This window comes from Eptesicus fuscus, chromosome 9 (genome assembly GCF_027574615.1).
Source record: "Eptesicus fuscus isolate TK198812 chromosome 9, DD_ASM_mEF_20220401, whole genome shotgun sequence".
Classification (NCBI taxonomy): domain Eukaryota; kingdom Metazoa; phylum Chordata; class Mammalia; order Chiroptera; family Vespertilionidae; genus Eptesicus; species Eptesicus fuscus.
In genome coordinates this window covers 4,460,058-4,696,297 of record NC_072481.1, presented here as the reverse complement: position 1 = coordinate 4,696,297, position 236,240 = coordinate 4,460,058, and the positions used below count along the sequence as shown (strand labels likewise).

Genomic DNA, 236,240 nt, shown 5'->3' with positions numbered 1-236,240 from the left:
GAGCAAGGCCTCGCTTGCCTCATCTGACATTCCCAGCAGCTGGAAGTTCCGCAATTCTAGGGCACAGGAGAGGGGCTGTGGGCAGAGGTGAGCCCCGCTCCAGCATCCGGATGCACGTCCATTTGGGTGCCCGGTACCCACAAGGAGGCGGGGCGGGGGGTGTCTCAGGACTCAGACCCCAGGGTCTGAGCACCTGGGCACCCCAGCGCCTGATGGCTCCAGGCAAACAGCAGGCCGCGTTCCATGCGTGGTGATGAATGAATGAATGAATGAATGAGCGAGCAATTGCCCGGGAGGTCCCCACGCCTGACGACTTCTCTACCCGGCGCCCTGTGGCTCTCGCTCATCAAAGGCATTTTGCTCCCCGGCCCCTACACAGCAGCCACTTGCACCCTAGAACGTTTTAAAAGGAATGTGTGTTTTAAGGACAAAATCTTACATTCCTCCACCCCGGCTGTGTCGTGTCCTTGAAGGGTATGGGGAACTGGCATTGCTGGAGAGGCTGTTATAAACAGCGCGGTGTCTGGTTATTTCATCTGTACCAGAACCTGGAAGGGCAGGGCGGCTGAGCTCATTGTAAAGACGACGAAGCCGTCGGTGGCCAGAGGCCCTGGCCTAGCAAAGCTTGGAGCCCAACCGGGCTCCGTTAGCTTCCAAAGTTTGATGTCTTCCCACCTCGTGCTGTGAATCAGTTTTGCTTTGCTTTGAATTTTAAACACAGTGTGGCTCGACTGGCTGCAATGGGGTGGACAGGCCTGTGTGGGCATCCTGGCCGCTCAGCTGACACCCCCGGTTCACGTTGCCTCGGGGCGTTGAATCCAGTCTCGTCAGGTGGGCAGCCGCTGCCCACAAGCCAGGGGCGCTTGGAGCTGACTCCCTTTAGCCACTTTGCCATTTGAGAAGTGTGCCTTGTCCCTGATGGACGTCAGGCCCGTGGGAGAGGTGTGAGAGCACAGAGATGGCGGCGGGGGTGGGGGGGGGGTCTTTCCAGGCCCCTGGTGTACCCCAGAGTGTGGTCTTGAAAAAGCACAGCTGCCTTGGGCTTCATTCCTCTCCCCCAAAGGGGTAACCCTGATCCCAGGGCTGTAATGCGCTGAGGGTGAGCCCCCATCGGGTGCCGGCCTCTCACGGGGCGGCCTCACTTCTCATCCTGGAGGCATCTTCCGGAACCGACTGGACAATGCAGATTGCGTGGACCTAATTCAAGGGGCAGGGTCTGTTTATCTGGGGCCAGAGACCCCACCTTTGATGGGAACCCTGACAGATGGTTCCCAGCCTGACGTCCTCAGCACTCGCACCCCGCCCGCCTGCAGCATGAATCTAAAAATCCCAGCTCTGATCCACGCAGGTAATTAGATCCTGCTGACCTGAATTTCCCAGAGGCGTCCCCGGGGCCTCCTCCCCGCCAGGACACTGGGCTGCTGGGCCAGGTGAGCTTGGGAAGCTGGTCGCCCAGCAGAGACCCACAGGGAGCGGGGTTGAGCAGTCGAGGAGACCAAATAATGCCCCTGCGTGCTCCTCATATCAGTGCCGATACTGTTGTTGCTTAGAAGACACATAACCTTGCAATGCCGTGACATCAGCTGATAAACACCATCCGGGAATCTGCAGACGGACTCCAAGTCCTCGACTAAGTATCTGTGTTCCACAGGGTGAGGAGGCAGGAGGCTGCCTCTGGGATCCTGGTGGTGCCACCCCCGCCCCCAGCTCCACCCCCACCCACACACACATTTCATCACTTGCATCAGTACAATTTGCTCACGTCTCTAATCTGTCTCAGGAAAGTGACGGGGAGAAATTATAAGATAGCAAAATGAACAGCAACTGCTTTTTCTGATGACGAAGAGTCTGTCCAGAGATGTCTCGTGCACTCTTTGGGCCCCTAGAGCAGAATTCTACTGTTTCTTTCCTTCCTTCCTTCCTTCCTTCCTTCCTTCCTTTTCCTTCCTTTCTCCTTCCTTCCTTCCTTCCTTCTTTCCTTCCTTTCTTCCTTCCTTCCTTCCTTCCTTCCTTCCTTCCTTCCTTCTTTTCCTTCCTTCTTTCTTTTTTTAAAAATATATTTTATTGATTTCAGAGAGGAAGGGAGAGGTAGAGAGAGAGAGAGAGAGAAACATCAATGATGAAAGGGAATCATCGATCTGCTGCCTCCTGCACACCCCTCACTGGGGATGGAGCCAGCAACCAGACATGTGCCCGACCGGGAATCAAACCGTGACCTCCTGGTTCATAGGTCAACGCTCAACCGCTGAGCCACCCTGGCCGGGCTCCTACTGTTTTCATAAGCATGAGGGACTCCATTTTCTCCAAGTCCCTTTGCTGATTGGAGTAAATGGGCAAGGAATTTGGAACTAGACACGCCTAACCCAAACCCCAGCTCTATCATTCACGAGCTGTGCGACCTTGAGCAAGTTCCTTAACTTGAGCAAGTTCCTTAACCTCTCTGAGACTCAGTTTCCTCGTCTGCAGTATAGCTCTACATGTTTCCCAGAATTTGTGGGGTGAAGGACAATCATTCAACAAATATTAATTGGGCACCACATGTGCAGGGGGTTGTGTTAGAATGAAATCATAGGGCTTTGAGGACTTTCCAGATAATGGACACATGTTACATATTATTATTGACAAGAATAAAATGAGGTTTCCTTGCTCGGCTGTGGCTCAGTGGTTGAGCATCAATCTATGAACCAGGAATCCCAGTTCGATTCCCGGGGTTGCAGGCTCAATCCCGGTGTGGGGCGTGCAGGAAGCAGCCAATCAATGATTCTCATCATTGATGTCTCTCTATCTCTCTCTCTCTCTCTCTCTCTATCTATCTCTCTCTCTCCCTCTCTCCAAAATCAATAAAGATACATCTTTTTTAAAAGAGGTTTCCTCGAAAAGCATGGGATCCATAATACAGAAGTGTGGCAAGGTCCACCAGAACAGAAAGAACACTGGAGAGTATTAATACAATTTAGACCAATTCTGCATCTCTAACAAAAGATTTTCTTATCTCAGGCAGTGACACTGAAGTAGAGTGGACCTTATCTTACAGAACTTTGATCTTACAGCATTCATGAATTAGTACATTGATTCATTTCATAGACTTCTGGCCTTCAACTTCTGTGGGTTTCATTAAGGATCACATATTGAACAGTGCCACCTGCTGGCAACATAGGATATTGCAGTGTAGCTCGATCAGACATTGTCACTCATCAGAATAAAGGACTCATGCCGTTCCAGTGGCTTTAAAGGAGACACTGGGGGATAGCCAGGCTTGAGGAAAGTTCCCATAACTTTGAAAAGAAATTCATAAAGAAGTGACCTTGGACTTGTGACAGTAATGATTGCAGCCAGCCACTGAGGACCCCCAGGCAGCCAGCTACCAAGATGTGGGAGCAGAGCCTTCAGTCCCGGCAGAGCGCTGGCACCCGACCCAGAGGGACAGGTTCTGCCCCAGCCGCCACCCGCTGTTGGCACAGGCCCGTGGAGGATCTAGGCGAAGGCGCCGTCAGGAGCCAGGTGGCTCTGGGCATTGGCACCTCCCTGCCCCTTTCTCATGTTCTGGGTCATCTGGTCGCCCTTGTCCTCTGATTTCCATGTGCCACAGAGATGCCCGGTGCCTCCCGGGATGAATGGTGCTCTGGGAGATTGGGCCCACCCAATGCCGGTCAGCCCCTCCCCACCTCCCCCAGGAATGCCCCCCAGGGGCAGGCCAGCCCCTTCCTGTCCTCCACGCTGTCCTTGCTCCAGTCCCTTGGGGAAGCCCAGTCTGGGTGAGGCCCCCAGGGTGCCCACTCTGAGCCCCGGAGGGGAAGAACTAGGGTGAAGGGAGTTGATTTTTTTTTTTTCTATTTAAAGGGAAAAACCCAAGCCAATATTTTTAGGTGCCAGCTAAGAAGCGGCTTCCTCTACACAGGGCCTTCCCCGTCGGCTGTGTGAGGCGGTGCTGGGCTGGTGGGGACAGATGCTGACATCTGGTTTTAGTGAGGGGTCTGCTTTTCCCCACTCAACCAGCTCCAGAAGGAACTTTCAGGAAATTGGTGGCAATCGGAACCCGGCTCCTCTGGCCTCTGGATTTCATTCCGCTTCCAGACCACCCAGGCGGCTGGCACTCAGCGGGAGTGGGCTGAGCTCTGTCTGGGAGCCGCATCTGGGAGACACTCTGCAGCAGATGCCTGAAGCCATCTGTCAACCTGTGTGTCTCTGTGCCCAGCAGGACCCGTGCAAGGAGGGGCTCCAGGCGACCCTGCAGCTGGCCTGTGAGGGGGTCACCCCTGCCCCCCAGGGCAGCTGGGAAGGACACAGGGATGGCAGCAAAGGCCCAGAGACGAGCTCTGCCTCCCATCAGGGGCTCCGGGTTCCGGGTGTGGCTGGGGGAGGGGCATGCAGCTCTACTGAGACCTGGGCATGTGGGCAAAGCAGGCGCAGAGGAGGGGCCCTGCCCGGGCTGGGCTGCTGATGGACAGCTCTGTGGACCAATCTGCCTCCACAGCCACGATCCTGACAGCGGACCGAGTCCTCGGAGGGGCTCCCAGGTCACTGAGTAGGAGCAGATCCTCTGGGGCCAGGGGGCCTGGGAGTTGCATCCTATCAGCCCCCAGAACCCACAGCCACAGCCCCCGAACCCTCGGCCCACGGCTCTCGGAGGATGAGGCCCAGGCCCGGAGGGGGCTGGGCTGGGCTGGGCTGGGCCCATGGCCCGCACCAGGGCTCCCCGCTATAGCACCCCCGGGAGAAGGTCTGTGATGCCCCAGGGTGGGCAGTGCCCCCACCAGGCACCCCCGCAGCTCCAGCCAGCCTGCGACCACCTGGTCCTGTCTCTTTCCCCACTGGACTGGGAGCCACGGGCTGGGTCCTCCTCTGTCCTGGGCCCCCATTAATGCCCAAACCAAGCACAGTGCTTGGCGCGTAGTAGGTGCTCAATAAACACCGGGGCGGGGGTGTGTGAAGTCAATTGGCAACTGAACGTAATCTGCGGCCCCCGGCACCTTTCCCCGGAGCCCTCCTGTGCCCACCGCCCTCCTGTCCACCTGCGCCCCCCAGGACGGCAGCACACCTGGGGGCCGGCCTATCGGCCGCTCGGTGCTCTGCTAGGCTGTCCTTTCCTGTGCGCAGGGCCGGGCTCCTCCCCTGTGTCACAGCCCCCGGGACACGAGAGACCTGCAGTGCCGGATGAAGGGACTTGGTGAGTGGACACAGTCCCTGTGTGTGCCTCCAGCGCGGAGGGAGCCAGAGTGAGGGCCACACTGACCCCCTTCCCAGAGAGCAGCCCATTACCGGTTAGCAGAGGAGGAAAGCGAGCTCAGTGGTAAACCAGGCCCCGCGCTCCGCAGCGAACCAGCACGACCAGGATTTGAACCCAGAGCCCAACTCTGACCCTCACAGCACGCGGTCCTGCAAAGGCCGCGAGCAGCAGGGATCCGGGTCCTGGGCCCAGATCCTCCCAACGGCGGGAAGTGTGCCATCGGCCAGGGGAGCGTCCCTGCTGCCTGGACGGGCCTCGGGTCTGAGAGCAAATCGCTCTCGGCAGGGGCCCTCTGCGAGCCGCAGCCCAGACCTGCGGAGTCGGAGGGAGGGTCAACGGCGGGGAACAGCACGGGGACCCCGAGAGATGAGACACACGGGGAGGCCAGGCTGCAGGAGCGCCGTGTCCTTCCGTGGGGACGGGCCAGTCCGGGCGGCCCTCACAGCTGGTGATCAATTTCCACTCACACGGTCCCATTGGCGGATCTGACAGGAGCCGGGGGCCAGGGCGCTGGAGAGGCGCCCTGCAGACCGAGGTTCTGGGGCCCAGGTTTGGGGAGAGGCGGGCGAGGAGGCGGAGGGTGGGCAAACAGAGACCCTGCTGGTCACCCTCTCTCCTTAGGAAGCGGGGACGGTGACCAGAGAGCGAGGACACCCTCCATGCAGCAGTGAAGTCGTCATATTTGCACGGAATCAAACCCTTGCTCAGAACGCCGCGGCTGTGGCGCCTCGGAGCGAGAGGCACCGGGAGTGATGTTCGCGCTGGCGGCGGCGAGCCAAGGAAAGCACGTGACCCAAGTTCATTTCTGGGCGCACGACGGACCGACCGACCGCACTTCTGGGCGCGGCCCCTCCGGCTCCTTCTAGCTCCGTTCTCGGAGCCGGTGGGGTCGGCGCAGGCCTCGGCCGAGCTCTGGTTGTAAGCCGTTGGGTTGGGTTTCTGGGGGGATGATGGGCTCCCGGAATCACTGGACGATTAGAAAACCGTTTGGGCCGATGGTCCCTCCTCCGGAACACGAAATGACGACTGCTGCGCCTGTTGTTTCGGCCGGCGAGCGAGACCGCCCTGGTGCCTCCGGGCCGGTGGGCACGGGCCACGGGGCTGAGGCTCTGACACGCGTGGCGCATCCATGTGGGCAATGTCTGCTCCTTCCCCCTTCCCCCCCATCCAGTGGCCGATCCAGAGACAGGCCCTGCCCCCGTTCCCATGAAGGAAGGGCTTTGGGGGCAGGGATCTGATTAGAAAAGGGAGCAGGGTTCTTGCCTGGAAGCTGATGGGCAAAGCACTGGACAAAGACAGAAAATCATGACGGTTCACAGCCGAGAACTGGGGGGAGGGGAGGCCGGGAGGGGCGAGGGCTCCCCAGGACCCTCCTGGTGCTGGCCCCGCCCCCCCCCCCAAGTGACCCAGGCTGGACCCAACATAGTCCTCCCGGGGCGAACCAGGCAGAGCCATGAGCCCGATGCCCTCCCCTCCTCTGGCATCTTGCCCCGCCCAGGGGCTGTGAGCCACTGGCAGCCACGCACGATCACCAGATTAAACACGGGACGCCCAGGTCAATGTGACCTTCAGAACAACAACCAGTAACGTTTCAGCAGAAGTATGTCCCAAATGTTGCATGGGACACACTTCTACTTGAATTGCATTTCTGTTCTTTGTCTGAAACTCGAATTTATCTGGGCGTCCTGTCGATTTATTCGCTAAATCTAACAACCCTAATGCACGAGGAGCGGAGCTGTGTCCTGGGGACACCGCCGCGGTCCCCTGGTCCAGCTCGGCTGACGCTGCTCCCACGCAGGCCTTCCGGGGAGGAGCTGAGCGTGGCCTTGTTCTTTCAGATCCAGTTCGAGTCACTTGCAACCCAAGTGCAGGGCGGCTCCCCAAGGGGTATCAGTGAGCCACCTGGCCACGTTTCCATGACAACAGCACAGCCAATGCCCATCACACCACCCATTTGTCCCAGCCCCAGGCTACCTCCCCTAGGAAGCGCCTTCCCTGTATGCTTCCCGGGCAGAGGCGTGATCAGGGACAGGACGGGACTGCGGACTCTGGTCTCCAGCCTTCATCACCGCCGGGACCACCCCTCCCGCTGTGGGCTCTGGGCCGGAGGCGGGTGTGTGTCACCTGTGCCTCTGGGTCCCTGGGGAGCCCACCCCTCTGATGTGCACGCTGCTCTGGCTCTTGCCCCTCTCCACCTTCCCCCCCACCCCACCCCCCTCCCGTGGTTCTGCAGTTCTATTTGACCGCCCACAACCCTTACGTTCCTGGAACGTGGCACAGCGAGCATCAGGCAGAGGACATGACAAAGCCAGCAATGGCCCCTGGTCCTGCTGCTTGGAACTGCTCCCTCCGGGCCCCTCCCTCCCTCTCGGGTGCCCCAGTGCACGCCCCCGGCGGGCGTCCTGCCCATCCCGTGGGCTGCCAGGAAGATGGGGACCCCGGGCGACGGGATGCAGGGCTGGGCTCTGCGGCCCCATCTGCAGTGGGTCCTCCTCCGAGGACACACAGCCCGGTGACACGGCCCCAGCCCGCCACCCTCCCGCTCCCACAGAAAGAAGGAAAACAGGAATTTTGGCAAAACCATTTTATTGTTTAAAAAAATAAATGTTGCATCTGACATAGAAAAAGTCGTTTTGAAATCTGAATGTGTCTGTTTGAGGCCTCTTTAAGGGCCCAGCATTCCCATAAAAACCGGGCAGTTTTTTGGCTAAAGGCACCGCAGTCTTGCTGCTTGGCAGGGGGGGTGTCGTGCCCACCGCCTCCCCACCGCCCAGGGGGCTCCCCGGCTCCCAGCCCCGGACAGAGACAGGGACGCCATCCAGACCCAGCACCTGCTCCCGTGCCCACACCCCCTCCCGGCGTCTTGAGGGCAACTGCCCCCGAGCACCCGACAGCCTGGCCTTCCCCGGTGTGAACCAGGCCCAGGTGCCAACAGCCCTGGGCCCAGGGAGGCCCTGCTGGCATCTTCTCACCCCGTTCTCCCCAATGCAGAAGCCGGGGGTCAGGGAGTGCCCCCTTCTCATGGAATCACCTCAAAAAGCCAGTGGCACCCCGAGGCCTGTGGTGCCAGCAGAGCATAGGGGAGGGGTGTGTGCGCGGGGGGGGGGGAGGCGGGAGGAGGGGGTACACTGCAGCCCACATTCTCCACTCCAGCAGGTGACCCCAGGGACCCGCCCGCGTGGCCCTGCCCTCTGGGGTCTGTCTCTCCCGGGCGGCAGGTGCTGACCGCATTGGCCTGTCACTGGGCCCCGGGCCCTGTCACCGCTGGCCTTTCCTGGGGCTGTTCCCTGACACGCGCCAGGCAGCGTCTCCGTGTGGACTGAGGCCTGCGGGCCCGTTGGCTGAAGATAAAGACGCGCTGGGCAAGGCCGATGCCAATGTGAGGCTGTGGGTGTTTCCACTGAAAACATTTTGTTTCCGAAAACTAAACTGTAGGCAAGGTCTGATGGGCGCTCTCCTTTCTACCACACCACCCCTGGGGGGCGGGGAGGCCGGAGCGCCCAGCCTGTGATTCTGGAACGACACCCCGGGGAAGAGCTGGGGTGCCAGCCCCGGCGGAGAGTGCTGACTCGCGGCTATGAAGCGCCGTCTGCAGAGAAGCGGGCAGGAGCGTCCCGGAGCCGGACTGGGACTGTTGCCTGCGGTTAGCAGAAAACGGCTCCCAGATCAAAGTCAGATTCCAGCTCACAGCAACCTGGAAAGTCCCTCCTCCTTTCCAGACACACATGGCAACCAGGTTTCTCCAGAGATGCCAACCCGACAGGCCCCCGGAGGCCTCTCTGTGCAGGGCTCCGCGGAGGCTGGCTGCGCTGCCCGGGCACCCAGGCTCCCGGAGGGAGGTGGCCCCGCGGGCGGCTGGGAGGGCACGTCTAGAATCCTCAGACCCGGCTCAGGAGCACCTGGCCCGTCTCATTAGACGTCAGTTCCAGAATCACCAGGGACGGAGGCTCCGCCCGCTACCTCACAGGGTGCTGAAAGGATCAGACGAGACCGGGCTGTGCTAAACGGTTAGTATTCAGCCCGGGACTTAGCCTCTCCGTCACAATCACTCCCCGGCTTCTGGGGAGAGCTTCCTCACCACCCACTGCTCTCCCCGCCTCGGGACGGGCCCCGCCCCTGTCCCCCCCCAGCACTGCAGTGCTCGGGGAGCCCCTGCTCTGGCTCAGGCAGCCCCGCTGTGCTGGGTGGGCCCAGGCGTGAGGCTGCAGGACTGGGAAGCCCGGGTTCGAGGCCCAGCATGGTGGCAGTGTCCCCGTGGGAGCCAGGCAGGCGTGCTCCCTCCCAAGCCTGGGTCCTCGGCTGTGGAACGGGGTAAAGCTGGATTCCAGCAGCATTTTTCAAACTATGCATCAGCTCAAGTTAGCGGATGACAAGCAGCATTTTCTTAACGAGACAGGAAAGAGGGGCACCATGCTCTCGGGCAGGTCCTGACCGCGCTGGGCTGGAGACGGGGTCTGGCTGTGGGTCACGGGCCCAGACGTTTGGAAACCACCAGCTGAGGTGGCGGTTCTGAGACGCGCTTCCCGCTCAGGGGAAGGAGGGGAAGGGGGAGGGAGGGAAGGGAGTGCGGACAGTGCCCCCCAGGGGACTTTGAAGACAGCAGCTGATTGTGGAAAGGAAACCGTTAGCATTTTTGCCCCATCCCAACCCCGTGTGCAAACTCCCCACAGACAGAGGGTGCATTCGGGGCCAGGCAACCCTCTAAGAACAGGACATCCTCGGCTCAGGCCCGCAGTGACTCACGATTATTCAGAAGTGGTGACAGCTCACCCTTTATCCCAGACCGAGACGCAGGCATGTGGAGGTCCCGTCCTCTCTGGTGTTGCAACCCCAGAGGAACACGTTTCCAAGGAACAGCTGGGCGAGCTGGGGCCAAGGGCCCAGGGAGGCAGAATGCAAAAATGGGAGCAGGACACGGGGAATTCCTGGGACACAGGGGGAACGCCTGGGAGTCAGATCAAAAAACACCGTCAGGGATGGTGCGTGAGCGCCCCCACGTGGCCACCGTGGCCCCCGACCTGCCACCACCTGTGTCCACCAGCATCTCTAGAGCAAAAAGGCTGAGATGCTGACCCAGAAGGGAGGAGACTCCCCACCCGGCATGATTCTGTGCTGCCGAGGTCAGCAGCCCGCCTGCCAGCGGAAGCAGAATTTTAACGGGGACCACCTCCCAGGCTCCCATCTCACATGAAAGCAATAGTCCTTTAAATCTGCAGCCGTGAGGAAAGTCTGAACAGTCAAAAGCAGAGAAATGGATTTCGGGGTGCCCTCCTCACCAAGGAAAGCCCGTCTGATGGCGTGTCTGCCTCCCAGTGAGGCCAGGAGGCGGGGTACAGTCACAGGAAGCATCCCTTATTCCTGACAGCCACAGCTGGGGGCATGCCCAGGTGGAAAGCTGCAATACTGTGTCCCGTCACTGCTGGTTTTTAAAGCATTTCAGATACCCCTGGGGTCTCGGGAGAACAGGCCCTGCGGCCCCGCTTCTGGAGAGCGGAGCACCTCACCTATTCCTAAGGAGAAGCTGTGCCTTGTTCCCGAGCCTCCCACAATGCAGCGGTGCAGGGAGCGGCCGGAGGGACCGGCAGGCAGGAAGTGGCGGGCTGAGAGGCAGTGTGAGGAGGGTGCTGCAGCCCCGGCTGCCGGAGCCGCGGCCGCCCCAGCTGAAGGCCTGGCTCCTGTCTGGTCCGATCAGAGCGTCTGGATGGTGCACCACTGGACGTCACATCTCTCCCCCAGCGGGCTGTCCCCATCAGAGAGATTGACGAGAACTTTCCTGGTAAACCAGGGAGGACTCTGAGAGCACAACACCCGCCAGGAGGTCCTGAGTGGAAAGAGCCCTCGAAGGAGGGATCCCTGGGATGGCCTGATGGCTGTGCCCAGCGGGCGGGGCGGGGTCCCCCCATGCAGAGAAGGTCATTACTGAGGAAGGGCCCCTGACAAGTCACGAGGTTTTGGCACCGTTGTAGCACCCAGTGTTTGCGGCTGTGTGCTTGTCATCACCTTCCTGTCTATACATGGAGGTCTGGGGACAGCCAAGATACCACGGAGGGATGGACGCCCCCCGAGTCGGGACGAGGAGGAAGGACCGGACACACGGAGCAGGAGGCAGCCCACAGGGGGCAGGACAGCAGCCGAACGGCAGAGGCTCCGGAAGGAAAGGGAAGCAGGGGCTGCACCTGCCTGGCACGGCCCCTGCACCCGCTGTGCCAGGCTCCCTGCTGCAGCTGGGAGCTCCCGCACCCAGCCTGGCCGCGAGGCGGGCTGATGCTGACGTGCAAGCGCCAGTCTCTCCGTTAGGGGGACGCCTCTCTCCTAACCTGGATGTGAAGCTTCTCACGAGCCTCCATCTCCTCCTTGTCTCTGGGTCTGACCACATCTGGACAGGGACGATCAAAGGGGTTGGGACGGGCCTCTCCCGGGGCTGACCCTGAGGCATCCGGTTCCAGAGAGCCAGGCGCCCGGGCAGGTGGCAGGACTGGGGAGGGGAGAGGACAGGGGAGGACAGAGGCAGCCCGGGAGTGAGCAGAGGGCGAGGCCCCATCACCCCAGAAATGCCTCGTAGTCCATGTACCACACCAGCTGGCCCGACACGGGCTGGACGCCCGAGATGGGCCACTTCTTGGGCTCGTGGCCGACGCGGCTCACCAGCAGGGTGATCTCGCGCTTCAACCGGCCCATGACCAGGACCGCCACCCTCCTGGCGCGGTTGATGAGGGGCAGGCTGAGGCTCATGCGGCGGCGCGGCCCGGAGGGGCTCTCGGTCAGCACCACCAGCGGCTCGCCCTCCAGGCCGGTGGGCGACTGCGGGAAGAGGGAGGCGGTGTGCCCGTCGGCGCCCATGCCCAGCAGCACCAGGTCGAAGCTGCTGTTGGCGACCAGGGCGGAGATCTCCTCGGCGTAGGCCTGGGCGCCCTGGTCCTCCTCGGCGCAGAGCCGCTGGTGCCGGCGCACGGGCATGGGGTGCACGTTGTAGTGCGGGACCCGGACGTGCTGCAGCAGGTGCGTCTGCAGGCCCTGGAAGTTGGACTCGGGGTCCCAGAGCGGCACGCAGCGCTCGTCCACCAGCCACAGGTGCGTGCGGGCCCAGGGGAAGGCGTAGTGGCCCGTGGCCAGCTGCTGGAACAGGGCCACGGGGCTGGAGCCGCCCGAGAGCGCCAGGTGGAACTGGCCAAAGCGCCGCACGGCCTTCGCGGCGGCCGCCTCGACGTCGTTGGCCAGCTTTGCGATCAGCTCCTCGGGCCAGGCGGCGACCAGCGGGCCATCTCGGTACGTGGCCCTGAGAACCTGGAAGTCGCTGGGCGCGGGAGCAGAGCCGGGCCCCGGCACCAGCTGCTCCGGCTGCTGCACCGAGAAGGACAACTGGCCGCCACTGAACTCAAAGTCCAGCAGGTGCCCGTTCTCCGCCCCGCCGGGGTAGAGGCGGGGGGCCTCGCGGGCCAGGCTGTCCAGCAGGGGCGTCCAGAAGGCCCAGGAGGCCAGCAGGTTCTCCGTGGTGATGAAGGAGTCCTTGCGGCCGTGGAAGATGCGCGATATGAGGACGGAGTAGGCGTCCTGCTCCCGCACGGGGCTGTAGGCATAGAAATCGGACAGAGGGCGGCCGAAAAGGCGGAGGCCGGGCGGGCCCCCCAGCTCCTCCCAGCTGCCGGGCAGCGTGGGCCTGAACAGGTTCCGGCTCACCAGCACCGCGGGGCTGCCCAGCGCGCCGTGCCCAATGTGGAAGATGATCTGGCGCGGCAGACACGCGCTCTGCTCCGCGACCCAGCGCTGCTCGCTCTGCGCACAACACGCCCGGTTCTTGAACAGGACCCGGACGTAGCCCACTCGCTCGTCCAAGGCTTTGCCCGACATCAGGAGGAAAGGGACGCCCTCCCAGCGAAGGTTGTCCAGGTGAACGAGGATGCCTGAGGGGACGAGGACAGTGGAGGTGACACTCCGGCACGGGAAACGGACTTCCCACCCACTCGCCTCCCTTCCTGCCTCCCTGCCAGCCAGCCCTCTCCCCCAGCCCCGCCTCTGGGCACCCACGGCCTTGCTAGGCTCACCTTTCACCTTTCACCCCCACCTTTCACCCCCCCCACATGATCTTCCCTCCAGCAGTGCTCAAAAAGCAGCCTCGCCAGGCCAGTGTGGCTCAGTGGTTGAGCATCAACCTATGAACCAGAAGGTTACAGTTCAATTCCCCGTCAAGGGCACATGCCCGGGTTATGGGCTCAATCCCCAGTGTGGGGCATGCAGGAGGCAGCCCATAGATGATTCCCTTTCATCATGGATGTCTCTCTCTCTCTCTCTCTCTCTCCCTCTCCCTTCCTCTCTGAAATCAATACAAATGTATTTTTTTTTTAAAGAAAGAAAGAAAAGGAGCCCTAGCCAGTTTGGCTCAGTGGGTAGAGTGTCAGCCTGCGGACTGAAGGGTCCCAGGTTCAGTTCTGCTTAAAGGCACATACCGCAGTTACAGGCTCGATCCTTGGCCCTGGTCAGGGCCTGTGCGGGAGGCAACCAATCGTGTCTCTCTCACATCAACGTTTCTCTGTCCCTCCCCCTCCCTTCTACTCTCTCTAAAAATCAATGGAAAAAATATGCTCAGGTGAGGATCAACCAAAAAAGAAGAAAAAGGAGAAAGAAAAACAGCATCGGGACCATCGCAGACACCGCCTCTCCTAGACTCACCGACCCCGAGGAAGGGGAACTGGGCTGAGGACGGACCCAGAGCCTCTGAGAAGAGTCCCAGGATGGGGGATGCTGACTGCTGGGGGGCTGGGGCGGGGCTCAGGCATGCCTGAGCAAGGTCAGGTGCAGAAGGGAGGGGGTGTGCAGGTACGGAGGACTTCGAGGGTGGCGGGTTGGGGGTGGGTGGACTAAGGGCCAGGCTGAGCGTCCTCCTGACTCAGTTCCCTGCCCGTGTCCCATCACTATGTCTGCGACCTCGGCAGGTTTTCCACCGTCACTGAACCTCACATTTCCTCCAAGTGGGGATGATAACCATGACTGCCTCGTGGTGCACGCGTGAGGACTACGTGAGATGATGTACACGAAGTGCCTGGCACACAGCAGGTGCTGCTCCTGTTGGGGGTATTATCTGCCGTCTGAGGGAGCACCCCTCCCAGAAAGCTCTGCGCCTCGGGGACTGCCCAGAGGGTGGCTCTGGGGGCCCTGCCTGGCCAGCGCGGTCCTTGCCCGCCGGAGGTGCTTTGGGCAGTGGCCGTTCAGGCTGGCAGCCTCACTGCGGGGGGAGGCGGGGGAGGTGGGGACACGACGGTGAGAGCCAGGCGTGAGCCAGCCCGGAAGGATCTGTGGACAGGGACTGAACTGACACGGTCACGGGGTGTCCTGCGCCCCGAGGGAGCCAGCAGGGGGCCTGCTGCTTTAAGCTGATGGAAGGCCACCGAGCGCCCCTTGAAAATCCCACTCCAAGACCCTTCCGCCCAAACCCAAGGGCGTCTGGGCTGGGAGAGCGGCGGGGGGGCGGGGGGGGGGGGACGCGCCCGGCCGGGGCCCACCTGCGAAGGTCGGCGTCAGGCTGAGGAAGCCGGCCGGCTTGTGCAGCTCCCTGCGCACCTGCTCGCTGTAGGCCTGGTACTGGCCCAGGACGGCGCTGCCCTTCCGGAGGCCCCGCAGCGCCCCGAAGACCTGCAGCTTGTGCCGCAGCACGGCCTCCGAGCTGCCGACGTCGGGGGGCAGCTCCATGGCCACCAGGGTGAGGATCTCCGTCAGGTGGTTCTGCAGGACGTCGCGGATGACGCCGTACTCCTCATAGAAGCTGGTGCGACCTGGGGGAGGAGGACGGGAGGCCATGAAGGTGGGCGACACGCCCGACGCCCCGAGGTGCACCGAGACCCCAGCCTGCGTGCCTCGTCCGCACCCCCACGCCCGGTCCGCAGAGCCCACAACACGGTTTATGCAGAAACCCCCGAGAGCCGTTCAAGAGAAGGTGTCACCCTCTCTGGGCTTCTCCAGGAAGTGGGTGGGGAAGGCTCTGGCCCCGGCCAAGGCCAGGCTGCACGTGCAGACACCTGGCCGGCCCCGCCCCGCCCCCCTGGCTTCACGGAGAGGGCCCGGGCTCTGGGGTCTGAGGGCCGCTTACTGGTGTGACTTCCGAGTGCCTGTGTCTGCCTCCCGCCAATCAACGGGGCTGACAACTGCCACCCGTTACCGTGCACCAGGGTGCCAGCAACATGCAGGCGCCAAGGACCCACACAGGTCCTTGTCCTCAGCTGCCAGGGAGGGAGATGGAGGGGGGAAAAGTAAGTCAATAGAGAAACGTAGAGATGTGACAGAGGCAGGGAAGGCCCCTGAGACAGAGTCAGCCCTGCAGCGGCAGGGAGAGCAGTTCGAGCAGAAGCCTGAGGCAGGATGGAGCCTGGCTGGCTCATGCGCCAGAGGGAGGGGCAGGAGGGCAGGAGGGCAGGGGCCTGGAGCCCAGGAAAGGGGCTGGACTTGCTTCTGAGTTCAGGGGGAGCGCCTGGAGGGTTTCAAGCAGGAAGGGACAAGTTCAGAAGGGCTGTGGAGCTGTAGGGAGAAGGGCTGTGGGGAGAAGGGCTGCGGAGCTGTAGGGAGAAGGGCTGTGGGGAGAAGGGCTGTGGAGCTATAGGGAGAAGGGCTGTGGGGAGAAGGGCTGCAGAGCTGTGGGGAGAAGGGCTGTGGGGAGAAGGGCTGTGGGGAGAAGGGCTGTAGAGCTGTGGGGAGAAGGGCTGTGGGGAGAAGGGCTGCAGGGCTGTGGGGAGAAGGGCTGCGGGGAGAAGGGCTGCGGGGAGAAGGGCTGTGGGGAGAAGGGCTGTAGGGCTGTGGGGAGAAGGGCTGTGGGGAGAAGGGCTGTGGGGAGAAGGGCTGTGGGGAGAAGGGCTGTGGGGAGAAGGGCTGCAGGGCTGTGGGGAGAAGGGCTGTGGGGAGAAGGGCTGCAGGGCTGTGGGGAGAAGGGCTGTGGGGAGAAGGGCTGTGGGGAGAAGGGCTGTGGGGAGAAGGGCTGTGGGGCTATAGGGAGAAGGGCTGTGGGGAGAAGGGCTGCGGGGCTGTGGGGAGAGGGGCTGTGGGGAGAAGGGCTGCGGAGCTGTAGGGAGAAGGGCTGTGGGGAGAAGGGCTGTGGAGCTATAGGGAGAAGGGCTGTGGGGAGAAGGGCTGCAGGGCTGTGGGGAGAAGGGCTGCAGGGCTGTGGGGAGAAGGGCTGTGGGGAGAAGGGCTGTGGGGAGAAGGGCTGCAGGGCTGTGGGGAGAAGGGCTGTGGGGAGAAGGGCTGTGGGGAGAAGGGCTGCAGGGCTGTGGGGAGAAGGGCTGTGGGGAGAAGGGCTGCAGGGCTGTGGGGAGAAGGGCTGTGGGGAGAAGGGCTGCAGGGCTGTGGGGAGAAGGGCTGCAGGGCTGTGGGGAGAAGGGCTGCGGGGCTGTGGGGAGAAGGGCTGTGGGGCTGTGGGGAGAAGGGCTGCGGGCACGAGTGCACTTGCCCACGGTGAGCACAGCGCCCGGGGCGGGTTCACACACACACACACACACACACACACACACACCCTCCTCCAGAGCTCGGCGTGAGCTCTGACTGTCAGAGTCAAGTGCAGACGCTCCAGCTGTCTGGGAGCCAGGTGCCTGCGCACAGCTCCTCGCGCCGCAGGGCTCCCATCCGCACTCGCAGCCGCCGGCACAGAGGAAGCCTCACATCACGACAGGAGGGCAATGGCGGTGGGGGCTTCGCTGCCCTGTCCGCGACGCAGGCTGCTTCTTACCCCGGCAGCGCCACTCGTGCGCGGGTCAGCTTCCGGAGATGTCACTGACCTCTGGCACACCCTGCGGGCCCTGCCTTCTGCCGGCCCCTGCCGGACTCAGTGCCCGCCTGTCGCTGCCCGGCGACACCCGGAGCTCCATCGGAGCAGGGGCTGGTCTCTGCTCACCGCTGCAGCCCTGGCGCCTGAGCGCGCCGCCCGCAGCCCCGGGACACCGTACGGCGGAGAAAACGCATAGACACGCGTCGTCACGGATCAATTGCAAAAAACATGTCGACAGAAAGAAACATGAATGCTTCCCCCAAAAAATTAATTCTGAACACAGGATGGAAAATGACCAGAGAAACAGAACTTGGACAGGAAAACTGCGCCTGGAACTTGGGAATGCTTCTGGATCAGAAACAAGGGAAGGAGTCAGCGTCGGCTACTGGAAGTCAGACCTCGGAGACTGTCCTGAATGCAGGACAAAGGGACAAAACAGCCACCTCCAGCCAACACACAGCACGGCGCCCTTCAAATGCCACAGCCATGGCAACACCAGGCAGAGGCCAGGGCACGGTCTACCGCAGTTTGGAGCACTGCAGGCGAGGCGGGAGGCAACTGGGGGGGGGGGGGGGGGGGGGACCCGGAGACACTAGAGCCGTTTTAAAGTCGGGATGGGGGGTACGTGGTATTTGCTATACCACAGCCCTGTAGATCTTATGTGTCTTTTGTAAGCATTCCTTTTTATCAAGTCAATATCTAACTCAAACAAACAACGAGGAGGGCTCCTTGTTCAGGCCGGCTGGGCCAGCACACTGCTTTCAGCGGCCACCGGGGTCCTGAGTGAGGTCCCAAGCCACCTGCCTGCCCGGCTCCCAGCGCGGCTCCGGCCAGCTGGACGGCGAGCAGGGCCAGGCCGTGAGCAAGGGAACAACCCGCCCTGAATTCAGCCCAACACGCCACGCCCAATGCGAGGACCAGTGCTGTGGGGCGAGAGGAAGCCGCAGCCTGCCTGCAGGGAGGCACCGAGTCCCCGGTGGGGAGTGCTGACTCTTCTTCTCACCGAGAGCTCAGCATCCCTGGCCAGAGCGGAAACCCTGGCACAGCAGACCGTCCAGCCCTGTCCAGCCGCGTGCTCAGAGTACCCCCACTGAAAAGACGCTGGCCGAGCCCGCCCCACAGCGTTCTGACCGTCAAAGCTCTTACAATATTGCTGAGACAACACCAGGAAAAAGCTATGACAATAACAACGTATGGTATCAGCCCACTTACTCCTCACATGCCGATATCTAAGGACGTCCTGCTGTGACCCCTGGGACTCAGAGAAGTTAGGTAACTTGCCCAAGGTCACACAGCTGGTTAAGGTTTGAACCCAGGCCGTTGGTCCCAGCACCTGCAGTTCTTGCCACCAAATACCTCCCTTTCAACTTCCTGCCACCCCATTGAAACGACCACAGAACATGGCACTCAGTGTGACACTCGGTGGCCCAGCACCAGGGACTTCAGAACGGAGCACCGTGGTCGGAGGAGCAAGCTGAGCGGGGCTCCAGAGGACGGGACAGGTCAAAGGTCGGGGACCCCGTGCCTGGGGGCCCAGTGCAGGTGTGAGGGGAATGGGGCAGCACTTAGGTCCCCCAGGACAGTTAAATGCCTCACTGCCATCAGGTGGTGCCTCATGGAGTGTGGGCTCAGGGTGACCAAGTCTTCTAAACATGTGGACCATTGAGTGTAACCTCATGATTTTTCAATGTGCACACATAATTCAGATTGCTTAAAATGCTGCGTGTCTCAAAGACATGCATGTTGGGCTGACTGTCCCTGGGCCACATCCCAGTTGGGGTGGACAGCAGAGCCAGAGGGCACACAGTTCAGAGGCAACGCCTGGCCCGGCAGAAGCAGCCGGTTGCGGCTGGGAACAGCAGGAATCCAGGACAGATGGGAAGGATTAGACTGAGGAGTCTGAGGAGCTAGTACGTTCTTGACCATAACTAGTTAAAGAGCTACCATGTGACCCAGCAATCCTGCTGTCACGTATACACAGGAGAAAGGAAAGCGTATGTCCACACAAAAACTCGTACATGGACGCTCATGGCCACATTGTTCACAATAGCCACAAAAGAGCAGCGTCCTGCATGTCCACCAGCTGACGAACGCATGACTAACAAGTGGTCTGCCCACAGAACGGAGTATTAGGCAGCAATGAAAAATGTCGCTCTGACAAACGCTACAACATGGGTGAGCCTTGAACACATCTTGCTAAGTGAAATAAGCCAAACACAAAAGGCCACAGATCGTATCAGTCCATTGATGTGAAATGCTCAGAACAGGCAAAGCCATAGAGACAGAAAGGTCAGGGGCTGCGGGGGGCTGGGAGAGGGGGGAGTTAGAGAGGCAGCCAGGGGGCACAAGGCGCCTTTGGGGGTGATGAGAACGCTCTGAGTGGGTCGTGGGGATGGCTGCCCCACTCCGGGAACATGCTCGAGCCGCTGAACCGCACACCTCGAAGGGGTGAACTGCGTGACACACAATCACCTCAATAGAAGTGTGTTTTACAAAGGGTTAGAGCGGGAAGTGGGGACGTGAAAGAGGCGCTGTGGGGAGATCGCCGGCCAGGGCCTGCCGGGGACCTGTCAGAGGGGCTGTGGAATGACATCCAGCAGCAGGGCGGGGTGCGGGGAGCAGCAGTGAGCGGACGGTATTCCGTGGGTGAGTGAACGCTGGGTGGAGACGGGCTGGAGGGGCGAAAGGCAGCTCAGGGTCGGGACCTGGAGTGGGGTCTCCGCCCGGCCGCCTGCTCGGCCATGCCTTAGCCCCGTGGCCCCGGCGAGTGGCTGTCTCACACATGAGAGGAATCGTCACGTGCCTCCCAGTGGGGCTGCTGCGACGTTAATGAGCCCACACACACGCAGGCTGGGAACTGTGCCTGGCACACAAGCAGCACCATGAACACCGGCTGGTGTTTGCACTGTTACGGGGGTGGCATGAGCGGGGCCCAGCCAGGCAACTCGGACAGCAGTCACCACGTGGGAATAAAAAGAGTTAGAAAGAGTAGTTATAGTTCACGAGAAAAATGCAAGGATGGTTTTAGTCCTAACGCTGCTGAGTCTGAAGAGGTGGTGTGGCCTCCAGTGAAAAAAATCTAAAAGGGGCCTGGCTAATGTGGCTCAGCAGTTCAGCATCAACCTATGAACCCAGGAGGTCATGGTTCAATTCGGGTCAGGGCACATGCCCCGGTTGCGGGCTCAATCCCGGGTGTGGAGCGTGCAGGAGGCAACCGATCAATGATTCTCTCTCATCATTGATGTTTCTCTCTCTCTCCCCCCTCTCCCTTCCTCTAAAAAAAAAAATCCTAAAAGGTAGCTGGTGGTCTGAGACGGGCCTGGGGAGGCAATGACTGGGGGATATGCTGGATTTCGTCAAATCAAAAATGCCATTGATGGTGAAAGAAACATTTTTTTATAACCTCGAAGAAAAGGGGTGCCAATTCAACTGTCACTTCACCAGTGGGAAACCCTACTTCAGAGATGGGGAAAACGTGTCTTAGAATCAATGAATCGCAGCAGATTTAAGAGTATAAAGAGAATAAAGCTTTGCAAACAGAGGAATTTTTGATGGCGAGAACACAGCAGAGTCCTTAAAAGCCCTGTTATCTGCTTACTATTCATTAGTTTAGCAAATCCCTCAGCAGCCCTTTTCCTATTTTTATCCCCCCTCGATCCGTGGGGAGAAAGCACTTCGAGGCTTACTGCCCGCTGTGTAAAAGAGAGTTTCCTTTCTTCCTAATTTCCAGCCTCAGGGGGTGCCCGCGTTCAGCACGGCCCACAGACTGCAGACTCTGATCCTTTCCTGGCTGGCTCTGTCTTTTCAGAGTTCAAGTGCAGTGACCAGAACCTGTGCCTCTCAGGGGGAGGCCCTGCAGCTAAGCACAGGCCCAGGGAAGGGAGGGGCTGGGCCTCCTGAAGATCCCAACAAGCTGGGTTTTTCTAGTTGCCACCAGCTGTTGTGGACTCTTTTAGGTTGTTTTTTTCTGAAAATGATCTATATTGACCTCTAGCATCCTTTCCTGGGTTGAAAGGTGAGGGTTAAAGTCCATCGATGTGAACAGGATGGACCACAGCACAGTGGGATGGACGATGGAAGGAAGGCCCAATACACTTGGCTTCCATCCTGCCCGAGTCCAGGGCTCGTCCACGCTCACAAGCTGGACAGACCCACCGCTTTGCCCCCCAGCTGCGCTGTCCCTCGAAACCTCAAGGGGTGGCATCCCATGGGAGGCAGAAGTCTGGGGAGATGGAATAACAAAGAAGACTTTCTCCTTTGGCCTATTCATTCCACTTCAGAAGTATACTTAGAGGGAAAATAAATGTAATACTCATAAGTGTTCTAGAATTAGAGCGTGGTTGCACAACTTTGTGAATATATTAACTAGTGAACTGTAATTTTAAAAGGGCAAATTTTTAAAAAAATATATTTTTATTATTTCAGAGAAGAAGGGAGAGGGAGAGAGAGAAACATCAATGATGAGAGAGAATCACAGATCAGCTGCTTCCTGCACGTCCCCAGCTGGGGATGGAGCCCACAACCCAGGCATGTGCCCTTGACCAGAATCGAACCTGGGACCCTTCAGTCCGCAGTCCGATGCTCTATCCACTGAGCCACACCAGCTGGGGCTAAAGGTGAGCACAGGCAGGGCCAGGCTTCCTGACCAGTGGGCCGCTGGCTCCTGGGCCCAGCCCCCTTTTTGTTTTCAGTGATCCCAGAAGGCATTGGTGCGGATCCCAGCTGGCTTTTAGTTTCTTGTGTTTTTAAAGCCCTGTTTGTACCAGGAAATTTTATGGCATGTGAATTATATCTTAATTATTTTTGAAAGCTCACAAAGGACTATTTAAATTAGCAAAAACTGAAACTACCAAAATGCCTAATAATAGAACAATCCATACTCTGTGGCATAAACAGAATTGAACAGAAATATAGAGCCACTAGAAGGTATATATTAGCCCGGCTGGTGCTGCTCAGTGGTTGAGCACCACCCTATGAACCAGGAGGTCACAGTTTGATTCCCATTCAGGGCATATGCCCGGGTTGCGGGCTCGATCCCCAGTAGGGGGAATGCAGGAGGCAGCCAATCAGTGATTCTCTCTCATCATTGATGTTTCTCTCGCTCTCGCTCCCTCTCCCTCTCTGAAATCAATAAAAATATATTTTAAAAATAAAAATAAATAAGTCAGGTGGAGCCCAGGGCCTGAGGCCATGCCCACTCCCTGTCCTTGCCAACGTACATAGAGAGCAGCATTTCCAGTTGTAAAGTATTCCCATGTACATACATCATCCGATGTAACCCTCAAGACACTCCGAGAGAGACAGAGAGGGAGAGACAGAGACAGACAGACCCTGGGTCACCGTCACTATGACGGTGGGACCTGAAACCGGTCCTGCTGCCTCCACATTACAGGAGATCCCAATTTCCTGGTACAAACAGGGCTTTAAAAACACAAGAAACTAAAAGCCAGCTGAGATCCGCACCAATGCCTTCCGGGATCACTGAAAACAAAGAGGGGGCTGGGCCCAGGAGCCAGCGGCCACTGGTCAGGAAGCCTGGCCCTGCCTGCGCTCACCTTGGCAGCTCTGCAGAGGGGGGCGGGGGGGGGGGAGGGGCGCGCCTGCACTGCTGAGTGCGCTCCGGCCCCTCTGGCACACCAGGCGGAAGGCAGGCCAGCTGGTACCTGGGAGGAGCCTGGCTGCCCGTCCCTCAGTGAGAGGCACGGAGCGGCCACTCCGCCCTCCGAAGTGGACATGCATCACGCTCCCTCCCCAGGGTCAGGACAGGGACCCTCCCCAGCCGGGCCTCAGTCCGTTAGCGGCCCAGCCCTCCTTCCACAGAGGCTTTCCCAGGAGCCCGGACGGGGACCGGCAGGCGTCGTCTCCACAGAAGCAAAGTGGCCCAGCCGAGGTCACTTCCTGTATGGCTCACAGGGCTGTTTCAGGGGACCCGGGTCCCAGGTTCCTGTGACTCTCAGGGGCTCACTGGATGGGGACCCCTCAGGAGGGCACCCAGATGAGAAGAGGGAGCTGCACTGGCAGCTGGAGGGAGGACTGCTTCTTCCTTCCCTCCTCCCATGTCTCTCTCTCAGCGTCTCTCTCTCTCTTCCTCCCTCCACCCCCTCCCTGTTGTCTATGCAGCGGCCTTGATGCTGCAGCAAACTCCTCTGGGCCAGAAGCTGAGGCAGAAAAGGAGGGAAAAAAAACACACTCACAGCCGTGGAGGGAGGGAGCTGGGGCAGCCAACCCGCCCCTGTGGATGTGAGCGAGTGGGGGTGGGGACATCCTAATGACCTTGCAGCTCACAAGTCCCTCTCCCGGGGCCTGCAGCAGCTCAGGCCAGAACAGCTCAAACCCCCGCCCCTGCCAGCACTCGGTGGTGGTCTAGGCCTCCACCAGGGACCCATCCCTGCCTCCCTGCACAGGACTCAGCGAGGGGTGCACACCTGCAGGAGGAGAAAAGCCAGGGCTGAGTGCTGGGGTGCTGGAGGGAGAAGGCCTCACTCTGCCCTGTGGCTTCATGGTCAGAGCAGAGCGCCGGGCTCAGAGCCTGCCTGCTGGCCACGCTCAGTCCCACTGCGGCAGGCGGTGACCCCCAGCAGCGGGCGGTGACCCCCAGCAGCGGGGAAAGACTGCCCTGCCTGTTTCCTACCCAACCCCGGAGAAGGCGAGCCGAGGCGCTGACATGCGGGACACAGGGCTTCCTGGCCCTGGTGGGGGGGGGGGGCTGCCGGGTCTGGGCTCCAAAGCAGGACCCAGAGGGGACAGCGAGGCTCAGTGCTTGGGGCACCAGAGCTGCACAGGCCACTTCCCGGATGTGAAGAATGCGTGTCCTAAGTCCCAGTGGGGTTGGGGGAGGAGAGAGACAGAGAAAGACACAGAGAGAGAGACACAAGGAGAGAGACACACACAGAGAGAGAGAGAGGAGAGAGACAGAGAGAGACAGAGAACTCACTTCCTCCAAAATGCTGCACTTTGTCTAGCCCCTGGCTCCATGGGGATCCTGCAAAGAAACCCCAAATGACAACGGGGCCCAGAAATAAGAGGCCATGCGTCCACCGGGACCTCCAGATAGTGCGGCTCTTCCCCAACCCGGCGCGGGCACAGCAGCAGCTGCCACACAGGCGTGCAGGAGGGGTAGTCCTGCGTCCTAGCCCTGCGGTGAGCAGCCAAGTCCCGGCAGAGCAGGTGCTGGCTCCCCCAGCAGGTGCGGCCCGCCGGGCTCCCCATCCTGCCTGCCCTCAGGGCATCCTCTGCAGAGAGAGCATGCGGAGGCCCAGCACTCATGCCGCCAGGACATCAGACACACACAGGCCCCAGGAGGGAGCCCCGGCCTGACCCCTCGCTAAGGACAGCAGGGGGATCTGGCAGGGTTGGGGGGATCCCGAGACCCCGGAAAGCTCGCTGCGTGGGGACCTCTCTTCTGATGTGGGTCCAGGCTGGAGAAACCCAGCTCCTCTGAAGGACAGCAGTGCCCTTCGGGCCTGGCTCCCAAGGACTGCCTGACGCCCCAGCCCACCGTGCCTCCCGCCCCTGCCTGCCTCATCCAGTTTGGAGTCTGTCCCGATACACTCTCTCCCCCCATGAATCTGTGAGGTATTGGGGGACAGAGGCTGCATCTCATTGCTCCCTGTGTCACCAGACTTCTAGCTCTACATACACATCCAAAGAGGAGGGAGAGCAAGCTGGAGAGCACAGCCAGGGGGAGAGAAAGAAAAAGAGGAGAAGGCAGAGAACAAGAGGTAGTCCTCCTCGTCCCCCAGCCAGGCCTGAGGGTCCGGTCCCGCTCCGCCCAGGCACACGGGCTGAGAAGCGGTCTCAGCATGAGCTGGAAGCCGGTGTGGGAGCCAGACAGTCTGCCCAGGACCCGGGTGCACCACTTCCGGTGTGACCTCGGGGGTACCCCCGAACCTCACCTGTAATGGAGGTAATAACAGTATCCACCTCATTTGGCTAATGAAGGGTTTAGGGCACGACAAGAATTAGCTTTTATTATTTCAGGTAAGAACCAACGCTTTGAACATATCCATGCTCAAAAAATTTGATGAACTCCCAGAATGCCAGGGCTCAAAGGGGCTTTGGCCACGGTCATCTACGCAACTTGCTCATCTCCCAGATGAGGGGAGCGGTGTGCTGAGGGCACCCAGGTGAGGCAGAGACGGGCCCACACGCAGGTCTCCTCGCCCAGCTCACCCTGCTCGCTCACGGGGGTGTCATCCCGCACCTCCCAGGAGGGTGCCAGGTGCCAGAGCAGGGTGGCCTGGACCCTGCGGGCTGCAGGGACAGGGATATGACGAGGGAAGGAATGGGAGGGCAGCCCGCAGTGGCTCAGTTGACTGGAACGTTGTCCCATACACCAAAAGGCTGAGGGTTTGATCGCATGAGGGAGGCAACTGATTGATGTTTCTCTCTCACATCGATGTTTCTCTCCCACATCAATGTTTCTCTCTCACATCGATGTTTCTCTCCCACATCGATGTTTCTCTCTCACATCGATGTTTCTCTCCCACATCGATGTTTCTCTCTCACATCGATGTTTCTCTCCCTCTCTCTCCCTCCTGCCCCCCCACAGGGGAAGTGAAGGAGGGCAGTGGAGGGAGGCGCCTGGCGCTGTGCCACGGGAGTGGATCTTGTTGAGATGCTCAGCAGAGGCTTCCTAGGAAAGTGACACCTGAGCTGAGGACCAGGCACGGAGGGGCCGGCCCGGAAGGCGAGGAGATGACGAGAAGCCTTCCAGGCAGAGGTTGCCACTTGGACGAGTACAAAAGTCTGAGGAAGCCTCACGCGACCCGATGGTCCCCCGCACCCCCAGAGAATTCGGGGTACCTTCTGGCACTTACTGCTGGCCAACCGCTCAGCATCAGAGCCACATTTACTTGAGGAGACCCCACGCTCTGAGGGCAGCGCTGACCACTCAGGTCTGCCTGCAGGGCCCTGGGGGCTAGCGGTCCACACACCAGCGACAGCATCCCTCCGCGAGGCACGGGCGGAGGCAGGGGGCCAGCCAGCGCCGCAGCACACACAGGGCAGGAGGACAAGGAGGCGTGAGCGGGGCCATTCACGCACCTTCTGCATCCACCGTCTCCTTCATGACGATCTCCACCCGCTCCACGTGGTGCCGGCTCCACAGGCCGTCCAGGGCCTTGCGGTTCTGGTCTCGGAAAGGCAGGATCTGAGCCACGGCCTGGCGGGGAAGCAGACGGGTGTGCCGCGGGTTCTCCTGGCTCCCAGGAGGGCCCCACCCTCTCTTCCCGACTCCGAGAGGCGATCAGAGCGATGGCCCCTGGCCGTCAGGCTTCCCGGCCCAGGAAGGACTCCAACCTTTAGGTGACCGCCACAGGGCCACCGGCCTTTTAGTTTGCCAGGAAGGGGAATAGTTAAGGTGATCTCTTGCCGTTTACCATCAACATTAAATAACAGAAAGATACTGTAACACCAAAAATGGAATAAGGAAAGCTTCAAGTTGACATTCAGTGTTATTTTTTTCATTTTCTCATAAACAAGTGAAATCTCCCCGGGACAGGCCCTGGCCTGAGGACCACTCTGGGAATACTGCAACTCAATGAGGCCGGACGGAGAGCCACGCCGGAGGCCTGGGCTCGCCGCCTGGTCAGCACCGGGCACACAGGCGTGCCCTCTGCTGGCGTTTCCGGGGGTGGGGTGGGGGGAAGTGCCCTAACGGGGCTCCGAGGGCGCAGTCAGCCGAGGTCGTCCCTCGGGTCAGCCCCGCGCTCTGCCACAGGCCCGACTGAGAAGCATGGGCCTCGGGTCCCTGTTCCGTTTTAGGATCTCGTTGCCGGCCTTCTGGCTCGAAACAGAACCCAGGAAGAAAAAATATTGAAAACCAGGCCACTGGGTGTGGAATAAGGGGATCAATTCTAATTCCCACAGCATACCCAGCCAGAAACCGGGCTCAGACCCCCGTGTCTCGGGGCCACCTCCGGAGGGCGCACAGGGCACCGCTGAGAGATCGGAGCCCGGCCCCTGCGAGGAAACAGGGCAGGACACGTGGACAAGGGCCACACAGACCTGCTCACCATCTGCCCTTCGCCCCTCACCTCCCGCCCACCTTCAAAACGACCACAGAGCGCGGGTCTCACACGCCTTCAGGCCCAACCCCACAGTCAGTGCTGTGGCCCCGTCCACGGGTCGACCCAGCTCGCTCCGGCCTGGCAGGCTCACCTGCTTGCCCAGGTAGTGGTCCACCCGGTACATCTCCTCCTCGTGGAAAAAGCCCCCGAGGTCCGCGGCCAACTGCTGGGCTGACCGGTGGTTGTGGCCGAAGGGCTTCTCCAGGACGACGCGCAGCCAGGCGCCGGGGCCCGGGCGGCAGCTGCTGTTGATGCTGCGGGCGATGTCGGTGTAGGCGAAGGGCGGCACGGAGAAGTAGAAAATGCGGCCCGCCTCCCAGAGGCCCTCGCGCTGCACCAGCGCCTCAATGTCCTGGCTCAGGGCCACGTAGTCCTCCGTGGTCTTCAGCTGGCGGTACTGGCTCAGCCGCTGGAACTGGTCCTTGAGCTCAGCACAGCGGGCGGGTGTCACATCCTTGGGGCAGGAAAGGGACTCCAAGACCTTGGCCACGACCTCCTGGCCCTGCTCGGTGGCCGTCAGGGCAGTCCCGTGGAAGCTGAAATTGTGGCCCTTCCCCGCCTCCTCCAGGTACAGCTGGAACAGCCCCTGCCATAGGTATTTCTTGGCCAGGTCCCCAGTGGCTCCCAGCAGGACTACGGAGACGTGTCCCTGCAGCCCCTGGGCCCGCAGGCAGCCCAGAAGGGCCATGCACACCGCCACCACGAGCATCCTCCGAAAGCCCGGGCGCCTGCGGAGACACACAAGGAACAAGGAAGGATCAGACACGCTCAGGTGGCGTGATGTGGGGCGAACACGATTCCAGGCTATCGAACATTTCCTGCCTGGCAAGAAACAGCCACGTGTTTCTCAGGAAACCGCTAGTCCCAGCGCTCCCCCCCCCCCCCCCCCCGCAGCTTGTGTTAGTGCCAGGAAGCTGGCGGGTAGGCAGCGTGCTCTGTAAACAGGACTCTGCCCGGGAAGGTGGCAGGCCCCTGGCGGAGGCGGAACGTTTTGCTGCAGGAGCATGGGAAGGTGGCACAGCCGTGAGGGAGGCCCCAGGGCTGCCATGGGATCGGAGCTGTCCACCTCATGACCACGGCCAGTCTCTGCCCGGCGCACAGGCTGCCTGCACCATCGGGGCAGCTCAGGGACGGTGGCAGGTCCTTGGCTGGTGGCCGGAGCCGTGAGAGATGCCACTCCTCTCACCTCTTCCACTGGCTCCAGCACACAGCGAATACGGGTCGTTGCTACACCGGGTGATAAAAGCACAGACCGGAACCAAAGGACGGAGTTTGAATCTCAGCTCAAGCCCTCACCTTGGACAATTATATGACCTCTGTTCCTCGGTTTCCTCACTTGCAATGGGGGTATTAGAGGTACCTACATCCTAGGGTTGTTACAAGATTACAGTGAGTTAATGTTTATATTGTGCTTGGGACAGTGCTGTATAAGTATCACGGTATATTAATAAGAGCAGCAAACACTGAATGCGAACACGTTCCAAGCATGAACTTGATGCGCGTGAGCATTAGATCTCACGGAACGCGGACAGGAACCTGAGAAGACTCAGTGGTGGGTCCACCTCATTGCCCTCCTGCAGGGAGAAGAGCCGAGGCAGCTGAAGGTCCCCAGGGGAGAGGCGGGGGAGCTGACTGCACAGCAGTGGCACGCTGCGGCCTCCCCCAGGCGGGCCTAACACTTGGCTGGTTGCAGCCTTATTTGGAGCAGCTGACATGTATGAAGGGCGAGAGGCCTCGCTCGGACCTGCCACCAACGCACCAGAGGACTCGACTTCTCAGCCTCTGTTCGAACCGAGGGTGTAAAGCTCATCGGGCTCAATTTACTCCGAGGCTCCCCCATCCTTCCATTTCCACCAGGGCCGCGCTCTGAGGGGGAGGCAGGAGAGAGGGAGGAAGGAAGGAATCCAGCCAGCAGCTGGGTCTCAGAAACAGGTGGGGGAATGAGCCCAGCCTGGGTGTGCTAATGAGGAAGGAACTAGGCCCGGCCGGTGTGGCTCAGTGGTTGAGCATCGACCTATGAACCAGGAGGTCACGGTTCGATTCCCAATCGGGTCACATGCCCAGGTTGTGGACTCGATCCCTGGTGGGTGCCCTGCGGGAGGTAGCTGATCAATGATTCTCTCTCGTCATTGATGTTTCTCTCTCTCCCCCCCTCGCCCTTCCTCTCTGAAATCAATACCATATAAACATTTATTTATTTATTTATTTATTTATTTATTAAATAGGAACTAGAAGGACTGATTAGCACCTATTATATGGCAGGCAGATAAAGGATGAACGAAATCCTCCACCACGAGTCTGTAATCTGGTCTACAGAGAGCGAAACTGAGGTTTAAAGAAATCACAGGACGTGACAGAAGCCCTGCAGCCCTGCAGCCCGGCCAGCCGACCTTCCGCAGGCCTGCATTGCCCCTGGATCGAGGCCCCGGAGCTGCCTCCTGACTCAGGCATCTGACCCCCTCCTCCACTTGCCCTGTGCCTCGACCTCATCTCTCTGGGGACCCATCCCCGAGACGGCACCGTTAGCAGCCAAACCAAGAGGAGGATCCAACCACAGTGTCCGCACCAGCAGGCAGAGGACACCTTCCCTATTGTAGCTTTAACTGGAGGGCCAAGGGGCTCCCCTCTCCTTCACCTGCACCCCCTCTGCCCCCCAATGCAGAGGAGCCACAGGCCCCTTCTCCTTTCTTCTCCTGCTCTCCAACTCCTGGCCCTGGCCCTTCAAGCATTTCCTTCGTAAGTGGCAATGCCCCTGTGGGGAGGGAGGAAGAGCTGCAAGGTCAGAGCAGGAGAAAGGTGAAGCCTGGAGCCGCCAGCTGGCAGGCTGCGTCTCAGGGCTCCTGATCCGAGTGGCGGCCAGGGTTCTGGCTGTGCCAGTACACGCAGGGGAAGGAGCTCAAGAACCTCCGGTGCCTGGGTGGGCAGGTGAGGGAGCCCACGGGCCAGAACCGCCGGCCCGGCCCCAGAAGACTGCAGAAAGCTGCAACGGATGGCCCCGGGCCTGTCCCTCTGTAATCCGGTTCTGACTCAGAGCTCTTGCTGCAGCCTCCCCTGACCAGCCCAGTTCCCAGGTTTGCCCCCTTACCTCTTGTGGATGTCCCCAGAACGCCTTGAAACAAGCACAAATCAGAGCTCCCAGTGATTGCAGCAAGTCTGCTTACTCTGTGGTTGCTAAACGCCCGGGAACAGCTCCTCCCTGAACCAGTGTGGGCGGTGTGTGTGTGTGTGTGTGTGTGTGTGTGTTTGGATTTGCTTATTGCCGTGTTTGCTTAACCTTAACAGTGTTTCTCAAACTTGAATGTGCATCTGGGTCTCTTGAGGACCTTTTTAAAATGCAGATTCTGATGCGGAGGGTCCAGGGAGGGGCCAGAGATGCCGACAGCTGGTCTAAAGAGCACACTTAGAACAGCGAGACTCTGGAATACGGAGCACTGCGTCTAGAGCGACAGCTCTCATCAGAGGGGCCTCATCAGAGGGGCCGCAGATCAAAACCCGCACACCTGCCTCCTGCTCCCTTCACCACGGCCATGGGCGCCTCCGCGTCCACGGCAGGCTTAGATCTGCCCGTCCCCCCAGCAGCCGGCTGCTGACCCCCGAGAGCCTGGCGCGAACACCCGAGGTGCCCGAGCAGGCAGTGTGTGCAGAGGGCCAAGTGCCTCGACCTTCCTCCAGACGCCTGTGGAGGAGGCTCAGCGAGGAGGCTCGTTTTACAGCTGAGAAAAGTGTAGGTGCGGCAGCTGTGGGGCTACACAGCCTGAGCCTCCGTGCCTGTGTGGACAGAGCGTGCCATTTCAATCAGAGGGCCTGGCTCAAAGCCACCTGGGGCTCGGCCACACGACCCTGGCTTGGCATACAGTAAGTCACCTCAACAGTTAGGGTCCACGCCTCCTCACTGAAAAACAGGGGCCCCCGGTGGCCCCAGCACGTGCCTGTGGCCTGAGCCCGCTCTGCTCAAGGCTCTCCTTCGGGAGGTTCTGCTGCAGCTCGTCCTCCTGCCTCCTCGCCTGCTCTGAGAGAAGAAATCTAAAGTTACATCCCTGAAGCTCACGCGAGAGCATGGAGGGGGCACTCTGACCGCTGACCCTGCTCTGAATCTCTTCTCTTTATCATTAATAAACAAGAAAACCCTCAGTGAAAAGTTCGAGAAGCCACAGGGCAGGACGGACGGAACAGTGGACGGAGTTGGAACACGTGGTGATTCTTGCCCGGGGCCTGCTGCTAACCGACCACACCACCTTGAACGAGACTTCTACGCGGGCTGGGCCCCAGCGTCCCATCCAGGACATGAGGTCTGAGCTCCAGGACCTACCACACTCTCCTGTCCTCAAGTCCTATGCTCTCCAAGGAAAGGAGATAACCATCTATTAACAGAGAGACACAGCCCGAGGCCAAAGTAGCAGGTGGAAATGCAGAACTAAAATATGAAGCAATAAAAACATAATAATAATAATAATAATAATAAAATATGAAGCAATGAGTGTCATTCAGAAGTTAAGACAAAACTCTATGAAGCTGTAAGTTACATGCACAGTAGATGCAAGTTCATTTACAACAATTATTATTCAAGACACTCGCCAGAAACACAGTGCACAGCACAGGGCAGGCCCGAGGCCTCCTGGGGGAGGGGCAGCAGGAGGTCTTCTGGCGGCTCTTCAGGGCTTTGGGGCTGACCGGGCACATGCCCAGGGTCCAGGCACCCCAGCTCCAGACTGAGGGGTCTGCAGGCATCCTGGGGACTCACCTTTTACAGCACAGCTCTGCTAACATCGCAACGTGTGGACACTGGCCGGCCAGAGGGTCTGGGTCAGAATCGGGGTTCCAGTCTTTGCTTCTGCCCAAGCAAAAGAGGCGGCTATGGGGCACCGCACGCCGTGCCTGCCCAGGCCCGCACAGACCCGGCGCGTGCTGCACTCGGCGGTGTCTGTAACGCCCGGGAGGAAGCGGCTCTGGTCCTCGGGGCCCAGCAGCCGAGGGCGGGAGAGGAGCAGGAGGTCAAGGTCAGAGGCCGCTGCTGCCCTGCCCCTTCCCAGCACGGCATGGCATCCACACCTTTGCTGGTACCCACACCTTGGGCGCCCACTTTCTGTGTGCCAGGCAGGAAGGAGGAAGGTTTTCTCAAACCACAGCCCAGGACTTTGGAATCTTTAAAAGGATGTGTAGAAGGAAAACAAGTGAAACGAAAGATCCTTTCCAACTGAAGTACAAGGGGCCGTGCCCAGTCCCTCTGTGAGGGCCAACTCAACTTTCCCTGCACTCTTTCCTGCTTGGGGGGCCGTCTGTGCCACCTCCCCCACCCCTCGCACATGCACGTTAAACTCGGGGCCGTTTTGCCTACTCTCAGAGAGTCCTGATTCCCATCACCTCTTTGGGTACCAATCTTGGGTCCCCATGACCCAAACGCTGTGCAGGGCCCCCTTGTACCTCCACACAAGATTCAATTGCTAAACGTCCAGGAATTTTTCAAGCCAGTTGTTAAACACAGCCATTGTTTATAACGGGATGATGCAAATTTAGAACTAAACCCATTACATTAAAAACACAGGTAAGACTGCATTTTACTATTATCCGTGCTCCTGACATTAGTTCCATCTGTTGTATCTGTAAGGGAAGATGTTCGGTAACAAGTGCTTGAAACTGGCCAGCCAGGAGTGTTTACACAGCAGATATTGGCGAACACGGCACACCAGGCTGCCCACCAGCCTGCACCCCACCAGCCTGCACCCCTGCCCAGCAGGTTGTTACACATTTACCAGCATGCCTGGCCTGCTCTGCCAAGTCTGTATTTCCAGGCTGGACTTTCTCCCCCTAAGCTGCACACTCAGACAACCAACTGCGACTCTGACACCATTAGTTGTTGTCTACAAGACTTTCCACGCTTGAAATCAAACGGACTTATCTCCCAGCCTGCTCCCAATGCTCATGTCTCCATTCCCAGTAAAAGGCACCTCTATCCTTCCCGTGCTCAGGCCGGGAAACTCTGGGTCATCAGTGAGTCAGCAAATCCGACAGTTTTGTAAAAACACCCACCTCTCTTCACCTTGCAGCTCCACGCTGGTCCTGGCCGCCCCCGGCACCTGTCTGGGCTGCTGCAGAAACCTGCTAATTGGCCTCCCGCTTCTCTCTTCCCCGGAACACAGCAGTCAGAAGTGGTCTTTCACAGGCGGGTCAGATCACCATGTTCTTCTGTTCAGGGGCCTGCAGGGTCTACACATTCTGGCCTCCCAGCTATTAGCTCTTTGATCTCTTCCCCGGCTTCCCTGCCCCGCTCTAGGCTCCAGCCACCCATTCTCCTGCCCCAGGGTCTCTGTCCTTGCTGGTCCCTCTGCCTCACCTACTTCTTCCCACAGACGTCCACTTGGTTCACCCCTCACCAACTTCAATTCTCTGCTGAAATGTCACCTTCTCAGTGAGGCTTTCTCGGCCGACTATGTAAAACCAGAAACCTCCTGCCCCCAAGTCAATTCCTGTTTCATTTCTCTCCATGGTACATGTCACTTTTTAATGTGTGATAAGTGTGTTTATTTTGTTACTAGAGGCCTGGTGCATGAAATTTCGTGCACTGGGGGGGGAGAGAGGGGCGGGTCCCTCAGCCTGGCCTGAGCCCTCTCGCAGTCAGGGAGCCCTTGGGGGATGTCCGACTGACAATGGGGAGCGGGCCTAAGCCGGCAGTCGGACATCCTTAGCACTGCTGCAGAGGCGGGAGAGGCTCCCGCCCTCACCACTGCGCTCGCCAGCCGTGAGCCTGGCTCAGGGCTTCTGGCTGAGCGGCGCTCCCCCTGTGGGAGTGCACTGACCACCCTGGAGTAGCTCCTGCGTTGAGCGTCTGCCCCCTGGTGGTCAGTGAGTGTCACAGCGACCGGTTGTTCCACCATTCGGTCAATTTGCATATTAGCCTTTTATTATATAGGAGGATTGTGTGTTACCCCTCCCTTCACAAGAACATACGTGCCAATGGGGACAGAGGTTTCCGTGGTGGTTCACTGCATGTCTCCAGTATCCAAACAGGGGCCTGGCACTCAGAGGGTGAGCCATAAACATCTGCTGAATGAACAAGTACATCCCACTGGCACGAGACCACCGCCCCCTGTGTCTGAGCTCTCTGCGCGTGAGCGATGGCACGGGAACAAGTCTCTAGCGGTGACGTCAAGCACCGTGGCACGGCACACATTAGCAGCAACTTACTGCTTGTACCAATACTATGAATAATAAAAGAGATCTTCACAGAGTATTTAATCATGTGTCCGATGCTAGGCTAAGAGCTCAACATGCATCACACCACAACCTAAGAAGAAATACTGTCCCCATTTTTAGAATGAGGAGAGAGGAAGCGAAGGTGGGGAGAGGTGAAGTAACTTACTGAAGGTCAGGCAGCTTAGAGGCGACAGGATTTGAATCCAGGCAGACTGGCTCCAGCCCTACCTCCCCCCTCCCTGTAAAAATGCATGACTCCAGCCCCGAACGGCGACACGTCTACACTGTATTAGTGTGGACACGGGTCCTGCTCCTCTAACAGCCCGGACACCAGTGGTTTGAGAGGCAGGCTATTTCTCTAGCATCCGCTACCCACGCAGGGAGGCAGCTCTACACCCTGAGGTCAAGCAGCCCTGAGCACTAGCCGCTGTCATCAGCCTCGGCCCACTCTGCCTGACCGTGATTCACTCCCCTCCTTCCCCCTGACGTCAGGAAAACATTGTGTTTAAGCCTGAGTGGCTCTGTTAAAACCAGGAAGGCCCTTCCAGTTTCTGAAGGGTGAGAACTCTGGGTTCCAACCCCGGCTCGGCCACACGACAGCTGTGTGACCTGGCACATCGTTTAACCTTCCTGTATCCACCGCGGAGAGGGAAAACAAGTCGATAAGAACAAAACGAGACGCTCCGTATAAAGAAGCTTGGCATACAGTAAGCACCCAAGAAACGTTAGCCCCGCCGTTACGCAACAACAGCACCAGGAGTAAAGGGACTTATTGTGAAACCAACGGCATCACGAGTCAAGGGACTTTTCTTGCTAGCTTCCTGGAACGGCTACGAGACCAATTCACCGCCTCACGGCAGAAAATGCCAAGGAACAACGAGCTAGCTCGTCGACAGCTCCTTGACCTTCCTACCACACAGATGAAAAAGCAACGGGCAATGTTGCTGAGATGGTTAAAAGTCCCCCCCCCCCCCCAGCCCGCGAGGGGGTTAAATTGGGCCCAGAGAGCACAGGAGAGGAACGAACCCTCTAACCCCGTAGCCCTAGGCTTTGGCTTCACCGCTGAGGGCCTTTTCTCCAGCTGTAAAATGGGGTTCGTCACCTCACTTTAACCCCTGGCCAAAACCCCCAGAAATACGATGGGAGGCAACAGTGGTGAGAACTCTCCCCAAGAGCCTCCTGGCTCCCAACGGGGGCAGCAAGAAGCAAAACCAGACTCCCTGCTCTGCCCCCAGTGAGGGTCAGACACACTCCAGGTGCAGTTTGCCAACCAGGGATGACAATCGCATCCACAGAGTGAGAGTGGCCGGGCCACAGGTGACCAGCGGGCCTCTCGGCTTCCCTCTCCTTGCCCGCAGCTGTAACTGTTTCCCTTTTCAATGGCCTAAAACAGCGGTCGGCAAACTCATTAGTCAACAGAGCCAAATATCAACAGCACAACGATTGAAATTCCTTTTGGGAGCCACATTTTTTAAACTTAAACTTCTTCTAACGCCACTTCTTCAAAATAGACTCGCGCAGGCCGTGGTATTTTGTGGAAGAGCCACACTCAAGGGGCCAAAGAGCCGCACGTGGCTCGTGAGCCGCAGTTTGCCGAACACGGACCTAAAACCATCCGACAGGAACTTAGCAGCCCTGGCTGGGTGGTCAGTTGGTTAGAGCATAATCCTGAAACACCAAGACACACCAGGGTTGTGGGTTTGGTCCCGTCAGGGCACATGTAAGAATCAGTCAATGAATGCATAAATAAGTGGAACAACATATCGATGTTCCTCTATTTCTCTCTCACACATCGTTTAAAAACAATTTTTTTTAAAAGAGTAACTTAGTAAACTCCAGCGTTTGGATACAAATGACTTGCGTGTTTGCCTGGAGTGGTTACTGATGAGCAGTCATGTACCTCAAAGAAAGTTACGCAAAAAGCCGCCAGGAAAATGAGTTCTGTTCATGCCAAGCATTTTTACCTCAGGTGCTCCTATAACTTACACACTGAGCCTCATACGCTCAAATATCCAATCAGCCGTTCACTGCTGCAGAGCGTGCAAAGCATGGCTTAAAATATGCCCAGGCTACACCAGCGTTCCCGCATCCGCTACCTTTCCTCCTGGGGCGGGGGGGGGGGGGGGGGAGGAAGAATAACGGGGGTGAGGAAGGGAGCAAGGAACCGAGGAACAGAGGCTTATGATTTTTCCATAAGTTCTCATTTCTGGCAAAACTTTCAAATTTGAGTGAGCTGATTTTCAGAGCTCTGGGCAGGTTTACTTCTGGAAAACTATTCCTTGTATCGATGCATTGGAAACGCTGGTTGAAAGCCGAGGGCTGATGCCAAAGATGAAGCAGCTCCCAGGAAAAAAGCACCGAGTTCCTCCTCCCATTGAACTGCCTTCCAGGGAGCCTGGGAAGGGGCCCTGGTCCCCGGACTAGCCGCGCCGGGGCCAGGCTGCCTGCAGACAGACTATGCCCAGGGGTAGGGCGCGAACAGTCATTTATTTAGGTGCGAGGGTGAGAGGGGAATTCCGGCAAGCTCTGGCCCCGCCTGCTTCCCGGCGGCTGCAGGCAGGCGGGGGTGGCGAAGGTGACGTCCCAGCAAAATGCCCGGGGGTTTCACAGCCGCGCGTGGCCGGCGGCCGACCCACCGACCTCGGGTTCGGCCCCGCGCGCGCGCAGCCGCCTTCGGGCCAGAAGGCGCGCCGGTGGCCGCAGGAGCCGAGAGAAAGCGGGGGAGGAGCTTACTGCGTCTCGCCCAGCCGAGCCGCTCGGCCGCCGCTCCGGGAACGTCGCGGGGCGCGGGGCGCTGTAGACCCGGCTCAAGCCGGGGCCCCGCGCATCCCTTTCCGCGGGCCGGGCTGCCCGGCAGGTGTGCGTCACGGCCCCGCGCCTGCTGCGCGCTCGGGTTTCGCCACCGGAGCCGGGGCGGCGAGCACGGAGGGCGCGAGGCCAAGTTCAGCCCCGCCGCCCTTTCCCTGCCGGGAAGCGCGGAGACCAGGGCGTCCTCGGCGCGCGCGCAGGGGGTCCCCGCGTCAGGGGGTGGGGGGTTGGGGGGGAAATCCCCGCGTCAGGGGCGCGCGCACGCGCAGTGGGACTGAGCCAGTTGCGCGCGAGGGAGGCGGAGGCGCAGGCGAGGCCACGCCCCCCTGGCCCGGGGTCAGGGGGCGAGAGGGGCGGGGCCTCGGGAAGGATTTCCTGGTTCGCGTGGTCGCGCTGGTCTTCGGAGCGCAATGGCCGGGCAGGTGGCGCGCCCTCCCTCCCGTTCGCAGCGCGGGGCCCTCCTGGGCGACGGAGCGGCTGCGTCTGAGACGCACGGGGCCGCGAGGAGAGGCTGTGTCCTGGCGGAAGCCTGGGAGCCTGCTCGCTGGCTCCTCCCCAGAATCTGACACGCGCTGTGGGAACAGGGTACCATTGACCCCCCCCCCAGGCCTCGCTTTTCTCCATCCGGGTGGTCTGCCTGAGTGGCTGGGTTCCTCCCATGTTCAGTATCCAGAGGTATTGATTTAGGGGTCGGAGAGCCCGCTGTTCCCATGCTTCCACCAGGCAGCTTTAATCTCTGTTTATACCCGCGTGACCTTGAAGACGGTGACCTGGGACTCAGTTCCTTCACCTGTGCCACGGGGCAGTGAGAGAGCACCTGCCCCAGGGCTCTCAGGCCTGTGACACGTGCCCAGTAAATGGTAGCCTGCCCCTGGGTGGCTTTGTTAGGGAGACAGTAAGTGGGAAGAAGGCCCTGCCCTCTCTGTGGGGCGACTTAAGGGGTACAGTGAGGCAGCCTAGCCAGCTGCCTGGCTCGGCATCCAGTGAATGGTATGTGGTCCTCTACCCGACGCCTCACCGTTATCATGCAGTACCCGCCCCTCGGCCTGCAGCAGCCCTGTGCCCACTTTCCTCCCGGCCCCAGCGTGCTGTGAGTGCGCCCAGGCGGCCCCCAGGCATTTCAGAGGCGGCTGCTCCTCCCTGCTTCTCAGCAGGCCCCGAGTGACCTTGGGCTAACGAAGGCAGGGACACTGCCACAGTGGCCAGCCGGACCACCCAGGACCATCCCTTGGACATAGATCCCCCTTTCCCACTCTGTCCCTTCTCCAGACCCGCCTTCCTCCCATCCCTGGGACAGGAGAATGCATGGCCATCTCGCTGAAGGATGCTGGACCCCCTGAGAGAGGGGATCTGACCCGAGCGGGAAAACTGGAAGCAGCTTTTCATTTCTTGAAGGGTCTGGTGGAGGTAGCCGGTCGGGAACTAGCAGAGGGAACTTGGCAGTGGCCAGCAGGACGAAGTAGGGCCAACAGGCGTAATTACCACACAGGATGTTGGGCAAGAGGGTTCCAGGAAAGCTGGGGAGGCAAGGGGGCTGGACCCCGGCGTCACCAAGGCCCGAGCCATCTGGGGGCCTGCACTGGGCTGCTGGGACTCAGCAGGGATTTCAGCCATCCTGGGGGGACTTGTGCAGAGGGTCAAGGAGCCAGGTACCCACTGGCTGCCTCCACAACTGGACGTGGGCAGTAGGGTCTGGGCAGGGACCAGCCAAACCGGACTGGGTGATACCAGGACTCCTGGTAGGAGCCCTTCCCATGCTCTGTAACCCTGGGTGCACCATGCACCCGCACAGCTATGTAAAACCGGGCCAAGGCAGGCACAGATGGGAGAAGCCAGGTGCCCAGAGGCAGGTGAGCGGAGGGGACCTTTCCCAGACCCCTCTGCAGCCATCACAAGGATGATCGTCAGGTACCTTGAAGGCATCTTTTAAAATACCCCAAAGCCAGTCAGTGGTAACCGGTTTATTAAGAAAATGTATGCCGAGTTGCATGTTGTGGGGTGGGGTCTGAGGAGTGATGGCAACGAGCCTAGGATGTCACACCTGGTTTCCCGGGAGTGTTTCCACTCCCACACGTCACGGAGGCCTTTCCATTTCTCCGCCCTCCTGGCTCACCTTTCGTGCTTACCTCAGTCTCTCCCCACTCGGCACCTTCTCGTCTGATCTGGATCATTGCTTTGCTTTCTTTCCACCTGCGAACGGTTTGGTCTCATCCAGGTGTGAGAGTACGGCCCCCAAAGCAAACATCTAAAACCTCGTCCCTGGGCCTGATCCCCGGAGTCAGCACCGTTGTCGACCTGAAGCTTTTCTCATTTCTGTACGCACAGCAGGCACTCCAGGCCACACCACCGGCGACCAGGTGGGCCCGGAACACTGGAGGGAGCCTGAGAGAGGAGATGCCGCCCCGCCCCCCGCAGGGGTCCCGGGACCTGAGCTGGGCCTGTCCGGGAGCGCCCTGGGGCTCTGTCAGCAGGTTTTGTTGTCTTCCTCAATCGCGTGGTAGGCAGAAGTCGGGGTCACAGGCTGCTTCGCAGACGCAGACACGGACAGTGAGACCCAGGGTGATGAGTGACTCACGAGGATGTCTGTGGAGTTTCTATTTTCGGGCAGCGCTCCCTAGTCAGCCCTGCCCGTTCACTCTTGGCTTTTGCGGGGGGAGGGGGGGGGAGGCGCGGGGGACTGAACAGGTGTCATGGGTTTTCGCCGCAGTAGAGCAGTAGAGCTTTCCCTCCCCAGGCACGAGGACGCCAGCACTCTGCTTTGTGAAGGATGGCTTCATAGAGTCTCCATGAATAGCTGTGTGTCCGCTCTCTGTTGCTGCCGTAACAACTTGCCACCATTTATTTAGTGGCTTCAACAACACAAACATAGACTCTTCCAGTCCCGTCGGTCAGAAGTCCCCCGTGGGTCTCCATGGGCTGCGTTCCTTCCTCGGGGAGCCCTTCTCTTGCTCAGTTGGGTGCTGGCAGAATTTAGTTCCTTGTGGTTTGGGACCGAGATCCACGCGTCCTTGCTGGCTGTCAACAGGCCGTTCCCAGCGTCCAGGGACACCACATTCCCAGCTTGTGGCCCCCAAGCTCCATCGTCAAAGCCAGCAACAGACCATCACGTGCTTTGACTCCCCGTGTCAGAGTCTTTACCTTTAGTCACACCTGCAGAGTCCCGTTTGCCAGGTAAGGCGACGTACGGGTTCCGGACGTTAAGGCCTGGACGTCTGTAGAGTCATTATTCTGTGCACCGCAGATCGTACGTTTGCAGATTCTCAAACCCTCTGGGTTGTCCAGGACCTTTGTCACATGGTTGTTTTTTTAAAAAATGTTTTTATTGGTTTCAGAGAGCTAGGGAGAGGGGAAAAGGGATAAAAACACCAATGATGTGAGAGAATCATTGATCGGCTGCCTCCTGCACGCCTCCTACTGGAGACCGAGCCCACAACCCAGGCCTGTGCCCTGACCGGGAATCGAACCGTGACCTCCTGGTTCATAGGTCGACGCTCCACCACTGAGCCACACCAGCCGGGCACATGATTTCTTTAATAACAGCTTTACTGAAATATAATTCACATGCGACGCCATCCACCCGGTTAGAGTGTACAGTTCGCTGGTTTCTAGTATTGTCACAGAGTTGTGCAGCCACCACCACAATCGATTTGGTACGTTTTTTATCACCCCTTCCTCATTAGCAGTCACTCCCCAGTTCCCCTTGAGCCACTGATTTGCTCTCTGTGAATTTGCCTACTCTGGACTTCTCATTAACAAGGAACCATACAGTATGTGGCCTTGTCTACATATAGGTTACATAGACACATCTATGTGTATCTACATAATGTCTTCAAGGGTCATCCATGTTGTAGCATGTACCAGTGCTTCATTCCTTTTCATTGCTAAATAATACTTGATTGTATGGATTCACCACATTTTATTCATTCATTCATTAGTTCACAGACATTTCCATTTTTTAGCTACCGTAAATAATGCTGCTGTGAACATGTGTGGACGTGTTTTTGTGTGGACGTATGTTTTTATTCATAGGAGCGGAATTACTAGGTCATATGATTATTCTGTGTTTATTTTTTTTAGAAACTGCCAGACTTGTTCACAGCAGCTGCGTCATTCTACATTCCCACCAACAATCTACCAGGGGTTCTATTTCCCCACATCCCCGCCAGCACTTGCTGTTATCTGACTTTTTCATTCTAGCCACCCTCACGGTGTGAAGTGGGATCTAACTGTGGTTTTGATGTGCATTTTCCTGGTGCCCAGTGATGTTGAGCATCCTTTCATGCATTTATTGGCCATCTGTATGTCTTCTTTGGAGAAATCAAGTCAGAGTCTTGGTCCACTTTTCACTTGGGTTGTCTTTTTATTATCGAGTTGTTAGAATTCCTTATATATTCTAGATGCAAGTCCCTTCCTGGATATATGTATGATTTGCAAAGATTTTCTCCTGCTCTGTGAGTTGTCTTTCCACTGTCTCAATGGCATCCTTTGAGGCATATGAATCTTTAATTCTGTTGATGTGCAACTTATCTCTTTTTCCTTTTGTTGCTTGTGCTTTTGGTGTCATATCTACAAAGGTTTTGCCGAATCCAATGTCATGAAAATTGACGCTTGAATTTTCTTATGAGCGTTCAATAGGTGCCGTGGTTCTTGTCCCAGCCTTACAAAGGGTTCAGCATTCTGGAGAAAGGGGCTGCACGTAGATGATTAAAGAGTCCGGAGATGAAAGATAATTTTGAAAGGCATTGGGGGTCAGTGGATCTTCAGCTGAAGGAGCTAAAAGACTCTTATCTTGACCAAGGACTCTTGCTTTTATTCAACACAATTTGTCCTAAGGCAAGGTGGACATATACACTTCAAAGGGTAGGGTATTAAAGGGTAGAGTACAAAAGCATTATCAGTTTGGAGAATAGCCTACAGCTGTTCGGGTGTTTGGCCAACAGGAGGCAATAAAATGCCCTGAGCTGTCTGGCAGTTAACAATCCTATTCAGGTTTGGGGGAAGTGCCGTTTAGCCGTTTCCAACAGGTAAATTACATATGTGGCTCACCCTTGTTGAACCGCCCAAGCTTCACCAACCTTTTGATGAAACTCTTGTAATTATTGCATGCTGGAATTGGTTCCCGGCAAATAGGTTTAGCTCTTACACTTAGACTTTTAATCCGTTTTTGGTTAGTTTTTATATATGAAGGGAGAGGTAGTGGGTTCAAGTTCATTCCCTTGCACACAGGTATCCAGCTGTCCCAGGATGCTTTGTAGAACGGTCACAGGATGAGCTCCAGGAGCATCTCCTTGGATAGCTACGCCACCCTGACGTGACCACAGTCCCTACCGGGTCCAGTGAGGCAGGCCCTGGCTGACCGCTGTCTGGCAAATGGTAGACCCCCCACAAGTGCTTGTCAGATGAAAGTGATGCAAGGTGGGGAGCCAGAGCCACCGAGTTCGGGTGCCGGATCCCCTTTGCTCTGCACATGGCTGAGTGACTCTGGGAACTTGAGTGGCCACGGGGCCCCAGTCTGAGGAGGTGCCCCAGTGCCCTTGGGGAAAAGGGGAAATGCTACTGCTGCCTGAGCCAGATCTCAGGGCGGGAAATCCCAAATTTTGCTTTGAGGCTGCCTGGGGTGTGTGTATGGGGGGGGGGGGGCGGGTACGGGGTGGATGGGAGGGAGGTGTCAAGGGGAAAAAAGAGAAGACTGGGGAGCAGCTGGCCCAGATGTGGACCAGGACAGGGGACCTTGAGTAACAAAGCAAGAGGCACCTGTACTCAAGGTCAGCACTTCTTGTTTTAAGCTTTCAGCGGCAAAAGCAGGGGAAGGCTCTTGGCTGGCAGATGAAATGAGAAGATAAAGCGCTGGCAGCCACCCCAGACGTCTCTGCACCAGCAACGCTGCATTGCACCCTGCGGGCCAAGCGGAGGTGCGGCCCGGGGACAGCCCAGCTGTGGAGCAGGCGACCGATGAGCCTGGGGTCGGGGAAGGACCGGGCACGCTTGCTCGCAGGGGAAATGCGATGGTCAGCAGGACCTCACGAGACAGAGGCGCTTCCCGTCGGCTGGGCCAGGAAGCAGGACCGTCTGCCCTTCCCGGCCCTGGCACTGCGGCGGCCTGGCCCTGGGCCAGGAGTGTGGGAGCCTCTGCCGAGCCGGTCACTCCCTAGTGGCTGCAGGGCCACGGCCTGGGACAACTCTGCACCCCTCAGCTCCTTCCACCCCTCCCCCGTCCGGTCCTGGAAGTACAGGTAAGGCCCCCCGCATGAATCTGTCCAGTGCTACACCCCACGCTGTGTAGACTTGGGGGACACAGCTGTGAACAAGGCCCCTGTTCTCAAGGAGCTTATGTTCGACTCCAAGTGGGGGGCTGGGGGGGTGGGGAGACGGACTATAAACAAGTAAAGAACATGGCAGAGTGACAAGTGTGGTAAAGAAAATACCACAGGAACGTGGAATGGGATGTCTGACGGCCTAGTTAAGGAAGCCCACTCCAAGAGGTGACCTTTGACTGAGAGGAGACGGGGAGAGGCCGGTCCTGCATAGCTGGGGACAGTGTTCCAGGCAGAGAGAATGGCGCGTGCAAAGGCCTGAGGCAGGAGCTCCCCTGGCGTCTCTGAAGAACTGAAAGGAAGCCATGTGGCCAGGATACTGAGCAAGAGGTAGGAACTGGGCGCAGAGGCTCAGAGGCCATGGAAGAATATGGGTTTTTTTCTCATGTGTAGTGGAGGGCTTTGGAGGATATTAAATAATCATTTTCATTTGGAAAAAGTCCCCGGTTCCTGGGCCTCGGGCCCCAAGGAGAGCACACTGAGGGGGTGGGAAGTTTTCAAAGGGTCCAGACAGGCAAGAGACTCAACTCCGGGTGTTTGGAAAGGTGTGATCATTCAGGTGTGGCAAGGCCAGCTGATCGGGAGGTGACTGCCATTGGGAAGATGGTTTGTTACAGTCCCCAAGAGGAGGGGGCAGGCCATGTCACCCGCACGGCCACATGGGGCAGGACCAGGGTTGGCCCGGAGGCAGAGGGAGCAGGAGAACGCGGGCAAGAGCCTGCATTACGGTTTCTGTGGGAACACGGGGTGAGCAGGCTCAGGCCCGGCCAGTGTGAACAGTTTCAGTGGTTTGGGGACTTAAGGGCTGCCCTTGGTTTTCTGGTACCTGCCCTGGGTGATCAGGGCAGGGGACAGCGGCCCTGGGTGTGAGCGCCCCCTGGAGGAGGAGGTTGGAGGTGTGGGCTTCCTATGGGTTGGTTTGTAAGTGAAATGTGCCCTCCAGGGTGAATCATTGACTATTTCTAGGAATTGGCTGGCCTTGAGCGGGGGCACCTCCTTCAGGGTCAGCCAGGCCCCGATGCCAAAGCCTCAGAAACTCATGGTTAACACACAGGAGGCACCTGTATTCTGCAGAGAGAGGCTCAAGGAAGGAAATTGACAGGGTTTGCTGATATGTTAGATGTAGTGACGAGGGAAGAGGAGGAATCAAAGATACTGTCTGGGCTTTCGGCTTAAGCAAGCGGGGCCCCTCACTCTCAAAGCGAGTCTTTGGGGCCACGTAGCTGCCCACAGGGAGTGTAGACCAGTGGTCGGCAAACCGCGGCTCACGAGCCACATGCAGCTCTTTGGCCGCTTGAGTGTTCTAACGCCACTTCTTCAAAATAGACTCGCCCAGGCTGAAAACCGACGTCTGCGCATGGGCCACGAAGTTTCCTTCGCACTGTACGTGCGCACCCGCACGTGGTATTTTGTGGAAGAGCCACACTCAAGGAGCCAAAGAGCCACATGTGGCTCGCAAGCTGCGGTTTGCCGACCACTGGTGTAGACTGTCATGGGAGAGCCCGGCTTCAAGTAGGGAAAGCTGGCCACTTCAAGTAGGGAAAGCTAGTCAGCGCACTGTACATGCGCGCCCGCACGTGGTATTTTGTGGAAGAGCCACACTCAAGGGGCCAAAGAGCCGCATGTGGCTTGCGAGCCGTTGTTTGCCGCCCACTGGTCTAGGAGCTTGTGCATCTCAGGTTTCTGACCCTTGCAGTGGCCACACTGTTCTGGCCAATGAACTGCTTCCCGGTGTGCCTGACAGCTAAGCAGCTTCCCTTTGGTCCTTTCCAGTTATTAATTAATAACCGCGTTATTGGAATGGTATCAGTGTGTCCCATGTGTACTTTCATTCATCTCAAACTGTGATTTCTGGTTCGCTTTCCCTTGTCCGAGGCTCAGGACCCTTCTGTTAGAGGGCCTCTGCTGCCCGAGTCCGGGAATCTAGTGCCGCTATAAACCCATCTTCTCTGTGCGAGGAAATCTCTTCGTGGGCGTTTAGGACGAAGCCTTTCAGAAAGACCCCTTTGCTCATGTAAAGAATTGTCCTTTAACTCTTTTGTTTTGTAAGATCTAATCTAGTTAAATCCAATGACCTATAGCAGTAAATAACTTTTTTATTATTATTTTTAAATCAAGATAAAGAAAACAGAACACCTATGAAATAAAATAGGTGCTCAATAGAAAGTTTTCTGTAACTTGATTTGATGGCGTAGCCGCCAACCAGAAGCAGGACTGGAGTTGTAGCTACAGAGAAGCTGCCATACCCTTGACCTGGTAAGGGGCTCAGTGAGCTGCAGATGGTACAACGACTGGAGTTGTGGTTTTCGAGTTCTTGCTGATTTATCACAGCGCGCCTTCCATGAGTTCGGAAGTATCGATTGCTGGTGACAGATTGGATCGTGTGGTTTGGGGCAGGAGGTGAAGGGCTTGTGCGGCTTGCCCTGACCCACCTCCCCTGACGGTGGCTCTCTCTGGTCACATGACTGCAGTTCACATCTTTGAGATGCTTGGACGGCGCTTGCTGACATTCATTGTCACTGTTTTTCAGCCTCTGGTTTATGTGTCTTGTCAGCTAGATTGTAGACACTTTGAAGGTGAGCTGTCTGGTGGCTTCTGTGTCTTAGGAACGTAACCCTCCCCAGCATCCAGCACAAGGCCCCCCCCCCATAATTCATGCTTGTGGGTTAAAATGGTGAATTCGTTACTATAGCATAGCTGTCAGTGGCAGGTTTCTATCGGGCCAGTTTTTTTTACATCAAATGACACTATCCAGAGAGTGCAAAGAGCCCTGGCCGGTGTGGCTGTTGGTTAAACATCATCCCATTCCCTGAAGGGTCACCGGTTCAATTCCTGGTCAGGACACATGCACAGGTTGTGGGTTCCGTCCGCAGTCAGGGTGCATACGGAACGCAACTGATCAATGTTTCTCGCTCACATCAATGTTTCTCTCTCTCTCTCTCTCTCTCTCTCTCTCTCTCTCTCTCCCCCCCTTCCTCTCTCTCTAAAAAGTCAACAAAAACATTTTTTTAAGGAGAGTGAAAAAACAACCTACAGAATAGGAGAAACTATTTGAAAATCATGTGTCTGATAAGGGATTAATATCTAAAATATCCTACAACTAATATCTAATATCCTACAATTCAACAACAAGAAAACCAAAAACCCTGTTTGAAAACGAGCAAAAAACATGAATAGATGTTTTTTCCAAAGAAGATACAATGACCAATAAGCACCTGGAAGGATGCTCAACATCATAGTCCTTAGGGAAAAGCAGATCAAAACCACAATGAGACAGCACTTCACACCCACGAGGGTGGCTGGGATCAAACGCACAAAAGGGGAAGTCGGTGCTGTGAGGATGTGGAGAAATCGGGTCCCTTGTGCGTGGCTGGTGGAGTGCCGCTGCTTGGAAAACAGCCTAGCGCCGTGGTCGCCAAACCACGGCTCGCGAGCCACATGCGGCTCTTTGGCCCCTTGAGTGTGGCTCTTCCACAAAATACCACGGCCTGGGCGAGTCTATTTTGAAGAAGTGGCGTTAGAAGAAGTTTAAGTTTAAAAAATGTGGCTCTCAAAAGAAATTTCAATCGTTGTACTGTTGATATTTGGCTCTGTTGACTAATGAGTTTGCCGACCACTGGCCTAGAGGCTCCTCCAAAGGTTACACAGAATTCCTGTGGGACCCAGCAATTCCCCTTCTAGGTTTGCACACACAGAATTGAAAGCTAGGTGAGGCTGGGGTGCAGATGGAGCCCTCAACTCAGAAACTTGTACACAAGTGCTCAACAGCAGCATATGCACATTTGTCCAGAGATGAAAACAACCCAAGTATCAGTCAGCAGACAGACAACTTGTGGATGTCCACACCGTGAAATATTATCCCGCCACAAAAGGAAGGCAATTCGGATCCACGCTACAACATGGATGAACCTGGAAGACATTATGCTGAGTGAAGGAAGCCCCAAATAGGCACCTCAGAGAGACAGAAAGTAGGAAGGTGGGTGCCAGGGGCGGGGGGGGGGGGGGCCGGGGGAAGGGGTATTGTTTGGGTGCAGATTTTCTGTTTGGGAAGATGAGCAAAGTTCTGGAGATGGACGCTGGGGATGGTTACTCAGCATTGTGAGTACGTAACACTGTTGAACTGAACACTGCAAATGATTAAAATGGTAAGCTTTATGTGATGAGTACTTCATCACAATTTTTTTAAAAATTTTTATTGATTTTTTTACAGAGAGGAAGGGAGAGGGATAGAGAGTTAGAAACATCGATGAGAGAGAAACATCGATCAGCTGCCTCTTGCACACCCCCTACTGGGGATGTGCCTGCAACCAAGGTACATGCCCTTGACCGGATCGAACCTAGGACCCTTGAGTCCGCAGGCTGATGCTCTCTCTATCCATTGAGCCAAACCGGTTAGGGCTTCATCACAATTTTTTAAAAAATCACTGAAGCCCTAGCCGGTTTGGCTCAATGGATTGAGCGTCGACCTGCGGACTAAAGGGTCTAGGTTCGATTCAGGTCAAGGGCACATGCCCAGGTTGTGGGCTCGATCCTCCGGTGGGGAGCATGCAGGAGGCAGCTAATCAGTGATTCTCTCTCATCATTGATGTTTCTATCTCTCTCCCTCTTCCTTCCTCTCTGAAATTAATAAAAAATATATATTTTTTTAAAAATCACTGAAAAGGGAGACACATGTAGGGTTATCCCCAAGACTGACACTTATCAGAGCTGGGACTGCAGCCAATGTCCACGCAGCAAAAGCCACCTCAAGGGCCCAGCTCTTCCTCCACACCTCCTGGGCCCGTTCGCCGCCGCACCTGTCCCACCGCAATTTGCTTGTGAAGGATGGCCATGTGTTGGCTTAAACCAGACCCTTTGCCTGAGTACCGGTCCAGGATGGGAGAAGGTTCAGTTCATGTGAGTCCCTGCTCCAAAGTCAGAAGGAAATTCAAATGTACACCAAGGTCTCCGAGACCTTCCCTTCCCAGGACCCACGCAACTGGGTCATGCGACCATGACGTCTCCCTGGCGCTTCCAGAAGTGAGCGCCACGTTGACGAGGCACCAAGTGAGTGTCTGCATTGAGTTCCAGGACGTCAGGCAATGTCAGAGCGAGGCTCCCGGGTCCTCGAAGAAACACGAGTTACAAACAGAACAGCAGTGAGCGCGGCCCTGAGCGCCGCCTGCACAGAAGCAGGATCTAGAGGTGAGGCCGGGGTGCAGGTGGAGCCCTCATTAGTGCACGTGCCAATCGCGCCCCCCTGCAGAGGGGAAATGAGCCCTGAGCCCTTAAAGCTTCTGTGCTTCTGTGTGTGGCCGCCGGGACTCGTTGGCTGCGAGAGAGAACTTCATCTTCCTCCCACTGCGGGTACACGCCTGCTGGAATGCTCTGCTCCGCCTTGGAGGAAACCTAAGGATGAAATCCACCTCCCTGGCCTCTCTGTCCAGCCCGGACTTCAAAAGTCTAGTCCCATGTGATAGTCACAACCCCGTTACAGCTTCTGCCTGCCCCGGCTCCTGGGGGGGGGGTGGGGGGGATCCTGTGTACACACACACACACACACACACACACACACACACACACAGGTGAGTGTCTCCCTTGCTAGTTGTGGCCTCTGCCTCAGGATCCCAGCAGGGCAGGAAGGCGACGAAGAGGCCAGGTGAGGTCTGCCTGCTCCTTGGGTTCCGCAGGTGTTTAAAGGGTCTCCGGGGACTCCTTCCGCAGGGAAGACTCACCTGCTGTTCCTTGGATTCCAGTGAAAACAACCCCTCCAGCTGCTCTTTTGTTACTTACTTCTCGTGCCACCCTCAGCCCCTGGAGGCCTCCCTTCCCTCCAGGTGGTCCGCTGGGAGGTCTAAGACTCTCCAGACCCACACCTCGACCCCAGCAGTGTTCTCGCCTGGCAGTGCCATGTGGGGGTCCTGGGAGACGGGCCTGACCTCTGGATCCTCTCCCTACAGATCCTCTGGGTCAGCGGGAGGTGATGGAGGCAAGCCCCCGCTCCTCCACATGGGGGCGCTGCTGCCAGCCACTGGCTCTGGGAAACGTTCTTCCATCGCAAACCTGCTGCCTCTCTTTCCTTCCTCAAGGTAGTTATTGAACTAGGGATGCGAGCAGCCGCCGGCCTGTCCTGTGCAGGCTTGCCCTGGCGCCCCCACCTCACCCTGGAGCTGGGAATGGTGGCCTCAAGCCTGGGCCTGCGACTGACATGGAGCCCGAGTCCCGTTTAGCATCCTGTTAAATGACAACGGGACTGACGAAAAGCAAGGCTTTCTTCCCCGCCCCCCCCGCCCCCCCTCGGTTCAGGGTTGCGCTTAATACTAAACCTAAAAGGTGAAATGTTTCCAGCAGAACTCAGGGGACCCGTGTGAACCATTGAGGGACTTCAGGAGGCTCAGAGAATTGCCCCTAAACACGAGTCCCCAGTAGGAGTGCTCACAGTCCGTGAGGTCTTTTTTTAAACACATACACACACATACACACACACACACACACACACACACACACACACATATTTTTATTGATTTCAGAGAGGAAGGGGGAGAGAGAGAGAGAAGCATCAATGATGACAGAGAATCATGGATCGGCTGCCTCCTGCACACCCCCTACTGAGGATTGAGCCTGCAACCCCGGGCATGTGCCCTTGACTGTGAATTGAACTGCGACCTCCTGGTTTATAGGTCGACACTCAAGTGGTTGAGCTACGTCAGTGAGGGCCTTCATGGCCCAGTCGGGGGGAGCCTCAGCGAATGGGAATTCTCCTCGTTGGATGAGTTTGGTCAGGAATGTGGAAGATGTCTCCAGTGCCTCCTCCTTCCTCACCTCACCCACCTGGGAAGGAACCCAGGCACCTACTCAGGCCGTTCCACACACAGTTACCACGTCCTTGGGCAACCACTCCGTTGGCCCCCACACCCATCATTTGTCCCCTGGTCCCACGCCGTGCCTGGCACACAGTAGGATCTAGACCAGTGGTTCTCAACCTTTCTAATGCCGCGACCCTTCAATACAGTTCCTCATGTGGTGGTGACCCCCAACCATAAAATAATTTTCGTTGCTACTTCATAACTGTAATTTTGCTACTGTTATGAATCGTAATGTAAATATCTGTGTTTTCCGATGGTCTTAGGCTCTGGTTGAGAACCGCTGCTGTAGAGCCTAAGACCATCGGAAAACACAGATATTTACATTACAATTCATAACAGTAGCAAAATTACAGTAATGAAGTAGCAACGAAAATTATTTTATGGTTGGGGGTCACCACCACATGAGGAACTGTATTGAAGGGTCGCGGCATTAGAAAGGTTGAGAACCACTGATCTAGACGAAGCCGGAATTGAGTTACAATCTCTACGGAGATCCACAGAGACCAGGAATTTATTCTTCAAGGAGTTTACTCTTCTCCTTAAAAACGTACTTTTTTATATTAGATCTTAGGTATATAAAAAGAACAAATAATCTGCCGCTTTATTTTATTACTCTTTTATTACATTAAATTGTGCCCTTGGTGGCTTAGCACCATAACAAGTGAAGTCTATAAAACAAAATAGCAGGCACATTAAACTGCCTATATTTTTTAAAAGTGGGCTCTTAACATCCCCCTGCAGAAAAGGCCAGGTGTCCTGATACACAAAGAAGACAGTGTTCTGTTGGGTCTCTCTGCCTACCCAGTACCCAGTCTCCTCTTCTGGTCACGGACCCTTGACTTGATTCAATGCGGCGACGTACAGTTGTCACACTACGTTTCCGAGCTTCTCTTGCAGCTACATGTGTCCACGTGGCCAAGTTCTGGCCAATGAGATGATAGGGGGGTTAGAGCACGGGCACATGCTTTTGTCATAGTCGTTCCCTGTCTGCTCCTGGCTTCTTGCCTGGAATGCTGATGTGACACCTGGGGCTCCAGCAACTCTCTTGGCTCCTGAGGCCACCGTGAGACTGGAAGTCGGATGCTAAGGACGACAGAAGAGAAAGGTAGAAGGAGCCCAGGTTCCTGGCGGTGCTGTGGCACCACCATGACATCCAGGGCCTCTCACCTCTGGAATTTTCTTTTCATGTGAAAGAGAAATAAACTTTTATTGTTTAAGTCTCTGTATTTATAGTTTATGTCATTTACCCGGTTCTTACCTGCTACATCCATTGCAAAGGGTCGCTTAAGTACCGATCTTTCTGTTACCCGTTTTGGAAGGAAATCTCTCCGGAGTGCATTGTGTCCTCTCCTCCCTTTTCAAACCAAGCGTGCAATGAACATGGGGTTGCTAGATAAAATAGACGACACCCAGTACATTTGAATTTCAGATAAGCAACAAATAAATATTTCATATACCAAATACTGCACAGGGCATACTGATATTAAAAAGTAATTTGTTGTTTATCTGAAACTCAGATTTAACAAGTTGTCCTGTGTTTTGTTTCCTAACCCTGCCAGCCCTGACTTGGCGCCTTCGTCCCGCTGCTCGCTGGAACGGGGTGAGCAGTGCCGGTGGGCCTGTCCGGGCAGGGGCGGCTCCCAGCCCCTCTGTGAGCCGGACTCACTGCCATGCTCTTTATGGCTCTCCGCAGCCCAGAAGGTTTCTGTCTCGTTGGCGGTCAGTCTATCAGTGGCCCTGCCTGTTGCTCTCTAAGCAGCTTGTCTGTCTGTCTGTCTGTCCGTCCTAGCTCCCGCTCTGTTGGCAAGGTGCCCTCAGGATCTGGGGGCACACATGGTGTTCAGCGTGCATGCCCAGAAGGTGCAAGGCTGGGTCCCCCTCCAGGACCCCCACTCTCAGCTCCATGACCTCAGGCAACTCCTATGACCTGCGAGCGTGGCTCCCCGCCTACGGTCACATGGGGCAGTCAGAGCTGCCTCCCGGGTGAGGGGGGCTGGAGTGTGGGGTGCGCTGGGGCAGTGCCCGGCCCTCACCAAGCACTCAGCCCGCGGGGCAGTTGCTGTTTGGAGGGCTCAGCAGTCGGATAACCAGCCGGAGCAACAAGGATCCAGGAGTAAAACATGAGTTCCAGGACGCAGAGGTCCCTGGGAGGAGGCAGAGGAGAGTGAGGGCTCGGCTGGTGACGGGTGGGAGTTTTGGTGGCCAGTGTAGGTGTTGTTACGAGTCCCCCAAATCCACATGCCGAAGCCCTAACCCCCAGCACCTCAGAACGACTGCATTCAGTTAGAATGAGCTCAGTGGGGTGGGCCCCCAGCCAATCCTGACGGGTGTCCTTATAAGAAGAGGCGATAGGACACAGGGAGGGCTGGCCATGTGAGGACACCAAGACAGGCCGAGAGGCCTCGGGAGGAACTGTCCCTGCGACAGCCTGGTCTCGGCGCCAGCCTCGCGCACTGGAAAGCGCTTCTGCTGTTCGTGCCAAGGCGTCTGCGGTGCTTTGTCATGGCAGCCCGAGCAGATTAATGCAGGTGTCGGAACAGAAGGCTCTGGAAGGACCGTCTGGAGGCAGCCGTCATCCCTTACCCGCAGTCACTGTTGTTGTTGTTATTGATGTGAGGGGCTCTTCCGGGCACAGGCAGCTCCGTGACGGACGCCATCGTCCCGAGAACAGACAGAATCGTACGTGCCGGGCTGGGGGAAGCAGAGGGCCGAAGGCAGAGCGGGTGCCGGGCTGGGCACTGTCTGGGAACCGGAGGGGGAGGGGCATGGAGACAGGGCGCTGCCAAAGAGGCCGCCAGAGGCGGGACCAGCTGACCTGCAGGTGAGCAGCCTGCTCACTCGGGGAGTCTCCAGGGGCAGGGGATGGAGGGGGGCATTTCAGAGACCCCCCTCCCCAAGGAGGCCAGCGCTGCGGGGCTGAGCAGGGAGAGGAGAGAGTGGCCAGGGGAGGCTGGGCTGGGGGATGGACGAGGAAGGCGGGACCCCACAGCCTGCCGGCCTGAGCATTTGCATTTTGTTCCAGGCGAGGGCCAGCTCCCCGGTGCACAGCTGCAGGACAGCGCTGGCCATCCCGCCAGCCCGGGCCAGGCCCGCAGCGCCACTTCCCCGACTTCCCCGCGGTGGTCTGCGGAGCTGCCGTGGGCTGTGGGAGCCGGCCGTCACTCACAGGGGACTAGAAGTCCCTGAGGATGGAGGTCAGAGGTTTGCCCGGAACTGAGGGAGAATCCCACCAGGCACAGGTGGGAAAGGAGGGAATGTGCTCATTCCTTCAGTTCTTCTTTCTTTTACAACTATTTCTGGGGCCCTACTGTGTGCTGAGCGCTGCTCTGACGCGAGGGACGTGCCGTGAATGAAACAGCCGACTGCTCTGCGCGGGGGAAGCCGCCCTCGCTGCAGGGGGCCAGGTGTGTCAAATCCACAAAGAACTGTACGTGGTCAGGTGCTGACAGACACCCTGCGCAGCAGAGAAATGCAGCTGGATCGGCAGGAGCGGGAGGGGGTGCTGGGGTGCTGATTGGGAGGCGGAAGGACTCTGATGAGGCCACAGCCCAGGAGAGGTGGGTTCCACAGCCACGGCGGCCATTTCCAGGGCCCCAGGCAGGGGGCCCCCTTGCACTGCACCACCTTTCATCGGGCAGCCAGGCCTGGAGACGCCGCCCTCCGCCCTCCGCCCTTGGCAGTGTCTTCATTCGTCTAAACACGGGCCCCTTGGGAAGAATGTCAGGGAAAGCAGGGAACCGCCAGCACCTTAGAGAGATGAACCGTCTAGGGAGGGTGGGCCCATGTTAGCCCAGTGTGGACAGATGTGTATCTCCCCACTGCCTGCACATAGTAGGTGCTCCATAAACACTTTTTACATGACAAGGGAGAACGCCCACGGAGCGCACACGTCGGCGGGTGGGTCGGCATCTGCGCGTGTATGGCTCTGCGGAAACCGCTGAGAGGCAGGTGTGTGGGGGGGCTGCCCCCCGTAGCAGGTGATGGAGGAGCGGAAGCAGCAATGCGGCTGCCCGGGTGGAAGGGCTCTCGCTAATTGTGAAACACGTTTGGCTTGGTCCCCGGTGCCCTCCAGGGCATTGCTCAGAGCGGAACGGACGGGGCACGGCGCAGTTACCCACGCAGGCCACGCAGGTGGTCAAGACGGGAAAGCCTTCCTCTCCCGGTGGAGACGGAGCCGCCTCTCGGCCCCTCCCCGGGACGGGGGTTTGTGTTGGTGGAGAAAAGGCCAGCCGACCCCCTGAAGGTCATCGCAGAGGCCTGGCCCCGGAAAGAGGGGCCACTGCGGCGACCCCCACGCTCTCCAGCCCCAGCCCAGAGTCCTGCCCCCCAAAGAGGCAGGGACTCTCCTGAGTCAGGCGGCCACCTCGAGCTTATCTCGGGGCTCCTGCCTCACCCTAAAAAGGGGAAACCCTGACCTCACCTCTAGAGTAATCTTGTAGAGCAACATCGGGTAGGACGCTTTCCCGCGTCTAACCTAGTCCCCTACGGCTGTTACCAACGTAAACGGAGCAGGGCGGCTATTGCAGATTAACCCCACGTGGGGCCGCCCGTGGGGAAAACCGGGACCCTGCCCGCCCCCCACCCCGTGTGGGCAAACTGCTCACGGCCCGGGGAGGAGACCCGCAAAGGAGCTGGGCTGCACGAGTTACTTGTCAAGGTCTATGTCGCAGGGCCATTTGGGCGGCAAAGCTCCGAGGATTCAGGGCCAAAGGGAAATCCAACACGTGTGAGAACTTGCTCTCGAAACAGCATGGGGAGAGAAGAGGGACTCAAGGACCCATAGGTGGGCAGTTCCCAAAAGATGATCATTGTTCTCAGGTTCCTTCTTTCTTTTCTTTTTTAAATATATTTTTATTGATGTAAGAGAGGAAGAGAGAGGGAGAGAGAGATAGAAACATCAGTGATGAGAGAGAATCATGGATCGGCTGCCTCCTGCACGCCCCACACTGGGGATCGAGCCCGCAAATCGGCATGTGCCCTGACCGGGAATCGAACCCTGACCTCCTGGCTCATAGGTTGACGCTCAACCACTGAGCCACACCGGCCAGGCCCTTCTTTCTTACGGATTTCAAAAAGAATGCTCGTTTCATGCTAATGGTTGACCTGGCAGGTGTCTCACTAACCCCTGGTGACAGAGTGAGGGGTGCTGCACCATCGCCCCCCACGCTTAGGGTGACCTTGTACGCTTACTTGCGCGGTGAGCTTTGCCGAGTCCCTGCGGGCGCATCACGGGCGGCACTTGAAGTGACATCAACGGGGAGCACAGGTCACAAGCGCCCCGTGAACGTCTGTCAAAGAAGCACATGGGGCTGTGGGCCGGAGAGCGAGCCAGTTGTCAGGTTGAGAGAGAGAAGAACCCGCCGCCCCCCCGCCCAGCTCGATGGAGCAGGAGTGTGGCTGAGAGCACGGACCCCCGAGGCGGCGGCCCACATCCTGCCACCGAGCCGTGCCACCCAAACCTCCGTGCGCCTTAGTTTCCCTGACTGTGAGTGGCGGTGACCACGCAGCACCTGCCTCAGAGGGCCGCGGGGAGGCCTCAATAAGCCAACCCAACTAAAACACCGAGAAAGATGCTGAGCAGTCTTTTTATTTTATTTTTATCTTTACCCGAGGATATGGTTATTGATTTTTTCTTTTTTTTTTTAGGGAGAGAGAGAAACGTTGATATGAAAGAGAATATCGATAGGTTGCCTCCCATATGCGCCCCGAAACCCGCAACCTAGGTATGTGCCCTGACCGGGAATCGAACCCGCGACCTTTCGGTGTATGGGGTGACGCGCCAACCAACTGAGCCACTCCAGCCAGGGCAAGTGTCTGCTGTTTGAAGCCACCAGGTGTGTGGCCGTTTGGGGCAGCAGCCACAGGAGACGAATGTGGGTGGCAATCTTGAGTCTCCACCTTGGAGGGGACAGAAGAGCCTGCTTTGGTCCCCGAGCCTGCGTGTGTGGTCTGGCCTCTGCCCACCAGAAAACGACTTGGTTTCCTTTCTGCTCTCAAAGAGTTGGAATTCCTCGGCCCAAGACTTGGTATCATCTGTGGAGGGGAAACCGAGTCGCAGAGCAGAGAGGTCATCCTCAAGGTCACGTGCGGAAGTGGCAGAGGCAGACTGCTCACCTCACAGGGGCGAAGACAGGTGCAGAGAAACCGCAGGACGGAGAATCTGGAGACCTACCTCTCCCTGGCCGGGCGGCCTTGGGCAAGGCCCTGCCCCGTCCGGGGCCTTGGTTTTTCTGTCTGTGAAATGGAGGGATGGTGGCTGCGCGCTCTGCAAGGTCCCTCTCCCTGTGACGCTCCGTGGGTGCACGGCCAGCCCCTGCCACGGCGAGGGGTGCAGCATGGCCTGCCCTCGGCTCCGTCCCCCAGCACAGCCTGGCAGGCTGCTGGGTGCAGTGCTGGCGCCGTGCCGAGCACGCTGGCCCTGGTGCATTGCAGCCCCGGCCCGGCCCCAGCCGATGCAGAGCCGTCCCTCCTGGTCCTGCTCAGACACAAGCTGCACGCCAGCTCTCACTCCAGTGATGAAATGCACATGCAGTTGATGCAGTGGGGCCTCCTGAACAATGTACTTGGGAGCCTCCGTCGTCGGCCCGTGCCCCCCACTTTCCCCTTTATGGTCCTTTCTCACACTCCCAGTTTGCATTACATTCGAAGTCCGGGGACTCCCTCCTTTCCCACACCCTCTCCTGTGCATTATGCCAGGAGGCCCTGTTTTAACCAGCTCTGCCTTTAAAGCGCGTCTCCCTCCCGGAATGTTCCCGTGAAACCCGTCTCAACCCGAGGCGATGCTCCCTCGGTGGAGGCAGGAGCCAGAACTTCCAGAATCCCAGACACATCGGGACAAAACTCACTTTGTGGCCATCTTGTATGTGTGATATGCATGCCACATCTTAAGTGGCATTTTCCGGATGGAAAGCGGGAAAGAGAGATCTCCCAAACTGTCGAAAATGCGGGCAGAGAGGAATTGTCCTATTCTCTTTACCCCGGGTGGGCCGACCGCTGTCCTTTTTAAGGAAAGTGATGGTGTGGGCTTGTCTAAAGCACATCAGACCATCACGCCTTTCCTCTCTCCGTTCCTTCCCCGGGCGTCAGGCTGCAATTCTCAAACTTCCAAACAAGTGCCACCTTCTCCAAAATGTGGGCTCCGAAGGGACGGAATGACGAATTCTGCAGTCCCCGTCCCCCCCCCCCCGCCCCCCTCTCTCCTGCCAGAAAAGCATCTTAGGTGAACCGATGTGGGAGGTGGGGCGAAGGCTTGGACCTGGCTGTGAGGAAGTGCGGGGAGGGAGGAGGCTCTTTGGAGATGCGTCTCGGTCGGAGCAGGCTGGAGCAGGCTGGAGCAGGCGTCTTGCAGTGTCAGGGGTTTAAATTAAACGGGGGCGGGGGAGAGACCAGCCCCGCACCGGCTGCAGCCAGACTCCCGCATCCTCTCCGTGCAGGACCCAGCTGACACTTCAGATCGGGCTGCCTCCCCGGCTGCAGTCTGCAACTTGCGGGCGGCGGGCAGGACGCAGCGCGGAGCGGAGGAGAGAGGTAACTTTCGGGGAGGCGGGAGGCGTGTGTGGGTTCCCCGAGGCCAGGCTGCTCAGCCTCCGCACCTCGGCTGGGCAGAAGGACGCCTTGCCTTGGGGTTTTAAACCGCGTTCTCCACTGAGACGCCGGAGCCCTCTCCCTGCACTTTGCACAAACTCTGGGCTCCGTGAACTTCCCCCGGGCCCTTCCCCACCGGCTTCCCAGCCGCGCAGCGTGGGGAGAGCTGAGTCAGTTCACAGGAGTCAAATTCTCGAAATAATTGTAAAATGCTGCTCACAATTGTAAATGCTGTTATTATTTTCAAACGGGTTTCTTGCTCGTGTTGTTTTGCACCTTGCATTTGAATTAAGCTACAAAGAATCCAAGTTTGTGGCAGAGATTTGAGGGGGAGCGGGTGAGGATGAAAAAAATCCTTCTCCATTGCAGCCTGCTGCGGGGCCGGCCACCTGGCTCGCCGCAGAGGCTGCCGCGGTGCGGGCGGCCTGGCTTCACCCCGCTGGAGCCTGGGCCTCCGATTCCCACCCCCTGGCTTCTCCAAGCCCCCCGCCCCGTCCTCCGTCCGCTTGCCCACCCACCCTCCGCAAAAGACCCCGGTAAGTGAGCGGGTGTCCCTGACACTCGGGGTTTGAAGGAGAATTTGGACACTGCAGCTTTAAGAATGCCGTACTGCGAAATCTTTCTCCTTCAAGTGACTGCAGAACCGCAGCAGCGGCGGCAGCCGAGGGGGGGGGGGGAGGAGGAGGAGGGAAAGGGGAGGCGGGGAGGAGGATGAGGGGGGCGGGGGGGGGGAGGGATACCCACTCTCAGTCAGCCGTTGGGTTGGGTACCGGGGACTGGGGAGCGCTGAGCCCCCTGCAGAATCTAAAGCGCAATCAGGACCTTACCCGGTGGATGTCCCTCCCCCAGGCTCGGGCTGGGGGACCCCACAGACTTAGGATGAGTTTGCAGAGTCCTTGCCTCGGTGCGTGCGTTCCGCCTGGCGGGCTGGCTCTCGGAGCTGTTCTCCACGGCAATCTCTCCGGTCCGGCCTGGCTGAGCCCTGGGGACGCAGCCGCAGCCTGGCGGCCTTGTTACCTGGGGGTGGAGCTTTTATTCTTTGGGGTTTACCGAGATGAGCTTTGGAGGGAAACTCGAAACCCTGATTGCGACTGCAGGGGCGCAGGCTGCAGCATCGACGAGGGATGAACCCCCTCTGTGTCTGTGGGTGCTGAGTGATGCTGCGCGGGGTGCTGGCGGTTGGGGGGGCTCCAGAAGGGGCTCACCGAGGCGGGGATCCCACAGAAGCTGCAGGGCTCTGGCTGGGGAAAGCACGCAGCCCTGGCACCTAAGCCCGGGGCTCCGCGGTCTCGGGCCAGACGCTTCCCCACCAGCCAAGGGCAGCCCGCGGCCAGCTGCTGCCTCAGTGGGTGCTGGCGGCGGAGGCTCCCAGGCTGCACTGCTCGCATGGCCTCCCCAGACAGACGTGCTTGGACCGGGGTCTGCATTGGGGGGGTGACGCCATGCGGGGCCGATGGTGGCATCTGCCCAGGTGGTCCCGGGCACTGGGAGCACTGAGCTCCTCAAAACTCCACCTGCAGCACAAAGGTGTCCTTTTACAACAATAACAACAAAGATTCTTTTTAAAAGGCTTTAGGTCTCACAGTCAATCGGCTCTCCCTCTCAGGGCAGCAAACCTCTCGGATAGAAATGATCCAGGCAGCCCCCCAACAGCCAGGACCGAGGCTGCAGGGGCCCTGACCCCGAGGGCTCCCGCCTTGGGCTCAGTTCTCACACAGACAGGAGCCGCTGGAGGGGAGGGTCCTGGTGAGAAAGCCCGGCCCCGCTGCAGGGGCCGCTGGCTCGTGGCTGCTGGGAGTGAGGGGCTCGGTCAGACCTTCTGTCGGAGGGAAACGGGCGCCTAGACAGATCCGTCAGAGGGTCTGAGACCCACGGCTGCCGGGACTGGACAGCGCTCTGCGGGTGAAAGCAGCCCCTCCCCCCATCGGGGTGCCTTCCTGCCTCTAGACTGTCAAAACCCCCATTCGGCCGGCCCCGCGGCCCCTGCGTCCGGCCCCACCCGCCTTGATACACCCCCTGTGTCTTTAAGGCCGTCTCTGACCTCTGCTCCCAATCCGTGGTGCTTGCAGGACCCCTTGAGTGGCACGCAGCCCCTGGATGGTTCTGGACCGGCACCCCGAATGAGAACGGCTCGGAGCCCGATGAGCCGTTGGGTGCCGTGTGCCGGGGTCTGTGCAGTCGGCAGCCCGTGGGCTGGAGTGGAGCCTCATTGGTGCATCAGGTGGCACTGGCCCGTGCCCACACCCCAAATGACTGGACAAATGGGACGGCTGTGCAGGTGGCCTCCCCCCGGGGAGTGAAAGGGATGACAGAGGAGCACCCTCCAATCCTGGAATTAATTCCTTTGTCTCTGGAATCGGCCGAGAGATGGGCCTCTTGTCAGTGACCGAAAAGCAATGGAGCCGCTGGCCCCCAGCACCCCGCCCAGGCCCCCTAGTCTCGGGTTCCCCGTGGGAGGTCCGGTGAGACAGGAACGTCACAGGTGTGCTCCGAGAGGGAGCAGGCGACACTGAGCCCAGGGCTCTGGCCTCGCGGGGGCTTGTGGCATGAGCTGCACACGCCCCCCTCCCGGGCAGGAAGATGGGCTTCTAGTGGCTTCTCAGGGCCAGGCCTCAGGCAGCGCCGTCTGGGCTGCAGGGACCCATCAGGGCAGTTGGGGATGAAGGTGACACCAGACCCTCAGGATTGGGCAGGGAGGGGAGGCCCCTCGACGCCCTCATCCCTGGGGCAGGACAGGGAAGCCAGCTGCCCGGAGCCGGCGAGGGCAGAGCGGGCCCGGCCACAGAGGGGCCAGCGCTCCCAGGCTCTGTCAGGTGAAAACTCCCACGCACCTGGTGACAGCCGCCACGTGCCCCCAGTGTCCCCGTGTCCAGCCCACTCGCCGGGGCTGCGGGAGGATGGGAGTGAGGCAAACACTCTCCCCTCCTGGCCCCCAGGTCGGCTCCCCAGGGCCTGTGCTGACCTCGCAGTAACACCCAGAGCATGACAGGGGTCTGGGCTGGTCTTTACAAAGAATCCCCCAGGTCTCCATCCTGCAGAGCACTCAGGGCAGGTGCATTATGGTCCAGGAATCGTTGAGGGGGAGATGAGGCTGGAGCCGGTCCCTGAGTGAGGTGGGGGTGCCTGCAGTTAGGGGAGGGGGGTGCCTGCAGGAGCACGTTGGACAGGGGAGTGTGTCTTGGTCCGAGGCTCAGGGCGCCTGGCAATGCACCGTGCTGACTCAGGGCCTCTCCGCTCTCCCCTCCCACCCACCCCCACCCTCCACCTCGACTGTCCCGGCCCGGGCGGCTGCAGCGCTCTCCCGTCTCCTTGCGCAGGGGCAGAGGGAGCCCAGGCTGCTGCAGGCGCCCCCCCCCCCTCGGCGGGCGGGCGCCGGGGCCAAGTCAGCAGAGCGGGCTGCGGGCTGCAGCGGGGTGCAGAGGCCCTGCACCACTGCTCGGCTGGCGCCCGGCCGTGTCCCCACGGCGCCTCCTGGCGGCTGCGCACAGCCGGCCTGAGCCGGACCGTCCCTGATTGGCGCAGGGAGTGAGCCTCTGGCTTCACTGATACAACCTTTCTCCCGACTCTACTCCCTCGGAGTTGAGGACCAGGATGGGAGGCAGCCTTCCCCGTGGGAAGGAAGGATGGTGAACAGGCTCTTGTACCAACCGGCTCGGCGCGTGCATCGTTCTCACAGGCGCTTCGGGGATGGGCGCCTGCCGAGCCTGGGACACGTCGGGAACCTCCGTGTGCAGCCCGGAGAGGTGGAGGCTGAGAGGAGCCGGGAGCTGTGCCTGGGCGGCTGTGTCCCCGGTTCTCCTTTGGATCACGGACGCCAGTTTGGAAAGTGACGCTGCCTTTCCAGTTGGCGGGTAAGGATGGGACCCCCGGCACAGGCAGCCTCTGGGGTGAGGGCAAAGGGACCTTCGTGGCCCCCACTCTTGGACGCTCCCCCTCGGGGTTTCTGGGACAGCCTGGAGACGGGTTCAGGCACCGAGGCGGGAGGAGGGGTCCCCCCTTGTCATGGAATTGGTTGCAGAGGTTCAAGTTGGATGTGGAGGGCGCCCAGCTTCCCCTGCAGAGGGCAGCTGAGCAGCAAATGTGGGCGGGGTCCTGCCGCAGGCTCCCCCCTCCCCCCCCCCCCCCCGATGACGTGAGGGCCGTGTGGCAGGAGCCAGGGGCCTAGGGACAGAGAGGACAGTCCCAGGGCGTCTCTGCCCAGAATAGCAGCCTGTGGTGCGGCTTCATTTATGCCAGCGTCATGAAAACGCTGCCCGCCTTGTCCCCAGGGGCCCGTTCCTGGCAAAAGCCTTGTCTCCTGGCAAGATGGGAAGTGATGTCACGCTGTGCACAGGAGCCGCTCTTCTGGGGCCGCTCACGGCGGTGAGGCGGTTCGGAGCCTCCCGCCTCTCCTGCCCTGGACCCGGACTTCTGAGGGGAGAGCCTCGGCCCTGGGACCGCTTCTCCCCATCACTCGCCCGAGTGTCTCCACCGTGGAGGCTGCCCTTGAGGCCTGCATTGCCCCGGAGGGCGATGGGAGGTGGGCAGAGAGGGCAGGCATCATGGGGACTGCAGACCCTGCTCTGGGCTGATGTCATCGGCTTTGGGGCCTGCCCAGGCCCGTGGCTGCCCCAGGACGCGCAGCAGGGGCCTCCTGCTCAGCCTGGACAGTCACAGCACCGCAGACTCCCTGCCAAGGACACGGGGACAGGCGGCTCCAGAGGATGCCTGCACCCTCCAGGCGGAGCCGACTGGTAGCCCTGGAGGAGAGGGGTCGAAGGAAAAGGGGGGCCGGGCGAACAGATGGGGGGCCTGGTCTTCAGAGGGAGACGGGGCACTGATGGTGTCCAGCCGGGAGCCCACGGGGAAGGCACAGCACCCAGAGCCCCGAAGCAGGGGGCTACCAGGGATGCAGGCGGGGGGCAGCGGGAAAGGGTCCCCGGTGCAGCTGGGGTCCTAGGGCGCCAGGGCCAGACCCCAAGCCCCGGCCCTTCCCTGCTGGCTGGCTTTGCTCTGCACACAGCGCAGTGTCAGCCGTTTCTCAGCTGCTCTCCTCTGCAGGTCTGCAGAAGGCCTCTCCTCCGACGCGTGTGAACTTTTGCCCCGAGAGTGAAAGATACTCCGGAGTGATCTGGTCTCAGCACCAGGCTCAGAGAGGAGCGCAGGGAGGCCCAGAGAGGGACCGAGGTGCCCGAGGACGCGGGACGCCCAGGGCAGACCTGGGAGTCCCTGGGACACGTCCCGACTTGGCACGTGGGACAAGGATGGAGCCATCAGCGCTGCACCCGTCAGGCACCCTGTCTCAGGCGACACAGAACAAGGTAAGGAAATGGGGGACCGGGAGGTGACACAGACCTGGGGTCCCAAGAACCACGGGCAGAACTTCCTGAGCGTCAGGCCGTGCTGCTCCGGGGATGGGACGCTGCCTCCGAGCAGGTCTGCAGCGCCTCCGATTTACAACTCTCAGCGGGCAAAGTGCCGGGGGGGGGGGGGGTGGGACACGAGGGGGGGATAGAGGGAACAGGGTGGTGGAGGGGGGAGGAACTCGGGCTTTTATGGTTCCTCCTCCTTCACTGCTGGGAAATTAGGGCCACCGGAGTCTGGCAGCTCCCAGTCTGGTCGCTGGAGTTGTAATTCAGGCTTCCTCCAGCAGAGGGCTCCTGAGGACGAGGGACGCAAACCCAGCCCGTCCGGGAGGGGCGGTTTTCGGGATGGGGTGGTTAGTGTTATATGATCCCATGCATGCAGGCAGAAGAGGTTTTCAAGATTTTGTGTCAACTAATAAAAATTAGGAAGTCTACTTAGAAATTCCCCTGCCGTTCAGGATCCGTGACATCTCCTAGGTCACCTAGGTTTCCCTCGGGCTTCTTACAGCGATCCGATCCGTCCAGCGGCCCCAGAGGGGTGCACAGGCGCTCGGGGCGCTCTGGTTTCTCAGAGCAGGCTGGGCTAGTTGCTCATGCACCTGTTCCCTGAGGACATTAACAGTGTTCCCGGGGAGGGCTGCCCGTCTTTGAATGGGGGTGGGGGCAAAGGTCAGATGGGACAACCCACCAGCGACACTGCACTGAGCTCTCAGGCCGCCCGTGGGTTTCAGGGGGCGCCTGTGCCCACCCCTGGCTCAGGAGACCTTACGGAGAGGCAGCAGCAAGTCCAGCCACGAGTCCGCGTGGACCAGCCACGGGGTTGGGACTCATTCTCCCCCACCAGCCTCTCCCTGAAAGGCCCGGCCCTTGTGGTGTGCAGGCCCCCTCGCCCCAGAGCCCAAATACTGTCGGTTGTCCCTCAGAGAGATCAGGCTTCCTTCTGGGTCGTAAATGGGCTTATTTCACGACAGCGGCCCAGGCATAGGAGGTTTCGTTGGAAAAGTACAAATTTGGGTTTTCTTCCAAACAGGAGGGTTTGGAGCGATTTGATGAAACTGTGAAATGGGCCGAGCTCGTCTTTGAAGCTCCCCCACTGTGGTCACCTCACTGACCTCGGGGCTCCCCCAGGCTCCAAGGGGCTGCAGGTCCCCTCTGAGGAACGCCTCGGCTCAGCCTGGCGCCTCGGCTCAGCCTGGCGGCCGGGGCGCCGCGTCTGTGTTGTGCCTGACCCGTCTCCCCCACCTTAGAAGTTTACACATTCTGTTTGGGAATCCGGTGCCCACAGGCCCCTGGACGGCGCCCGCTCTCCCAGCCACTTCCCAGGGACTGCAATGCCCTCGCTCAAAGGAGGGGTTCCAACCGGCGAAGTCACCCTTGGGAGAGAAGGCTGGTGCGGGGCACCTGGGCGCACCTGCCGGGAGCCTGCAGTTCGCCGCCTGCACCCCCGGCCTGGAGGTGTCTAGTGCTCATGACTGTTGGCCTCTTTGCCTCTCTAGGTCTCCACAGGCTCCCCCCTCGCTCCTCCCCACCGCGCTCCTCCCCGTCCCGTCCCGTGAGAGGCGAGAGCCCTCGGTCTCTCCCAGCCCGCAATCCGGATGCTGCGAGCAGTATGGTCTTCTGAGGGCCGTGCCCCGCGTGCGTCCATTTCTAGAAAGATCTGGGTGATGCTGGTCCGCGGCTACCAACACCGAAAGGGGCGGTGACTGCCCAAAAGGTACGGGCCAGTGTGCATGAGGCTACACAGAGAGAAAGGGGGTCCGCTAGGCCAAGGGCGTCATCGTTGGTGAGTCAGCCCCGTGGCCCCCAGCCGACTGATCTGTGGAGCGAGGGTCCGGTGCCCTTCTCTGTTGACCTCGCCTGTCCTTAGCGTGGACGTGCCGTAGGCGGGCGCCCATCCCACCAATTACTGTGTCTCTGACACCTGCCCTGCTTCACCAGGCCCCACCTGTCCTTACATTTCCGCCGTATCCGCCACGCTGCGTTCTCAAAGCCCCGGCGTGGACTGCTCTCTCTTCATAGAACAATCCACGTTTCCTATGGCGTGGGGTTTCCTTCCTTCCTTCCTTCCTTCCTTCCTTCCTTCCTTCCTTCCTTCCTTCTTTTCTTCCTTCCTTCCTTCTCCCCTTCCTTCCTTCCTTCCTTCCTTCCTTCCTTCCTTCCTTCCTTCCTTCCTTCCTTCCTTCCTTCCTTCCTTCCTTCCTTCCTTCCTTCCTTCCTTCTTTCTTCCTCTCTCTCCTTTCTCTCTCTCTCTCTCTCTCTCTCTCTCTCTCTCTCTCTCTCTCTCTCTCCTTTCTTTCTTTCTTCCTTCTTTCTGATGAGTCGATAGAACAGAATCAATAGCCTGTAGGTCCTGAAGACCTCACAGGCCAGGGAGGCTGTGGTGATCAGGAACGCTGTGCTGAGTTCGCATTTTCTGAATTAGGAGAGGAGTGTCCCTCTCCCTCCAGGGCCCCTCGGCTGCAGGAGTGAGTGTGCTCACCGTGGGCCCAAGGACCAGCCTTCTGGGTGCTCTTCCCTCTGATGCCTCCCTGGGGCCCAGGCTGGGAAAGGCCCCGTGGGTACAGCCTCTGGCTCTCCCGCCCGTTGGTGCCGAGGATGGTGGTGCCGAGGATGGTGACTGTTGGCCCAGCGCCTGGTCCGGTGCTCGGGGAGCGGGAGAGAACTTCTCGCTGTTCCGCAGCAGCAAGGGGGCAGTGTGGCTGGAGCAGAGTAAGCGAGAGAGCGCAGCTAAGTGAGATCCAGGCCAGTGGGGGCTGGTTCACTTGAGCTTTTAGGCTGCGGAAGGGCCTCTGGCTTTGCCTTGGTGGTGGTGGGGGGGGGGGGGAGCCCTGGAGGGGTGTGAGCAGTGTAGTGATGTGATCAGACATCAGGCCTCTCCTGGGTGCTGTGAGGACCGCTGTGGGGAGCAGGGCCGAGAGGAAGCGGCCGGGAGGCTGGGCGGCAGCCGGTGAGGCCGTGAGCGTGGCCTGGACGAGGGGGCAGAAGCAGCGCTGTGATGGGAAAGCAGAGGAGGGTCTGCATCTGGCTGGGTTTCGAAGGTGGAGCCAGCGGGCTGTGCTGATGGTCAAGGTCGGCTGCAGGGACTGTTGCCAGCACGCGGGGAGGATGCCGGGAGGAGGGGGCTGTGTGTGTGGAGATGGGGGGACTTCCGAAGGGCAGTCAGGGGTCACTGCAACCAGGACTTCAGTTTGGGAGCGATCGCGTGCTCAGACTCCCGTTACATCGTGAGACTTGGCTGTCCGAGTCCGGCGGTCGGTGGAGAGGCTGGGGCCGCAGATGGGAACGTGGGCGGCGTCACCGTGCAGCTTTGATTGACAAGCGTGAGGCTGGATGAGATCACCCAGGGAGGGCGTGCAGGTGGACTGGACCCTGGGGTCCCCCAACACAGAGAGTGGGGCCTGCAGGAGGAACCGGCAGAGGGGACTGAGGGAGAGGTCGGTGAAGGAGGTGAGAACGGAGAGAGTAGAATCCAAAACCCAAGTGGAAAGGAAAACGGCTTCAAAAGTCAAGGAGGGACCAGCTGTGTCAGCTGAGGCCGATGGGCCAAGCCAAATGGGACTTGGAGCTGGCCATTGGGTTTAGCAACGTGGAGGTCACCAGTGACCTTGACAAAGTAGGGTAGGACAAAGGCCCGGCGGGAAGGGAGCGGGTCTGTGAGGCGGGCAGGCAGCTCAGCGGGTGGGCACTGGCCAGTGTCCACGAGCAGGGAGGCCGTCCTCTGCCACGGGCCGCCGCAGGGGCCGCCGCAGGGCCGGGGCCGGTCCTCTTGTCCCCGGGATTGCCGGGAGACAGCCTCGGCCACCAGTCCGCAGGGCCGGCCACATGAGTTCTGTCCTCCTGGGAGCTGAAGGAAAGGCCCCCAGCTCGCGAGGAGCGTAAAGGACAAGTTGGATGCCAACGACGAGTCTCTTTCCCTTTTGCACTTGGGGTCTCAGCCCCCCAAAGTGGGTTGTCATGGAGACGCCTGTCAGTACCTAGTATGCCTCCCGTGCTGAACAGGAGGTGACACGGCCCAGGCTCGCCGTTCCCTGACGCTCCCGCTTCACTCGGGGTGGACTTCAGAGCGGCGCTGTCCAGTCCGGGAACCACGGGCCGCAGGTGCTGACGCCGTGAGGGAGGAAATGCCTCGGACATTGGATTCAGGTAATAAACTCCAGTCATCACAGTGGCCAGTGGCTTCCGTGCAGACAGCAGGGACACGGGCTGTCCCACCATCGCAGGCAGGTTTTAGCCTCTTCAATTGTTGGGAGGAGGCAGTCAAGGACCTTTCAAAATTGTGAGGAAAATTCTGTGAGACGCTGGCTGTTGTTTTTGTGGTTTTTTTTTGTTTTTTTTTTTGAGAAAAGGGTTAATAACTTTCGTCAGATTCTCAAAGGATTATGTGACCCCCCCCAAAAAAAAAAGGTTAAGAACCATCAATCTGGAGTAATAGATTATATACATAGTGAGACATACATTATCTACATGTATGACAATGTATATTACATGTATGGTGTGGGGTAGCCAGCACCTGGTGAGACAGAATGGAACTTTAAAAAGCCTTTTTTATTGACTTGAGAGAAAGAGAGGAAAGGAGAGACGGAGTTGCTGGTCCCCTTAGTCATGCATTCCCTGGTTGGTTCTTGCCTGTGCCCCGATCGGGGATGGAAGCCGCGACCTTGGCGTATCGGGACGATGCGCGAACCAGCTGCCCTCCGGCCAGGGTGGCGGAAGGTGACGTTGTACTTGAGGGGAGAGAAGCTGTGGGCCCTGCCTCCGGCAGTGGAGTCACAGACCTCCCCCAGAGGAGCCCCTCTGCCCTGGGAAGGGCCACTCAGGGTCCCTGGGACCGGGTTTGGGGACAGGAAACGTGGCTGAGGACGGCCTTGGCCAGGTAGAGCGGTGTGCCCGCCCCGGCGGAGCGGGAAGACGGTGGGAAGGTGACTGGACGCCTTGGGGAAGGAGGTAGAGACCCAGACCCTTGCACTGCCTGGGATGGGCTGGCATGTCGCTGAGGAGGGCGGCGACAGGAAGGCACGCACTTCAAAGGGTGAGGTGTCCGGGGATGTCACCTGAAGCCAACCCCGGGACTGAGAGTCCTGGGAAAGGGGGTGGACGCAAAGTCCAGGCCGCGCTCGGAGCAAGGACAGGGCCAGACCCCCGGGCTCACACCTCAGCTCTGCAGCTAACTAGCAGCAGCGGCACCATGACCTTGGGCCTAACCTCTCCGTGCCTCAGTTTCTTCATCTGTAAGATGGGGCTAATTAAAGCTTAGGGTTATTATGAGGATCAAACAAGGAACAGCACTTGTGCCCGAGCCTGGCCCAGGGAGACCCCTGGTGTGTCTGTTGAATAATCTCATGTGTGGGTCGGCAAGACTCGCGGCTGTCAGAGAGCTGTGGCACTGAGGGTCGAGGGCGGCCCCGTCTGAGGGAGGAGGCATCCTCCACCATCCTCCCAGCAGGTGTGGCCTGGCCGTCCCGGCTCTTCTGAAGGGGCAGTGGGGGCGGGAAGCAGGACTGGAGCCGAGCCTTGGGGTGAGCTGCTGCTCCCGGGGTCTTTGAGGGGGCGGGACCCTTGTCCTTCCCACAGTCCTCAGGCTGGGACGTGGGCCATGGTCAGTGTGGCCCTATTTCCCTCTTGGAGCTGGAGCAATGGGGGGGACCAGGGACGCGTAGTGACGAAAGCTGCAGGCCGCACGCAGACCCGGCGTCTCCCCTCTCTGGACTCAGGCCTGGGAGTTTTCACTCATCCAGTAAAAACTGAGGGGTCCCCCTGGGCTAGTGCCTTTGTCAAACATGGCCCTGTGTTCTGAGGCTGACGGCCCTGCCTTGGGCACTCAGCACAGGTCCCGATCCCAGGTCTGTCGCTTCCAAGCTGCATGACCTTAGACAAGGACATGGGGCTGAAGCCTCTCTGAGACTCCGTTTACCACCTGCTAAGTGGGCATCAGAGTAGGGAGGCGATAGCGCTGCTGGGGGACCAATGAGAGCAAGTCTGCAAAGCAGGGAGCAGGGCGTTGCATGGACCACGAGGACTTGTCCACAGCAGCTGAAGGCTGGGTGGATGGGTGTGCATTACACGCAGATCCATCCATCCACCCATAGGTAGCTCCTAGGAACAGGCTGGCCTCTGTGTCCTCGGGAAAAAGGGTGCCTTGATGCTGAGCCAAGAGCGGCTTCAGGGAAGCAAAGAGGACCTCAGAGCTAGTTTAGCTAAAGTGCCAGGCCGCCAGCGCGGGGCGATTCTCCCGGGACAGCATTGCACTTCTTGTGTTTGTTTATTCTTAATCTGGGGATGATTTCTCCACTGACCCTGCAAGGGGAGTTGGGGTTTCTTATTCAGAGATGGAGCCTTGCACACTGTGCTCCCTGGAGCACCCCTACATGCCACACACACACACACACACACACACACACTGGCCCATCCACTGTCACCCCACCCCTACCCCCACCCCCACACGATTCTCTGAGGTCAGGGCTACAGTGAAGAAAGCCCTTCCCCCGAAGACCCCGTGCCCCTGCAGGTTCCGGTCCGGGGTCCCCGCGTCCCTGTCGTTCTGTCTTCAGGGGTGTGCGACAGGCTGCATTGGCCTCCTGGCCACCGGCCCCCGCGGCAGCCACCGCCGGCCCCTGCAGGGAAGGGCCGCAGCCACAGGATGCCTGCGCCTCCTGGGTCCCCCACAAGAGGCCAGTTCTGAGCCCGGGCGTCAGCATTTGCCAGGAGTGCCTGGGCTTCTGGTGGCGGCGGCGCTCACGCCATGTCCTTCCAGCCGGTGAGGAAGGCGGCGGTTCCTCTCGTTTCTGCTGAGACGTAGCTCACCTGCCATCCGCCTCCCCACTGCAAAGTGTGCGATGTAGTGGGTTTTCGTCTGTGTACAAAATCGTGCGACCATCACCGTGTTCCAATCCCAGGACCCCGTCATCCGTCTTTGTTTAATTCACGTTCTTGGGCAAGATGGACCCACAGGCCGGCCGGCTGGGGAGCAGGACCCTCGGGCCTCTGTGGTTGACTTTAGGACGGAAGGCCTCTGGGACGGCACTGTTTCGAAGCTGTGTGTGGGCATGTGCCAGGGCACACCGGGGGCCGGAGAAGCTTGCCGATGCTACTCCACAGCTCCCTTTCTCTCTAGCCCCCCTTTGCCTGGAAGTTGGGGGAGATGTATGTCGCTGGATGGATTCTAGAGGAAATGCACATGGGCGCGGGGTGCTCGCACCTGGCAGGGCTGGAGAGAGGAGACAGAGCCCAGCAGAGAGGGGCCTGACACAGTCCTCACTTACACAGAAATGCTTAACGAAAAAAAAAAAAAAATGAGGCCTGGATATATTTGGGGCTCTCTGGATAGAAAAGTAGATATGAATCTGGTCCCTTCAACTCTCTAGCTGGTGCCTACCCAGCCCGGGCACCTTGCGGGTCCTGCAACCGTGCCACCGTGTGAATCTGCGGGGCGGGTTTGCTTCTGACAAAGTGATTTCTGTCCCGCAACAACCCCCAGGGCAGAGGGAGGCCGGGGGCACCCGGTCCCTTCAACCTGGACACAGAGGGACAGCTGGTCCCCGGAGAGTCCTAAGGTCCCGCCTGTCCCACTGGGTGGGATCTAGGATGCCTGGGGTGGGGTGGGGTTGGGGAGCCCCTTCCCACAGGGAGGGGGTTTCAGGGCCGCCCCTGCACTCACTTGCGTCCGCACCAACTCCAAGGGTGTCCTGCCCTCACAGGGTAGCGGGAACGGAGAGAACGGAGAAGTGAGTCCCCGGGGCTGTCCCCGCCTTCCCCCGGCTCCACGCTCTGGACCGACCCGCATCAGCGTTTGTGTCTCGGGAACGTTCGTTCGTGCCGGGTGCGGAGAAGGGGCTGCATCCGGCGCCCTGAGCTGACCCCCAGCCCAGGAGCCCCGGCTCCACTCCTGAGCGCTGCGCCTTGTTGGGACCCCGGCCGCCTCCTGCCGTGTCACCCCGGTGGCTGGTAGCGCGGGAACTTCCCCGGTGCCGGTTCCTGGCACCAGGACCCCTTTCCCGGCTCCTGAGCCCGGGGCTGCGTGGACCTTCCAGCTCTCCGGCGGGCAATGCAGGTCCAGACCCGGACGCCGCCCTCATCCGCGCCGGACACGGGTGTCTTTTTCCCTCTTCTAGGGAAGAGGCCCTGGGCTGGGCCTCGTGGGGGCCCCCAGGTTTCTCTTGGTCTTCTTACAGGCCCTCTCCGCCCGCCCGGGCTTCGGGCCCGCCTCGGAGGGCGAGGAGCCCCCGGAAGGGTCTCGGCGCCACGGGGCTGGGACATGGTCCCGGAGAGGCGCGCCCTGGCATTCCGGCCGGCGGAGGCGAGGGGCGCTGCGCAAAGTCCGAGCTCTCACCCGGGAGCAGCCCAGGAGACCGAGGGGCCCCTTTGGCCCGGGCCCCGCCTCACGGCCCAGCGCGCGCCGTCCCCCTGCCGGGCGCCCCGGGCAGTGCGCACAGCCCATCCCCCGACGTGCCCCCGGCGTCTCCAGCGCCCCCAGCCCTAATCTGGCTCCGGCGGACCCCGCCCCTCCGGTCCCCACCTGGGTTCTTCCTTTTCAGGTGGAGGCGGTGCCCGCGCCCCGAGCGTCTGGGGCGCGCCGACTGCCCGGATCTTGGGCGGTGGAGACGCGTCTCCCGCCCCGGGTGGCGCGCGCAGGAGGGAGGACCCGGACGCGGCCCCGCCTGGGCTTGCGCTGGGCTTGCCTGGGCTTGTTCAGAGCCGGCGCTTCCCTCCGCGACCGCGCAGAGCCGGGGGATCTGGAGATTTTGCCGGAGCCTCGCCGCCAAACTCGGGGAGGAGGGGGCCGGAGATCGCGCCCCGCTCCCCGCGTCCTTCCGAGGGGAGCGCAGGTAACGCCTGGGTTCTCCGTCCGCGGGAAAGTTGGAGCAGACGGAGGCAGGGCTAGACCGAGCACTTTAATTATAATCGTCATAGAAACCCTGTTGGATTGTGTGGCCTCCGAGTCATAAAGGGGAGAATTTCCAAGAAGCAACAACATGCTCTTTGATTTCATGGTCTCTGGAGAGAAAGGATTCCTTCTCTGGCTTTGCCCGCCGGCTCTTGCTTCCTCTCGCTGCACCCTGGGCGCAGGAGGGCGGCTGGCCTGGGAGTGGAGCGGGGGCCCTGGTTTTACTGCCGCTGCCCACCCACGTGAGGCCCGAGCAAATCCTTGACCCCCTGAGATGGGGGGCCGGGGGCGTCGAGACTGACCCCCCTACGCGGCTGCGAAAAACCTCGGGCTGTGCAAAGTGCTGCGGCCGCTGTATAGTGTGATGAAGAGGGCAGGTCTCCCAGCTCGTGTCCCAAAGAGAGGCCCAGGAGGGGGGTTCAGGCTTCCAGTCCCGCAGGTGAACGTGAGCTCACCCTCCCTAGCGCCCCGCCCCACTCCGCGGGCTGCAGCCCTGCCCGCCTGGGAACTTGAGGGAGGGCGCGTCTCCTAGTCCGGTCTCCTAGTCCGCGCTCCTGGCTGAGACCTGCAGGCGGCGTGTCGCGGGGTGGGGGGGTGGCCAGGTAGCGGGGATGGGCACATGCTCCGGCGCCTTCACTGTTGCTGTGCCTGGTGGAGCCGAGGGAGCGAGGGGCGCTGGCTGTGCAGAATGGCCAGGGCCTTCGCCCTCCTGGTCCATCCGCGCCGGCCTCCTGCAGCCAGGGTGGCTGGGCCTCCTGGAGTGGCGCCGGGGGACCTCTGTAGCAGATGCCCTCTTGTCAAGGGGCACGAAGGCCCGCTGGAGGTTACGTGGGGCGGGCAGGCTCTGCGTCTGCCTCAGGTCTGAGCTCTGGGGCACAGGGCCTTTCCTCTGAGCCTCAGTGTCCCCCATGAGCCCCCAGTGCTGTGCCCCCGGGCGGGATGAGTGGGCTGTGCAGCCTGGGAGGCTCCCTCATGGTCTGTCCACGGGTGGAGAGCGGGTGGGTCAGCACCTGCAGGGACCCCGGGGCCCATTGGCATCTGCTGCCATCCAGGGTAGTGGCCTGTCTCCTGACCGTCCCAACCTGAGGGCTGGCCGACTGGCCCGCTCTGCCCCGCCAGTCAGCTCTCTCTCCGGCGTCAAGGATCCCTGGACTGGACTGCATGTTTACTTCCCGCCCCAAGTCCTTGGCACACTTCACACATCAATACCGCGAAACCGCGCCCGGCCTCCGGGTCCTTCTCCACACCGCACACCAGGCGGTACTTCCCTGGATTGCGTCACCTGAGGGCCCTCCCGCCCTGAACCGGCCCTGGTCACTGGCCTCTGGGCTAGGAGGTGTGGGAAGATGGAAAGACAAGCGAGATGCCCCGGTCACAGGCTGCTCAACCTCGGGTTAGGGGAGGTCCGACGTGTCTAACAAGGCAGCGATGTTCACGGGTGTGCGCAAGAGTTTTTAAAACATGTAGCACCCAGCCGTTTAGTCGGGGCACGGGCCTCTTTGCCCTCAGATCCCAGGTGGGGAACCTTTTTTCTGCCCAGGGCCATTTGGATATGTTTACTATTACCCGAGGGCCATATAAAAGTATCATCTTAAAAACGAGCCTGCCATATCTGATCAAACATTTAACTAACTCTCCCCTAATGCCCTGGCAGGGCCAGACCACATGATTTCTCAGGCCTCTGGCCCGCGGGCCAGTCATTCCCCACCCCTGCCTTAGATTGTCAAATTAGCCATCCGGTGTGGATGAATCAAAATTATACCTTTTTTTTTTGGTCAGATAGGCAAAAAGATATTTTTTTTTGGTGTGCCGCAAGATTTTAGGAATTAGTTTGTGTGCCATGAGGTGAAAAAGGTTGAAAATCGCAGTAATAAGGAAATAGACAGGATTCCTTCCTTCCTTCGTCCGTTCGTTCAGCAAATATTTATTGAGTCCCTGCCATGCGCTGGCCTCCTTTCAGCTTTGAGACGACAGCAGTAAAACAAACGGGCACATCTTGACTTGTGGGGAGCTGGTCTTCGGTGGAGGAAACGGGAGATACATGAACAGAGTAATATTTGAAACTGTTAGATTGTGACCAATGCTATGAGCCGTATGAGGGTGCCGGGTGCCAGGGAGGGGTGTTCTTTTGGATGGGGTGGGGTGGGGGGTTAAGTCATCGAGGGAGGGGAGGGCTTTCCAGGCAGCGGGGCCAGCAGAGCAGATCCTGTGCTTGGTGCATCTGAGACATTGGCAAGGACGCCGGCGAGGCTGCGGAGAGGGCTAACAGGTGCCAGGTGGAGTCAGGCAGGGCCAGGTCACCGAGGGCTTTGTAGGCCCCAGGACTTAGCAAGAAAACCCAGCGGGTGATGGCAGCAGCCTTTGGGGGGTTTTGAGCTGCACCTGTCATGATCTCACGTCTTAAAACCATCCCTCTGGCTGTTGTGTAAAGAGTAAACTGAGCTGAGAGTAGCAGCAGGGACGCCCCTGGAGGCTGTTCCTCGGTCCCTCTGGAAACCATGGTGCCTGGACTGGGGCTGTAGTGTGGAGAAGACCGGGGGCGGGGGGGGGTGTAGGGGGGGTAGGGAGGCTTTGGAGGTAGAGCCAACAGCCTGCTCCTGGGTGGATGATGGGGAGTGGGGGGTGGGGGGAAGAGGACACAAAGATGACTGCATATAGCCCTAGCCAGTTTTGCTCAGTGGACAGAGCGTTGGTCCTCGGACTGAAGGGTCCCGGGTTCGATTCCGGTCAAGGGCACCTACCTTGGTTGCAGGTTCCCCAGCCCTGGTCAGGGTGCATGCAGGAGGCAACCAACTGATGTGTCTCTCTCACATCGATGTTTCTCTCAGTCTCTCCCTCTCCCTTCCACTCTCTCTCTAAAAATCAATGGAAAAATATACTTGTGTGAGGATTAACAAACAAACAAAAAACAAAGATGGCTGCACAGACTGTGACTTGCACAGATGGATGAACTGTTCACCAGGATGGGGAGATCTGGGGGAGCAGGCTGCAGGGTTTTCTGGGAGATCTGGGGTTTTGGTTTGGCTAGTTAGTTGCCCACGTGGAGATGGTATTGGGTGTTGGAACCTGGAGTGTAGGAGAGAGGTCTCGCTCTCCATGGGCCTGGATAGGATTGCTGAGGGCAGGGTGGGTGGCAGAGCAGGAGGTGGGAAATAGCCATCTTGGAGAACAGGGAGAGGATGGGCAAGGAAAGTGACAGAACAGCGCCTGATGTATGGCAGGTGCTTGATCAATATTGGTTGGTTGGGTGGATGGATGGATGGATGGATGGATGGTTGGATGGATGGATTGGTGGATGGGTGGATGGATGGTTGGGTGGATGGGTGGGTGGGTGTATGGGTAGGTAGGTGGGTGGGTGGGTGGATGGATGGGCGGGTGGGTGAATGGGTGGGTGGGTGTGGGTGGGTGGGTGAATGGGTGGGTAGGTGATGGGTGAATGGGTGAGTGGATAGATGGATAGGTGGGTAGTTGGATGGATGGGTGGGTAGATGGGTGGGTGGGTGTATGGATGGGTGGGTGAGTGGGTGGGTAGTTGGATGGATGGATGGATGGATGTGTGGGTGGGTGTATGGATGGGTGGGTGAATGGGTGAGTGGGTGGATGGGTGGGTGGGTGAGTGGGTGAGTGGATGGATGTATGGATGGGTGGGTGAGTGGGTGGATGGGTGGGTGAGTGGGTGGATGGGTGGGTGGGTGAGTGGGTGGGTGAGTGAGTGGATAGATGGATGGATGGATGGATGTGTGGATGGATGTATGGATAGGTGGGTGGGTGAATGGGTGGATGGGTGGGTGAGTGGGTGGATGGGTGGGTGGGTGAGTGGGTGAGTGGATGGATGGATAGATGGGTGGGTGGGTGGGTGGGTGGGTGGGTGGACAGTTCCAGGCATGAAGTGTAGGACTGCTGTGCAGTGCTAAGGATCTAACGGCCATGTAGAGACTGCTGGCTGCCAGATTCTAGCAGCGAGTACGGGAATGTAAGGAAACAGTAAGTGCTCTGGGATTTCAGGGGCACACAGGACTGGGGAGAGGCCGAGGCAGTTTGGGGGGAATAGAAAGGATTTGGGCTGAGCCTGGGAGAGCAGCCAGGATTCAGAGACAAGTGTGGAGAAGGGGAAGGGACACGGAAGGGAATGCGATAGCAAAGCTGGGAATGCGGGAGGCCTCCTTACGGTGTAGCTGTCTGTTCCAGGCACAGGCGTGGGGCTGGGTGGAGGGAGGGCTCTTATGAAGGGGGAAGGAAAGGCTGAGGACTAGAGGGCAGGGGATTAGCAGGGGAGCCAGAGCCTGCCCCAGAGGCCTGTCTTCACGCCCTGGCCTCCACCCTCTCGGATCCTGTCCACTCCTGCCTCCCACCTCGGGGAGCCAGGTGGCACCTCTCGGTCTGGTCTCTGGTCTCTGTGAGGTAGGGAGGGTGGGGGGTTATGATCCCCATTTGTTTTTTAAGCCTCACCTGAAGATATGTTTTTATTGATTTTAGAGACAGAGGGAGGGAGAGGGAAACATCAGTGTGAGAGAGAAACATCCTGTACAGACAGTCCTCGGGTTACGTCGGACTCGATGTACGTTGTTTCGTGGTTACGTCGCCATCTCCCATTTATTTATATAAAAAAAAGTTCCGTCATTTCGACGTATGTACATATGTGCTTTATGTTTTTTATTATTTACCACAAGTAAAGGTCAGGAATTGTTATCTTTCTTTTAAATTTGTTTTACTGCTTCACTTCATTACTGCTGTGTATGTGCTCCATGTGAGTGACGTGGGTGCTTATGTAGGTGGGTTCCGACTTAGGGCGAAAATCGCATTACATCACGTCATAGGAAGGGATCTCCGACGTAACCCGAGGACCTACTGTACACACCCCGACGGGGGAATCAGACCCCCAACCTGGGTATGTGCCCTGACCGAGAATCGAACCCGCAACCTTTTGGTATACGGGATGGCACTCCAGCCAACTGAGCCACCCGGCCAGGGCAAGATCCTCATTTTTGATAGAAGAGTGAGGTGCTGGGAGGCTGGTGCCACCTCCTTAGGGGGTGATGTGGGTGCAGTCTCCCCCCGCCCGCTGCGCCCTCCAGCTGTTCCTGCCCAGTTTGCACCTGTGGCCTTTGCTGAGGGCCCGGCCTGCTCTCCTGTGTTAGGTGTTAGGGAGGCAGGCAGATCACTTGTTGGTACCACACCGAGAGGAGGGGTGCTGACTCCAGAGCCATCGGAAGTGGCATCTTGCGTGCGCACACGTGTGTGTGTGTGTGTGTGTGTGTGCGTGTGTGTGTGTGTGTGTGTATAGTCAGGGAGGACTGGCAGGGGCCCTTTAAATCCAGCCTCAGTGATTGAAGTCCTTAGCAATGGAAGCGGTTGGTGGCCCGCGGTGGGCTGTCCCCTTGCATTCTGGGCCTGGCTGTAGATGCCATGCGGAGGCTGCTGGGTGCCGGGGTCTAGCAGCTCTTTCCTCCACTGGAAGTGCCCCGCCAGGGCTCCAGCGCCCTTAAGCGCCTGGCGCGGAGTCAGGGGCTGCTGCCCAGGCCCAGCTGTCTCTGGCTGCGTGAATCGGGAAGCATGACTAACCGTCCCGGGTTTGCTTCCTCATCTGTCAGGTCGGGCTCGTGTGAGGACCCCTCCGTAGCGTTTGGTGTGAGAGAAATTAGACGATGGACACGAACTCTGCAGCAGGCTGTGGCCGCTACGAGGCCTCATCCGTGATGAAGAGCCTCGCTTTCCCGGATGCGGAATAATTTCAGGAAGCCAGGAGAACCTTCCTCCACCCCTGCAATCCTGGGAGGCTTTGGAGGTTTGTGTTTGGTTGGCTTTTGCATTGCAAATTTCCCTCTCTCCACTTCCTAAAAATGGGTGCTTTCCTTTGTTGTTGTCGTTAGCTAGCATTGCAGATACTTAGGGGGGTAAAGTGCCTTGGGTTGATGCAAAAAGGCACCCTGAACCGCCGCCCCCCCACCCCCCCACCCCCGTCCCCGTCCCTGGCTGTGGGCAAGTGGTAGCTGACCCCACTGGGTAGACCCCAACATCTACCCGTCTAGACCTAGGGCCCCCCCCCCCCCCCCCCGACCTCTCCCGCACTGTCATTGGCTGACCCACTCCTCCCAGCCTCCCCACCTCACCTGCCGGATTCCCATCGGACCCCCCTCCTTCCTCTGGGCGGATCAGCCTGGGGCTGGGCGCCACGCTCCCTCCCCTCGGAAGAAAGTGGAGTTTCAACACTCAGGAGAAGAAAAGCGGGTGGAGAAAGGGAGGGTCCCTCGGAGGAGAAGGAGCTGGGTGGGGGCAGGGAGGCCCCCTTGGGGGAGGGGTGTTAGCTGACGCGAGCGGAATGGATTCCTAACCCTGACATTAAACATATTCTGAGGAAGTCACATCGTCTCACAACAAAAGGAATGACTCAAGGAGGACTTGGAAGTGGGGGGACTGCTGTCATTATTGCCCCTCTCCTTCTGAAACCCACCCCCAGCGCCGGGGAAGCAAGTTTTATAAAATCCTGGACCATGTGATGGACCACGGATCTGCCCAAACCCCAAAGCACATCCACATCGCTGCCTGCAGCCCCGAGAGGCAGGGAAGCAGCTCCTGTAAAGCTGCTGAGAAGCAGCTGCTCAGGGGCCTGGGTCCCTCCCAGCGGCTCCCTGCCCTGCACGCCACCTCCCTGCTCAGGGCTGAGCCAGAACCGGGGAGGGCTGTGGGCGGGAGGTAGAGAGAGCCGCGAGGATAAGGCAGCGCGCTGGCCTTCTAGCAGGGAAAAGGTGGGGCAGAGTCATAGTTCAGCCTGCAGGGGGGCGAGGACAGCTCTCCAGCCCCCCACTTTGGCACCCACCGAGGACTGTCCTGGCCCCTCCAAAGCCATTTGACCCAGGACACTTCCAAACTCCCACTCCTAAGCCACAGCTTTCCACTCTGAATGTTGTTTTAAAGGCAAACACTTCCCTGCCTGCCTCCTCCTCTCCCCTTCACCGAACAACCGCACCGTCTCCCAAATGCTCCCCGAAACGCAGCTTCGCCGGCGCACCCCGAGCTCATCCCGTCCATTCGTGTGCGTTGTGCCAGGTCAGCCTGGGCGCTGCCCCGAGGCTCGCTCTCACGCTCAGCCTGGAACCCGTGTCCATTAACTTTGGTCGAGGTTGCCTTGGAAGCGGGGAGAAGTAGGAAGAAGGTTGTTTGGGAGTGAGATGGCCCTCGTTTCACCCCCATTTCCTCGGGGTGCTGGGCAAGGATTGAACACCTCTCAACCCTCTGCCCATCTGGGAATAGATTATGTTTGCCCGGCCGGCCTCACAGGATTGCCCGGAGGGTCGCGAGACGGTTATCTTCACAACGCTCCTTGGTCTGCCTCCAGGTCAAGGCTCTGCACCCGCGGGCCTGACCGACCATCGCCGCCGCCCCCGCCTTCACTGCCCAGCCGGCAGCAGAGGGGGACAGTCAGGCGGGGACAGCGAACCCTCAGGGAGCTCTCTGAAGTTGCTTGTTTAATCGCTGTACTGATGCGATGCGGAAGCTGCTGTTGTGTCCATTTTACAGATGAGGAGACTGAAGCCTGGGGGGACGTCGCCGGGCACACGTGTCGTGACGGCAGAGCCAGGGCTGGCACGACCGGCACCCTGCCGCGACCTCGGTGGGGGACACGAGGCCCCGCCCAGGAGCTGACGTGGTCTGAAGCGCTTTGGGAGCTGCTTCTGTGGGCCTCACCTGAGCCGCCTCTGTTGCTGAGAGGTAAGTGCAGGTCCCGCCCACACTCGAGGGCTGGGGCCGGCATCAGGGCGTGGACACCACCCCGGGGCCACCGCAGGGTCTGTCACCACCGTTTCTAATTCTGTTTGTGGACCTTGTGTCCTCATAGTGTCTTGTTCTGTCAGCAGTTTACAACCTAAAAAAAATAATAATAAAAGTAAGGCCCGGGTGGGTGTGCCCAGTGGTTAGAACATTGGGCCGCACACCATAAGGTTTCGGGTTCGATTTCTGCTCAAGGGCACGGACCTGGGTTGCAGGTTCCATCCCCGGCCTGGGTCGGGGCGCATGTGGGAGGCAGCCAATCAGTGTGTCTCTCTCACATCGATGTTTCTCTCTGTCCCTTCCTCCCTCCCTTCCTTCCCCTCTATCTACAATCAACGGAGGAATATCCTCGGGGGAGGATTAACAGAACAAAAAAAGTAAGGACACCAGCAGCATTTATGTTATTTTTATTTTTTACAGTTTTTGTGAGCATTTCTGGCATTTCCCCCCAGCCCCCTGGATTGCGAGGACCCGCCCTCCGGGGAGTTGGTACCGTCAGGGCTACTACCTCACTCCCTCGGGTAAACGGTCCCAGGAATTTTTTGAGAAAATCAGACCCACAGAAGACTGTGGCTGAGTCAGCAGAGAGAGAAGGGAGAGCCCGTGCAGAGTTCAGACAGTGAGTCAAAACTCGCACCTTCCCCCATCCTTTTATTTATTCCTTTACCCACTGAGGCATGTCCACGTGTCCGGCACACCCTGTGGGCATCTGTGTGCTGTACCCACTACCGTGCTGGGTGCTGAGAGACGTAGCCACACCCCACCCCCCCCCCCCCACCCCGCACCCCCGCACCCCCGCACCCCCGCACCCCAGGCAGGGTAACAGAGGAGAGGGCACGCCCTCGGCCTGGGACGCCATGGGCGGCTTTGCGCCCTGTGGGTGCGGGGACCCCCTGGAGGTCACAGCCGGGCCAGGCAGACAAAGGGAGCAGTATGCTTGCTTACCCCAGAATAGACACGGTTTACCTTTTCTGCCGAGTCAGTGTCACGCCGAACCTCGGTGGCCCCGGGGCCCCAGCCTCAGCGCACGGGCCCTTCCATGTGGTCGGTGTGTTTCATGGCCTTTCCATGTCTTCTGTCCTCCGCCCCTCGCTCATCTCTTAGTTCTGTCAGTGACTCTGATTTCAGCAAACCTCCTTTCTGAGTTGCTGCTGGGGGTCAGGACCCCCCCCCCACCCCCGCTGTCAGTTAGCCTCGTGTGGGGGACCGAGTTAACACGGGGTCGGAAGAGCAATCCTGCCCTCCCCGCAGTGTCACAGCGAGAGGACTTCACCGGGAACACGGGCATTGCTGAGATCCGATGCTTTGTTTACTATCAGTCCCATCGTTGACTTACTTGACTTTGAATTTCCGCTCACTGTGAAGCGGGGTGAGGTGTTATTCACGGGGATTATAGATGAACAGAAACGAGAAGCTGCCCGGGACACAGTATTAGGGGTCCCAGTACGATCTCAGGAAGGGCAGCAAATGCTCATGGAGTTGGGCTGCTCAGAGGCCTCGTTCTTACTCACTCCTCCGTCCCCCACTCCCCCAAGCCCCTGCTTCCCCCTCCTGACCCTGATCGGCAGCCGTGGGAGCAAGCAGGCGCAAAGCTTACAGGTGCTGGGGTGGGGGTGCAAGTTAGCACCCATGACGCTCTTCCTCAGGGTGACCCTCAGGGGCCAGTGATGCTCTAGAACCTCGTTGTGGTCCGAGGGGCCCTCCGTGGTCACGGCCACCTGCTGGGTGTTGGCAGGAGGCGGGATGTCAGCCTGCGGCTCCTCCCCTGTGGGTGCCTGGCCTGGCACAGGAGCTGGTTTTTCCCGTTTCCTCAGATTAGCCGGAGGAGGTGCTCTCACTGCCTCTACCTTTCCCTCTGCCCCCCTGAGTCTCACTCGGGGCAGTTGTGGGGGTCCGGTGACCCTGATCGGGGCAGTTGTAGGGGTCCGGTGACCCTGATCAGGCAGCTGTCGGGGTCCGGTGACCCTGATCGGGCAGTTGTCGGGGTCCGGTGACCCTGATCGGGCAGTTGTCGGGGTCCGGTGACCCTGATCGGGCAGTTGTCGGGGTCCGGTGACCCTGATCGGGCAGTTGTCGGGGTCCGGTGACCCTGATCGGGGCAGTTGTCGGGGTCCAGTGACCCTGATCGGGGCAGTTGTCGGGGTCCGGTGACCCTGATCGGGCAGTTGTCGGGGTTCGGTGACCCTGATCAGGCAGTTGTCGGGGTCCGGTGACCCTGATCAGCAGCCATGGGACACTCAGTGGAAAGTTTTCAGAGCAGGGAAAGTGTGTTCCCAGGAAAGGAGGTATGGATACGAGGTATTTGCTCTCATTTTTCTTTTTTTTTAAGGTTTTTTGAAATTATAAAATTAGTAGTAATGCTCATAAAAAGTCATATGGTCCAGAGGGGGGTGAAGTTAATGGGTTGGGCCCATTTCTGGTCTGCGTCTCCCCCCAACTCCCAGCTCCCTAAGGCGGCCCCTGTGAGCCCTGGGCCTGCGTCTGCCCTGGGCGCGGCCACCCAGCTCTCGGGAGGTGTCTGTGGACTCTGCTGGGCCTCAGGGCGACCAGCAAATGCCCCGGATTGAATTGCGAGGGGCTCCCTTTAGTTCCGGAGCCTCTGGCTCTTCGGATCCTGTCACTCAGTTGCCCCACACACACACTTTGTCTCTGGAGGTTGGGGTGAGGTTTCTGGAGGTTGGGGTGAGGTCGGGCTGGACTCACCCGGGGGCGTGGCGCCCGCCCTGGCTGGCAGGTCAGGAACGCAGACTGACTGCTCTCCCGGGCGGGCGAGGCCTTTATTCATCCGGGCGAGACAAACACGTGACGGTCCCTGCCCGGGAGGCACCTGCCCCGGGGAGGTGAGAGCTATCATCGCTCTCTCCATCGCTTCACTGTGAGCTCGTCCGAGGGGGAGTTCTGCAGACGGGAACCCCGGGAACCCCTCGCCCAGGCGGGAGGCTGTCCCGGAGGCCCCTCCCGGGGTGCTGACCCCGTTCTCACCTGGCCAACGTGTCCCCAACCATGGCCCTCTGGGCTGAGGGACATGTCCGGTGACTAAAGATGACTGTTTGCCTAGGACTTCTAAAAAATACCTTTTCATTGTATTACAGCCATTTTTCTCCATGGAGGGCTGTTGACATTGGGGTGGAGTCGTTCTTGGTGGTGGGGGCTGTCTGATGCCTGTGAGGTGGTTAGCACCTCCCTGGCCTCTACCCACTGGATCCCAGTGGCGCCCCTCCCTCGTGGTGACACTGCCCAATGGGAGACAAAGTCCCCCCTGCTCCCCCTCCCCTTCCCCCTCCCCTCCCCCCGCCCCCGAGAACCACTGGCTCCGGGTGCGGGTCAGAGGGGCTTTCTGGGCCGCCGCTTTGCATCACCGCCTGCCTCTCGCTGCCCCACGGCTTCCTTTGTTCTTGCTCCGAGGCTGAGCGCATGGGCTCATTTGTTTGCGTGACTCACCCAGCGCTAACCACACGCAGCCGCCCCACGCTGGGGGATCCCAGGTGACTTATCACACACAGGACTTTGCCGGAACCTCCGCTCCTTCCCAGCTCCCCCGGGGAGAGACTTCCCTAAAGTCCTGACGAGCAGGCAGAGCCCCTGCCGACGGCTTTCCTGCCGCACCTTCGCGGTTCCGCTTTCTGAAGTCCCTGCGCCTTTCTCTCCCGTTACTTCCGGTCTCAGCCCAGCGACTAGTGGGGGATCTGAGGGCCGGGCCGGGCGGCCTGGAGCTGGCCGTGCTGGGAGGACTGCTTAGGGCCTGTGACCCAGCACCGGGGGAGAGGAAGGCCGCGGACCGGCGGTGTGAGAGCCAGGAGGAGGAGGACAGGATGGGCCCCCGGGGTCACACCCCCCCTGCTACCCATCAGGTTCCTTGAGCAAGACCCGGCCTGTTTGCTGGCCCCGCGGGGGACACAGAGAGCCACTGGCTTTGAGGGGCCTCAGGAAGCACAGTGTGGCTGTGAGAAGGGACACCGCCCCCCCCCCCCCCGAGGTCGGAGGCCACGCCACGTTCTCCTTCCAGCCTACGTGGGCGGGGCTGGACCCCGAGGAAGGAGGTGGGGTGTCTGAATTCCACCACTGGGCCCCCTGCTCCTCTCTCTGCCTCCCTGTCCCCGCAGGGAAATGGGCCCTGGCTTCCGAGGAGCGGGTGCAGACCTTAGCATCTACCCTGCACTCGGAGACCCCCCGGGTGCTCCCCGCAGTGTCGCTGGTTCTGTTGGGCAGGGGCTCCCAGGGGCTCGGTTTCATGGGCTGCCGCTGGGGCGCACGCCTGAGCTTGAGCCGTGGCTGGGATGGCCGGTCCCCCCAGCAGCCACGTCTGTGACCTTGCCCTCAGACAGCTGGCACTCCCAATCCACGTGCTCGATGGGCATCGGGGCCGGAGAGGGAGGGAAGGGAAGCCAAGTGGGCTGCCGAGGACTCTCAGTCCCGACGGCAGGCCCCGAGGCCGTGATGCTGCCGCCCCGATGCCACCAGCCCCCCAGATGGCTCATCAGGACCCTGGTTAACACACCGAGCCAGGCCTCCTCCCACAAACCAGGAGCACCCCAGGTGCTCAGGGCTGGGGACAGGGGATGGGGGCCTGCGTGTGCTCAGAGCAGCGTTCGGGGCGCCCGGATTCCCTCTGCTCTCGGGGCTGCTCTCCTGCCTTCACCTGTGCCTGGCAGAGCTCCGCGCCTTCCGGATTCCAGGTCCGCAGTAGCGGTCTGTTGACGGCCGGGGAAAAGCACTTTCCCAAAATAGCCGCCCGCCCCAGGGGAAGGGCAGCCCTGGAATTTGACCCTGATGGTCACCCCTGCGGCCTCGCCTGGGCCCCTGGGCCCGCCCAGCCCCACCTGACTGTCACCGTCATGGTCAGCGAGGGACGGCTGGCGGGTGTGGGGCCGGGTTTTTCCTCTCTTCCCCACCCTCTTCCTCTTCCCGTTTGTTCTTTCTCTTCAGCTTTAAGTTTAGAGTCCAGATGACTCAGGAGAGATGTCCCAGCACCTGATTGGCTGGGGGCAGGTCACAGGATGGCAGCGGAGCGGAGAGGACAGGAGAGGGGAACCCACGAGCCGTGCCGTGACCTCCGTAGGTGAACGCACACCTGTGGAGGGGCCCGGGCGCTGGCCCAGCCCTGCCCCTGGCAGCCACACCAGTCCCGGAGGCGGCAGCAAGGCCGACACGCCGGGCCGGTGGAGCCGGCCCCACAGCCATGGGGCCACCGTGAAGGTCCGATCCCTGCCCTCCCGCAGCCCACAAAGCAGGTAAAACACCTTCTAATTTTTTTCTGCTGGTTTAGTTCACCGTCAGCTTGAGGGAAAGGCCTTTGGGATTAGTGGGGAAAATCATGAATTTGTTTGGCCGGGATTTACTGGGGTTTTGCATAGGAAATTTGGCCTTGATGTTAGAAAAGGGACAAACATCACTGCCTGGTCCTTGGTTCTGAAAAGCAAATATTTTACCGAGCTGTACATGTTCAATGGCCAGCGGGGAGGGCTCGTCCGGAAGGGGTGAGAGTATTCGTGATGCCGATGGTTGGGGCTGTTTACCTGTTCAGTGTGGAAGGGGGTTGGGTGGAGGCTCAGCTTTATCCAGGACACCCGCAGCCCCTACGCAGAGAAAACGGGATTGCTGGGCTTCTTCCGAAACTCAAATAGACGTGACCGCCCCGTGGGCTGGATTTTGTGCGGCACTGAGGTTCTGAACTCACCTCTCCTGGTGAGAAGACTCCGCTCGCAAAGGCCGGGCTCTAGCCTTTCACTCCTACTGTCCAGCCGGTGAACGCCCCTTCCCCGTCTCCTGTCTCCCAGGGATCTTGGGGGTGGGGGGTGGGGTGCACAGGAAGGGAGGGAGCGCAGGTCTGAGGAATAGACCCAGGACCCCCCACCGAAACAGGGAGGGTCCTCATTGACGTCCTTGGAAACATCTTGACCACCTGCCTCTGCACAGCGGCTCTCCTGTCCTGTCCGCCTCCATCGCGGGTGGTCGCCCAGATCTTGGGGGCAGGGAGGGGCGGGCAGGGGGGAGTGCAGCCAGTCTGGAATTCCTCCACATGTTGCACTTTGCAGGGGGCGGACCCGGAGGCTGTAAAATTTTATGACAGAGTCATTTTTTTTGATAAGTGGTTTTCTGCGCCCAAATTGCTTAGATGATGGATATATCAGTTAGGGTTCCCTCCCTCTATGAGTAGAAGAAAACTCCATTCAAAATAATTTAAATAATTAAAACATTAAAAAAGGTGTAAAACATGCCTTAGCTGGTTGCTCAGTGGTTAGAGCACCGGCCTGCAGCCTGAAGGATCTTGGGTTTGATTCCAGTCTAGGGCAGTTGTCGGCAAACTCTTTAGTCAACAGAGCCAAATATCAACAGGACAACGATTGAAATTTCTTTTGAGAGCCACATTTTTTAAACTTAAACTTCTAACGCCACTTCTTCAAAATAGACTCGCCCAGGCCGTGGTATTTTGTGGAAGAACCACACTCAAGGGGCCAAAGAGCCGCATGTGGCTCGCGAGCCGCAGTTTGCCGACCACGGGTCTAGGGCAATGTACCTCGGTTGCAGGCTCGATCCCCGTCCCGGGCAGGGCACGTGCAGGAGGCAACCAGTCCATGTGTCTCTCGCATTGATGTTTCTCTCTATCTCTCTCTCCCCCTCCCTTCCATTCTCTCTAAAAAAAAAAAATCAATGGAAAAAAATATCCTCGGGTGAGGATTAACGAAAACAAAAACTAATTTGTAAAACACCAGCCCAGAGGCCAGGCGGCTCCGAGGTGGGCACCTCCAGCGGCTCGGCCACGTGGGGTCAGGTTCTCTCACATCTGCTCTGCACCCTCCGAGTACTGGCTTCAGCCCAGCCGGCTCCCCTCCTGGGGTCTCTCCTGATGACTGAGGAAACCTCCCAACCCCCTGCGGGCTTTCCCACACATCTCATTGGCCAGAATTATGCCTCGTGCCCCGCCCAACCCATCGGTGCCAAGAGACGGGATGGTTGTGGTGGAATTCGTGGGACGCCTGACTAGGGAGCCGGGAAGCCTTACCTGAGCCCAGTCAGGGCCTGTGAGGAGAAGGGGGCGTGGACTTGGGACAGGCGACCAACAGTGTCTGCTGCATCCGAAAATGTAAACCCACTCCGATTTCTAACTGATTTGGAGAAATGCAATAGCTCTTGCTCCTAAAACACATGTGTGTTATACTCAACTCTTTTTTTTAAAAAAATATATATATATATATATATATATATATATTTATATATTTATATATATATATTATTTCAGAGAGGAAGGGAGAGGGGGAGAGAGATAGGAACATCAGTGATGAGAGAGACTCATCCACAGGCTGCCTCCTGCACACCCCACACTGGGGTTCATGCCCACAACCCGGGCCTGTGCCCTGACCAGGAATGGAACCATGACCTCCTGGTTCATAGGTTGACGCTCAACCACGGAGCCACGCCGGCCATATTAATTCCTAACGCAAGGGCAGCTTCAGGCAGTCACGGTGTCCACCCTCAGCCTTTCACTCCCAGGAAGGTCCCTCCTCTTTACAAAACCTCAAGGCTGGCGTTTTCAAGCGTTTGAGCTTTGCTCCCTCCTGGTGACCCGCTGCCTCCCGGGCTGGCTGCTCAAGGCTGCATCCCTGAGAGCTAGGATAGGGGGAATAAGGTTCTGACTATTCAGAGGCGTTAGATGAACAGAACAAGCGCCACCAAGCTCACCTGCCAGGAACGCGCTGAGTTCTCTCTTTTCTCCTGAAACTCGGGGGGAACGAAGGTGCTGGCTGCCCCGCGGGGGGGAAGCTGGTTCCGGTAGGCACCGGCCTGATGTCCTTGTTGAGACTGAAAACATCCAAGTTGGTCCTTTTTTGGACCACCCCTGAGACCGCCACTCTTAGGGCAGGTTTCTCTCCGCCCGGCTCCGGCTCCGGCTCCCGCGGATGGGGCGGCCTCTGAGGCTGCGCTGAGCTTGCTCACCTCCCGCCGCCGGTCAGGGTTACCGGGTCAGGGTTACCGGATGAGAGCAATGCGAGGGCCAGAAAATTCTGTCCAGCTTTGGGTGTCACGGTGGAATGCGAGAGGACACTGCTGGCCAGTACCACACGCACGGGCTCCCGTCGGCACGGGGAGAGCGTGATGCCAATGACCCAGCCTCTTCCTCCAGGTGGCCCCGGAGAAACACTGTTCTCGCGGCTCCGAACGGCTGTGCGCCCTTCCTGCCGGCTCCCCTTCTCCGTGGCTCCCCCAAGGCCAGGACATCGCCCTCCCCCGACGAGTCCTCCACCCAGCACGGTGTCGCCATCACGGTAGGTGGCGGTGGGTGAGGGTCCCCCGTTCTCTCTGAAGGACGCGCTGTGGGCAGGGCTCCTGAATGCACCTCCACATCCCAGAGGAGAGGGCGCCTGCTCCCCCGGGAGGTGGGACCTCCGAGCGCCTTGTTACCAGAATCACTTTTTCTTTTGTTCTTTTTTTAAAATATATTTTATTGACTTTAGAGAGGAAGGGAGAGGGAGAGAGAGAGAGAGAGAGAGAAACATCAGTGATGAGAGCGAATCATTGATCAGCTGCCTCCTGCACACTCCCCACTGGGTATCAAGCCCGCAACCCCGGCACAGGCCCTGACCGGGGAATTGAACCGTGACCTCCTGGTCCATAGGTCGATGCTCAACCACTCAGCCACGCCGGCCGGGCTAGCTCGTAAAGCTTACGCACCAGGAACTGAGAGCTCCCCTGGTAAAGGTGACTTCTGGTTTCCTTGCCTTCCCCCTAGTTCCCTAGGCCAGCAGCGCCCACCCCACAGCACGACGCGTGGGGCCCGGGGCTCACGGGCCCCGTGTGAAGTGAAGGCCAAGTCAGGCTGCGCCCTGAGCGCGGCCTTGAACCGCCTGTGTTACTGCCACGGGCGCCCACCCGTCAGGGATGGGCCAGGGGCCCCTCCATCTGAAGGAGCGTTCGTGTACATCTACCCTTCGCTCGGCCCTCGGGTTGTGACTTCCCAGGAGAGTCTGACTTGCTGTGCTTTGTGGGTGGGCCGTGCCTGGTCAGTTGAAGGCCTCTAGGAGCAGAGCTGGGGTTTCTCTGGGGAAGAAGAAACTCCGCCGGTGGGCCCAGGGTGGCTGCCTGAGAGGCGCCCGCCTGCCCGGCTGCCCTCCAGCCCCGGGTCACGTCAGCCATTTCCTGGAAGTGAATCGTTTCACCTCCACCTCCTTCCGGCTGCTTCTCCAGCAGATCTCTCTGACCATACACGCTCGCATGGTGCTCGGCATGGGGGCGGGGGCTGCTTTATGCTGCGCTGACTTCTCACGTAGACACGTGGACACCCTCTCCCCTTCCTCTCCCAGGGAAGTGCTGGCTTGTGTTTCTCCTTGTGGCCAGTGGTGGGCCGGCCCTGGGGGTCCGTCGCCAGTCTCAGCGCTCTCCTCCGTCCTCCCTTCCTCCCCAGATTGCCTTCTTCTCCACAGGTCCCGGGGGAGGCAGGGCCAGCTGTGGGTGTTTCTTTGGCAGTGTCTTAGCTGGTTGTTGTGAGTCATAATGAGGGAAGCAATCAGCAAGTATACTGCCCTAGAAATGCTGCACGTTGTTGGGCTCGAGAGGAGAGACCAGCGCAAGACGCCCGGGCCAGCGCGAGGCGCCAGGATGTGGGAAACGTGGCTCATCCTGTCGGTTGGTGAGGGGCGCTGGGGGATCGGCTCGGGGGGCCCTGGAGCCGCCGGCTCAGGGTGCTGCGGGAAGAAGGCAGCATGCCGGGGAGGGCTCCTGGCTGGGGGAGGTGGGCATCTGGGGGTAACAGTCGCCAGCGTTTATGGAGCAATTCGTATGTGGGAGCCCTGTTCTCAGCATTCTGCACGCATTGCCTCGTGCGCGAGAGGCTGCTGTTCCGTCTCACACCGAAGGAAGCCGTGCAGTAGGCAGCAGTAGCTAAGGGTGCCGTTGGTAGGAAGCGGGGCCAGGATTTGAACCCAAGCAGCCAGGCTCGAGGCTCTGCACTTCGACCACCGGCTCGTGTCCTCGGGGATGGGCCGCGGGCAGCGGCACGCCCCTGTGGACCCGCTTGGCGGTGACCTGGACGTGAACACGCACCCCCTCTGCCTCCGGGAGACACATTCTGAGAGCAGTCTTTGTGGAGAATGCACCTGTAGGCTCTGCCGATGTGTCCGCCCCCGAGGCCCAGGCCGCCGGGGTGAGGAGGGGGTGGTGAGTTGTCTCCGTGGGCTGATGAGAGTGGCTCCTCCGAGCCAAGGACGGTTCAGTGCTCAGGGTCCCGCCAGAGGCAAGCTTCCGCTCCCGTGGGCTGAGGCCATGGCCATGGGCACTGGACCAGCCACCAGGGGATGGAGAAGGAAGGCCGTGACGGCCCCTCCAGGTCTTGGAGCACCAGGCACACCCAGGGCCTCCGGCGAGCCAGGGGCAGCCGCCAGCGGGCCCTGTGCTTCGACAGCTCCCAGCCGCCTTGGTCCCTGCCTCCCTCCCGCCGGTGTCCCTGCGCTCTGTGGCCCTGAGCCCTGAGGACCCAGTCTCCGTCCTCTGATATTTCCCTAGCGTCTCCCATCTGGCGCGCACAGAAACTCGCCCAGGTCTGGGACGTGAGGCTGGGTGTCGGTGGCTTCTCCTCCACCCCGCGGACTAAATCAAACCTGCAGGGTCTGGGAGGTGATGGACCGCCTGTGCCTCTGACACCGGCCCAGGACAGCACCTGCCGTGACCCCCGGCTTCCACACGCCCCCTGCTGCTTCCCTCCCAGCCCCTGCCCACCTGATGGACCCCACCTTTCGCTCTGCCTGGTCTGTCTCACTGCCCCCGATGGCGGAGGCGGAGCCTGTTTCTATTCTGACCACGTATGAAAGTCAGAGGCCCCTGAGAGAGGTTTTCTGGGATTCAGAGTCGAACCTTGACCTGGACACACTCCGATGGTAGGCCTTCCTGTGGGAATTACTCTGCTTCTCCTCAACGCTCAGAGGGCCTGCCTCCCACCGTGGACTGGCCACGCCCAGGCCCACTTGGCCACCAGTTCCTCTGGGCTCCCCAGCCTCCAGCGGAGCCGGCTGTGTGGGCTGAAGTGGGGCCCTGGAATGCCTGGAATGCCGGCTGCAGTGACAGAGGCTCCTCGGATCCCGGATCCCTCGCGGGAGCTCTGACCAAGGCAGCGTTTGGGATGGTTTTTGAGCCAAAGTCTTCGCATTTTTCCCAGCTCCAGGCAGGAGTGAAGCATGTCTGCCTTCTCCCGCCACCGATTGATCCGGGGCCTGAACTTTTAAATGGAAGGGCTCTGACCTCAGTAGCCTCCTACTCCGAGTCCAGGTTAAAGGACGAGCAGTCTCTTGTCCGCTCCCACGGTGCTCTGGGTTGTGCCACAGCAGCAAGGAAAGGGTCCCCCCCGGGTGGAGGTCACCGCGGGCGCCCCGGGTAGTGAGTGGCCGCGGGAGCAGCAGTCTTGGCGTCCGCCCAGCGCTCTGATGAAGCGGGTGGCTTGGCGGCCATTGGATTTGCTGCTGCCGCCTTCAGAGCAGATGTACAGGGTGTGTGCTCTGTCTGCCTGGCAGGAGAGAGGTGCTCGGGCATCCGTCTAGCGCTTTATCTTCCTCGGTCCAGGAGGCACCCAAAGCCGTCTTGGCCGCATGGGAGTGAGTTTAGAGAAGGGATTGAGACCAAGAGGAGCTACCCGCCTCATCCCCAACCCCCCTCCTCAGTCCCCCACCCCCACACACGGGCCATGACTTCGGAAGGTCAGGGTCGAGGACGTCGAGGATGTCCACACGCCAGGCAGAGTGCACATCTGCTTTCAGGACTGTAGGGAGGACTGTGGTCCGTAGCTGATGGGCTGGACAGAGGGATCAAGAATTTCATAGAGTGACTGAGTTAGGGGCACCTTTTATGTTCTGAGGAAAAGTATTTGATCTTGGTTGAGAGGCAAAGTGGGGTTTTAAAGTCTTTGATTAAATATATGTGTGCATATATATTTAATAAGCTCTGTGGATTATCCTATCAACTTCCTGGTTTCGTTATTGTTCTGTAGTTTCACAAGACGTAACCACCAGGGGAAACTGGGTAAAAGGTACACGGGATCTCCCTGTACATCTTTTTTTTTTTTTTTAATTTCCTGTAAATCTATTATTTCAAAATAAAAAATTAGAGCATATATATTTCTATTTGATTAGATGCTGTGCGATATCCTGGAACAGAAAAAGGACATGAGTAGAAAAAAAAAGGTAGAATCTAAAAGAGGTCTTTAGTTAAAGGTAATATGTCATTGTTAATGTCTTAGTATTCACAAATGTACCATTAAAAGAAACGGGGGGAAGGATCTGAGGGAGTCTGTACTATCCTTTACAACTTTTCTGTAAATCTAAAATTATTCTAAAATAAAAAGGCTTAGAAAATCAAAAGTCTGTGTGTATATGTATTGTCAAATTCAAATGCCAACAGGAATGCCCAATTTGGGGTGTGGTAAGGAAGGAAACCTGACTTAGTGCAAACAGCTGGAAGGAGCACAGCATGGCGGTGAAGACACTGCTGGGGAACATTCCACAGTGCTACAGCGAGGCTGCTGTGGGAATGGCACCACCACGAGGCTGCCCAGGACCAGCCCCCCTCAGCTCGGCAGCTCCCCAATGGTCCGCTCTGCCCCTGCCCTTGGCCTGTGACCCTGGCATGAGACATGGGGGAAATGCACTCTCAGACCTACAAGGTGTGTGTGTGTGGCGACAGGGGGAGCTGGCTTATATAGACAGAAATCCCGACCACTAGTTCCTGATTGGCCAGAGTAGAGCTGCTCTGATTGGTCAGAGCTGTGTAGCTCTAATTGGGTGGAGAAAGCCGCAGCCCTATTGGTTGAAATAGGACTCCAGGGACTCCTTATAAGCACTGCTCAGATGGCAGAAACATAGTGCAGGGGGGGTAGCGGAGAGTTCCCCATGAGGTGCAGTTTGCCTGGAGGCCCCTGTGCAGAAAGGGCTGCGAGGCTGTTTTTGTTTTGTCTTGTTTTTCTTTTCTGAACCCATTTAGCCACAAGGAGCCCTTCTTAGTAGGTGTCCTTTTGTCCTTTTTTTCCCCTCGGGGTTCACAGTATCTATATATATATAAAAGCCTAAGTAACCGTTTGACTGCCCGACCGGTAGCTATGACATGCACTGACCACCAGGAGGCAGATGCTCAACGCAGGAGCTGCCGAGCTGCGGTGACTGGGCAGCTGTGGTTCTCAGGTGACGCACCCAGAACCAGAGAGGAGGAAGCCCAATTCCAGGGTGTGTCACCCAAGAACCATCCTCTCGCAATCCGGGACCCCTCGGGAGATGTCGGAGAGCCGATTTCGGCCCGATCCCCGCAGGCCAGGATGAGGGACCCCACTGGTACACGAATCCGTGCACCGGGCCTCTAGTATATATATAATTTTGCTCCCTTGTTTGGCTGTATGGCCAGAAGGAACCCTGCAGAGCTCTTAAAACCAATAGGAGCCCTGAATCCTCTCCTCCAACGTTAGGGAGAGCTCACTGTGATACAATCCCATTTTCCAGACCAGAAACTGAGGTACAGACAAGAACTGAGGTAATCAGATTGTGATTTCCTGGAATATTTAAACTTAAATTTTTTTCTGTTTTCTAAGCTTGTGCTTGCAAACATACAAAATAATCTATAAACTATAGCTGTTATACATTGGCGGGGGGGAGGGTGGGGTAAGGAAATGACCTTTGCACCCTTCTGGGCTGTCCCCAGGACCAGTGGCTAAATTTGGTGGGGAATCCAGTCAAAATGAAAATACGGAGTCGGCACCTGGTCCATGCCTTGCAGCAAGGGTGCTTCCAGAATGCGCGAGGACTGGTGGGCGCCAGGTGGTTTTGCTCCTCGGAGCACCTGCCTGGACCTTGGGGGACCCCTCACCCCACCAGATGCAGTCCAGAGGCCCACCCCAGTGACCTCAGCTTAATCTCCTTCAAGACCCTATTTCCAAATACAGTCACATTTTGAGTAACTGCGGTGTTACTGCTTCAACATATGAATGTGTGTGTGGCGGGGGGGGGGGGGTGGCGGGCGGAGGGGATGGCATGGACACAATTCAGCCTTTCACAGGGATTTTTCTGGGTTTCAAAATCGAGGGTTAATGCTTAATATCTCCCCAGTCTGAAAAGCCGAGAAATCGTCGACTCCAGTTTGTTCTCCGTCCACAGGAAGAGGCTCCGTGAGACTGGGCCGCCAGCAGAATGTGGCTGTGGGTGGTTGCTCAAGGGCATGAGGCACGGGTTACTTCATACCGGCTTTCAGGGCGACACAGGAAGAGTGACTGTGCCCGAGGACAGGAGCCAGCTGCTCCCCAAGTCCTGCGGAGCCGGGGCAAGAGGAAATGAGTATGAACAGAAGATTGGGGTCGGAGATGGCAAAAGACCTTCAGGCCGGCAGGGGTAGGCAGGGTCAAGGTCCTGAGAGCCAGGAGTAGTAATGTTGGGAGACCTGTACTCAGTCACCTGGGGTGTCCAGGAGTCCGTGCCAGGTTCATAATAAGCCTTAACCCTCAATCCCCCCATCGGGGGCGGTGCCCAGGCATCTGTGTTCTTAGAGAGTTCCCTGGGCAGGGCGTGATGACACAAGATTGGTCGTGTGCCGTAATTATTGAAGCTGCTGATGGCTCCCTGGGGGTTCGTGTGCTTTTTCAGTACAAAACGTTTAAGGAGAGAGAGATGGAGAAAAGGGGGGAAAGCTCCCGGGAGGTTCTGAGGCCAACCCTGGTTAGGACACAGATGGGGGGGAGGAGGCCAGAACCTGCCCCTGGGCTTCCTCTGACCTGGGAGGAGTGGTGCCTCCTGGTGGTGAACAGTGGGCACTGCACACGCACTGTGTGTGACCCGGGGTCTGGGTGTGAACCTGAGATGGACAACGTGTGCCCCTGGGGTGGCCGTAGAGGTGAAAGTGAGGCAAGCCCTGGGGGCAGGCTCTTTGCCTTGGTTATGCCACGGGCCCCTCTGCCATCTAGCCATGCCTGTGACCCAAAGGTAAAGGCAAATTTGCAAAGTGGCATAATTATAGTATAACTAGAGGCCCGATGCACAAAGATTCGTGCAAGAACAGGCCTTCCTTCCCCTGGCTGCCGGCACTGCCTTCGCTCCAGCCGGAGCCGCCTTTCCGCCTTCCCATGCTGCCCAGAGGCCCAGAGCAGCTGGGCAGTGCGGAATGCCTGTGTCCCGCCCCACCCAGGCCGCTTGGTGCCTCTTTATGCAAATTAACCCACCATCTTTGTTGGGTTCATTTGCATACTCACTCCTGATTGGCTGGTGGGTGTTGCGAAGGTACAGTCAATTTGCATCTTACTCTTTTATTAGTGTAGATATAATGATCAAAGTAGTTGATAAAAGCACATTTGTTTTAGAGTGGTACACGTTCCCCTTATGAGCACGTTACGGAAGATCCAGTGGCAGGATGACTATAAAAGTAGTGATGAGCATGAATGGCATTTTGAGAACTCTGAACCATGATGTGAAAATACCTGTGATTTCTATTGTTGACAGAATCAGGTATACTGCTAAGAACTCTCCAGGGCCCGTTGCTTGCCTTCCTAGGTCGAGGAGATGCCAGATTCCTGTGGGGAGTTGGTGAGAATAGATGCACCTAGTTGCCCTCTGGGTGCGTGGCCCGCAGGTAAGAACCTGCCTTAGAGAGGAGCCAGGGGCCACGTGCTCCCCTCACCAGGGCCAGGTGGCTATTGTCTCCATATTCCCATCATTGGTCCCACACACGTTGATCGAGGGCCTACTGTGTGTCAGACACTGCACAACGTAGACCAGGTCTTTGTCCTTCCCAGGGGTGCATCCCACAGAGAAACAGATGATAAACTATACATAGAACAGCCCCGTCGGCGTGGCTCAGTGGGTGAGCATCAACCTATGAACCAGGAGGTCACAGTTTGATTCCCAGTTGGGGCATATGCTCAGGTTGCAGGCTCAATCCCCAGTGCAGGAGGCAGGCAATCAAAGATTCTCTCTCATCATTGATGTTTCTCTCTCTCTCTCCCTCTCCCTTCTGCTCTGAAATCAATAAAAATATATTTTAAAAAACAACAACACAATACATAGAACAGATTCAACATGCTTAGAATTTCAGTCACATGTTCCTATGGAATATATTATATAACATAATATATAATATACTAGAGGCCCAGTGCACAAATTCGTGCACCAGTGGGGGTCCCTCAGCCTGGCCGAAGAGTCCTGGATTGTGAGAGGATGCAGGCCAGGCTGAGGGACCCCACTGGTGCACTATCGGGGCTGGGGAGGGATGCGGGAAGTTGGCCAGCTGGAGAGGCCTCCAGGGCATGTCTAGCCTGTCTCACTCAGTCCGGATCGGCCGGACCCCAGCAGCAAGCTAACTTACTGGTCGGAGTGTCTGCCCCCTAGTGCTCAGTGCACATCATAGCAAGTGGTTGAGCAGCCTTAGCATATCATTAGCATATTATGCTTTGATTGGTTGAACAGCTGACTGGATGACCAGACACTTAGCATATTGGGCTTTTATTATATAGGATAATGTTTCCTGTATAATTGATACATAATTCTTCTCAGTGGAAGTTTCAATCCTATTTGCTTTAAAGTCAGCGTTTGCCACCTAGTCTAGCCCATGGTCCCTTTTTATAAGGCAAGAGAGATCGCACCTCCTCTGGCAAGTTCCCAAGGGCTTCTGGGAAGGCAGGGTGCTCATGCCCCGCCAACCCCTATTAAGAATCACTGTTATTCATAATAGCATTATTCACAAGAGTCAAAGGTGGAAACAGCCCAGGTGCCCGCCCATCGACAGGTGAGTGGATACACACATGCCCGTGCCATGGAATGTCATTTGGCCATAACAGGGAACGAAGAGCCCATTGCTGCCACGTGCACGAACCTCAAGACATTGTGGGAAGTGGAAGAAGCCAGACACAAACTACCACCTGTTGTCTGATTCCACGAATGTGAAATGCCGAGAACAGGCAACTCCACCGAGAGAGAGAGCAGGTGAGCAGTTGCCAGAGGCTGGGGGGGAGAGGCGATGGGAGTTATTGCGTAAGGGGTACAGAGTTTCTGTTTGGGGTGACGAAAAGGTTTTGGAAATAGCAGTGATGGTTACACAACCTTGTGAATACCACTGCATTATATACTTTAAAATGGCCGAAATGACAATTGGCTATAGTATAGACAGTTTACCACCACTTACAAACTAGGGTCACTTTTTTGAGACATCTTTCTGGCTGGAGACCCTGACTCAGCCTGGTGACCGCAGGGCCCTGGCCTCCCTTTGCTGACGTCCCTCCCCACACTGGGCTCTGGGAGCTCTCAGCCTCGTGGCTTAGACGCGATCGGTAAGCTGATTGCCTCCAAATTTCTGTCTCCAGATGGATCTCCCCAGAAGTCCAAGCTGCCCCACTGGGCTTGTCCAATAGGAATCTGACCACAGGCCCAGAGCTGAGCTCCTGCGGCTGCCTCCCCGTGAACCTCCCCCCACCCCCCACCCCAAGGAGCCGCTCTGCCCCTTCAGCTTAGAAATCTGGATGCTCCCTCGACTCATCGTTTGCTCACACTGACACCTGACCTTTCTGAGAATCTGTCAGTCATCTCTGCCTCGGGAACACAGCCATGACCCCTCACCTAGTGACACAGACGCCTCTGAGCCGGCTGTGTTCGTTCCCGGCCACCTCTGCCCAGCCCTCAAGGGTTCCCATGTCACTGTGTAAAAGCTCAAGTCCTCCTGGTGACAGGGGGCCTCGTGTGACCTCCCGCCCCTCTGCCCGCCTCTCCTCTCCCTTCTCTCCCTCCAGCCACAGTGGCTCCTTGCTGTTTGCTGAAAACACTGGCCATCCTTCCCCTCAGGGCCTTTGCACATGCTGTAAAAACATGATATAAGGGCCCTAGCTGGTTTGGCTCAGTGGATAGAGCATCGGCCTATGGGCTGAAGGGTTCCGGTTTGATTCCGGTCAAGGGTGCATGCCTGGGTTGTGGGCTTGATCCTCAGTAGGGGGCATGCAGGAGGTAGCTGATCAATGATTCTCTCTCATCATTGATGTTTCTTATCTCTCTCTCTCTCTCCTTCCTCTCTGAAATCAATAAAAATATAGTTAAAAATATGATATAAGGGATGAAAAATGGAACACGCGTGGAGGGCGCTGAGCGTGAATTGAGTTGGCAGGATGTTGCTCTGGGTGAGTCAGTGAGTGAGTGGGGCGTGTCTGCAGAGTCCACTGCCGGGGTTCTTGTTCCAGCATTAAGAAGGGTTCAGCAATCTGGAGAAAGGCTGTGCGTAGATTAAATAGGAGTCCGGAGACGAAAGATAATTTTGAAAGGCATTGGGGGTCAGAGGAGCTTCAGCTAAAGGAGCTAAGTTCTCCTTCTCTCAGGACCCCTTGCTTTTTATTAACGCAATTTGTCCTAAGGCAAGGTGGAGACATACACTTCAAAGGGTAGGGTTTCCATCTACAGAGTCCATTGTCAGATTGGGGAATAGCCTACGGCTGTTCAGGTGTTTGGCCAGTAGGAGGCAATAACATGTAGATTAAGATGCCCTGAGCTGTCTGGCAGTAAACAATCCATTTAATGCTTCCCTTTCCGGTTTGGGGAAATGCCTTTAGCCATTCCCAACAGGTGATAACATATGTGACTCAGCCCTTGTTGAGTCCCCAAGTTCCATCAACCTTTTGATGAAGCCCTTGCAATTATGACATGCTGGGACTGGCTTCCGGCAGTCCACCACTGGGGCTTTATAAACCTCATACACTTAGGATACACTACATTTATACAGCCACACGCAATTCAATCAAGCACAAGAGAAAATGATGCAATTTAGAGACATGGTAAAAATGAGATGTGTGAGGCTGTTTTACAGCAAAGTTTTTTGTAAGTAAAGAGTACACTCTAAAATAACGATAAAAAGTATGGTAGAGCCAATATAGAAAGCAGGAACCTCGTCCTTCATTACCATTACCCAGTGTTACATGCTGCACATAATTATATGTGCTGTACTTTTATGAGACTTTATAGGTTTGTTTACACCAGCATCACCACAAGCCCAAGCTCAGGGTTCCTGGTCCCCTCTCCCTGGCTTGCAGACAGCCACCTTCTCGCTGTCCCCTCCCTGGCAGAGGGCGAGGGAGCGCTGGTGCTTCCTCCTCTTCTTTCTCAGGCCCCACTCCCATCACAGGGCTCCATCGCATGACCTCTTCTAGCCCGAAGCACTATCCAAAGGCCCCGCCTCCTAATACCATCACGTGGAGGGTTAGGGCTTCGACCAGCAGGTTTGGGGAAGGGGGTCCGCACACATTCCGTCTACAGCAGGCCTTTAATCGCATCGTCAAATCCCCTCACGCAGTGCCTGGCTCAGTGTCTGAGTGAATAAGCCCGGGACGGGATTGAGTTGGGGGTCTATAGAATTCCACCCACCCGACAGACGTGGTCGGGACAGAGGTGCAGGGGGGCCTGGCCCTCCCCTGGATTACGGCACCTGCCCCGCTGGCTGCAGCGCCCCTAAACTGGCCCACCTGCAGAGGGGCTCGGAGGAGAGGCCCCGAGGAAAACGGCCTTCCCTTCAGTCCCTTAGCTCTGCCTTCGTCGGCCCGGGTGGCTGGGAACGATGGTGCCGTGGCCGCCCCCAGAGCTGGTGCCACGCCCATCGGAACAGCGAATTCAGGGTTTCCGCGGGCAGCAGGCCCAGGTGCACAGCTGGCTGGGGCAAAGCCTTCAGAGTTTGGGATGGGGAGGGACAAGGCTCAAGGTGAGGGAGGAGAGTTTAAGCACATCCCCCACCAGGACCTGGGGCTTCTCTTGTAGGAAAATACACCCACCAGATGGTGTGCCATGCAGGGGAGGCCCCTGACCTCCGAAATGTGGCTGGTCGGGCCTGTCCTGGCCTTTCCCCTGCGGGGGGCCCCAGGTCACATGAGCATGCCCAGGGGTTGCTGGAAGTGGGGGCGGGGAGGATGGAGAGGGGCTCCCGTGGGCTGGACTCCTCTCCCACGGCCTCTGCTCTCACATCGCGGTACCCGGGTAGGAAGGGGCAAGACAGGCAATGCACACCTTTAACCAGGAAATGAGAGAGCCCACATTCCTACCGACCGCACGAGGAAGGCCCCTCTTCGGCTCGGGGTTTAGGAATCACAGACGGGGCCTGTTACCCAGGTTGGAGTTGAGCTCAGGAGATCAGCTAGGGCGCCTTCGATGTAGAGGCCCCCTGTTGCCTCTGTCAGAGGAAGGGGCTCTGGGCCATTTCTGGGGCCGGGGGAGGGAGGAGAGAGCAACAAGCCCACCTGCTCCTGGGGCCACCAGCCTGGGCTGTGGGGCCTCTCTGGGTCTGTGTGGCCTCTCTGGGTCTGTGTCCTTGATCGGCGGCCAGATAACGGGGGAGGGGGGACAGGGGGCGGGGGGGGGGGGCGGCTGGGGAGGCTGTCGCTGTGTGTCGGGACCTGGGACCTGGCCCCTTTGGACGTCGGTCATGGAGCGACAAGACAATCACCAGCTGGCTTGGCATGGATGCTAGAGAAACAACTCGGGGTCAAAATAAGACGCCATCTGAATTCCTCACTAGTTCCCTGGAGGGGAGGAGAAAGGGGACCAGGAGGACGTAGCATCCCACGTGGGGTGGGCACCGCCGCAGGCAGCTCGGAGCCTGGGTTCTCCGGGGGCTGCTGCTGTTGGCCAGGCCTCCTGGAGGACCAGCCGCCACTGGGGGGGGGGGGGGGGGAGAAGCAGAGCCCAGGACTGGCTCCCTTGGGCGGGGGCCACACGGGCGGCTTTAGATCACCCGGCGACGTAGGAGTCATGATTTTTGCCTCCTGCTCACTAGGAGTGCCGGGACCCATCGGGGCAACACCAGGGAGCTCGGACCTGGGAAAGTCAGCCTCAAGCTTAGAGCTGAGTGACCTGAGGCTGTATCATCTCCCGTCTTTCCCATTGCCCCCCGGGGGGATGTTCTGGGAATGCTGTTTTCCAGGGCAAAGCAAACCAGGCGGCCTCCTGACCACCCCTGCCTGCTGCATAGCCGGCCTCTGCCCTAGGGAGGTGGAGGAAGTGCTTTCATCGCAATCAGCAGGGAAGGGACTGGCAGGCTGGTCTGCCACCAAGCAGCGTGCCAGGAGATCTCTCCTGTCCTTTCTGCCCCCAATACCCTGAGGACCAAATGACCATGAGCTGGGGAGAAAGTCCACTCCACGCTCTTGCCCAGCCATGTTCCAGAGCCCAGGGCTCGTTGCACAATCCACGCTCGGACCTGTTCACACCAGTAAAAGCTGGGAGGCCTCACTGACAGCCAGGGCCTGTGTGTGGCCGGGGGTCCTCTCGGGAGGAGGCCAGCGGCTTCCGAAGTGACTGGAAAGAACGCAGCTGCTCCTCAGCTCTCTGCAGGCCGTGTCCCCGGATACTTGCCCAAACCGCTGGGAACTGTTGTTAGTAACTATTTTCCCGATGAAGAGAGAATATGTGCTCCTTCCAGCATGGCTTGTAATAGCCCAAACCCGGAAACAGCCCAAATGTCTAAACACAGTACAATGGATAAATATATTATTTATTTCATGGAAGACGACACAATGGACACAGCAAGGAACATGAGTGAACTGCAGCTTCACGTCAGAACGTGGATGAACCTCACAACAATAATGTGGAGCAAAAATCAGGATATTCAAAAGGTAACATAGAGTGTGATTCCATTGATGTGAAGTTCAGTGACAGGCAAACTACTGTTTTGTTTAGGGATGCATCCATGAATGGTTAAAAAGAAAAAGCGGTAGAATGACAGAGGAAGAAGAAAGAGGTTTGGGGAAAGGCTTCTGGTAATATTAATATTTCTTGCGCTGGATGGGTATTTGCTTTATAATTATTCATTAAGTCATACGGTTGTATGGTAGGCACTTTGCAGTATGCCTGTTTCATAATCAGTGATTTTAAAAGTTAGATACAAAAAGATAACCTATGCCCATGATAATCTGCCTTTTCTGACTCAAATGCAAAATCGAATCTAGTGTACACGGAAAACTACAAACATCATTGAAAGAAATTAAAGATGACCTAGTTGAATGGGAAGACATCCCATGTACATGGATAAGAAGGTGTAACTCCATTAAGATAGCATTATTCCCCCAATTTATCCGCAGATGCAACACAATCCCTGTCAGAATCCCGGCAGGCTCTATTGGCAGAAATGGAAATGCTGATCCTGAAATTGATACGGAATTGCCAGGGACTCCAAACAGCCAAAACAATACTGAGAAAGAAAAGCAATGTTGGTTCCCGATTTCAAAGTTGTACTACAGTGCTACAGGAACCCAAACCATGTGGTGCTGGCAAGAAAGAACACTTGGCTGTACATCTTCACGAGTTTGGATGAGGCAATGGTTTCTTAGAAATAACACCAACAGCCCAGCAACCAAAGAAAAGAAGTAGGTCATGTGGACGTCGACAAAATAAAAACTTCTGTACCTCCAAGTGCACTACCAAGAAAGTGATAAGGGGACCCACCGAATGGGAGAAAGATTTTGTAAATTAACCTGATAAGTTTCTAGAATCCAGAATATCTAAAGAGCTCTTACAACTCGACTCCATAACAAAAAGACAAACTCAATTTAAAAATAGGCAAGGAGCCCAGCCAACGTGGCTCAGTGGTTGAGCTTCGACCTTTGAACCCGGAGGTCACGGTTAGATTCCCGGTCAGGGCACATGCCTGGGTTGAGGCTCGATCCCCAGTGGGGGGGCATGTGGAAGGCAATAGATCAATGAGTTCTCTCATCATTGATGTTTCTGTCTCTCTTTCCCTCTCCCTCTCCCTCTCTGAAATCAATAAAAATATATTTTAAAATTTTTTTTAAATGAAAATAGGCAAGGGAATTGAATGGGCATTTCTCCAAAGAGGATATGCAAATGACCAATACGCATATGAAAAGGTGTTCCGTTTCATTATTAGAGAAATGCAAATCAAAACCACACTGTAACACCGCTTCATAACCACTAGGATGTCGGGAATAAAAAAGCAGAGAGTCAAGTGTTAGGAGAATGTGAAGGAAGACATTGGAACCCTCACACATTGCTGTAGTGATACAAACGGTGCAGCCACACAAAGCTCAGCATTGAGTAACCCTATGACCCAGCAATTTCACTCCATGAGAACTGAAAAGCTATGTCCACACAAAAACTTATACATAAATGTTTAAGTCATAGCAGCATTATTTATAACAGCTAAAAAGTGTCCAAATGTCCACCAGCGGATGAATGGGAAAACAAATGTGGTCTATCCACACGAGGGAATATTGTCTGGCCATAAAAAGGAATAAAGCACTGAGACGTGCTACAACATGGATGAACCTTGAAAATATGCTACGTGAAAGAGGCCCCTGACGGAAGTCTGATTCCATCTCTGTGAGCTGTCTGGAATAGGCGAATCCGCAGACACGGAAGGTAGATTAGCGGTTGCCAAGAGCTGGGGAGGGAGAAGGGGAGCAAGATGGGCAGTGACCACTACGGGGTTTCTTCTTGGGGTGATGAATATGGTGTGGACTGCGACAATGATGATGGTCACACAAACCTGTGAATATACGAAAAGCTACTGAATTGTACACTGAAAAGTGCCAATTTTATGGTAAGGTATATCTCAATTAAAAATACGAAATTATGAAAAAAAAAAACACAATAAATTGGAATGGCTTCTTTGTTTTAAAAATTACACCTAATATGACTAATTTTTTTAAGATAGTGTGCTCATTGTAAGAAAAACTGTCACATCCCCTCCGGGGAGTAGCCACCACACCCTGTGGACACTCTGTACCCTGCTTAGGGAAGGAGGATCCTAAGTGTATTTTTGTTACCAGTGGAAGGAATGCCTCCATCCCCCGCCCAACACACACACACACACACACACACACACACACACACACACACACACACACGCTGGCTGGAAGGAAGGTAATATTAGCCCTAAAAATTTGAGTCCTTGGCTCCCAGGACAGACGTCCTAGCCATCTGGTGAGTGCAGGGGCAGCCTTTCAGGAGGGCGGGGCTCCAGGTCTGGAAGCCCGACCACCCACCGGACTTGGGCACAGCAGGGGCGTGGTGTGAAATTGTTCGTGGGGCACGTGGGCGGGTGCAGGGGCGGGGCTGGCACTCGGGGGCGGGGCTCAGGGGCGGGACGGGGGCGGGGCCCGGAGCCGCCTGCAGGGCGTGGGAGCGGTTTGCGAAGGACGCGGGGGCGGGGCTTGAGGGCATGGGCGGGGCTAGGGGCGGGGCCAGCAGCCTAGGCGGGGCGAGGGGCCGGGACTGGAGCCGCTGGCGGGTCCGTGCAGAGTCGGCGGCGGCGGCGGCGGTGGCCGCAGTGGCGGCGCGTCCTCTGTCCTCGTGGCGCCCTCGCATTCGGCCCCCTCCCCGCCCGCCCGGCCATGCCGCCGCCCGCGCCGCCCACCGTGCTGGTGCCGTCGGAGCGGGCCGTGGTGCTGCTGTCGTGCGTGCTGTCCGCGCTCGGCTCGGGCCTGCTGGTGGCCACGCACGCCTTGTGGCCCGACCTGCGCAGCCGAGCGCGGCGCCTGCTGCTCTTCCTGTCGCTGGCCGACCTGCTGTCGGCCGCCTCCTACTTCTACGGGGTGCTGCAGGACTTCTCGGGCCCCTCGTGGGACTGCGTGCTGCAGGGCGCGCTCTCCACCTTCGCCAACACCAGCTCCTTCTTCTGGACCGTGGCCATCGCCCTCTACCTGTACCTCAGCATCGTCCGCACCACGCGCGGGCCCCGCGCCGGCCGCCTGCTCCTGGCTTTCCACGTCGTCAGGTGGGTGGCCGTCCCGTGGCCCTCGCGCCCTTCTGGCGCCCTCGTCTTGGTCCGATCCCGGCCGGGCGCCCAGCAGGCAGTGTGCGCTCTTCCCCCGGGCGGCCCGCGGCGAGCGGGACGCGTCAGGCTTGTCTGAGAGGTGCACTGTGTGAGCATCCCCATCTGCTTGCCTCCGCCTGAGGCCCCACCAGGTGGGCCCCGGGCTCAGCGCCTGGAGGGAGGAGGGCCAGCGCTCGCCCTCAGAGCTCGCCTGGGAACTGAGATGCACCTGGAGAGCTGAGGCCACTCTGGGTCCTTGGCTTCCGCTTCCCTGCCTTCTGACCACCTGTGCCGCCCTGGGGGGAAGCCCTGGATCCCAGGCTGGGAGATGGGCGAGGGGGCTGCCGCAGGTTGCAGAGCCTGCAGCGTCCTCCCCACCCCATGCCACCTCTCTGCACCCTGACCCACAGGAGCGGTGCATTCCGCTGCTCCTAGGCTGCGGGTCCAGCTAGCCCTCTGCCCAGCGCGGTGCCTCCGCTGTCACATTTACAAAAGACTCCTCTTTCTCTTCTCTCGCCTCATCGCTGGACCTCGGGCCCTGTCTGTTGTTATCTCTGTCCTGGATGGTCTTGACGGGCTGAGTTGAGCAACTCTGAGGTTGAGGTCAGTGGCAGTGGCTGGCCTGGAGGAGGGCCGCAGGCTGCCCCAGGGAAAAGGAGAGCCTCGCCCTGCCCTGGCGTGGACGCTCTCATCACGTTCCCCTCGCCTGAGGAAGAGAGTCGCCTCTCCCCTCTCTGTCCTGGTGTCATTCCCAGGTTCAGACACCTGGGGCTGTCCTGCCCGAGCCGAGACTGGGCTCTTACAGGCACTTCCTCTCCTCCCTCCCCAGATAAGAGCCCCAACTACTGCCCTAATTATAGGCCCTCTCTGCGAAACGCTTGGGTGCTTTCCAACGCCCGAGGAGAGTCAGCACTTTAGCAGAGACACCTGGGGGTCACAGCAGTGAGGTCACAAGACTGCAAGAGTCACTTGACCTCTTCTCAGAGCTGCTGGCTGGAGGCCGGCTGGTTCCCGGGAAACGAAATGTCCCGCCGCTCAGCTGTTCCAGTCCCAGCTGCAGCTAGCCATTCAGACGGTGCCGGATGCTGCAGGGACCACAGACAGGGGTCTTTCCGCCCCTCGCAGCATCCCGCCCGGCCTCTGGGTCCTTGTACAGACCTAGGCCTTGGCCGGCTGGTTGGGAGGGGGCAGTGTGTATGCCAGAGTTCACGTGGACTGGAGAAGGCACCCAAGGCTTTCTGTGCAAGAGTCTCTTCTCTCTCCCCACTCTTTTTAAAAATAGTGAACCCCCACACACACTGAGTGGCCAGATGATGATGATCTCTGAACGCATAATAATCTGGCCACTCAGTGTATATCCTATATCATAAAAGGCTAATATGCAAATTGTCCCCTCGACCAGGAGTTCGACCAGCAGGCAGGCTGGCCAACCGCCCAGGTCCCCTCCCCCTGGCCAGGCTAGCCGGACCCCACCCATGCACAAATTCATGCTCTGGGCCTCTAAGATATAGATAGATAGATAGATAGATAGATAGATAGATAGATAGATAGTGATAAAGATAAACCGAGTGCTACAGTTCCTATAGAAAAGACAACTTTCCTAAGGAACCTGAGTCGGGAGTTCTTTCTGTTCACGTCTAGGGGGTTTCCCGTGATGTTTAGGAAAAGCTTCCTGAGGAGGTCAGTGTGTCCTCTTCTGGCCATGAAAAAGGTGCACTCTGTTCATCCAGTTTGTTGAATGGAACCCACCTGCTTCTTAAAAGAAAAAGAGGAGAGGAAATACCTGGGTCCAAGCTAGAAAGGGACTCGGGCATTTCCCCCCTCAGAGGCGGGAGCAGTTACTAGGTTGAGAGAAGCGGTAAAACCCGTCTGACAGGTTCATCTGTTGACCTAGATCCTCCCAGACTGGAGGTTAACGACCTTACTAAGCACCCTCCTTGGTCCTTTGGAGCATCAGTGCCTGTTGGTGTGAGAAATGCCATCTTCGGAAATCGGCTAGACCGTCATCGGCAAACTGCGGCTCTCGAGCCACATGCAGCTCTTTGGCCCCTTGAGTGTGACTCTTCCACAAAATACCACGTGCGGGCACACACGTACAGTGCGATTGAAACTTCGTGGCCCATGCGCAGAAGTCGGTTTTCGGCCTGGGCGAGTCTATTTTGAAGAAGTGGTTCTAACACCGAGCCACATTCAAGGGGCCAAAGAGCCGCATGTGGCTTGCGAGTCGCGGTTTGCCAACCACTGGGCTAGACTGTCACCACGTTACCATTTCAGATAACACAGTCAGTCCACTTCAAACCTCTGGCCCTGAAAACTAAAATATGACAACACACAAGGTTGTTAACTATATTCTGTAAAAGAGTTTTTATGAACTGATTATTTTTAAACTGACAGATATCGTGTTAAGTGGACAAAAGCCACATTCGGACAAAATATAAAGGTTGGTAAATAAATATGGGGAAAAATTTAGCCCCATTCGTTAGTACTCAAAACAATGCAAGTTATAACATTTGAGGTATCATTTTCTCATTGGATTAAGAAAAATATACTAAGGCAGAACAGGGACGTATTAAATGCCGATGAAACTGGTGTTTCCCTACATTGTTCTTGGCGATGTAATTCGGAGTAATCTGTGTGGAAAGCACTTGGCTCATACCTCTGGATCCGGTAATCCTATTTGTAGAGACCTAGCCTAAGGAGATAATCCCGAACGCACGCAAAGCGGTTTGTGCAAAGGAGCTTGGGAGACGCTGTTCTCACGGGCAGAATTCAAAAGCCACCTCAACGTCCACAGAGGAGGGAACAGTGAGTTACCGCGGGAAGTGGTATACAGCCAATACTGGCTGTGAACTCTGTACCTCTTTTGTTTTTAAGTGGCATGATAGCCCTAGTCGGTTTGGCTCAGTGGATAGAGCATCAGCCTGTGGACTGAAGGGTCCCAGGTCCGATTCTGGTCAAGGGCACAGGCCTAGGGTGCAGGCTCGGCCGCCAAGGTCAGTCCTCCTGTTACAGTTCCATCTTGCCTCTTGGCCTTGACACTGGTTTTTTAAATTGAGTTTAATTTGACGATGAGATATTTTTAACTTTCCAGATTTCCCCCATTATTAACATTTTAGCATGTCACCTTTATCCTCCCCAGTTATTTCTTCTTCTTCTTTTTTTCTGGAAACATTTAAGAGTAAGTAAGTCGCAGCCCTGATGCCCCTGAGGGTGTGTCTCTGGAAGACAAGGACAGTCTCCAAGGACCACATAGGGCCCGGCTGGTGTGGCTCAGTGGGATGAGCCAGGAGGTCAGGGTTCGATTCCTGGTCAGGGCACAGGCCTGGGTTGTGGGCTTGATTCCCAGCAGGGGGCGTGCAGGAGGCAGCCCATCAAGGAGTCTCTCTCATCATTGATGTTTCAATCTCTCTCCTTCCTCTCTGAAATCCGTAAAGAGTATACATTTAAAAAAAGAAAAAAAGAAAGAAAAAGAACCAGATAGGCCTCCAGGGGCAGGAGGGTAGCCGGCAGCGTGCTGTTGGGTTGCAGACCTCATGAGACTCCAGTCCTGTCACACTGTCCCCGGCAGCAAAGGGAGTCTGGCCTGTGTGCGGACTTCGCCCTCAGCCTGAGTCGGGACAGTTCCTCCGTTTCTCGGGGTCTCTGTGCTGGCTTTTGGAGGAGCCGCTGTCCTGCGGCAGGGCCTCTGCCTGGGCCGCCTGGCGGGTCCGGGCCGCTGTCCTGTGGCAGGGCCTCTGCCCGGGCCGCCTGGCGGGTCCGGGCCGCTGTCCTGTGGCAGGGCCTCTGCCCGGGCCGCCTGGTGGGTCCGGGCCGCTGTCCTGTGGCAGGGCCTCTGCCCGGGCCGCCGGGCGGGTCCGGGCCGCTGTCCTGTGGCAGGGCCTCTGCCCGGGCCGCCGGGCGGGTCCGGGCCGCTGTCCTGTGGCAGGGCCTCTGCCCGGGCCGCCTGGTGGGTCCGGGCCGCTGTCCTGCGGCAGGGCCTCTGCCCGGGCCGCCGGGTGGGTCCAGGCCGCTGTCCTGTGGCAGGGCCTCTGCCCGGGCCGCCGGGCGGGTCCGGGCTGCACCGTTGTCAGGAGCCTCGCAGGAGCGTTCTCTCTGCCTCCTCCCGGCGGCTTGGGCTGTGCCTTCCCGGCCTCGCTCCTGTGATCGCTTGGCCTAGCCCAGTGGTCGGCAAACTCATTAGTCAACAGAGCCAAATATCAACAGGACAACGATTGAAATTTCTTTTGAGAGCCAAATTTTTTAAACTTAAACTTCTTCTAACACCACTTCTTCAGAATAGACTCGCCCAGGCCGTGGTATTTTGTGGAAGAGCCACACTCAAGGGGCCAAAGAGCCGCATGTGGCTCGCGAGCCGCAGTTTGCCGACCACGGGCCTAGGTGCTATCGGCCCGGCCTCCGCTGCAGTTACCGTGTTCCCCTTCGTCACGAGGAAATGTCTTGTTGAGGGAAATGTCCTGTTGCCCTCAGACTCCGCGTCACGGACAGTCCCGTGAAGGGCACTTCCTGGTTGTCGGGGGAGAGGATTCAGGGTCCAGGGAAGCCCCGTAGTCAGTCCTTCTCTGCTCTGTTGGGGGAGCCTGGTACAGACGCCCTGTATTGCACGTTCATGCGCGTGTGCATCTGTGGCCACCGGGTGCAATCCTCACCTAAGGAAGGGCTGGGCCCTGGCCGGTGTGGCTCAGCGGATAGAGCGTGGCCTGCAGACTGAAGGGTCCCAGGTTCGATTCCAGTCAAGGGCACATGCCCGGGTTGCGGGCTTGGTCCCAAGTAGGGGGCATGCAGGAGGCAGCCAATCAATGATTCTCTCTCATCATTGATGTTTCTATCTCTCCCTCTCCCTTCCTCTCTGAAATCAATAAAATACATATTTAAAAAACGGAAGTGCTAGAAGCTCGGGCCACAGCTGCTGTGTGTGGGGTCAGTCAGTTCCCTTCCCATAAGACCAGCCCCGTTGGCCTGACCCATCCCTGTGGCCCCAGGAGGTGACCTGCCTTTCTAGAGCAGCTGCCAGCCGCTCCACCCCGCCAGGCGGGCTGCTCCCCAGGGAAGTGGGAATGGGTCCGGCTGGGTCAGGGAACCGGCCCCCCACCTGCAAGCCCCGGGCCACCCCTGTGCCAGGCCTCAGCCCGCCCGTCCTGTGAGCCTGAGGGAAAGGCGGGCGGGGTGCCTCGTCTCACCATGGCAGGGGAGAAGGGTGCTGGCCAGGCTGCCCCTCGAGCGCTCCTAGGATTTCTTCTGGCTCCACTGAGGCGGGCATGGGCGCGGGCACGACCCCTGGCAGGGACAGGCCCCCTGTGCCTCCGGCCCACGTGCTCGCCACCCTCTGGAGTTTGCTCGGCCGTTCTGGAGGAAGAAGGAGTCTAGGGCACCCCAAGTTCACCATCAAAACTCCTGCATGGGGAGTGGGAAGTTCTAATCAGAGAAAAGGGGAAACGGACCCTGAAAGGGAAGGCCCTCTAAGTTCTCTAACTGGAAGCGGTCTGCGGTGGGGCCCAGCCCGGGGGCCAGGCGGGCGGCCTGTGACTGGGGTGCTCCTGGCGCGGACCTGGCTTTTCTGTTGCCTCCAGACGGTTTCGGGGGGCGCTGCTGTGGCAGGTGGTTCTTGCACTGCACGACCGTGTTCACGGGCCCTCCGCAGGCTGACGGCGGAGGGGACACTCTTCCCCCCCCACCCCCCGGGGCAAGGTCAGACCTGCCCATCCTTACCCGGGCGCAGGACAGATCGGGGTGCCCACCAGAACCAGGGCTGCAGGTGGTGCCAGGGCGGGTGTGTAAAACTGACTTTGGGCGCCCCTCCCCGCTTCTTCGGCCAGAGCTGGCGAGTGACCTCGAGTGACCTCGTGGTGGCCTGGCCGTGGCTGACTCCCTGACCCTCTCCCACATTCCACCCCTCCGCTCCACACTAACAATTAGTGCCCATTGTTCCCGAAAGAGACCGCGAGGCGGTGGGGCCCGTGACCCCTCCCTGCAGGCGCAGGCCTCCCACAGCAGCTCACAGGCCTCCCACAGCAGCTGCGGTTCCCTCTGGGGCCCCTCGTCCTGCTCCCGAGAGCCTTCTAAATCAGCACATTGTGGCCTCCCGGTTTTGCTCTCAAAGCGCTTTCTGAGTGATGTTAACATTCAAGGCTCCCACAGCCCGGTGGCACGAGGCCGGGGAGGGGAGAAGGCCCCTTTGTTTCCCTCCCAGCCACCTCCGCCCGCAGGGTCTGTAGGAGGGGGAGGCCTGGGTGGAGGGAGCAGGGCTGGAGCTCCACAGTGGGGCCAGCTGTTGAGCGACCTGGAGCCCCTGCGGGCTGACCCTCAGAGCAGGGGGCGGGCTATGCCATTGCCTGTGAAGGAAAGTGGAAGCGGCGCTCTGTGTCCCCCGCCCTGAGGTTTGGGAAGGTCCGCCCTGGGCAGAGCTGGGAACTCGGAGGGAAGCCCAGAGCACTTGCTGTTCTGGGACAGGCGCCTGGAGGTCGGCTGACAAATGCCAGGGACTGGGGGACGGCTGATCCGCACCTGGCTCATCCAGTTCCACTTCCCCAGGAGATTTGAGAACAAAAAGGACGCCAGTTCTAAGAAGAGCAAGCTCCTCCCGACAGATCTGAATGCCTTTGGCCTACCCGCCCCCCCCCCCCAGCTCTGGCCGACAGGGTGGGGGGTTGTGGGAGGGAGGTAGGGTGTTTCCCATCCATCCCTTCCCCTCTGGAGGTGGGAGGTGGGGTCCCCAGGATATGACTCCGCCCCAGAGCCTCTCTCAGGAAACCTCTGAGTTAGTGTCCTCGGTCTTACCTAATACAGTGTCCCAGCAGGGCACCTCAAACAACAAAAATGGCCCCCAGTCCTGGCGGCTGGACGTAAGGTGGGGTGCAGCAGGGTTTGCCTCGAGGCCTCCGTCCTCACCTCGCAGATGGCTGTCTGCGTGTGCTGACCCTCTGCCTGTCTGGGTCCTCTCTCGTCTTGTAAGGACACCAGTCAGATCGGCTTAGGGTCACTTTTACCTCCCTCACCTCTTTAAAGACCCTCTCTCCAACCACAGCCACCTCCTGAGGTCCTGGCGCTTAGCTCTTCACCATAGGAGTTCTGGGGTGACACAGCTCAGCCCCTAACCTCCTCGGGGCGGGGGTGGGGGGACGGCTGACTTGGACTTGGACCTCAGTTGTGAGGCAAACACAAGTGAGAGCTGGGACCCCGGCACCTCTGGGGGCGGGGGGCCGTCGGAGCCCCTCCATGTGGGGATTCTGCTCAGGGTGTTCTTCAGGCTCCTTCCATCCGGGGGACCCAGCCTGCTCCCCTCGCCTGAGTCAGGGGTTTGGAGAGAAGGGGCCTTATCCGTCACAGCTTTGGCCTGGTCCCCACCCCCAGCGCCTTTGTCTGCATCCCCTGCACTTGGCCCTGTGGCTTCTGAGCCTTCTCCCCACGTGCCCAGCTCTGGTGCCAGCTTCACAACCTCAGGGTCAAAATGTGGGTCGCAGCCCTGACCGGTTTGGCTCAGTGGATAGAGCATCAGCCTGCGGACTGAAGGGTCCCAGGTTCGATTCCAGTCAAGGGCATGTACCTTGGTTGCAGGCACATCCCCAGTGGGGGGCTGTGCAGGAGGCAGCTGATTGATGTTTCTCTCTCATTGATGTTTCTAATTCTCTATCCCTCTCCGTAAAAAATCAGTAAAATATATATTTTTTAAAATGTGGGTCGCAGGTGTCGCAGGACCGTTCGCTGGCCGTTCTGACCCCCCCCCCCCCCCCGGAGGCCTCTGAGCATCAGGGCAGCCTCCCGCCACGGATTTCTAGGTCAAAACCAACGTAAGCCCCTGGTGCTTTCCGGTGCTGGTCTGACGTGATGTCTCCCTTGTTCTGGCGTATTGTTTGGGGGGTGACTGCCATTTTGTGGAGGAATAAAGAACCGTTAGGTGGTACATGTCAGAAATCACAAGTGCACGTTGCCGGAAAGCAGGCATGTGTCGCACACGTCTGTGGAGTGCCTTCCAGCTCATGTGACTCTGGGAGGACGGGGCCTCTTCAGTCCCTGTCCCCTGCCTCTCCGTCCACACGTGTGTCCTGCAGCCAGCTGCTGAGACCCAGTGGTTACATTGGAGGGCATTTGTGAGCTGATTGTTACATCCAGCCGTTATTCAAATTAGATCATACCAACCTAAAATTAAGTGATTATACAAAATTAAAATAACTCAACATTGATTACATCCTAATTATTTCACTGCATTTCACTCTGGCCTGTGTACTTGAGGTTGTTAGCATTGTTATATCTGTGCAGTGGAAGTCCCAGCTGATGGTGTGCTGGCTTGAACTTGGCCCTGGTGTAAATATTTACACCTTGGGAATTGCCAAACAGTACAAGTCAGGGCTTGATGTATTGTTTTGTTGGTTGTGTAGGGCAGAGGCCAGCAGACTTGTCCTGTAAAGGACCAGGTAGTAAGTACTTTCAGCTTCACGGGCCATGTGATCTCAGTTGCAGCGGCTCAGCAATGCTGCTGCTGTAGATAATATGCAAACACATGAGTGTGGCTGTGTTACAATAAAACTTTATTTAAAAAAAAACACAGACCTTGGGCCGGATTCGGTCTGAGGGCCATAGTTTGCTGGACCCCTGATCTGGACTTAAGAAAGGGGTGGAGCATCCGTTAATAAGTAAAGATTAGGCTTAAAAGTGTTCCTTGTCTCTGAATTTAAGCAGAGATGGCAGCCACGGGGTGGGGGTGGGGGGCAGGCAGGAAGCCGGGTGTTTCAGGGGGAGAGCATGAGAAGTGTCGCCAGCAGGAAGAAAAGAAGAAATACCCCTCCCGTGCTGGAAAGTTGTTATCTGTTCCCACCGAGAACCTGAAGTCACGTTCAGGCCTTCGTCTTCCCTTATGGCTTCTGCTTCCGCTTTCCTCTCCCTTGTTACGGAAGAGGACAATATCAACCAGCCCCACATCCCAGAGCCACTGTCTTTGCTAACTGCAGCCATGGAGTGAGTGGCTGCGGAGACCAGCGTTGGGTGAGAACCAACAAAAGCACTCTGAGAGATTCCGTTGGCCATGCGTGGAACTTACCACGAGGAGTTTTGTATGTTATTTCTTCTAAATTGTGCTTCACATGTTTTATACCAGCACATTTTACTTTAACTTTATATGTGCCCATTTATACACATGCACACATGCACGCAAATGCGTTTTCCTGGAGAGCCTGACGCTGGGACTGGTGGAGCCTGCCCTGTCTCGGATTAGGAGACAGTCCCTCCCACCCCATTCCCACGGCTCCCTGGTCTTGCCTCTTCTTACCACCTGCCCCTTAAGTACCTCCCCCAACAGCTTCTGACCCCACGGGAGCTGCCACCTGTGCTTAGTTCACACAGCACCTGATTGATCAACCCTCCTTAACCCTTTCAGAGCCTTCCCTCTGCCTCGTTGGTCTTCTCGCTGGCAGCTCCCAGCGCACACGCGGCTCCGGCCCCGGCTCCGGCCCCGGCACACCCCAGTAACCTAGAGGAAATGCACCCCTTTGGAGCTCTAGTAGGACACACCTACAGTCTCAGACTGTGGTCTGTCACCGTGTGGTCCCCAAGTCTCCGGTAAGGGCCCGCAGGACCTGGAGCACGGGGAAAGGATCCCCGCGCTGCCTGGGGGGAGCACCCTCGGCCTGTCCCTCCTCGGCTCCTCCTTCCAGCCGGACTGGGGATCCTCCGCTCCAGCCCAGCCTCCTTCCTGGTGACTGTCCTACACACACACACACACACACACACACACACACACACACATACACACGGTGCTTTTCCCTTCCCAGAATTCCTTGGAGGAGCCCTGTAACCCATAGCGTGATGAGAAACCACACATGTAGCTGCAGGATTGTGGTTTTAGCAACTTTAAAAGCCTTTTACTTCCTTTTCAGTAACGTGCATGCCGTGAACATTGAAGCGGTGGATTGGGGAAAGCTCTGGGTCACTTGGCTCAAAGTTCGTTCATTCATTCATTCATTCATTCATTCAGCAGGCCATTCTTTTGCCCCTATCCAGTGACAGAATAGTGAACCAACACAGCCCTCGCCCTCAGGGGCTCTTAGCGGTGACATGTCCTCACACCCCAGGGTGGCATGAGTTTTTAAAAGGTAACCCTTTATTACGACAAAACAGTTTGACACTAATATATTGGGGGGAAGGCAAAAGTAGGTTTATAGTTGTGAGTATGCGAAACAGTTTATTCTTGTATTATTATTTTTTAATCATTGTATTATTTTCCATAAGAATAACTGTAAACCTACTTTTGCCCCACCCTGTATATTAACTTCCCAGATAAATAACTGCATAGAATAAGCATTTAAAATGGGCAAACTCCTTGATACCTTCGTCATACCCTTTAACTGTTGTGGGGCTTTGCCCCTTCTATGCCTTTGTGACTGCGAGGAGGACACGCTCCTTCCTGCCCCCCCTCTTGGGGGCGAGGACACTGGGGGCCCTGGCATGGGGGCTGCTGGGAAGGGCCTCAGGCTCGGGGCCGTCCCTGCCGCGTTGCTGTGGGGATAGGAATTCAGCTCCAGAAAAGTGAGCCTGGCGCTGTCCCGGCTCCTTAGAAGCCCCTTCGACCCTCGCTAGGCACGCCCCCTCCCCACAGAGCCCCCGGGACCTGGGAGATGTGTCCCCCCAAAGCCCAGATCCCCTTCCACATCCTCCCTACCCGGGCAACCCCAAGCCATCAGAGTGTGCACCTAGACCCGGCCTGGTCAGGGGCTGGCTGTGAGGCGTTGGGGTGGGCAGAGCGGGGCTGGATGGGGCTTTGAGGACTCTCGCCCCTCTTTTCTCCCGGGACACTCGGCGAGCGTGATTGTCCTTGTCTGAGAGCATCCAGTCATTTCCCCCGGGCTGGCTGCGCTGGGAGCCGGGGCCTGATCCCGTGCTCATTTGCTCCTTACTCCTCAGCTGGGGGGTTCCACTGGCCATCACCGTGGCAGCTGTCACCCTAAAGAAGATCGGCTATGACGCCTCGGACGTGTCCGTGGGCTGGTGCTGGATCGACCTGGAGGCGAAGGACCGCGTCCTGTGGATGCTGCTGACCGGGAAGCTGTGGGAGCTGCTGGCCTACGTCATGCTGCCCGTGCTCTACCTCCTCATCCGGAAGCACATAAACAGGGCGGTAGGTGCCCGCGCCCGCGCCCGCGGCCCCGCCCACAGCTCCGGGTGGCCCCTGTGCCCGCTGCCGGCTTGCCCCTGAGTTCTGGCATTGGGCTCGGCCACCTTAGGGGACAGAACTAGTAATGGAGAGCCCTAGCCGGTTTGGCTCAGTGGATAGAGGGCTGGCTCCTGGACTGAAGGGTCCCGGGTTCGATTCCAGTCAAGGGCACGTTCCTGATTGCAGGGCCGGGGTGCATGCAGGAGGCAACCAGTCGATGGGTCTCTCTCACATCGGTATTTCTCTCTGTCCCTCCCTCTCCCTTCCACTCTCTCTAAAAATCAGTGGAAAAACATCCTCGGGTGAGGATGACCAACAAAAAGACTAGTAATGGAGAGCTTGCGAGGCGTCAGTCCCTGTGAATTACACACGTCATGGGTTGTCTGGTTTGCTGACCACACAGTCCTGTCAGGAGCGGGTCGTGTGACTCCTCATTTGTGGATGAGGAAAGGGGGGCTTACAGAGGTGAAGGGCTCCCCAAACCCACTCAGCTCCCAAGGAGAGAGCGCCAGCCTGTGTGCCCGGCCATAGCCCTCTACTGCCCCCTCCTGGACAGCCCTCGGGGTGGCTCAACGGTGAGAGGACTTTGGATGAAAGGGAGTGGTGTCCGAGTAAGTGAACTGGAAGGGAGGCCACGGGTCTCCCCATAGTGAACCGATAACTCACCTCGCTACCCTTGAGGATGCGGGTTATGTCACAGCTGGCCGACTTTCCAGGCACTCGGGCGTCCATAAATCCACACGCTGGGCCAGCTGGCCAGACGGCTGGGAGACTGCTGACCCCGAGGGCTGGCCGCAAATTCCAGGGAAGAGTGGTTTTCCTCTGACGGGCTGGCCAAGCTGCTCCTTGTGCTGAGCTGCTGGTTCTGCCAGTGTAAGGATGGGCTTCCTCCCGGCCCCGGGCAAACTCCCGCCAGGAAAGGCCTCGGTAACTCGCCCACGATCGGCTCGGCCACGCGCTCAGGGCACTCTCATTGAGCATCTACTTCCCAAACCGCTGTGTGCGGTGAGGACCCAGGCAGGGATCCTGTCCGAGGGAGAGGCAGGAGTGTGAGTCATTATGATAGAAGATGCTCGTTATGATAGAAGATGCTCATTATGATAGAAGATGCACGGTGACCAGAGGCCAGAGCAAGAAGGCGGGTGCCCGTGACACTCCGAATATGGCCTCCTTCCCGGCTCCCACTGCAGGTGACTGAGTGTTCGTGGCTGGACGCACAGCCAGGTGCCTCCCTGTCACTCAGGGAAGACTGTTGCCCCAGCAGCCATTTCTGGGTTTGTGGGTGCTCCCGCCAGCTGTGTGACACCTGATCCTCACCCTGGATTCCCACCTGCACGGAGACTCGTGGTTCTCATTTTACTCTGACCTGACCGGATTCTCGTCCCTCCTGTCCCCCGCTTCCGGCTCAGCTGGAGAGATGCTGCAGGGCTTACCCACTGGCCTGACGCCCTCTGGGCCAGGGGGTGCCCTCCCACCTCCCCCTTGTTCCCATTGCCCTGGGAGGGCTCCAGGCTCCGGGATGAAGGCTCCCAGAGCTCCACCAGGCTCTGCCCGGGGCGCCCCTCCGGAGCTGGCCTTCTGTGTCTCTCCTCCTCCCTGCCCTTCCTGTAATGGCAGGAAGTCTGGGACCACTGGGCCGGATGCCCCGTGTGTGAGGCATCCACATGGAGATGTGGCACAGGCCGTGGATCGAGGAGAATGGAGTTCAGGAGAAGAATGTGGGCTTGTGAGGGGAGCCTGGGGCTCGTGCAGGTGGGAGCTAGTGAGGGGAGCCTGGGGCTCATGCAGGTGGGAGCTAGTGATGGGTGCCTGGGGCTCGTGCAGGTGGGAGCTAGTGAGGGGAGCCTGGGGCTCATGCAGGTGGGAGATAGTGAGGGGAGCCTGGGGCTCGTGCAGGTGGGAGCTAGTGAGGGGAGCCTGGGGCTCATGCAGGTGGGAGATAGTGAGGGGAGCCTGGGGCTCGTGCAGGTGGGAGCTAGTGAGGGGAGCCTGGGCTCCAGCGTGCAGGAGGAAGGTGCTCCACGCCTCACTGCTCCTTCTCCTGCGAGTCTGAGACCTGGGAGGACGGCAGCCCCTGGGCAGTCTGCTCACGTCGCTCTGGGTGTTCCCGCACAGCACCAGGCGCTCTCCGAGTACCGGCCCATCCTGTCCGAGGCGCACCGGCTGCAGCACCACAGCTCCATGGCGGATAAGAAGCTGGTCCTCATCCCGCTCATCTTCATTAGCCTTCGGGTCTGGAGCACCGTGCGATTCGTGCTGACCCTCTGTGGCTCCCCGGCCGTGCGGACCCCGGTACTGGTCGTTCTGCACGTAGGTAGCTCTGCCCGCCCACGTCACTCCCCGCCCTGCTGCTCCCAGTGGCAGTTTCTGATCGCTCCCCCCCGCAGAGTGGGCACGTCCCAATGCATCAGCCAATGCAGGGCTGCCAGGGGCTCGGCTCCACGGTGCCTTCCTGCCGCCTGAGAGCCTGGGTGAGAGAAGGGGGAAGGTCAGCGCGGCTCTAGTGCAGCCCCCGCGTGTGCGTCCGGGTTCTGCCCAGCGGCCTCAGGAGAGGATGCTCCTGGGTCCTTCCCAGCCCAGGAGACCTGGAGACGGGGCTGGGCCGGCTCTGCACGCTCAGACCCACCCAGGGCGCTGCCTGCCGTCAGCCCACATGCAGGGTCATGGCACCAGGCCCCCGGGGTGCAGGGCAAGGTTTGGGGTCCACAGCACTTGCCCCCCCGCCTATGTGCTGAAGACCCCCTGCAGCCCTGGCACTCCTGCCCCTCCTCTCGCCCCTGCAGGGAATCGGGAACACGTTTCAGGGAGGTGCCAACTGCATCATGTTCGTCCTCTGCACCCGCGCCGTCCGCACTCGGCTCTTCTCCCTCTGCTGCTGCTGCCCGTCCCCGCCTCCCGCCGAGAGCCCGGCCGGCCCGCTCAGGGCCTCTACGCCCTCCAGGACGGGGGACTCGGGGACCCAGGTGGACTCCGAGGAACTTCCACACACCTGAGCCCTCCCTTCCTCCCGGGACCATGGCTCTGACCCGCTGCAGGGAGGGGGCACTTTGCAGCCGGAAGCCCGCCCTCTGCTGTCCGAGCTCTTGAGGCCTGTGGAGGGGCGGCCGCAACTCAGCTTCTTCTACCTCCTGGACCCTGAGGCAGCGGGTGTCCGCACCCGGGTCCGCTGTGCTGGGCGTCTGTCCGCGTGAGGGTGGCAGTGAGTTTCAGGGACACCAGTAGGACGCGATCACTGCCAGGTCAGCGGCCTCTGGACCACACAGCGCTGTTTACAGTTTGAGGACCCACCCCCGTGGGAAAAGCATGAAGAGCTACGTACACTATTGACCCTCCCAAGTCAAACGCCAGGGGGCGCTGGAGAGGTGGCCCCACCTGCGTATCATGGAGCAGATTCCCGGCTGGTCAGGCTGTGGACCTGCCCCTGGAGCGTGGCTGTTCCTGGGAGCTTTGCCAGCCAACAAGAGCCGGGTACCTGGAGCCAGGTTCCCTGGGGATGCGGCCTCCTGGGACCCTCCCCAGCCTCTCGGGTTGCCAGCCTTTGGTGTAGATGGCATCCGAGTTTCCAGCACAGGCCAGAGCCCAGACTCCTGCCTCCACAGTCACGTCAAATGCAGGTTCCCTCCTCCAGGGCGCCGGCCGGCGGGGCAGGAATAGGAAGGCCGTGGCGGGGACTCCCTGGGGATGCCCAGGGTCGCAGGTCTGTGCTGTGAGCTCCGGCCGGGCCGTGTCGGGAGGGGTCTCCTCACTTCCTAGTTCAGTCTTTACAGGAAAGGGGACCACGAATGCCCCCAGTACTGATCCCTCCCTGAAGGCGCAGGTTTGGGAGTTGGTTGGGGAAAGTGACACATGGGTCGCAGGTGATAACTTACGTTTTAATAGAAAAAGGACTTAAAATGAGCACCTGTATCTCTATGCTCTGTGCCTCTCCCGCCAGCCCTTTAACTTTCTCGGAAGTCACAGAAGCCGTTGGCTAAGGGGATTCTTAGATGTCACCACCGGAGCCTTGGTGGGGGGTCCCCCCTCAGCCTTAGTGGGGGGCGGAGCCTTAGTGGGGGCGGAGCCTTAGCGGGGTGGAGCCTTAGTCTGGCCGGAGCCTTGGTGGGGGCGGAGCCTTGGTGGGGGCAGAGCCTTGGTGGGGGCGGAGCCTTCGTGGGGGCGGAGCCTTAGTCTGGCCGGAGCCTTCGTGGGGGCGGAGCCTTCGTGGGGGTGGAGCCTTTGGCTGGAGCCTTGGTGGGGGTGGAGCCTTAGTCTGGCCGGAGCCTTGGTGGGGGCGGAGCCTTAGTCTGGCCGGAGCCTTGGTGGGGGCGGAGCCTTCGTGGGGGCGGAGCCTTAGTCTGGCCGGAGCCTTCGTGGGGGCGGAGCCTTCGTGGGGGTGGAGCCTTCGTGGGGGCGGAGCCTTGGTGGGGGCGGAGCCTTGGTGGGGGCGGAGCCTTGGTGGGGGCGGAGCCTTAGTGGGGCCGGCACCAAGACAACGTTACCAAAGGTGTTACCCCCTGGGGTTTCGTGAGGACTCCGCCACACGGAAATGATTTTGGAGCCTATAAAACGGTTCTGGATTAAAACCAAAGCCACGCCACACTGTGGGTTCCTGTTTCACTCCGAAAAGCAACGCCTGTAACAGGAAGAGAACCTGAAAGGCAAGTCGTCTGCAGAACTAGTACAAAGTGCTCCTTTCCGGTCTCCTTTAAAGTTCCTTTAGGAAACTCAGCAAGAGGCACACACACACACACACACACACACACCCTAGGATCCGAGGAAGCGCTGGGCAATCCCCTGACAGAAATGGCCTGCGTGAGGGGCGTTCGGGGTCCCCTGAAGATGTCACAGCAGGTCACGCCGCAGGGCCGGTCCCGACCCGCATGTTAGCTTCTAGGATGGAGCCGGTCAGGGAGCTGCTCGCTGCAAAAAAGAAGTGGTTCGCAGCTGAGGCTGAGCATGGGCCGCCGAGGAAAGTTGCGGGAACAATTCCTGCTCAGAAGGGCGCCCCGCCACACCCACACCCCAAGTCCCAGGCCCAGGCTCAGCTGGGGAGTTGACCCAGACAGGCTGCAGTCAGAAACGGCCGTCAGGGGGAGCCGGGGGCTCACAGGAGACATGGCTGGGTGCCCTGCGCGCCCCCAAGTTCTCATCCCGGCGTTTGGAGGCCTGCTGTGCTGCTCCTTCTGTCAGCACCCCCAGCAGCCACCGGGCATCTCCACCGCTGCTGCCCGCCCGTCCCTGCAGCTGGGGCAGGTGTTGCTGTGAGTGGTGGGGGCTGTGGGCAGGCGAGGGGCTTGTCCCAGGGCCTGGGCCTGAGGCCAGGGCCGACCTGGGAAACAGCAGCTGGGTGGGTGTTGGGACCTGGACGGTGTGAGGCTGCGGGGGTGAGGTCACACGGGGCAGGGGAGAGCCCCCGGGTGGAGGCAGGAGCACACAGCGTGTGTTCCTTTGACACTCGCTCCTCGTCAGTGTCCCTCTTGTTGATCCACCTTCACCCCCAGGGACACGTGTCCTCAGCTGGAACAGGTGCAGTGGACTCACTCTCGGAACCTTGGTCTTTATCGTTATTTTAATCCTCACCCAACGATATGTTTTTTATTAGTTTTTAGAGAGGGAGGGAGAGAGGAACATTAACTGGCTGCCCTCCGCACGCGCCCCGATTGGGGACTGAACCCGCAAAACGGGTTTGTGTTCTGACCCGAGACCCTTAAGTGCACGGGATGATGCTCCAACCCACTGAGCCGCACCGGCCAGGGCTGATCCCTGGTCTTTCAATCAGGTTTACCAGGCACTTGCTGCCTCTTTTTGCTTCAGAGTTGTTTTTGTTTGTTTGGTTTGACTTTTTAATAAAGGTTATTACTTGGCCCGGACTGAGGTTACAAACAGAGCTCCCCACATGTCCACGACAAGAAGAAATATTTTTACAAATGTCCCTTTTATGGCATCACAACATAGCGGGAGGTTTCTTTGCACGTGCAAAACTGTAATGAACACCCTGACCATTTAGGTTGAGGCCAAAGTCCTGCTGTTTTAAATGAAATAAAGTAAATTATGTTCCCTTTTCGTGTTTGGTAAACGGATGGCCTGTGACGGGGGGCGGTGGGGCAGGGTGGCTCCCCAGAGCCTTCCACGTGGGGACCTGGAGTAGGCGTCTGGACCCTTCCCTGTGGGGACGTGGAGTCAAGTAGGCGGGGGACCATGGCTTTGGAACACAGAGTCCCAGGCCCTGTCCCATATGGTACCAACAGGTCCGGGTTCCAAGGACCCACGGCTTGGGGCCAAACTGTCATGAGGGGGACACCCCAGCATTGAGTCCTCCCAGCACGCCTCTGCCCGCTGCAGCGGCAGCTCCAGGCGTCGGGGGCAGGGACAGCGGGTCACACGGCTCTTCCCCGAGGGCAGCGGCCTGGTTCTGAGCGGGTCTGCCCAGCCCACACAGCCCTGCCTTCGAATCTCTTTTTTTCTTCTTCTTTAACTGCTATATCCTGGGAACTTCACTCCTCCAAAATGCCGCTTGATTATTTGTTCTACTTTCTGGGTTTTGTGAAGTTAAAAATACATTAACTGTCAAGAGAAGGAGAAGACAGGCCACCGACGGAGAGAATATTTGCAAAAGACACAGCAGCGCATCTCCAGGAGAGGGTGCCCGGGGAGCAGCCTCCTCCTGTGCCCTCTGAGGCACACGCAGGCTTCTGCTCTGATGTGGCACACGCGTCCCTGGAGAACCCCGCGTCCTCCCATGTGGCACATGGAAACAGCAGGGATGCAGGGGAAACTGGAGTTGAGGCAGGCCACTCGGATTTGTGCAAGTTCTTAACCAGAACGCGAACAAAAACAAGTGCCATTTAAGGAAGTCAGCAGCCTGGGTAAGTCTCCGCTGAGGTTCGCACCCAGCAGCTCAGGGGTCCACATTTCTCCTTTAAGATGAGGGTCTTTAGGCCGTTCATTCCCAAGGGGGGAGCCCTTTCATGTCGGGGTTCTTGTTCCAGCATTAAGAAGGGTTCAGCTGAAACCGGTTTGGTTCAGTGGATAGAGCGTCGGCCTGCGGACTGAAGGGTCCCAGGTTCGATTCCGGTCAAGGGCATGTACCTTGGTTGCGGGCACATCCCCAGTAGCGGGTGTGCAGGAGGCAGCTGATCGATGTTTCTCTCTCATCGATGTTTCCAGCTCTCTATCCCCCTCCCTTCCTCTCTGTAAAAAATCAATAAATTATTATTTTTTTTTTTAAAAAAAAAGAAGAGTTCAGCAATCTGGAGAAAGGCTGTGCATAGATGAAGTAGGAGTCCAAAGATGAAAGATAGTTTTGAAAGGCATTGGGGGTCAGAGGAGCTTCAGCTAAAGGAGCTAAAGATTTCCCTTGACTCAGGACCCTTGCTTTTTATTAACACAATTTGTCCTAAGGCAAGGTGGAGATAATACACTTCAAAGGGTAGGGTACAGAAGCATTGTCAGATTGGGGAATAGCCTATAGCTGTTCAGGTGTTTGGCCAACAGGAGGAAATAACATGTAGATTAAGATACCCTGAGCTGTCTGATAGCAGACAATCATCCTATTCAGGTTTGGGGAAAGTGCCTTTCCAGCCGTTCCAACAGGTAATTACATATGTGACTCAGCCCTTGTTGAGCCCCCAAGTTTCATCAACCTTTTGATAAAACTCTTGTAATTATGACATGCTGGAATTGGCTCCTGGCACTTTCATCAAAAAGTTAAACTTGACCCAGACCATAGTCAATGAAAATGTCTCACAGCTTCTTCAAGGGTTAGGCTCCCTCCCCGTTTTCTGTCCTAACAGGTTTTCAAGCAAATGTTTGATGATTCTATCAGTGAGAATCAGGCTCAGCTGCAAGCGACAGGAAACAAAATGGAGGAGTATTTCATGTTAAGTTCAGGCAGTGGTCCCGGGCTGACATAGTGCCCCACAGGGCAAGGGACCCAGGCTCCTACCCTCTTGTTGCTCTGTTCCGTGTGGCCTCACCCGCGTGGTCAGTGCCGGGGGCACCCTCATTTTAGGCAGCAGGGGTGGAGAAAGGGGCAGAGAAGAGAGCAAGGTTCCTGGAAGCACCACATGACACCTTTGCATATGTGGCATTAGCCAGAACCAAGTCATGTGTCCACCCAAGTACCGGGATGATGGGGAGAGGCAGTCTTTATCTTGGGCAGCCGCAGATTCTCCCCCAGATAATTCCGTTACTATTGGAGAGGGACTGAGCAAATGGATTTGGGGAGCCACAGCAGTCTACAATTGAAGCCCATGGCAAAACTTTAAAATTCCAGAACATTCCTAAGTAGAGGTGAGACCGCCAGTGACCTGAAGTGCTTGAGAGAGATAGAAACATCTCAGCTCAAGTTCGATTTTTTAATGAAGCCTTTCTTGACCACCCCCACCCGCTCCCTGGTCTCAAAACAACCCAGGGATTGCCAGTCTGCTTTGAGGTGCTAATTCAACATGTTACGTTCTGGTTAAATTTTCCTATGTAAACTTTTTTCAATTCTGAAAAAGCTTCATTTTCAAAAAGGTTATTTTTTTCTTTTTCTTTTTATTCCAGCACTAATCTAGAAAATTCTCTTATTTCCCCTCCGCATCATACTGTCAGTCACCAAGTTTCATCAACGTTACATCCTCTCTCAAATGTGTCCTCTAATCTCTTGCACCATCATCTTTCAGCTATTCTACAGCAAGAACTGCCCCCATTCCTCTTCCCCAAACCCATCGGCCTCTTGTCCCCCTCAAGGGGTGGTTAACCTTTAAAAACACAAGCCTGAGCACTCTCCAGAACTCTCCATGCCTTCTCTCTGCTCCTAGAACAAAATCCAAGCTCCTTCACAAGGCCCACCAGGGCTAACTATAGTCTGGCCCCGCCCATCTCACCAGCTTCCTTCTCCCTCCACTCTTCCTCTCCGTTCTGTGTTCTTGAACACACTGACCTTACAATTTCTTGAATACATTTTTATTGATTCAGAGAGGAAGAGAGAGAGAGAAACATCAACGATGAGAGAGAATCATTGACCGGCTGCCTCCTACTGGGGATCGAGTGCGCCACCTGGGCATGTGCCCTGACTGGGAATCGAACCATGACCTCCTGGTTCATAGGTGGAAGCTCAACCACTGAGCCACACCGGCCGGGCTGACCTTACAATCTCTTGACGGCCTCACACTCTCTTCTACCACAGGGCCTTGGCACCAACTGTTCCCTGTCTGGGAGGCTCTCTCTACCGCCCCATCCCTACCCCCTTTGCCTGGGTAAGCTCTCTCCATCCTTCCTTCCCATCTCAGCTCAAGCTCGCTTTTTTAAGGAACCCTTTCTTGACCACCCCCACCGGCTCCCCGGTCTTTAGAGCCCGTGTGTAGTTATCAATTCATCAATGTGCTTATTTGACCAAGTAATGTTTCCTCACCCAGAGTTAAGTCGCATGAGGCCGGGGCCCTTTTTATCTTCTGCGCCCCGTGGCACCCCCTCTGCCACAGTAGCTGGCTCCGTAAAATAAATGTAAGCCTATGCGAGGACTCAAGTCATCTGGAACCCCACATCCCAGGGGAACCACTGTTTCCAGATTCTGGTAAGTCCTCTCAAACTGTGTGCTGACACATTTCATAACATAGTAGATGCTAGTAATAAATAGTAAAAGCGATTTGGGAGTGGAGATCTGAGACCAGCATCCTCATGTCAGAATCCTTGGCGAGCAAGGGTGCTTGGCCAGGCTTTCAGCGGGAGGACCTAACGCAGGGCCCTCTGGGAAAGAGGAACCCTAAGATGATGGAACCCTAAGATGATGTCCCTGGGATGGATCCCACTGTGGGGGGCGGGGAAGAAGTCCGGACGGCCTGGCTGGAACCGGGTGTGGCCCCTGCAACTTACCCACTTTCCCCTGAACCTGAAAAATGATGCTTTGGCTCTCATCAGAGGTCGTTTCAAAACACAAGTCAGTTCCCTGGAAATACTAATACGTGTTCCTGGGACACACCTGAGCCTGCTACCTGCCATCAGACACAGGTCCCGGGCTAATCACTGCTGCGTATTAGTCACTGGACACCCCGAGGCAAGACTCGCCTTCCATTGGCCGCGTCCCTTCTGGTCCACGCCCCACAGAGGCAGGGGCGGCGGGAGGGCGAGGCCACGCCGCGGGTGGGACGCGGAGGCCACGCCGGGTTTCGGCTCCGGTGGGTAATAAACGAACATGAAAGTTCCGGAAACCAAAAAGACCACTTGCAGGGGGCGAACCGGACCACACACCCCAGGTCAGCCGGAGGCAGGGGCCTGGAAGGACCCCGGGTGGGGACCATCCCCGCCTCTGATCAGGGGCCACCCCTCCCCCCTCCCCCCATCCTCCCGTACCCCCACCCCCACCCCAGCCCCGCCCCGGGGCCTCCTGGCCTCCGCCAGGCCTCATGCTGCCCGGGACGGGGGGGGGGGGGGGGGGGCGGCTGGAGGCCGCTGGGCTCCCCTCGAGGGTCCTGGGCCAGGAGGAGGCCGGGAGGGCGCCTGGGCCGCTCCAGCCCGCGCCCCGCGGCGATGACCGCATCACGCCGCACCGCCCGCCCCATCCTCGCGCTGCGCTCCTGCCCGCAGGCGTTGGTGACGACACCCCGTGCGTGGGGTTCCCGGGACGGGCAGGAGCTAGGTACCGCCGCCCCACCCGCCCAGGGGGACACCCGGGGGCCTGGTCTCCCGTCGGGGAAGTCGAGGCAGGGTGGGGAGTGTCTGCATCCCCGTCACTCCGGGCGCAGCTCCCCTCGGCCCGAGGCGCGGGGAAGGCGGGAGGCAGACTTGGGGGGGGGGGGGGGCAGGTGTTCCGGTTTCCCCACCCCCCGCCTGACTTCTGCAAACTTGGGACACTGATTTTTGTTTGCACCGCCTGTAGCTTCCCCTTCCCTCCCAGTGGCTGAGCCCCCTCCTCCCACCTGAAGTGCATTTTCCTTGGAGACGTTTTTATAACTCTTCCAAACTGTTGGAAGCCTCGGCCTTCCCAAGCTTTAGGTGGAAATTGTTGCCTTCGGGCTGGAGAGAGGCAGGGTGAGGGAGAGAGAGATAGAAACATCGATGATGAGAGAGAATCATTGATCGGCTGCCTCCTGCACGCCCCACACTGGGGATCGGTCCCGCAACCCCCGCATGCACCCTGATGGGGAATCGACCTATGACCTCCTGGTTTGTAGGTCGATGTTCAACCACTGAGCCACGCAGGTCAGGCCAGTCCTCCCTTTCAAATAGGGACATAGGGACCACCCACCCCTGCAACACACACACACACACACGCACACGCACATGCACATGCACATGCACACACAGGCACAGGAGTTATTACACCGTCACCCTCTCCGCAGTCCCCCACACGGCGGAGCCCGACCACAATCGCCAAGGTTGCTGCTGAGGCCGGAGCCGCGCCTGACTCGCAGGTAATCTCACTTGAAGGTGAAGGCGGCGAAGCCGTGGCCAGAGGAATGGGATCGGGTGCCCGGCACACACGGCGAGCACCTGTCCTGCGCAGATGCCAGTGTGCAGCCTCCCGGGACTTTGCTCTGGATTGTGGCCCGGGGCCACTGAGCACGTGCCCGCAGGGGGCCTGGCGGTGGCCTGGCCACACGTGGAGCACCCAGACCAGCATCCGTGACTCACCCTCCCTGCCCTGCTGATAAAGGGCTCGGAAAGATCGATTGCGTTTTCAATAGTGATCATTACACAGAGAATAACCGCTCTGGGCCACCTCTGAGGGGAAATAAACCCTCCGAGGAAGTGCTGCGTGGTCAGAAGGGCAGAGATGGGGGGAGGCCGGGCTGGGGGGGGGGGCGCGGCTGCCTGGCAGGGACCACTTCCTGGGGCCACTCTGGCTCCCTTGACCCAGTGCTGAGGGGATGGCAGCTCTTGCTTTCCTCCCATGTGTTTGTGACAGAAATAACCCTTCCAGTCACTCACCGCGGGCCTGGCTGGCGAGGCGCTCGCCGTGGGGACCGCAGACTGTGTGCCCAGCAGGAAGGCGCTGGGCCCGCAGCCCCGGGTGGCTGTGTGTGGCCGTGTGCCCACTTGCTGAGCTGAGCCCCAGGCATTTGAAAGGAGAAGTGAGAGGAGGCGGCCCTGGGGTTCCTGAAAGGGTTACTGGGCTTCGGGCTATAAAAACGCGATTGGATTGGCCAGGACTTGACCGGCCAAAGTGCAGCCAGGCCTTCTCTGTCTCCACGCAGTGCCCCCCCTCTGCTGGCTGGAAGCAAGTGAGCGGCGCGTCTTCCCAGAGCGAGGATGGAGGAGGGCACGGTCAAGAGGGAAGGGGTAAGTGGGCTTCCGGGGAAGGGCGTGGAGCAGCCCCCGGGCCGGGCAGCCTTGCAGGGGGACCTCCTGGGAGCTCGGGCCGGGGGAGCCCTGTTGCGGGTGACCTGCCCTCAGCATTCACCCAGCAGCTGGGCGTTTGCGGGGACTAGAGAGAGGAGGCGTTTGGGGCGTTGGGATCTGAGATCCTTTGGGAATCCTGCTGCTGGAGCAGCCTGGACCGGTGCCTGCAGCCAAACTGAAGGGACTCAGGGGGGTTCATTTGTCCCAACTTCCTTCACCAAAAGAACCTGCGGTGAAGGGACCCCAAAACCAGCCACAAACTCCTTAGACATGGCTGGTGAGGGGGCTTTCCTCTTTTGTTCTGATTTTGGCGTCAGACTTTTACAATTAACCTTTTCAGCAGGAAACATAACAAACATGAATTTAGACGCAGAAAAGACGCTGCAAGAGGTGAATGGAATTCACACCTGCAGCGGAGGTTCCCTGCCTCTTAGATGATGAGACCCGCCCCCCCCCCCCCTTTTTTAGAGACAAAGGTTTTTCTGGACCTGCTGTTAGACCTTTAGAACAGCGGTTCTCAACCTCCCTAAGGCCGCGACCCACAGGCTGAGAACCGCTGCTGTAGAGCCTCAGACCATCGGAAAACACAGATATTTACATGACGATTCATCAACAGTAGCAATATTACAGTTATGAAGTAGCAACGAAAATAATTTTATGGTTGGGGGTCACCACACCACGAGGAACGGTACTAAAGGGTCGCGGCATTAGGAAGGTTGAGAACCACTGCTCTAGAGTGTCTTGCTGGAGGGAAATGCATAGACAGAAAGATAATTTCAATTTATGAGTGCTTTTCAGGACTTGTATTTTGTTCACCACAACAGCATGTGCTTATATTTGTGGGAGGAGAAGCCCATATCTGGGCAAATTATTGTTTATTCGGTTATGATTGTGAGACCCTGGCCAGAGGCAGGTTTGGAGCCTGCTCTGTACGGGGAGGTAGAGGTACCTGGAATTCATTCCGGCTCCATGTGGGGACTTGGGCAAGTGATGTAGCCGCTCTGCGCCCCAGTTTTCTCATCTATAAAGTGGGTATAATAACCATGCCATCTCCTAGGGCTGCTGGAACCGTTAAATGGCAGGGTGCATGTAAATTACCTGTCACACAATGAATTCCCCATAAATGTTCTGACTTTTTGGTCATCGCTTAGAGCAGGGCACTGTTGACATCTGGGCCGGGTGATTCTCCGCTGTGGGGGCTGCCCTGTGTGCTGGGGGGGGGGGGCATCCCTGGTCTCCCTCCCCGGCTGCCAGTGGCACCCCCGTCCCAAGGAGAATCACTGCTTCCGAGACCGCTGAGCACCGGCACCTGGATTGATTGATTTTTGATTGATTCTCACAACTAAGACAGTGTGAGCCCCTCTACTCTACCGAAAAGGGACTGGGAGGCCACGAGAACTGAGGGGTTTGGGGCGGTCACGGGAGGCCCTGGTCTGGTCTCTGGCCCCTCTTCCAAGAGCAATGCACCGCCCAGGTGTGTCCCCCCCAGGTGAGTGCCGAAGATGGAAACGCCCCCATGTGGTGGTGCCTGACAGTGGACAATACATCTGAAGAAATAATTAAAATGTTCACATGCAAAAGGTATTGGCCGATCACAGCTTCCTGCCGCCTCGATTCTCCGGGGGAGGGAGCCTCCAGCCCCCGGGGCAGTGCAGCTTCCCCCCGGGGCCGCCTGAGGGTGGACCTGCCCCTTTGGGCACGTGCTGAGCTTCCTGGGAGAAATCAAAGCAAAACTCTCCCAGGGGTGACTAATTGTAAGAGTCTGCAAATCATTAAGCCCAGCGGAGGGGAGGCTTGGGAGCCAGGGAGCAGGGGAGGGCCCGGCGGAGGCTGCAGGGAGCGGGCCGGGCTGCGAGGGCTGGCCCCGCCGGCTCTCTGTCCCTGGGGGCTGCCTGCCCCGGACCCCTGGCCTTCGGGTCCTCATATGTAACGAGAAAAGCATCCCTCTGATGTGCCTCAAGGACTTTCTGCCGGGAAAGAGACCTCTAGTCAAAAGAAAACAATAAAATGGATTAGAAAAAAAATGCCTAAGTGCTTTGGAAATGAGAATGCATATTTTTTGTGTGGAGTGATCCCCTCTCCACCTCTCCCCCTCTCCTCCCGTTCCCCCCCCCCCCGCCCCCACCCCCGCCTCCAACTACAGTAGTTCAGCGGCATTGAGCAAGCAACTTTCCCTCGGGTCCTCACCGTTAATAATTAGCGGCGATAGGTGTGGCTCTGAGCGTTTTACACACGGGGCGGGCAGCAGTGGGTATTGCTGACAATAAAGAACTCTGTGCCAAGCGCGCTGGGGGCGGCGAGTAGGCCCCGTGAGCACTTAGAGGTTGTACCTGAGTGCCCCGTGCCACCGCGCCGTCTTCTGGGTTAACGAGCTCTGGTCGTCCTCACACCGGCAGGTCGTTTTCCAAACCAACAACCGTCAACCTCCTTTTGCCCGTCCCTGTGTCTGACCTCCTTTATTCTTTTTCTTTTTCATCCTCACCTGAGGACATTTCCTCCATTGATTTCTAGAGAGAGTGGAATGAAGGGAGGAGGGGGAGAGAGAGAGAAAGAAGAGAGAGAAAGAGAAACATTGACATGGGGAACCTGAGATCGATGTACGTGCCCTTGACAGGGAACCTAACCCAAGACCCTGAGGGCCACAGGCTGACACTCTAACCACTGAGCTAACCGGCCAGGGATGAACTCATTTATTCTTCACATCAATCCTGTGAGGAAGGTAGTGTCATTGTCCCCATTTTTTTTTAAAATATTTTTTTATTGATTTCAGAGAGGAGAGGGAGAGGGAGAGAGAGAGAGAAACATCAATGGCGAGAGAGAATCATTGATTGGCTGCCTCCTGCAAGCCCCACACTGGGTGTGCCCTTGACTGGAATCGAACCTGGGGCCCTTCCGTCCACAGGCCGATGCTCTATCCACTGAGCCAAACTGGCTAGGGCTCGTTGCCCCCATTTTAGAGGTGAAGGAACCGGGACACAGAGCAGCTCAGCAACTGGCCCAAGGCCACACAGCCAGCAGCAGGGGAGCGGGGATTCGACCCCATGCTCTTGGGCTGCAGCCACTGGGCTCCGAAACCCAGTGATAAGACAAGGCACCGCCAGCCTCACCCCCCCCACACACCCCGCAACGTGGACCTCTCTTTGTAAAACTTGGGGTTCCACAGTGTGGTAAAATGACGTCAGTGCTGACAACACTCACTTTTCCAGGGATATTTGCATTCTGCCTGGAGATTCCGGCGAGGGGAGTCTTAGGCGGAGCGTTCTGCGATGGTGGGGAGGGGGTGTGGGTGCAGGTGCCTAAAGGAGCTGACGTGGCAGGCTTCCTTCCCGCCTCCTCACCCACACCTGCCGGAGGGCCGGCCCTGGAGATGGGTGTTCACTGGAGTCTCAGGTCCTCAGCGCGAGGCAGAACGGGAGCGTGGGCACGAGGGAGGTGGTTCCAGCTTCTCCCAAATCCCAAAGGGAAGAAAAGGACCAGAAGAGAACAAAGAAATGTAAGCCCTGGCTTTCTTTTACATGCTTTTTTCATACATTACCTTTAGTGAGAATAGAACATACAATTCATCGTTTAAAGCAGTGGTTGGCAAACGGCGGCTCGCGCCCGAGCCACATGCGGCTCTTTGGCCCCTTGAGTGTGGCTCTTCCACAAAATACCACGGCCTGGGCGAGTCTATGTTGAAGAAGTGGCGTTAGAAGAAGTTTAAAAACTTTGGCTCTCCAGAGAAATTTCCATCGTTGTCCTGTTGATATTTGGCTCTGTTGACGAATGAGTTTGCCGACCACTGGTTTAAAGTATACAACTCACAGAACTGTGCAGCCACCACCATAAGCAGCTTTAGAACATGTTTTTTATCAGCCCTAAAACACCTATACTCATTTTTAGCCACTCCACATTCCCCGCCATCCCTGCCTCCTCTCGCCAGCCCTAGGCAACCACTAATTTATCTCCTGTGTCTATGGATTTTTCTGTCCCGGACAGTTCACAGCGTGAGAACCAGGCAGGAGGTCGCTGGCCTCTTCCATTTATCATGTGTTTAGGTTCGTCCGTACTGTAGCGTGTGTCAGCGCGTCATCCCTTTTTATGGCCCAATAATACTCCATTGCATGGAGAGACCGCATTTTGTTTATCCGGTCATCAGCGGATGGACATCTGGGTTGTCCCCGCTTGGGGCGGTTATGAATAATGCTGCTGTGAACATCCATGTTCAGATTTATATGAGCATGTTTTCATTTCTCTGGGGTCCGTGCCTAGGAGCGGAATTGCTGAGTCATTTGGCAACACTACGTTTAATTTGGCGAGGAACTGGCTGACTTTTCCCAAGTGGCTGCGCCGTTTTGCGTTCCTACCAGAAATCCCCACCTCTGTCAACACGCCTTATTCTCTGTCTTAGTGATTTTGACATCCCAGTGAGTGAGAAGGGCCCTGCCTGTCCTACATCGCAGGTGGGGTGCATGTGGGTATGTGCTGGGGGGTGCCTCCTGCCTTGAGAAAATACAGGGTAAGGTGGCCACAGCCCTGGAACCCGCCTTGCCTCCTGGGCACCATCACCTGCCCCCCCTTTTGTCACCCTCACCCCCCCCCCACTGGCCCCAGAGGACGGTGAGGGCTGAGGACCGCACACTGGAGCCCACCGCTCCTTGACAGACTGCTTGTCTGCGGCTCTGACCTCCCTCGCCAGAGTTTCTGGGGAGTTAAGCGCTGCCCATTCATTTGGCGGACGGGGGAGGAGAAGGCGGAGTTTCACCCGCGGCTTTGCCCTGACCAGGGCTCCTGGCAGGTCCGCTCCTGCTCTGAGGGGCTGGCTCCTCTGTTCTCGGGACATCCTCTGTCCTCTATCCGTCCGGCTCCTCCCTTCTCACAGGAGGTCCTCTTTAGATCAGACCGGGCACTGCCCACAGGCCCACAGGAGCGCCCGGCTTGCCCCCGAGGGGCCTGTGCCCACGTGGCAGGGTGAGCGTGAATGAAGGTCTTGAATGGAGGCTCCCAACAGTCGTGTCCGGCCCAGCCCAGGCAGCAGATCCTCTCTGCGGCTGGATGCTTTTCTAACTCATCCTTGCAGTAACTCTGGGCGTGTTACCATCCTCACTGTTTTAAAGATGAGGAAACTGCCCTGGCTGGTGTGGCTCATGGGTTGGAGCACCATCCCGGGCATCATCCTGGGTGGCGGGTTTGATTCCTGGTTGGGGCACATGCCCCGGTAGCAGGTTCAATCCCCAACTGGGGCTCATGTGGGAGGTGGCCTGATTGATGTTTCTTACATTGATGTTTCTCTCTCTCTCTCTCTCAAATCAATAAAATAAATTAAAAAATAATGAAGATTAAACTGAAGATGGTGGAAATTAAGCTAGAAGGTGGCAATGGGCAAATTCAAAGTGAGATCTGCAGAGTCTAAGAGCAAAGTTCTTGCCGCTTCATTTTTCTCCCGCTCGGCACGAAGGACTGCCTTAGATGGAGGCTCGGTTTCCTCGCGTGTCAGGGGTTATGTGTGTGTCAGGGTCCCCAGCTTCTCACGCCGCCCTCTGCCTGTTTCAGCGCAAGTGCAGGGGCTCAGGGACGTGCTCAGTGGTCCTAAATCGTTTAAATCGCTTGCATTTTTCCTCTCTGAGTTCTAGGGCTGTTGGCAAATGCAGCCACGCAGCAGGAATGCATGGATGGGGTGTTCGAGTAGGTCCCTCTGACCCAATGCATCTCAACCGGGGGCAACGCCCCCCGGGGGGGGTCATTTAGCAATGCCTGGAGATTAGGGTTGTCTAATCCACAGATGGGGGAGGCGTGCTCCTACAACGCACACAGGACAGCCCCCCATAACGGGATTATCCAGCCCCGAGTGCTCCCGTGGGGGAAGCCTGCCTAACCCCAGGTGAGCAGCGGGCGGGTTTCAGGACCAGGGAGCCGATGAAAGATGCAGATCTTCCGGTTCCATCCGGTCTTCCTACAAGACGTGGAACCAAATCGGGACCCCTCGGCCCCCTGACCTCACCGTGACCTCTCCTCCCGCAGAGGCTGACGCTGGTGCTTGCCCTGGCCACGCTGATCGCGGCCTTCGGGTCCTCCTTCCAGTACGGGTACAATGTGGCCGCTATCAACTCCCCTTCCCAGGTAGGTCTCTGCGGGGAGCGAGACCCGGCCCCCACGACCCAGGGAGGTGGGTTGGAGCAGCCCGGGCCCCGGGGGGCAGGGGAGGCGCCAGGGTGGGACTGCACACACGTGGAGGGCAAGCAGTGGGTCCTGGAGGAAAGGGACCCTCGCGGGCACAGGGGACTGGCGGGCACAGGACCGGGGACGAGCCCCGGGCCCAGGGCTGGCTGGACCCCCGGGGGGCTGGCCGTGATCTCCCGCAGCCTTGCCATCTACGGAGGAGTCCGGAGCGGCAGGGATCACCCACTGACCTGGAAGACCGGAGTCCCTCCTCTCTGGTGTTAGAAACACCCGGGCAGTTTGCCTCCCAGAGGCCTGGAGCCCTGCCCAGGGGGCCCTGCCCCTGCTGTTCATACAGCGTTGTCCTCCCCCGCTTCCTGCACCTAACAATGTCCACACCCGTGAGCCCCGCTGTCCCCTGTGGGCCCAACAGCTTACGTTGCTCTGTCTGCAAAACCGGGCCTCCTGTTCTGCTTCCTTCCGCAGCTCATGAAAGAATTTTACAACGAGACCTACTATGATCGGAAGACCTACTACTTGACCGACTTTAACTTGACGCTTCTGTGGTCTCTTTCTGTGTCCATGTTCCCCTTTGGAGGCCTCATCGGGTCCCTCATGGTCGGCTTCTTGGTGAACAAATTTGGGAGGTAAGGAGAGGTGACCTCTCAACTCCGCAGAGCGCATACACCCTGTCGGAGCTCAAGGCCTAGCCCCACGCGGACACCCTTACCGTACGGTAAGGCAAAGCCACGGAGGTGACTTCTGTCTTCTGACGTGGTCTTTAGACCAGACATTGGCCAAATGTTGGGGTCGTAGGCAAGGTCTTGGGGTGAAGAGGAAGTGGCAGGGCTCGGGCTCGGGGCGGACACGGAGCGAGCAGAGCGCTTCGGGGCCAGGCCTCCTCCCGCCGTCTCTGCTCCCTAGCCTGGCAGGCTTTTGTGTTTGCTTGTTTGGTTGTTTTTATGTTGTTTTGTACCAAAACCCAAACCTAGTTCTCTTTTCTTTTTTTCTTCTTTTCTTTTTTTTTTTAATATATTTTATTGATTTTTTACAGAGAGGAAGGGAGAAGGATAGAGAGCTAGAAACATCGATGAGAGAGAAACATCGATCAGCTGCCTCCTTCACACCCCCTACTGGGGATGTGCCCGCAACCAAGGTACATGCCCTTGACCGGAATCAAACCTGGGACCCTTGAGTCCGCAGGCCGACGCTCTATCCACTGAGCCAAACCAGTTTCGGCTCTTTTTTTTTTTTTTTTTTTTGCCTTTGGAAGAGTCAGACCTCAGCTGACATGGCCAAGAGGTCAGTCCCAACGTAGGTCACAGCACGGGGTTCTTGAGCTCAGCCCCCTGGAGACCAGGGACTATGCAGGACGTAGCCCAGATTAAGTTCCTGTGAAACCCTGAAGCGGATGGGGTTACCAGGCACTTCCTGGGACGCCCCTTGCACTGTCGGTGGAGTGGCTGCCAAGGGGGAGCCTGTATCTTTGCCCCTAATTCTGGAAGCACTGGAAATTCTGGAACTTGATTCTAAGAAAAGTCCTTAAGTCATCCCACTGCCCCGTGTCAGGTGCATGGGCCCCGGGGCCCAGCCTCGTGCTAAACAGCATTGAAGAGGTCCTCCCCTCGACCCCTCTTCGCGGATGAGCGCAGGGAGGCTGAGCGGGACCAAGTCCCCGTTCTTGGCCACAGATCTAGTAGCTCAGCAGTCAAGGCAAGGCCAGAACCCGGACTTCGGTTCTTTCTCCGGTCTTTTCAAAAAGAGTCTGCGAGTACGAACTCACGGCTGCTGCTCTGGGATCTCAGGTCCTGGGGTCTTCCTGGGAGCTTGGCATTGAACTCACAGCATTCCCTGCGGGCCCTCGGGGAACAGGGCACCCTTCAAGTCACAGTGGGCCCTGCAGGACCCTCCTCCTTGAGTGAGGGACTTGTGGTTCCATCCGCACAGGAGCCGACCGTGGCTGGGTCAGCTGTCTGCTTGGGAATGTGATGAATGCTATTTAACTGCGTAGGGTTTTCTTAACGATTCACAAGTGTTCCTTAATAGCAGCAACTAGCATTTTCTGTGCCAGGCTTTAGCTTGAGTGCTTTTAGGGTTATTAATTCCTCTAATCCTTAGAAAAGCTCCACCCCCGTTTCAAAGACAGGGAAAACGAGGCACAGAGAGATGCTGTAGCAACCCAAGATGACACCACTGGGGGGCAATTTCGCTTCTGAGCCCGAGCAAGTCACCACCACACTGTCCTCTGTTATATCAGGCAAACAGCTTCTCAGTCCATTGTTTTACTTTTTAATCATACACACAGTAGTACATTTTTTAACATAAAAATTTCCATTGTTCAAGTGGTCAACTTTAATTTACAGTTTTTGCTTTTTATGTCTTAAGACAGCCTTTTACCTTCCTGGAGACGTAGGATAGTATTCTATAATTTAAAAAATAATTCAACAGTTTTGTTTTTCCCAGATAGACCTGGAATTTTATTTTGTATATGGTGAGTGGTGAGAGAAAGCTAATTTTTTTGCACCTAAAATCTGTATAATTTTATTACCCAGTGTCACCCTAATCCTATCTAATAAAAGAGTAATATGCAAATTGACTGTACCTCCGCTATACCCCAAGCCACGCCCACCATCCAATCAGGATCGTGTATGCAAATTAACCCAACCAAGATGGCTGCAGCCACGGAGTGAGCAGGAGGCTTGGGTTTCCCTGGCAAAGAGGAAGCCAAGCTTCCCGCAGCCCTGGCCTCCACTCAAGGCTACAAAGTCTCAATTATAGAAGATAAATAAATCCCAGATATCAGGGCCTCCTCTTGGGTTGCTGGGAGGTGTGGCCAGCCTGCAAACGACCACAGGCCCCTCGCCCAGGCCGCCCCATACCCCAAGGGAACCCCCACCCTGATCTGGGACACCCTTCAAGGCAAACCAGCCGGCCCCCACCCATGCACCAGGCCTCTATCCTCCTATCTAATAAAAGAGCAATATGCAAATTGACCATCACTCCAACACAAGATGGCTGCCCCCATGTGGACACAAGATGGCTGCCACAAGATGGCCAGCAGGGGAGAGCAGTTGGGGGGGACCCAGGCCTGCAGGGGAGAGCAGTTGGGGGGTACCAGGCCTGCAGGGGAGGGCAGTTAGGGGTGACCAGGCCTGCAGGGGAGGGCAGTTAGGGGCAATCAGGCTGGGAGGGAAGCAGTTAGGCATCAATCAGGCTGGCAGGGGAGTGGTTAGGGGGTGATCAGGCTGGCAGGCAGAAGCAGTTAGGGGCAATCAGGAAGGCAGGCAAGTGAGCAGTTGGGAGCCAGCAGTCCTGGATTGTGAGAGGGATGTCTGACTGCCCTCGAGGGGTCCCAGATTGGAGAGGGTGCAGGCTGGGCTGAGGGACACACACCCCCTGCATGAATTTCGTGCACTGGCCCTCTAGTAAATTCAATAAAAAGGAAAAAAAATAAAATTAAATACAGTGACTACTGATAGGAAAGAACTAAAAAAAACACTAATTTTTTTCTATGTGAAAAGCCATTGTTCTTAAATTTCTTATTCGTGTTCCTTTACTCTTCTGTATTAACTTTTAAATCATTTTATCAAAATCCCTGAAAAAGATTTCATGTTTGTCGTAGGATTTTAGGAGACTTCACCTTTATTAGCTTATAGACGTTCTATTTATAGTTTGTTAATGCTGTTTTTTTAAAAATGTTTTATTGATTTTTTACAGAGAGGAAGGGAGAGGGATAGAGAGTTAGAAACATTGATGAGAGAGAAACATCAACCAACTGCCTCCTGCACAACTCCTACTGGGGATGTGCCCACAACCAAGGTACATGCCCTTGACCGGAATTGAATATGGGACCCTTGAGTCCGCAGGCCGACGCTGTATCCACTGAGCCAAACCGATTAGGGCTAATGCTGTTTTTTTAAATTATAATATCAAATTTTATGGACTTCTTTTGCAGCTTCAATTGATAATATTATATTTTGCCCAGTATAACCTTTTTTAAATATATTTTTTATTGATTTCAGAGAGGAAGGGAGGAGAGAAAAACTAATGACGAAAGAGAAACATTGATCGGCTGCCTCCTGCACGCCCCTACTGGGGATTGAGCCGCAACCCAGGCATGTGCCCTTGACCGGAATTGAAGCCGGGGCCCTTCAGTCGGCAGGCTAACACTCTCCCCACTGAGCCAAACCAGCTCGGGCTTCAGTATAATCTTTAATATGGTGTTTATGTATGCCAAAGAATTCCACCGGGGACATTTGCATCTATGTTGATAAGTGAGGTTGGCTCATACTTTTCTTCTAATGTTCTTACCCAGTTGGGCTTTCAGATTATACCCAAATCATGTCAGTCTATGATTGCAAAACCTCGTACTGTATTCCTGGATACTGGATACTGCTGTCACCAGGCACACACTCGATGAGCCTTAGACCAAACTGGTTTTCACTTTTGTTTTGTTTTTAGTGTATTGATTTTTAGAAAGAGAGAGGAAGAAGGGGAGAGAACGAGGGAGAAGCAGAGAGAGAGAGAGAGAGAGAGAGAGAGAGAGGCAGGGAGAGAGAGAGAGATTTGTTGTTCCACCTATTGATGCATTCACTGGTTGCTTCTTGCATGTGCCTTGACTGGAGTTGGGGCCCGCAGCCTTGGTGTATCAGGACGATGCTCTCACCAACTGAGCTGCCTGCCAGGGCCCAGCCTGGCTGACGCGCTGTCCTCTGCAGGAAAGGGACCTTGCTGCTGAACAACTTCTTCTCCATCGTGCCCGCCGTCTTGATGGGATCCAGCGAAGCTGCCCGCTCGTTTGAGATGATCATTGTCGCCAGGCTGCTGGTGGGCATATGTGCGGGTAAGCCAGGCGCCACTGCACTGCCGAGCCGTGACTGACAACCGTCCCGCGGAGGGAGGACGGGCGCCAACCTGGGGTCGCTGAGGCCAGACGCACGCTGTCCCTCTGTGCTGTGTGAGCCAGGCTCGAACCCCTCCGCCTGGCGCTTACTTCCGGCTCCAGTGCGGACAGTGGGCGGGTCTCCCCTGTGGTGTTTCCTGCGAAGCAAGCTGTTCTTTGAAAGACTGAGGCACAGACTCTTAGCTTCCGGAGGGTCCTTCCTCCCCAATCCTTTATTCCGGTGTGTTCTCAGCAGCAGGTCAGGACCAGCGAGTGGGTGATGACATCTGTTTAGAGGGCAATGTTTCTGTGTGTGTGTGTGTGTGTGTGTGTGTTAATCCTCACCCAAGGATATTTTTCCATTTATTTTTAGAGAGAGTGGAAGGGAAGGGGAGAGATGGAGCAAAACACCAGTGTGTGAGAGACACATTGATTGGTTGCCTCCCACACGTGCCCCGACCAGAGGATAGAGCCTGCAACCTAGGTGTGTGCCCTTGACCAGAATCGAACCCAGGGACCCTTCAGTCTGAGGGTCGACGCTCTATCCACTGAGCCACACCGGCTCGGGAAGTGAGCAACGTTTTGTTTTGTAACTAGAGTCCACTGAGTCACTGTCTTTTGAAACTTTGGTTTCAGTTATCTATCTGCGTACGCCTGGGAGACCCGGGTTGCCATGTAAAAATGTATTTCTGTAGCTTTTACTGTGGGTTGTGGCCAAAACAGCTTGAGGAACAACCGAGTGCCTGGGTCCCTCTAACGGAAGGAGTTAATGGTAGCAGCCTCTCCACTTGTATGAAGCACTGAGAGTTTGCAAAGGGCTGATCGTGGCTTCTCTCTCCCTCCCTCCCTCAACGCCCACCTGCTGGGCCGGGGAAGGGCCTGCCTTCGGCCTCCCCCCTTAGGAACCTGGAGCTGCTCTGCGAACCCCGCAGAGCTGGGCCCCCCAGGCTGTCCTGCTGGCGGCTCTGGGGAGCTCCCTACAGTGGCTTCCGACTGAAGAGGGGTGGGGAGAGCCTGCGGGGGGCCTCCCTCGAGCCCATGCTCTCCCGTAGGCAGTGTTGGCCAGGCCGTTCAGGGTGAGTGCGGGGTAGAGTTAGGAGGCACCTCACTTACCTGCTCCATCCGCCCTGGCATTGCCAAGTAACTGTTTCTCCTTCCAAACACGGGGACAGGGACAGACCATTTGGCCGATGTCCGCAAACCCCGTACCTGAAGTTAACTGAGCACGGGGGAGACTTGAGGCTTTCCTTCTCCGAGACCAAGCCAGTTGGGGGGAGGCCTGAAGCCAGGCCGGCTCGTGCCCGCAGGTGACACCGGTCAAGAAAGTGAGGCACCGGTCCCTGAGCCTCTTTGGTCAGACTGCATTCTCCTTCCTCAGAGTTCAGAGGACCAAGAATTAAAAGGGGCGTTTGCTTACTTGGGCAGTTTTCTGAAAGTTTCAGCCCAATTATGTGGCTGCCGAGTAAGAACAAGCGTGCTGGGGGCCGCGGCCTGGCCCCGCCTCGCCAGGCCTTCCTGATCGTGTGTCGTCTCACCCTCCTCCAGGTCTGTCTTCCAACGTCGTCCCCATGTACCTGGGGGAGCTGGCCCCCAAGAACCTGAGGGGGGCCCTGGGGGTGGTGCCCCAGCTCTTCATCACCGTGGGCATCCTCACGGCCCAGATCCTGGGCCTTCGGAGTGTCCTCGCAAACCAGAAAGGTGAGCGCGGCCGCCTCCGGGCCTCAGCCCTCCCTCCGCTCGGCGCACGGACGTTCTGCGAGCTGGGCTTTTCTCTCTGCTCGGCTGGCTGTCCCTCCGGCCCCCACGCTGCCCTGGCCCCACGAGGTGCTGGTGACAGACGGGCTGACATGTTCTAGTCCCTCTTAGGACCGGGTGAGGTGGCTTTGAGGGGGCACGAAGCCGCCTGACTTGCTCCTGGCCTGATGGTGGTGTCCCTACCAGGGCCAAGACAGAGTTAGTGTTCCATTTCTGGACTTCCTACAGCGGGGCCCACTGGGTAGGCCAGTGGTCGGCAAACTCATCAGTCAACAGAGCCAAATATCAACAGGACGACGATTGAAATTTCTTTTGAGAGCCACATTTTTTAAACATAAACTTCTTCTAACGCCACTTCTTCAAAATAGACTCGCCCAGGCCATGGTATTTTGTGGAAGAGCCACACTCAGGGGCCAAAGAGCCGCATGTGGCTCGCGAGCCGCAGTTTGCCGACCACGGGGGTAGGCGACGGCGCCCAGCGTGGCGCTGGTGAGACGGGCGCCTGAGTCTGGCTTCCTTGCCGGTGCAGCGTGGAATCCCTGTCGTGAACTCACCACGACGTGTGTCTCCGTTCCACCACACGGGCTGGCGCGGCTCCCGGGTTTTATTCCACCGTCGGCGATGCTCTGACCATTCTAGTTGGCGTGCCCGGGTGGCCCGGGCCTACCCCTGGGCAGGAGAGCAGGGTCAGAGCTGAAGGGCCCAGCACCCCCAGCTCCCGCCGGCCTGTCCTCCAAGGACGCCACGTGTCCACTCGACCGTGGAGACTTCCCAGTTGCCCACATTCTCGCCAGCACTTGGCGGTGTCGGGTTTTCACTTTGTCCACCTGGCAGGTGGGCACTGGCGGGTCGTCACCGCCCCTCTTGTCCGCATCCGCAGGGTGTTGGTTCAGCGCCCTCCTGGGTGCTGGGGACACGGGATGAGAAAGCCGCTCCCAGGAGAACGCATCCGGCTGATGGGGCAGAGTGGCCAGCTGGGTGCTGTGGGGCTGGGGGCGAGAGGCAGGGTCCTTGGCTGGGGCCTCTGAGAGTGGCGCCCATCCCCCTTGCAGGCTGGCCCCTCCTCCTCGGGGTGACTGGGATCCCCGCGGCTCTGCAGCTCCTGCTGCTGCCCTTCTTCCCGGAGAGCCCCCGCTACCTGCTGGTCCAGAAGAAAAACCAGGCAGCGGCCAGGAAAGGTGATGCTCTCCTGGGGAAGGCGGGGGGCAAGGGGGTCAGGGCCGCCGTGTCCTTGCTCCGGGGAATCTGTGGGCCCCCCTCAGACGCCGCCCCCCTGGTCCCCTCCCTCAGCCCTGAGGAGGGTGCGCGGCTGGGACTACGTGGAGGACGAGATGGAGGAGATCCAGCTGGAGGCCGAGGCCGAGAAGGCCGCGGGCTTCATCTCCGTGGTGAAGCTGTTCAGGATCAGGTCCTTGCGCTGGCAGCTCATCTCCATCATCGTCCTCATGGGCGGCCAGCAGCTGTCGGGAGTGAACGCGGTAGGGGGCGGCCTGGGGTGGGGGCAGCGTGGGGTGGGGACTGCCTGGGGTGGGGGCGGCCTGGGGTGGGGGCGGCCTGGGGTGGAGGTGGCCTGGGATGGGGACGGCCTGGGGTGGGGGCGGCCTGGGGTGAAGGTGGCCTGGGATGGGGGCTGCCTGGGATGGGGGCTGCCTGGGGTGGGGGCTGCCTGGGGTGGGGGCTGCCTGGGGTGGGGGCTGCCTGGGGTGGGGGCTGCCTGGGGTGGGGGCGGCCTGGGGTGGGGGCAGCCTGGGGTGGGGGCGGCCTGGAGCCGGGTGAGGGGGTGGGCGGGGGGAGGGTAGGCTGGGCCGGGGCCGCGGGCAGGCGGTGGCCTGGCCAGCCCACCAGCCTCGCGTTGCCTTCCAGATCTACTACTACGCAGACCAGATCTACGAGAATGCGGGGGTGTCAAAAGATAATGTCCAGTATGCGACGGCGGGCACGGGGGCTGTCAACATGGCAATAACCATTTTAGCCGTGAGTGCCCCGGGGAGCTGAGTGCCCTCGGCCGCCCAGGATGGAGGGCGCCTCGAGAGTGGGGGTCTTGGCCCAGGAAGGAGCCCTCGGTCCCTTGCGGTGTCGCCTCTGGGCTCTGCTCAGGTGACAGCCTGTCTCTTACGGGAGGTGGCCTGTGGCTCTTCAAAGACGGAGAGGACCCCGCCCTCAGCCCCAAAGCTCCCTGTGCGAGTGGCGCTTCCTGGAGCCCCTGCCCGTGCCAGGGCCCCAACATGAAGGAGCAAGGGGACCCCAGGAGTACGCAGTGCTGGGCCCGCTGGCCATTCAGGGGCACGCCCCTGGGGGCACAGAAGGGGTGTGCGCAATGGGCGGGCGAGGAGCTTCCTGCAAAGGCCGCTCCGGGCCGGGGTGTGGCGGGGGACGGCTCGAGGCTCCTGAGCCCCCACTTTTCCCGGCCCCTGCCCTCCAGGTGTTCGTGGTGGAGCTTTTGGGGAGGAGAATCCTGCTGCTCCTGGGCTTCTCCATCTGCTTCTGCGCCTGCTGCGTGCTCACGGTCGCTCTGGTTCTGCAGGTGAGGGGGTGCGGCCCCCACGCCCCGCCCCCGGCAGCCCACTGCCCACTTCCTGCCCATTTTCCAGTGGCAAGAGGTGGCACTTCCTGTTGAAGGAGGAGCCCAGTGCCGGCCCTCTGGGAGCCGAGATTCCTGGCGCTCCCTGTCCCAGGCTGTCCCTGCACTGCCCAGTGTGACCCCACTGTTTCCCCCACAGACCACCGTCTCCTGGATGCCTTACCTCAGCATCGTCTGTGTCCTCACCTACGTCATAGGACATGCCCTCGGGCCCAGTAGGTACCCAGAGCTGGTTATGCCTCCACTGCCCTCTCCCGCACCTTGAGCTCCCTGGAGGGGCTCTGGGAGGGCTTTGGGGGCCCCTGTTCCTGCTGCAGGGGGTTGGGCAGAGCCTACTGAGAGCGGAAACAGTAAAGCGGTCGTGGAGGCTGAAACACGCTGCCCCGTGGGGTTGGGGGTGAGAGCCTTACAGATGGTCAGGCCTTTAGGGACTTCGTAGGGTGTTGTGCTGAATTCTGGCTTCTGGCCTCCTCACCCTGCTGCTGCCCCTGGGGCCCTGCAGACTCGCCACGCCCGCCCTGCACCACACCCCGAGGCCCCTGGAACCCAGCAGGGGCCCCAGGACCCTTGGTGGGCTCGCTCTGCCTTCAGCGAGGGCCGCTCTCCCTCCGCCCCCCGCAGGCCCCATCCCCGCGCTGATCATCACCGAGATCTTCCTGCAGTCCTCCCGGTCCTCGGCCTTCATGGTGGGGGGCAGCGTGCACTGGCTCTGCAACTTCGCCGTGGGCTTGCTCTTCCCCTTCATCCAGGTGAGCGTGACCCGGGGCCCCGCACCCACGGGCCCCTCACGCGGTGAAGGGGACGCCTCTTCCAGGAACTGAGCCTGGCTGCCCTTCCCACAGGGGGGCCTCGGGCCCTACAGCTTCGTCATCTTCGCCGGGGTGTGCTTCCTCACCGCCACCTTCATATTCCTCGTGGTCCCCGAGACCAAGTCCAAGACGTTCATGGAGATCAACCTGGCCTTCGCCAGGATGAACAACGTGTGCGAGGTGTACCCAGAAAACCAGGAGCTGAGGGAGTTCCCGGAGGAACAGAAGAAACTTCCGGAGCAGATGGAACTTCCGGAGGAGACGGAACTTCCGGGGGAACGGAAGGAGCTTCCGGACAAACTCCGGTCCGTGTCGGAGGAGCTGCAGGCCGTGTCGGAGGGCCTGAAGGAGCTGCCGGAGAAGCTCAAGTCCGTGTCGGAGGAGCTGAAGGCGGTGTCGGAGGCGCTCCAGGCCGTGTCGGAGGAGCTTCCGGAGGAGCCCAAGCAGCTCCCGCCCTCCACCGTGAGGCTGTAACTCGGGAGGAGGAGCCTGCTGCGTGGTCCGCGGGCAGCTCCCTTCTGGGGTTTTGTCTGAGTCATAGTTGTCTGTAAATACCCAGAACTAGGACAGTCCAGTGAGGGGTGCCCAAAGGGCTGCTGGGCAGTTATTAAAGCCGGACCGACCCACCCCCAGGCCCAGGTCACAGTGAGCAGCCAGCCGTCCTCCCGCCGTGGCTGGGCCAGCCGTAGTGTGGCTGCTGTAACACCAGCTTTTAGGACACGACGCCTTAGTGTGGTGGTGGCATAGAAGGAATCAAACTGGGCCAGAGAAGCAATCCTTTCTCCAATCCCATGGGTCTTCCGGGGGCCCCGGGCCTGTGTGCAGAGCAGAATTCATCCTCTTGTCGGATCCATCTCCAGAACCGCCACTCTCGGAAAGTGTGAGGTCACAAGTAACGGCGTCCAGGAAGCTGGAGGACAGGTCCCTGTGGAGACTTGAACCAAGTCAGGGATTCTTAATCCTAAATTACATTGTGCGAGGACAATGGAATTGCCTCAGTATACTCAATAAAACAAATGTGATCATTTTTCACCAAGATGTGCTTCTTTTCTATGAGCAGGTGGGAGGAGGGGGGTATTCCCGGCTGCTTCAAGCAGTTTGACTGCGCTGGAGTGTAAGCCCATTGAGAACACGGGTTTGTCCTGTTGTGTTTATCCCAGAATTCCCCACTGCCTGGAGCAGGCGTGAAGGAGGCACTCAGGCAATATCTTCTGAAAGAGGGGGAGAAATGAGAGATGAGGTGGTTACAACGTTGTGAGTTTTTAAATTTGAGATTGGGGAGGCCTCTGCATGTCTTCAGGTACATAGGGAACACCGAGAGGTCCTAAAGGTGAGATGGGGAGGGAAGGAGGGAGGGATGGTGGAAAGGAGGGAGGGAAGTGGGTGTGCCCCCCACAGATGCAGCAGAGCTAGAAGCTTTGCATAGAGACGTGTGTGTGTGAAGAGGGCATGTGCAAGAAGATAGAGAAAACTTTGAGGCATGGGAAAGGACAGTGGAGAGAACACCTACTGAGTAGAAAATCTGGTATTGGGAGGGGAGGCCAAAAGCTCAGGACCAGGTGGGACAGAAGTGGGATTGGGAACAGCTTTTGTGGGGGGAGAATGATAAATTAAATAACTTATAAGAGTGTTGAAGACACAGACAAAGTAAAAAGCAGAATGCTGGGGTTGAACCATCCTTGACCTTCTGCAGCAGGGATCTGCAGTGTGGAGGGGCCACAAAAACAGCCAAGGATGGACGCTCTCAACTCTGAGGAGCAGGAAGGCTGGCATGTGAAAGGTCACGGAACTGTGGTGTTATTAATTCAGTTCCGGTTACCTGCATTGTCTCACACACAGGAAAGCTGTGGGGTCCGGGACTCTGGAGGTCTACTCCCTCAGGTCAGCCTTGGTTCAGCCACTCAGTAATTGCATAACTTGGCTTGAACTTTTCTGTACCTTCTGGCTTTTCTGTACCTCAGTGTCCTCTTCTGTTAAATGGGAGTAATGATCAATGTCTCACATGGTTGGTTATGAGAATTCAATGATGTTTTTGTAGTGTTTAGATCAGTGCCTGGGGTATATTAAACACTGAGTTATTTATGTTTTAATTAATTTATTTTTTCAAATTAAATCGTTATTGTTGAAAGTATTACATATGCCCTCCTTTTTCCTCCATTGACCTCTTTTAGCCCACCCCGACTGCCCTCCCCAGGCCTTCACCACCGTATCGTCCATGTCCATGGGTTATGCATATACGCATTTAAGTTCTTTGATCTCTTCTCACCCACCCACCCTCCCCCACCTTCCCTCGGAGGTGCCACAGTCTGTTCCATGCTTCTATGTCTCTGGATCTTTTTTTTTTTTTTAGCCTTGCCAAAACAAGGCCACCAAAAATTTTAGCTGCCTCCCAAAAAAAATTGGGAGAGAGAGAGAAATCTCTGGATCTATTTTTGTTCATCAGTTTATCTTGTTCATTAGATTCCACATATGAGTGAGATCATGAAGCACTTAGTTATTTTTACGTGCTTGGGAATGAGCTTGGATCTTGAGAGCAAATAAATTCACAGGTAAAATACAGTGAGAAACCTGTACTATCCATGGATACTGAGATCTAACAACCAAGTAAATGGATTGTTGCAGTGGTAAGTTACAGATAAACCACGGGAGGGAGTCTAGAATGATCCACGTAGTATTAGAGTAGAGCTGGAGATAATGGTATGAGCTCATGTTCAGCTTCCTATAGACTCAGGTGGCTCCATATGGGAGCGTTTATAGATGGGTGCATTTACCGGGCCAGTAAAATCCAACCAGAAGAGAAAGGGATGGGCCTGGTGCTATGGTGGCACTGAAGGAAGATGTGGAATTAGGGAAGGCAGAAAGGATTTCTCCAGCTGGAGAAGATGCAGTTGGGAAGTGCAGGATGGCTATTCCAGGTGAGACGTGGAGGTGTGAGGTGTTTAGGGGAACTCTGGGTTGGTCTGACCTAGAATCTGTGGGTCCCTAGGAGCCAAACTGAGTCAGAACTTTGACCTCTAGATAATACTGGTGTTTTCGTGATCTCTGAGTTGCAGAGCGTGGTGTGGCAGTAATGAGGACAGGGTGGGACTTGGGTAGGGCGACCGGTTGATAATGACGGCCCTGCAAAGCCAGCAGTGGTCAGGCCCAGCGGGGAGGGGGGTTCAGAGAGAAACTAAAAGGATGTTGTGACCACTAGGCCAGCACAGGGGAGATGTCATTTATTCAACCAATTTTTTGAGCACCGACTATGTGCCCGGCAGGGGATACAATGGATCTAACAGTCAAAAACACAAGATCATTTCCGATAGGACTCGGGGTAAAGTGTTAGAGAATGTCAGGCGAGAGTGGGTTTACTTTAAAAAGGGTGCCTGCAGGGAGGATGTTTGTACCACGATGGTAAGGCCCTGAGGCTGAAAAGCCACGCCCATAAGTGGAGGACGGGGGCCGGCCACTCCAGTCTGGTCATTAATAGGGTCTATTAAGGGGAACTCACATCCGAGGCATGTCCTGGGTGGCTGCAATGTGAAATGACTTCCCGTGCTGCTTGGCAAATGCTGACAAATTATATAGTCACTAGTAGCCCTGCGCACAAATCCGTGTGCCAGTAGCTCTCTGCGAGGCCTGGCTGCTCCGCGCCCACGGCCCAGAGGCTCTCCTAGGCCCAGAGGCCCATCCTCGGCCAGGCATGGAACCCTTGCCTTGTCGCTGTGGTGACGAAGCAAGCATTTCACCAGGCCGCTTACGTTGCCCGCTCTCAGCGGCTGCCCCCCTGGGACTGGGGGATTCCGGCAGGGCTGAGAGGACTGGACGCCACCATCTTGTGGCTATGGGCGCCGCCATATTTGTGACAGAGTGACGGTTAATTTGCATATTGCCCTTTTATTAGATAGGATGAGGGTGGGGTTGAGTAGTCATGCATGCTAGTCCGTGAATGGCAACAGGTCCAGGAAATGACGGGCTAGACCAGGTGAGGACAGTGGTCTGTTCGGGGACCAGCGCAGAGCAGGAGACAAGGGAAGGGGGCTGGTGTATGCCCCAATGAACATCAGTTATGATCACACAGCCTCGGGGTGGGGTGGGGGTGCAGTCAGCTGTCTCCCCCACTGGCCCAGGTCCACTCGTGGGTCCGCAGCGGTCACCTCCTGGAGCAGTCTCTCCTCCACAGAGGCCCTCCCCACGGAGGTGGCACTGCAGCTGAGACCTGGGGGAGGAGGTTTCAAGCAGAAGGAACAGCAGGAAGGAGCTCGGTTTTGCCATCAGCTTGACTTTGTTGCTGTGGTCGACTCAGAGGAAGGCAGGAGAGACATCCAGCGTGGATCAGTGTTATCCAACTCTGACCTCGTGGCCAGCCAGCCAGGGAGCGTGCCAGCGGGACGCAGAGCGCACTCCACGGGGAGCTGAAAGGCCTGCTGGACCAGCTCTCCAGGGTCTGTAGGAGCAAACAGAGAGAGAGCTATGGTCTCAGAATAATGCGCCCCCACCCCCGCCCCCCACCTGTCCATGCCCTAATCCCCAGGACCTGGGACTGTGTTACGTCACATGGCAAAGGGGGATGGAAATTGCAGATGGGCCCTAACCAGTTTGGCTCAGTGGGTAGAGCGTCAGCCTGAGGACTGAAGGGTCCCAGGTTCGATTCCAGTCAGGGGCATGTACCTTGGTTGCGGGCACATCCCCAGGGGGGAGTGTGCAGGAGGCAGCTGATAGATGTTTCTCTCTCATCGATGTTCGTAACTCTCTATTCCTCTCCCTTCCTCTCTGTAAAAAATCAATAAAATATATTTTTAAAAAATAAAAAGAAATTGCAGATGGTGTTAAGGTTGCTAATCATGTGACTTGGAGATGGGGGATTACGCTGGATTATTCCAGCAACCACATTGAAGAGGAAGGAGCAGGAAGACAGCAGCACAAGAAAGGCTCAGCCTCCGGTGCCGGCTTTGAAGACGGGGAAGGGGCCGCGAGCAAGGAAGGCGGGCAGCCTCCCGGAGCTGGAAAGGCAAGCGAACGGATTCTCCCTGCAGCCTCCAGGAGGGACCCGATCGTAGCCCCGTGAGACCGAATCACAGTCACGACCTCCAGAATTATAAGGTAATAAATGTGTGTTGTTCTAAGTCACTAAGCTTGTGGTAGTTTGTTACAGCAGCCACAGGAAACTCATACAGACCTTGGTACTGGGCAGTGGGGGAAGCGCGAACAAATACCTAAATATATGAAATGGCTGTGGCACTGGGCGCGGGGGAAGAGGCTGGGAGAATTTGGAGGAGCGTGGTAGAAAATGCCTAGATTGCCTTGAACAGACGATTAATAGAGATACGATAGTTCACTGTCCACTGGATGGCCAGGCTGCGCAGCCACGTTACAGGGCAGTAGAGTGCCACCTCGGGGGGAGACCGGTGTATGAGTCAAGGTCACTGAGAACAGACAGTTCACACACTTGGCTCTAGTGCAGCATGGACTTCCAGCAGAAGAGGAGCGAGGGCCCTGGGCTGTGGCTCAGCTGGTGGGAGCCGTGTCCTGCGCACTGAAAGGCTGCCGGTTCAATCCCCAGTCAGGGCACATGCCCAATTTGCGGGCTCCGTCCCCGGTAGAAGGCGTGCAGGAGGCAGCCGATCAGTGATTCTCTCTCATCATTGATGTTTCTCTCTCTCCCTCTCCCTTCCTCTCTCTGAAATCAATAAGAACATATTTTTAAAAAGGAGAGAGGGCCTGCACAGATCCAGTCCCTTGCAGGGTGTGGGTCCCCCGCTGTGCGGCTGTGGTGGGCGGTGTGGCTGCACGTGCTGCGAAAGGACCCTGACCCCTCCCCCGGGGGTCTGAAACGCAGAAGGCTGGGTGTGCCTGAGGGCCTTGCCTGACTTGCTTTAAGCAGAGCCCAGGGGCACACACCGTCCCAGCCCAGGGCCCATGCTTCTGTGACAGAGCCGGCAGGGTGAGGGACACATGGCTTTCTTTCCTAACAGCTGACCACTCGGCCGGCCAGGCCCCAGAAGCAACGAGGGGCTCCGCAGAGACACGGCTCTTTAGAGCAGCGACGTAAACCCGCGCGCCCCGAGAATTCTTCAGACGTGCGATCGCCGACCATTTAGTCAGGGGCGAGGGCCTCTTCTCCCTTAGATGTCAAATAGCAACGTGGCAACAGCCAACACAGCAAGAGCCATCCAGTGGGCACGAGTCAAGGTTATACCCAAAGGACGGCGGCACGGCAGAACAAGTGTACGGCGTGCTGCCGAATGTTAGTACTCGGTTGCTGTGTGCCCGGCGATGAAGAGGGTGGGGGGCCCTGCTTCAGAGAATCCCTGACTGTCGGGCGCAGGTGGGCAGGAGCAATAAGTGTTCTTCCCGTGTGCTGCGCCCTCGGGCTACCGCCCACACGCCAGCACACTGCGCCCAGGGCCCCGGTACGTCTCGCGCTGGTGACTTCGCGTGACGTGCATAACGAGCTGCCACGTGCTTACGTGATTTTCACGACGGTCCTCTGATCATTATTCCTACCCTTTGATGGTCATTTCCTAATGAGCCCGGCATCGTTACTCCGGCGTTCCGTGCTTTGTTTTCTTAGTAGAGGTCATTCTGAAACGAACACCTGTGCTGAATATGCTACTGACTTGCCGAGTGCCGGTGGGTGTACCGAGGAGTAATCACGTTGTCTGCCTGTAAGAGTGTTTCGTTTGCGCTTTCCTCCAAACGGACAACTAGTCCACGTCGCTGAGAGGAAGCACAGAGAACTAACAGGCAGAAGCGGCCGAGACCCAGGCGAACCCCCAGTCCTGCTCACGGCCAGGGGCCCATGGCGGGCACCTCCGTGGTACGCTGGGGGAGCGTCTGGCCTGGGGCTTGGCCGAGGCCAAGACAAAACCCATGCTTGTGTGAAACTTATCTTATCAGACGCCCAGGGAGAGTGCGCTCGGGGGAAGCGGGCAGGGTCCAGAGGCCGAAGGCAATCAGGCCACCCAGGCCCCGGGGCGGAACCGCGGGCGCGGAACAGACCGGGCGTCGCTCCGAGGCAGAGCGCACTGCTCCTCACCTGAGCAGCATGGAGGTGCCCAGCCCACCCCGGGAGGGGGTAAGTGCCAGGCTAGGAAAGGCCCCGTCACTGTCCCTTTCCCACCAGAAGAGGGGACCCCTGGAGGGAGGGGACGGCTCCTGAAACGCCTACAGGGACGAGGACAGCACCGGGGTCAGCCAGTGTGGGGACAGCTGCTTCCTCAGACACCCCAGCTCAGACGCACACAGGGAGGCTGAGCCCCGCTCTAACGGGGTGATGGCGGCTGGAGGACGTTGCAGATGCCACCCTTCTCGCAGCCCCGGCCCCGGCCTAGTCCCGTTGCCCGGCCTCTGCAGGTGCCGGAACCCTGCACCCGCCCTTCTCTGGAGGCTGGATCCCAGGCCAGCAGGGCTGAGGTCTGCGGGCGTCACGCAGCTGATGGTAGGGTGGAGTTAGGGGTGCAGTTAGAGGCAAGCAGAGGGTGGAGGTGCCCCCGGGCGGTGGCTCTGGACCCGCTGGTTTCCTGGAGTCCTGGGAAGCACCGCCTCAGGCTGCCGCAGACCTGCCCCAAGTTTGCCGCCCCCTGGGCTCAGAGGCAGTCTCCCCACCCCCCCCCACCCCCCCCCCCCCACCCCGGAGCTGCCCTGGCTTCTGAGGTGGCCAGGGAAGCGGGATGTGGTGGGATGTGGTGGCCCGGAGTGAAGGACAAGCCTCAGGGCTCTCCAGCCCTCTGTCCCTGGCTCCCTCCACCTGGACACTCCTCCCCCGGGCCCAGGGCTCAGCCACTCAGGGCTCAGCTCCGAGGCCCTCCTCAGAGGCCTGCCCTGCACCCTGCAGAACATGGTCTTCTCCCCTGTTACCCTGTTGGTCCTCATAGCACCATTGGTATGTGTGCTGTGCGTCCTTTTCCTGCTTGGCCTCCCCTCCCCAGAGTGTAAACTCCAGGCGGCCAGCGGGCGCTGCCCTTTTCCCGGAGCCTCCCCCACCCATCCCGCGCCAGCACACGCTGGGGGCTCAGCTATATCTTTAAGGAGGGGATGACTGTGTGCCAGGAGCAGGAAACCATGCCTTCCACGGTGCCCTCCACGGTGCCCCCCACGTCTCAGAGCCCTGAGAACCCCACCCCCAGCCAGCCACCGCCCCACCTTCCCTGGGCGGGTCCTGGGGTCCCCGACATCTGGCCCAGCTGGTGGGAGCCCACTTCTCGAGGTCCAAGGACCCACCCCCGAGCCTCTGAGCATGGACCTCCTCTCGGCCTCACCTCCACAGAGGCTGCAGCCCACGCTGGTGCTGGCCACCCTGAGCGCGGCCTTCGGCTCGGCCTTCCAGTACGGCTACAACATCGCCGTGGTCAACACGCCGCACAAGGTGGGCGCCGGGCCCCGGGGCTGCCGCCCGCTCCAGGTTCGCTCTCGAGCCGCCCAATCTTCTGGGCTACGATGGGGCCATGTCTTGCAGGTCTTGAAGTCATTTTACAACGACACCTACTTCGCGCGGCACGGGACGCCCATGGGCGAGAAGCGCACGCTGCTCCTGTGGTCCTGCACCGTGGCCGTGTTCCCGCTGGGCGGCCTGCTGGGCTCGCTCCTGGTCGGCGGGCTGGTGGACAAGTGCGGCAGGTGCGCGGGAGGCGCGGGCCCCGCTCGCAGGTCACGGGGAAACCACGCTGTCTCTGGGTGGTTTGCACGAGGTGGGGGCTTGATGTGACCTTGAAAAGCCTCGTCCCCAAGGTTCCCGGGACCCCTTCCCTTGTCCTCGCGCGGGAACAGCAGGCCCTGTGTCCCCAGCCCCGCGGACGAGGTACAGCCCTGAGAGCAAAGCTCCGGACGCGGCTCCCCTCGGTGCCGTGTCAGCACCCGCAGCAGGTGCTCCGCAGGTGCGTGCCGATGGGTCTGACTCGTGGCCAGGTGACCCGCGGCTCCAGGGGTGACAGCGGCAGCCTCGCCCCGCGCGGCCTCACCAGGGCTGCTGGTCTGAGGGTGGGGCTCAGGCTGAGTCACTCCCCAGGCCCCTGTCCCGTGTCTTCTTGGAGATGCACAGTGGCTCTGTGTCCTTTGCGGGGCTTGCCCGGGCTCCCTAATCGGGGTGCCTCCGCCCAGTAGCTGCAAAGAGGTGACTCCCCAGATAAGGCGGGGTGCCCGGGTCAAGGTCCCCAGGAAGGGAGGGTGAGCCAAGGCCTCAGGGTGAGGCAGCGGGATGCCATCTGGCCACACCCACTCGGAGGAATTCGCAGTGACACTTGGACTCAATACGCTGAGACCGGCAGTTTTGGGGTGTGCGTGGAGAACCCTCTGAAGTAAACAGCTTTTAAAGCACCGCAGTGCTCAGTGCTCACGCACGGGAGACACTCTCGGCGACTGGACACCAGTTGTGCGTTACAGCGGGCCTCAGGGCCTCTTCTTCTAGGTCAGTGGTCGGCAAACTCATTAGTCAACAGAACGGCAAACCGCGGCTCGTGAGCCGCAGGTGGCTCGCAAACCACAGTTTGCCGACCACTGTTCTAGGCGCTTGATTGGCATGTGCCATATGCCAGGCACGCGAATGAGGAAACATTCAGTATGTGGTCATTATGCCCTAACCAGGCTTTTGTGTAATCCAGACTGTGCTGTCTCAGCTACACCAGGGGCAGCTGGACTGTTCTAGAAGCCCAGGCGTGGCCTCCTCACCTGGACGCCCCGTCACAGAACTGGGGAGCTCAGGGATGGTCTCTTGCAGCCCTCACCTTGCAGACGAGGACCCTGAGGCCGCTCTGGTGGAGCCGGCCTTGTCCTAGTGGGTTCCTGACCGCCCTGAGCCGGAAGGGCTGGGGAGGCCAGGCCGGGGGGGAGATGCGGGGCGGGGGGGGGGGGGGCTGTCCTCTCCGGGCCTCAGTTCTCAGTCTGGGCCCCGATGGCAGCTCTCAGAGGAACGGCCGCCCCGGAGAGGAAAGGGGCCTGAGCAAACCATCCCACACACCTGGGTGTCTAGCGCTGCCTCGTCGGAGATTTCCATGGGACTCTGGGCTACCCCTCCAGAGGGGTTCTGTGTTTCTATTTAAAGACCCATCCCCCCCCCCCACCCTCGCTCCTGGCCTAGTCCTCAAAGGCCCAATGGTCCTCAAAGGCGGGCAGAGTGTGGGCAAATCTCAAAGGCCAGTGCGGCCAGCAGCCCCCCCACAGCTGGGACCTCTCTTCCTTCCTCACCCTCCTCTGGCTTCTCCTTTGGCAAAGCCCAACCCAAGTTGGGGTGCGGGGTGTCAAGGGAGCCATTGCTAGAAGCCTCAAAGGGCACAGAGCACAGTCTGGAAGGGAGGGATGGTCCTGGGGGGCAGGGCAGCATGGTCCCTTTTTCTAGACACCCCTCCCTCTCGTTCATAGACTCCTGGGCTGTCAGCCTTGTCAGGGATCTGAGCGATGCTCTAGTCCCGTGGTCGGCAAACTCCTTAGTCCACAGAGCCAAATACCAACAGGACAACGATTGAAATTTCTTTTGAGAGCCACATTTTTTAAACTTAAACTTCTTCTAACGCCACTTCTTCAAAATAGACTCGCCCAGGCCGTGGTATTTTGTGGAAGAGCCACACTGAAGGGGCCAAAGAGCCGCATGTGGCTCGCGAGCCGCCGTTTGCCGACCACGGCTTTAGTCTAACCCTGTGCCCCGCCTGTTGTGGGAACCCCCTGGGGGTTCAGCATTCCTGACGCTCTTCATCTAGTCTGGCCTCTGCTTGAATACCACCAGGGACAGGAAGCTCCCTACCGGAGGCGGCAGCCACTCCTGGCCCCTCTCTGCTGCCTCGGTCAGCTCCGGCGGTCAGCACCCCCGCCCGCCCCTGCTGGCCCCAGACCTTCCTTCCTGGGACTTGGTGCATTGGTCCCAGCTTCCCCGTCCTTCCCAGCCATCGGTCTAATCGGGCAGATTCCCGCACGGCGGTGCCAGCTGCCTGCAGAGCAGGAGTCGGGTCAGGACAGCCTCCCGCCTCAGCCCCCGCCCTCTGGGCTCCGCTGTCCTTGCAGAAAGGGAACGCTGCTGATCAATAACATCTTCGCCATCGTCCCTGCCATCCTGATGGGAGTCAGCAAAGTGGCCAAGGCTTTCGAGCTGATCATCCTTTCCCGGGTGCTGCTGGGAGTCTGCGCAGGTACCTGGAGCGACAGCCGAAGCCCCAAGGCCGCGCTCAGGTTCACCAATGGGGGGAAGGGTCTGAGGCCGACATGCCCAGCGCAGGGGCCGGGGCTGGAAGCCGGGGAGATGAGGGTCCCCCTGGCCCTGCCCGGCCGTGTCCCTTCTGGGGCACCCTCCTGTCTCCTTTCCCGGACCCTTCAAAGCTCATGCTCTCCCCTCCCCCTCACAGCAATAGCTATCAGGGATGGCCTTTAACAATGCACTGTGCGTGGTGAGCACACAGCGGAGTATACACATGTCGTGTCATAAGTTTATAGGACGTTACTGACCAATGTTACCCCAATAAGTTTAATTGTAAAACTTGTTTAAGACCCCACTTTGGCCTTGAAGTACAGCTAACTGAAAGGCTTTACACGGTATGTTCTGAGGAGGATGTCCAGTGTGCCCTGAGGGGGAGGGGCTTCGAGCAAAAGAAACAGAATTTGGGGTCTCGGTCAGCAGGGGAGCCAGGTCCCTTAACCACAGTGGTTTCTTCTGTTTTTTCTTAAGAAGTGATACAAGTTATCTGTGCTTTAGGAAAGTCAGAAAATAGGTCAAAGCGAGAGAATCGTCCCAAAGTCCCACTCTCCAGGGCCCCCGCTCTGCAGCTAGGACGGAGAGGACACTGGCATCATGCCCTGCAGGTGGCCCCTGGGGCCTGAGGATTCTGGAAGGGTCCCCTCATCAGTGCAAACTAAGCAGCCCTCAGGGGCTGGTTCCATCTCCCGGCGGGGAGGCGGGGCTTGCAGGGGCGGGGCTTGTGCTGGGAGGCGGGGCTGTGTGGGGATGGGGTTGTGTGGGGGCAGGGCTGTGGGAGGAAGCAGGGTCTTGTGGGGGCGTGGCTGTGCAGGAGGCGGGGCTGTGCGAGCTACCTATCAGTGGCGTGGACACCCAAGAGAAGCTGGGGGTTATGGGAAGGAGCTGACTTACATCCTGGGTCCTGGGTCCGGGAGGCTGGGACTGCTCTTCTCCCCTGATTTTTGTTTTGCTGGAACCAGGCATCTCCTACAGTGCCCTCCCCATGTACCTGGGAGAGCTGGCTCCCAAGAACCTCAGGGGCACTCTGGGAACAATGACCGAGGTTTTCGTCATCGTGGGCGTCTTCCTAGCGCAGATCTTCAGTCTGCAGGCCATCCTGGGCAATCCTACAGGTACCCACCCGGTGCACGCCAAGGTCAAAGGGGAAGAGGGGCCTGGGGGTCGTGTGGGGCCGTGGGCGCTGGGTCCAGTCGTTCGCTCAGCTGTGCCATGTTATTGGTGGATCAAGCCCATTGAGGCCGAGTGGTGACCTTTGGGCTGCGCAGGTGACCTTGATGAGGACAGTCATGGTGAGCGATGGGGGCAAATTGTGCTTGGGAAGGGGAGGAGAGGACTGGGGACAAGAGGCACACACACTCTTGGGAGTTCTGCTGGTGACGGGAAGGAGAGAGCTGGCGGGTCGCTGGATAGGAAGTGAGCTGGAGGGGGTGTTGTCCCCTGGGAAGAACAACCACGCACTTGGCTGCTCACTGGCCCAGGAGCGGGAAGGCAGTGGGACCAGCATGCACAGGGCTGGCCATGGTCACTGTTTGTGGGCAGGCATGGCCCTTGTAGATGTTCTCTTCTGGTTCCTTCATCTCCTCAGTGGAAGAGGAGGCAAGGCCATTGCCTGAGAGGGGGTGGGCGGGGGTGGGGATGGTGGGAAGTTAGGAGAGGGTGAGGGTGGGACCGAGTCTAGGCTGCAGGTGCAGTGGGTTTGGTTTTGGTTTTTCATTTTACACATTTCCCAATCACGCATTCCTTAGTGGGTGGACTTAGTCTTTGTATTCCCCACGGTGCCTTGAAGGGACTCGGAACCCAGCAGGTGCTCAGTGAAAGGTCTTTAGTATCACCAATCCCAGGCTGCCCCAGGCAGCTGAACGGTAAACATTCATCACAGGAAGGGCCCTGAGTGGAGGCCATGCTGACCGGCAGCTGCCCAGACCAACCTTGAATGCCTGGCTCATGCGGTCTCTTGCAGCCCTCATCACCCTTTGTGTGGTGCTTTATCATCATCATCTATAGATATAAAAGGCTAATATGCAAAGTGTTCCCTCAGGAGTTTGCCCGGGAGACCGGGAGTTCAATCACTTGCTATGATGTGCACTGACCACCAGGGGGTAGCGCAAAACAAAGGAAGGCCCCGGCCGGCCGGCAGCTGGCAGCTGGGGAAGGAAGGCCCAGGCCAGCAGCCAGAAGGCCCCGAACTGCTCTGATCACCGGCCAGGCCTAGGGACTCTACCTGTGCACGAATTTCGTGCACCGGGCCTCTAGTTGTATCGTAATCTTTACTGATGAGAAATCTGAGGCTTGGTGAGGTTAAATAGCGTCCAGTTCCCACCATCGTGGCAGGGTTACTTGAGTCTCGGCACCGCCCGCCTCACACAAACCTTCAGAAGGCGCTCAGATAGCCGCGGTGCTGGGCCTGTCCCCACCGGCCCAGCCTCCAGGGAGGTAGACTGGGGTCATTTCCAGCCATAAAATTAGGAACAAGGCCTGGCTGTGTTTTCTCTGGGCTCACACTTTTAAGTCAAACACCGTTCCTAAGAAAAGCAATGCTCTTCCTGCAAAAGGGACGAATGACATTTCTCTTTAAAATTATAATTATTTTTCTCCATTCGTAAATGTGGAGCCCTGTGTGGGTGGGTCGTGGGCAGCCGCATGGTGGCAGGAACTAGGTCCCTGCTGGCCTTGGCTCTCACCGAGGGCTGGAAGGTCGTGGGCGAGTGACCTTGTAACAGGAGAGTCAGGCCCTGGGGAAGGTCGGCTGGAGGGAGCCAGAGCCCCCAGGGACCTGCGGGTCAGTGTCAAGTTCTCGGTGCTGGTCCCTTGCAGGCTGGCCCGTGCTCTTGGCGCTCACGGGGGTCCCCGCGCTGCTGCAGCTCCTGTCTCTGCCCTTCTTCCCCGAGAGCCCGCGCTACACCCTCATCCAGAGAGGAGACGAGGACGCGGCTCGACAAGGTACCAGGCTGCCCTGCCTCCCCCGCCACCGGAATGTCCCTCCATGGCGCCCAACGCACGGGACAGGCGGTGGCCGGTGGGGAGAGGGCCTCCAAGGGGCAGGCGTGGTGGGCTAGGAGGAGTCCGGGCAGCGCCGGGGTGAGGTCCGGGGGGGAGCACAGACAAGGTCACAGCCACGGCTGACCCATGCGGACTTGAGAGCCTGACCAGCATGGTATGTGGTTGGGGTTGGGGACACCATCACCTGGTTGGGGTCCTGGTTGGGGTCCTGGTTGGGGTCATGAGCACTCCGCACTGGGAAAACGGGGAGCCGGTGGCCAGAGGTGGGCCAAGCAGGTGGGCAGCTGCCCTCTTCCCTGAGCACGGGTGAGTGCGGTCAGCCAGGGGGCTGCTCTGCTCCCCGCAGCTCTGAGGAAACTGAGGGGCTGGGCCGACGTGGAGGACGAGATCGCAGAGATGCGCGTGGAGGACGCGGCCGAGAGGGCCGAGGGCCGCCTGTCCGTGCTCAACCTGTTCACCTTCCGGCCCCTGCGCTGGCAGCTCATCTCCATCATCGTGCTCATGGCCGGCCAGCAGCTCTCCGGGGTCAACGCGGTACATGGGGCCACGCGGGGCGCCTGTGTGCCCGGCAGCCACGAGGGCGGGGGTGGGGGGGTAGGGAGGGGGCCGAGGGGGGCTGTGATGGGTGATCGGCCCTGCAGGCGGCTGCAGAGGTGCCTGGCCAGGTTCCCCCTCAGAACTCCTGGTCCATTCGAAAGCCACTGGATTCAGTCAGACGGGCAAACGTTCACCCGGGACTCCGGCAGAGCGAGGCTGCACCCCACTCTCCTAACGCCACGTCCCAGCTCTTTCCCCACCCCAGCTGCCTCCCCCTGTCCGAGGGCCCCTGGGCCTTGCACGCTGTTTGCTGTAGAGCCAGGAGGGAGGCCGGTGGCCGGCGCCGTGGCCGGTCCTCACAGCCTGGGCTTCGGTTTCAGATCAACTACTACGCAGACACCATCTACGCGTCGGCCGGCGTGGCGGCCGCTCACTCCCAGTATGTCACCGTGGGCGCCGGCGTGGTCAACATAGTCATGACGGGCGTCTCGGTGAGCGACCAGGAATACCCTTTCCACTGGGGGGTCCTGGCAGGTGCCCCCAAGCCGACAGGGGCCCCTCAGAGTCCTCTGAGGTGCTGGTGACCCCGGTCCCAGGTCACTGAGGGACACAGACTTTGGGATATGCACGCGCACGTTACTTCCTTTGTAAAATGGTTACAGTGATCGCAAACCCAGGAGGCTGATGGGGGTCCCAGGCACGGAGAGAAGGTGGCCTTCTCTCTCTAACCTGGGTGCTGGGCTGCTCCCGTGAGCCTCGCTGGCCTGCAGGACTGGAAGGGAGGGGCACGCAGTGACCGGATAGGGCCTGCCACCGAGTTGGCCTGGGTGTGGCCCCGGTGCCGGTGCCGGTGCCGGTGCCGGGGCTGGCGGCAGGGATGCGGTAGAACTGGAAATGCCTTAGAACCGGGAGAGGAAGGAAGGCCAGCCAGGGCGGCGCGGCCACGTTGGGAACATCCGAGAGGGTTCGGGCTGAGAATGGTGCGTGTCCGGGAAGCGGGGGAGGAAGGGCGTGGGAGACTGGGCCTCGAGGCGGGAGGTCAGATCCTGGGTGCTCATGGCCTGACGTGGAGCAGCAGGTGACAGGAGGGGCCATTCTAAAACGCAGGATTGTTATTGGTCAGGTTCGGGGAGGCCGGCAGAGCAGTAGGTGACTGCCATTGGAAAGACAGTCCGTCGCTCATAGTTCCAAACTGTGTGAGGAGGTGGGGGCAGGCCAGGCCACTCAGGCCCCGCGGGGAGGCACCAGGGTCAGCCCGGAGGCAGAGGGAGCGGGGGAACGTGGGCAAGAGCCTGCATTGCGGTTCCTGTGGGAACACGGGGTGAGCAGGCTCAGGCCCAGCCGGTGTGAACAGTTTCAGTGGTTCTGGGGTGCAGGGGCTGCCCCCCTTGGTGTCTGGTACCTGCCCTGGGTGATCAGGGCACGGGGACAGCGGCCCTGGGTGTGAGCGCCCCCTGGAGGAGGAGATCGGAGGTGCAGGCTCTGGATGGGTTCGTTTCATAGGAAAAGCAATTCACGGGCGACGTGTGCTCTCTCTAGAAACTGGCCAACCAACGTAGGAACAGTCCTCCCAGGGGTCAGCAGGGCCCCAAGATGTCACAGCATCCAATGCAGAAACTAGAAAACGGAGAAGGGGTGGTGGGCGGGGAGTTCTGGGCGCCCCTGGGCCCTGGAGGCTCCTCATGCCCTCCCTCCCCAGGCGGGCACCGTGGAGTGGCTGGGCAGACGGCTCCTCCTGCTGGTCGGCTATGGCATCTGCGGCTCGGCCTGCCTCGTGCTGACGCTGGCGCTCCTCTTCCAGGTCTGGCTCCTTTCCCCGCACCCAGCACCCGGCACCCCCTCCCCACCCGCAGGGACCCAGAGCTGCAGGCGGGTGGGAAGTCTGGGTTACAGACCGGCTCCAACAGACCAGGGTCTCAGCGGGTCCCGCTCCACACCCTTCACTGCTAGTATTTTGTGTTGTTGGGTTTTTTTGTTTGTTTGTGTGTTTAATCCTCGCCCCAGGAGACTTTCCCGTTGGTTTTCTAGAGAGAGTGGTGACAGTGACCTGTGTAGCTGGGTGGGTCGAAGTCTGTTCCCCTGGTTTTGTGCCGGCCATTGTCCTGTCGGTGGGGAGATGGCCCATCAGCTCTCCTGGTCCCCGGGCTTCTAGAAGGATCCTCTCAGCTAGCGTGGAGTCCTGGTCCCGGCGCCATCCTGCTGATGGTCTGACCTGGGCTGCTGCTTGACCCCCAAGGGCCCCATGCCCTCCTGGTCCGAGGTCAGGCTCTCTGTGCCGAGTCCACATCTCTAGGATTGACACAATAATGTCGCGCTCACAGGGGTGTCGTGAGGATTAATGGGTAACGTTGTGACGGTGGAGAGGGAGTGACCTCCTGGCAGGCAGGGAGGGCTGGAGGGCTGGAGGAGCCGCTGTGAGCTGGGTGACCAGAAATCCAGGCTCCTCCCTGTGGCGGGAAGGCGCCTGGTGCGGGGACTCACCTGCCCGCGCACTCTCGGCCCCGAGCTCTCCGAGGCCCGGGCCGGGCCTGTCGGGCACCCACAGCCCTGCTCTCCCCACAGAGCGCCGTCTCCGGGCTGTCCTACCTCGGCGTCATCTGCGTCTTCTCCTACATCGCGGGACACTCCATTGGGCCCAGTGAGTCCCCGCCCCCCGCCCCCAGCCCAGCGCCGGGCACCCGGAGGAGTCCGTGCATGTCTGCGGAGTGAGCGGGTGTCCGTGGCGCGTGTGCTCTGGTGTTCTCTCACCTTTTCCTCTCCTCCTCTACCAGCCCCACCCGCACTCGGAGGCCAGGCTCAATTTACCTTCTCCTTTTTAAATATATTTTTATTGATTTCAGAGAGGAAGGGAGAGGGAGAGAGATAGATAGAAACATCAATGGTGAGAGAGAGTCATTGATCAGCTGCCTCCTGCGTGCCCCCTACTGCAACCCAGGCATGTGCCCTTGGCCAGAATCGAACCCAGGACCCTTCAGTCCACCGGTCAATGCTCTATCCACTGAACAAAACCGGCTGGGGCTCTTTACCTTTTCCTTGAAGCCATTCCAGTTCACCTTCATCCATTCAACAAACATTCACCGAGTGCCAGCCATGCCACAGCGCCCCCCCACACACACACACACTCACACACACACACTCACACACACACACACACACACACACACACACACACACACACTCACACACACACACTCACTCACACACACACTCACACACACACACTCTCACACACACACACACTCTCACACACACATACTCACTCACACACACACTCACAAACACACTCACACACACGCACACACATGCACTCACACATACACTCTCACACACACACTCACACACACACACATACTCACACACACACACTCACTCAACTCACACACACACACACACTCACACTCACTCTCACACACACTCTCACACACACACTCACACACACACACACTCACACACACTCTCACACACACTCTCACACACACACTCACCTCACACACTCACACTCACACTCACCTCACACACTCACACACTCACACACTCACACACACACTCACATTCACACACACACTCACACACACACACTCTCACACACACACTCACACACACACACTCTCACACACTCACACACTCACACACACACTCACACACACACACTCACACACACACACTCACACACGCGCGCACACACACACTCCTGTGGCTCCCAGAGATTCCAGCCTCAGGTCCAGCACCCAGCATGGGGCTGGGCCTCTGCAGAGGGAGCTCCTGCCGGCCAGCCCCCATTGGGGTTGGGGGGACCTGGCTTCATGTCCAACCCTCAGCTCCTGTAGCCTCCAAGCACACAGCCACCCAGGCGCCCTTGTCCCTGGTCCCCGACCTGCAGTTACATGCCCATGCGACCTGCTCGCAGCCTCGGCCTTCACCTGGGCCTAGCTGCCTGCCAGCCTCCAGGCTCCCGCCTGCGCGCCTCTGCTGGTCCTTCTGAGAATCAAGCCCTGTTCTCACTGCCTGGGAAAGGCACCTCTGAGTCCTAAGACTAGAACATTCCCTGCAGAATCTCGGTTTAAAAGAGCTTTTCATAAACCAGAATCAAGGTACCGATCCATTCAGCACAAGCTGATGGATACCTGCTTAGTCTGCGTGCCGGCCCCGGGCGGACTCAGCCCTGTTGAAAGACATGGGAGCGGGGTTTCGGCCTGTGCCCTGACTGCAGGCAGGAGGCCCTGGGAAAGGGCCGGCGTGCGTGGGGCCTGCGCTCCGCCCGCTCTGCCCTGGCTGCCGGTGTGGCCGGGGCAGCGGCTCGGGTGCAGGCCTCAGGCTCCTGTTTGGAGAACATGGGCGATCTGCTGCGCTGGCGGGTTGGGGGCCGGGTCCTGCGCGGATGTGGCAGGGAGCCGGGTCCTTTGCCCAGGTCCTCTAGCGGGAGGGGGGCGGCAGGACCGGGCGGCACAGACCGCCTCCTCGCCCTGAGGACGGTCCCCTCCCCGGAGCGTCGAGTCTCTCGTTAGATGTCCCCAAGGGCAGCTCATTCCGGGGCTTTGAGCTCCTCGCCACCTCCATCCACGGAGACGGCATTTCCACTGTGGCCATGCCGCCCCCGTGAGTTGGAAATTGGCCGGGAGGACAATCTTATTCTTTTTGTGTGTAAAACCTTAGATAGAGCCCTAGCCAGTTTGGCTCAGTGGATAGAGCGTCGGCCTGCGGACTGAAGGGTCCCAGGTTCGGTTCTGGTCAAGGGCACATGCCCGGGTTGCAGGCTCAATTCCCTATTGGAGGGCAGGCGGGAGGCAGCCGATCAATGATTCTCTCTCATCATGGATGTTTCTATCTCTCCCTCTCCCTTCCACTCTGAAATTAATAAAAATATATATATTTTAAAACCATAGATAGGTATACAGTAAACAAGCAGATATACAGTGTATCTGTGGCAGTGAAACTTTATAAGGGATGATGATTAGAAAAAAATGGTTTTATAGATTTTAGACAAGTCTCCTTAATGACGAAAGTGCAGAAACAGACCCAAGGCAAGGTGGGTGCAGCAGGTGCCTGCCATTCCCCAGACCACCACAGGGGGCAGCACTTCCCAGGCACAAGCATTCATACAGCTCTGCTCCCCTTCATTGAGAATCTCAAAATGACACCAACACGGGGGAGAGTGGACTCGGTGTGACCTCGAGGCCCCCGAGGGAGGTTGTCCCCCGGCCCCTGCCCCGTGCCCTGGCGTGCCCCGGAGGAGCCAGCGGGGAGAGGAAGCAGGGCGCTGGCTGAGGGATGCCAGCTCCTCCCTGGCCATCTGGGACCTAGGAGGCCCTGGGTCCGAGTGTCATCGTGTTTGCCTATCGGAGGGTCTGGGCTGGGCTAGGGCCCCCCGAGCCCGCTGCGCCCCACTGGCCCTGTGCTCTCTGCCCTCGAGGTCCCGTGCCCTCGGTGGTGAGGACCGAGATCTTCCTGCAGTCCTCCCGGCCGGCCGCCTTCATGGTGGACGGAGCGGTGCACTGGCTCACCAACTGCATCGTGGGCTTCATGTTCCCTTCCGTCCAGGTGAGCAGGTGGTGGGCGGGAAGCACAGTGGGTGGCCCCTTGCCCCCCTCATTGCCCCACCCGCCGCCCACACCGAGGTAGAGCCTTCAGAAACCCAAGTTCTACTAAGAACATCAGCTATTTCGACATACGCGGTACCTAATTGGCCAAACTCGGCAAATGTGCCAGTTCCCACTCGCGGTGGGAGCCCCTCACTCGGTCCTGACCAGCTAACTACCCGGGGCTCCCGTCGGCCGAGGTCAAAGGCAATCGGCAGCACCCAGGAGCCAGGGGCAGGGGACAGAGCTCCTTGCTGCTGCCTCCTTCCTGTTTCTGAAGGCAAGCACCTCGGCTCCCCCTTCTCCACACCCCAAGGCCGGAGGACACGGGGTCCCTATTGTGAAAAGGCTGGGGAGTCCTTTCCGACATGAGGGCGGGACCCAACGTTCCAGCCCTCTCACTCCTCCGGGAGTCACACAAACTGGCCACCGAGAGGCTCCCAGAGGCCCCCCAGGAGCGGCCCTGCCCGTTCCCCCTCCTTCCCGCCTGCTTTCTCGTCTCTCGCCCAGGAGGCCATCGGGGCGTACAGTTTCATCCCGTTTGCCGGAATCTGCCTCCTCACCGCTGTGTACATCTACGTGGTGATTCCTGAGACCAAGGGCCAGACATTTGTGGAGATAAACCGAGTTTTTGCCAAGAGAAACGGAGTGGAGATTCCAGAGCTGGAAGAAGAAGCCACAGATGCGGAGCCTCATGCATCTCCGCCCGCCAAGGAAACTTCCTTCTGATGGCCCTGCAGGTGCCACATCACAGCCTCCGTCCCTGAGAAAGGGACTCCTGCCCCAGGCCTCACCAGAGGGTCACAGCTCCAAGCTTTTTGTGCCCCCAGTGGCAACTGGAAGGCTTTGGAAGGATCAGTCCCTGGTTTGGTGGAGACGTGGTTAGCTTCCAACCGTAATTACTGGGTGGTGTGACTCCGGAGAATGGGCAGGTCCTGAGCATTGATTGGCAGGACTCGATGCTCTGATTCTGTGGACGTCTGAGTCAGAGACTCATGGACTGCTTAGAAAAACGCCCTCTCTGGGTTGGTCAGCTGACATCTGCCTTGGAAACAGGAGAGCGCTGTATCGAAAGATACAAAGTACCAAAGCTCACTCAGTAAGAAATAGACAGCCTGTATAGTCCTACATCGACTAAAGAAATTGAATTTGTAGCCAAAAACCTTCCCACAAAGAAAACCCCAGGCCCAAATGGGTTCACTGGTGAATTCTACCAAACATTTCAGGAAGAAATAATGCCAATTTGACACAAAGTCTTCCAGAAAATTAAAGAGGAAGGAATACTTCTGAATTCGTTGCATGAAGAAGTCATCATTATTCCGATTCCAAAACCAAACTAACGATGTTACAAGAAAACTACAGATTAACACCCCTCATGAACATGGATACAAAAATTATTAACCACATTTTAGCAAATAGAATACAATAATATAAGGATAATTATATATCCTGACCAAGTGGGGCTTATTCTAGGAATGCAAGGTTGGTTTAATCCTCCCAAAAATTATCTATAGATTCAACACAATTAGAACCAAAATTGCAGCAGGTTTTTTTTTTTGGGCGGGGAGGGTAGAAATTGACAAGCCCATTCTACAATTCATGTGGAAATGCAAACAAAAAACAAAAAACACTAAAGTAACCAAACCAACTTTGAGAAAGATGAAGTTGGAGGACTTACTACCTCATGTCAACACTCATATAAAACTGCAGATATCAAAACAGTCTGGTTGGTATAGCAGGTAGATCAATGGAGTACAATAAGGAACCCATAAATGAACTTCCACATCCAGAGATAACTGGTTGTTGTCTAAAGCAATCTGAATGGTGACGGGATAGTATTTCCAACAAATGCACTGGGGTAATTATATCCATAGTTGGGGGAAAATAACTTTTATCCATACCTTACATTAACTCAAAATGGACCACAGGCCTAAATTAAGACTTTATAAAACTTCTAGAGTAGAACATAGGAGATAAATATTTGTGAGCTTGGATTACACAAAAACAATAACAAAAGCACAATCCACAAAAGAAAATATTGCTAAATTGGACTTTGACACAATTAAGAACTTCTGCTATTTGTAAGACACTATTATGAGAATGAAAAGACAACCACAGACTGACACACACACACACACACACACACACACACACACACACACACACATATATATATGCAAACCACATATCTGAGAAAAACTTGTATCTAAATGTACAAATGTGTAATAAATAAAGAACTCTCAGAACTCAAATAAGAAAAAAAGCAATTCAAGCTTAAAAATGGGCAAAAGAGTTGAATAGCTACTTCACCAAAGAAGACACATGATGGTAAATAAGCACATGAAAAGATGCTCAGTATTATTAGTAATTAGGGAAATACAAATTAAAACCAGGATAAGATACCACTACGCACCTGTTAGAGCATCTAAAGTTAAAAAGACTACATCAGCCCTAACCAGTTTGGCTCAGTGGATAGGGCGTCAGCCTGCGGACTGAAGGGTCCCAGGTTCGATTCCGGTCGGGGGCATGTGCCTTGGTTGTGGGCACATCCCCAGTAGGGTGCAGGAGGTGTGCGGGAGGCAGCTGATTGGTGTTTCTCTCTCATCAATGTTTCTAGCTCTCTGTCCTCCCTTCCTCTCTGTAGAAAATCAATAAAATATATATTTTTTAAAAAGACTGCATCAAATGTTGACAAAGATGTGGAGAAAATAGAACTCTTATGTTCTGCTGGCAGGAATGTAAAACGGTGCAGCCAGTTTCAAAAAGTTTTCCAGTCTCTTAGAAAGTTAAACGTCTACTATATGGTCCAGCATTCCACTCCGGAGTATTTACCCCCATATCCACTCAAAGGCTTGTACACAAATGCTCATAGCAGGTTTATGTGTAATGGCCCCAAACTGGACACACTACAAAAGTGCATCCCCAGGTGGATGCATGAACGAACTGCGGTCGATCCATACAACAGCGTACTTCTCAGCAGTGCGAAGATGCGAACGCCGCCACCGGCCACAACACGCATGAACCGCACAGTCATTCTCCTCCGTGGCACACGACAGACCGAAACACACATGCTGTGTGATTTTACTTGTATGAAGTTGTAGGAAATTTTGCCAACTCAACTATAGGGACAGAAAACGGATCAGCAGTTACTGGGGGGAAACTTTTTGAATGATGGACATGTGTATTATCTTCATCATGGTGATAATACAGAAGTGTACATATGTCAGAACATCAAATTGTACATCAATCCTATCTAATAAAGAGGGAATATGCTGTTGACCCTCACGCCATCACAAAGATGGCAGCACCCATAGCCAATAAGGAGGGAATATGCTAATTGACTGTCCCACCCTCAAAGATGGAGGCACCCACAGACACAAGATGGCGGCGCCCAGTCCCCTAAGCCCTGCCTGGACGGCAGGTGTGCCTGCCTCCGGAATCCCCCAGTCCCCTCAGCCCCCCAGCTGCCCAGGGCCGGCCTGAGGTGCAGCCAAGCCTCGAATGGCGGCTGCCCAGCCACCCAGGGCCGCCTGAGGCTCAGGTAACCAGGGCCGGCTGAGGCTTGCGCTGCCGGCAGTGGCAGCAGCAGAGGTGTGATGGGGCGTCACCTTCCCCTGATCACTGGGTCGCCTCCCACCCCTGAGGGCTCCCAGACTGTGAGAGGGGGCAGGCCGGGCTGAGGGACCCCCCCCCCCTCTCCAGTGCATGAATTTTCATGCACCGGGCCTCTAGTATATATATAAAAGGCTAATATGCTAAGTGTCTGACCGTCTGACTGGTAGCTATGATACGCACTGACCACCAGGGGGCAGACACTCAACGCAGGAGCTGCCCAGCTACAGTGACTTGGCAGAGGCGGTTCTCAGGTGACGCACCCCAAAACCAGAGAGGAGGGAGCCCAATTCCTCACGGGGCCGCACGATTCCACCTTTGGCCGTGGGTTATGTTGTTGCTGGGGCACTGTCAGCCCCAAATCTGGTTTACTGCACACTTGCGTTTGCGTTCCACACCCTGTACGACAGCAACTTTTCAGAGTGCCCTCTCGCACTCTGGGACCCCTCAGGGGATGTTGGAGAGCCGATTGCGGCCCGATCCCCGCAGGCCAGGCTGAGGGACCCCACCTGCCGGAGGGACCCCGCTCACTCCGCAGACGCCCTTTGAGCCACGGTGCCACCCCAGGTGCAGGCGGCCAGGAAGGGACCGTGGGAGGTTGGCTCCAGGGCACGACCGGCCCTTCTCGCCCAGTCCCACCCCGCCGGCCACCTTCTAATTAATTTCCTTTCAATGTGCACGAATCCGTGCACCGGGTCACTAGCTTTTAATAAGAAATGATTAATTAAAAATATTTTCAATTCCTCGTTAATGAATTGCACTGTCTCTGGGTGGTTTGCACGAGGTGGGGGCTTGATGTGACCTTGAAAAGCCTCGTCCCCACGGAGCCACAGACATGATGCCCTGAAGCCAGTGCCTGAGGTTCCCGGGACCCCTTCCCTTGTCCTCACGCGGGAACAGCAGGCCCTGTGTCCCCAGCCCCGCGGACGAGGTACAGCCCTGAGAGCAAAGTTCCGGACTCGACCTCCCTTGGTGCCGTGTCAGCACCCGCAGCAGGTGCTCCGCAGGTGCGTGCCGATGGGTCTGACTCGTGGCCAGGTGACCCGCGGCTCCAGGGGTGACAGCGGCAGCCTCGCCCCGCGCGGCCTCACCAGGGCTGCTGGTCTGAGGGTGGGGCTCAGGCTGAGTCACTCCCCAGGCCCCTGTCCCGTGTCTTCTTGGAGATGCACAGTGGCTCTGTGTCCTTTGCGGGGCTTGCCCGGGCTCCCTAATCGGGGTGCCTCCGCCCAGGAGCTGCAAAGAGGTGACTCCCCAGATAAGGCGGGGTGCCCGGGTCAAGGTCCCCAGGAAGGGAGGGTGAGCCAAGGCCTCAGGGTGAGGCAGCGGGATGCCATCTGGCCACACCCACTCGGAGGAATTCGCAGTGACACTTGGGCTCGATACGCCGAGACCGGCAGTTTTGGGGTGTGCGTGGAGAACCCCCTAAAGCAGGGTGGAGGATCTTTTTTCGGCCGAGGGCCATTGGGTATTTATCACGAAATTCCAGGGCCACACACAGTGATCAACCTGAAAATGACGTTGCTATGAAGAAAGCTCCTGACTTCCTGAATTCCGAGTCCCGCCTGCAGTTGCCTAGGCAGGGCCAGACCGAACCACATGGCCCTTGGGCCCGACGTCCCCCACTCCTGCTCTAAAGTAAAGAACTTTTAAATCACCGCAGCGCTCACGCACGGGAGACACTCTCGGCGACTGGACACCAGTCGTGCGTTACAGCGGGCCTCAGGGCCTCTTCTTCTGGGCGCTTGATTGGCATGTGCCATATGCCGGGCACGCGAATGAGGAAACATTCAGATGTTGTCATTATGCCCTAACCAGGCTTTTGTGTAATCCAGACTGTGCTGTTCTCAGCTACACCGGGAGCGGCTGGACTGTTCTAGAAGCCCAGGCGTGGCCTCCTCACCTGGACCCCCCGTCACAGAACTTGGGCAGTGGGGGAGCCCTAAAGACGGGTCCCCTCACCTCCGTCATTTTGCAGAGGCCCCTGGGCCAGGAGGTGTGGGTGGAGCCGGCCTGTCCCAGGCGGGTCTGGGCGGCCTGGAGCATCCCTGCGGCTGATTCAGCTCCTGGTCTTCAGGAGGGGGAGAGGGGAGGGGAGAGGGGCAGGCGGGGAGCTCAGGGCAGGCCGCATACACAGCCGGCAAGGTTTGGCTCTGATGAACAGCCCCTCAGAGAGAAAACTGGCTCCAGGTGTGGGGTCAGGTGTCCCCTGTAAAACCCACTCAACCCAGCCCCGCCCCCAGCCGCGGCCTCAGAGCTTCCCAGGTTGGCTGCCTGGTCCAGTGTTTCGGCCGCTCCTCCTTCCTCTTCCTAAGACCATGGATTTCGGTTGACAAGGACCTTGGTTAGCGGTCTCTCAGTCCCTGTCCCCAGAAGGCACCCCTTGGCAGCTCCCGGGACAGCCCTGCAGGTCTCAGGCCTCGGCTTGGACGCCTCCATGGACAGGCAGTTCCTCGCCGGCAAGGCCAGCCCCTCCCAGCACGGACGCTGGAACAGCCGCCGGGCCTGCACGCCTGGCTCCGCACGTGGGTAAGCTGCTTCTCCGGCTCACCTTCCCGTCTGAGAAACGGGAACACTGCTGGTTCCTGTCTGCTCACGGGATTGTTGAGGGGATGACAAGTGTCGGTGCATGTGGGCAGATACCCTCCGTGTGCTCTGGCTGACTCGGGGTCCCCGTCTGCCCGCCTCCCCTTCCCCTGAAGGCATTTCTGAGCCCAGGCTGAGCCGGGAGAGTGGGGAGTGGGCCCCGCCACCCCTCCTGTGGCTGATGGAGTTGGTGTGCAGGCACCCCCTTGTGGGCTCCGTCTGCGTGTGTTCTGGGCTCCGTCTGCGTGTGTTCTGGGCTCCGTCTGCGTGTGTTCTGGGCTCCGTCTGCGTGTGTTCTGGGCTCCGTCTGCGTGTGTTCTGGGCTCCGTCTGCGTGTGTTCTGGGCTCCGTCTGCGTGTGTTCTGCGCGTTTCCTCGTGTAGCTTTTGGGGAAGAAGCCGGGTGCCTGCTGGGGTGGCTGGGTCTCTCCCTGGCCGCCTGCTCCTCTCCTGCTCCAGTGTTTTCTCCACTTTCCAAATGCACCGCCGCCCGGGAGGCTCGGCCCGGCTCTTTCCGGGGAACCCAAGCCAAGCCGCGCCCAAGCCTTCGCACAGTGGCGGCCGCCGCGCTGCGGTTCACTCGGTGCCGACGGTTATTGTGAGCAGCCTCGTCCCCGAAAATGGTCTTCCTGCTTTGATCCCAACCCCCTCCTTGGAACTCGGGCCCTTGTCCTCGCCGCTGCCTGCGCACCATCCCGACGCGGGGCCCAGACACCTTCCTCGGGGCGGGCTCCCACGTTACCGTCCCCCCATGGATCCGTCCGTTGTATGTTTTCTTCTTTTTTTTTTTAATAAATTTTTTTTTTATTGATTTCCAAGAGGAAGGAACAGGGGGAGAGAGAGAGAAACATCCATGATGAGAGAGAATCATTGATGGGCTGCCTCCCGCACGCCCCCCACTGGGGATAGAACCGTGACCTCCTGGTTCATAGGTCAATGCTCAACCACTGAGCGACGCCTGCCCGGCAGGTTTCATGTCCAGGAAGACGCTGCCACCTCAGCCGTCTGTCCCCAGAGCCGGGCCCGAGCCCGGGCCCCGTTGCAGGAGGGAGTCCCGCTGGTCAGGAGCGCGCTCGCCTTCCTCCCTCGTCCTGGGGGCTCAGCGAGGAAGACACGGAGCTGGGCCGGCGGCGCTGGGCTCGCCGCTCCGTCTCTGAGAGGAGCAGCCGGGGCAGCAGGGGGCGGGCAGGGCCCCTGAAGGTTCCCAGGCCTTCTTCCCTGTGAGTGACCCCCCCTGAGGGCCCGGGCTCTGTTCCCCGTGTCCCGTTTCCACCTGTGACAGCCCCACGCCTCATTGTCGGGTCTGGGGGCGGGGGCGGGGGGGAGGGGCCTCCAGCCTCCTCAGACTCTTAGATGTGTCCCAGTTATGGTTCTTTAAAAAAATATATAAATTTCCCGTATTTCTTCTCCTCCTGCTCCCCTTCTTTGCTAAAATATTTTGAGGTTAATTACAGACATGGCATTTCACCCCTAAATATCTTACTTTGGATTTTTTCAAAATAACGTCATGTTTTGGTATAATACCTTTATTTCACATACAAAAAGAAAATTTCAATCCCCAAATACCATCTGCTGTTCCTGCCACATTCACTACCTGCATCGCCCCCAAATGTGTTTGCGCTTGCTCCTTTCAGACACCAGGGGGCGCCATTGAGCTTTCCGTTCAGTTTCCCACCGCCACCGCCACCCGAGTGTTTGCCTTCCTTTAACTGGCCGGTGATGTGAATTGGAGCCCTGGTGCTTGTGACGCTGCAGGCCCAGCTACAGGCCCAGCTCGCCCCCTCCCCTGGGTTTCCTCTCTTTCTCTCTCTCTCTCTCCCTCTCTCTCTCTCTCTCTCTCCCTCTCCCTCTCCCTCCCTCTCCCTCTCCCTCCCTCTCTCCCTCTCCTCTCTCCCCCCCTCCCTCCCCTGGGTCCCCATCCTTCCTACTCTCCCTCTGGCTGCAGGCATCCTCTTTGGGTCCCGCTCTAGGTAGAGGGCCTCGATTCTCTGCAAATATTTACTGGGCACGTGCAGTGCCATTTCATTCACACGAAGATTCAAATGACTGGTGATGACTTAACCCGTGACCTCTCCCTGCAGTGTGTTCCTTTACAAAGGTATTTTTTAAAATATATTTTTATTGATTTCAGAGAGGAAGGGAGAAGGAGAGAGAAATAGAAACATCAATGATGAGAGAGAGTCATGGATCAGCTGCCTCCTGCACGCCCCACACTGGGGATGGAACTGTAACCCGGACATGTGCCCTGATCAGGAATCCAACCGTGACCTCCTAGTCCCGTGGTCGACAAACTGCGGCTCGCGAGCCACATGCAGCTCTTTGGCCCCTTGAGTGTGGCTCTTCCACAAAATACCACGGCCTGGGCGAGTCTATTTTGAAGAAGTGGCGTTAGAAGAAGTTTAAGTTTAAAAAATTTGGCTCTCAAAAGAGATTTCAATCGTTGTACTGTTGATACTTGGCTCTGTTGACTAATGAGTTTGCGGACCACTGACCTAGTCCATAGGCCGATGCTCAACCACTGAGCCACGCGCCGGGCCTTCTGGTATTTCGGATCCAGTCTCCCTGGTTGTTTCTGTGGCGTCTTATTTGGAGATTGTGCCCATCCAGCGGGGGGGCGGGGTCAGGTCCCTGGTGACAGGAGGGTGCACAGGAAGGGCTGGGCAGCTGTCACCCAGGTGTGAAGGTGCTTTGAATTTCATAAAGTGGACACAGAGGCAAGAGGGACCACAGCCCAGTGCAGTCCCGTCTTCCTGTGGGAGAAAGACCGGCCCAGGGACACGCATGTGCTGTTAGTCCCTGACACGCCTGTAGCTTATCATGTGACCTTTACAGGTCCTGGGCCTCGGGTTACCAATATGGAAAAATGAGAGGGGATGAGTAGATCTCTCAAGTCCCCTGGGCCCAGCCAGTGTGGCTCAGTGGCTGAGTGTGGACCTATGAATCAGGAAGTCACGGTTTGATTCCTGGGGGCACATGCTGGGGTTGCCAGCCGGATCGCCAGTAGGGGGCGTGCAGGAGGCAGCCGATCAATGATTCTCTCCCATCATTGATGTTTCTATCTCTTGCTCCCTCTCCCTTCCTCTCTGAAATCAATAAAACGAAATAATATTGTATTGTGTGTATGTATGTAAATTGTATTGTGTATGTTGTATGTATGTATGCATGCATACATACATACATATATACATACATACATACAATCCCCTGGGCACAGGCCCCGCCATCCTCCCAGCGGCCACTGGAGGGCAGCACCTCCTCTCCAAGCGCAGCCGTCAGCTCAGCCCTCCCACCGTCCTCTGCAGAACCCCGGCTTTAGTTAGATTTTCACTGAAAGGACCACGAGGAGGCCTTTTGGGGGGAGCACCCCTGAGAGCACCAGGGACCAGCTGGTGGGCTGTTCCTGCCGGATATTTTGTCTCTCAAACCTCTTCTCGGGCCCACGCACTTGTGGACACCAGCCTCGGACATGGGAATTCCGGGGCCTGAGAGGGTCTGGCCAGCTCGGCTCCCAGAGGCCCGAGGGGGCGGCAGGGCTGGTCCTTCCTCCCAGGAGTCTGCTCCGGGGCTGTGTGAAGGCAGATTCTTCCTGCTCTCCCTGCGGTGTGCCCTCCGACCTCTGTGGCTCCCAGGAGGAAACTTCTGGAAAACAAAATTGACTTGAGGAACTCAGTTAGAAAAGTGTTCCCAGGGCGAATCTGGGGGACACCCGATTGGCCCCAAACCAGCATCACTGAGCGTCTCGTCGTCATTTTCTTCGATGTTAGTTTTTAGTTTTAAACTAAATTCACCCAAATTCCTGCTCTGCGTTGTGTGTAGTAGTGAAAAGCTGAAATTAGAAATTAACAGAAGGCAATAACACAAGTCAGCAGTAATATTTACACTTTGCACAAAAATTATTAAAATGTCCATTGGTGGCTGGAAACTTTCCATTTTTAGCCTTTTAATATTAAAACAATGCGATTTGGCTACAAAAAACTTGAAATTTTGAAATGTTAGGAGATTCTAGATCTTTTCCCTTCATCCTTTCTTTTGTTTTGTTATATATTTTTTTCTCTTTTTACAGAAGCAATGCTTGTTTATCAAAAATGTATAGTCTAAGCCGCTTGGAAAAGGATCGTTTAAATCCTTGGTGTGGAACCTTCCAGATCTCTTTGTATATTCACACACACACACACACACACACACACACACACACACACTCTCACTCATACCAGCCTCATCTCCAAACTCATTCTCGAGGGTGAGACATTAACAAAATTTACAACTCTTTGTTACTTCAAATCTGGGCTAGTGCGATGGGCTAAAATTTACTACAAAGCCCTACGATTCTAACTGAACTCGTGTACCCTCAGGAGCTGCAGGTGGTCAGTCACTCTCGTCACCTCCCTGGTGCTGTCTTCCTCCTCCTCCTCCTCCTCAGGGGGGACTCACTTCCTTTCACGTCCACTGCCCCCCACCCCGTGTCCAGCAGGTGGACAGGCGGGGCCCCAGGCCTCTGCTCCCCCAGGGCCCCTGGGCAGTGATGGAGGCCAAGCCTCCCAGCCGGGCTGGCGGGCAGGTGGCCGGGCGTGGGCAGCTGCAAACACCCCTCTAAACAACAGTTCTCCAGCTCTACCCCCACCTGCCCTGGCATCCCCACCTTCCTCGGATCCTGTCTCCATGCCCAGCAAGCTCCTGCTCGCCCCTGACCCCCCCACCCCCCATCCTGCTCACCCGAGGTAGCAGGTGCCCCTGCCGCGCCCCCACCAGGACCTCCAGGCACCTGCCCGCGGAGGGGCAGCAGGAAACACGCTGGGAACGAGCTGCAGGGAGACCAGAGGCTTTGGGGAGACCACAGCCCGCCCCGCCTCAGTCTCTCTCCCAAGCCTCCATCCTCAGGGAGAAAGCACGGGGTGCCCGGGAGCCGGGGAGCCCAAGTGCTGGGGTACGCGTCCTCCCGGCTCTGGGAGAAGTGCAGGCGACGATCATGCTTGTCCCGGGCACAAGGACGCGTCAGAGACGGCACTGCGCCTCATTGTCTTACAAGAGCTGAGAGCCATGGCCTTTAGGGACCCCTCCGTCATACTGGGGGGCACGTTGCCTGGCTCCTCCCACTCCAGAGGGAGGTGTCACCAGACAGCTCTGCCCCTGAGGGACTCCGGGCCTCAGTTTCCCCACCAGAGTCCCCACCTCGGCACTGCTGTGAGGCTGCAGACGGGGGAACCTTTGAAGCACAAGGTCAGTGCGAGAGGCCTTCTCCCTAAGCCGTCCCCAGGACGCTGGGCCTGAGCCCCCGGCTCGCCCCCCGAGCAGCTGCCTCACCACGCTGGTTGAACAAGCAAAGGAAGACTTCTGGAGGCGAAAGAACGGGGCGGCCAAAGGCCTGGGTTCAAGTCCTAGCTTTGTTGTCTGCCACCGGGAGGCCTCGGGTAGTCGCCTGGCCGTCCGCTGCCTCTGGGCCCCTTTTCTGTAAACTGGGAATGAGGCGGCCTCGGCCTGGACCCCAGGCCTCCCCACAGGGACGAGCGGAGGGAGGGGTGGCGGCCGCACAGGAGCTCAGGAGGGCGAGCGCCCCCCCCCCCCCGCCCGCCCTGAGGAAGCTGGAGAGGGTAAGGAAGGGGCCTCCGTGAGGGTACCCCGCACGGAGCAATGGAAACAGGCCACTCGGCTGGCCCGTCTCAACCTTGTCTTACTGCATCCACCACGGCTCGAAAGCACGGGCCACTTTTATCCCACGTGACTAGTCCGTGGTGGAACTCGCACTTGAACCTGGGTCTAGAGACGACGACAAGGCGACGCCACTCACAAGGACGAGCCCTCCCCGCTCCCTCCAGCTCCCCTGGCTTTTCTCCCTCCGCTCACAGGGCCTGGCCCCGCTCCAAACCTCCCCACCCACAGGCTCCCCACAAAGAGGCTCCTTTTTCTTTTTTGGGGTGTGTGTGTGTGTGTGTGTGTGTGTTAATATTTATTGTGATTTTTTGTTTTGCTTTAATCCTCACCCGAGGACATTTTTCCATTGACTTTTAGAGAGAGTGGAAGGGAGAGGGGAGACAGAGAGAGAGAAACAGAGAGGTTGGTTGCCTCCCACACAAGCCCCAACCAGGGCCAGGGATCAAGCCTGCGATCGAGGTACATGCCCTTGACCAGAATCGAACCCGGGACCCTTCAGTCCGTGGGCTGATGCTCTGTCCATGCTCCAACCGGGTAGGGCTCTTTCCAGTTTCTTAATCTTGGTCCTGGAAACCCCTCCCAGCTTGATCCCCATCCCGTCACCGGGATCCCTCCGGGCAGGACAAGGAGGGGGTATGTGACGTGTGACAGAGGAGGAGAAAAGAGACATTGCCCCAGTGACACATTTCCAAAGCCATTTATTGCATCTAAACGCTACGGGGAGGTCGGAGCCGGTTTGTTGTTTAGAAAGATCAGCGAGCAGGATTCGACGGGAGGCGAGCCCAGCCCTTTCCTTCCTGTTCCAACCCGTTCCCACCGGGTGTCGCCTCACGTCCCTCCTCAGACGTGTCCGCCAGCTCGCTGCCTCCCGGGAGGACGGTCTGGGGTTTGAATCAGAAGTCGCGCAGGTGCGTCAGGGGGAGCGGTGGGCCCAGGGGGTGGCGTCCTGGGACAGGCCGGGCTCCTCCTGCCCGGCTCACGCCGCACGCTCAGTGGTACCAGCCTCTTCTCCTCGCTCTCTTCTCAATGAAGCTCATCAGCGCATCGAGCTTCCCGTCGATCTTGCGCAGGTAGAACTGGAGCTCAGCGCCCAGAGCGTGTTCTGTGAAAAGAAGAGTTCGTAGGAAGAGGTCAAGGCTCGGGGGGTCCCCATGAAACCAGAGAACGTGGGGCAGCAGATGCCCTTCCCCACACTGAGCTCAGGGCAGCGTGGGTGATGCCTCCGAGTGCCCGCGTGCCCGTCCGACTGGCTTCCGGCATCTTCTCTGGGTCTGAATCTAGGCTGGCCGGCTGCCCGGCTGCCAGGGGTGACATGTCGAAGGCGGGTCTGTACTCTTGCACCTCAGTTTCTCCTGGGATGCCCAGTGGCCCTTCCTCGCCGTAGAGGACGTAGGCGTTTTCCGGTAAGTTGCCCGTGGTCTGTGTTTGACCAGCGTCTGGCTTGGGCACTGCCCTGGCTCTCAGGCCCTTCCTCACGGAAGGGTTGGTCCTACTCCAGATCCGTGAGATGCAGAACTAGGCGGAGCGCGTGGGTCACCCACCGGCTCCACTGAGGCCATCACTGCTCAGAGGGTGGGCCTGACGCCACGCCCTCTGCTCCCTCATCGGCGAAGGCGGGCCATCACTCGGGCCCCTCCAGGGCGGGGTGGGAGGAAGCCTCTGACTCTCTCCCGGGAGTCACAGCAGCATCCCAGGCAAGGAGACGCAGGAGGGCCACGGTGGGCCCACGGCAAACAGCGACGGGGAGTGCGTGGCCTACGCGGCCCCGGTACCAGGGACATCTGAGCTCCTTCGTGAGGGCACACCGGAGTGACATCCCTGCCCCTGCCAAGTAGACGAAGCATTTGCGATGTGGCTGTACGTTCTGTCCCTGTGGCAGGACTGGTGTGGCCCTGGCCGGGTGGCTCAGCCGGTTGGAGCATCATCCCGTGCACCAGAAGGTTGCAGGTTCGATTCCCGGTCAGAGCACTTACCTAGGTTGCAGGTTTGATCCCCGGTCAGGGCATGCAGGAGGCAACCAATTGATGTTTCTCCTTCACATTGATGTTTCTCTCTCTCTCCACCTTCCTCTCCCTCTAAAATCCATAAAAACATATACTCAGGTGAGGATTGGGAAAAAATTGTGTCAATTTTGAGTTGGGAAAACTGGGGAACCTGGCAAAATCAGAACAAGGAGAGAGATAGAGTCTAAGCTCCCTCTGACTAGGCTGCTAGCAACTGGACCTGCTGAGGAAGATGCCAGCATTTTGAAAAAGGAAGCGTTACTGCTAACATCGTCCAGAGCAGCGGTCGCCAACCGGGGGTCCGTGGACCACTGGTGGTCCGTGAGGTCCGAGAGGTTGGCGACCGCTGGTCTGTAGTATAATATGGGGAAATTATCATTATAGCTGGATTCGCTATTTTTTCTCTTAGTATCATATTGGAGGAGCAAACTGATGCGAGGGAAACCAATAAATGGACCAGGAGGGAAAGATGGGGAGAAAAGCATATTTTGAGGAGGGGCTAAGTACGGAGATTTAACCCTTTGCACTCGCTTTTTTCTCGATTCCTTTATTCTAATGCTAACCGTGTCGAGTCACACTCGACATCCGAGTGCAAAAGGTTAAAAATCTTAAAAGAGACAGGTAAAGACGGGGTAATATTGATTGGAAACTGATTCCATTGTGTTAGAGGATATAAAGGTGTTGGGAATGGTAAATAGAAATAGATTGTAGAGACAGAGCAGACAAAAATAAAGATGGGAGAACTGCAGAATATATTCTTACAACCACAGAACCGACGTCGGAGCCTGACCCAGTGGATTAGCGATTCCAGGGGGGGTCGGACGGCCTCCACCTACGCCCAGCACCCTGGTGTCAGGGCTTGATCCCCAAGAAAATGTGGCTAACAGTGTGGTCCCCCCTCCCTTGAGGGGATACGTAGGAGGAGTTGAGATGGCTTGGGCTACAGGCTAAGATTCAAGTGTGTGGGAATGATTTAGGTTGGGTGACACTGAGGTTAACTTGGGCCTACACTCTGATGGGAGTGTCTGGATATTGCTGACATCTTGCTTCTCCTACTGTCTGTGGCCAGGACCAGGCAGGTAGTAAGTCATACAGCCGCCCACCCTCATCGACCCCTCGGTTCCATTCACGGGCATCGCTGCCGGGACTAGGAAAACGAGTCACCCCCTTTGCCACGCCCGGTACATGTTGGTCCATCTGAGCCTCCTGCTGCTCAGACGACTCCCCTCCCCTTTCGGTGGCCAGGAGAGAGAGGTCCACCAGAGACGGAGGAAAACAGCAGTCACCAAATGGCCAAGAAGAAATGAGAGTTGATCTTACGGTAATTAGAGTGATACACGAAGTTGGCTTCCACCACTCTGTCGTTCAGGGGCTGGGCCCGGCGGTAAACATTGCGGATGGTCTTGTTGTGGTCGTCCAATAAGGAATTCTCTAGCTTCCAAATCTGCAGGCAACAAGGAGTGACATATGGAGAGGCAGGGACACAGGGGCGATGGAAAAGAGTTTCGTTAGAAATGGGACTCGATCTTGGACTTGGGCAACTCGGAGAAAACAGCTGTGAGATCTCAAGCCCAGAGCAGGGTCCGGGTGCTACCTGTCAGGCACAGGACACGCATCCCTTTATTCCTCCAAAAATCTCTCTCAATCATTTTCTACGAGTCTTGGGTCAACAGTAGAAAGGGGAGGAAGAAGTAAACAGAGACGTGCCAGGCAGCAAGCTCGATGTTCATTTTCCTGAAAATATCTGCATTCCATCTACATCCTCGAAAGGCATTTTTGCTGCATGTATAGTTCTAGGTCAGCTGTTCATTCTCTTGGTGCTTTGAAAAGATGATTCCACTGCTTTCCGACTCTCACTGCTGCTGTGTGGAGTCTGCTGTCAGTGTAATCATGCTCTCTTCATGGTAATCTGTTCTTTCCCCCTCTGGCTGATGTTTAAATTGTTTCCTTTGTCTTTGATTTGTTTGTGGTTTCACTCTGATATGTTTAATATGTGGGGGGGGGGGGGTTTGCGGGGGATGTTTTAAAATTTACATTGAGCCCTACCTAGCTGGTTTGGCTCAGTGGATAGAGTGTCGGCCTGTGGACTGAAGGGTCCCAGGTTTGATTCCGGTCAAAAGCACATGCCCTGGTTGAGGGCTTAGTCCCCAGTGCGGGGTGTGCAGGAGGCAGCCAATCAATGATTCTCTCTCAATATTGATATTTCTATCTCTCTCTCTATCTCTCTCTCTCTCCCTCTCCTTCTTCTCTGAAATCAATAAAAAATATTTTTTAAATAAAATGAGTAAAATTTACATTGACTCATGGGGCTTACTGAATACGTCTATGACTTGGTGTCTTTCAACTCTTCTGAAAATTTGTCAGCCAATATTCCTCAAATTGTACCTCCTCTCTATGCAGCCTCCCTTCTCCTAGAGTTTCAACTAGATATTTGTTAGACTTTTCCACTCTGTTCTCTGTCTCTCTACTTCTTTTTCACCTCTTTTTCTCTTTGTGTTTCATTTTAGATAATTTTCTCAGCTCTGTCTATTAAATGCATTTACTCTGTTTTTACTATCTTTTCAATTCTAGAAATTCTATTTGGGTTTGTTTTTTTCAAGTCTATGTGGTCATTTTTATACTTTTTGTTCTTTTATCATATTTAAAACTCATATTAAACATATTAAACATGCTTATACCTATTATGCAGTTTTACATACATAAACATTCTTATTTTATATTGACAGATAATTCTGCTGCCTGAAACTTGTGTAGGTCTATTTCTGTTGACGCCCACTCATAGTGTCTTTTTCCTTGTGTAATTTGTGATTTTGTTTCTAATTAAGCTCATTTCCGGTAACTTGGTGGAAATTCGTCAACATATGGATTTAAGGTGCACATTTCCAGAGATAATTTACATTTGATTCTATTAGGTATCTGGGGCACTTCCAACTTTTGGTTGGCAACATTTTTGTGTGTGGGTATGGGTCTCCTTGAATATGGGTCTCTCCACCTTCCCTGGAGGAGGGAAATGAAAAGCGTAAGAAAAAGCAATATTTTTTCCTGAGGAAGAATATCACCCAAAAGGAAATGTCAGCTGTGCTTTGCACCCGCAGTACGTCTGCCCTTTATGTAGCTCAACAAGTCCTGTGCCTATGCTCAGCTGGGGGGGAACGGATGACCGCTACCGCCCTTCTCGAAGGGCTCCAGGAGTTTGCGATGGCAGAGACCTACAGTGATGCTGTCCTTGCCCAAAGCCATTGGTGAAGTCAGAATGCAAGCCCGGGAGGACGGGATTGTGTACTTCCAGGGCCTACGGCAGGCTCCGAGAGTGCCCCCAATGAGTATTCGCCTTCACTGTGCAACTCCCCTCCCCTGGCCTGGCCCGGGCTCCGTCCTTTTGCTGCCTGAGCTACGGCTCCTTGGGTGCTGGTGAAGCCCGTCTGCCCGTCCCTGCCACAGCACTGGTAAGATCCCCCCTGGCAATAGAGGGCGGCCCAGCAGCCCTGTCCATGGAGAACACCGCAGGAGCCCGGCACTTGGCCTTGTGTGGGGTTCGGGGGAGCACTCTTGTTAGCCAGGCAGTCAAAAGGGGGGCCCGGGGGAGGGGCTGCACGCGGTACCTGAGCCTTGGAGAGCTGCACGGTGTCGGCCAGCAGGAACCAGTGGACGTTCTCCGTGCAGGGCGGCGTGGTGAGGGAGCCCCAGTAGCTGTAGTAGTGGCGGAGGTTTGGGGGCAGCATGTCCTGGATGTCAAGGCCGCTCAGAACGGTGCTTTGTCCTAACAGAGGGGACCGCAGACAAAGGACGTGAGGGACTGCGGCGGCCCCTTGGGAGGAAGCTCGGCTCAGAGCTCACCACCTTCAGACCTCCTGGCCCACGCGGGGCGGGGGGGCACCGAAGCTGATTCCTGGGAAACCTCTCCCCCGTGTCCTGCTTCCTGGAAGGATGAAGAGCAGAGACCTGGGGGGAGACCCCTCCGCTCCCTCCTCCGGGCCAGGTTCTCCGCCCTGAAGGCTGCTCCTCTGTGACTAGGGAATGGTCAGGAGGGTTGCTGCGGGGGAAGGGGAAGGTGTTTTAAAGTGCTGGATGGGACCAGCACACAGGCCAGTGCTCCTGAGTGTGACTCATCATCATCGTCGCCGTTGTGGGCCGAGGCCAGGGCAGAGGGGTTTCGGGGGAGAAGAGGAGCATGAAGGGGACATTTTGGAGAGGGGGAAGCCAGCGCCCGGAGGAGCCGTCTAAGGTTTCTACGCGCAGCCTCAGGACCTGTCCACATCGGTAGCTGTGAACAACAGTAACGCCCGTTCGATGTCTGTTTTTCCCCACCATTTCCAGCCGTGGCTACAGGCTGGGAGTTGGTCTGGGCTTTGGCCGGTGAGCTTGGGGAAGATGGGGGGTGGGGGGCGAGGGCATGGAGGGCGTTTGTCAGAATGAAGGCCCTGGAACCTGCGAGGTAACGAGAGATGAAAGGCACGAGGCTGACCCGTAGTGAGAAGCAGGAGGCCCATGGGCGGGAGGGCGGGAGGCTCGGGGGAGGGGCAGGAACAGACGTGGCCACAGTGGGATGCCCAAAGCCACGCCCTCAAAGCTGACGTGGTTGTTGCTCAAGGTCAAGGGTTGGCCCTGGGAGCAGGCGACCCTCTGACCAGACCTGGCCTCCCGGAGGCAGAGGGCGGGAAGACCAGCCCCCGTCTGCGTGTCCGGGCACGATGAGGAGGGGCTCCCGTCTAGCGCCGTGGTCGGCAAACGGCGGCTCGCGAGCCACATGCGGCTCTCTGGCCCCTTGAGTGTGGCTCTTCCACAAAATACCACGGCCTGGGCGAGTCTATGTTAAAGAAGTGGCATTAGAAGAAGTTTAAGTTTAAAAAATGTGGCTCTCAAAAGAAATTTCAATCGTTGTGCTGTTGATATTTGGCTCTGTTGGCTAATGAGTTTGCCGACCACTGGTCTAGAGATTCGTCTCAGCTTGACACCGAGGGGGACACCTCTCTCTAGGGACCAGGATCACCCTGCCAGCTGGGGCCGGGGGGGGGGGGGCGGGGGAGAGCACTTAAGTGAAGATAGCGCTGGCCGTCCAGAGGCCCCAGCTGTGGGAATGGACAGGTAGTTTATGACCAGGCTCTCAGCGGGTTCGAGGCCTGGAACAGCAGGAATTGCCGGAAAAGGAGACCTCGCACAGGGAGGGTGCTCTCCCTTCACAGGGCTCATCTGCCACCCTCCCCACCACCACCCCCCACCCCCATCCTCACCACACACTCATTCCTCCTCCCTCCTGCCGCTGTTGCCTCCCTTACCTGAATACCTGACGTTTTTCAAGTGAGAAATGAAGTTGCTGTAATAGGTGTTTTCCGCGTTGTCCTTGACCTGCAGGGGAAACAGCAGTGACCTCGGTGGGGAGCCTGGCCCCGTCCCCTCCGGCCCACCTGCCGGGCCCCTGGCTGACTGGGCAGAGCCGCGGGGGCTGAGCGGGGGCACAGTCTGGCTTTGCCATGACTGCCCGGGCTCCCCAGTCTCTCCCCGGCAGACAAGCTCTGAAGCATTTTGGCAACTTCGTGGGAAGGGCCGGAAGTCACGCCGGACTATCCCGGTGACCCCGTCAGGCCCTGACTGCCCCGTCCTGCCCGCTGCCAGCTCTCTTCCGTTTTTAGATGAGTGTTGACGTTCTTAACGTCAGAAAAGTTGCTTTGGGTGGAAAAGGTCTATTTTCAATGGTTCTTCCCAGTCAGTGGGGTTGGTCCACGTTCTCTTCCGCCATGTATACATCCAGATTTCTGGGGTTTATAACCGCCGCTTGCCGTTTGCTTTCTACATGTGCCGTGTCTTGTCATAGCCGGTTTGGCTCAGTGGATAGAGCGTCAGGCCTGCGGACTGAAGGGTCCCAGGTTCGATTCCAGCCAAGGGCACATGCCCAGGTTGCGGGCTCCATCCCCAGTTGGGGGCGTGCAGGAAACAGCCGATCCATGATTCTCTCTCATCGTGGATGTTTCTCTCTCTCTCTCCCTCTTCCTTCCTCTCTGAAATCAATAAAAATATATTTAAAAAATAAATATAAAAAATAATAAATGTGCTGTGTCTTTTTTTGTCCCTCTGTTCCACCTTCTGTGTACCATGGGACCACGTTTAGTTATGTTCTTGGTGGTTGCTGTAGTGATTACAATATACAACTTAACTCGGGTTGATACTAACTTAATTCCAGTCAAATATAGCAACTTTTGTCCTAGCCGGTTTGGCTCAGTTGATAGAGTGTTGGCCTGCAGACTGAAGGGTCCTGGGTTTGATTCCAGTCAAGGGCACATGCCTGGATTGTGGCTTCAATCCCCAGCAGGGGGCGTGCAGGAGGCAGCTGACCAATGATTCTTTCTCATTGATGTTTCTCTCTCTCCCTCTCCCTTCCTCTCTGAAATTAATAAAAATATATTTTTTAAATAATAATAATAAATAAAATATAGCAACTTTCCTCCAGTGTAGCTTTATTTCTTCCCCATCTTTCGTCATCTATAATTACATCTACGTATATTATAAATCCAACAATACAGTGGCATTATTATTGCTTTAAGCTATTTTGTGGTGGTGGCAGGCGGGGGGGGGGGGTTTGAGACAAAACAAAATAGTATCTGTAGATGCTCTTTTGTCTGTACCCACTGATCTAGCTACCATTTCTGGGCCTCTGCATTGCTTTCTGTGGATCTGGGTTACTGTCTGGTGTCATTTTCTTTCGGCCCAAGGATTTCCTTTCATACTTACAAGAAGGTCTGCTAGCGATTATCTCGGGTTTTGTTTATCTGGGGGTGTCTTCATTTCACCTCATTTTCAGAGTGGTTTAGGACATGGCTTCCTGGTCGACTGTCACTCCGCCGCCTTCTGAGGACTTGTTTCTGCGAGATGTTGCCGTTAGTTGTACCGCCAGCCTGTGTATAAGACAAATTCTTTTTCTCTTGTTGCTTTCAGCAGTTTGACTTTGATGTGTCTGGGTGTTTATCAGATGTGGGTTTGTTGTGTTTCTTGGGCTGGTAAATTAATGTTTTTCATCGAATTTGGGGAATTTGGGGCCATTGTCTCTTCAACTTTTTTTCTGCCACTTTCTCTGTCTCCTTCCCTTCTGGGACCCCCATTATACGTATGTTGGGACATGAGGTCTTGTCCCCATGAGTCTCCAGGGCCATGTTTGTTTTCTTCAATCTTTTCTCTTCGGTCTTCAAGATGGATAATTTATTTGTTCTGTCTTCAAATGCACGGATTCTTTTGCTGCCTCAAATCTTGCGTTGAGCTCTTGTGGTGAATTTTTTCATTTTGTTCATTACACTTTTTAGCTCTAGACTTTCCATTTGGTGCATAATTATTGTTTCTGTTTATCCATTGAGACTTCCCTTTAGGGATCATTGTCATATTTTCCTTTAATGATTTGAACGTAGTTTTTTAAAAAAATCCTTTGAACATATTTATGACAGTTGTTTTCAAGTGCTGTCTGCTAAATCTCTCTGGGCCCACTCAGCATCAGTTCTATTGACTGCTTTCTCTTCTCTAAAATATGGATCACATTTTCCAATTTCTTTGTGTTTTTTTTTTTTGTTTGTTTTTTAATATATTTTATTGATTTTTCACAGAGAGGAAGGGAGAGGGATAGAGAGCTAGAAACATCGATGAGAGAGAGACATCGACCAGCTGCCTCCTGCACAACCCCCACCGGGGATGTGCCCGCAAACAATGTACATGCCCTTGACCGGAATCGAACCCGGGACCTTCCAGTCCGCAGACCGACGCTCTATCCACTGAGCCAAACCGGTTTCGGCTCCAATTTCTTTGCATGCCCAACTTTTTGTTGTTGAAAACTGGACATTTTAGATAATGCATTAGTAGCAAATATGAATTCTGATTTTTTAAAATTGTGCTAAGGGTGTGTTTTTCATTTGTCTGTATGTCTGTTTAGTAAGTTGTCCTGGCTTTAGTGCACGATACATCTCCCAGCAGTATGTAGCAGCCGATGTCTTTGCTCTACTCCGTTTTTTGGTGTTTTGTTTTATGTGGTTTTCTTTTTTTCCTAAAAGAACAGGAAGGGCCCTAACTGGTTTGGCTCAGTGGATAGAGCGTCAGCCTGTGGACTCAAGGGTCCCAGGTTCGATTCCGGTCAAGGGCATGTACCTTGGTTGCGGGCATATCCCCAGTAGGGGTTGTGCAGGAGGCAGCTGATCAATGTTTCTCTCTCATCGATGTTTCTAACTCTCTCTTCCTCTCCCTTCCTCTCTGTAAAATATCAATAATATATATATATATTTTTTTTAATAATAAAAAATAAAAGAACAGGAAGGTATTCCCTCCCAGTTCTGGAGGCTAGACGTCTGCCCTGATGGCCACGCCCCCTCTGGAGGCTGCAGAGGCGAGCCTCCTGGCCTCTCCCAGCTCCTGGGTGTTGTAAGCAACCCTTGGCGTCTCTCCAGTCTGCACTCCGCCGTCACATGGCCTTCTTCCACCTGCATCCGCGTGTGTCTGCCTCTGCTCAGTTCCTCAATATCGGTTTTAGTTTGTAGCCCGGATTCCTAGGGGCCACCGAGGGTCAGCGGAGCTGTGGTCAGTCCAGGCTCTGAGCAGAGGTCCTGCTAAATGCCCTGAGCCCTTCCTTAGACTTCACCCTCTGCTGCTGGAACTGGGTGAGGGCCGAGGAGCACGAAGCCCAGCCGGGTCTCCCGCTGGCCGCAGCATTTGCTCCCACCTCTGGGAAGCTGACAGGCCCTCCGTGACTCATTCCCAGGACATCGTCCATAAATTTCTGATCGCTCTGCCTCTTGCCGCTCTCCCCAACTGGGACTGCTCCGCAGGCTGTCAGAGCTGCGCGTTCTCTCCGTTTTCTGTCTTTTCTTTCAAATGTGCTACTTATACTGACAGCCCCCCCCCACCACCACCACCACCACAACCATGAGTTTTCAGCTTTTACCCAGAATCCAGTCAGCCCCCTGCCCCAGGCAGTGCAGCTGCTGGCGTTCCTGTCCAGCACCCCGCCCCCCACATCCCCCGCCGTAAGCCACCTTGCTGACCGGGTTAGGGGTGGGGATGGGAAGTCCACCAGCTACCACTGCTCTTGCTCAAAATTCTAGCCCAGCGGCAGCATGGCCAGTGTTTGAGCTTCAAACTATGAACCAGGAGGTCACAGTTCGATACCCAGTCGGGGCACATGCCCGGGTTGTGGGCTCGATCCCTGGTGTGGGGCATGCAGGAGGCAGCCGATCCATGGTTCTCTCGCATCATTGATGTTTCTCTCTCTCTCTCTCTGTCTCCTGTCCACTCTGAAATCAATAAAAAAAATTTTTTTTAAGTCTAGCTACTTTCCACAAGTAAATGCCTCCGTTCGCTGTTGCCTTTGGCCTGCTTCCAGAGCGCTGAAGTGGCTGCTGGTGACCATTTTATCCAACTTAATACCTGTTTGCGGGGGACGGGATTCAGCGGCTACTCCTTGCCACGGAGCCGCACGTCCCACCCTCCAGACTTCCTCAGAGACTCAGAGGAGTTGCCGGCACCTGCGGCCGCAGGCCTCCCCTTGCCCTCCCCGCAGCTGCGGTTCAGTCAGCCCTGCGATCCCCGCTCTCTCAGGTCACCTTGCACAAGGTCCCCGAGTTTGATGACGCAGAAGGAACATGTGCTAGAAATCCTCCCGAGTCAGCATGTCCAAGGGCTGGGGGCTCAGGAACGGGGGCGCAGGGACAGGAAGGAGACCCCCACCCACACTGAACGCCCGTGTGGACGCCGACCTGCGCCTGCCCCGCGGAGTTGGCCTACCTCGATGAGGGCCGCCAGCACGGCCAGGCCGTCGGGAGCATCCTTGGCTACGTCGTAGCTTCCGTATTTGGAATTGTAGTGGACGACGTGAATCTGGGGGGGCAAGACAAGGTGGGTCAAGGGCCGTCGTGCAGACTCCGAAGGCTTCAGGTTTGCAGGAAGGAGGAAAGCAGAGGCTCCATCGAGGCCTCAGACCGTCCCACACAAACAATCCGCCCTCCGTCTCCCTCCGTCTAGGCCACGAGATCTGTCAAGTCCAGAAAAGTTCACCCTGGCCGGTTCTGCTCAGTGGTTAGAACATTGGCCCAAGGACTGAAGGGTCACGGATTCGATTCCAGTCAAGAGCACAAACCTGGGTTGCAGGCTTGATCCCTGGCCCTGGTTGGAGCATGTGCAGGAGACAACCAATCGATGTGTCTCTCTCACATTGATGTGTCTCTCTCTCTCACCCTCCCTTTCACTCTCTCTTTAAAAAAGAAAATTAATGGGACAAAGGAAAGACCAGAGAGTTCTCCAAGAATGGAAAGAGCATGAGTGGGAGTCTGGGAATGTGGCAATCCAAGGGCATTTCCCTGACCCCACCTCCCTCCAGGCAGCCAAGCTGGCAGAGTCCAGCCCAATCAGATGAGGCCCCCGGGTTCTCCTGCGGTCTCCGTGGGCTGGACGTGAGCGCCTTGCCCAGGAGGCCGCTGTGGTCCTGTGATCCTGTGGTCGTCCTAAGGACAGATCTGAGCAAGACAGGAAACCAGAGAACCCAACACACAGAGACCAGGCGAAGTGGAGACGGCTCGCCGCACTGCGCATGCTCTGCCTTCCCTGAGGATGGGGCCCTGGCCTGAACCCACACACAGCACTGATCAATGAGCAGCGAATGAATGAAAAATAAACTCAACCTCCGGAGACATGACCATCACCACTGCAGAAAGTCTTTGGGGCTGTTTGAATAAGAAAAGTGACGATGGCCGCAGCTGGTTTGGCTCAGAGGGTAGAGCATCGGCCTGCGGACTGAAGGGTCCCAGGTTCAGTTCCGGTCAAGGGCACGTGCCCGGGTTGCAGGCTTGGTCCCCAGTGGGGGGCGGGGAGGGGGGCGTGCAGGAGGCAGCCGATCAATGATTCTCTCTCGTCGTTGATGTTTCTCTCTCTCTCTCTCCCTCTCCCTTCCTCTCTGAAATCAATAAAAACATATTTAAAAAAGAAAATAGAAGTGACTGTGGGTTTGAGAGAGGGGTCCTGGCGGGACCCTCACGGTACCTCAGCCACGTATCGGAGCCCGTCGATGGTGTGCTCGGAGCCGCTGATCTCCGACGACGCGCCGCCCCAGTGGAAGTGCATCTGCAGGGCCACGTACTCCGTGCCCTGGGCCGTGGTCATGCGCATGGTGGGGGGCAGGCTGATCTGCACTGGAAGAGAAAACGGGGGGCAGCGAGGGGTGCAGGCGGCCGATGGGTCAGGCCTCCTGGGCAGGCAGCCTCCCTGGTCCCGGATGAGCTTAGCGTGCCGCGAGCAGGGTCACCTGAATGGGCGTGGAGCTTGCTGAGAACAGAGCCATTCTAAAGCGTCGCCAAGTCATCTTGGAAGCGAATTTATAAAACTCTTCCAAAATGCATGAGAGAAATCGGAGTAACGTGCGGGAGCTGTGAGTGTATTCTGGTTGACAAGCTGAGGGGACCCCAAAGGAACGGGCCACTGGCCGCCGGGACGTTCTGCCCACGCAGAGCATGGCTGTTACATTGTCTGGTCCAGGCTTCCGACGTGGGGGCCGTCCACACCCCGCTTTTCCTGTCGACCTCCTCCCCTTTCTCGGAGGGAAGGGAAAACTAGAGCTTCTCTTCAGCCTCTGAGACACACTGGGCCTCCTGTGGGCACTTGAGCTAATCAGACTCCAGAGGGAAAAGGAGGAAAATCAGACAGGGGCACAGACCGGGGAGCAAAGCCAGGCGGGGCTGTGGCTTTGGCAGCATTGCCTGCACCCGGGTTTGCCTCTGTCTGTCACCCGGGTTTGCCACTGTCAGTCACCTGGGTTTGCCGCTGTCAGTCACCTGGGTTTGCCTCTGGTTGGGTCTGAGTGAGCGCAGGAGAGGCTAACGGGGACTGAGGGAGCAGCGGGGACGGAGGCTAAGGGCAGAGGCCGCACACCTTCGGAAGAGCCTCCTCATTTTGTTTCAGGGCCTAACGCCGGTCACCCTCAGGCTGTGCTCCAGAGCAGCGATCGCCAGGTGGTCCGCGGACCGCTGGTGGTCCGTGAGGTCCGAAAGGTTGGCGACCGCTGCTCTAGATGCCCTGCGACCACCCTGGTCAGCAGCCTCGCCCTCCCCTTACCTGTGTGGCCGTTGTTGATCATGGAGAAGTCGCCGCCCTGCACGTCGTAGCCGGTCAGGTTCAGCGCCTTCAGGGCGGGGTTGTACTGCACCTTCCTCCTCTGCAGGTCGATGGGCGACTGTCTGTCCCGCCCGCAGGTGGGGTACTCCTCGTGCCAGTGCGTCTCATCGCTCGGCCCCTCTGAGCGGGGAGAGAGCAAAGGGGAGCACAGGTCAGGGCTCTCCCTGGGGCACCCCGCTTGGGGCAAAGGTCAGAGCCCGCCACTCACAGCAGGGCCTGCCCAGCCGGGGCCCCCAGTGGCCGGCAGGCTGCCTTCTAGAAAGCAGAAGGGGGTGGGAGGGGCATCTGAACCCACTCCAGGGGCCCCGGCGTCTGGGCTTCCCTATGGCAGTGCCTGCCCTGCGGACACGACGTGGTGTGTGTGCGTGTGTGTGTGTATGTGTGTGTGCGTGTGCGTGTGCGTGTGCGTGTGCGTGTGCGTGTGTGTGTGTGTGAGTGTGCTTGTGTGTTTAATATGTTTTTTAATTGATTTTTACCGAAGGAAGGGAGAAGGATAGAGAGTTAGAAACGTCGATGAGAGAGAAGCATCGATGAGCTGCCTCCTGCATGACCTCTACTGGGGATCAAGCCCACAACCCAGGTACATGCCCTTGGACAGAATCGAACGTGGGACCCTTCAGTCCACAGGTCGGTGCTCTCTCCACTGAGCCAGGCCGGTTAGGGCACAACTTGGTGTTTTGGAAACAGTGGTGACTACACAGCCTCCGTTTTCCCTCTGAAGGACGGGCAGCTGATAAACGCGTTAGGGGCTCCGTGGCTTGGGCATCGCTGGGCCCAGGACCTGGTGCGAACGGAGAGCATGGCTTTTCCTCGTTTCCTCGGGTGCCACAGTGTCCTACGCAGCCCCCACCCCTGACAGTGACACGGCCCCACTCCCGCCGGCAGGATCTCCCACCTGCTTCCTGGCCCCAGTCCTTTCACTGACGACAGGTACTCGGGCAAGAAAGGAAGCGCCAGATCCAAAGATGAGCAAACAATTGGTTAAAACAGAGCAGCCCGGCCAGCGTGGCTCAGTGGTTGAGCGCTGACCTATGAACCAGGAGGTCAGAGTTCAATTCCCGGTCAGGGCACTTGCCTGGGTTGTGGGCTCCATCCCCAGTGGGGGACGTGCAGGAGGCAGCCGATCAATGATTCTCTCTCATCATTGATGTTTCTATCTCTCTCCCTCTCCTTTCCTCTCTGAAATCAATACACTGTGTGTATATATATATATAAATAAATATATATACATACACACACACATACATACACATATACATATATATATATCAAAGTAAGGAAATTTATCTCTCACAGCCACAGTGGGGAGAGTGATGACCTCAGAACAGCTGTGGGTCCTGGTCTCACCCCTGTGACTGTGGGTCCACGCTCCCCCCCGCCCCCCCCCCAGGGGTAAGGGCACAGCTTGTGTTAAGGAGGACTTCGGGCCGGGGCCGTGAGCAGCTTCTTGGCTTTGCAATAGGAAGTCCATTCTGCGCTTCTCTGCGTGATGTACAGACCAGGTCTAAACGGTTCTCTCCGGGAGGCGGACACACAGCTCAAGATCGAAGGCCCGGGCCCGGGCCCCTGCCAGCGCTGGGGGGCGGGGAGGCCCTGGCAGTAGCTGCCCCAGTTCTCCGGGCCCTTGGTGGCTGTCTGAGGCCCAAAGCCCCAGCGGCCGGGCTGTTGGCTTTCCCTCTCTTCCTCGCTCTCCCAGCAGGGCCACGGCCTCGTGGGCTCCTCAGCCCAGCACCCAGCAGCGGCGAGGGCTGGCCAGCCGCCCCTGTGGCTGGACCCCCTGGGTCTCCCTGCAGTGTCCCTAGTCCCTCTGCCCTTGGCCTACAGGACATAGGTCCTCCGAATGGGTGCTTCCCCGTGTCGGGGGCGGGCTGTGCCGAGTGGGCCCCACACCGTGTCTGCTCCTGGTCCTGCGTCGGCCAGTGGCCGCCCGTGGCCTGTCGGGGCCCGTGCCTCAGGGCAGCTCAGAAAAGATGGGGGCGGGGAGGCAGGCGCGCTCGGCACTCCACGGGGCAGGGGTGTTTCGTGTCCAAGCCCCACAGACGTGGTCTTCCTATCCTTGGCGCCCACGGGGCTAAATGCCAGGGGCTTTGATTTCACAGGTAAAAGTCGGGGTTCAGTGAGGTGATGATTCCAGTGTCAGCAGGTCCTGGCAACGGAGGGAGGGCAGCTGGGGGCCCCCAAAGGCCCGGGTGCCCGGAACTCAGGTCGGGACGTTCTGGGGCGGCCTCGTCTCATGAGACAGCTGAGCCCTGGAGGCTGCGGGAAGCCCTGGTTTCTGTTTTTGTTTTTTTTGTTTTGTTTTTAAATCCTCACCGAAGGATATGTTTTTATTGGTTTTAGAGAGGGAGGGAGGGAGGGAGGCAGGAAGGAAGGGAGGGAAAGAGGAACATTGATGTAAGAGAGAAACAGCTATTGATCGCCTTCCATACACATCCCAACTGGGGATCGAACCCGCAACCTAGGTGTGTGCCCTGACCAGCAATCGAACCCCTAGCCTTTTGGAGTGCGGGACGATGCTCCAACCCACTGAGCCACCCGGCCAGGCCAGGCCAGCGGGCAGCCCTCTGTGACGACTTTATTTCCCACCCACAGACCAAGAAAGCAAAGGGCTTTGCCGTCGGACAGGGCGGGGGCTCCAGGCTGGCCCGGGCGCAGGGACGTGTCAGAGCACAAGAGCGGCGGGTGAGCCGGGTCCTCTGAAGGGCGAGCATCCATCCCGTTCCCGCGTCACGGCTGCCGTGCGGAGCGTCCCCCTCACCCCGCGCCCTGCAGCCGGCGGGGGAGGGCACACACCATCGCGTGTGGGGAGCTCCCACCCGGTGAAATGCCCGGCTTCCCCGGGTCCTCAGGAGGGTCACGGGGTCCCGCAGCCCGGGGTGGGGCTCACCTGTGTACGTCCAGTCGTGCTGGGCCAGGGCTCCCAGGAGGAGCAGGGACGGCAGGATGACCAGAGACCTCATGGCGCTGCAGGTCCGGAATCGGGGCCGGGCCGGGACGCTCTCCTTTTAAAGGCTCAGAGACCAGCTGTAAGTCACAGTTTCCCACGTCGGGCTGGTTGGCCCAGCCTCGGGCACCCACGGAAGAACAGCCCCTCCCACAATGCTGGCGCCCACGTGGCGGGCGGTGTGCGCCGGGCCTCCGTCGCGCTGCCACGGCCAGTTAGCCTGTAGGTTTGGCCGTTCCGCGTCCTGACGGGAAAACTCACGTGAAGGCCACACAGGGCGGCCTTTGTGGACGGGGACACCCGGGAGGGAAGGCCCAAGGCGGGGAGCGGCGGGGGAGGCTCCCCGGGAACAGAGCTGCTTCCGGCCCCTCGCTCCCGGCCAGCGGCGCTCTGGGGCCCGGCCAGGGGCCTGGCAGGGGCATCGCCAGGGCCTGCACACCCTTGCCAGGTCCCGCCTGGTATTTCCTGTGTCTCGGCAACTGTCACCAGCCACCGCTGCTGACTGGGGCTGCCCTCAGCCGGTACCTCGGGCACGACCCGCCCCACGCGTGGGCCTGGGATGGAGACGGCAGTGGAGGCCGGCGTGTCTGCGCCTCACTCTGAATTCGGCGGCGACCCTGAACCCCCCGCTCATGAGCACGTCCCTGGGTGTGCCTCGGGGCCACCGAGCTGCTGGGGCGCACGTGTCCCCACGAAATGCATTTGTTCCAACAACGGGAGTGAGCTCCGTCACACCCAAAGCAACGGGACATGTCAGAGCGATGCATGGCCTAACCTCCTGCATCCGCTTGGGTCAACAGCCCTTGAACTGAGCCGACGGAGAGCCTTTTGATTGATACCTGCTGGCAGGCCAGCACTTCGCATGCCCTTCAGAGAGGGCACAGGCCAAGGGCAGCGCTGCTGAGGGTGCTTGTGCCCCGGCCCATACAATGGACCCCCTGTTCCAGAGCACAGAGCGAGGCCCCAGCCTCCACAGCTCACTGCCAACTCCCCCCGCCCACCCCAGTCCAGGGGTGCCCGGAGGGCAATGGCAGGTGAATTCGGCATGGTGAAGGGCATGGGGAAGGGCAAGGACTCTGACGCCAGACAGACGGAGCTCAGATCCCTGCCCCCCGCTCAGCAGCTGTGGGACGGGTGGCGAGTTACTCAACCCGCCTGGGCCTGCGTTTCCCGGGGTTTGGAGATGCACCTCCCTCCCGGGGATTAACAGCGAGTGTGTGTGTTGTTCTCAGAGCAGCAGCTGGGACGTGGCAAATGGCACTTTTATCTACTCGGACCCCTCACCCTGTGGAGAGAGGGTGTGATTTGTCATTGGCACCCAGTCTGTTAGTGAGGGAACTAGAGGCAACAGGGAAGGACTCCTTCTGCCCACGGAGCTCTGTTCCCCGTTTGCTGGGTGAGAACCCCGCTCTGCATCTCAGTGATCAGTCCGCCCGATGGGCCTGGCCCTGCCGAAGGGCCGCCTCGCAGATCCCGCAGATCCCGCCTCTGCTGGGGACAGCGAGGACAGCCTGGACCTTTAGGCAGGCCAGGGGACGTGCCCTCCTCTGGCGGGGAAACACAATGGAGCCACGTGAGGTTTTTTCCTGGGGATCGGACAGAAGGAGAGAGCTGGACGGCAGGGTCCCGATGTGGAGGAAGCGGGAGGTCTGGATGCTCCGAGGCGGAGGGTGGCTGGAGGGAGAGGGGCTCAGAGTTGGTGAGTGCAATGGTCAGCAAACTCATTAGTCAACAGAGCCAAATATCAACAGCACGATTGAAATTTCTTTTGAGAGCCACATTGTTTAAACTTAAACTTCTTCTAACGCCACTTCTTCAGAATAGACTCGCCCAGGCCGTGGTATTTTGTGGAAGAGCCACACTCAAGGGGCCAAAGAGCCGCATGTGGCTCGTGAGCCGCAGTTTGCCGACCATGGGGCTAGTGCAGGATGGGGTCGGGGTGCTGCACAAAGCGGGAGACAGGGGGGCCGCGGGAGGGAGAGGACGCTGGAGCAGAAGCTCAGAGACAGGAGGCTCCAGGAGCCGGCCCCACGCAGGCCTGCGCTGCGGAGAGGGCGAGTGTCCATTGCCCATGGCTCCTGCCTCCGTTTCCCACGGAGACCCGCTGCCCTGCGGGTCACGCCCTGGGAAGCCCGGGAGCCCGGTGCCTTCACTGCCCCCCAAGCCCTCACAGCTCCCTCTGTGAGTCTGTCGTCACAGCAGCCCCGTGTGGAGCCCACGGCAACTCTTCGTCCATCGGGCCTGGGCTTTGCTTGGGGTCTCCGGTCCTTGGCGCGAGCCTGAGGGGCTGGTGCCTGGCTAACGGGTGGTCAGGGTCGGTAACTAAGCTCATTAAGCCATCGGACCAGCCCGGCCCATCGTTAATGAGGGAACGGGACCAAGAACGAGGGTCCCCCATCTCCTGGGACACATACGCCGTCGACATGAGCCACAGGCAGGCAGCGCCACTCTGGTCGCCTTCTTTCTAACTCACGGTCGTCTTTGGCCCTAAAATTTTCCATTCACTGGAGTTGCCTTGTGTTTGTGAAGCGCGTTGCTGGTTTGCGGGGGGCGGGGGCGGGTGTTGGTCTGTGGCTTCAGTGTCACGTTGGACTCTGGACTGGTTCTGCTTTCATCCATCCGCGTCTCCAGCGCATCGAGGTTGTCTCAGCCTGAGCCCCGTCTGGGAGATGAGCTGACAGGCGTGGCATTTTCACCACAACATGATGTCAGCCCGAGAAAGGACCTTTTGTTCTTCCTCGGTGCCGCCGCGGCGCCATGACGAAGGCCCGCTGAGGCCAAGAAAGAGCAGGGAGCAGGGGGATGCGGTGCGCCCAGGTGAGCAGGGAGGTGCCGTCAGCCAAGGTAAACAGGGAAGCACCCAGGGACGGGAGGGGACCGGCCCGGGGGCACAGGGAGGGGGACCGGCCCCGGGGGCATAGGGAGGGGACCGGCCCGGGGGCACAGGGAGGGGGACCGGCCCGGGGGCACAGGGAGGGGGACCGGCCCGGGGGCACAGGGAGGGGACCGGCCCGGGTCCAGGTGCACAGGGAGGGGACTGGCCCGGGTGCACAGGGAGGGGGACCGGCCCGGGTGTGCAGGGAGGGGGACCGGTCCAGGTGCACAGGGAGGGGACTGGCCCGGGTGCACAGGGAGGGGGACCGGCCCGGGTGCACAGGGAGGGGGACCGGCCCGGGTGCACAGGGAGGGGACCGGCCCGGGTGCACAGGGAGGGGGACCGGCCCGGGTGCACAGGGAGGGGGACCGGCCCGGGTGCACAGGGAGGGGGACCGGCCCGGGTGCGCAGGGAGGGGGACCGGCCCGGGTGCACAGGGAGGGGGACCGGCCCGGGTCCAGGTGCACAGGGAGGGGGACCGGCCCGGGCCCGGGTGCACAGGGAGGGGGACCGGCCCGGGGGCACCGGGCGGGGGACCGGCCCGGGTGCACAGGGAGGGGACCGGCCCGGGTGCACAGGGAGGGGACCGGCCCGGGTGCACAGGGAGGGGGACCGGCCCGGGTGCACAGGGAGGGGGGCCGGCCCGGGTGCACAGGGAGGGGGACCGGCCCGGGTGCACAGGGAGGGGGACCGGCCCGGGTGCACAGGGAGGGGGACCGGCCCGGGTCCAGGTGCACCGGGAGGGGACCGGCCCGGGCCCAGGTGCACAGGGAGGGGGACCGGCCCAGGTCCAGGTGCACAGGGAGGGGACCGGCCCGGGTGCACAGGGATGGGGACCGGCCCGGGTCCAGGTGCACAGGGAGGGGGACCGGCCCGGGTGCGCAGGGAGGGGGGCCGGCCCGGGTGCACAGGGAGGGGGACCGGCCCGGGTGCACAGGGAGGGGGACCGGCCCGGGTCCAGGTGCACCGGGAGGGGACCGGCCCGGGCCCAGGTGCACAGGGAGGGGGACCGGCCCAGGTCCAGGTGCACAGGGAGGGGACCGGCCCGGGTGCACAGGGATGGGGACCGGCCCGGGTGCACAGGGAGGGGGACCGGCCCGGGGGCACAGGGAGGGGGGCCGGCCCGGGTGCACAGGGAGGGGGACCGGCCCGGGTGAGCAGGGAGGGGACCGGCCCGGGTGTGCAGGGAGGGGGACCACCCCAGGGACAGGGAGGCCCCAGCAGCCCAGGTGAGCCGAGGCTCAGGTTGGCGCAGGCCTGGCTGGAAGACGGACCTGGCTACAGAAGAAGGTGTACGTTTGGGCCATAAGTAACACAGATGGGACCTTGTTCTGTTTCATTCGGGAGTTTCCGCTCTGGAATCGTAAGAACAAGTCGTCTGGACAGCGAGTTTTGTCGATGGCTAAGGGCTCAGTTCTGCCTAAGCAGCAAGGCGTGTAGTCCATTTGGGATCAAAACCTCTAAAACACACCACACTCTTCCCACTTTTCTTAAAAAGATAAATGTAATTAAACTTAACGACGGAGGCCCCATTCATATGAAAATTATTATCCTGCACTGTGATGTCTAGATGCCCACAGGGCCCATAACTGTATATGGCTGTCCTCCCCACGTGAAAGGAACCCTAACTCACTATTTTTTATTTCCTATATCTGATATCGGGGGGAGGGGGGGCAGTCAGCCAGCTGACTCAGCTATTAAAGCAATGCACACCCACACTCCTGGTGGCAAACTATTGACCGCCATGGCCAACCAGAACAGAAACGGGACGCGGTGCCGGCACAGGTCCACAGGCCCCGGCCTGGCAGGAGTCAGCCCTGTAGCTGGGGGCCGGGAGGGGGGGCAGGCCGGGGGGGGGGGGGGGCAGGCTGAGAGACCCGGGCAGGACTGGGCAGCAGGGCCACCTGGAGGGACCCACGTGCTGAGCTCATTTGTGACAGTCGGCGGCCAGCTGCGGCCTCTGAGGGTTGTCTCTCTGCCTCTCTTCCCCTCCTGGCTTCTTATTTGCTGCATTTTTATCAGTTTGTCCAGAAATCAGATGACTATGCTTCTTAGAGCTGCATGCACAAGGGGAGTGGACAGAGGGGACCCTGAGGGCCCGGAGGCTGGACTGACACCCACGCACGAGGGCGACACATGCAGCAAGGCGGTGAGGCGGCTTCCTGGCCTCGCCCCGAAGAGTTCCAACAAGTTGCACAACTACAATCCCACAGAGAATTCCCTGCGCACACCCAGCATGGCCAAGAGGTCGGCGCCCCGGACACCTGGAGGTGGGTGTCTGCGAGGGAGCAGGGGCGGGAGGGTGGGAAGGAAGGACGGAGACAGACACAGCCCAGCCCTGGCAGACGCCCCAGCAGGGGAGGGTGAGATTGCAGCACCCACTCAGCAACCAGCAGCCCTGGGGCCGAGGCAGCCGCGGCCTGAACGGCCAGCACACATCACGGCGGGGCCGCGGGGCGGGTGATGCGGCAGAGGGGCAGGTCGGGGTGTCGGATTATTGCCCTCGCTCAGCGGGAAGCAAAGGGGCAGAAGCAGCCTTCTAGCCTGAGTGACCAGTACACGTTTCGCTAACCCCAGTGGAGCAGACGAAGTGGCCGATGCGAGAACCCGCCTCCCCCCACCCACCCACCCATTGCGGGGAAACCATGGAGGGCCAGGCAGGGACCGCCCTCCTTTCTCTACAATCAGCTCAGCAAGCAGGTAGCCTGGAAGAGGCACGTGGCCAAGGCGCCTGAGGAGCCTCCCCAAGAATTCAAAATCTGGAAGTCAAACCCTCTCCCCTCTGGAGACCCACACCACGGAGCAGAACCCTCCCTCCGGGGCTGGCTGTGGCGTGACCGGTCTAACAGGCAGGAGGACCATGGTGGTGACTCGGCACAGAACGCCGAGGAGAGACAGTAGAATCAGATGATGAAAAAGATGAGCATGGCCCTCGCCAGTGTGGCTCAGTGGATAGAGCGTCAGACTGCAGACTGAAGGGTACCCGGTTCCATTCGGTCAAGGGCACATGCCTGGGTTGTGGGCTCAATCCCCAGTAGGGGACATGCAGGAGGCAGCCCATCAATGATTTTCTCCCATCATTGATGTTTCTATTTCTCCCTCCCTCTTCCTTCCTCTCTAAGATCAATAAAATATTTTTTAAAAAAAAGAAAGAAAGAAAAAGATGAACATACTTCTAAAGAGCCACAGAGGAGCCTGGCTGGCGTGGCTCAGTGGTTGAGTGTCAATCTATGAACCAGGGGGTCACGGTTTGATTCCTGGTCAGGGCATATGCTGGTTGTGGGCTCGATTCCCAGTGGGAGGCATGCAGGAGGCAGCCGATCCATGATTCTCTCTCATCATTGATGTTTCTCTCTCTCTATCTCTCTCTCTCTCTCTCTGAAATCAATAAAAATATTAAAAATCCTATATAATAGAGGTAATATGGAAATTAACCCTCACGCCCTCACAAGATGGCTACCTACAAGCTGGCCGGCAGGGGGGTTAGTGAGGGACAACCAAACGACTGAACAGCAGGCTGCATGGGGCGACAAGGCCAGCAGGGGGGGCAGTAAGAGGTGACCAGGCCAGCAGGGGGGAGGGGCAGTTAGGGATGACCATGCCAGCAGGGGGTTGCAGTTGGGGGCGACCAAGCCGGCGGGAGGGGAGGGGGCAGTTAGGGGCAACCATGCAGACAGGCAGGTGAGTGACTAGGAGCCAGCAGTCCAGGATTGTGAGAGGAATGTCCGACTGCCAGTTTAGGCCCGATCCCCGGGATCAGGCCTAAACTGGCAGTCGGACATCCCCCAATGGGTCCTGGATTGGAGAGGGTACAGGCTGGGCTGAGGGGGAACCCCCCCTTCACAAATTTCATGCACCGGGCCTCTAGTAAAAATAAATAAAGAGCACAGAGTAGAATCAGGAGAGCCAACAAAGAAGAAAAAGTAGAAGACAGCAAATAGCAAGCAATTTTGGACTATGAAACTTATTGAAAGGTCTTTTGTTTTTTTGTGGATTTTTTCGCAGATAAGTTGATATTGTAAATGATTATGAACCATCTACATTTAACAAATTAACTAATGTTAATTAACTAATAATCATTGCTATAGGAACTTTCCACTGTTGAATTCACTTTTTATTTTAAAACTTTTATATGTTTAGAACTCAGATGGTGACTTGTGGTTGTGACGTTGACAACACTTAGAAGCATTCTTGCTATCACAGAATTGGTGACATGCTTTGAGAGCCTGTCACATGTTAACATGCCAATGTTCTATGAACCTTTTATAAAAGAACATATGTATATATTTTTTTCTGTCTAGAAGGATTGTTTTATTTTTTAAATCTTTAGTGTTGGAAGTATTACATATGTCCCCTTTTACCCCCCATCAACCCCCTCCAGCCCACTCCTGCCCCCCACCCCAGGCCCTCACTACTCTACTGTCTGCGCCCATGGGTTATGCATATATGCATACAAGGTCTTTGGTTGATTACTTCCCACCCAACCTCCCTCCCCCGCCTTCCCTTCGAGATCTGCATTCTGCTCCATGCTATGGGATATATTTTTAAAGTAAATCTATTGTAATGAACTGTGGGGGAGGAGGGAGAGAAAGAAGAAAAATCCCAAATTAACAATCTAACATTTCACCTTAGAGAACTAGAAAAAGAAGAATAAATAAAGCCCAAAGTCAGAAGAAAAAAGGGAAATTAAAATTACAGCAGAGCCCTAGCCGGTTTGGCTCAGTGGATAGAGTGTTGGCCTGCGGACCAGAGTCCTGGGTTCGATTCCGGTCAACGGCATGTACCTTGGTTGCAGGCTCCTCCCCAGCCCGGGCCCTGGTCGGGGCTCATGCAGGAGACAACCAATCAATGTGTTTCTCTCACACCGATGTTTCTCTGTCTTTTCCTCTCTCTTCCACTCTTTATAAAAATCAATGGAAAAATATCCTTGGGTGAAGATTAACAACAACAAAAATTATAGCAGAATTAAATGAAATAGAGAACAAAAAGACAATAGAAAAAGTTAATGAAACAAAGAGCTGGTTCTTCGAAAAGATAAGATTAACAAGCCTCTGTCTAGGAAAGAAAAAAAGAGAAAAGACTCAAATATTATCAGAAACGAAAGAGAAGTTACAGTGGACACCACAGAAATACAAAAGACTATACAAGAATACTATGAAGGGCTACCTCCTCCAAATTTGATAGCCTGGAAGACAAAACAAATTCTTAGAAATGTACAATCTTTCTAGACTGAACCGTGAAGAACTGGAAAACCTAAATAGATCAGCAATAAAGAAATTAAAACAGTCATCAAAAACTTCCCAACAAGTAAAAGTCCAGGACCAGTTGGCTTCACTAGTGAATTCTACCAAACATTCAAGGAATATGTAATACCTATCCTCCACAAGCTCTTCCAAAACATTCAAGAAGAGGGAATACTTCCTAACTCATTTTACAAGGCCAACGTTACCCTAATACCATAACCAGGCAAGGACAACACACAAAAAAGAAAATTACAGGCCTAAATCTCTGATGAAGATAGATGCAAAAATCCTCAACAAAATACTAGCAGATTGAATACAGCAATATATTCAAAAGATAATGCATCATCACCAACTGGGATTCATTCCACACACATAAGGGTGGTTCAACATATGCAAATTAATGTGATATACCATATTAACAAAATAGAAGATAAAAGCCATATGATTGTATCAACAGATGCAGAAAAAGCACTTGACAAGATACAACATCCATGTATTATTAAAACACTCAATAAAATGGGTATAGAAGGAAAGTACCTCAACATAATAAAGGCCATATATGACAAGCCCGCAGCTAATATTATACTCAATGATGAAAAACTGTAAGTTTTTCCTCTAAGATCAGGAACAAGAACTGTTATGCAACATAGTTCTGGAATTCCTAGGCAGAGCAATCAGTCAAGAGAAAGAAATAAAAAGCATCCAAATTGGGAATGAAGAAGTAAAACTGTCACTATTTGCAGGTAACATGATTCTATATATAGAAAACCCTAAAGACTCCACCAAAAGGCTATTAGACACAATAAACAAATATGGTAAAGCAGCAAGATATAAAACCAATGTCCAAAAACCTGTTGTGTTCCTATATACTAACAATGAAATGGAAAAGTAAATGAAGAAAAGAATCCCATTTGCAATTGCAACAAAAAGAATAAAATCCCTAGGAATAAATTTAGCAAAGAAAGTGGAAGGCCTGTACACTGAAAACTATATGACATTGTTAAAAGAAATTGAAGACACAAAGAAATGGAAAGATATGCCATGTTCATGAATTGGACGAATTAACATAGTTAAAATGGCCATATTAACTAAAACACTATACAGATTTAATGCAATCCCCATCAAAATCCCAATGGCATTTTTCAAAGAAATACAACCAAAAAAACATCAAATTTGTATGGAATTGCAAAAGACCCCAAATAGCCAAAACAATCCTGAGAAAAAAGAACAAAGCAGGAGGTATCACACTTCCTGACTTCAAATTATACTGCAAAGCTACAATTATTTAAAAAAAAAAAAAAAAAGGAGTATTGGTAGAAAAATAGACAGACCAATGGCATAGAATTGAGAGCCCAGAAATAAACCCACACATATAGGGGCAACTAATTTTTTACAAAGTAGTAAAAAAATATAATGAAGAAAGGAAAGCCTCTTCCATAAATGGTGTTAGGACAATTGGAAGGTCACGCAAAAGAATGACAGCACACACAAAAATTAACTCAAAGTGGATTAAAGACTTGACAATAAGACCTGAAATAATCAAATACATACAAGAAAACACAGGCACTAAACGTATGGATCTTTGTCTCAGAGAGTTTAGGGGAACTTGACCCCTAACGCAAGGGAAGTAAAAGCAAAAATAAATGAATGGACTGCATCAAACTAAAAAGCACAAGAAACCATCAACAAAACAAAAAGGCAACCAACTGAATGGGAGAAGATATTTGCAAACAATACCTCCGATGATGAGCTAATATCCAAAATATATAAAGAACTCAACAACAAAAACAACAAACAATCCAATTAAAAATGGGCAGAGGACCTCAACTGGCACTTTTCCCAAGAGGACAGACAGATGGCCAACAGACACATGGGAAGGTGCTCAACTTCACTAGCTCTTGGGGAAATGCAAATCAAAACCAAAATGAGGTCCCACCTCACACCTGTTAGAATGCCAACTATAAAGAAGACAAGAAATCACCAGGGTCGAAGAGGATGTGGAGAAAAGGGAACCCTGGTAGTTGGCTAGTGGGAATGGAAATTGGTGCAGCCGCTTCGGGAAAAAGTATGCATGTTCTTCGAAAAATTAAGAGTAGAGCTACCTACCCTATGACTCAGCAATCCCTCTCCTGGGTATCTACCCAAAAAATTTTTTTAATTTATTAGTAAAGATATTATATCCCCCTATATTCATTGCAGCATTATGCACAGTAACCAATGGATGATTGGATAAAGTGGTACATATATATAGTAGAATGCTACTCAGCCATAAAAATGATGAGATATTGCCATTTGATCAACATAGACGGGTCTTGAGAGTGTCGTGCTAAATGAAATGTCAGATGGAAAAGGATAAGAACCATATGATTTTGCTCATATGTGAGCTATAAAACAAAAAGCAACAAGCTAAGAAACAGCAAACAAATTCATAGACACGGACAATAGTGCAACAGTTACCAGAGGGAAGGAAAGTGGGCGAGGGTAAAAGGAGTCAAATATACGATGACGGGAGGAGACTAGACTCTGGTGGCGAGCGTTCAGTGCAGAATACGGATATTGCACCGGAAATTTATATAATGTTGTTAACCACTGTTACCCCAATAAATGTAATTAAATAAAAAAATTAATAACTAAAACCAAACATCTTTTTGACTACTCAAAAATTTTTATTTCCTTTCTGACTTTCAGTTCTGTCCATGTAAGTAACTAATAATATCAAATAACTTACTTGCGGAACATTCAGCCATATTACCCCGCCGCAGTTCACCAGGGACGCCCAGGCCTTCTCTCCCCAGCCTCCCTGGTGGTGAGTTCCCAATCTTATAGGGTACCTCCATCATAGCTACCCTTCTCCCAGTAACCCACATCAAAAACACCCAGCTCAAAACCCTGGCGGAAATTCTCTGTTACTAGTTTATTTATTAGCAAACTAAGGACCCAATACCTAAAAATATATACAGCTCAAACCGCCATCACATCCCACGCGCCTTCTCTGTGCAAACTCACCGCAGGACCTGCCGCTGGAATCGGAGGTGGCATTTGTCTCTCCTGCTGGCTGCACCTGCTACCTCTTGGAGTAGACAGAGTCCTGCTTATGTCCCTCTTAGGGACTCCACCCCTGGTTTGCTTTTGTAGGACAAGTTATGTGTCTTGGGCTCCACCCTTACTTGGTCAATAAGCCATTCCAGGTGTGTATTGAGCAAGTGGAGAACTGTATTAATTGCCTGTCGCCACTGGGACAAATCGCCACAAACTCAGTGCTTCACACCACGCAAATTTACTTTCTCACAGATCCGAAAGTCAGAAATCCAATGCAGTCTCACCGGGCTCCAGTCAAGGTGTGGGCAGGGCTGGCTCCTTCAGGAGGCTCTGAGGGAGAATCCGTCCCCTTGCCTTTCAGCTCCTGGGGCCGCCTACACTCCTGGGCTCACAACCTCCTCCTCGAATCACTCCAGTCTCGTGCTTATCGTCACATCTGCTTCATCCATTGATCTTCTTGCCTCCCTCTTGATCCCAATTAGGGCCCACGCAGATAATCCAGAATAATATCCCCATCTCAAGATCCTTAACTTTAACTTACATCAGAGCAAGTCACTTTTGTGATGTTCATGGGGATTAGGAGTGGACTGGGGAGAGGGGGGGAGGCATTATTTATTCAGCCTATCACAAGGACACAGGGAACCACCAAGCTAAATTAAAGCATGGGCTGCTGAAATTTGGACTTAGGTTTTTAAAAAGAGAGTAACACATCAGCCATGTCATGAAACACCGGGGATGGAGGGGGCTGCAGGGAGACGAGTTGGACCACCGCGGGTCCATCGGGGGAACGCTCAAGTGCCAGGCTCTCCTCTGACCTCTTCGTGGCCACCATGGTAGAACCACAGTCAGCTGGTTGGACTGGAACAGCAACCTAGTAACCTGGAAAAGTGTCAGTAGCACCAGGAAAGGGGGTCAAAGACCCAGTGTGATCCATCTGCCTGGATGGGCGGGACCGACGCCCCGTGAATGTGGCCTGAGTCACAGTCTGGCAGGCAGGGGGCGCTTCTGCAGCAGAATGGAGAATCCTTAGCTTTGTGGCCACACACACTCTGCAATATTGAGCTAAAGTGAAAAGGAAAACGTAAATACACCGAAATTAAAAATATGTGAAGTTTTCCCACTTCAGCAAAGCCAGTCTAGCTTATTTTATACCACACCTTTCACTGAGAAAACTAGAAATGCTGGACAAATTTTTTTTTTTCCTGAGAATTTCTTTGAAAGCAGCAAAGCAGGGATATATAAAGAGAATACTATATCACCAGAGGTTGGGTTTGCCACTGGAATGCAAGGTTGGCTTAACGTTTAAAATTTAATGTAACAAAAATAAAGGAGAAAAAGATACTTTAACATAGGCAGGAAAAACAATTGAGAAAATGTAACACCCAGGAGAAAATCAAAATCCAATTATGATTTTTAAAGAAAATTCCTAAGAAAAAGGGTGGAAATTTTTATTAATCTGATAAAGAATGTGTACCAAAAATTCTATAATAAACATCAACCCAAGCGGAGGCCCTGGTATCTGGAATTTATTTTCCTTCTACAATTGAAACTTTGTAGCCTGAAGCGGAGCCAAGCCTGGGGCTCCCTCCGAGGCCGCAGCCATTGTGTGGGGTTATAATTGAAACTTTGTTGCCTTAAGCGGGTGGGCCCGGCCAGGGTGTGCGGAAAGCTTTGCTTCCCCTGTTGCCGGCGGCAACCCTGGCCTGCTCTCTCAAGCTCCATTCTGCCGCCATTTGTTTGAATTTGTTTACCTTCTGTAATTGAAACTTTGTAGCTTGAGTGGAGGCTTAGGCCTGGCCAGGGCTGGCGGAAAGCTTGGCTTCCTCTGTTACCTAGGAAACCTTGCTCTCTGTGGCTGTAGCCATCTTGGTTTGGATTAATTTGCATGCTTGCTCTGATTGGATGGTGGGCGTGGCTTGTGGGCATGTCAGAGGTATGGTCAATTTGCATATTTGTCTATTATTAGATAGGATAGTGGCCCGGTGCACAAAATTCGTGCACTCGGGGCAGGGAGCAGGGGGTCCCCCAGCCTGGCTTGTGCCCTGTCACAGTGCGGGAGCCCCGCAATCCATCGCCCCAAAGAGGTAGGCCCTACCCACCCATCTGGGGCTCCTCGATGGATTGCCCCAAAGAGGTAGGCCAGAGCTGGGGGAGGCCTGTGGACCCCCTGCCGGGGCCATGGCAGAGAAGGGCCTCTGCACGCGCCTGCAGACCCCCGGCCCGGCCCACGGCGGAGGGGCCTCTCTGCCGCAGCCCCGCCCCTGTCCCCGACGCTGCAAGTCCCCGTCCGCCTGTGCCTGCTGTGCACGCAGCCTGCTCATCAGTCGTTACTGTCACGGCGTCCTGGAAAATTTGCATATTACCCTATTATTAATATAGATAGGCACTCACAAGAAAAAAATATCCAGGTGGCCCATTAACATCTGAGAAGGTTAAACTCTTTAGTGACAAAATAAATGGACATTAAAACCACAGCCAGGTACCACTCAGCGTCATCCTTAGCCTGATGGCACACACTTAAAGGCTGACCACACCAATTGTCACCAAGATCACCAAACCATGTGAACGCTCATCCATTGCTCATTTGTGCACCAAAAGACACGGGCAGGAATAACCATAACAGCCCTATTCACGATGGCCCCAAACTGGAAACAGCCCAAATATCCACTCGTGTGAAAATAGGTTAATGATGTTATCATTCCAGATGGCTTCCCACAACCAAGAGGAATAATTGAAGGTGCTGTTTGCAGTCAGGCCTCCTGGACTAACCCCAGCCTAGAGAGGGCGGGTCCTGGTGCCATAACTGGGCATGGCCGGAAGTCCACAGTCAGGCTGGAGTCAGGACGACGTCTGAGGAAGTCCCTCTCTAACAAAAAGTTGGGAAGTAAGGTAGTGATGGTGAGCACCTACCCATCCTTCTCTTAGTTTGCTAAATGAGCGAATCCCTTACTGTCTAAAGCCAAAGGGTCCCAGGTCACTCCCCTTTCTTGGTCAGAATACCTGAGCAGGGGCCCCAAATATGCCTTGTGTTAGATTTTGAGTTTCCTCCTATAGCTGGTGACCCATTGAAACATTCTGGAAAAGCCCTAGCCGGTTTGGCTCAGTGGATAGAGCGTCAGCCTGTGGATCAAAGGGTCCCAGGTTTGATTCTGCTCAAGGGCACATACCTGGGTTGCAGGCTCCTGGGTTCCTGGCCCAGGCCCTGATCAGGCTCCTGCAGGAGGCAACCAATCCATACATTGATGTTTCTCTTTCTTTCCCTCTCTCTTCCACTCTCTCTAAAAAAAAAATCAATGGAAAAATATCCTCTGGCGAGGATTAACAAAACCAAACAAGAAAAGAAATATTCTGGGGAGCACAAAGAAGCCAGTGTTGCCATTTCGCTCATCTTCCATCGCCTGCACTCTGCGTGCTTCTCAATGCCCTGCTTGCAGAGTCAAACGCACCCTGCAGGGCACCCCTCCGAGGAGCCCCACTGGAGGAAGGATGCAGTTCTTCGGGCTGAAGCATAGGCTGTGCACGTGTGACATCTAGTGGCCAGAAAAATATCGTGCAGAAGTTTTTTTTATTCCGTACAAAATCCCAAGTGTCATTGCAAACAGCTAGTCTGTATGAAGGACCCGCAGTGAGACAGGCATGAATTTGGTGTCTCCCTTCTAGAATGTCAAGGACAGTCCAGGCTGGGGGCAACCTCTTTGAAGCGGGGAAGAGGCCCATAAAACGTTGTTTGGATATTCAGAAACTCCCAATCCCCAGGGTATAGAAAAAACGATGAATTTTTCTTAATTGAGGTGAAATTCACAAAACACAAAATTAACTCTTTCTAATGAGTACAATTTAGTAGTATTTATATTCACAATGTTGTGCAACCACCCTCTTTATCTAGTTCCAAAACGTTTTCATCACCCCAAAAAAATTCCGTATCCGTTCAGCAATCACTCGCTGCTCCTTCCTTCCTCCTGTCCCTGGCAGCCACCAATCTGCCGGTGTGTCCGCGGGCTCACCTGTCCTGGGTACAGGTGTGAATGGAAGCAGTGGATGTGCCTCTTTTGTGTCTGGCTATTTTCACTTAGCACAATTTCCTGAGGTTCACCCGAGTTGTAGCATTGTATTAGTACCTTATTCCTTTCTATGGCTGGTAATATTCCATTGTGTGTGTGTCCGTTTTGTTAATCCATTCGTCTATTCATGGGCATTTTGTGGTGTCCATCACTTGGTTATTAATGTGCGGCTATGAACATTAGTGTATGAATGCCCGATTTCCTTCTTAGGCATGGCGTGGCTAGGTCACATGGTGATTCTGCTCAGCTTTTTGAAGAAAAAAATTTTTAGATTCCTTAAAATATGATAGAAGAAATGGAAAGGTTTTTATTTTTTAATATTTTTTTAATTTCAGAGAGGAAGGGAGAGGGAGACAGAAACATCAATGATGAGAGGAAATTGTTGATTAGCTGCCTACTGGGGATCAAGCCCACAACCCAGGCATATGCCCTTGACCAGAATCGAACCCGGGACCCTTCAGTCCACAGGCCGATGCTCTATCCCCTGAGCCAAACCGGCTAGGGCTGAAAGGTTTTTAGACTCCCGAAATGGATAGAGAAGTTTATTTGGACCCGGACCAATGTTTCCCCTGTGACCCGATTTTCCCCCCTTCATTCATGTGTATCTAACTCCTCAGCCCAGAGCCCGTGGGAATGAATGCAGATGGAAGAGAGCAAAGAACCCACTCAGGGGGAAGTTCATTTGCCTAAGAATCCTCTGTTGGCATTTGTTTAGCTCAGCAAACAGAAATCCTCCCCAGGCCTTTGGTATGCGCTCTGTCATAACACTGCCTTGAAAATCACTGGCAGACCTGGGATGAATTTGGACAGCCAAAGTGAATTAATTAAGCTGAAAAGAGTTCTCAAACAATGTTTTCCCTGATGCGGTTTTTATTCAAGCCTTCCAGGTCACTAATTTAGGAGAAAACAATGTTGGGGGGGGAGGGGAGTTGGTGCCCTCTACAGCAAAATATGTTGATTTGACATCGCTGGAGAAGGAGCGGCTGGGCATAAGAGAATGTTCCCTCTAAGCATCCATCGTAAATACGTTAACCATTTTGGATGAAATACTTCCTAAAACGAGCGCTCAGTGTCCTGTCTTCTTACACAGAAGATGCTGAACCTGACTATGAACCTTTGTCGGACCATGTTTGAGCTACAACACAGAAGTCTTCTCAAGAGCAAAGGGCTCGGCAAGGGCGTTAGAGGTCCTGCAAATGGCTTTTAAGTCCTTCAGCATGATCTGTACATGTGACTTATTTCAATCTACTTCTGAGAGGCAGAGGAGCTGAGCTCTGCTAAATCGGAAATGCCAGCTCCACCGGTAGTTAGAACCCACATTTGAAAGACATCCAAAGCTCACTCTGGCCCAGTTGTGGCTCAGCGGGTTGAGTGTCCTCCCGTGCACCAAGAGGTTGCCCGGTCCATTCCCAGTCAGGGCACATGCCCGGACTGTGGGCTCCATCCCTGGTAGGGGGCATGCAGGATGCAGCCAACCAATGTTTCTCTCTCATTGATATTTCTCTTTCTCTCTCCCTCTCCCATCCACTCTCTCTCTAAAAGAAATCAATAAAAACACATTTAAAATTAAATAAAAATAAAGTTTGGGCTTTGATCTTTTTTAAAAATATATTTTTATTGATTTCAGAGAGGAAGAGAGAGAATCACTGATCACCTGCCTCCTGCACGACCCCCATTGGGGATCAAGCCAGCAACCTGAGCATGTGTCCTGACCAGGAATTGAACCATGCCCTCCTGGTTCATAGGTCAATGCTCAACCATTGAGCCACACTGGCCAGGCAATACAAATGTATCTTTAAAAGACTCGTTGAAAATGTCAAGAGGTCCACCTCGCTTGTCGCCCAGCTGACGTGGCTCAGTGGTTGAGCGTCGACCTATGAACCAGGAGGTCACAGTTCGATTCCCAGTCAGGGCACATGCCCGTGTTGCAGGCTTGATCCCCACACTGGGGATCGCAGGAGGCAGCCGATCAATGATAGGGAGATTCTCAAATTGACCAGCCGGAGGGCCAGGGTCACCCAGGAGTCACCCCTAACACAGTGGCTAGTCCACCATAGCCGCCTGGGTTGGCACTGCCAGTGCCCTAGAGCGTGAACTCCCCAAGACGGCCGTGTTCGTGGAGAAGCCAACCTGAGGGGCCCTCCAGGACCAGAGGAGACATCACAGTCGTAGGGCCCCTTACTGGGAGATGAGGCAGTTAGTTAACCAAGACCAGCCTAGTCCTAAATGTGAGCTCTCTACTCAGCGGCGTTATCCTGCAGCAACTGTGCATCTAATGCCGGGGCCCCTCTGGTTCAATTACGCAGGGCTTCCTCTACGTAATCAGAGGAACCTTTTGGCAACGTTCCCTGGCACGGCCTTAGCACCCCACTGGGAAGACAAAGCAAAAACAGTCCTTAGCACCCCACAGGGAAGACAAAGCAAAGACAGACCGAGGGAAATGGGTGGCTGTTGTTTCCTCTGGGGGCCTGGGGCAGCGCTGCATAGCAAGAAAACCGGTCCTCCCAGGAAAGAGGAAATGGCCGGCCCGGTGCACCCCACCAAGAGGTCCGGCTCGCTTGTGGCTCAGACCCCCCCCCTCCCCCCCCCCTTGCAGGTGAGAAAGTGAAGATGAAGACCCAGCGGGACCTAAGCACCGCTGCCTCCCCCGCCTCCCTCTCCCTGACCTTTCCCCTTCTGGAAGCTGCCCTCGGGGCCCACAGGATGTCACCCCTCCTGCCCTGGCCACCTTTATTATACCCGACCTGAGCCCCAGCCACAAATGTCTGGTGGGCTCCAAAAACATACAAGTAATCCGTGCTTGGAAAAAAAAGAAATGAGATGAATAAAATAATGAAGGATCCAAGCAGTGTGCTGAGGAACAAAAGTAAACCCTTCCTTTCCCCTTCCTCCCCTTAGCCCATCCCTGGAGTTGACCTTGTGGTATGTGTCCTCCTAGCCAGCCCATGGATGCACACATACACACACACACAGCTGCAGGCATGCACGCATACGATACACATGTGCACATGCGCCCACACATTTCCCAGTGACTGTGCATATGAATATTCCTGCTTTATTCCTTTTGTTCTGACCTGGGTTCACAAACTTCAGGCTGCTTTCAGAAAACAAGGGAATCATTTTGAAAGGTTTGCGACGCAGGAAACAAGACACAGAGTCCAGGCGATGGAAAGGGGGGGAGGTTTTAATCTTGTGCTCCCGGGCGAAACTCACCAGTCCGAGAGTGGGCCAGGGGAGTTCGCGCCAAAACGGGGGCTTAGGTACTTCCTTTATACAGCTGTTTGGTGAGGGGAGGGTGGAGGGCATGAGAGGTGTGGAATTCCTGCCTCAGGCAGGGGTCTGGGCAGGCTGGCAAGGGCCTGGGAAGGCGCCAGTTATCTTTGTCACCATCTACCTTGCAGATGCTTGCATGGCTGTGGTCTTTCCCCCCTGCCTCGACCTAACACATTTGATACGACCGATCAGCATTTATTAAGGTCCTGTTGGGTCTTACTTGCCTCTAATTCTCGTTTCCACTTGTCACAAGGCTTGCTGGAGACGTAATCCTCCGCCTCCGTCTGTCGCTAACAGTAGAGATGTCCCATAAAGACGTCAATGGATGGCTTGATGGTTTGGTTTTGTTGTTTTTTAAAAATAATGAAATTTACATGTTATTATTCTAGCCGATTCTAAAAATGTGTGCAGGCTTAACAGTGTCAGCTGATGATGACCTAGTGATTTAGTGGTCCTTGTGTGTGTCTGTGTGTGTGTGTGTGTGTGTGTGTGTGTGTGTGTTTTGGGGGGGTGTTTTTATTTTTTACTTTATATTTGAAGACCTCTGCTTCCTTCGGAGTTAGTTTCCATCTTGGAGGGCATCTCAATTAACATGCAAAGGGATCCCCAGGAAACCCCCTGGAGAGCCTGAGTGAAGCCACAGAAGAGCATGTCTCAGGTTTCTTTACCTCCCTCCCCACTCCTGTGAGAGGACTAGAGGGGCTGAGGAATAAACACGAAGAGAAGCTCAATTTAACCGACACTCATAAAGTGCAAATTAAAGCAAGATGATGTTTTCCGCCTCAGAGACTAGTAAAATTAAAATGCCGGTGTTATCAAATGCTGGGAACACGTTTACACCATGGAATACTGTGTGGCTGTAAAAAGGAAGGATCTGTCCCCCTTTGCGGCAGCATGGAGGGACCTGGAGAATATTATGCTGAATGAAATAAGCCAGTCAGAGAAAGACAAGTATCACATGATCTCACTTATTTGTGGGATCTAATAAACAAAATAAATTGACATACAAAATACGTCCCAAGGCATGGATGCATGGAACAGACTGACAGACCTAAGGGGGGGGGGGGGGGGGGGGGGGGAGATGGGAAGAGATTAACCAAAGAACATATATGCATATATGCACAGTCCGTGGTCACAGACAAGAATGTGGTGAAGGCCTGGGGGGGGTGAGGGGTGTGGGTGGAAGAGGGCAAAGGGGGAGAGGGGGAATGGGGAACATCTGTAATACTGTCAACAATCCTATATAATAAAAGCCTAATATGCAAATCGACCAAACGGCAGAACAACTGGTCACTATGACATGCACTGACCACCAGGGGGCAGATACTCAATGCAGGAGCTGCCCCCTGGTGGTCAGTGCGCTCCCCCTGTGAAGCTGGGCTCACAGCTGGCAAGCACAGTGGCAGTGGTGGGAGCCTCTCCTGCCTCCGCAGCAGCACTAAGGAGCAGCGAGCAGGCAGGCGGTAAGGAACAAGGGCTCCCAGACTGCGAGGGGGATGTCCGCCTGCCGGCTTAGGCCCGCTCCCTCCCTGAGAAGGCACAGGCCAGGCTGAGAGACCCTCCCCTCCAGTGCACAAATTTCGTGCACCGGGCCTCTAGTAAGTAAATAAAGAAGAGTGAGACTTTTGGAACAACTTAAATGTCCATTAGCAGGACACTAATTACATCATGCCTGATATTTAAACTATGACACTCAATGCAGCCTTAACAAGAGCAAGGACAGATAAACCCTTTGGCGTACTCAGAAAGGTGCACGTGATACAGTGGGGTGAGGAAAAGGAGAAGATCGCAGACCGATACATCCAGCATTGTTCCATTTTGATGTTGTTTTTTTAAGTATGTCTCCATCTCTGTATGAATGTGTATGCTTCTTGGCAGAGACAGGAGAACTCTGGGAGAGTCACACGCCAGACTGTTGTTAACAGTGGGAAGCAAAATACGGAGGAACTTCAGTTGACGCTTTTCTAACCAGCAGAGAGTACTTTAATAATTTTTAAAGCAAATAGTAAAAAAACACAACTGCTTCTTTCCGGTCCTATTTCAAAACAAACCAACGGGAGACGCTGCTAAGATATCAGCTGCTGGAACTTGATATTGAGAAATTGTCCGCTATGGAATAAAGACCGTATTATCCACGCACGCACGCCCCGCCGGCGCTCCCTGGCCCCGTGAGAACCGCTTCAGGATCTCCGCTGCCAAGGACTGCGTCTCCCTGCTTCCTGCCTGCGTCCTGCACCGTGTACCTGCCGTGGCCGCAAGAGCTTTGCCTCCTCCTCTGTCCTGCCTTCAGCTCCCGGCGGCGCCTGGCACGGTGCCGGACGTCGGTAAATATTTGTTGGATGAACCTTGACCAGCGGAGGGAGAGCCAGGGTGCTCTGGAACGTGTAACACGGGGGATCTTTCAACACAAATCGGAACCCAGAGGTGTTGCTCCCCCTGGTAAGACATTGTCAGAGAGGAACACCTTTCCCCCTACTCTCTCGTGTTCAGGCTGCGGGGCCTGCAAATTAAGCTGAGCCCACATAAAAACGTGACTCAAGGAGGTGATTAGAGTCGGGGTTTATATACCATCTTCGCCGAAACCGGTTTGGCTCAGTGGATAGAGCGTCGGTCTGCGGACTGAAAGGTCCCAGGTTCGATTCTGGTCAAGGGCATGTACCTTGGTTGCGGGCACATCCCTGGTGGGGACTGTGCAGGAGGCAGCTGGTCGATGTTTCTAGCTCTCTATCCCTCTCCCTTCCTCTCTGTAAAAAAATCAATAAAGCCCTAACTGGTTTGGCTCAGTGGATTGACCTGCGGACTGAAGGGTCCCAGGTTCGATTCCGGATGTACATTGGTTGCGGGCACATCCCCAGTAGGGGGTGTGCAGGGGGTATGCAGGGGGTGTGCAGGAGGCAGTTAATTGATGTTTCTCTCTCATCGATGTTTCTAACTCTCTGTCCCTCTCCCTTCCTCTCTGTAAAAAAAAAAAATCAATAAAAAAAAAAAAGATATATATACCATCTTCACAGGGGGGGAGTGGAGGGAGGGCCCTGAGGGAGAGATGGGAGATGGGACCGCTTTGTGACAATGCCTGGCAGTCTTCCCTGGTTGCTGCCGGGGTGCAGGCTGGGGGGGGAGGGGAGGGGAAGGGGAGTGACTAATGACAACTGAGTCCTGTTGAGAGGTTCTGCTTTTGGACAGAAAAAGCAGTTCGGGGGAAATCCTGCTCCCAAATACCTTCAGCGCAGACGGATTGTCATGCGCAGGGGCATGCAGACCCTTCAGCGTTTAAGGTGGCATCGTGGCTGCGTGTGCTCCTGCATCCGCCAGCTGGGCGCCTGGAAGGCGGGGGCTGGATCTGTCGGTGGAAAGTATTTCATAATCGTCACTGTGCACAGAGCTTTTCAGAAGAGCTCAGATGTAAAGCAAACAAGGAGGGGGTGCTCTCTCCTTACCTATGTCTAAGAACACCCCAAAACTCTGTGTGAATCTACCCACTATTGGGGGAGAACCCCAAACTCAACAGCATGGCTCAGTGGTTGAGCGTTGATCTATGAACCAGGAGGTCATGGTTCGATTCCGGTCAGGACACATGCCTCAGTTGCAGGCTCCATCCCCAGTGGGGGGCGTTCAGGAAGCAGCTGATCAATGATTCTCTCTCATCATTGATGTTTCTCTCTCCCCCTCCCTCTCCCTTCCTCTCTGAAGTCAATCAAAATACATTTAGGAAATCCGTTGCATATCTTAACATAGATGAATCCTGGAGACAGAATGCTAACTGGGGGAAGTTCCGGCGTTCCTTGCACCTCTGAATGTCCATGCGCAGTCTCCTGCCCGGATGAAGAGGCTGTGCTTCTCCGTAAATGGGACCAGGGGTGGCAACTCCTCTGACTGACGAGAATAAATTCAACTCCTAAAGGAGCTCCAGCCTTGGGGAGCTGGCATCTGTGGATCTGAGAAAGACCTTGGCACCTAGCGAGGCCGGGGCAGTGTCCAAACAGGGCGACTTCCGCTGGAAAGTAACAGAAGCGTCTTTGTCTCTCCAGGGTGCAGAGATCTACTTGTGATGAACGGAGGAGGAGGCAGGAGCCCAGGATGCGGATGCTAATGCTCAGCCCTGGGGCCTTGGTTTCCTTTCCTTTATTTTAATCTCAAGGTTTCACGAGTGATCTTAGAGATGTTCTAGCCCTGGCCGGTTTGGCTCAGTGGACAGAGCGTCGGCCTGCGGACTGAAAGGTCCCAGGTTCAATCCGGTCAAGGGCACATGCCCAGGTTGTGGGCTCGATCCCTGGTGGGGGGTGTGCAGAAGGCAGTTGATCAATGATTCTCTCTCATCATTGATGTTTCTGTCTCTCCCTTCCTCTCTGAAATCAATAAAAATATAGTTTTTAAAAAATGTTTTTTTAAAAAAGATGTTCTAAAGCTCTCTGAAGGATTGAGAGGTAATTCATTTTAATTCGCCTTGTGTTTACACACCGTGAAACCCTTTTGACAGAGGGAGCAACTGTCGGTCCAGTGGCGGGAACCGCGAATCATTTTGCAAACGGTTCGTTCTGTTTTTCTCTTAAATGGAGCTGCTTCGGCCTCCGTGGAACCTTCTCTCTGTAGTCATTGTACTCATTTCTGGAGCCACCAAGATTAAACCTCTTCCCTTTGCTGCATGATCTTCAATAACCTGAGCTCAGCTCTCAGGTCCCCCTGAAGTCTGCTCTCCTCCTGGGGGGAAGGGGGACGGGCATGGTCCTGCGCCCCACCCTCCTGCCTCCCCAGAAGGGCCCTCCGTGGGCTCTTTCGCAGAACTGAGCTCCCTTCCTCTGAGCGTGACCTGCCCGGGCGGGAATCGGCTGTTAGTGCTGCTTCAGTACTAGCTGCTCCATCACCCTGGGCCAGGGATTGGGATGAGGCCTTTTTTTTTTTTTTTTAGTTTAAAAAGCTGAGTAAAAGTTTTTTTTAAAAATTAGCCAAAGGAGATATGTATGTATATGTATATACTAGCAGCCCGTTTGCACGAAGATTCGTGCAATAGACCTTCATTCACCTGGCTGCCTGCACCAGTTTTCTGCCGGCACCAGGGACCCAGGCCTTGGCTGTGGCCACCGCCTTCTGCCTTCTTTCAGGGTCGGGGCTTGGCCCCAGGCGGCGGCCTTGGGCTCGGCTGCACCCCAGCATCCCTGCTACAGATCACAGGAGCCGACCCCCAGTGGTTGCCTGCGATCCGTGCAGGCTCCCCGCTGGTGCCCAAGGCCGGAGGCTTTCCCGGCCTTGGGCTCGGCTGCACCCCAGCGTCCCTGCCACGGTTTCCTGGTGGGCGTGGCTGGTGGGCATGGCTGGTGGGCATGGCTGGTGGGCGTGGCTGGTGGGCGTGGCTGGTGGGCGTGGCTGGTGGGTGTAGCGGAGGTATGGTCAATTTGCATATTACTCTATTATTAGGTAGGATATATATATATATATATAGATATATAGAGAGAGAGAGAGAGAGAGAGAGAGAGAGAGAGAGAACTTGGAGACAGAGACACAGGTGGAGGCATGTGACTGCAGCTGGTTTAAAGCGACACATCTACAAGCCACGGAGGGAGGGCCAGCAACCACCAGAAGCTGGACAGAGGCCAGGAACAGACGCTGCCTCAGACCTCTGGACTCCAGAACTGAGAATGCATTTCCGTCCTTTTAAGCCACCAGGGACCAGCTCCCTAGGAGACCCACTGGGCCGGGTATAAATCGACCCGTTCTGCATTGCTCCCCTCGCCACAGAGGATGCGGACGGCTCTGACGAACCGGGGCTGAACTCCATTCTCCGCTCAGCATCCTGACCGTCAGGGAACAAACAAAAACCAGGATCAGTCAGGACTTCCAACGCAGGAGGGCAGGGACCTCACTTCAAGAGAACTGAGCGGTTCCTGGGAAACCAGAGACTTCCTGCCCTCCTGTTAGGAGGTGCCAGGCAGTGCCATCCAAGTGTGGGGTGGGGGCATTTTGGAACTGGAACTGGAATTGTGATGCAATGTAATGCCGCTCCCACTCGGAGCTGCTCTCTCCTCACAGTTGTCCTAGAGAGAATACGGTACCCAGCAAATGCTGAGCCACGTGTCTCAAATCCGAAGCTGCTACAGTTCAGCTGTGCCTGTGGGTATAGCCATGGTCTGGACATGCAAAGGATGGGAAGGCTCCCGGGATAAAGTTTAGGGTTGCGGCCTCTCACCCAAACTCAAGGCTGCAGTGAAGTTCACCGTGAGGAGCAGGAGGCTCAGTGGTTGGGGTCGGTCCCCGGCGCCTCCGTTCACCAGCTGCGGGGTGGGCAGGTCAGCTAGCCTCTGTGCTCTGAGAAGTGGAGATGATCCATGCAACCCAGTCACAGCCTTGTCGCCAGGGTTAAGTGACTGACAGCTGGCAGAAAACAGGCCTCGCACTGTTATAATTGGTGATAGGGTGGGGGGAGGGGTGTTCTCATTATCTCATGGTCCATGTGGAGCCTCCATGGAAACCCTGCTCTCCGACAGTGAATTACAAGGAGCCACATCCTTCCAAAGGCTTTTCCATCTGGGGCTCAAGCAGTCTTTGGTATGTGCGAAACAGTGATAAACACACAAATCTTCATGGTATGTTATGTGGTGGGACCATCCACCTAGATCCTCTAAAGCAGTGGTTCTCAACCTTCCTGATGCCACGACCTTTTAATACAGTTCCTCATGTTGTGGTGACCCTCAACCATAAAATTATTATGTGTTTTCCGATGGTCTTAGGCAACCCTGCTAGCGGTTCTCAACCTGTGGGTCACTGCTGTAGAGCCTAAGACCATCAGAAAACACAGATATTTACATTACGATTCATTAACAGTAGCAAAATTACAGGTATGAGGTAGCAACGAAAATAATTTTATGGTTGGGGGTCACCACAACATGAGGAACTGTATTAAAGGGTCGCGGCATTAGGAAGGTTGAGAACCACTGCTCTAGAGGCCTTCCTAACTCCTCTGATCCCTTACCTCCCTTGAGCCACGTTTGCAACCCTGAAGATTCCTATCTGGCTGGAGACCTGCCCCTTTTTCAGCCGACGGGCAGTGTTCATCCAGGGACACACAAACCACTGGTGGATCGCAGGCTACTGCAAATTCACCTTCTCTCAGTCCCAGTGTCCAGCTGCAGTGGTCTCACAGGTGCCACCTGCAGTGCTTCAAGGCGTAGTCTTCTGACAATAGCTTCGGGCACTCACTGCCCCTCCCTGCCCACCAGCAAGGTGAGTGCCATTGGTGTGCCACCGCAAGGAAATTGCTCAACTAGCACATTAGTCAGTGCTGACGAGCAACTGAGTGCCTGTAACAAGGTCAGCGTCCCTGCACGGCCTGCGAACAAAGCCTCAGGAGACGAGGAGGGCATTTGGCAGCCTGTGGATTTGGGGAAAGATCGGAGGGCATCATTAATCGTTAACATGTGAGCTACAACTTGAGGTCCAAGTGCTGGCTCAGGGTTCTGTGCTGTGGTCCCAAGAATCTTGCCACAGCAGCTTTCTGTGATCATGTTCTACATTTGATTTCCTGCGGGGAATCACTGGTTCTGGCCAGAGAGCCGTTTGTCTCTCTCTAACCACTTTAAGGTAAAAAAAAAAAAGATTGTTTTGGAGCCTGTTCAAGGGCCACACCTTAAAATTGCTCTGAAAATGAGAGCTGATTTCTGTAGAGACGATTTAAGAGATGTTGGCTGTTGATTTAGCTGCTGAGTCATAGGGCTGGGATCTTGGTGTTAAGCAGTCTGAAACATCAGTTCATTGCTGGTGAAATCACAAACTCTGCTTGCAAAATTCATCTGATGCTTTAGGAAACATTTTACAATTTCCTTGGGTTTTTTTTTCTTTTTTTGCTTAATTTAATCCTAAAGTTCTTGCTTCTTAGTGGAAAACAAATACCGTGCATTCAAAAGGTCTTCACCTTCACCTTTACTGAATGTCTTGGAAACCTAAGCCAGTAGCGTTGGGAGATTTTTTTTTTTTTTTTAAATGCTAGGAATTAAGGAAGAAAGGCAGTTTTTGCTGCTGACCAGAAGAAATAATAATTAAATCCAAATACATATTTGAATGTCTCTATGCAAGGCAATTGGAAAATATGAAAAGCGTTGTTTTTGAATGGCATTGTTTTAGCCTTCAGACTTTCAGACCAAGAGGAATGCCGAGAAATACAAAAATAACTCCACCAGAAAACTCAGCGATGGCCTGGCACCCCCTTGGAGGGGGGGCATGTGCTGCAGAGCAGATTTGAAATGTCCCGTTCTTTTTTGATCAGAAATGAAAAGTCACTGCGCTCACACCTTCCTGCTTTTCATTTTCCAGACTCTACCGTAGAGTATGTCCTGCTCTCAACGTTGAGACAACCCCCGCATCCGTGTGCAAACCCGGCCCCAACCCTTCCACGCTGCTGCACGGGAAGCCAGGTGGATCTGCTCCACCGCGGCGGGAAAGGGAGGGAGGGGGCGTCTCCGTTCACGATGCAACATTAACAGGCGCCGGAGGATGAACTACCTCTGGGCACGCGCACGGAGGTGTGCGTGACACACAGGAAGCCAAGCGCTCAAACCGCACCGGCTGCAATGAAAGGAAAGTGAACTCCCTTTCGGCCACCGGGCCTGACACTCAAGTCTGACCCACGCGCAAGGACAAAAGGACGGGGTCACCCAGGCCGGCGGCGGGCAGCCCAGCGCACAGGCGCCGGCGGGGGCACCAGGCCTCGGGGAGGGGGCGGGAGGACGCGGCTCCGAGGCCCCCCGGCCCACCACGTCTCTAGGCGACGGGGTCTCCGACGCCACGCTGCGGGGCGGTGGGGGAGCGGCGGAGAGAGAAGGGCGGGGCCGCGAAGGTCGTCATCAAGGTCGAGGGCCCGACGTGCGGCGCCGGAGCGACGCTGCGTGCGTGCGGGACTCGGAGTACGTGACGGATCCCGGGAGCCTCATGCCGGCCGCGCACCACGCCCCTCCCCGGGGGTATCCGCGCCACGGATCCGGGGGTCCCAACGGGGGAAGGGAGTAAAGTGGGACGGGGGCTCGCCCGCACCCCCACCCAGCCGCCGGGGAGCCAAGGTCCCCCCAGCCCTGCAGCGCCCCACCCCCGCGGGTCGTCGCCCCCCCTCTTCCCCGCAGCCCCAGGGGCCTGAGTCGCCCCCGTTTCCCGAAGGGGAGGGTCCGAGTGACAGCGCGCCGGGCCAATGGCGAGGCGGCGCGGAAGGGGCGGGACGTGGGCGGGGCCTCCGGCGCCGGGCGGGAAGTCCCGGCCTCGGCGCAGGGACAGGCTCAGTCCCCGCAGCGCCGCACATTGTGACTGAGCGCTCGCCCTGCGTGTCTGCAGCTCCCTGCTTTCTCGGGCGACGGCCGGCGGCTAGGTAGGGGCTCGCGGAGGGCCGCCCAGCAGGCGCCCAGGCGGGCGGCGCGCGGGTCCTCGGGGGGCTCCGGCCCTTCCGACGCGGGGCCGGGGGATCGGCGGGGGCGCGGCGCCGGCTTTCCCCGGAGGGATCGCCCTGTGATTAGGGCGGGACGAGGCCGCATCGCTGCTCTGGGAGGTCAGGAAGCGAGCGCGCAGGCCACTCGGGACTAGGCGTTGAGCGGGGGAGGTTTGGGGGAGATGCAGGCCTCGCCCTGGATGCGTGTTCAAGCCGGGCCCTTCCTAACATGGAGCGAGGGGCCGGGGGCGGAGGGAGGCGCGGGGGCCGCTGTTCCCCTCCCCCACCGGCCGCCCACAGGTGGCCTCGGCCTGCAGTTGGCGGCTGGGTGTCCATGCCGTCGCTGCCCCGGAATGAGCGGCGGCTGCTGTGACCTCGGAAGGGCTTCTCCTCGGGGCGGCCGCGGCAGAGCCGTTGGGGAATGGGAAGCCCTCCAGGCGACCTCGCCCGGCCCGGCCCGCTCCCGCGGCCCGATCGCCCGGGCGGAGGATGTGGTTTTCAGAAAGCCGCCGGTCCGCTGCTTCCTCCGCCCCGGCCGGTGTGGGCGGTGGGTTGAGTCGCCCCCCGGGCACATGGAGGCCGCGACCACGCGGTCCGCTCCTGCTGCCCGGGGTTCGGGTCCAGGAGATGAAAAGCTGTGAAGACCCCCGATGAGACCCATCTTCCTTCCTGCCTGTGCTCCCTGAACCGAAATGACTTCCCCACATCATTTAAGCACGAATTGAATTTTATTTTCACGTCATGAAATAAGTTGATTACTTTGTCTCATATCCCTAAAGTGAAGCGAAAAATGAGCTCTCGCCCCTGGATGCTGAGGCGAAGTGGAGATGTGTTTAAAAGTGCATCCAGACTAAAGCCCACGCTTAAACAAATTGCCTTTTTGTTCGTGAGATAAGAGCCAGATACCTTTCCATCCGCTCATGAGTAAAGCTCCATTGTTACACAGAAGTGACTGCAGGATCTAATTTTGAAACTTTAAAGAAAAACGATGCCCTTGGCTGCTTCGGAACATTCCAGAGAGTGTATTGGAGGGCGCCGGCCCCGTGATGGCTGCTGAACACTCATTCAGTTCCCCTGCCCGCACCAGCCCTCGTGGTCAGCCTCTGCCCCAAGAGGCCAGCGAGAAAGGCTCGCTTTGAAGAGGTGCTGATGCTGTGGATGGTTTTTAAGGAGGGGCCCTCCCTTGGAGCGCCCTGCTGTTCAAAGATGGAATCTTCCCTCTATTTAGAAATCATAACAGCTCATAATTACTTTTTAAATGGGGTAAAATGCCCTTTGAAAGCAATGCTAATTGGGTGTCATTATTGACGTGTCCTTATCTTGCTAAAGACCCAAGTCCTGTGAGTTTTGGAAGCCCAGAAGCTGGAGGACAAAGGTCACAGTGCAGAGGCCAAGGGGCTCCCTGGTTATCTAATACCCACCAGTGGAACAGCCTGCCGCTGCCTCCAGTTTAACTTAATGAAATCTGGCCCAGACTTTAAATCGAATGTTTCACTACAAATCAGATTTGCCTCCCGTCTCCACCCCCACCCCACCCTTTAGTCCTAAACGGTTTTGCCTGTGACCTTCGTGTCCCCTTGGTGCCTTTCCAAGGGCAGTGCCAACCCTCATTGTTCACGAATGGCAGTAATCCGTTTCCAGCTGCCCCCTCATCACCATTCTCCCTCAACACGTGAATCTCTCCTGCTGGCTTTGCTTTGCCCGGCACACAGCTCTTCAGGCTTTCTGTTCTGTGCTCACAGGGCAAGGCCTGAGCTGCTGCTTTTTTAGGAGCAGTTCCCACTGCTTCCCAGCAGGCTTTTCCCCACTCTAGCCACCCAGTTTCCTGCCTTCTGAATGCATCCCGTGTCCAGTCCAGTGCAGGCTCTTTCTAGTCTAGGAATCCTCAGAAGTGATCCCTGAATGAATGAATGATCCCAAGGCTGCATTGTGGTTTACCGTGTGAACTCTTCCCCACAGAAATTCACCATGTCTATTCTGAAGGTGCACGCCAGAGAGATCTTCGACTCCCGTGGGAACCCCACTGTGGAGGTGGATCTCTACACCGCAAAAGGTATGTGCCACCTCTGTGTCTCTACTTCCTTCCTCCACACTCCATTTTTGAAAACTTCCTTAAAGTGACAGAGTCTGAGGCAGGAAACAGTCTCTTGCTGAAATAACGCCTTTCTTGCCCCTACATGCTGGTAGGTTGTGATTCCTGGCTGGGGAAGGGGGGGTTGTAAGGCAGGAGTCCTGGTCTTGCTGTGTCCCTTGACCCTAAATAGGCCCATCAGTAGTTTGCTTCCAAGCTTGATGTGACCAAATAAGCAAATGAATATAGCAGTCAACTGGTTTCCAGAATCACTCTCTAACCAGGGATCGGGGACAGGTTTTTGGGGTGTTGGGCTGTTCCAAAGGCCCTTATTTACCCCTAGGAAGAGTTTGCTCACATGAAAAAAATAGGATGGGGACTCTTAAAAGTTCCTCTGTAGCCCTGTGTTACCTCCACCAATGCCTCAGCTAGCTTCTAAGTGGGCATTGTGGGGGAGGTTGGAAGAGGAGGTTGGGTCGAATCGCTCAGTGTGCTGAGCACGTGAACAGCTGCCAGTCAGAGCTGAGTCACGCCTGTGACTCACAGCCTGGCTGAGGAGCCTCCAGCCCTTCCCTTCCTGCCCTGGCCTCCTCCTCTCCACCTTGTCCACGAAAAGAAAGCCCTTGGGTCTAGAAGTCATTGGACAAAAGTCCACCTGTGTTCTGCCTCCGGTTACCCACTGGGAGGCACGCTCAGAGTGGGGTTCCCTCTGAGCTGGGGCTTCGGGCGTATGCATGGGCGCTCCCAGGATGCCCAGGATTTCCTTGCATCTTACGGGGTTGGCTTGCTTAGTCAGCCGGTGGAACTTTCCACTTGGAAATTAATGGGCTTGAAAAAAAACAACGAAAAAAGATCCAAGCCACTAGAAGAATGTTGGGAGTGGGGCCATATTCTTTTTTTTTTTTTTTTTTTTTTTTTTTTTTTTTTTAAATATATTTTATTGATTTTTTACAGAGAGGAAGAGAGAGGGATAGAGAGTTAGAAACATCAATGAGAGAGAAACATCGATCCTACTGGGGATGTGCCCGCAACCAAGGTACATGCCCCTACCGGAATCGAACCTGGGACCCTTCAGTCCGCAGGCCGACGCTCTATCCACTGAGCCAAACCGGTGGGGCCATATTCTTTGAAACATTTTATGACTAAAATTAAAATTTTTTTAAATTTAAATAAATGGAACTTTCCCTTTTGTGTGTCTTAGCCCTTTTCCGTTAAAACAGGAAATAGTAGATTTGTTAGCCTTTCATCACTTCTTCCTTCCTTAGAATGTATTTCCTAGAGCAGTTTTACGTTCACAGCAGAATTGAGTGGAAGGTATAGCGTTCCCGTGTAGCCAGCCAACTTCCCCCACCCGAGTGGTCCATTGCTTCCAGTCAAACCTGCCCTGACACTTGTCACCCCAAGTCCCTGGATCACATTAGGGCCACTCTTGCTTTCGTCCCTTCTTCACCTGGTCCAGTACTTGATGGACAGAGGGAGCCAGGCCTGTGTCGAGAAGAATGTGTGTCCTGCTCGCTCAGTCATGGCAGCGACCAGCATACGAATAGACCATTTGATTACAATTCCCAGCTGATTTTTTTCTTTGTTCATTTGCCTTCACATCCCCACACACCCACCAGTTCTGCGCAGACCTCCCATGGGGCAGTGGCAATGCCTTACACTTTCAAGAAGGTTGAGGAGGCTGTCTGCCCGTGTGGTCAGATCTCCTCAGTACCGACCTTGACACTGTCCCAAGTTGTGCATTTTCCACTCCACAGGGCAGGCTTGGCTGGATGGCTGGTTTCTGTATCTGCAGAGGGTAGTTCCGTGCTTGATTGTGCTCTGGTGTTAAACTCTGCACTGTTGTCTGGATTCCTCTTCCCCGGTCTATCCTGCTTTCTGGTCTCCTGTTCTGCAGAGAACCCCAAGTAGCACTATCGCTGCTTAAACTGGAACGGCCAGGCCATAGGGCTTCCTCTTAAGCCAATACTTTCAAGACTTGAAAGCTGGCCGGAACTCCAGGTTGTCCAAGGGTGACTTAGCAACAGGGCCCTGGAGCTGGACTGGCTGAAATACCCGAAATGTGGCTGTTGATTATGAGTTGAAATGATACGGTCTTGGAGACATTGGGCTAAATATGTTACATTTACTCCCTGTTTTTAATTTTCAACTTTAACACAGCTGCTAGAACATCGTAAATCCCGTAAGTGGCTCACGTGTTCTATTGGGCTGTACTGCTCGCGTGGTCCTCAGACCAGCTGTGGGCACCAGCCATGCGAGCTCCTTAGAGACCCAGACCCGCGGCGCTCCGGGTTGGCAGTCTGCATTGTTACAAGATCCCCAGGGAATACGTATGCACATGGCAGTGTGAGAAGCTCTGCTCTGGAGCTTTTTCTTACACTAGAGAAATTCATCAGCTTTGCTGTAGGGTCTGCATTGCAGAATTATGCAAACTGCAAGGCAGGAAGGACAGTCTGAGTCTCCCAGTTGGGGGAAGGAAGTAACAGTGTTTCCTAATAACCCACGTCATCTGTGGGTGGGGGCCTGGGTGAGAGCTGTAACTGTGTTTCTTAGCCATCACTTAAGGTGACCAGATTTTAACATTGGTAAAGTGGGACACCATTGACCGGGGGGGGGGGGGGGGTGTCTTGATTAAAAATTTGGTCTATATTGTAATCGCTTTTGTTTTTTTTTAATAAAAGGAAATTCACTTCTTAGATCATCGTTGAATTTGCATCCTCTTACTCATTATGTTAAAAATCTAAAAAAATAATTTAAAATTATGTTATAAATTATTATATACATATTGCTTAAAAACACAGTAAGTAGGTACATAATTACATGAACATATTTTATTGTTAGTTTGTAAATTAAATTAATTTGATTGTTATAAAGTAACTATATTTTAAAAATTATTTTAATCCTATATTTCTTTCTAAATAATAACAATACTAACTTGTATTATTTTTCCTCTGAATTTGCCATAACGTAAGTCGTAAGTGTCACTTTCAAGGCCGGTGCTAGACTTTTTGCCGCCACTATAAAATATAAATAATACGAGTACTGTCTGCTAAATTCAAGAAAATTTATGTATTTATGAAATAAATTACTTACCTAAATTATCTGAATAGCTGATTTGTAATGACATCACTTGTTTAACTAGCTTACTAGCACGCAGTACGATGTGTATCGTCTGAGAGACAGTTATAAAATGTTTTCGTCGTTGCCAATCCCAAAAAATGCCATTGTTCATTAAGTCCAAACAATGGTGGTCGAATTCTAACAACTGATCAACAATGCGAACTTTGATAAGCAGTTCTCGATAATCAGTTCTCAACAATTATTTGTTATTATTAAAGTTTAACATTATAAAATTAACAAAAATAATATAAAACTCATATCCTGGCTAAATAGCCACATGGCCGCCGAAAACCGTCTATTCCCTTCCCATTCTCCCGCTGTTCCCTAGCTTGTCGTGCATTCTTTCCAAAAATCGGGACTTTTTTAAAACGCCGCGGGACGCGGGACAAATTGTTAAAAAGCGGGATGTCTGGTCACCTTACCATCACTGTTTTATTCCTTCTCCCTCACCACCCAGGTCTCTTCAGAGCTGCTGTGCCCAGTGGTGCCTCAACTGGTATCTATGAGGCTCTAGAGCTTCGGGACAATGACAAGACGCGCTATCTGGGGAAGGGTAAGAGTCGGCGCCCACAACCTGCCTCGAGCGTGGCTGCTCCTAGCCTTCTTTTATTTTAGAGAGAGGAAGGTGGGGGTGGGGGAGAGAAACATCAATAAGAGAGAAACATCAGTCATTTGCCTCCCGTATACACCCTGACTGGGCATCGAACCCGTGACCCTTTGGTGCATGGGCTGAATCTCCAACCACTGAGCAACATCGGCCAGGGCTGGGGCAAGCCTTACGATGCTATTTCTCTTGTGGCTTGTCTCCAGTCTGTAAAGCTCCTTGGTAGGCCAGGGAACCTCTGGATAAGAAGACATGTTCATTAATACTAACAAAAAGCCTTGCCCGTCTCCCGGGAGGGCTCGGAGGGTCTTCCAGACCACCGCCCTCTGCAGGTCTAGGAGGGAAGTATCTGGAAGGTCTGGCTAATGGTGGCCTGCAAGTCAGTGTGCAGCTTCATCTTTGTTGACTGATCCACAAGCATCACTCGGCAGGGCTGGCCTCAGGACCTTTTCACCGCTCTGTGGAAAGAACCAAATTACGGAAAACCAGTTCTCCATGCCGGGGGGGAGGGGGGGCGGGGGGGGGACGCTCACCCCGGGGGGCGGAAATTGGTTCTTCCAGAGAGAGAGAATCTTATAGAGACAAAAAAAAAAAATCTGTATTTGCCCTGGAAGAGGACAAATATGAAAGTCTAAGAAGGCTGCGAGGGTGGGGGGACCTGGCCGTGGCGCTGTGGGCAGGCAGTGTTCTCAGCCTGCCCCATGGTCTACAAAGGGCCCTCCCATGGGTTCCAGTGGCTCGGGGCCCAGACCTGTACTTGTCTGAACCAGGACAGGGCTGTGCCTTGATTGTAGTGAGGGTGAGCTCAGTCCCTGCAGCATCCTCCCACCTTCTGTTTCCTCTTTCCCTCAGTGTCCTTCACAGCCTTTCTCTTCTGTTCTTTCCTCCTCCTCTGTCCATCTCCACTGGTCAGGTGTCTCCAGACCCGTTAAGTATGTTAATGAGTTCCTGGCACCTGCCTTGTGCACGCAGGTAACGCATTGCACGCCCTTGAGTTTTGCAGCTGGTGTTTTCCAGTGCATGGTCTTGCCAACTAACCGCCCCTCAGACACGGGTGTCTGCTCTGTGTGCGGCTCTAACCCCGGGTCCGAGGTGAGAGCGCTGAGCCTGGGCCAGAAAGTCCTTTGATTTCGCGGGGAGAGAGAGATGGGGATTTGAAGGAGGTGCCATTTGGTGGGCTTCAGACTAGCTGGGTTCGCAGCGTGATTCTCAGCAATGCTGCTCAAGCCTGTTCTTCATTAATGTCAGTAATTTGATTTGATTGCTCCTTCTAGGTGTCTCCAAGGCTGTTGAGCACATCAATAAAACTATTGCGCCTGCCCTGGTTAGCAAGGTAGGACCTGCCTCCTGGTAACTAATGAATATTAATGCCATCAGAGCTCTCCCGGGCCAGCGGGCTCCTGTTTATGGAGGAGCGCATTCTGAGCGCTGAAGAAGCCGGTTGGACTCCCCGTCAGCAGGAGAATAATTTTGCCTTTTTAACCAACGCCCTGCGTGTCCACATCTAACAGTGCATGGAATTGGGGAGAGAGGGTGGGAGGCTGCCTTACAGCCCTGACTTCCCTCCAACTATCTTGCCCTTTGGGGTGTTAACATCCAGGGTTGTTGGGCGTAGTGTCCATGGTGACTGACTCATTTTTCATGAGCTGTGGATTATTTCTTGTATTTCTACTGACTTTTAACAGTTGAGCTCTTGTTCGGTTTTACTTGGGACCTCAATACGTAAACATATGGAAAGTAGAGCTGCAGTTGGTGAAGTAGGGCTGGGACCCAAAAGCCCGACGACCTACTCAGCAGGTTTAGTTCTCCCTCCAGAGCTCCTGGGGCCCTTGCACAAGGGGCTGATTCGAAAGCCCCTGGCTGGAGAAGTTTCTCACGGCCCAAACCCTCCACAGCCGCCTTGTCTGTTCTCGGGTGTGGTCCTGCCCCTTCTGAATTCAGCCTGTGTGCTGGTGGCTTATTTTGGCCTGGCCTTCATGGCACTCTGTAATTGGTCCCAGTTTCTCATTACTGCCCTGTCGGCGAACAGCCCTGTTCTTTGTGCCCTTACCTGGCATGACTAACAGTGAGCGGGGCTTTGCTGGGCAATTTTCCCTTGGGGAGGACATACGTCAGTCTAACTCGTAGTGAGGGTTGGTCCCTGAAGCCAGCTGCTTAAGTAACTGCTGACTTTTCCCACAGATGTCTCATCAAAAGGCAAAAGATGCCAAATTGTTAACATGGCATGATGGAGTTACATACAGTTTTATATTAGAGTTTTCTAGAAGGAACTATAAATGATACATTGTTATGATTCAATTATGAAGTTTTTAAGTAATTTTTATTAAAAATTGACGTTGAGCCAGTTTTCAGATACCAATTTTATTACTTTATAATCTCACCAAAAGTATTCATCTTGATCACTTATCAGCTGCTGCATTCGCCGTCATTGCGAATTGCCATGAGGCACCACTGAGGTGGAACTGCCTTTGAATAGCTTCGCTCGTTTGGACAGTGAATTGCTCATTATTGCCTGGAAAGTCACACTACTTGTAGTAATAACACCTAACTTGGCATCACAAGTTGATTCTGTCGTGTAAAATGTGACTCCGCCCTCCCTGAGTAGAATAACCTTTGCCCACAAGGACCAGATCTTAGGTATTTCTGTGTTGGCTCCTTGGTGCTTGGAGAAATGCCTGATGGTATTAAAGCCAATGAAGGGCAGTTCAGTGTCCCGATTTCTCTGGAATGAGGAAGTTTTGTGCGGCTCCCCCTTTTTGCCTGCCAAACAGATGTATAATAGAACTGATGTGGGCTCCGCACCGTTCCAAACTTCCATCGCTCCCGTGGGGTGCAAAGGCCGTGCCAATAGGGTGACCTCGCCTCTCTCCCTGTAGAAGCTGAGCGTCGTGGAGCAGGAGAAGATCGACAAGCTGATGATAGAGATGGACGGGACGGAAAATAAATGTGAGTGGTCCGAGGGAAGGTCGTGCAACCCTTTGGGGAGAGGTTACATGGTCCCTGACAGTGAATACAAGAACATCTGTGGTCCCTCCGAGTTTCCCTGCCTCGCCTTAGTCAGTCACAGCTTCAAGTGTCAGGAGCATAACCAGGTGACAGCAGCATGTCTGAGCGTTTCTCAAAGAGAGGAGTCCTTTATATGCACGTCCATACATCAGAGAGGGGTTTTCTCTCGGGAAGAGGCAGGCGAGGCCCCCTGGGATGCAGTTTGCATTTCTAACTTGAACATGGGGAGGAAATAAGACTCAGGATCAACCCAAGGTGCTCTCACAGGCAGAAGGCCGGCAGGAGAAAGGTTAATGAGTAAGAATCCCTCGATTAACTGTTCTGTTCCAGCTAAATTCGGTGCCAACGCCATTCTGGGAGTGTCCCTGGCAGTCTGCAAGGCTGGGGCTGTTGAGAAGGGAGTGCCCCTGTACCGCCACATTGCTGACCTGGCTGGCAACACCGAGGTCGTCCTGCCAGTTCCGGTGAGTGGCTTCTGTGGGAGTTGAGAGCCTTGGCTTTCTCGTGGGACCCGAGACCACATCATGAACTGGTCCACCTGTGACTCCCAACATGGTGGTGCGAGCAGGCTCTGGCGGTCTCAGCGGCAGGCAACCCCTCTGCCACTTGCTAAGCGTGAACTTGAGCTGGTGACTCAGCTTCCCTGTCCCCAAGTCTTTGATATTGACCAGAGGCCCGATGCATGAAATTCCTGCAAGGGGCTTGGCCCTCGCAGCCCCGGCTTCGTCCAGACAACCTTCCGGACGGTCGTTCTGCTGTTCGGTCTAATTAGCACATTAGCTCTTCATTATAGAGGATTACATAGGCTAGGGGGTGAAAATCGTACTTGCTGGGCTGTGTGCATGTACTGAGGAATGGCCGGTGCTAGAGGGGTGAGCGCCTCTGATGGTGTCCATTGGGGTTATCAGGGTGACCAGGGAGCAGTCAGCCACACGTGGCCACGCAGTTGGACGTCAGTGGCTTGCTGTCGGGCAGGATTCTGTGGACTGAGCCTGAACTTCTCTCTGCCTCTCCCAGGCTCTGAACGTCATCAACGGGGGTTCTCACGCTGGCAACAAGCTGGCCATGCAGGAGTTCATGATCCTCCCCGTCGGCGCCGCCAACTTCAGGGACGCCATGCGCATTGGGGCCGAGGTTTACCACAACCTGAAGAACGTCATCAAGGAGAAGTACGGGAAAGACGCCACCAACGTGGGGGACGAGGGTGGCTTTGCTCCCAACATCCTGGAGAATAAGGAAGGTGAGGCTCTGGAGGGCCCGTCCCGAGTTCTGCCCCACTGCCCCGCCTTACCCACCCCACCCCATCGGCCCGTCTTCCCCACCTGCCGCCAGGGAGCGGCTCCCCGCCTGCCTTCAGCAAGCATCCAAGTGCAGAACTGCAGAGTTTGGGGAGGGATGTAGTAACTAGCATTTGGTTAAAAAAAAAAAAAAAAGGAACTTATTAGTTGGACTTCTCAGTAGCCTGGTGGTTTGTTTAAATTGGGCTCGTGGGGTAGAGAGGCAGTTTATTCTCTTGCTCTGTCTGGCAATGGCAAGAATTTAAAATCTCTGTATTCAAGGAGACACCGTCTGTTCAGGACCGTGATCAATAATATGTCGTTCCTTTAACCACGGGATGCTCACACAAGCTGTCTCACTGAATCCTTAGGCACAGAATTCCGTGTGAGAATTGAGTGGAGGGTACAGGGAGTCCTAGCACAAGAAGTCACGGCTGAGTGCTTTTGTTTTGGAAGGAAAGTGGGGCTCGTGCTTCTTTGGTTACCTTCAAGGGCACCTGGTGAGAGAGAATGTGGTCAGCCATGGATAGTGATGGTATCGGCCATTTGACTGTAAAACGGCCTTCCGTGGCTTACCCTAACCAGCTGCTGGGGATGTCTGCTGTGGACCAGAGGCCACGTGTTTGTCAGTCTCCCTCCAGGTAGTGCTGCCACGTGAGGCCGAGCCTGGGCCCGTTCCCAGCCTCCCTCTTGGTCCCAGCCTTGCTCTGTTTAAAGCCCCGGGCCCCGGGCGGCTGTCTCGCTGGTCACTGTAACTACCGCGGCCAGCACAGCGTTCCTGGCGCTACACTCGGGAGCGGCTGGCAGTGAGCGCCTCTTTTCTGAGTCGGGATTGGATTTCCCACTTGCTGCGCTAGGGGTGCTGACCAAAGCAGAAAAAGGGAACCAGATCCTTCCAGAGCCCCTCTTTGTTCCGGCTCCCATTTGGCAGCTGTGAGAGAAAACTTGATCTCTCCCTGACTGGTTTCCAACCTGTCGCCGCCGTCTCTTTCCAGCCCTGGAGCTGCTGAAGAACGCCATCGGGAAAGCCGGCTACACCGACAAGGTGGTCATCGGCATGGACGTGGCTGCCTCCGAGTTCTTCAAGTCTGGGAAGTATGACCTGGACTTCAAGTCACCCGATGACCCCAACAGGTACATCACCCACGACGAGCTGGCCAACCTGTACAAGTCCTTCATCAAGGACTACCCAGGTGAGTGCTTTCGAGCCGTCCCCTTCTCCAGCCACTGCCGGGCAGCAGCGGACGCGGGTGGCTCTAAGTGCCAGGTGTTTACACAGCGGGGCTGCCTCCTGTCACTGTCCCAGCAACCTCCTGAGCAAATACTTGGTCACACCCGTGCGGAGAGAGCTTTGGTGGGCAGGCTGGGCAGGCTGGGCCGGCGCTCCTCTGGCCCTGTGCTCACCTAACACGTTAAGCGCCCAGTCAGTCTCCGGTGACTGTCCTTCCGTCCGGGAGACAAAACAGGCTGGGCACTTAACGTGTTAGTGTACACGGGATAGGCAGGGACTCTCCATACTGTTTCATAAGAGAGGAACTGAGGCACAGCAGTCAGTCAGTTGCCCAAGGGCACTCAGCAAATGGTGAGGTGAGATTTCAGACCAGAAAGGCTGCCATTAAGCCCCTGGTGTAACCCCCTGCGTGTAACCGCGGAGCTAGACAACCTGGTCAGGGCAGAGCCCAGATGCAACCCACCATGGGCAGGTAAGTGCCCGCTCACGTAGTAACTGCGGGTCCCAGGGTTGTGGGCAGCCTTTCCAGGAGCATGTGGGGAGGGCAGAGGGTTCTAACACGTGAGCCGGAGCCCTTCCTGCCCTGCAGGTGAGGGTGTGAGGCCAGGCGAGCTGCGTGGCGGGAGGGAAGTGGGGCTGGGCCGCCGTCCGCAGGCTGGGGGCTCACACTGATGAGGCCGGCCCCCCTCTCCTCAGTGGTGTCGATTGAAGACCCCTTCGACCAGGACGACTGGGAAGCGTGGCGCAAGTTCACTGCCAGCACAGAGATCCAGGTGGTGGGGGATGACCTCACAGTGACCAACCCGAAGCGGATTGCCAAGGCCGTGAGCGAGAAGTCGTGCAACTGCCTCCTGCTCAAAGTGAACCAGATCGGCTCCGTGACCGAGTCTATTCAGGCGTGAGTGTCCCCAGGAGCAGCCTCACGCGCCAGAGGTCCGCGCTTCAGAGAGCTCCTCTCTGTAGGGGGCCCTCCTGCCTGGAGCTGTAGCGGGTTTCACATTTGAACTTGGAGGGGCTTGCGAAGTAAGCAGTGTCACCAAGGGGACTGGGGCATTAGGCAGTTGTTGCCTAATCCTGACCCACTATATGACCCCAGACTGTAATTTCATTTCACCCGGAGGACATCGGGGAAGACAAGTCACTCCCCTCGGGAAGGCTGAACCCAGGTTTTTAAATGTGACTAGAGGGCTGATGAGGTCCGGGGTCACGTGAGGACCATCATCTCCCCAGGCCGCCTGCTCCTGGGTCCTGATCCCACCCCCACCCCCACCCCGGTATCCTAGACTCACCAGGGGTGGTGAGTCGCGCCATCAAAAGGCCAGGGGCTCGGGTGGAAATGGAGTCAACGGCATCTGGGTTGTTTCCTGGCTTCTAGGTGCAAGCTGGCCCAGTCCAATGGGTGGGGTGTCATGGTGTCCCATCGCTCCGGGGAGACCGAAGACACCTTCATCGCCGACCTGGTGGTGGGGCTCTGCACTGGGCAGGTAAGGCGCTCCCTGGAGTGAAAGCTGGTCCTTATATCCTCCCTCTGACCTCGACTTCCTGAGCACAGACTTGGGGGGAAGGGGGTGGCGAATGGGGTCCTGGAGGCCCCGTGTGTGTGTGTGTGTGTGTGTGTGTGTGTGTGTGTGTGTGTGTGTGTGTGTAGGTCCCTTTTATCCCCTTCTTCCTAGGGTCAGAGATCCTCCTTAAGAAATTGTTTTCTCGCCATAACACACTCCCCTCGCCCACAATGTCTCCCAAGACTCGATGCCCACTGTAAGCAAGCGTGACCTGTCTTTTCTCCTCCCAGATCAAGACTGGTGCTCCTTGCCGATCTGAGCGCTTGGCCAAGTACAACCAGATCCTCAGGTAAAGAGGGTGCCTGCCCTGAGTGTGTGGGTACTGCCCTCCACTAGGAGCTCCTGGCTCTGGGGCGTATGCAGTTCAGGGGGCCTGAGCAGTGTCACACTAGAGCAGAGCTGGGTGCGGAACCCACGGTGCCTTGTAGCATTGCCCCAAAGCAGGCCCGGTCGGTACAATGCTGCCATCTGCTGGTGAAAGGGAACAGGTCCCGTTGCACATGTAAAATTATAAAAGCCTTAATGATTTTATAACTCCCCCCTTCCTCAACCCTGGAAGATTTTAAGCACAAAAGAAACAGTGAGCAGTAAAATGTACGCCCTTTCCTCATCGCCCAGACTCAACAGCTGTCACTGTTCTCCATGCTTGTCTCTACACCCCCCTGCTTGTGACTTTAAAGCAAATTCCAAATGACAGGATTTCTTGTACTTCAGTGTGTATCTTTCTCAGGTCAGGATATTTCTTAGATAACCACTCTCGTTATAGTGCCCCAAATTAGTAAAAAGTCTATGATGTCAGTACCACGTTTTCATCTGTTCAGTATCCGGTGTTCACACTAAGTTCCCCTACTTTCTTCCCCATGCTGCTTACTTGTTAGAGAAACTGGATTTGCCTTTCATTTTTAAAGACATAACAATTGAAACATTGAGGGGATGGAGAGGAAGAGATGGGGCTGCAGATGGATGACAATCTGCCGAGTGGGTTGGGCGGAAGGGAGCTGAATGTTCTATTCCCAGCATCTCAGAGACGCTCAATTTTAGAGGATTCGAGAATAAGTTGTCTCGACTTCTCTGGGTGAGAAAACGTACTGAGTTGAGATTTGACTTCTGTTTTTCCCTCCCCCTCTATCCATCTGCTTCCCAGAATCGAGGAGGAGCTGGGCAGCAAGGCCAAGTTTGCCGGCAGGAACTTCAGAAACCCCCTGGCCAAGTAAGCTCTGGGCAGGCAGCCTGAGCCCCTCGGTCACCCGTCGGCTAATTAGACCGCTGCTGCTGACATCTGCCCGGGCAGCCCAAGGCCCCCAGCCGATACCTGCAGGGGCCCTGCCTCTCCCCTCCCTGTGGGGTTCTCACTGCTTCTTAGAACTGCCACAAAGCCAAGCCTGACATCGGAACCCTGGTGGAAACCCTAGCCCTGTAGTCATGTGACTGGTCCAAATCATTGTTCTTCTCACCTCGCTTCTCACGTGTCTGGAGCCAAGTGCATCTGCATTGTAATCTCCGAGGTGTCCACAGGCGAGATCCCCAGTGGTTTTGTGTGCGAAATAAAGTCTTCAGTGTCCTTAGGAATACTCTGTGTATAGGGTCTGTGAGTCTGTTCTTGTGTCGTGAGTGTTCACGGGGCATTGCCATAGGCCTGCAAGCGTTAGAGCCTGTGCGTTGTGAAAAAAAGGATGAGTTTATTGACATCTGCCCCTTGAAGTTTAGTGTTTGATGTTTCTTCCCCTAATATAACTTGATCAGTCTGTTGAGTTGTGTTCTAATATTCATTTGGGACGAGGAGGCCCCCTGGTGGACAGACATTCTTATTCATTGCTTACCTCAGGATTTAACCCACAAAGCACCGGTAGGTGAGGATATCTCTATTAAGAGGTTTATCACAAGGATTTAGCTTCCGTGGTTGTAGGGTTTGGCTGAGCAAACCCAAAATCCATAGGGCAATCCATCAGAAGGGAGGTGACCAGGACCCCTCCACTGGCACAGGTGAAGTGCCAGTTCACAGATGGAATTTCTCCTTGAGGGGAGGGGGGGGGACCTGAAGCCCTGATTCAAGACCTATCTGATTCTGTCAGGCCTGTGCAGGTCACCCAGGGTGACTACTTACAGGCAGCTGATTAGTGGCTGCAGTTATGTCTGGGAAATACCTAGGTTACTAC

The 236,240-nt window shown here is 56.8% G+C and overlaps 6 protein-coding genes, 1 long non-coding RNA gene and 1 other non-coding gene across 10 annotated transcripts; 6 read left to right on the top strand and 2 right to left on the bottom strand.

The window, feature by feature from the left end:
• Positions 1 to 9,374: 9,374 nt before the first annotated feature.
• Positions 9,375 to 37,212, bottom strand: H6PD (hexose-6-phosphate dehydrogenase/glucose 1-dehydrogenase). 2 transcript variants are annotated; one of them, XM_054721167.1, is made up of 5 exons: positions 36,968 to 37,212; positions 27,135 to 27,771; positions 26,019 to 26,136; positions 14,725 to 14,994; positions 9,375 to 13,128 (listed from the first exon to the last, which is right to left on the bottom strand). In XM_054721167.1, exons 2-5 carry the CDS (start codon positions 27,750 to 27,752, stop codon positions 11,768 to 11,770), a joined length of 2,367 nt encoding a protein of 788 aa, XP_054577142.1. In that variant the 5' UTR covers positions 27,753 to 27,771; positions 36,968 to 37,212; the 3' UTR covers positions 9,375 to 11,767. The 2 variants fall into 2 exon arrangements, with proteins under 2 accessions (XP_054577142.1, XP_028016774.2); XM_028160973.2 differs by lacking the exon at positions 36,968 to 37,212 and adding an exon at positions 31,785 to 31,810.
• A 40,393-nt stretch (positions 37,213 to 77,605) lies between these two features.
• LOC129150262 (uncharacterized) lies at positions 77,606 to 85,004 on the top strand. The gene is made up of 3 exons (XR_008556997.1): positions 77,606 to 77,796; positions 79,530 to 79,721; positions 84,708 to 85,004. It is a non-coding gene; the product is annotated as an uncharacterized LOC129150262 (long non-coding RNA).
• A 4,223-nt stretch (positions 85,005 to 89,227) lies between these two features.
• MIR34A (microRNA mir-34a) lies at positions 89,228 to 89,313 on the top strand. The gene has a single exon (NR_129106.2). It is a non-coding gene; the product is annotated as a microRNA mir-34a (primary transcript).
• Positions 89,314 to 104,100: 14,787 nt separating this feature from the next.
• GPR157 (G protein-coupled receptor 157) lies at positions 104,101 to 119,560 on the top strand. Its single transcript, XM_008151865.3, has 4 exons — positions 104,101 to 104,483; positions 115,413 to 115,626; positions 117,778 to 117,972; positions 118,446 to 119,560. The coding sequence occupies exons 1-4, from the start codon at positions 104,101 to 104,103 to the stop codon at positions 118,653 to 118,655; spliced, it is 1,002 nt and encodes a 333-aa protein (XP_008150087.2). The 3' UTR covers positions 118,656 to 119,560.
• On the top strand, positions 104,439 to 145,162 carry LOC103295409 (solute carrier family 2, facilitated glucose transporter member 5). Of its 2 annotated transcripts, XM_054720479.1 has the most exons (14): positions 125,132 to 125,200; positions 126,966 to 127,037; positions 127,821 to 127,905; positions 133,966 to 134,064; positions 134,590 to 134,750; positions 138,822 to 138,946; positions 140,531 to 140,683; positions 141,793 to 141,918; positions 142,031 to 142,218; positions 142,604 to 142,714; positions 143,163 to 143,264; positions 143,461 to 143,536; positions 143,943 to 144,070; positions 144,164 to 145,162. In XM_054720479.1, the coding sequence occupies exons 3-14, from the start codon at positions 127,876 to 127,878 to the stop codon at positions 144,602 to 144,604; spliced, it is 1,740 nt and encodes a 579-aa protein (XP_054576454.1). In that variant the 5' UTR covers positions 125,132 to 125,200; positions 126,966 to 127,037; positions 127,821 to 127,875; the 3' UTR covers positions 144,605 to 145,162. The 2 variants fall into 2 exon arrangements, with proteins under 2 accessions (XP_054576455.1, XP_054576454.1); XM_054720480.1 differs by lacking the exons at positions 125,132 to 125,200; positions 126,966 to 127,037; positions 127,821 to 127,905 and adding an exon at positions 104,439 to 104,483.
• A 5,998-nt stretch (positions 145,163 to 151,160) lies between these two features.
• Positions 151,161 to 165,133, top strand: LOC103295408 (solute carrier family 2, facilitated glucose transporter member 7). Its single transcript, XM_008151863.3, has 12 exons — positions 151,161 to 151,190; positions 152,382 to 152,480; positions 152,571 to 152,731; positions 155,105 to 155,229; positions 156,251 to 156,403; positions 158,106 to 158,231; positions 158,638 to 158,825; positions 159,209 to 159,319; positions 160,528 to 160,629; positions 161,391 to 161,466; positions 164,239 to 164,366; positions 164,915 to 165,133. Exons 1-12 carry the CDS (start codon positions 151,161 to 151,163, stop codon positions 165,131 to 165,133), a joined length of 1,518 nt encoding a protein of 505 aa, XP_008150085.3.
• Positions 165,134 to 177,235: 12,102 nt separating this feature from the next.
• Positions 177,236 to 193,338, bottom strand: CA6 (carbonic anhydrase 6). The gene is made up of 8 exons (XM_054720681.1): positions 193,266 to 193,338; positions 190,319 to 190,498; positions 189,251 to 189,399; positions 188,000 to 188,092; positions 183,526 to 183,595; positions 181,852 to 182,009; positions 179,570 to 179,693; positions 177,236 to 177,348 (listed from the first exon to the last, which is right to left on the bottom strand). Exons 1-8 carry the CDS (start codon positions 193,336 to 193,338, stop codon positions 177,236 to 177,238), a joined length of 960 nt encoding a protein of 319 aa, XP_054576656.1.
• A 27,709-nt stretch (positions 193,339 to 221,047) lies between these two features.
• ENO1 (enolase 1) lies at positions 221,048 to 235,655 on the top strand. Its single transcript, XM_008151741.3, has 12 exons — positions 221,048 to 221,156; positions 223,173 to 223,266; positions 226,862 to 226,957; positions 228,283 to 228,341; positions 229,885 to 229,954; positions 230,345 to 230,478; positions 231,032 to 231,254; positions 232,287 to 232,484; positions 233,219 to 233,420; positions 233,898 to 234,006; positions 234,315 to 234,373; positions 235,229 to 235,655. The coding sequence occupies exons 2-12, from the start codon at positions 223,182 to 223,184 to the stop codon at positions 235,296 to 235,298; spliced, it is 1,305 nt and encodes a 434-aa protein (XP_008149963.1). The 5' UTR covers positions 221,048 to 221,156; positions 223,173 to 223,181; the 3' UTR covers positions 235,299 to 235,655.
• The last annotated feature ends 585 nt before the right edge of the window (positions 235,656 to 236,240 follow it).

What these genes read in the sequence shown, in the direction of transcription:
- ENO1 (XM_008151741.3), top strand. Translation starts at nt 223,182, where the DNA reads ATGTCTATTCTGAAGGTGCACGCCAGAGAGATCTTCGACTCCCGTGGG. An exon ending in CGCCTGCCCTGGTTAGCAAG is followed by an intron (nt 228,342 to 229,884) that starts GTAGGACCTGCC and finishes CTCTCCCTGTAG; the next exon opens with AAGCTGAGCGTCGTGGAGCA. An exon ending in CTTCATCAAGGACTACCCAG is followed by an intron (nt 232,485 to 233,218) that starts GTGAGTGCTTTC and finishes CCCTCTCCTCAG; the next exon opens with TGGTGTCGATTGAAGACCCC.
- LOC103295408 (XM_008151863.3), top strand. Translation starts at nt 151,161, where the DNA reads ATGGAGGTGCCCAGCCCACCCCGGGAGGGG. An exon ending in CTGGTGGACAAGTGCGGCAG is followed by an intron (nt 152,732 to 155,104) that starts GTGCGCGGGAGG and finishes CTGTCCTTGCAG; the next exon opens with AAAGGGAACGCTGCTGATCA. An exon ending in CGAGGACGCGGCTCGACAAG is followed by an intron (nt 158,232 to 158,637) that starts GTACCAGGCTGC and finishes TGCTCCCCGCAG; the next exon opens with CTCTGAGGAAACTGAGGGGC.
- LOC103295409 (XM_054720479.1), top strand. Translation starts at nt 127,876, where the DNA reads ATGGAGGAGGGCACGGTCAAGAGGGAAGGG. An exon ending in CGGTCGCTCTGGTTCTGCAG is followed by an intron (nt 143,265 to 143,460) that starts GTGAGGGGGTGC and finishes TTTCCCCCACAG; the next exon opens with ACCACCGTCTCCTGGATGCC. An exon ending in AGGACATGCCCTCGGGCCCA is followed by an intron (nt 143,537 to 143,942) that starts GTAGGTACCCAG and finishes CGCCCCCCGCAG; the next exon opens with GCCCCATCCCCGCGCTGATC.
- GPR157 (XM_008151865.3), top strand. Translation starts at nt 104,101, where the DNA reads ATGCCGCCGCCCGCGCCGCCCACCGTGCTGGTGCCGTCGGAGCGGGCC. An exon ending in GGAAGCACATAAACAGGGCG is followed by an intron (nt 115,627 to 117,777) that starts GTAGGTGCCCGC and finishes GTTCCCGCACAG; the next exon opens with CACCAGGCGCTCTCCGAGTA. An exon ending in CGGTACTGGTCGTTCTGCAC is followed by an intron (nt 117,973 to 118,445) that starts GTAGGTAGCTCT and finishes TCGCCCCTGCAG; the next exon opens with GGAATCGGGAACACGTTTCA.
- CA6 (XM_054720681.1), bottom strand. Translation starts at nt 193,338, where the DNA reads ATGAGGTCTCTGGTCATCCTGCCGTCCCTGCTCCTCCTGGGAGCCCTG. An exon ending in GAAAAACGTCAGGTATTCAG is followed by an intron (nt 182,010 to 183,525) that starts GTAAGGGAGGCA and finishes CCCCTCTGTTAG; the next exon opens with GACAAAGCACCGTTCTGAGC. An exon ending in TGCAGCTCTCCAAGGCTCAG is followed by an intron (nt 179,694 to 181,851) that starts GTACCGCGTGCA and finishes TGTTGCCTGCAG; the next exon opens with ATTTGGAAGCTAGAGAATTC.
- H6PD (XM_028160973.2), bottom strand. Translation starts at nt 31,810, where the DNA reads ATGTTAGCAGAGCTGTGCTGTAAAAG. An exon ending in GCAGAGCTGTGCTGTAAAAG is followed by an intron (nt 27,772 to 31,784) that starts GTGAGTCCCCAG and finishes GTGTCTCCGCAG; the next exon opens with GCGCCCGGGCTTTCGGAGGA. An exon ending in GGAGACGGTGGATGCAGAAG is followed by an intron (nt 14,995 to 26,018) that starts GTGCGTGAATGG and finishes CTCCTCCCCCAG; the next exon opens with GTCGCACCAGCTTCTATGAG.